At 44.5% G+C, this 288,358-nt stretch overlaps 1 protein-coding gene and 1 pseudogene across 1 annotated transcript; one reads left to right on the forward strand and one right to left on the reverse strand.

Moving 5' to 3' along the window:
- Positions 1–5,896: 5,896 nt before the first annotated feature.
- CFAP97D2 (CFAP97 domain containing 2) lies at positions 5,897–129,208 on the reverse strand. Its single transcript, XM_085622530.1, has 5 exons — positions 129,046–129,208; positions 58,473–58,553; positions 38,752–38,870; positions 19,870–20,062; positions 5,897–6,783 (listed from the first exon to the last, which is right to left on the reverse strand). The coding sequence occupies exons 1-5, from the start codon at positions 129,136–129,138 to the stop codon at positions 6,289–6,291; spliced, it is 981 nt and encodes a 326-aa protein (XP_085478656.1). The 5' UTR covers positions 129,139–129,208; the 3' UTR covers positions 5,897–6,288.
- A 60,234-nt stretch (positions 129,209–189,442) lies between these two features.
- On the forward strand, positions 189,443–190,087 carry LOC146805321 (large ribosomal subunit protein eL8 pseudogene; annotated as a pseudogene).
- Positions 190,088–288,358: the final 98,271 nt, after the last annotated feature.

A 288,358-nucleotide genomic window follows, 5' to 3' on the forward strand; every position in this document is an offset into this window, starting at 1 on the left:
AGAGCGTACATTAAAACGCCCCGAGGATTGCTCATGTTAACGATCCTCTGACTAAGTAATCCACAAAGAAGAAAAGTACTTGGAAAATCCTAGGAAGCGATGACGCGTAGCCAATGTGGTAAATCTTCGTAACATCTTTCCACCTTGACTCCCTGTTAGACTTCCATGTACAAATAACTTTATGCAGGTAGTACGTGAGAAAAACGTGGCTGGAAGAGAAAAAAAACTGAGATTGTACGAGTAACAGCCTTCTACGCCAACTTCAAGATTGCGGCACGCCGTGTCACGCCGTGCCGGGTGGCTTACGGCAGCAGCGTACCCCAAAACGCCAGAAGAAATCGCCATAGTTGAGGGAGAAGGAACGTCACACTAAAGATTCCGTAAATGACATGGACACACCGGGGAAGAGACTGCACGTGATGAATGACTGCACAAAGGTAAGCGTGTGCAATGCTTATCACGAGCTTCGTTATTATTTAAATACGAAAATGTCGGTTGGGTAACGCTGCAGCCAAGAGGTCTCAGCGTAGCCCAACAATAATAGAGAAAGATGTGTCTCACCTTGACTTTGACGCACAAGTACTCGAAGCACACATGAAGTTTGCAAAAGGAGCTAATTGTAGGACGCAGTAGCACCACAAGCAAGTTGGGCGATAGCGTTAGGGAAAAGATTACCAGCAAAACTCCTCACAGCGGGATGACTGTTCCATTGTAGGTTGTAGGAAGATCTCCGTCACCAGGCTAGTGTCGGGAACAATGAAGCAGCAGATAATGAACAGTTGAACAAGAGGTGTTGTAGCTCATGCGAACCCCAGGCAAAGGACACTTAAGTGGGACTGGCATAGAGATAGTCTCCTTCTGTAATACAGGTTTACCCTCACTGAAGGCACAGCACAGGACGCAGACGTTGTTGAATGGCAGGCCTACCCTCACAGAAGGCACAGCAGAGATGCATAGAGAAGATGAGGAGTAGACTCCCAAAACTGAAAGGGCAGCTCGTGAAGTAGCACTTCCCCAGACTCACGGGAACAACTGGCAGACTGCTGTGGGCGACCAATGTAGAGGTCACTGGTGGGGTCAGGGATGCCAGTTGCCTTAGCTTAACTTGAGGTTATCTGTTGCTTGAGGTTTGATGAGGTGATAGACACAGGTTCGCTTCAAGATCGTTGCCAAAAATTGTAGTGATGAAGTCCATGCAGGTAGAGGTGGTTTAGATAGGTTTATTCAGGATAGTTACAAGATCACAATCAGGACCGGATCAAGACCGGATGAAGACCCCACCAGGAGCAGCCAGCATGCTGCTCAGCCCAGCCAACTGTGTCTATTTGACTCCCAACATTCCATGTTATGTTATTACACCAAGATTCCATAGGCAGGGCAAGAATAACATTAGAGTCAAGATACAACAAATGTGTTCATATTTTATGCCATTTTGTGAAGTCTAAGTGCCATCTTTCTTATGTTAGCCAAAATATGTAGGCCTGAAATGCATTTTTTCTGGAAGCTCTGGCATTAGAATTAATAATTGAATTTCATGTGCACGTTGGTTCTGTTCTTCTTCACATTTCTGTTGAAGGTGGAAGAATCATGCTTGTTAGTTAGTATAATGTCTTTGTTCTAGAAGTTAGGCAAGGAGACAAGGGGATACATAGATAAGGATAATGGAGAACTGTTGTATTTTCTCACCAAAGAGTGCCTGGGAATCAAGGTCATCGCCCCACTGCTCTGGAGCATCGCTGCCCAATGGAAAAGTACCAATGAGGATGTAGCCAGACCAGATAGCATGACCCGTGAAGGATCCTAGAACGCCACCTGTGCTATGGATGTATCGTAACTAGGGAAAGAGCCCCTGGCACTTCTTCTCTGCCTCGAGAGAGAGAGCATCTTAGAATGAGCTTTGTCTTAGTAGCTTCATGCTGCTTGACCCAACCAATGTGTGGAGACTTCAGAGGAAGACTCCACACGCTGACACCATAACTGAACCTGCCCTGCAAAATGCTTAATCATGGATGCCACGTTAGTGCTAGTGTAGGGACAGATTAATGCTTTATTTCCACAAATCTTCGATGCAGGGGAACTTGGACGTTTTTTCCCTAATCTTTTGTGTCCGGATTCTTGAAGTAATTATCTTGTGCATGTTGCACCGCCTTAAATACATTCGTAGATGTGGCTTTGTATTAGTCCCAATGTATTTCTAAACCCTCATCTTGAGGTGCCTGGACGTTCAGTTGTTTTTGACTTTGTAATAAATTGACTAACCTCATTTGATAGTCTGTGATTTCTAAAAGTCATAGTGAATTGAAATGATTGACCCGCTAACTAATTCTGTCTCTCCCACGCTTTCATGCTAAGAAAAAGTGCCATCGACTCGAGGTGCTAGAGCAGATCTAGAACATGGAAACCCGGCTCCCTCACCAGTAGTTCACCTGCAATACTGCACCTGGTACAACTTTCAGGCACACTACTGGGACTGTTTGTGAATTCCAAAAATAGGTGCAAAAGTAGATTTAAATGAGAGAGGCCAGTTCTTCAAGTGGGCCAGGTCCCTCTGGGTCTCAGACCTAATAGTAAATAAAAACAGACATTGAAATGGGTCCTTATCTGGCTTTCTATACATGCCCTCAACTTTACTGGCAAAACAATGATCGATTTCTGAAAAATTAATGTAAATGAAAAAAATGTAAGGGTAGCGTTAAGGTAATCCATGTCATAGATTTAATTCAGATTTATATTTCACATGTTTTACTTAATCCTGCATTCCCAAGAGTGTTAGCTATTTCCAGGATGCTGTGTTTCTGTTTTGTTTGGGTAGCATTATTTTTATATAGTGCATACTTTGAAGTGAGTCACTCAGAAGTGTTTATAACGGGCCACAATTGACAGTACTGGGGTTGAGGCAGAAGGCAGTATGAGTTTCTCACAGTGGGTTAGAAAGGTGTTCAAAATACATGCTCATCCAATCTTTGGCCTCTCTGCAGAGGACATAGAGCAATGGCCATGAATACCAGTTGCAATTGTAATTTTGTGCAAATGGGTGTGGAAAAGGGACGCAGTTTTCAAAATACCAACAAGGCAAATTTAAAATAAAATGCAGTGATTACAGGTGAGTGGGTACATTGTGTGTTTGGGGGTTGGTGAAGTGAAAGAGGTGTGATCAAGTGCTTATAGAAGAAAGTGAAAAGTGGGTGCTTCAGAGGAAAGAGATGAGGTTTAAGATATGCATAGGGTCGAGATGTGTAAAGAAAGAGGGTGTAAATGTCTAAGCCTGAACATAACTGGAGTGACTGAGACACTCTGAGACCAATACCCCTTCCACAGGTCTCAGTATTAATTAATTTACAGTCTCACAATTTAAAAATTGAAACATTTTCAATATTATTTCCATAAATCAAAAATAAAGAACATCGTTATTTCTTATTTTTCTTACATGGCTGATAACCATTGATAGAGCAAATAGTCCTGGCTGAGTGTAGGTGTAGATCAGTCGAGTAATATATATTTGGTTCACCAAGTTTGTTACAAGAGCAGCAAAAAGGTTCAGCCAGTCAGAGGACCAACTTTTCGACACCTGTAATCCTGCACTGAGCTCTTCCTAACCAGCATTTCTATAAGATTAGATGACAACCGGTACAGCCCATTGCCCCCACAGTTAGCAGCTTTTGACAGTCATTCCTAGCTGTTCACCTAGAGGCTTGCATTCTCTGTGATCTTACAGCACAATCTATTTTTTTGTATTGTTTTTACCTATTTATAAGAAGTTTTGGCAACGCCCGGGGAACGGCTAGTACAGGGTTGGATTGGGATTAAAAATCAGCCCGGGCACGCAAAAAAAAAGTGGCCCACATTTGCATATTGCCTTTCCTCAAAACACTGCTTCGGCGACATTTTATTAAAAAAAGTAGGGGGGGGGTAAAAAAAATGCACGGATTAGTTTACACTGGTGAAACACACCTGAAAACAAGTGAGGTCACTTCTGCTCAGGCCCCCTGCCCCGCTCAGTATGCATATATTAATGGGCTGGCCCAGTGAGAGAAAGGGAGTGACACCCCTGATTGTTGCTGAACGGGAGGTAATGAGCGCCCATCTGCCTCCAGAAAGGCCACTCAGACACTCACTGGGCCGCTGGCTGTATCCGAACAACAGAGACACCGCCCAAATCGGCCACCAGACTGCTCAAAAAAGCAGCCCACTGCTGGAACTGGACACCGGCCCCTCGGGCATTGCCCGAGTGCCCGCGTTACCAATACAACGCTGAACTAGTAGGATTCTCGTAAACAGTCATTCGTCCTCCCTCATCAGTAAGAAAATTGAAGTTCAGTTGTTTATTATTGTACCCCAATTGAGAACCAACCAAGGGATTTAGGTTTGTAGTAATTCATGACACCGGCAAATCCTGCTTAACACAACTAGTATGGATTTTGAAATTGATTATCTTTTAGTGGGTTTCTTCATTTTATGTACTCATTGATATAGCTCCCTCTTTTTAACTGAGGGTGTGATCAATGAACTGGCAATTGTCATTGTAATGATTTTTATTAATCGAACAATAAAGTATTTATATGTGGTATATATCTAGATGTGGTAACAGAAAGCCCAGAGTAGAAAAAATACCAGTTGGGTGGCACACTGTGGGAATCACGGGAATTTGAGTTTACATGTTTAGGCCATGCACTTCATTACACAGATCGCGCCCCTTTTAGAGTCCCCCCCCCCCCGTTACCATCCCACTTTAAGCCATGAGAGAGTGGTGAACCATAATTGTATGTTCTCATACTGCTGCATTGGAACTCTTCGTTGGCCACCTGTGAAAGAGAGGCTTGTGAATACAATCCTCTGCATAGTCCACTGTGCTCTTTATATTAGCGACACTATAAAATCTCTCATTCTTGTTCTCTGAGTGACTCGTCCGAGTTAACGTTCCATTATTTGCCCTCGAGGGAACCTAGGGGGTCTTAAAGTTAAACACGCTCTTTCCAAATGCATACAAATGCAAACTTTCGCTCCCTAAATGGAATAGAAAAAAGTGTAGTTTTTTTTTGTCTTGTGGTGTGAAGAAGTGATCAATCGTTTGCCTCCGAAAGGGAAAGAATTCAAGGTGTGATTTCTCTAATGGAAGAATGCGGGCTGTGTTTTTCGGTGATAGGAAAGTATGTTCATTATTTTGCCACCGAAACGGAAAGGACGCGCCGTATTTTTTGAGAAATGGAAAGGAAAATTCACTGATTTGGCCCAGTAATTGGGGAAAAATGGTCCCTCTTTCGACCCTTAATATCAGTGAATATGCGCCGCCTTTTTCAGTAATTTAAAGGAAGGTGCCCTGAGTAGTCAACGCCACTTGCTGACGTTAGCCCCAAAATGCAGTAGCTTCAAAAGCACCATATTTAATCACATGTATATATATATTTTTTTTTACGGGGGTGAAGAGGCAGCTTCTCGTATGGACTCTCCACAATACCACCCTTTAATATCAGAAGCTCCCCTTTAAAAATCTCAGGCCCTGAACTTGACACAGATTGTTAAATATACGAAGGAGTTGTTGGCACTGCTGGGATTAGAAAATACAGGGTATGGGGTTTTTCACACTGACACTTCATCTGCTCACAGCAAAGACAAGGGGAAAGCGTGCTGCAGCAAGACTTATTCCTGCAGGCCAATCCCCAAAAACTTGTAATGGGGAGTAGGTCCGCCGATCCAAGTTATTGATGCCAGAAGTATCTTTAATTTCAGAGGGTTAAGAATTCCTAACAATACAGGAGGCTGTACTATGCAGTCTCTTTTCCTACATAGTATTCGTCTCCTTTATCTTCAATAAAATAAGAACTCTCCTTCACCCACAGGCTAGGAAAATCTGCCATTGCTGGCCGTTTAAAAAAAAACACAAAAAAACACATGAAGTGCAGAACTTTCTTCACAATCATGTTTATTTGCCTACTACTATCCTCTCATGTTGGAAACTGTCAAAGATAGATCGAAAACACAAATGATATTATAAAGTGTAAAATTGTGAAAACACATCTTGGGACCTAGGGTTTCATGAACCTATGGAGCGGAAGAAGCTTTGCCCTGTTCACACTACTTCCTAATCTCAGGACATCTTTCAGTTTTGAATCGAAAGGGAGAATGAAATTCTCTCTCTGTGGACTATTTTGATCCAAGTCATAATGATTCTGGGTTGTCCAAGTCAAGAAAGGCGGGTTAGTTGATCACCCTCACTGCTAGCCAGTTATGGAGACTCGGGCTGAAAAAAATCAGGAATTGGTTGCATTCAGAAGACCAACCACTTCTAGTCTACTCCTTCTCAGCTTCCTCCATGTTGCTTTGTGCATCATCAGCGGGTGACTGACGGTCTGTCTGAGGCGTTTCTTCTGCTCTTTCAGCCTCACTTTCTTCTTTTGGAAGCTCGTCCCTAGTCTTATTTTCTTCTTCTGTTTCGCTTTCACCTTTCGCTGACCGGCTTCTCACGGACTCTACTTCATGGTCTTCATCCTTGTCTCTTTCATTTCTCTCTTTTGTTAGCTTCTCGTTTTTGGACTTTGTCTTCTCGTTTTTCAACGGCTTGCTTTGCACTTTTTCGGCCTTGGAGTGGTTGTCCTTTTTCAAAACCTGCTTCTTGACTTCCTCTCTCTTTCCTTCTGCGCCTTCTGGTTTTGAAAGCTGCTTGACATTTTTGGAAGCTTTTGCCTCTGGCTTTCCCTCCTCTGTGTCGTTTCTTGGGCTTTCGTCCTTCTTCTTGCTATCCTTAACTGGTTCCCCTTCTGTTGTCTTGCTTCCCTTTGGCCTTTGCTGAAAAATAAAAACCTTAATTAAATAGAAGATTTGCAATTTCATATTTTTAATGCATTGCTTTTTTGTTTTTGCATACTTTTCAAACTTTCAATCTTTAATGGACGTATATGTAAACAAGGCTTTAAGAGTTACTAGATAAAGTATTAATAGTTTTGATATACCAGCTCTGTAGCCATAGTCATTAGGAGTTGTGTGGAGTGGTAATTACAGACGTTTTCACAGAGTGAAGAATAAAACCTGGTAATATCACGCCCCACATCCGTTTACATTTCTCACTTGTGAAAAAATGTGAGGGCAAATAGGCCCAACATTTTGGGGAAACATGCAGGAAACATCCTGGTATTTCTAGGACCTTAGTGCTATTTTTAGTGATTCTTAAAAAAAAAAACAGTTTAGGGATTTTTTTGTTTTCTAAACGTATAACTTTTTTTTTCACTGGTGAAGTTTTCTGTAATGCTCTTCCACCATTTCGTTCCCAATACTGGGATTTTTCTCCTCACACCTGATGTTGGTTTGCACTCAATGCAATAATGAGCAGAGATGCTGAGAGGGGGATTGGTGTGTTCCACTTCCTGTAGCACCACTTCTGGAGCTTCTCAGATTACTGGCATTTTCGTGTGTGTTTTTAGGTTTCGCTTGGTCGTTGGAGCGCGCATGCGCTCCTTGCCCTGTAAGGGCTATAGTAAAAACCCTGAGAAGGGGACTTTAAGCCACGCCCCTGTGTCACAACCTTTTTCTATTGGTTTAGGTCGTGGGTAATGTATTTTCTGTGCTTCTGGTTTGCTGGCTGTCACTTTTGTTGACGCCCTTGCAGTTTTCGGATGCCGCCCCTCATGACAAGCGCATCTGTTTTCACTCAGCCCCAGCGCGATGCAACAAATAGAAGCGGTTGAATGAAAACAGATGGCGAGCGGATTTGCAGCTGAGGCCGCTCTTCCCCCATCCTCACTGGGGCCAGGCTTTCCCTCCGCGCAGCCAGTGCAAACAGTCGGAGTCTTTGATGTGTTATCTTTCTCTCTTCGGTAGGGTCTGTGTCTGTCTGGAGAATACTTGCAATGCCGTCCGCCAAATCGGTTACTTCCATGCATGCACTCGGAGGGACCCTACATAGATGGTGGGAAAGATGCAATGTGAGGCCTTGGGGTAGGGGTGTGGGTGGCTGGGGAATTAAGTGCAGTTTAAAAGACGGGAAGGCTTGTGAGTCCTGACTCGGCACATACGGCCTCCGTCCCTTCCCTGCACAGACCCTTCTCCTGGCTGATGCACATGCCTGATACCTCCCACCGCTCGTCTTTACATTACCTTTTTAAACCTGTACCCGTATTGGTCCTGGAACGGAACACGTCTTCCGCTGTTTATGTCCACCCTCCGTGCAGTGGTATTAAGACGCACAACCCATGCTGCCTAGTCTCTATCTCTCCCTATGCCCACAAAGCTGTGTTCCAGCCTATGTCGTTATCCACCTATATCTGGGCCACTTATAAAATACGTAACATAATTGCACAGTTTTCTTGTCGAAATAGCCACGGTCACAGTAACTTACTCGCTCTGTGGATCGCTATGACACCATTGCGTTTTCACACTACGAACGTGTTACATACAGTCAGCAATTCAGGTATCATAAACCGCCTATCGCAGTCACCGTGCAGTAGCAGATCACTTTTTTATCACATTATGACTTTGTCCTCTCTTTAAGCTCTGGCTGCCGACGTGAGGACTGGATCATTCACACAATCGAGAGGCATACTTTGGTAATTAACCATTCCACAATTGAACTTCTTACTACAATGCCACATCTGCCCAACTGTTCCAACGCCTCCCGCAGCCCCCGCATCCCACCTTACCAAAACACTTGAATTTGGCGCTCTTCGCCATGCCTGGTGGAGCAGGCCCCGCCCCGCCCACCGCTGCTGACCAAATTTGCCAGCCCGCCCCCATAGGCCATAGCCGGCCCTCCCTGTTCTCCTTATCTGTGAAATTCCTTTCCTCGGACGGCCCCTTCCCTCCTTTCACTAGCTGCCTAAGTTAGTGCCACCCTACCCCCGCCGCTCCCCCTGGCCCGTTTTTTCTCCCTCCAACCTTACTCCTGTCGAGCTGCGACTTCACCAGAGACAAGGTACCACCAAATCACGCTACCCCAGCAATCTTTCACTGAGGAGGGGGCTAAAGACTTCTGTAGAAAGCACCTGCCTGTCCAATGGTGCACTGCACACTCCCCAAACCACAATCCGCCCACAAACCACATGCACTGCACACTCCCAAAACCACAATCCGTGCACAAACCACCATGCCAGTACCCCTCCATCTCTGGCGACCTGCAGCAGTTCCAAGACTCTCTCAGAGCCTCCAAATGGGTGCAATCTGTGCAACCTATGCCTTCTTTGTTTTTATTTATTTATTTATTTATTTACACTTTTTTTTTTTTTATATGGCGCGGACTTTACCGGAAGGTGTCAGAGCGCTTCACAAACCCACTTCACTGCCCGACCCCTGCCCGCCGGACAGCGGCACTCACAGCGGCTAACACGTCACTCACAAACCCACCGAAAATGTCACACTTAGCAAACCAAAACCTTGGCCGCTATGTCCATTTCTTAAACAGTATTCTCCTTATGTTTGTAACATTAAATTAGTCCTTGTATTGTCGGAATGGCGCCAACCCCGTAACCGCACAGACCCGATGTGAGGGACCGCCTTCTGGATTATAGTCATCACCCACCCTGTTCTCCTTATCTGGGAAAAATTCCTTCATTTGGACGGCCTCACCCCCCCGCCCCCTTCACCCTATAACCAGACCCCTCGCTACCTCTTCCTTAGCTGGCTAAATTACTGCCCACCGCTCCCCCTGGCGCACTTTTGCCTCAGTCTAAACTCTAATCAGTATCCTCTATCCTGCCTCCTGATCCTCCCTCAGTTAAAATAGCAGAGATGCGGCCCTCCCAGCGCTACCCGAGGGTTGCCCCACTCGTGCGGCTTCTACCACTGGCCACCGCTATTGTTTAGGGACCAAATCATCATCCGGAGGGACTGTACCAACAATCCCGGAGGAGAATCGCCATCGTCCACAGGAACACCCTCAGAGTCACGTCCAGCACCGAAGAAACTCCCAGCACCGCCGAGCACCTACACTTCCAGATCCACACCGAAGCCAAGACCACCCTCAGAGGAACACTCATCTACAGACCACCAGGTCCATGCCCACAATTCAACGAATCCATCGCCGACTTCGTCAGCGCGCACGCCCTCGCCAGCACAGACTACATCCTCCTGGGGGACCTGAACTTCCACCTGGAGAACAACAACGACAACAACACCACCACCCTGCTCGACAACCTCTCCAACTTCGGACTGAAGCAACTAGTGAACACCCCGACCCACCACGCAGGCTACATGCTGGACCCCATCTTCTCTGCCAGCACCAACGTTACGGTCAGCCACACCACCACTCTCCACTGGACCGACCACCGATGCATCCACTTCTCCTACAAGAAACTCACCGCACACATCCAACCGCCGCAGATCCCCCGAAGATGCTGGAGCAAAGTCACCACTGACCAGCTGACCGCCGCCCTCGCCCAGGGCCCCCTGGCCAACGCCTCGGACACCAACACCACCGCCCAAATCCTCACGCAGTGGATCAGCAACTCCGCCGACACCCTCGCCCCTATCAAGAACCATCCGAACAAGCACAACAGTAGGAGAACCACCTGGTTCACCACAGACCTCAAGGACTCCAAAAAAAAACGCCGAACTCTAGAGAAAGCCTGGCGCCAAGAACGGACTGAGGAAAACCTGGAGGCCCTTAAGACCGCCACACGCAAACACCACCAGCTCATCCGCATCGCAAAGAGAACGGCCTTCAGAGAGCGCATAGACAACAATGCACACAACAGCAAGGAGCTCTTCAGCATCGTGAAGGAACTCTCCAACCCAAGCTCCAACTCCAACGACATCTCCCCCTCACAGGACCTCTGCAACTCCCTCGTGGCCTTCTTCCACCGCAAGATCGCCGACATACACGACAGCTTCACAAACCAGAGGCCTCCACCAGCCGCAGAACCAACGCCCACCACCGCCCTCCTCAGTCGCTGGACCCCCGTCAACACCAAAGACGTCACGGAGATCATGAACTCCATCCACTCCGGCTCTCCATCCGACCCCTGCCCTCACCACATCTTCAACAAAGCAGACACCATCATCGCACCCCACCTCCGAGACATCATCAACAGCTCCTTCAACTCTTTCACCTTCCCTGAGAGTTGGAAACACACGCTGAAATCAACGCCCTCCTTAAGAAGCCGACAGCAGACTCCAAGGACCTCAAGAATTTCCGGCCCATTTCCCTGCTCCCCTTCCCGGCGAAGGTCACAGAGAAAGCAGTCAACAAGCAACTGACCAACTTCCTCGAAACCAACGGCTCCCTCGACCCGTCCCAGTCTGGCTTCCGCAGCAACCACAGCACCGAGACCGCCCTCATCGCCGCCACCGACGACATCAGAACCCTGCTCGACAATGGAGAAAACGCAGCCCTCATCCTCCTAGACCTCTCAGCTGCCTTTGACACGGTCTGCCATCGCACCCTAAAAACACGTCTCCACAACACAGGGATCCAGGGAAAGGCCCTGGACTGGATCTCCTCCTTCCTCACCGACAGAACCCAGAGAGTCCGCCTACCCCCGTTCCACTCAGAGGCCACCAAGATCATCTGCGGTGTACCCCAAGGGCTCATCACTCAGCACGACGCTCTTCAACATCTACATGAGCCCCCTCGCTGACATCGTCCGCGCACACGACCTCAACATCATCTCCTACGCCGACGACACCCAGCTGATCCTCTCCCTGACCAGAGACCCAGTCACCGCCAAATCCAACTTCCAAGAAGGAATGAGGGCCGTCGCCAAATGGATGAAGATCAGCCGCCTGAAACTGAACACAGACAAGACGGAGGTCCTCATCCTTGGACCATCCCCCTCCGCCTGGAACGACTCCTGGTGGCCTGCCGCCCTGGGCACAGCACCGACACCCACCGACCACGCACTCAACCTAGGGTTAGTCCTGGACTCATCGCTCACTATGACCAAGCAAGTGAACGTCATCTCCTCCTCCTGCTTCAACACCCTCCGCATGCTACGAAAGATCTTCAAATGGATCCCCACGGAAACATGAAGGACTGTCACCCAAGCCCTCGTCACAAGCCGGCTCGACTATGGCAACGCACTCTATGCAGGGACAATGGCCAAGCTACAGAAAAGACTTCAACGCATACAGAATGCCTCCACACGCCTCATCCTGGACATCCCCCACCACAGCCATATCACCGCCCACCTGAGAGAACTGTACTGGCTCCCCGTCAACAAGAGGATCACGTTCAAGCTCCTCACCCACGCACACAAAGCGCTCCACAACGCCGGACCTGAATACCTCCACAAACGCCTCTCGTTCTACGCCCCGACTCGCCAACTGCGCTCAGCCAGCCTCGCCCTCGCCACTGTACCACGCACCAGAAGAACAACAACAGGCGGCAGATCTTTCTCCTACCTCGCCGCCAAGACCTGGAACTCCCTCCCCACCCACCTCTGACTGACCCAAGACCTTCTCACCTTCAGGAGACACCTCAAGACCTGGCTGTTTGAGCAGTAGCAGCACCCCCCCCCCCACCCTCAGCGCCTTAAAACCCTCGCGGGTGAGTAGTGCGCTCTATAAATGTACTGATTGATTGACCTAAACCTTGTGTTCCTTTCACACCATTTTATTATGACCTACCCATAAGCAGACCCTCTTCCCCCCCCATAGACCTCCTGTCACCTCGTCCACCCCTGGAACCCGGCATGCCACTAACATGCAAATCCTCTAACCACCATTGTGCCAGACCCCGAACCAACACCTCCACACATTATGTATGCCGCAATGGAAACGATCAGTGAGGGTTGGACTTGCCTGCTCATGACAGCAGCCACTGTGACAAATTGATTTATTTAATATATAGTACCATACGATACCTAACGTTTAAAAGACAATCAGATTCAGATAAGACCTTGCACACCATTTCAAGGGCCCCAGTTTTAAGGTTGTGTCAATCAGAATATAAACTTTATTTTACAATTTAATTTACAACCGTGGTGAAACTATAGAATTGCTGCAAAATGTTTAAGATGCGATTGTCAGATATTCCTTTATATGATGGGCACATGCTGATGAGCTTTGCGGTGGTAAAAAGGGTTAAAAGACATTGTCATTTACAACGTCATTTACTACGCCAATAGCTCTTTAGAGTGAAGAGTTGAGAATGTACTATACTACAAATGCAATGCAATAGATTTCACAATTACAACAAAAAAGGCATTGCCATTTACAATGCCAATAGCTCCAAAACTTGCAGTTGCAACACCTATTGCATTGTTATGCGTGTACCAAGGTGTGCATATTAAAAACACATAAAGTAAAAGCATTGTAATTACAATCAAAATAGCTCTCAACATCTTTGAAATAAAATAAATATCACATGTACATAAGTTTATGCTATTAGCATTAGAAATCCATTATATTTATGTTGTTAAAAAAAATCACATTAATAAAAGCCATTACCATTTACAATGTCAATAGCTCACACTCGTGTAAATGCGATGCAATAGATTTTGCATTTACAAAACTTTCAGCTATTAGCATTTTAAATTACAATGCCTTTTGTTTGTTTGATAAAAGAAAAAAAAACGTCATTTACATTGTCAATAGCTCAAAATAATGTCAGTGCGAAACCTATTGCATTGTAAATGCTTGTTATGGTCTGGCTTGACAGTGCGGCTGTCGCCCAGTCAGTCATGTGAGAATCACCAGAAGAGGGGCTCAGGCTCCGCCTAGATGTTTGGGGTTCTGTTTACAGGATTTGATTGAGCAGAAAGTTATATACTTCACCTCAAAGAGTGCTTGTTGCACTATCTAAGCAACAATAAATACGCATATCACTAAGACTTCCACCAAATTGATTTTTAGGTCTCGCCTGGCGAACGCAGCGCGAAGCGCTGCTATCGCCAGCGAGATCTATTGTTGCTGACTTGCCTCGGAAGTGGGACAGGAGATGGGCACGCACAGGCTTTGGCGGATTTGAGTTGGTGTACGCGCACGTACACCAACTCGCACGTGTGCACATCTCCAGTCCCCTTTCCGTCCACGCAAGCCAGCTGCATGCAGTAACTGCGCCACCAAACACAACCAGCCGCCCCCAGCCAGTGCACGCGTACTCGATCACTGAACAACAAACACACACACCAGCCCCCACGTTACAACTGAGCCCCACTCACCGGGCTCTTTTGTGGCTGCTACAGGCTCCGTCTCAGGACTCCCCTGGTCTAATCTCCTCCGCCTCACATGACCTGGAACACGCGGGGCTTCCCTCACTCATGGGAGCCCCGCACTTGCATCGGCGGCCTCTGCTGCCACTTCTGACCCAGGGCTTCTCATTACTTCTGCCGCCACCGCGGGGCTCTCCCTCAGGCATGGGAGCCCCGCGTCACCACTTCTCCTCTCGGACAGCCACTCCGTGCGTGCGGGCTTCCCGCGGAAGGCGGAAGTCCCGCCCCACGACAGGCATGACGCTGCCTGACTTCCGGTTTTCGCGCCGAATCGGGCCGGCGGCGGTGATACCTTCACTCCAGATTCAGCCAGCAGGGTTGGAGCACTGGCGCAGAGAAAGCCCTGTGACAGACTGTAGCATACAACTGGTTAACTATTGTAGGGTGATATCGCGAATACAGACGTACTGCTGTGGCAGAGTGATTCACATGCCTGGCATGGCTGTGAATGCCCACTGCAGAGTTTAGTACGGAGGTTAGGTCAGTGCCCCTTAACGGTGAAGGATGAGCGACTCTGTGCCAGCCCTTTTAGCTTTTTAGAGGCAACAACCCCTAGGGCCCGAAAAGCTACCAGAGCAAAATCGAATTTCAGTTTCACATCTATAATTGTCTGTGGAGAATAGAGTGAGTTTGGAAACCTTATGCAAACCTTTTCTTAAATATGCAAAAATATAAATTATGTAAAAGCCAGAAACTGAATTACAGAATTTCAATTATGGGCAAGTGACGTGTGCGCAGCCCTGAAGAGAAGATCCGCATCGGCGCTTTGTGGACTGAGGTGTCCCCCCGCCAGTCCTGCGTTGGAAGGATAATAGAATATTAATCGGCTGATTAAAACGAGGGCACCTTCAGTTTCCTCTCCGGGACCTCTGTGCAACAGCCCTTTCGTGTTTGCTGTTGGTGTCTTTTGAACCGAAAGGGATTTACTTTTTGGGATGGGGTGGGCACGGTTTAAGACCATCATCTGAACTGTGCCCCAAAGGTGTGTTTTGGGGGCATGCAGGGCCGAACTGGCCGTAGCGGGCATCGGGCTGCCAGGGTGGGGGCCGGCAATATCGGCCGAAACCGGCCCTGGCAAACAGCTCAGCAGCACCCCCACCCTCCCCCCAGGGGGTCGGACGAGCAGTTTGACAGGGCTGGTTTCAGTTCCTAGTCCGGCCCTGGGGCCATGTTTGGATTTGTCCCAGGGAGCCCTTCAGAATGTCATTCTGGTTTCACCTCTGCCTCCCTGGCAGGTACTTGACGGTGCCTCTCCCTTGGCGTGTTCAGAGTCCCAAGAAGTGCTTCAGCTGAGGACCCTGAGTGGTCTTCCCCCAAGCTTCATCCTGATCACCCCCTTAGGTTACCTGCAAGGCCCACTGTTCAGATAAAGCTATGTGCTGGCTTTGCACCAGGTGCACTGCCCATACGTCAGTACACCTGGTGCCCAGGTCACCTTAATACATGGCTTTGTGATTTAGGTAAAGCACGGTTTGGGCCATGGCCTGGGCACAGCTTGAGGCTCTATAAGGGTCACAGAGGGTTCTGTCAAGACCTGCCTTAGGTCCACATCCAAATGAGACAAGCATTTGCAATGCAATAGGTCTCGCATTTACTAGAGTTTGAGCTATTGGCATTGTAGATTACAATGCCTTTTATTAATGTGTTGGTTTTTTAAACAAATAAATAAAAGGCATTGTCATTTCCAATGCCAATAGCATAAACTCTCGCAAATGCGAGACCTATTGCATTGTAAATGCTTGTTTTGTTTGTTTTTAAAGCAAACGAAATAAGCCGTTGACGGCCAAATCACATAATAGATCGAGGAGGAAGCAGAATCTTTTAGTAGCGTTTCAACAACTTTGTGACTCTCCGTTCGATTTTCCAACATTAGTTTCTGTAAGTAGGCGGCTAGTGCCACCCAGTGGTCACCACTACAGAAAAGCAATTATTCATATTCAGGAGGAATGGTGAAGAGAGAGGCAAAGCTGTCCATCAACTTCGTCAGCTGCAAACGTGTTTTTGAAGCCATTTACAAACATGACGTTCTGGCAGCGGACAAATAATTATTTGCTCAGCAGTTTGGTACAAACCTGTCAATGCGAATATCACCAGATGCAGAGTGCCCAGTAGGCATGACATCTTTAAAGACCAGAAATAAAATGAGGAAAAGTTCTGCACAATTTTCTTTGCTATTAGCAAGAAGTCTAGTTATTAGCTTGATGTCACATAAATCACCAGATTAGGAATAAGGATGTAACTGGTTTATTGTTTAAAAAATAACATGTACAGCTAACCATCAGGCTAAGGACCTAATAGACTGACAGGGTCTAATACAGGAATTGACACACTTGAAGCTGAATTACCTCCATGGTTCAATTGTACACAGTGTGAACAGAAATCTATACTAAAGGTGATATGATATTGCCATTACGAAATGCCATGCTCAGTGTTATGTTATGTTATGTTATGTTAAAAAATGATTGTAGAACGGCAACAAACAACAGGTCTACAAAGTTTAACAAACAAAAGGTCTCTTGGACCTAATGCCAATTAGACTGGCAGAGGAGAGGCAGAAATCAAATGATAAATTCGATTTTTATATTTTTTCTGAAGAGCATATGAGGAAATCTTTTTTCGCTCTGACCGAAGTTTAATCCATATGCGTGGAGCAAGTAAAATAAAGGCTTTGCCATCGCAAGTTATTTTTAGATCTTGCCTGAAAGCACATGCACTGTTGCTTGCAAGACCTTTTGTTTACTAAGAGGAGGCTTACCATGGGTTGTCTTTATCATTCCTCTCATTTCCGTGCTTCTGTTTGGTCAGCCCGCGCCGGCTTCATTTCCTCTTTTTGTGTTTGTCCCTCACTAAACCATTGCCCAAATAACTCTTCCTTGCCCAGTGTCCTTCCACTGCTTGCACTTTTTTCTTTTACAGGTTGCGCTCGATAAGAGTACATGTGTTTGAATGCTGTTGTTCCATCATAATTGTTTGCCCCTTACCTCCCACCTCCTCCTGTTTTGTTACTTTCCCTGTCCTCCCTGCCCGCTCTGTGTTGTGTTGCTTGCCCCATACTCCTCCTGCATTGTGTTGCTTGCCCCATCCCTCCCGCCTCCTTCCCAAGTTGTGTTACTTTCCCCGCCCCTCCTGTCTGGAAAAAAACACTATGACATGGCCTGCGATGGCTGCATCATAGAGCTTTTTCTCTTAACTTTCAGCCATATTGCACAAAAGCCACACTCTTGTACAACATGGCTAAAATACACTGACAAAGCCTATAAGTGTAAGTGTTTATGGTTGTACAGTTAATTAAAACCTTTACAAACATGGGTCATTATTAAAAAAAACATTAAAATAGGCCCCCTAAAACCTTAGTGAACCAAAATGCAGGCGGGCAATTATTAGAGATTAGCAGCAAAACAGGACAAGTTAACCTCCATAGTCGGATTCTTAGCAGCAGGGTGGGTAGAGGAGCAAGATACAGGGGCAAAAATGTGCAGGGAGAAGTGCAGGGTGCAAGAACGGCTGAATGACTGATTGACCCGCTGTTATGTCCGATGTTACCTCTGAGGGTACATTGAGCTATCTGATTAATTTCGGTGCAGAATTGATTAAAACCTATGCACTAGAGTAAAACAAGTACATTCATATAACCATTAAAAGGGTAGAAAAGAGTAATTGTGCAAAATAGAAGTGGCTTCTAAGAAGCAATACGGTCTAGACAGCTGATTTGAAAGTTCAGTACTAGAGTTCCACAGTATAAAGCTTCTGACCCGATTGCTGTGCTGGTGAAGTACATTAAAAATGCCCTCACGACCATTCACAGTTCAGTACTAGCGTTCTACAGTATAAGGCTCCTGACCCGGTTACTGTGTTGGTGGACTACATGAGAGCTGCCCTCACGACTGTTCACAGTTGGTTATTCCATTTGAAGTGCATGCTGCACAAGGACTTGTCTGTACTAGAGTTCACGATAGAGTGGAAATGCAGTCTTAGTCTTGCGCAGAGATGGTCAGGGTACTGAGTTCAGTTCAGTGTCTTAGATAATTGAATAATTTACAGTGTTTGTTTTTCCCTTGCAGCAGCACAGAAGTGAGAAGGACAGCCATTAACTTCATACTTCAGAGCACAGTTTTGTGTTTGAGAGCACAGTGCTGCACTAATCTACATGGAATTGTAAATTTGGCTTGACAGTGCAACTCTCGCCTGACCTTTTGTGAGTGTTGGGTAAAGTCCAAAGCTACTGTTAAAGGGTAAAGTTTTATCGGTTCATTGGGAAAAGTCATGCCAGATTTCAAAGGGGACATCTGTACATTATGAAAACTTATAACAAAGTCAGTAGGTCTGACCTACTTATTGTGAAATGCATGTTAAAGACAATAGGCATTTAAGGATGAATTGTTATTACACTGTGCTGAAGCCCCTGTAAACTGGTTTTCTCTTACATGAAATGTGGCAGATTACCATAGTTGGCAAGGGTTTTGGTGTTGGTGAACAAACCATGGGTACAGGTAATATGCACTATGGTAGTCCTTATTAGACTCTATTAGTAGGGATTTTAAATTGTTTTTGCAACTGTATCTGTGTACATATTTGTAATTTTATTACAGTATACCTAATGAAGGCTTATTAACCAACACAGCAGGTCTGAGTTGGTTATGGTGAAATGCCAATGATAAAGGTTGTAGACCTGATTGTTTAGAATGAAGCATTATAACACATAACATACTGATTGTGAAAAGCATATGTTAAAATCAAAAGGCATTTAAACGTGAATACGTATACCATTGGTTTACTTTTAAGTTAGTTACTCGTGGGTTTATTAGTGATTACATTCAGGTGAGCGCTGTTTAATAGGTGTAAGTGAATACAATAATAGCTTACAGGTTCCACCTTAGGGCCTAGACACCAAAAAGAAAAAGAGATAGCCTAAGAGAAGCAGAGATAAGTTTTAACTAGTTATTTCCCTAACGATGCTACAGATGGTCTGCTGATGTGAACATTCTTCTGGGCACTGAGCTCCTCCTTTTCCTAATCTGTTGCTCTTGTCCGATTGCCGGCCCAAAGATGGTGAAATATCTGCCCGTTCTGCTATATTTTGAAGGCCCTTTCGGCTGTTTGGTTACCTATAGCGCCAGGACACCTCTTTCGGAAGTATTTGTGCACTTAATAAATATTTCACATACATACAAGTCGGATGACTTCCAACTCCTAGAGTCATTACTCAGTTTAGGACCAGACACAAGGGCCTACCCATTTAATATTCTAGAATACCTCTACTTTAGCATGGTTCACTGTAGGTACAATTTAGTTGGTGGACCTTGTATGTATGCCTTATAATAAGCGGATTAAGCAAGGCAGTGTTCCCAACAAGCAGATTTGCTTTAAATCTGAGTCAAGACCAGGCCTAAAATATAATCCCCAATTAACGTGGGCAATAAACTTGATACATCAAATAAACAACTCAGCACATATGTCAGAAAATATAGATGTGCTCTGATTTTCATTTTTGTTTTGTGTAATTTGGCAATTTACATGTTTTTACACTTCACCACTTGGGCCTTTGATGATGACTATACAAATGGTGCATTTAAGGCTTGCACAAGTGAAACCTCTGGAGTCACTTGTGCAGGCCCATACAATTAAATGGGCATCACTTCTATGTTCTTTGGTTGTTCTAGCAGCACATGCCTCTTTTCTGTTTCCACTTGCTCATTGCTATCCTTTCTGCTGTAATAGATTGTCATGGTGTTACCTTGTCATTCTGTGTGTTGTACCATCCGCGGGGATATTTGGCAATGCTGTCCATATACTGTTCAGCCTTTTCATAGTCTTCGGCCCACTTCTGAACTCGATACTCAGGCTCGCACTTTTCAATCCTTTCCAGTATGTTTTGGTTCTCTCTGGAGACTTTAAGAAGTTCCTTCTCTCTCTTCTCTTTGTTCAAACTGTATGAAAACATAAGCATTGAAAAAAATATTTTAAGTCCGAAATGGAATTTTAAACACATTTTTATGAAAAGCTATCCATGACAGAATTTCTAGAGTCAAGGTGAATGATGATTGATTATAGACTGGATGATTGAGAACACATTATACAGTCCTTGATGATAAAGCACTCACTTGTTTCACAAAAATGCAGCAGGATGCTAGACCACATCCCCAGTTATATCACCAGCTTCAGACGAATGTTGGCCAACATGGTTCAGTATAGACATCCATTACCACACCAGAATTTACTATGAATTGAAATGATTTTGGTGATATGCATCCATAATCTTCCTGCAGTTTCCACAGTGCAAGTGCCAAGTACTGTACAGAAAAAAACAACAAAGTATACTCTTACAGTCACATGGTCACCAGGGCCTGACTGGCTGTAGCGGGCACTGGGCATTTTCCTGGTGGGCTGGAGGGGTGGAAGGCTGGTTTCGTTCCTGTGGGTGCCGGTTTTGTCACTGGGGCTTGTTTTGCAGCAGTGCTGCAATTTCGGCCCCCTGTAACAAAAGCGGGAGCGGCACTTCTTGCTAGCACCCCGGTCCCAATCCCCCAACCCCTGCTGCCAGGCCTGGTCGAGCAGCAATCTGCCAGGGCTGGTTGCTGTTCCCAGTCTGGCCCTGATGGTCGCTGACGGACGCACAACAACCAGTGACTTACTCAGCTCATACTACAACCATCTGGGTTCTTCCTGGTGCAACAGGTGTATAAGTATATGCACAAATTGTACCATATTATAATTGCATTTGTGTAGCGCTTCATAGCCCATTGCGGAGTACCAAAATAAATTATTGGATGGGTAGCACACAGCCCCGTGGGGAGTCCTTGGTTGAAACAATATTTTATTTACGGTCAATCTATGTTGGAAACATTTTTGCTTCGATGGTGAGCTACCAGATTGCTGTTCTGATTGTGTCTTGGGCCGCAGCCCTTAGTGGTGCGATGGAGGAAGGATAAGTGAGAGAAAGGGTGCACTCAGGTTATTATAGCTGGATGTTGTAATTACTCTGCGGGATCTGCATTGAATTTTTTAGTTTTTTTGATGGTTACCAAATATTTTTTAATCATCTTCTTGAATTGTGACTGGAAATTTGACCTTTTAAGTCTTGTGTGTCTGGGCGGAGAGAACTAGCTCCTGGAGAGGACAAAAAGCGGAAAGATATTCCCCTGGATGGTCTGCATATCAATTGTATCCGATATGAGATCATTCAGCCTGCAATGATCAAAGCTGGCCATGGCCGAGTCCAGTTGCAGACTTCCTTTGACGTGCAGACGTCATGTGACCGTTGGACACTCTTGGGCATAGTGTCCTGTTCTGGTCTCAAATGTTGGTCAGTTTGATACCATAGATGCTGACTTTTCTGCATATTTATCTAGTGAAGAGCCAGGGTTCTACTTTGTTCCTGAACTTTAGGCGGTCTTGTATAGTTTTTAAAAAAAAATATATCCGTTTATTGCATTTTATACTAATTAGATACATTTCAACAAAAGAGAAACTTTTAAAAACAGAGAAATAGCAAATATAGAGCGTGCAACAAGGAGAAATTTCCAGGTAATAATATGTATCACAACCGCACAATAGGTGTAACATTTAGCCGTTCAGACTAGCACCATTCAAGAATCGTCGGTCCATATTTGTTTTTTTTAGCGCATCCTCTCCATTTATGTATCTCTTTTTCAGGAGACCCCTGGCTTTCCCCTTGCGACCCCTGGCAGTGCCTTTGCGACCTAGCCATCAGGGGTGGAAAATAAGTGTCAAGAAAATAAGCCAAACAGTGCCTCGGTGAGCATTGTTTACTTTCTACAGCTTCCACTGGAACCGGGACAGGAAATGGAATTTGAAGTTTAAGTTTCTAAAAATAAATATCCTTCGCAGTTGTGTGGCCTCTCCTGCGATTAAACAAATAACACTCATTTTTAAACAAGTTGTTGCTAAATTTCATTATTGTAATTACATAAAAATATATGTGTCCGAACAAAACCTTCAATTTTGTGCTTTTCAAGAGTAGTAGTGACTTACAAGTGAACATAAATGAAATTGAACCAACAATAATAAACAATGTAAGCAAATACCTTAGTTTATGTTCAATTTACAGGGGCTGATTTACAAAAGAATTCTTAATATACATTCTGATTTTAAAAAGTTACGTTTGAGTGTAGTTTTACTACTTTTTGGAGTTCACTATAATTCCGATTGGAATGTATCTGCAAAGCTGCACCTAGTGTAGGTTTTCATGCAGATTCCATGGGAAATCACATGATACGAGTTTAAAAAATCCATTCTCACGGTACAGAGCTCGCTGTGGTCAAGTGCACTTAAAGTGGAAAGGTTTTCCGCTGTGTAAATGTACTTTTTTTTCTTCACCATGAAAATATATTTTCCCATGAAGAAACCCCTTTCCCTACACTTCCACCAAATTTGGTGATGATCCATTCCCCTCCCAAGCCTGGAAAGGGATTTACACCAGCACTTGACAAGAACAAATGTAATTAGTTTGAGGGTGTTTTCTAAGGTACATCACGTCTTAGCGAGAACAGAAATGCCCATATTCCTAAAACCTGAGTGGTATTTACAGGGGCATTGAATTAAACTCGTGACGGGGAACTAGGTATCTGTAAAAGGGCTTACTTCTGCCAGGATTCCCTTTGTGAATTCCAGGGCAGGCATAATTGAGGTAAATTCAGTCATTGCAACATTGCGTCTATGACAACATTTACCTTCGTGAATAGGCCCACTCCTACATATGAGTTTATATAGGCATACATAACTACTACAGGTTTTCTTTAAATCTCCTTTTACGCCTATCTGTGATATATCAATACATTTCCTGTTGAGATATACAGTAAGGGAGCCATTAAATCATGACAGTTATGGTATAAAAATGTTAGATTCCGAGTGTTGTTCTGTGTTTTATTCAAATGAAAACATAATCATTCTTGTATGACAAAGAGAAATGACAAATGTTACTCAGTATGTAATTTTAGCACCCTAATTAAATTATGGGTGGTGTTTAAAATAAACATGTATCTGTATTGAGTGGTTACATTAATAATGCAGTTAACAATGAACTCCAGTGATGTCAATTATTGTGACATCATTTGAGTTAAGGTCATGTGACATCACTTCCTGTTAAGATTCAGGGTCAAATGTGATGTGACATCACTTCCTCTGATGACACTGTGGTCAAAGATGGTATGATATCACTTTCATTACCAAGCTGCAAAATCTGGCTCTGGAATACTTTGTATGTGCAGCTCCAGGGAAGGGTGGAGTTATCAGGGGGATTACCAGGCTGCTCCTAGTGAGGGTCATGGTGGCAGAGGGATTTACTGAAGGCAGACATCATTACTAACAGAGTTGTTTTTAAACCAATACTGACTACAAGTGTCTCTCCTAGGCATCAAATACCCTTCAGAGCATAGCTAGAAACATCAAGTGCTGGACACACAAGCACTAGCATATTCACAGTTTATAGCAGAGTATGTGCCATCAGACACTTACCTGCTAATGATGAAGGGATTCACATTACAGTAAACTAATAGATGGTAATGGAAGGCACAAAGAAGTAAATAAAGTGGAAATGAGTAGCCAGACAGAGGCTCTTTTTGATTAAGCATGAGTGCTATCTGCCACATGCAGAATGCAGGATTACAAGTCATAATGGGATCAGAACAAAAAGTACTCTAGCTGCTAGTACTGCACTCTCAATAGCTAGTACTAATTTCGTGTCAGACTCTGGAAGCAAGAAAAGTCAATGCCATCATGAAAAGCGAGGAAGAAAAAACACACAATGTTCGACAACACTTGTCCTAAAAAAGGAAATACGTGCTTGTCAGACATTACACTAAGGCCCAAATCTACTATGATTTTGCATCACTTTTGTGGCACAACCAGGAGGTAAATAACTTTTGGCATTTTCTAAGCCATGCAAAGCCACTTTACGCGGTTTAATAAATTCGAAGTTATGCAATGCAGCACGTAGTGCTGCCTTTTACTACATTGCGTCTGGTAGGCATTACATAGGTGAAGCATGGTCGTTTCCATGCATCCACCCATGTATTTTGACGCAAACCCTTATTTACAAAGACTTGTAAACCTTGGTTTGTGACAAAAAGGTGCGCCTATCAGACAGAGGCATAAGAAGGATAAATATGTTTATTAAGAGGAATATGCCTCTACGGATTGTTTTTGTTCAGGAAGGTGTCCTTTCCTGAACAAAAACAATCCTGCCTGTAATGCAAGCATTCTTGTACTATGGTGCAAGGGTGTCTGTGTTGGTGCTGGGCAGAAATGCTCTTTGTAAATATGAAGAATTCTACCTCTTGCTTTCATGCAGCGTTGTGCAGCAAGTTCTCTTGTTGTGCCACTTTACGTGAAATAATAATAGTAAATGTGCCTCTTAATGGTTTAAATGGGCACATAGATGACATACCTAACTAAAACATGGAGGAACTAAAGAACAAATAACTGTTATCAACACACAGATGCAGAATGCAGCTAGTGTGCTTGTTGTGAAACCCCAGCTATTTAGCATATGTGCTCAAGAGGTGCCTGATGCCAGTAGATGCCATTATCCAGGTAATTTAAGATGAGCTAGAATTGCATGCAATCACCGGTAGTTGGCTGAAGTTTGTTCAAGGAGCCTCAATTTGATTTTCCTACTTAGACTGTACCTTTGTTACGTTTCCTCTTCAGGTTTTGAAAACAATGTCATCCTGTTGGGTCGGACACGTACCCTTGCCCTGAGTACCCCAGCTGCAGTGATGTCGGTATCCCTACTGCTCACTTTTGTTGTCATGGGTGAACATAGATCATGCGTGTGCATGACACAGGCCTGCCTCACAGTTACAGTGTTTTTGAACCAGGAGGGATGCCCAAAGAACTACCCTCATAGTGGTGAAAGTTTACTGGCTTTGCCAGGAGTTAAGTAGCACAAACACGGTGGTGGTGGCAGCATACGTGCAGTGATCAGTAGAAGGGAACAGGATTTTTTACTTGTGTCACTTGACTGAGGCTTACAGACTCACTCATGTGTGGTCTGCTTCTGTATGCTTAATAGGCCTTTGGCCTATCTCAGGGTAGTATGTAACGCTGTGCAGTGCATGTGTGTAGTATGCATGTACAAGGTGTATGTGTGCCTTTGCATGGTACAATACATGGAAGATGCTGGCTTCCATTTTAGGAGACCCAAGGCTGACTGGAGGAGCATGTGGAGGAGGGGAATCCACCAAGGCAGGTTTGTGGATTGCTGCATTCCTGTTATCTCGGTGGGACACACACTGGAGGAAAGAAAGCCAGGCTCTCCTGCACACTTCAAAGGATGCTCTTCGATTCAGACACAGGTGACTGAAAGGGGGTTTCAGAAAATCTTCAGGAAGGAAATGGTCTGATAAGAGAATTATAAAGAGTAGGGCTGAGACCCTGGGGTACCTTTTGATGCACATATCACTTTGGCTGAAATTCTGTTGTGAACCTCTAGTCACTCCCATTGCCTGTGTTGTTGGGCAGTCAGATTTGTAGTCGCTCCTGCTGTGACAGACCACTTAATTGAGAAAGGGCAGGGCAGAGGAGAGGGAACTTCAAGAGGAAGCATATCCCCAACACAAACCTCATAGGCTCAGAACCTAAATAATATTTGGTGTCTGAAAATGTATTATAAACCGGGGAGTTTGATGCCCCCAAAACTGACACCTGTCAAGCAGCCATACATGCTGTGCTGGGAGAAGCTCTGTAAGACTTTTGGGGAGGAGATCCTGATGAGTGGATCCCTGCAGCGAGGTGTAAGGAGATGGCTGTTGCACCGATCAGGTCAGTGCCTGTGTGCAGGTTCAAGTCAGCATCCCCGTATGCCAGAGAGGGCCGCCAGGAAGTTATTCATGAAGTTTGCTGTGGCAATCGGGCTGTTGCCTTTGTGCAGTACATAATGTGACAACCCCATATGCCAAAGGAGGCCACCATGAAGCTTGCTGTGTTGTTCAGGTTGTCGCCTGTGTGTGGTGTGTAAGTCTGGGACCCCGTATTGTAGAGAGGGCCACCATGAAGAAAAACCTTCTGCTGTGCGAATCAGGCAGTCGTCTGAGTGAGAAGCAGGTTTGGTGACCCACTATGCCAGCAGGGGCCAGTAGCCTGACTGAAGATCGGAACCAAAAGCCTTTGTAGGAAAGGCCAAGGCCACCAAGCTACAGGCCTACAGAGCCGCGTGTAATGCTCACCTTGAGGCAGCCCATGCACCCGCAAAAGAGACACTCAGAGACTATGGTCGAACAATCCATGCTGGTGCAGATAAGACTAAGTGAAGGGTCAGAAGGCCCCACTGTCAAATAGTGCTTCCGCGCTGTGCTACTTTTGACTTTTCTAACAGAGTTGGAATGGGAGTCCTGAGACGTTGCCTCTAGTAATTGGGGAATAACCACTACCACTAGTGAGACAGAAGTGGGACTCAGGGGGACTCCCACTACACACTAGAGCCCTGACCTCAGAGGGATGTGAGTATGGTTTGTATATGCCATATTTTACTTTGTGATCATATATAAATACTACTTGTTAGATCTGGGGTCTCTAGTTGGCAGGGTAGGTACCTCTGTCCAAGTAGGGACCCTTGCTTCTAGTCAGGGAAAGGGGGATACACTGTTAAGATAACCCCTGCTCACCCTTTAGGTAGCTTGGCCTGAGCAGTCTAGGCTATCAAAGGCAATGTGTAAAGTATTTGTACCAACACTCACAGTAATACAGTGAAAACACCACAGATTTACTCCACACCAGTTTTAGAAAAATAAGGTATCTTTACTAAAAACTTCACAAGACCAAATACTACAGAAAAACCAACATACAATTAAAAAGGTTACTTTAAAGATAGTTCAAGAGTTTGCAGAAAGTACTCCAGGATGTAAAAGTCAGTGTCCTGCACAATGCGACTCTCAATGCACAAAATGCGACACTCTCGTGCCCAACAGTACCTGTAGTTGCGATAAGGTTCCCAAAAGCTATAACAAGGAAGATGGCAAAGGCGATGCGATACTCCTGAGATCTTGGGGAGGCTTTGCAGCAGCCCTGCTTCACGCAGCAGAGGTGGATGCGCCGGCTCCGATCTGTAGGGGGAGGATGCGATGACTTTGGCTTTCGTTGCGTAGGTTTCACAGGGGGAAGCTTCACGCACAGGTCCGGTGCGACACTCTTCGATGTGGTGCGATGCGCGGCGCAGCGTTGACTTCCGGCGCCGCAACTCTCGATGCGCCACGGAACGGGACTCTGCGTCGATGCACACGATGACTGGAGACTTTCACGCACCGGCAGTGGTGCGGCTCGCAAACTGGTTCTGCGACGACCCTCGCAGCGTCAGGAATCTTCTCGCACCGGGACGATGCTCGACGCACTCGGCGATGCGGGGACTCCGGGAGCTGCGATGACGCCGCGATTAAATTTTCCTCGCACTCTCGTTCTTGCGACACGCAATCGGATGATGCGTTGGGTACCAGTTACTCTTTTTCACGCTTCTGCTTCCCAGCTCCCAAACACAGCAAAACGACCTCCTGAGGCCCCAAGACTGGGCAAGCACTCCAAGGCAGGTCAGAACTCCTTCAGCAGAGTTCCAGGGGAGCTGGTGGTGAAGTCCTTTTGTTCCTGGGACTTCTTAACAGGGAGCCAGCTCTTCTCAGGCCCTTGGAGATCAGAATCAAAAGAAGGGGACACAGCAAAGTCCTTCCCCTCTCCTTGGCAGCAAAGCAAAACAGCAAGCAGGCAGTCTTCTCCTCTTCAGTCCTTTTCAGCTTTCTCCTTGGCAGAGGTTTCTTCTTAGTTCCAAAGTGATCTAAAGTTTAGGTGTCTGGGGTCCTCTTCTTATACCCCTCCCAGTATTTGTCTCTCTTTGTTTCAGTGGGGGGATTACCCTGCTCAAACCGGTTCCTGGGTGTGCTCTGCCCTGGAGCACCTGGTTCCTTTCAGAGTGAGGGGCAGGATCGTTAGACGCTCAGCAGGAGGTGGAGCCTTCTTTGTGCTGGCAGAGGCAGAGTCCTCAGCCTGGCCAGCAGGGGGTGGAGCCGGCATTGTGCTGGCAGAGGCAGCCCTACTCAAACCCAGGGGCTACTCCTCCCACCCATCTAGAGCAGATCTCCCTATTCACCCTGCTGCTGACTCATCCAGGCTCCTGGAGCCACCTAGCCCATCACATGACACCAGTCAGCCAACCAGCACACAGGCACACAGGAAGGTTAAACAGGAGAATAGCTACTTTCTAAAAAGTGCTATTCTCACACAGTGAATTTAAAACCCATCTTGCTAAAAAGATGTAAAATTAAATTCTGAACACAAAGATACCAAACTCGGATTTTCCATCTTGCCCTTATGGGAAGGTAGGCATGTAAACAGCCTCCCCCATTCTATCCTATGGGCAAGATAGCCTCTCAGCAGTGAAAAACGAAAATGGCTGTAATTCACTACCAGGACATGTTACACACCTCAGTACATGCCCTACCTTTCAGATACACTGCACCCAGCCCAGGGGGGTACCTAGGGTCACCATAGGGATGCCTTGCATGTACAGAAAGGGAAGGATAAGGCCTGGTCAGTGGATGCACTGGCCAGGTCGACATGGCAGTCCTGGACTGCACATAGGCACTGCAAGCAGGCCTAAGACATCATTTTAGCGCTACTCCTGTGGGTGGCACAATCAGTGCTGCAGGCCCACTAGTAGCATTTGAATCACCAGCCCTGGCACATTCAGTGCACTTTACTAGGGGCTAACAGGTGAAACAAATATACCAATCATGGATAACCAATCAATATAACAATTTATACAGAGAGCATATGCACTTTAGCACTGATCAGCAGTGGTAAAGTGCCCAGAGTCCTATTGCCAACAACCACGGGTCAGAAAAAATAAAGGAGGAAGAAGCAAAAAGTTTGGGGATAACCCTGCAAAAAGGGCCATTTCCAACACAACCCCCTTCCAGCCTAAAGCCAGGGTAGACCAAGCGATACCTCGATGGGATTCCCTGCTTAGGGCGATAGAACACGGAAACTGGCCCAACCAGCAGGTACTATTCCTGTTCTACGCCTTCCTGAACCCGGTTGGATCTCTCCATCCATACTCTCAGGGTCCACCAAGCCAACCCATGTGGAACCCTTCTCTTCACCTGTGGACACCACCTGTGCAGCACCTAGCCTTAACTTGCTCATAGGTGTGTCCCAACAGACAGACAGCAAGCCGCAGCGACCAGTGGCAGTGGTCAGGGATGAGACCCAGGCCTTATGCCTCTCAGGGCCCTCAAACCCCTGTGGCGTCAGAAGGTGGGGGGCAGTAGCCCCAGGTGCTGGGCACCCTTTGTCCACTTCCTTTCCTGTCAGGTCGGGTCTGACAACCTGGCACTGACCCACCAGCCCCGGGCCTGTATCCGGTGGCTGGACAGGGGGCTGGGGTGGACTGTTCCATACCCGGTCCTCCTCTTCCTTGGGGCTCTGTACCCTCCCACCTGGAGTGGTACCCCCTTCTAGAATAGTCAGGGCACCTGTGGCAGGTGTCCTGCACCATTCGCTCACCAGTTCAGGGGTTCTATCCTGCAACTGGGATCCCAGGTCAGGGGGGACACCCCGGACCTGGCCCTCCAACCTAGGGTCTACACCCTCCAGGTGAACCGGGGTCAGAGGCGAGGACTCCCTCCCTCTGCACCCCCTTCCAGAGTGCTGCACCCTCCCCACTGGAGTGGTACCCCTGGAAGCCAAACCGGTCAGGACACAGATTACAGATGTCCTTCCCTCCAGGTCAGGCAGATCCTGAACCTGGCCTCCCAACCCAGGGACTAAACCCTGCAGTTGCACACCTGCCTGGCATGCCAGGACTTCTGGGGACTCACACAGTATCTCCCCGAGGGTGACACATGACTCATGTGTCTCGTGACAGTCTGCCTGGCGCAGATCTCCCGGCCCCTGTCCACCTGACAGTGCGCGAAGATCCCCCAGGACAGAAGCGGTGTCGCCATGGTCACTCCTAGGGGACTCAGCCCTTCTGGCTGGTCCCTGACCCACTGGTTCTCCCACTGGGGAACACATCCCCCTCTCACCCCTCAGTCTGGACTTCTGCACCCTCCCAACTGGAGCGGTACCACCAAACACCAGAACCACTGGAGCTCTGTTTACAGAAGCTCCAGGTTCTCCTGACACTAGGAGATCCTCCTCAAATGGCCTACTAGCACTGTCTAGACCCCCAACCTGGTGTTCCATTAAGGAACCCACCAGGTCCTGAGACTGGGTTTCAGGCACCTTGGGACCCACAGTCCCACACTCACCCCTTCTCCACTGAGACAGGACGTGAGCCCCTACACCCCTCCCACTACACTGGGACCTAACTGGGCTACACTGAACCTCTTCCACCTCACAGGTCTGGAAGATATCCGGGCCACTCCTTTTGGGATCACTCCCCAATGCCTCTCCAGACCTTTTGATATCCAACCAAAGGTCTGCCTCCAACGCAAGCTCTCTGGAACCAGAGAACTCCCACTCCACCGGGTGTTGGCATAGCTCTGGAAAACAGGGACTTAAAATATGCTCTCCAACAAATGAATCACACAGCCCCCCACAGTTGTTAACCAAGCTACCGTTTGCCTCACCCTCCAGTGCCTCACACAAGTACCCCACACCACTCTCCTGAGATTGGCAAGACAGTATCTGACTGTCTCTGTCACACAACTCACACTCTTCTGGGCGGTCTTCACACTCACACACCAAGGTTTCTACCATGGGGGAACCCCTCTCCCTGTACCTCTCATCTAGGGTCAGTAGAGTGTCCCTCCCACCACTAGGAATATGGTCCCCTGTGCCAGTTCCCCAATCTACTTCAGGGACACTGCACTCCACAGGAACAACATCATAAACCTGAACCCCCTGGTGTATGTCAACCCCCTCCTTCAAGTCAGGAGCCACATCACTGGGTGTTTGTACCTCTCCCTCAGCACTGGATATTACAATCTTGCTGCCACCATCTGAGCTGGACTCCACCTCCAACTCAGCAAAGCTCACTTCTTGAGCTAACCATTCTTCTTCAGCTGAGACACTCATGGCCTCAAGCCTCTCGAGCTCCATATCAAGCTCCCTCATTCTTAATTCATGTGCCAAGGTCAATTTCAATTCTTCCAAGGCATACATCTTCTTGCTCTCTTCTACTTTGTTCTGGGCTTCTATTTCCATCAGCTTCAACTCAAGCCTCATGACTTCTAACTCATGATCTCTAGCCCTTTGATTCTCCTCCAACTCCTCTGGAGTGAGACTCCTACTGGAATGTGAGCTGCCAGGCCTTGAGACCGGTCCGACCACGGGCAGAGCTTGGGGAACAAAATCATTCTCTTCATCTGCATCATCTTCCTCTTGGGCCTCCCACCAGGCCTTCAAGACTCTTTGTAGCACATCCTTTCTAGATCCGCTTTTCACAGGGCAACCAAGGTCTTTGCAGAATTGCTTGAGCTCCTCAACTCTGTATGAATACAAATCCTCAATGGAAAACTCCAATTCTGCCCTCTCACTTGTTGTCACCTGAGACATGATGCTCTTGAAGAGTTACTCAAAAATAGAATCAAAAATACAGTATGTGGTTGCGTATTGGTCTGCACTTAAACTAGTGATGTACACCAATTACTGTGGGTCAAGTACAAATACAAGTTCAATCCTCACCGCTGACCACCAATGTTAGATCTGGGGGTCTCTAGTTGGCAGGGTAGGTACCTCTGTCCAAGTAGGGACCCTTGCTTCTAGTCAGGGAAAGGGGGATACACTGTTAAGATAACCCCTGCTCACCCTCTAGGTAGCTTGGCCTGAGCAGTCTAGGCTATCAAAGGCAATGTGTAAAGTATTTGTACCAACACTCACAGTAACACAGTGAAAACACCACAGATTTACTCCACACCAGTTTTAGAAAAATAAGGTATCTTTACTAAAAACTTCACAAGACCAAATACTACAGAAAAACCAACATACAATTAAAAAGGTTACTTTAAAGATAGTTCAAGAGTTTGCAGAAAGTACTCCAGGATGTAAAAGTCAGTGTCCTGCACAATGCGACTCTCAATGCACAAAATGCGACACTCTCGTGCCCAACAGTACCTGTAGTTGCGATAAGGTTCCCAAAAGCTATAACAAGGAAGATGGCAAAGGCGATGCGATACTCCTGAGATCTTGGGGAGGCTTTGCAGCAGCCCTGCTTCACGCAGCAGAGGTGGATGCGCCGGCTCCGATCTGTAGGGGGAGGATGCGATGACTTTGGCTTTCGTTGCGTAGGTTTCACAGGGGGAAGCTTCACGCACAGGTCCGGTGCGACACTCTTCGATGTGGTGCGATGCGCGGCGCAGCGTTGACTTCCGGCGCCGCAACTCTCGATGCGCCACGGAACGGGACTCTGCGTCGATGTACACGATGACTGGAGACTTTCACGCACCGGCAGTGGTGCGGCTCGCAAACTGGTTCTGCGACGACCCTCGCAGCGTCAGGAATCTTCTCGCACCGGGACGATGCTCGACGCACTCGGCGATGCGGGGACTCCGGGAGCTGCGATGACGCCACGATGAAATTTTCCTCGCACTCTCGTTCTTGCGACACGCAATCGGATGATGCGTTGGGTACCAGTTACTCTTTTTCACGCTTCTGCTTCCCAGCTCCCAAACACAGCAAAACGACCTCCTGAGGCCCCAAGACTGGGCAAGCACTCCAAGGCAGGTCAGAACTCCTTCAGCAGAGTTCCAGGGGAGCTGGTGGTGAAGTCCTTTTGATCCTGGGACTTCTTAACAGGGAGCCAGCTCTTCTCAGGCCCTTGGAGATCAGAATCAAAAGAAGGGGACACAGCAAAGTCCTTCCCCTCTCCTTGGCAGCAAAGCAAAACAGCAAGCAGGCAGTCTTCTCCTCTTCAGTCCTTTTCAGCTTTCTCCTTGGCAGAGGTTTCTTCTTAGTTCCAAAGTGATCTAAAGTTTAGGTGTCTGGGGTCCTCTTCTTATACCCCTCCAAGTCTTTGTCTCTCTTTGTTTCAGTGGGGGGATTACCCTGCTCAAAGTGGTTCCTGGGTGTGCTCTGCCCTGGAGCACCTGGTTCCTTTCAGAGTGAGGGGCAGGGTCGTTAAACGCTCAGCAGGAGGTGGAGCCTTCTTTGTGCTGGCAGAGGCAGAGTCCTCAGCCTGGCCAGCAGGGGGTGGAGCCGGCATTGTGCTGGCAGAGGCAGCCCTACTCAAACCCAGGGGCTACTCCTCCCACCCATCTAGAGAAGATCTCCCTATTCACCCTGCTGCTGACTCATCCAGGCTCCTGGAGCCACCTAGCCCATCACATGACACCAGTCAGCCAACCAGCACACAGGCACACAGGAAGGTTAAACAGGAGAATAGCTACTTTCTAAAAAGTGCTATTCTCACACAGTGAATTTAAAACCCATCTTGCTAAAAAGATGTAAAATTAAATTCTGAACACAAAGATACCAAACTCGGATTTTCTATCTTGCCCTTATGGGAAGGTAGGCATGTAAACAGCCTCCCCCATTCTATCCTATGGACAAGATAGCCTCTCAGCAGTGAAAAACGAAAATGGCTGTAATTCACTACCAGGACATGTTACACACCTCAGTACATGCCCTACCTTTCAGATACACTGCACCCAGCCCAGGGGGGTACCTAGGGCCACCATAGGGATGCCTTACATGTACAGAAAGGGAAGGATAAGGCCTGGTCAGTGGTTGCACTGGCCAGGTCGACATGGCAGTCCTGGACTGCACATAGGCACTGCAAGCAGGCCTAAGACATCATTTTAGCGCTACTCCTGTGGGTGGCACAATCAGTGCTGCAGGCCCACTAGTAACATTTGAATCACCAGCCCTGGCACATTCAGTGCACTTTACTAGGGGCTAACAGGTGAAACAAATATACCAATCATGGATAACCAATCAATATAACAATTTATACAGAGAGCATATGCACTTTAGCACTGATCAGCAGTGGTAAAGTGCCCAGAGTCCTATTGTCAACAACCACGGGTCAGAAAAAATAAAGGAGGAAGAAGCAAAAAGTTTGGGGATAACCCTGCAAAAAGGGCCGTTTCCAACACTACTTTTGACATTAAAGAAATAAATTGAGTAGACAATCATTTATTGTTCCTATCGAACACATTTTGAGTTGTGAGCCTGTGTTCACCCCATGTGGTAGTTCCCCACAAGAAGTCTTGGATTGCTTGACCTGTTCTACCACTGACAGTCAAGTGCTGAAAGGGCACTGAACCCAGCTTCACAGGATCCATATTAGGTCAGACCTCGGGGCATCAGGAGTAAAAGGCCTAACCTCCATAGTTAGGCCCAGTAGCTCCTGCTTGCTCCGTGGCCCTCTGAACGGGATCTCACAATTGACGCCCCTCCCAGATCAGAACACCTGAACCAATTCCTAACCTGGAGTGGTTGGATGGTCAGATCAGTAATAACAGTAATGTACAAAATCCATTTTACGAGATGGAAAACGTTTTCCGATTCATAAATCTGATTTTGTGACACATACAGAATTGCAATTTGTAAATGCTGTGAAAGGAGATTTCCTTCCACATCGTAATTCAGTATGATATGTGCTAATGGTTTGCAACCACAATTCCTGTCGTAAACCACTGACCAGTTGCCAACTCCTCAAAGGAGGTGGTAATTGATTTGCAAAGGAAACAGGGCCCCCTTAGGACCATTAGGGAACTTTAGTGGTTTAAAAAAAAGAAAAGTTGCCTGTTTGGGATTGCAAACACAGACATGATAGTCTACTGACCCTTGTAGAAACTGTGACTGCCCTAATTGATATTCATTAGGCAGGTGCTTCTGTGATGCCTTGCAAATCGCGATTTTGCGAACCAACCTAATGGTACATCGTTTGGCTTGCGAGATCAAAGTAAATTTGCATCAGATTTTGCAACCACTTTTTGCGAATGGACTCTTAGTACACCAGGCCATTAATTCCTTGTTTATGTTTGCTCAACAGCAACACATCTTAAGTGTTATGCAAGTTCCTGATTGCTCATTAAGGCACTTGCTTCTTAAAATGAAGCTAGTCCCCCACGTAGCACGTGGAATGGGGTAAGATAACAATTTGATGCAGATGCTGCCTATTTGAAACCTCATGTACAGAAAATATATCTAAATAATGCATTTTCTTCTCATCTGCTTTGAACTGGGAGCCATTTCTTGCCCTGTGTTCTTGTAAAATAACCTGTATAAACAACATTTGCCACCTGTAGACCCAAGGGGACAAGGGTATATAAGACCAGCATGCAACAACGTCCTGTTATGTATCAGTGGAGATTATAATTCATGATTTATGCAATACTAAAAGTGTATTATGAGGTCCACAAATCAACACAGAATGTATGACAAAACATTCTTTTCATATCAAACATTCTCAGATTGTATGTGTTTATATGAAGCATACATATTCTTAAAAATCAGTGAAATAAGTGCTCAGTGTTGTGTGAACAAAGTAACTTGAACCAAAGGAGATACAACTTGTTGCTTCAAGCAATAACCACTGTAGACATTTGTTTATTATTTGGAATGGGTGACTACACACCTCGTGAAATAATCAAAACTCTTGTCAATGTGAACCCTCAAAGTCTCTAAATTAACCTGAGCTCAGTCCCCTGGTAGCTATGGCACAGAGCAGACAGGCTTAACTTAGAGACAATGAGTAAATGTAGCACCCAAAAGAGCAGTAAAGTAAAAGTTCAAAACAATGAAAATCCCAAAGAAAATTATAAAGAATAGAGTATAATTTAATTAACAAAATGACACCACAAGGGGAACCGGAGATATGCATTTTCTAAGTTTTTAATAGAAATAGTGGCAAAAAGCACAAAGCACCAATGTTAATCTAAATCTATGGGCCCATTGGACCAAGACTTGGGCATATTTTGAGGCTGGACACAATGGAGCACAAGTCAGATACATCAACCAGGTTCATACTGGTCAATGGTGTTGCCTTCTCACTTAGTTGTTTAAGTTATAATCCACCAAAGGGCTACACTTCTCAGGGCCTCAGGGGAGGCACCTAAGAGACTCACAGGTTGTTAGGCAAAGCTCCACACCAGGGTCTAGTCCAGGCCATGTTGCCACTGGTCAGCTGTTACAGCCAGAGAAAGGCCTCATGTAACTTGTTTTGTACACTTGAAGCTTGAACAGGAGGTCATCCATATTATACCATATTCAGGACTCCTGTCTTGTCACAGACAGCACGTCCAGCCCTTTTCTGATCTTCCGCAGCTCCAGAAAGGGTTCTGGAGTGTGTGCCTGGAGGTGCCACATTTATGTATGCCTTGGACCAGCTTGTGGGTCAGAGTGACTCCTGTGCATGCCCTAACCGATAGAGTAAAACCTTGCGGGGGTAACCCTAGCCACTTTGGGCATTTTCAAGATAGCAAAAGTCTTCGGCCGCACTAAACTTGGGCTATGAGGGCTGGGGGGGGGGGGGGGGGGGGGGGAGTGTACTTCGACAATCCTCATCGGTAGGACCAAAGTAGAGCACTCAGTCGCCAGGCAGTGGATCCAGAAGAATTGTTTTGCATCCTGTTCTCTCCCCTTTCTAGGGTGTCCTAAGGGCATATGTAAACGAAGGGACATAGATCTGGTTGGACAAAAGCAGAGTCCTTAAGCAACCACAAGAATCATCTTGCCATACTGTTCTCTCCCCTTTCAAGTGTGCTCCTAGAGTTATTTGTGAACCCAGCATACCTGTTAAGCAGGATTTGCCACTGTACTGTCAAAAAGGATACCCACACCCCCCACTCTGCATATTCCGTGGGGTTCACACATATTCACACCTATCCAAGACTAATTAATAGTAGGGAGAAGCTAGAGATCCTATGCAAATAGCCTCTAGGAGTGCCAGCTACTGAAAAGGCAAGTTTCTAAAAGTTACTTTTACATAATATTTGTTAAAAATATGACATCACAATTGAATTGGATTTTTGATAACTACTAGAAATAGTTGTTTCATTATTTTTCTACCTGGCCCCATTCCTGAGATACAGTATTAGTATTCTAATCTGTATTATGGTTTTCTACATAGACCTGCTACAGTAAAAGGTGCTTGTGGGTCATGGCCAAGGCCATTGGAATTATGCAGCAAGGGAAGTCAAAATCATGCAGTAGGGTTGACTAAATTATGCATCAGGAAAAAGCAAATTATGTAGCGTAATGTGGCACATTGTATGATAGTATTACTTAATTATTTTGTGATTGTTACACTTGTAAACAATGTCTGGACATAGATTGTATCTCATTAGTACCAGTTTAGCACCCACATATAGCAATAAGCAACTGAAAGAAGACCAGTCAACCTTTGCAAAAGGCCTTCTACAGCGGTGCAACATGTGGAGCATTGTGTTAGTAACTTCTGAGCCATTTGAGAGAAACATTTTCTTTTTTAAATGTGCAGTTTATGCAGAAGATAGATTATGTAGCAAATGCGGCACACCCAGAATTATGCGAAAAACGCAACAGCCGCACATTCACATAATTCCAGTGGCCCTGGTGCTTGCCACTGTAAGAATATGCTAACATTACATTTCTACATGTCCTACTGTTAAATACCATGCACGCCACCTTCTGGGCTACAATATTTGTATAGGGTGACATTCATAATTAAAAGGGAGGTTTTTGTTTGTCAAAAAGGGTTTATTTGACAGGTTGCAGTGCATGTTTTGTACTGTTACAGTCAAGTTACAGTGGTAGGCCTGAAGCCACGTTTGCGCTGCCACTGTAGTGGATGGTACAATAGGTGCTGTACTCTACTTTGACATTTAACCCCTTCGATGCACGTGACGGAGTGGTTCCGTCATGCGCGTCGGTCGTGCTGTGCGGATGACAGAACCACGCCGTCACGGCCCCGCCCGCGCACGAACCCTTCAGCATAGCGCGGTAATTCGCACCGCGCTGAAGGGGTTAACTTCCAGGTCCTGGGTGCACTTTGTACCATATACAGTGGACTTATAGGCAAGTTAAATATGCCCATTAGGAATATGCCAATTTACCATGTTTAATGGGGCAGTACAGGCATATCACCACTGGCTAGTAGAGGTAAGGTTCACAAAAGACAGCAACAATCTAGGCTCCAGCAAAAGGTGAAAAATCCAGAGTGACCATGCTGAAAATGCAGATTTCTTACAAGTGACATGCTGAATAAGTAAGTATTTAATGACACATCATTAGAGTCGATGGTCATGTTAGACTACTTACTTCCTGTCATATCTGCAGTGGCGGCCCGCATGGTTTGTGGGTGGCGGGGCCTGTGTGGGCATGCGGGGGGTCAGGAGGGGGGTGGGTCATACGAGCAAAAAAATAAATAAATAATAAAAGAAACACTGACCTTGCCGCACTGGTCCCGCGTCTATGCTCCTGCTCTCCGAGGCACAGGAATTATAGAAAAGGCTCCCATGACCAATCACAATGCTGCAATGTAGTGTTGTGATTGTTTAGCACCCTATCTTCCCTGACCAATCACAATGCTGCAATGCTCTTTGATGTCTGTGGAGATCAAAGAGCATGCACATGCATCTCTGCTACTTCTTTAACTCTTTAACTCTGCACCATAAAATCAATGCATCCAGGGCTAGTGAATTGAGATGTTTCATGTTCTTAAGGGATTAAACTGAGCTTGTAATACCTTTTCAGTTCATAATTGTTTCTGTTATCAACTCCTCCTTTTGTTCTCATGATACAGGACATCTTCTCCATTAGCAAACGATTGTCTCTTTCAATGATTGATAGACGTTCCTCCTCTAACTGTTGGTATAAAAAAAACACAGACCTATGAACTTTTACACCAAATTGCTGGTTTCATTCAGGTACATTGAATGTCTGTTATTGTTATGGTATTTGCAAAGCTAAAAATATGTCAATTAAGAATCAGGGGTGTTGCTTGGTCAGTAGGACTGGAGGGGGTGTGAACTTCAGATTTCCCAACAATGTTGTTGGCATATCTAATTAAAATACATTATATGAGAAGCAGGACATTAGTGGGGCTTAGGAGGCAGTGGTAAGGAAAAGAATTGTGGACTGTTAGAGATACTTTAAAGACAACATTTGCACACTAATCAACATTTTTGAAGGCCTTAAAAACAGAGACGAGACAGTATCAGTGTGGGCATGTAAAAATCTCAGGTGAAAACCAACGGACACCCCACAATACCCAACTGAAAGCACTTGTACCCAACAATATACTACAGAATACATTTTTTAGGGGGTGTATTACCCCAAACACACCCCCTGAAGCTACGCCCCTGTTAAGAATGTGTGAAATACAGTTAGTGCTGCCTGGATAATCCAGCGATTGAGCAGGAGTTTCTTTTTTGCCATCTGGGGGGAAGACTGATCTAGTGTGAGTTGGGCAGCATACAATCAGGCTAAATAGAAGTGGTTTTGCGTATGTACCCCCGGTGGTGTCTGTGGAGGACTCTCCAACCTGACTCATGGGTGGATGAGAGCAAATGTGCCTCAATTGAGAGTTGAAAGATACTGGAGTAAGTGGGCAGACAGATGAGGCTGGAGCTGGGCACAGTACCGGCAGTAGAGAGAAAAAAACACAATCTGGCCTCTAGGGGTGTGTGAAATCTGTGTAATTTGCTTTTGCATAATTATGCAAAATTTACATGAAATTAAACGTAATTATATCAAATGCAATCAGGCATTTAGCACTATACTTTAGGGCAAAATGTGTCCTTGTGTCTATTTTAGACCTGAGAATGCATTTCACAGTAAAAAAATTGTATCCAAAACGCAAGTGGCACAAATAACACGCACTAGTGTCTGGCCATCCACGTTTTTCCTGCTCACCGCTACTATAATTTTACTGCGAACGTGGGGAAATTATGAGATGTGGAACAATGGCGGAATTATGGGAAGTTCACGTAACAAGCGCAACAAAAAAAATCCTAAAACTACATGAATTACACCCGCGTAGTTAATATTTTGCCTAGGCAAATATAGAATACCATGGAACACATTGTACAGATAAAAGTTTACAACTGTGAGTTCCCACAATGTTTTGGTTTTGTCACCTTATGTTACACTGCATTTTATGGCTTTGTCATCTAACCTAAAGGCACCCAAAAACTGCAAAGTTAGTGCACCCCAGTGACCTTAAGGGTGACCCTTGGAACGGGGAAGATCCAAACCTTGTTCACCCACCCTGAATTTCATGTGAGAGTATAGATCCTCAACTTCGTAGTTTATTCCTTACTCTGGGTCCTGACTGGAAACAGAATTTTAATATTTTTGGGCTACAATAGCTGTGCCCAGAGAAGATGCTTACTGTCCTCAGTAAATGGAGTCAATTGGCCATTTATTGAATGGAAATGTATGTGATGTTAGCATGATTGCAAAGAGTGCACACAAAAAATAAAATTGCAATCACTTTAGTACAACTGCCATTGGGGTTATCAGTAGCTGAAGGATACTTTTTTGTGTGTGTTAAACCTGAATATAAGGAGGATGACAGGTGCTGCACACAGAAATCCATCCATTTATGCACAAATTTCCCATCAGAACAGCGTTTTCCTGCGTGTGGTGGTACATTACTACCTGAGACTGTAATACATGCTAGAGGCTGGACACGCCAGATAGTATCAGCAACTTTGGCCCCCTTCTAGAAGTGAAAAAACTTGCTTCAGTGTCACGGTTGCGAATCTGAATTCTCTAGCATTGAATCTTTCATAGATTCACATGCTTGAATCTTCCCCGTCGTCATGGTGGGAGTCTCATGGTATTAGAAATATAGCAGTATAAAAGAAATAATCCATGTAAACCAATACAAAAGTAATTATACTTGGTTAGCCCATAGCCATCTTTATATGGTCCAAATGTCAGCCAATGAGACGCCAGCCCTGAGATCACAATCCCCTGCAGAGCCACCATACCTCAGATTTCTAACTGCACGTCGTGTGAGAAGGAGTCTCCCTGAGCTCTGCTCAGTTTTTCTCTCTCTGGTGAACTTTTGACCTTTCTTTTCAACTCAGTATTCTCTGGAAAGAGGTACTGTTATTCGTCATTTTGGGAAGATGTCTGAGGGCTCTAAGAAGAGGTTATTCAGATCCTGCTGATCTTGTGAGAAGGCTACACTGTTTTCTGAGGACCCACACAAAGATTGTTTATATTGCTGATATCCTTAACAAGTTCCCAAGGAGTGAAAGCATTGCAGGACTTTCTCTGCCAAGACTCTAAAAGACAGAGAGGCATGTTTACTTCTGTGGCTACAGAAGAATAAATCCAGATCAGAGTCTGGTTCAGAGGCTGAAGAGGCTCATTCTACTTCAAAAAGAACGCTAGAGCCTACTGTTTCTAAAGCTGACTCTAAAAAACCAAAAGTCAGTAAAACCAAAGACAAGATGCCAGACGTGCTGCCTCCTGAAGGTGTTTCCAAGAAGTCTTCTTCCTCAGTTGCGCACACCCCTTATAAAAGATCAGAAGAGAAAAAGGTCCCACCATGGACCCGTCTGCGGCAGCCTTGTCGATGAGAGCAGCGCATTCATCTTCACTGACGGTGTCGATGACGGTTACACCGACGATGACGACGCCGTCGTCAATGGCATCGTCGACGGCAGGAACTTCAACTTTGTGACAACGACGGCCTCGTTGATGGCCGCCACGATGATGGCTTTGTCGATTGCAGCTCCGTCGACGATCATGACGACGACCTCGTCGAGAATGGTATTGAAGTCTCTAAATATACAAAGCTCGTCGATGACTATTTCACTAAAAAGCTTTCCACCGTCGACGAACTCGTCAACAGAGAGAAAAAGGTCCTCAGTAATACCTGATTCAAGAAAAATTACTTCAGAATTGACATCTTGGAGCACAATCTCGCCACTACCACCCTCTCATCTGTTGGAAATGCAGGAATCAGAGTTGGAGGGTTCTTTTGGACCTGCGTATAGTCCCTCTCAGCTCAAGGTGAAATGCCAAAACACAGATGAGCAAGACTACCAAGACAAAACTGAATATGTGCAAGAGTCAGTCAGTCAAATACTTTATTCGATCAATAAAAGATCATAAAAAGAGACAAAACACACATAAAATCACAGTACGAGAAATACAGAGCAAAAGTACATCAATTACAAATCTGGTATTTAAGAAACATAATCAAAATTTAAAAATTTTAAAATACGAAGAGAACCTATTACATCGATTCAGTTCTTAAGTTAAAATGAATAAATAAAATTTGAGGATACAGTTTCTGTCTAAAAGACTAGCAGGGATGAAATAGTCCATAATTATGGGCCGCCGCCCATCACAGCCACAACCGTTGTGTTGATAGTGTGCCGCTCTCTGGCACGCTTCTTACTAATGCGCACAGCAGCGACTAAAAAGTTTGCTACGTAAAAGGAAATGGTGATATTAGGCAGGAGTTGCAGGGACAAGAGCGCTGGCCGAACCTGAACATGGCCAGCCTCTTTAAGTAAGGGTAACAGGTATTTTCTCCTGATATGTACAAAATGCTCACAAAACATGATGAAATGTAATGTGTCTTGGCTAGAAAAATTATCGCAGTCACATGGGGGCGCATTATCCGGGGTTGCCCACGTGGGATAAGAACCTAGCACATACGGTATCAAGTTTAAACGAAATTTAATCAAGAGAGACCTGTGAAGTGGGCTTGTGACAAAAGCCAGGTAGGGTTCAAGGCCCGGAACAGTAATTAGCCCATAGTTCCTTCTCACTACCGGCTTATTTAATTCAGTGTCCTCCCTCTCGACCGTTAATCTTGTCATTAATGCGGTCTTAATCCCCTTAATGTCCTGCTTGTTGATGCCTTCAGGGGAATTGAAGAGCACTGAACGTCCCACTGAACTCAACATCTTTTTGACGTATACTAGCCATGGAATTGTGTGGGCTCTTTCCAAGGCTAGACAATCCTTTAGTATTAAATGTGTTAAAGGAATATCTTGATTAAGCCAGGTTTTAAGCCAACATATGACAGGTGCCATTTTAATTAGGTCGACGACATACCCCAAGCCCAATTCTGAATGTATTGTAAAAGTAGGTGTGGACTGAGGAACGGACAACAAGGATCTTAAAAACTTGTTTTCCACCCTCTGGATGGTGTCATTTCTGGAATAGCCCCATATGGCGGAGCCATAGGTGGCCAATGCCAGGGTTTTAGCTTTATAGACTTTCAAGATGGCCTCCAGGGGGCGACTACCCAGCCGTTTGGCAAAGCCAAGTATAGCTGCCACAGATCTTGCCATTGCGTTGCCTTTTAGGTTGTGTTGAGGACCCCACGTTCCCTTCTCGTCAAAAATGACCCCTAAATAGGTGAAAATTGGGACCCTTTTGACCTCGTGGCTTAGACAAAAGAAGGATTTAGATTTCTTTTTCCTACTAGCCTGGCCCGTGATCATGACCTGTGATTTTTGGGTATTAACTTTCAGGTCTAACGATGTCATAAAGTCTCCGAAAGAGGCCAATAGTCTGTCAAGGGCCACTCCTGTACGCGCCAAAAGAACGGCGTCGTCCGCGTAAAGGAGAACTGGGATCTTGGTGTCTCCTACCCGTGGTACATCCACCGCAGCATTTGCCAGGGCGGGGTCCAGGGCATTGATATAAAGCGTGAAAAGGAGGGGTGCCAAAATGCATCCCTGCCTTACACCTCGCTCTGACTTGAAGCGGCTGGTACACCTTCCCCCCTGGGTGACTCTCACCGAGGCTGATAAATCACGATGGAGATCCGCCAAAAAACCAACCAGAGGGGGATCAACTCCATTGTCCAAAAGAATACTCCACAGTTTCGACCTATTGACTAGGTCGAAGGCTGAGGAGAGGTCCATAAAGGCCATGTACAACGACCCCTCCTTTGCGATAGTGTATTTGCAAATAAGTAAGTGGAGATTCAAGCATTGATCCTGCGTGCTCCTGTTAGCCCTAAAACCATATTGGGCGTCACATAATATACTGTTACCTGCCAACCATGTGTTCAGTCTGCCCAAGATGACTCTGCCTAAAATTTTGACAGCAGAGTCAATTAGGGAGATCGGCCTATAACATGCCGGATCATCCCTCTGGCCTTTTTTAAAAATTGGTATAATAATGGATGTCGCCCAGGACTCAGGGATATACTTGTGTCTTGCAACATTAAAAACATTAGTTAATAATTTGGCCCATAGTTTAGGTGCGGACCTATATAGGTCAGCCGGGACGCCGTCAGGGCCTGGTGCCTTACTCTTCGATGTCTCTTGGATGGCTTTTTCCACCTCCTCCACCCTGAAGGCCGAGACAGGACCAACCCGATTTAAGGCTGACAGCTCCTCTGAATTCCCATGCGAGGCAGAACTATACATTTTTCCGAAGTGGGCTAACCACTGTTCATCAGGTATGCTACATTCTAAGGTCTGATTCCCACTATCGGAAAAAAAGGGGTGATTTATCAGTCCCCAGAATTTGGAACTATCCCGCAAGGTGTCCGGTAACAGCAAATTGTTCCAGGCTTCTTCCTGGATCTCATTTTTACGTGCTTTGATGGCTAATTTATACTGTTTCCGCAAAGAAGTAATTAGAGGTCTGTTTCTTGGTTTGCCTTTTATTGCCTTCAAAAGAGCAGAATGGGCCTTAATACAATTGGTGTTGAACCATTTTTTCCCTATGGCACATCCTGACTTGGGTTTGGTCAGGAGGGCCGCATTTATGTGTTGACAAATGATGGCAAAAGCCTCAACAATGCTAGAGTTGGAGTTGGCATAGTCTAGGCATATGTCCATCTCCGGTTCAACTTTAGCCAGGACATCTTGACAAAAAGAGATCGGGGACACCTGAGCCCATTTTACCCTCCTGCCCTGGTCTTTTACTATCAGGGCTCTAGGTCCCAAGATACTAGGCTCTTTAAATGCCAATGACCCATCCGAAGCGGCCTCTACTATCACTGGATTGTGGTCACTAAATGCGGAGTCCTCCACCCTGTAGTTTAAAATCAAAACAAGAAGCAAAGAGGAAACAAAAATGTAATCGATGACTGACCCTGAATCCGGGCCTTTAAAGGTAAACGGTCTCTGCCCCACCGTGCAGTAACCAGGTTCAAAGAGATCTGAGGTAGCCAATAGGCTCTCCAAAGCCTCACCTGATTTAGTATGTTCAAAATGTGTGGGTGAAGCGTAGGGAGAACCCTCCTCGTCATCCAAAATGCAACCTAGACTGCAAGGATGGATATTAAAATCGCCCATTAAAATTACCTCGAAACTATTGTGTAGAGCTCTATATTTATCCAGAACCTCCCCCACAGATTCTAGATGGTAATTTGGACTGACACTGTCTTTAGAATTATAAAAATTTATCAAGAGTAGAGAAGGAGAGTTTGCCACCACTAATTCTACTACTAAACAATGTTGGGAGCCAGAATCAACCTGTTTGGCGGATCCTTTCAGGTTCAAAGAAACGAGCAAGGCAAGGCCCCCCTTAGCCCTTAGCCTTAGCCCTCCCCGCCAAGCTAGGTGTTGCTGGGATATAGAAATGAACAAACCCGTCCAAAAAAAGATTGTTAGATGTGTCCCAAGTTTCCTGTAGGGCGATAATATCGTGGGACACAACATAACCAATCCATAAATCATCCTGGCTTTTAAGTCTGGTGCCGGCAACATTCCAACTTAAAATTTTACAGGTGTTTTTTCTGTCGGATAAATCGTGCGACACACAGACATCTACACCCTTTCCCTCAGATCTAGTTGGTGGGTTATAAACAGAGGGTGACAGATTAAGGAAAGGCCCCTCCAGGCCCGGTCAGGCTGATGCTTCCAGGTGGTATGTGTTATCGATACTCTGAGTGGGAAGCATTACAAAGTTTGAGTTGGATCCGGTCCTATCCTGGGATTGGACAAGGCTTTCGGGGGTGTTAAAGTAAGGATTATAGAAGTGCCTTAAATCATGGACCCTTATTTCTGACCTGTCCCAACTAAGTGGATGGTCACAGATGATGCGCACCACTCGGGTATCCCTAAAATTAATGATAATACAATCCCCTTGGACATTTTTTGGTCTGGGACCAACCCAACTAACTCTTCTGGCAAAGAGAATTTTCCCGTCCACAAAGTTCGGGATAGGTCTCTTTTGATTAAGCCAGAAGATGACTTTATTTTTAAGTTGTTGATAAGATTCCTCTGTGTCGCTCTTCAATTCCGGAACGCCGGATAAGACAGCAACATAGGGAATAGATTCAGGAGGTAAATGAATGCAGACATTCGAGGATTTAGAGGGTTTAGTTATCCTGTCTCCATAGACTATGTTTGAACCTTTGTGTGAAGACCTGCTATCCAATTTGGTTCCGGGTAAGTCCTTTGAGCGATCCCTATCCTGAGAACTACCCTGGGTACTAGTGTTGTCTGCTATCGAGGTTCTGGGTGGAACTGTCCCAGAGTCGACTATAGGGGGTATGACAGTATTGGGGGAAGAAAGTGGCAGGGCAGGAAGGGTATGGGTCACCTTAATGGGATTAACACAGTCCTTGGTGGCTAATTTAATAACATTTTTTAATGAGCAAAAATTATCTAAAATAGTTTGCTCAAGACGATCTACTTTGTCAGAAACCACCTTTACCCTATCCAAAAGTGGTGATAGCAGGGAACTGACTATTTGTTCGATCTGGGGGATCAGGTGCAAGAGGTTTTCCCCTTTAAAGATCGTCCTCCATCAGGATCACAGAGGTACAAATCTTTTCAGGATAATTATGAGTATGAGGAAGAGGAGGATAATCCTCCACTGCCCAGAGAAGATTCTATGTCAGTGCCAATCTCTTTGGTTACAGATCTGAGACACATGATAAAGGACTATTACAAACGCATCCCGGAAGCAAATGCTCCTTTACCTAACACCCTGAGTATGACGCAAAGTGCACCCTCTTCTGAGAAGGCAGCGCCACCGCAGGCCTCACAGAAAACACATCCTCCACCAGTAATAGCCATCAGGGATATAGAGAGTGATGTGGAAGAACAACCAGAAGAGGGAGAGCTGACACAGGATGAAGAGCCTGTGGGTGGCGAATGGGATCAGTACATTGCTCCGTCATCTCCTTCACCTTCTCCAGCGAAATCTCCACCGGAAGATATTGGAGGATTCCACGAGTTACTGGAGCAAATCAAAGAGGTTCGATCTACCTCTTCCTGTGAAACAGGCAGACTGTTTCTTATATGATTTCACAGATTCAGCTAGGAAGTCAATTCGGACCATTCCATTGGTAAGCTACATATGGGAGGAAGGTCTAAAAATTATGAGAATTCCAGCTTCTATGTCGGCATCAATTTCCGAGAATATAAAGCTCCAGAATCGTCTCCAGCATGTCTAATTGGTCATCCTAGACCTGAGTCATGCAAGCAGCGCAGAGGCGTTCTAGAAACCCGTCCGCTACATATTCCGCTCCACCAGACAAGGAGGGTAGAAAACTAAATGGCACAGGTAAACAATTTGCGGTTATGGCAGCCACGTCCATCAATGCATCAAATGCTTTAGCCATAGTAAGCCGGTATGACAGACAAATGTGGTCTGACTTAGCGCCTTTGCTATCTCACCTTCCTGACGATAAGAAGGAAGAGGCAATGCAAATTCTTCAAGATGAGGCTAGGGCAGCCTCTGAAATTATTTACATAGCCATGGACATTTCATCAGTGGCTTTTAGGCAGATGGCAGGAGCTATTGCTCATCGCACACAAGGCTGGCTCAAAGCTTCCTCTTTCCATCCGGAAATTCAAGCTAAAATTGTAGATATGCCATTCGATGGTGAAAATCTATTTGGAAAGAATGTGGATGATGCTCTTCAGGGAATTAAGACTGTTACAGACACAGCATGTTCTTTAAGGGATTCTACAACAACAACGGTTTCAGTCCTTTCGTGGTAGAGGAGCAAGAGGCCAATACCAACAAAGGCTGTCTTTTCAATCATATAGGTACCAGCCCTACCAGTAACAGGGGTATCACCAATACCCTAATCACCAACAGTTTCGATCGTCCAATGTGCCTTACCATCAACAGGCGAACAGAATAAAGGCGGCGACTAGGGAGAAGTCGCAGGACAGTGGTAGGCGACAGTGACATTCTCAGAGCGACACCCACCTCGTCAGTAAGCAAACCTCATCAGAACCACTACCTCTCTCAGTATTACCAACAATGGCTGTTGGACATTATACATCAGGGTCACACCCTAGAGTTCGTTCAAGAACCTCTGGCCCGTCCTCCCATTCCCAAGAAACATCAACACCTATCCTTACTAAAGAAGGAGAACTTGAATCTCCTTATAAAAGGGTCAATAGAGGAGGTTCCTCAAAATCATCGAGGGAAAGGATTCTACTCCCATTTTTTCCTAATAAAGAAAAAACAAAGTATCAAATGGAGGCAGGTGATGGATCTAAGAGGTTTGAACAAATATATCAGAAAACAACTCTTCAGAATGTTATCGCTGCAAAAGATTCTTCTAATGCTGAACAGAGGAGACTATATGACATCTTTAGATCTATTAGATGTATACTTCCATGCCCCAATACACATCAAACATCAACGGTAACTGAGGTTCGAGGTGGCGGGGTGCCACTACCAATTCAGGGTATTGACCTTTGGTCTCCACTCAGCACCAAGGCCGATAAAAGGTCCGACGTACGATTGCACTCAAAACTCATTAAGAGCTTGCTGCCGGCTATTAATAACCCTAGGTCTAAGAATAAATGTGGAAAAATCCTAGGTATCACTGATACTGATAAGCAATTGGCTGCTTCACAACTTCTAAGCCCAGGACATATAATTTGTAGACCGACTAGGGCATGTTAGAGAGAGCTACATTTTAAAACGCTGCTGAGGTATGCCCTGAACGTGGGGGTGAATGTTTCTTGGGCTAGGACTAAGCCGCCTCAAACTTGTAAAGTTCTGCATACCTGTGCTTCTGTTGCTGCTGTTTCATCCATACAGATGCCTCTGGCAGACTGGGGCATCTATCCAGAGAAAGCTAACCAGAGTGCCTAGATGTCACTTTTGTTACTAACCAAAGATCGAAAAAGAACTCCCTAAGAAGGTATTCTTCAAATGCAGGTGTGTCTCATGGAGTCTTATGGGACCGCTTCCCTGCACCACCAGGGCGTTTGTAGAACAACCCGCCACAAAATGCCTTAACAGAACAGGCCATGCTGCGCAGGGTTAGTTTAGCTGTTTCTAGTGAGGGGTAGCTGAGCAGTCCACAAGGGTAGGAAACTAGGCAGATTGCACAATTACGGCAGTCAATGTCTCAAGGCAAGCCTGAGCCAAGGCTACGCCTTGCCCCACGAGCCATTTGCTAGTGTGTTTACACACTGGACTTCTTTACCTCCTTAGTCACCATCACCCTTTTTTGCAAACTCTGCAATATTTTACTTATTGAGCTGTGACATTGCATTGCCTGCATGTCATCCTACTGGTAGTCAGCATCAACAGTGTTCAGTCCAGGAGGGTTCTGTTTTACATCTTACTTGCACCACATCTTATCTCATTGGCACCTCTCCAGCTAGACTGGGTGAATAAAACACAGCCAACCACCAGTAAGCAGGTGCACTAACGAGGCACACAATTTAAGATACTTTTCCAGTGTCTTGTACCCCTGTTTGAAAAAAGGAGGTCTGTGATTCGGACCTCAACACCCTAAATCAGTTCCTCTTGGCCAGAGCAGTCTGTGCCAGAGAATGTTTTTAGTGCTGTTGGGTGACACATTAGGTTCAGCATAGAATCAGCCTCTGGCAGAAAACTCTTTCTGAGAGGATCTCTCCTCTAATCAAAATCCCTACATGCATTCGACTACCAGTCTAATCTAGCCACTGAAGCTTGCCCACAGCATGCACCAAATCACACTCCAACCAACTCAAGTCAAAGAATCTACTTTCTCCTTGAATACCTTCTCACTGACTGACCCCCTTGAGGGCATTAGTACTATTTATCATAAGAGGATTTGCTTCAATCAATTAACCAACAAGCTTTATTTGGCCATCATTACGCCATGAAAGTACAATGAAAATAAATTTAAAAAAAGAGTATCATCATGAACTATTTGCACATCATAAAAAGATCAGCATAAATAAACCATCATTAAAAAACGATGTACAGATCATGTGAGTCATCAGCAAGTTAAAAACACAGTGTGGAATACCTCAAAATACAGCTTAAGCTAGAGGGGAGTCCAGAATAAAATCTGAAGACCTAAAAGCCCCAATACGTAGAGTGGGAGGAATCATTACACTAAGCCATACCTACTTCTAATCCTCAAGGTAAGACACACAAAATTTCCCACAGCCGCACAAATCTCCAAGTTCTCCAACTTTTGCAGAAGAGCAAACACCTCCTTATGAGTTCTAATGTCAAAGGAGCGAAAAATGGAATGCAAAAACGGTTTCTTGTCTGAGAATATAAGCGGCAAAATACAATAAAGTGCATTGTGCTTTATTGGGCAACATTAACAAAAAGACACCTCTGCAGCATTGGACCCCAGGCTACAGTCCTAAGAAAAGTAACTCAAAAGTACAGTGAATTAAAACAAAACCTTGTTGCCTAAAATCTAGCATTCCCATTACGGAACCAGGAAAGATAAGACTAACACCCGAATGACGACTTGACTAGTTTGTAATTAGCGCTTGTAGACTGCTTATCAAATTTTGCCTGGTGGAATCTGCTCTGTTTTATCTGGAAAACCTCCTTCACTTTAGTAATAGCCTTTGGGTCTATGTTCACTGGGTTGCCAACCGGTTCTGACATGCCCAGCTCTGGAAATTTCTTCCCGATATAACTGAGCCATGGTATAGCATAGGTAGGCTGTCCGGTTTTAGGTTTAAACCTATAATAACTGATAAAAACCCACTGAAAGAGAAATAGCCCTCACCAGTGAAAACATATAAACACTGAAAAAACACCTGCACAACCACAAACTAAATGCCATTCAAAGAAAGAAAAAAGATAGTGAAAGAGTCATTTGTTTTCTTCCTGAAGGGGACAATACAATGTAATTTTGTTATACAAGCTAGCAGTAAGAAAGTCTGGGCTAACATTATTCTGCTTGAGTTTTGTTGTTTAGGCATGCCACTAAAATATTGCTTCCTCTTCCTTTTGTTTTTTTCAGTTTTGTGGTCTTTGGTCTGAAGATGCAGGGTTTAGAAGCATGTTTTAGGTCTTGTTTAATTATTTTATAAACTGTAGAGAATCAGGAAATCACACATTTGATATTTTTGCTGCGTTTGATTATTTCACTGATAGGCAAAATGGCTGGTTTCATAAGAATCTGTCCTAATATGTGTCGTCACATTTACCCACAGAGAATGGGTAAAAACCCTTAATACATCAGCCCCCAGTTTCTAGTGAGTCAGTATTGATAGTAGGCGAATTGCCAACACCTCAGGCTTTAAACATTCAATGCAAGGTATAGTGACAAGTATATGTGAAAAGAGCTCTATCACCAAGCATCTGGGTTAGTAGTTAAAACATGACACCAGTCTTTTGGAAAACACGGAACTCAGTATCACTTGTAATGTACTGCAAAAAAGGTTCTTTCCAGGTTCAACAAAGATTGGAGTGATATTGTTTGTATTTGCAGTGATTCAGCTACGTATATGAAAAAGTTGTGTGATGGTGTGTCAAAATTGATACCTGAGCTGAAGAGATTCCCTGTAAGAGAACCTTACCACATGTTAGATGGTATGCTGAAAGCATCTTTACAATCTTCAGAGTTAATGAGGAATGCCATTGACTTTTTAGTCCATTCTGGTGTACTGTTTTCTTATGCACAGGAACTAAAACACAAATATTTATCATTACTTGCTTTGTGTGGCATCATAGAAAGAGTCATCCCAACTGTGTCCTTAGCTGATGGTTCTCAGTCCAAGGGGTTATGAATGCTATATTATCCATGTGGCAACCGTTTACAGAATTTTTGCTTGGTGATGATGCCAAAGGCAAGACATGTGAGGATCTTTGGTCACATATTTAAAGTGATGTGACAAAAAGTACACTCTACTGCATTCTTAGATTTTTACAGCAAAACGTAACTGCTGTAGTGGACATAATACAAAAAAACTAGTGTCTGAAAACACCCTTGTCTGCCAAGTGTTCAGCATAATTGGTGTAGATGTGAAATATCTCCTTGAAAGTAGGCTTGGCAACATCTTTAGTGACTTTGGCACTGTAACATGTTCCATGTTAGAGTGCTTGCCACTTGGAAAGCAAAGCAATGGTGAAGAGCAATTCAGGAACTTTTATTTTACAATGTATGAGAAATGGCTTGCAATGATGCATAGAAATGTCCCTTCACCACCAATGGCATTTGAAGTCAATGAAACCTCACGGTGGTACTCTGTTCTAGATCCCTTCCGTAAAGGGGAATTTCCTCTGTAGTTTCAAAAGTGCTGCTTCATTTTTGATCGCTTCAATAACTCTGAGGTCATAAGCGTCTAGATCAGTGCACAAAATGCAGAACCTGCCAGAAAATTGCAATCTTCGAGTGGACCAGTATTGACATGGAAAGCTATGTCAGTGGCCAGAGTATACAAATTGTGTATTGGCGTTGCCCATCTCAAGTGCCAATGTTGAGAGAATCTTTTCGCAGAAATTTACACGAGAAGGAAAGAGCGAGCGCAAAGACTCACTGAAGAAGTATTGTATGGTGTACTAAATAAGTTTAATTTGCAAAAATCTATTTGGACCTCATATACACTATACTTACACTGTCTATATATCATGTGCTATCAGTGCAGAAAGCAAGCAATAATAAAAGCAAAACGTTCCATAAACACCAGAAAAACACTTTTTCTGTAGTTTTTAATGACGCGAAAATGTGTAACCACTGATAACCACAGTTTTTTTTTAAGTATTGAAATCACTTGAAAACACTGAAAAAACCCCACCAGAATTTACCAAAAATAGAAACTGAAAACAGGAAAGCCTAAGCATAGGCATTGTCTGAGGCAAGACAGTATTCCATTACATCTCTCAATAGTTGCACTTCCGTGTTTCCCCAGACCCTGAGCCATAATAATGGGGGTTCAACTTAATCAACCAAGGGGGTCAAACTGGTCTCTGAAAGGCGCATAAAAGCAGGAGTAGATTGGGGCCAACCAAAAATCTGCGCAGACTTAACTGCTGTAATGGCTCAGGATCTTTATATCCCCAAAGTCCTGCTCCATAAGTCGCCACAGAGATACATTTGCTCTTATAAATCACGATCATTTCTCTAATCAGTTTCTGGCTGAGTCTTCTGGCAAAATAAATGAAAGACTCCCCAACTCTTTGACTTTGGGCAGCCTTGGAATATTGGTAATTTTTCCAGGATGGATTTTGTTCGAAGGAGAAAATACGTAAAAGTCTTTAACCTTAAAGTTTCCATCCCTTCCAGATAAAATGGCCTAGTTTTCACATTTCAATGCTCATTGTAAATGATTATTGTACATTTGTTTTAAGGTACAGATCCCCCATATAACTATAAAATTAATCTAAAAGATGCTGCAATTTATTAGCTGTCCTTAACATTTTAACTGCATCGTCTGAACACAATAAAACTGGGAGAACTCTGGATTTGATTTTGGGCAGATCTTTCCCTAATTTGGTCAGGTGTGATTCTAAATCATTATTATGTATAAGGAACGAGAGTAGAGCCATCACACACCCTTGTCTTACTCCTAACTGTGACCGAATATTCTGGGAGAGTTCCCCATCTTTGCCATCACTGACCCTTATAATGGTATCCCAGTGCATTCTTTGTAATAGCCCTAATAAGCCCTGGTCAATTACCATCTAGGCATGCTATCCCTGTTCATCATACTGACGACAAAGGAGCGATCTATAAATGCAGGGTAAATGGAACCTCTCCTCACCTTAGCATATATACCAATAATCAACTGTAGGTTCAGGCCCTTCTCAACAGTGTCAACCCGTGGGCAGAAACCATACTGAACTCTTGATAGACATTGAATTTTCTGCAACCAGAGTTCCATTTTGGATGTAAGGATCCTTCCTAAATTCTTTAAAGAAAGTAAATCAAGCAATAGCAGGCCGGTGAGTTCCGGTATACCTTTTTGAAAATTGGCACAACTATGGCTTCACTCCAAGAAGGAATAAGATCCCCTTTTATTGATGCCTTGAAAACACTAGTTAAGATGTGGGCACCAAAGCAGTACATTTTCTTCAAGAAGATCCAATGGAGCACCTTCTGGACCAAGAGCCTTTCCCGCAGGGTTATGAGTAATTGCAATGATGACATCCTTTATTTCAATAGAATTGCTCAGGACATCGTACATCGCTGAGTTATGGGCTACTACTTCAATGATTCCTCTGACAATGGCTACATTGACAGGATTAAAGATGTTACTATAATAGTCAACCCACACTTCCGCTGATATAGCTGTGTCTAGTGTTGGTTTTTCCTAACCCGTAAAGAAAGGTTTGTAAACGACTCTCCAGAAGGCAGCACTGTCCCTCAAACTGGCAGCCTTTACCAATTTTTCCCAGGCAGTCAATCTGAGCTCAGATCTCTTGGCCTCCAGAATGACTTTATAGGGCTGCATTGCATTAAAAATTTCTTTCCTCAAGCGAGGAGTTTTAGATAGAGCTAATTTCAACTTTGTATGGGCGAAAGTGCATGATGGTTAAACCAATTTAAAGGGTGCAATAGTTTAGCAGCTCTACTACACCTCCACCCTTCAATGACTTCAGCACAAAGGGCACTGAAAGCATCAAAAATAGACCTTGGGGGGGGGGGTTTCTCTGTCAAAGTTAATACTGAAATAAAATGCAGATTCTCCTTGACCAGGTTAGTCATGACGGACCCCTTATTTCGCTTCTCCCATTTTATTCTTAGGCCCTTATTACGCAAGTTGGTTAGAGTGAAGTTCTCCCGACTCCCTGATTACCCCAGGTACAGATCATGGGCCAATACCAGTGGGTTGTGATCACTAATACAGGAAGTACTGATGTCATAACCCAATATGATTTCTTCTAGAGATGGGATAAAAAAGTAATTTTCACTTCCCTTATTGGCCCCGTATATGTGGGGAGCAGAATAGACCCATCTGCTCTGAATTCTTTGGCATAAACTGGTTCCTGGAGACCATGATCACATTCAAATATTCCCCAATTGGCCAGTGATGGATATGGAGGAAGTCCCCTATCCTTGTCTTTAGTTCCACAGGGTGAGGGTTCATTATTGCCACACAGCTTAATGTTAAAATTGCCTGCCCATGCTATAAGCATCTCCATGTTGTAGTTCTCCATAAAGGTTTCCAGAGCAGTCTCCATGCCCTCAATTACATCCATCACCCTTGGGTCAAATACATTGTTGTACAATTGATCAAGTCACGTCAAATGAGTATGGGATCTGTAATAAAACTATCTGAAAATTGGATGAAAGACTAATAATCCTAGATGAGATGCCTATAAGCCTCACAGAAATTAAAATAACAAGGCCCCCCTTTGCTCGCCCTGAGCTAGATGGGGAGGATGTGCTGCAGAAGGAATAGAAACCATCTACACCGAAATCGCCAAGGGACCTTGTTTCTGCAGTAATACTATATCTGCTTTACCTATTTCAGAGATCCAATCAGGATTTATTAGCTTATTATGGAGACCAGCAGTATTCCAAAACAGTAACCTTAGCCCCCGCCTTTCTGCCCCGAACATCTAGAGCTACTAATGTTAGGCACAGAGACCCCTGAGACCATACAAAGACTGTTCTCCAAGGGCCCCTCCTGCCTCTCAGGCACATGAACCCCCAACCCCATCATGCCCAGTTGAGATCCAGGCTTCATAATCCCTTCCGGGCTGTGAGGAAGTCAGTCCAGATCCTCTAAGGAGGCAAGTGGTTCATAAAAGTTCTGCACTTCAACATTAAATGCTTTACTCACATCCCCCAGCTGACAAGAGTTTTCTTACGCAGGTCTGGAAGTAAGCGCTTTTGACAGGAAAGAATATCCCAGTGGTAAAACCTGAATAGAACCTGGGTCTCAACACTGAGAATAGAAAAACTTTAGCAATGATTCAGTGACTTAAAGTTGATAATGAGGCAGTAACCAGGAACTTCCTTCTTGACAGGCCCAATCCGGGGCGTTCTTTTGATCATTAAAATCTCCCTAAAAAGTCAATGGGCCAGCTTGATTTGCCCCTTAACCAATGGGTTACTTTATTATTTAGCACAGAATAACTTTCTGTCATATGTGGGGCTACAACTGGAATGCTTTTTTGCACTAAAACATAAGGTGTGCACTCATGCAGGAGCTGAGGAAAAACGTTAGCTGGTCTACGCCCCGTAGGCTCAAAAGGCCCCTTAGATTGTGATTCAGGTTTTTTTCTGCCCTCTGGTCTACACTGAGGACTGATTTCCCTTCTCGCATAGTTGCTCCCAGCACCCCTCCTTGATCTTGCAGACATTTGCTTGACATACTGCAGCTTTCCGACACTTACAAAGAGTTAGGCAACAGAGAAATCATTAGAGCCGCAACTGGGGTTGCTGCGGGGCGGAAGGGCAGTGCAACTCAAGGGCTTGGTTCTTTTTTGCCAGATCTTTCTCGATATTCTGAAGGTGGACAAAAATCAGATTTAATAACTCTGTCATATAATCAGAATGCATTAGCACAGATCTTCCATTGGCTCAGAGGCCCCAGTCCCAACCTACCCGCTCGATTTGGTGCCTGGGCTTAACAATTGGGTTGGCAATTGAAATGAGGGGTTGGGTCACTGTCTCTATCATTTGCCCCCCGCTCTCTTTCTCTTCCCCGCTTGGCCTCTTGTTTTGATGCCACTGAAGTGCATTTGAAATTGGTATTGTGTCTCCTCCTGATACCCAACACGCTCTCCAACTGGGACACTAACTCCACTAGTGGCAATACCAGAGGTACCTGGCCTTACCTCCGACACTCACTGGACCAGACCCACATCAGCAGTAGGCTACTCAGGCAAAAACAGCATGTCAGAGGGCGAGGAGTGTCACTCCGACAACTTAATCTCTTTACTAATAAACCCCAATCCCCACTGAAATAATCCATCCAGAGAAGTTCCCTGTGCAGGTAAAGGAGGAATCACAGAAGATTTTCATTTCCCTATATTGTCACAATGATGGTAAAGGCAGACTTAGATAAATCCTTACATAGAGTAAAGGATACAACAGTACCTTGCAATTAATGTAAAGGGGGGTGACCCTGTCCAGCCTCTTCTGGCCACTGATGGGCGCACAGGGCTCCTGGCCTGATGTTGGTCCAATGTTCATCTGGGCACGTCCCAGGTCATGTCTCATGCTGCGGGAGGCCAGCAGGTGTGATAAGCGCCTCATGGCATGAAAAGAAACAGAAGCGGCCTCCCTGCCACAGGTATTACTGGGCCCTGTAGTCCGCTGCCCCCGAGGGATGGAAAGTCTGACATCGCTTCATTTGAGTCATCACCCCTGAGAAATACCGCTCTTAACTGAATTAGACTCAAAACTGCAAACCTCCAAACTGACTCCTAAAACAAAGGCCTTGAAAAAAGAAAATGCTGTGACACCAACCCAAAAAGCATCATTCATCTTTGGCTCATCTGACTACAGCTCATCAAGCCTCATGAGCAGAGGCACCATTCACAGGAACCCAATCTGTGAATATCTGCAATATATGGGAGTATCAGAGGCCCCATACCACATTCTGCATGGGGCTATCAATTTGTGTGACGCCACTGCTCATGCTTCACTGCTTCCACAAACCACAGCAGCCCTGGTTAAGATACACAACTAAGCCTGTGTGGTGAACTCTGCTCCGTTCGCGGAGTTGTTTGCACTCCGTGATTCACGGAGCTTGCGGTATTCCGAAAAACTCTGTGGAGTTTTTTCTCGCCTGCGCTCGCCAACGATAAGTTGGTGAGCACGAGCGAGGAAAATCCAACGCTAGACCACTTCCCTGTGAGATTTCTCAACACGGGTGGTTGTGGATGGTTGCTACTGCTGCGTTGAGAAACCTTACATTTGCGTTGAGGAAGCTGTCGCTCGATTCGAACTACAACTTGAGCGGCAGAAAGAAGCAGCGCCCTCTTGCACTATGCAAGATGCAGTTTGCCCTGATTTTACAGCAAAGGACAAACACCCAGCATCAAAGATTAGTGAGAGCGGCACAAGGTAACCTACCCCAGCGCTCGCGGAACTCCGCTTATCTTGGCAGAGGCTTTTGTCACTTCACAGTGTTCCGCGTTGCGGAACTCCACGAACGCCGCCCAAGCTTATATACAACCTCAGCAAGACCAATGCTTTTAAACCTCTAGGACTAGCTATACTGTGAATACCTTATTCTGCAACCAATACATTTATATGTCATAACCATGAACATGGTAGTATCACGACAGAAGACAAATAAAGTTTGTTAAAACTAATAGGATTACTAAAAAAAATAAACCCTCTGCTTATACCTTCAACTTCTTCAGCTTTAGATTCAGATGACCATAGGTTCGTGGAGAACTTGCATCCACCATTGGTTTAGCAGTCTGGACCTGCAAAGAGCAGAAAATAAAATGTTTTGCATTTTGAGAAAAATGCACTTTGCAAGTCATATTTCTGTAATATCCAACTTTTTCAGCAACTATTTCAAAACGGTCATCCATGTGCAGTTTGGCGCTGCAGGTTTAACATTCTTAACAGTTGCAGTGAATAACACCAATGACATGTTTTAGTCCTCATAGAAATAATATTGGTAAAGATGCGCTACCAGTGGCAAACCTACCATTGAAAAGGCTGATGAGTATTGGAATTCTAGGCATACTTTTACATATGAGAAACTTTAGGGGATGTAAAACTATAATTTTACTGGAAATCAGTCGTGTTTTTATACCCCAGCCTTCCATAATCTCTTCTTCACTCCTCCCAATAGAAATAATATTTGTTGCTTCTTGTATGACATTTTAGGGAAGGGAAGTGGATCTAGTGACATCAGCAAGATGTATACACCCAGAATTATCTTAAGACTTTGACTCCAATGCCTAAGAAAAATAAAAAAATGGATGCCCAATTATCACCCAAAATTCAACTGCATGAAAATAGAATTCCTGCCAAGCTCCCTGAAAAAAAACCTACCTGTCCAAATATGCTGCAACTCGTTCTCCTCTGGATTGTAAACTGGTTATTGTGGATAATGCTAAATCTTTGGGATTCATCCTTGACAACCAGCATTACCAACAAAGTAGAATCTCCGCTATGGTCAAGATCACGTGCTACCACCTCAGACTGCTCAGGAGTGTCAAGCATTTCATTTCTGATCAAGACCAAACGACAGTTGTTCAGGCACTCAATCTCTGCAGACTGTACTATGAGAATCCCCTTCTAGAAAGCATCGCAAAAGTCCATCTTTCCTCCCCTTAGAGCTATGCTACATGCAGCCGCTCGCTTTCTTTCTTGGTACAGGAAAGTTGACTACATCATTCCTGTCCTTTTCACTCTATAGTGGCTCACCATTGAAGCAAGAGCACAATTTAAGACTGCTTTCACTAACACAGACCTCCACACCTCCACATGCTGTTATTTGGATGAAAAACTGCAAATCTCTGGTAATCTACAGGGATCCGAAAAGCCTTCATCCTTGAACTTCAGTCAAAGAACAACAAAAGAACGGTACATCTGTATTGTCATAAAAAAAGGACTGTATAGGTACATTTTTCATTTTTTTATTTGTTTGTTGATTGGGAAGAGAGGCATGCAGTCAGTAGTTTGGAAAGCGTTCAAATCTTACCGGCTGCACAAGCAAGGATATAGTTGATGTAATTCATGATGTTTAAACTGCAACTGCAAAGCGGGCTAGAGAGGCGGCAGCTGAGGAGGCGCAGAGGGTAGCGACACCGTAGTAGTTGGCATCCGATTGTGAGGGGGTGGAGATAAGGGAGGGTGACCGTTTTGGAGCATTGTCGGGATAAGGAGAGCCCCACCCTGAAGAGGGGTGCAACCAAAAAGGTGTTGAAAAAGGAGCCATAGGGGAAAGGAGCCCCAAGAGCTTGAGACAGCCAAGGTACAGAAAGTGCACGGACACCGTAGGGTGAAAGGAAGGATCTCGGAAGACAGGGGGAAGCCATAGCAGAAATCTGTGCTACTGTGAATCATTTTAGGGGAGTGCCGATATGGGAAGGCAGGTGATGATACAATTAACAAGCGTACTTTCTTTACACGACCACACGCCAAGCACCGCCACCTTGTCGCTCTTTTCACCAACAAATAACAAACAAACAAAGGTTTCAGACCGCGGCCACTATAGTAAAAGCGGACCGTCGCCATTACCAATAAAAATATAAAAGCGGGCGGCGTGCTGCGTTGTAGGAAAGCACGTCGTAGGTGGAATAGGGGAAAATCATTAAAGAAAATAGTGCTCACAGACTGTAGCTAAAACAGACCTTGTAATGACACAAGTAAAAACTCCAGCCCACATGGGAGGTTACAAATACAGACAAGGCGGTACTAAGGAGGGACTACTAAGCCTATTGATGAATCAAAAGCAACGATTTCAAAAGGACAGGAGCCAATTGAAAAGAAGGTCGGAAAATGGGCGGAGCTTCAAGTCCATACCTGAATACAGCATGCCTCCCAGAGCAGCGCATGCACTGCCAAGACTCGACCTAAAGAGGAGCTTATAGTCTTGCTATTTCAAAGGCTCTTTGGTTGAGACTGAGAACTCTGCCTTTCATTACTCTAATTTCCATCGCACAGTTCCACTGATGGGGTATGGTGGTTTCAACCATGTATTATTTGGTCCTTAATCTTGCTTATTTTTACTGGTATTAATAGATCAGCTTTGGTGATTAATTTTATTTCCCCTGGGCCATGTTAATGCTACAGAAAACTCCAACCATAGCTCAGGAAACAGATTAATGAAAGACTAATTGATCTGAAGGCATCAAAACCAGTTCTGTGTTGCATCGACCATCCTCCTCCCTTAGTACACATACTATGTATAATTTCCAAATGATCTTCCATCACGCATAGCTATGGTATGCCACTAGAGTTCCAGAGTACTTGCCACAAGAAGAGGGAGTCAGGGAGGGCTCGATTCACACACTGCCTTTTGGAGTACATAAAGTAGTGCTCCAGTAGTACTTCTTTTCAACTCTAAATGCAATTCACAAACCTATGTGAGGAGATCTCCACCTCTGCCTCTCATATCTGTGCCTACATCTGCCTCAACACACACTGTGATCTCACCACACACTGGTATATGATTTTGTAATAAATTATGGAGGAACCATGAGGTGCCGTGGAAAAATGGTGAATAATTACTCCAAAATATATGGGGTTAAGGGAAAGTTAAGGAGGAGTTTAGGGGGGGTACAATGTAATGAAAACACCCACCCACAAAAGAGTAAAATCACTGCAATTCACAAAATGTACAAAATAACTGAACCCTGCCTTACAATTTTATATTGTCTGTAAATACGTTTTTAGTGCATATACATATAAATATACTAATTGGTTTTTAACGCTTATACTACTAAGTACAAAAAGTTGTTTTTGAAGAAAGTATGCTAAAGTGTTCTATGTGAGTTGCACAATGTTACAATTGACTCATTAATCTGTATCTGGATTATCACCTAAAGTTTAGCTATGGAGTAGTATTTGTATTTTTTCTGCAGTATAGGATCCAACTTCCATTAGCCTTATAGGAAGCCATCCCTATCTTGGATTTCCTTCAACTAAAAGACAGCAGGACAAATGGCGTGAGAGCAGTATTAACCATGCATCATGGGAGGTGGCTCTCTAGACATACAGGCCTGATGTGGGAGGTTTGTCACGAGCCTGACAACCTTCACAGAGGCTTTGTAACAAGTGGACCTAGAGGCATCAACACAGAAAAGAATTTCAGGTCACCATAGAAGCTACCCTGGCCTACTTCACCATGGAACACTTTGGTGAGGGATGGTTGTCTGAGTTAGCTATGGATGGACGTTTTGTGCATTACAGGGGCTGCACCACTGCAACAAGTTAAACAGAGCATTTTTGATACAATGAGTTAATGCCTGTGACCTACACTAGCAGGGTTCTACCCCAATATACCCCCAATTCCCATAGAAAGGGAATCTGTTGTGATGCTGCTGGATATTCTGTCAAGGCATCCAAGGTACCTCTACGGAGTAGAAGGATGAGAGGTTGGTGGAGAATATAAAGTCAATAATTCTAAGGGCTGAACCAAAAGCCATCAAACTGGAAGAAATATTTTGTGCCATGTGTATAGTTATCACAAATTTGCCATATTAGAAAAATTAATCTACATGTCATTGATAGTTATGCTGTGTGCCCTGGTGTCTTGTGTTAGCCAACTGGCTCATTAGCATTGGAGTGGGTCATCAAAACTAAAGTGAGAATGGTTTTGGGGTATGGACACAATGATAAAAGAGCAGAAGAATTTCTCATGTGTCAGGCCAAGGGTGAGAGAGAAGACGGATGATCATCCCAGCCACAGCCTGTGCAGGTAAGAGCAGTGGGGCTGGGTTGGAGGGGGGGAGGGTGCGGATTCGACCGACAACCATGAGGGAAAATTAAATAAATTATTAATTTTCCCTTGTCGTCGTCTGTCGAAATCCCCCCCCAACTCAGCCCCACCTTCCCACCGCTCTTACCTGCACGGGCCATGGCTGGACCATTCTCTCTGACAAATGCAACCCATTGTAACTATCAGTGCTGAGTTTTAGAGTATTCCTGATGGCCAACAGGTACTTGGCATAGTGGATATATTCTCTCTGCATCTTGAAGTGACCATCCCCACTTCGGCTGAAACAGTGATTATGAAACTCGAGAAAATAGTGTCTACCCATGCAATTCTTGAGGAGCTAAAGACTGAAATATGTCCTACACTGCACAGAAGGGAGCTACAAAAATACATCATTGCTAAGCATTAGACATTGTTGCACCATTTCCTCGTGGTTGCAAACGAATGGTAAAGCTGAAATGTTATGAGAACCATCAAAAATACAATGCAAATAGAATCATGCAAAAAGTAGCATGTGCTCATCTTTTGGTATCTCTAGGGGTATTGTTACATTCCTCATACATCACCAAGCTGCAGACTGGCAGCCCTGCATTCTGGCTCCCACCTCTGCCAGCAATGCTAGAGAAATGACGACAAGATCACCCAACAGCAGAACGCCTGCCCCTCGTACAGTCGAGTGGATGGCTGTGTGCTGGTAAATGATCAACATCCGAATGTAAAGTTCAGAATGAAGTGTGAGACCTTCCTATTCACTGGAACATATCTGGACACCATGGTGACAGCATCACAAGATGCTGTCAGAAAATATCTATGCTCGAAAAGTTCTTAATAAGGGACATGGCCAAACCAGAGAGAGCCGACCATCACGGAAGCCTTATGAGAACAACCTGGAGGAAGATGATATGGAAGACGGGCATGACCCACAAAATGACGTGGAGGAAATTGGTACAGTAACTTGCAATTGGAGGCTCGAAGGCCTCCAACAATTCATGTGTACACACTGCAGCTGAGGAGTGGGAAATGGGGAATCAAGGGGTTTGAAAATCCCCATACATACATACAAAGAGACTGTCAGAATGTTTGGCGTGTACATGAAATACTTTGGAGCTTTTTAGACCTTTTATTAGATCTGGCCAAGCAACAGTTTTAGCTGTTACAGCCTATCGTTCTCTAAAAAAACATAGGTAGCAATACGTAAATAATGAGTAGAATAAAGGATTTTGGGTCCAGCCTTCCTTTGCTATTGGTTACTTTAACTGTCAATTCAAAGTTGTATCAGCTCCCAGGACAATAATTAAAAAGCGAGAATGGGTCAACCCTCCTTAGTCATTGGCTTTCTTGGCCTCTTCAACTTTATTTCTGCTATGTTAACACCATAGCCATTAGATAATTCGCTGGTCAGTTAAGCTGAGTGGAGTCATTTTCCTGTGCGCATTAGATTCGTATTTAATTAGCTGGCAAAAATGTGTTCCTGCCTGTGCAACGTTGGGACTATTTGTTATTAGTTTTTGTAAAACTTATATTTTGTGTCCAACTTGTCTCCAAATGTTTTTGCCAAGCACTTCTAAATGGATAGCTTTCGCTTATTTATTTACACCATGTTTTCTTTGGGTAAAACATGCTTTGTAAATTCTCTGCACTTCCCTGACCTTGGCTTGCTCTGTTGGCTGCTGGATGTTTTGATCTGTCTATCTGCCTGTCTTATTCTTTCTCTGTCAGTCTTTCTCTTTATGTCTCTCTATGTATCTATCTGTGCCTACCTGTCTCTGTCTCCATCCGCCTCTATTTAACCGTCTCTATTACTATGTATTTCTATGTGTCTTTCTGACTTTATCAATCTAACGATTTCGATCTATGAACCTGTCTCTATCTAACTGTAACTCCCTGTCTTACTTATGTCTATCTGCCTTACCTTTCTGTCTTCGTCTTTCTCTCTCTGTTCTGTTTTATGGCTCTGTTTCATCTGCCAACCTATTTGTCTCATTTTTCTCACCTGTCGTTTTAAACTTTCACCTTCTACAACGCAATTCTGTGTTTCAAAAACTAATTTAAAATAGCTAATTGACACATTTTTGCCTCTTGCACAAATTCAATTTTGAAAAGCTACCAGTGGGTTAAACATGTTTGTGTTTTACTATACATTAGCAACAAATTTAAAATAACAAATCTATGTTTTACTCTTTCATACATATAAAAACATCTTACAAAAATAAAACTATCTACCGCTACTTCCTTCTTTACTATTTCAACATTTAAAATTAAATATACTAAAAAAATATACAAACATTTTTACAAATTCAAACTACTAAATGCACTGTCAAGTTCGTACCTACTGTCTTTGCCAATGCTTTTTTGGATATTGTAACCTTGTTGATGTTTCTCTGATTTCGGAGAGATGTTATGTTCTGAGGGCACATCTTGTAATGTGTTCTTTACATGGGATTTTGTTCGCTACACATCACATGCCACAAATCCCTGGCAGTGCATGCTCAAAGGATGCTACAACACTGGTGAGAACACGCCGCACTAAGAACAGGGTTGTATATGTCCTTTGTTTCAGTGCTGCTTCAGCCCCCTCACATTCTTCTCTGAATTAGGAGACTCCACACCCTGCATCATGTAACACATATCCTAGTTAATACTTCATGCATTTCAAAGCATTTCATGGAAAATAACCACAATATCTCCACAACTCATTAAGTGTTCCTGGCAAATCAACAGACCTGAAAAGAAAATTCTCTTTCAAGTTAAAGTCAAAAGATTTCCAGCACCAGCAAGCTGCTAACCAGAAGTGGTACCAATCATTTGGAACTCACTGCCAGAGGACATCTGATGTACCAAGATCTTGCTTCTTTTCCAACAGAAACTCAAAACACATCTCTTTCATCCACATCTGTACACTCAGTTTGACATGCATTTACATTACTGTCTTTTCTATCTATATTCAATTGACCTAATGTTCCCATTCACTGCACATTACCTTCATGACCTTTAGGATTTTTCCCTTGCTATCTGCTGGACCTGGCCCTTTTTCAGGGTTATCCCCAAACGTTTTGCCTTCTTCCTCCCTCCTATTTCTTCTGACCTGTTTTTGCTGGCTTTAGGACTCTGGGCACTTCACCACTCCTAACCAGTGCTAAAGTGCATATGCTTTATATCTAATTTGTATTGGCGATAGGTTTATCCTTGATTTTCATATTTTATTTACTAGCAAGTCCCTAGTAAAGTGTACCAGAGGTGCCCAGGGCCTGTAAATCAAATCCTACTAGTGGGCCTGCAGCACTGATTGTGCCACCCACCTGAGTAGCCTTGCAAACATTCTCAGTGTCTGTAAATGCCGTTTTAAACTGCCATTTTGACCTGGCAAGTGCATCCACTTGCCAGGCCCAAACCATCACTTTTATTACATGTAAGGCACCCTTAAGGTAGGCCCAAGGCAACCCTATGGACAGGATGCAGTGTGTTTAAAAGGTAGGACGTGCTGGTGTGCTTTACATGTCCTAATAGTGAAATACTGCTAATTTCGTTTTTCAGTATTGCAAGGACTATCTCTCCCATAGGCAGTGCTTTAAATGGGCCGTTACTCACAGGTACTAAGTACCGGCACTTCTTATTTTTACCACTCTGAGTACCGGCACTTCTCTGCTGCCAAGGAGGGTACCGGTATTCATAAAGGGTAGGCGCCTTGGCTGTTGGTGCAGGTGACCTGTCTGACAGCCAAGGCACTTCTGTAGCAGTGACTGGTGAGCGGAGCCCCCACTGAACTATTCAGCGTGGGCTCATTTGCATAACGTCCGGTGTTCACCATCCTGCTGTGTTGCAAACACAGGATTGAGGCAGCCAGGTGACGGCGCAATTAAGAAATCCAAAGAAGGTAACGAGGTTAAAATGGCTTTAAACTTTCCTGATTCTTTTGCTGGAGTGTCTGCTTATGTTTGTCTGTGGGCGGTTTTGTGTGAGGAAAAAAGTGTGAGGAAGGGGGGAGATTCGAGAGTCTTGGGAGGTATAATAAAGGACGAGTGTGTGTGTGTGTGTGTGTTTGTGGGTGGGCATGTGTGTGAGAATATACAGTATTGTGCCAAGCAACACCAAATAACAGTATGGAAACTTATAAAACAAGGAAATGTTAAAATACCACCGCGTTTGGCTTTCGTTAGGAGTTCACTTATTTTGTTTATACAAATGCATTTCTCGTGTATTTTGGTATGTGCTGCAACTAGTACTGAAGTCAATGAGTAACAGTATGTATTGCTCTTAGTCCCGCCCTTGCCCCGTCCACTCGCCCCATTTAAATGAGTACCTGCACAGTTGTTTTCCCATTTAAAGCACTGCCCATAGGGTAACATGGGGATTGCCTTTAAATATCTTTAAAGTGTAATTTCCATTTAGGAGCAGATAGAGATTTGGAGTTTGGGGTTGCTGAACTCACAATTTAGAAATACATTTTTTAGTGAAGTTAGTTTTCAAATTGCGTTTTTGAAAATGGCACTTTTAGAAAGTGTTTTTTTTCTTGCTTAACCATTCTGTGCTTATGCCTGCCTGTAGCATGCACGTCTGGTTTGGCTTACAGTTGGGATCTTTTATATTCACCTTAGGCAGTCACACAAAGGGAGCTGAGATGTGTCTTGCATATCCTGATGGCCCATCACCAGGCCGATAGGCCTTCCTGTGCTAGAGTGGCGGGAGGAGTTGCCACAGACACCGGAATGGAATAGGGCTGTGCCTGTCATCACACAAATCTGCCTCCACCCTCCTGTAGTGTGTCTGGAACAAGGTTAGGGAAAGGCAGGGTCTTGTGCACTACAAAGACTTTCCTTTGAAGTTTACCTACTTCAAAGGCAGAAAGGGGTATACATATTGGACCTCTGACACCACAAAATCAGAACACTTCTGGACTGATAACATTCTGCCAGGAAGAAGAGCTGAATGCTGTAGGAGGGACTGCCACTCTGCCCGTTACTTTGTTGTGCGGTCCTGCTTCTTGCTGCTTCTATCCTGGGAGTGAAATGACTGGACTTTGCTTTCCACATCCTGCTTCCAAGGTTCTCCATGGGCTTGTGCGTGTTTACCTCCTGTTAAGAAGTCTCAGGGCCATCCAAGACTTCACCTACCAGTGCCTGGGCTCTTCTGTTGACAGTCCTGACTTGTCAAGTGGTGCCAAATCCAGTTCCTGGGCCCTTGAAAGTGTAATCTGGTAATCTTTAAGAGAAAATCCACACATCGACTCCCAGCACGTTTTCTCGACGCATCTCTGCAAAAGATCTACAGATCGCCGCTGCCTACCACAGCTTTCACCGAAGGCCCCGGCTTGCCGTTGCAGCGCATCAGAAAAAATGGCGAGTAGGAGTCCCAAGCACCGTGTCTCCGACTTCTGTGACACTCACTCCGACGCAGCACCTGCTTCACGGCTGCCGCACCGATGCAGCACGTCTGTTTTTCGAAGCATTGTCCCTCAACACCTACTCTTCATCGACACCACGCCAGAGTAAGGAACTGAGGCCACATATCCAGAATTCTACACATCACCTCCCCTGGTGAGTAAGGAATCGATGCATCACTTTGTTGTTCGGTTGCCTCACCTCCTCTGCGCCTTGCACCGCCTATGATTTTTGACACATCTATGTACGTTGTGCTAAAACAAATGCATCCATTGATTTCTATGGACTAAACTTGCTTAATCTTTTAAAAGTGATATTTTGACATGTATATATTTATTTTTGTTGTTTGGGTCTTCCTTTATTCAGATAAATATTGGCTATTTCTCTAAACTGGTGTGGACTCCTTTTGTAGTGTTTTCACTGTGTTACTGTGGGCATGTGTACAAATTCTTTACACATTGCCTCTGAGATAAGCCTTACTGCTCATGCCAAGCTACCAAGGGGGTAAGCAGGGGTTATCTTAGCTGTGTGACTCCCTGACCATGACCAAAGTGAGGGTCCCTACTTGGACAGGGTGCAAACCACTGCCAACTAGAGACCCCTTTTAAAATACTATCCTTCTTATTACTTCTCTTACATCTACTCCAGGTCCTCCATCTTTTTATACTATCTCCCTCTCTCACCATTGCCATGCTCCTTCTCCCAAATGAATATTAACCTCCGCTTCCCTATATCTTCTGCAGCAACGACTCCACTAGAAGGCACAGAGATACTCACTCTGGCTGGCGGGGGTCTCTAAATTTGGAAGGAAGTTCTCTACCAGTCTGATAGAGGCTATAACTTCTGATGACCTTGCTGACCGGCCGGCTACCCACGAGATTCTAAATGATTGTCTAAGTAGTACAATTTTTTAAAAAATCAGTGTGTACAGCATTTAGCTCTTAGTTAATCTTTCCTATCAGTTTTAGTGCAATGTTCGTGGGCAAAAAAAGACAGCGTTTTTATTAGGTAGTTTCTCAATCGAAGAATATATGTTTTGCTATGTCATGTGTTATAAGTTATATGTTATTTGATATGGTAATTTGACTAATAAGGCTCAAACTCTAGCCCAAAAGGGCATCCTGGTTCTGAGCCAATTAGGATGAACAGCAACACAAGATACCAAACTGATCTAATAGAAAAAAAATATTTTTTATAAATTTCCTAAAGGCAGATGCAGGGGAGTAGATTTCAAAGAATGAAGAAAAACATGTATATGTGCATGCAACCAAATGATAATGTCAAAACTTTTCCAGTGTGGAAGATGAAAGACTGTAGGAGTTTTTTCTTGAACTGGTATGAGTATTGAAACTTGTTTTAATTAGATCTCATAAGTCCTTGGTAAGGAATGCAGTGATAATTTTCAGAACTTTGGAAAGATGAACCCGTCATCTCTTTATCTGTGACTATGACCTGGCGTGAACAAAAACCTCTTGTGTAAACCGTTCTCAGGGTGGTCCTAGGCTAGCTGCCAGTAACTGCCACCCTAAACAAACCATGCAGATGGTGCCATCAATTTTCGTTTTCATTTAAAACAAATTTACATTTAATTTCTTCCTTTAAATTTATGACTTAAGTTGGTGGCATCAGGAACCATCTAGTTCCCCTATATGTTTGGCCCACCACTGCTCACCAGAATGCAATGTAAATGGAAAAAAAATCATAAGGGAAAATACATTGACTCATTTTGACATCACAACAATTAATTAATCAAAAAAGCAATAGCTTAAAATAAGTTCTAATTCCGAAAAAGGGCAGGGAAAGCAGAAATGACAATATGTACCCTCTAATTCTCCCTCCTGTAGAGACACTCCCGAGATGTGGAGCAGGTCATGTACACTGGCAGATTCCCTGAGTTCTAAGAACCCTGGTTGCGGGTTCGTACTCATGCTGGTATTTTTACTGTTTATATAAAATGCTAATTTTGTGTGTGGGGGGACATCCCTTAGGGGGATTGGCAACTTTTGTTTCAGTAACACATACTATTGATGTGGGATTTCTTACTTCGAAGTGTAAATGGATATTAGCCTGTTGCATTAAAGGTGAATCAATGGGGGAATAGTGAGATTGTGTCTTCTTATGAACATCTACACCCAGCCAAATAATGTACCATTGGATGGTGGTCTTTTTGACTTTGACGAAGACCTAAGTATATTTAGGGTGAAATATCCATGCCCAGTGATTATAATAACTGGGGTTTTAATTTAAAAATGTCCCCAGGTTTATGAATGAACAGATGATCTTTGGATTCCGGATGTCATAGTATTTTATCTTAAACCCTCTCAAAGGGCTAAAAAACCAACAGCCCTCCTGGTGCAGCGTAATTTGATTAATGATGGCCAATATATTAGGGGTCGTCCGGCCAAGCCTATGTTTAGTCGTAAGATTGCAGTGATTAACTTTATTAAATGTTCTCTGCTAACAAGGAAGAGATATTGACATGGACCAATGAATCACTGATGTTTTGATATATTATTTTGATTATTAAGAAATAGTCGTTGTTCTTGTATATGACACTTTTAACCTTTTTTCTCTTTTATTGAATTATTTTGTATACTAATGTATTGTGATTGATATGTACTTTTATGGCTGCTATTACAGCTGAATAAAGTTGCTGATGATGATTTAGATGGCTATACATTTGTATGAGTGGAACATTTCTGGCTATATATGGACTTTTAGATTAGCTATTTTAAACTAAGCGACCTCTTTGCAATGCAAGTAGTCTTAAGGGATCAGACTCCTAACCTTAATATCCAGTCTCTTCTTGTTGTTACTTATAATCCTCTGGACATTTGAAATTGTATCTCTGAAGAAAATAATATTACATCTCTTGAAAATAGAGCATAGAAATGTTCAACCTATAATATGACAAACAATCCCTTAATTTGCTATAGTAACTTGACATCAAAAGCGTTGGCTTCTCTAAGATTTTTTTTAAAGGGTTTGAGTGACAATTATTACTAACCCAGGAATACAATAGGCTTAATTATGATTTTTACATGTTAATGAAGTTGGCCAATTGAAAGTGATATATATTATAGCAAATAATCCACAGCTCCCTAATTAGCTTAAAAAGGCAAAAAATTATTATCATAGATTGAATATACAGAGAGAAAAGTAATTTCCATTAAAAAACAGCTGAGATGAGATGCTTATAGCAACTAACCAATGTAATTCTAAACTCTTTGGGCAACTAGTACATAATGAAATAAAAACTTGCTCCTAGTGCTTTAGAATATTCAGACCCAGAGGAAAAATAAGTTTTTGGAGGGGCTGAATGGGTTAGATGCTTGTCTTAAATTTACATGAACAAAAAGTAATGATCAAGCAGTCTATCTTGACCTGGGTATCTCAGTGATGGATAACAAACTTTGTACGGTGGTACATCAGAAGACTACGGACAGGAGTTTGTTACGGCATTATCAGTCATTCCACCGAGAGCTTTACGGGACAATTTGCCTGTAGGGCAGTTTTTAAGATATCGGAGAAATTGTTCCACCGTAAATGCATTTACGCAGCAACCTGAAGACCTTGCAGATAAAGTGATACAAAGGGCATACGCCCAAAAGGGTAGTCAATAGAGCACGTAAAAGAGCCCGCAACACACCTCGCGATCTCCTTTTGGAAAGAAATGTGAAACAATTTGACGATTGCTTGCCAGTCGTCCTGACTTTGGACCCGCTAGCTTAAAAAATGTGGCAGGTGATGAGGAAACATTGGCCATTGCAGTCCACTGCCAAAGTTAAAATGCCACAGCCCAGGTTTGCATTTAAACGTGCATGCAATTTGAAAGATAAATTGGTGCACATGCGGCCTTTGCAAAAATTCAGAAATACATCTATGTCGTCTGGACACTACCCTTGTGGTATTTGTTCTGTATGTGAATTGACTGAGAAGACCAGTAGTGTGCAATTGAGGAGTGGAAAGATTTGGCATCTAAACAAGTTTACCAACTGTAATATGGTGAATGTGATATACAGACTCACATGTCAGTGCGGGCTTCATTACATTGGTTTAACCTCCCGCAAGATTACGGTCCGCATTCAGGAACATTTGAGTACCATTAAAGCACGGAAACTGACTACGCGGTTGGTGCAGCATTTCTGTGAACAAAAACACGACTATAGAGCACCAAAGTGGGTTGTGTTGGAAAGAGTAATAGCCGCCCATGACTGTTTGGACAAGACATTAGCCGTAAAAGAGCACGTTGGATTTCTTCCGAAAAAGCAGACCAACTTGGTTTGAATGACTCAATTGAATGGAATAAAGTCAGTAGATAGAGATGGTGAACTGTTATTGCTATCTGACGTCTCAGTGATGGTTGTTGACTGAATGGTTGTCCATTGGATTTATGGATATGTCTGTTGTAAACATGGCTACTAATTTTCTTGCGTTTGAACAATGTACAAAATACCTGCACAATGATTTGTAGAATTCTGTTTTAACATTTGTTATAATCATTGATGTAATATAGATTTTTTTTAAACTTATAATAAAAGAACTATTTACTTTTTGACTGCTATACATGACTGCATATGGAAAAGAAAACAGTAATGTTTGGAACATCTATAATTAAGGCTGTATATTCTAAGATGGCCCCCGCAGTGGAAAAAGTATCCTGTGAGGCTCAACAGAATGGTGACGTGGGTTATGTGACGCGACTTTCACCTGGCAGGGCATTATAAATCTCCCGGCTTCTTTTTCACTCATACGCCGGAATGAGACAATGCTCGCAAGACGCATGGACGTGGTAAGAGTAAGGACGGGGGGTCTTGTTAGCGAGTTGGGGCAACAGCCCGATTGCTGCCTGAGCAGCCCACGCTTGTTTTCAAATGAAACGCTGAGTATGTTTTAGATTTGCGAACGTTACAATATATGACAGCTATGCGGATATTTCGAAATCGTCCCCCCATGTTGAGAGTTCTGCATTTGATTTGGGTTAAAGCAAAATGAGTCCCTGACTGTTGAGATTAATGCAATCCAGACAGGGATAGTTGAAGCGTATATATGTCTATAGGTTGTAGGTACAAGTGGCTTGATCTGATAGTGAGTAGCAGAACATATGAAGTGTGTCCTAAAATACTCAGTAGAGGACAGGTTTGCGCTACAGGATTAGCCTAGCTGCAGAGAAGAGGTGCAGTGTAGTCTTTCCTCAAAGAGTGATTACTGTGATACTGATTGGAATTTTTTTCATTAAATATATTTCCACAGGTAGACTAAAAGCAATGGAAGTGCTTAATAATAAAGGGATCTTTGTTGAATGTAACCCCTTTTGGCACTGTGAAAGCTGGTACGTGCGCCCTTGGCTCCCACTTGGTAAATATAGATTTCTAGATTTATTATGATCCAGGCTGTGATTTAATACAACAGCATATACATTGGAGGACATTATACCTGGTTGGTCTATTTATCATGAATTTTTGTTGTGTTTGTCAGCCACTCCGCAAACAAAGTCAGTAGTCCAGTGAGGCGACCATTAACCTCACGTCCTGACAAAATTGCCATGATGAAGCATCGGCAATGAAACATGTTTGCCTACTTTGAAAAGGTTTGCGACATGCTGTGCTTTTAATGTCGAGTAAGCTCACGAGTGCTAATAAAGAGGGCAAAGCCAAATGTGAGTCTTAACTCAATTTTAATTCTGGGACATACTGTCCTGTATAGTTCACGTTTCTTTTTGGCTTTGGATACATTCATTTCTAGTCTTTCACCTCTCTTGCCTCTTTACTGGACATAATTTCTGTCTTTTCAGTGAGAAAGCAACCGATGATGATAGATGTGGGCATTCTAGTGAGAACCTGCCAGTAGCTTCTCTGGTATAGCGCACGTGCGGTGCTTTCTCAATCTTTCACTCATTTTTGATGTGTCTTATACTCACCTATCTTGGTCAAGGGTATATGTTTGTGGAGTGTTCTGATTAACTTTGTTTTAACAAACTTGAATGTTTGAAGTACCTAGGATAGGCTTAGAGTGAAACATTAATCAGCTGTTGGGTGGAGGTGGATACCCCCTAAACACCTTTCCTCTGTAAAAATTCAATGCTGCCCCTTCAAAAGCCAGATCTTTGTTATTTAAATGATTGATGGGTGGAGGGTGATCTGGCTTTAGCTTTTCCCTCTATAGCTCCTTTTTGTGAAGAAAAATAAGTTAGCCCTACTTCTAACCTCTATAAGAGGAGGGATGTAAAAGGGTTTGGAAATTGCTTGGCTCAATATACCCCCTGGCCCTTTGATACTGGCAACGTTAAAGGCTGAAAATATTGCAGCGATAATCTCATCCATTAAACTATCTTGTGCTGTAGGGCCAGATAATCTCACAGGTGTGATATCTGGTGCCAATCATCTGCGGTGGGCTGTGAATTTATGTTCTCTATTTTTGATAGAGTGTAATCCCTGACCCATGGAACGGGGCTTTTATTCAGCCCATTTACAAGAAATGTGATCATAATAATCCCTCCAACTACTGAGTGATCTCATTATTAGAAACTATTGCTAAATTATTTGCAAATATGGTACTCAAGTCTTTAGAATATTGGGAAAATGATCAAGGGATCATCCCTTATGAGCAAGGAGGATTTCGGGAACATTATTCTACAGTGGATCATTGTTTAGCCATTTAGTCTTTCGTTCGTTGGTCTCAGGGCTGTTATGCTGCTGCTTGGTGGAATTCCAAGCAGAATTCTACTTGATCAGTAGCAATATGCTTTAGCCTAAATTACAGAGTTGGAAGATCTCGCCAGGTCTGCTTGCAATCTTGCAGTCCATGCGCGTAAGTATTTTGGCTGTTGTCGACTGTGACGGACTGGGTAAATAAACATCATTGTTTTATGTTGAAACTGAGACATGTCTTAGCTCCAAATGTATTTGATTTATTTTAGATTTACCCCAAACAATATCTGAGACACATTATTTTTTCACAAAATATGCTATATCCACATTTCAAGTTTACTGTATGTCAATGGCCTAGTGGTTATGGATGTTAAGCCATTAATCAAACTACTTGCACGCAAAGATTACTGCACTAAACACAGCCTTACAATTAATGTGGCTAAAACTAAGAATATAATTTTTTCTGAAAAAGCCCAGAATGCATGCTTGGCAGCTTGATGATACTTTGCAGGTAAGCTGTTATACGTATCTAGGAGGGCTTCTTTTCTCTGCTAAGTAAAAATTGGATGTTTATTTTACATCCCTACAACTGTTGTCTACAGTAAATGCTTTACTTTGTTTGGACCTTGGTATGGTGGATTATTGGTAGTAACACTAAAGAAAGTATTTCGGGGGAAGTTAACACAAAAGGCCTTGAACGGGGCTGAACTGCTGCCAATGGATCCTAATGTGAAATGGTTCGATGCAGAAGGCTGCTGTCTAAAGAAATTGTTTTTACTTCATGTTGGTGCTATAATCCAATCAATAAGACTAGAATTAGATCTGATAGCTTGGGGCTTGGTTGCTCAAAAGCGGATTTTAAGGTTTGTCTACTCTTTGAGCGTTCGCAAAGATCATAATTAAATCTACTTAATGTGCATGAAATCATTTATAGGAGGATAAAGTTTACAAACTTCTCAACTGACAAATTTTTCAAAATATGTTGTAGTTGGGCTGATTTTTTTCAAAAAGATGAGCCCATTTTGGCTGCCATTTGGAAAGAAGCAATAAGAGAGTTATCTGATGGAGTCAGTAAAAAGAGAGATTGGTAATATTTAAATGATAAAAAATCATTAACCAATTCCCTTCAATGGCTCGGGCATAGTGATGTCTTTGTCTGCTTTAATAATATCCCAGACAGATGTTAGCAGATTTAAATCTTAATTTCTGAATAAAAATTAACCTACTTTGGAAAATCCAAGCATTCATGGAAAAGAGAAAGCTTAATGGCGGGAATTATACTTGCCCATTAGAGGCATCTCCTTTTAGGTTGTGTGTAATTTTTAGAACAATGTTAAGTAATATTGTGTCCTGTTTTGAAAAACCAGTAGGAACCGCTCAAAAGTTTTTGTATAAAATGAAATCTATTGATATTGGAATAGTATTTAAAGATGATACAGAAAATAAACTGTGACGATTGTTTTTAATTGTTTTATCATTGTTTTAATGTTTACATGAAATTTGTTTGTTTACATTTAATGTTTCTATGGCATGTTGCCTTTGGAACTAATTAAATTAAACTAATGGAGTGTGCCTTAGACAAAGAAACAAGTCTTGGGACCTGTAGCAATTAGTATGATTTAGGATTAAAGAATTACATGGATATTCCTACCTTAGAGTTCATTGCTGTAATGTGAGAATTCACTTTGAGAAATGGAGTGGCCCCAGAATCCTCTGCTCTCTTACCTAAATAACTTTTTTATCAAGTGTCTAGTACCACTGTTGTTTTACAGAATGCTTTTATGTCTTCAAAAAGAGCAGGTGCAAGGATCTTTGGTACCATAGTTCAAATGTATTTTTCCAAATGGGGAAGATTGTTTTCTAGAAATTAAACGGAGTCGTGAAAATTACTTTAAAACATGCCATGCACTGCATTCAGAGTTATTTGGTAAACTGATTGAGGTTTGGGGAACCCCCATCCTCCTGAAATATTTTTAAATGGGACTAAGCCATTTACTGCACAAAACGTAAAATTTGCTTGTACGGCCATTTGATTTATTGGCATGTTCTGGAGGGAAACGTACACCATATTCAGTACTTCAGGGTTTGGCAAAGTCCAAGTAGCAGCAACTCCTTTAAGTGCTTAGCTGAAAACTGTGCCTTTATTGAGGGGTATCTAGGTGCTATCTTTACATTTTCATTTTTGCCCTAAACAAAGAGAAAAACTGTATGCCTTTTTAATATTTGAACAACATGACATTATCCTCATACCGTACCACATTTATTGTATTATTCACCTCATATGTACAGGTATCGAAACATTGACTAAGGAACAGCCAACAATGTAGGTAAATGAGTCAGGAACAAGTTGTTCTGTTTTCAAAATAATTTTATTTATATATCAGAAAAGTCCAAAACGTGTTGGGCTGTGATTTGTGTCCTGCTTGCTGCCAGATTAAAGACGCTTGAGAGAGAGTGCGTCTCCATTTCTCTGTGGCGGAGATGTGAAACTTGCTATATATATATATATATATATATATATATATATATATATATATATATATATATATATATATATATATATATATATATATATTCACTGAAAAAACCATAGGTTTCAGGGGCGTTTTAGTTAGCTGGACTTTTCACTCGTACAAAACCATTGAAATTCCCCCGTTATAGTTAGTTCAGCTAACTATAACTCGCGCACACGCAATGCACTGCTGATGAAGTCACATATTACATCACTCATGACATGGTCAGTGACATCACTCATGACATCACTGATGACATCTCAAATGACATCACTGATGACATCATCCTTGTGATAGAGTGGCAGACCTCCTCTCCCCCTAATATAACCTTTGATACACACATTCAAAAATAGAAACTAAAATTTTCAAAACAATGGACATACCAATATCAGTTACAACAACCTATTCAGTAATTCTAAGATCCACATACACATCCACTCATTCACCAACAGTCCTATACAGTCACTCATACATGTACTCATTCATCATATGTCCTCATACACCTGTACATCCTGTTACACAACGCCACTCATCCATAGAGTTACTCACACACATAGTCACTCATGCTAATAAAGAATCAAACATCCATTTACTTGCATATACAGTTATACACACACCACCACACTTACTTCTACAGAAATGTACACATACTTAGTCTTTTAAACAATCACTTATAGAAACACATACTTATTCATACAGGAACTCTTCCAATCTCTCACTCTCACATATACTCACTTATATACACCAATAGTCACATATACTAGTTTAAAACATACGTAGTTACTCATAAAGACACTATTGAGACAGTCATTCACTCACTAACACACCCATGCACACACTCATCCACACATACAGTCCTGCACACATGCTGTCTTCAACACATACAAACAGTGAGTCACTCATTCATGCACCTATGCACTACGTAATAGCCCCCACCGAACCATACAGACACTCATACTGATACTCAAAAAAACAACTAATAACCTATATAGACACTCATGTAGCTACTCACCAACCCATGCAGCCACTTATACACAAAGTGAGAGACTGATACCGATATTTACATATTTAAACATTACTCACTAAGCCATGTATTCACTGAGATACACTTAATCAGTCAGTTATACAATCAATTTTTCAAAAAAAAAAATCATCCATTTAGACACTTATATACCCATTTATTCTTCCATCGACCTTGAGATATACATATATAAAACATATGTAATTTTCAGAAAAACACACATTCACTTGATGTCATCAGTGATGTCATCAGTGATGTCATTTGAGATGTCATGAGTGATGTCATGAGTGATGTCACTGACCATGTCATGAGTGATGTAATATGTGACGTCATCAGCAGTGCATTGCGTGCGCGTGAGTTATAGTTAGCTGAACTAACTATAACGAGGGAATTTCAATGGTTTTGTACGAGTGAAAAGTCCAGCTAATTATAACGCCCCTGAAACCTATGGTTTTTTCAGTGAATTTCTAAGGTTTTTTAAATGCTAATTCCTAACTATAACGTGCCTGAAACCTATGGTTTTTTCAGTGAATTTCAAAGGTTTTTTAAATGCTAATTTCTAACTATGCCTACAGAGATAGAACATGTGAAGAAAGAAGAAAAAACGCACAGAAATAAAAAAAAGAAATGCAGAAAGAAGCAACAGAAGTCCTCAAAGACGAAGAAAAGTGCAGGAAGAAGGATAACGTGCAGAAAGAACAAACAGAAGAGCAGAAAGAAGCCTTGTTGCAAAATCATCCTATACCCTCAATTTTTTCAGACGGATACTGGTGGTAACTGAGTCTGACTAACCAGGCCTAGAGCCAGTGCTATGTTAAAAGACACTCAGAATACAGTGAAAACACCTACATACACTAGGGAACACTATGCGTTGGGGTCCCCCTGTGATCAGCATGACCTCCTCTGTAAGCCCCTAGTATATAATAGGGCAGGGGATTAAAACTACCTCTTAAAACGCGCCACAGGGCGTGTTTGCACACGTCACCTCAGGCCCTGTCCCCTCACTTCCCCACTGTGTTAACACGCCCTGTGGCCGTTTTAAGTTGGGAGATTAAGTCTCCTTGAATCCTGAGGGTCCCTAGGGTCCAACTAGACCACTAGGTACCTCCAGTAAGTGCCACAGAGCTGCGTTGCAGAGAGGTGTAAAAAGTGGCATGGCCTGGACCACCTCTCTGCAATGCAGCTCAGTGGCGCTTACTGGAAGCACCTGGTTGGCTAGTTAGCCCCCAGGGGCCCTCAGGATTGAAGGGGAATTATTTCCCCAACTTAAAACGCGCCATAAGGCGTGTTTGCACACGTCACCTCAGGTCCCGTTCCCTCCCTTCCCCACTGTGTAAACACACCCTGTGGCCGTTTTTTAAGTTGGGAGATTAAGTCCCCTTGAATCCTGAGGATCCCTAGGGGCAAAATAGCCCACTAGGTACGTCCAGTAAGCGCCATTGCAGAGAGGTGTAAAAAGGGGCACGGCCTGCACCACCTCTCTGCAACGCAGAGCAGTGGCGCTTACTGGAAGCACCTGGTGGGCTAGTTGGCCCCCAGGGTCCCTCAGGATTGAAAGGGAATTATTTACCCAACTTAAAACGCACCACAGGGCGTGTTTGCACACGTCACCTCAGGCCCCGTCCCCTCCCTTCACCACTGTGTAAACGCACCCTGTGGCCGTTCTAAGTTGAGAGATTAAGTCCCCTTGAATCCTAAGGGTCCCTAGGGTCAAACTAGCCCACTAGGTACCTCCAGTAAGCGCCACAGAGCTGCGTTGCATAGAGGTGTAAAAAGGGGCATGGCCTCAGAACACCTGTCTGCAACGCAGCTCCCTGGCGCATACTGGAGATACCTGTTGGGCTAGTTGGCCCTCAAGGACCCTCAGTATTGAAGGGGAATTAATTCCCCAACTTACAACTGGCCAGGGGGTGCGTTTGCAGAGTGCTGCACGGAGGGGGCGTGGCCTCCGGCACGATGCCGGTCTTTCATTTATTTTATTTTTTTAAGAAGGAGGGCTGTGAGGCCCCCCTTCTTTTTCTAATTTACTGGCCCTGGGGACCCCATGCCCCAGGGCCTGCACCCTTTTTTTATTTTGTTGAAAAAAATTAATTTGGCCCTCCCAAAGCCTTAATCAGCCCCGGGGACCCCAACCCCCTGGTCATGGCCTTTTTTTTTTATTCTTTAGGAGGGGGCTGCGTTGCCCCCCTCCTCAGGCCACTTATGGCCCCGGGGATCCCATCCCCCGGGCCGGCCTTTGTTTTTTATTATTTAAAAAAAATATATATTTATAGAAAAACCTAGGACATGCTGGACAAACCGTATGTACCTATCACCATGACGATTTGCGTGATATTCATTAAAAGGCGACTATGCATAGAATGAATCCACATGGAATGTATTTACACCGCTAGTGAAGCTCTGACGTGTCTGACGCCCTACCGTGCCTAATCCCGGAGCCCCCGCCGGTGGGTACTCTCCAAGTAGACACCCTTGTCGCTTATTTATACAAACATGGGTAGCTATTGACGGGCACATTTAATATACACGCACACCAAGCCATTCAAAGCGGATTCGACAAAAATTCGCCCAAACTATGCAAGAAACCCCCCTCACGGTTAATAAAACACACATCCACCGCCGGATGTGTAATACTTTTTATTTTACTCTCTGGAAAGGAGACGAACCTCACTTGAGAGTCACAGCGTGCTCCTGGCTGAGCCCAATGCTGTGTTACACCCACCAGTGCCCGCCGAGTGCCTCACACCTCTGAGTTGTATTCCACCAGCTAGTGCGTATGCTATGACACTCTCTAGCCCATGTGCACTGTAACACCACCCCGTGAATATGTCATGCCACACTTGCCTTCGCACGGGTTATATTGCCCCATCTAACGTGCCTTCCTCGATGCCTATGTTATAACGCACAGCGCTATGCCATACATATTACAATCTGGGATCTATATCTTTGTCACAGTACATATGCAACGTTACACTCCCCAGCACATATTTTATATTACAACTTTAGAAACTAGTTAGTTTACACAACACTACCCTGTGCATATTACACTCCAAGGCGCATATCGCATAGCACGCGCTAGTGCCTGTGCTATCTCGCGCTCTCCAATGAATCTGTCATTGCGCACAATGTATTGCATATTATATTTCACGCCCCGGTTCATCTTATATCACACTTTTTGGTGCATAGTTTATACCATATACTATATCGTGCTCTCAGGACTATGTTCTATATAACACTGCGTCCACCTACCCTTTTCACGGGCATTACATTTTGCGATGGGGAGTGGAGGGTCAGGGGGTGTTTCTGCCAAGTGAATCCGGAGTCACAGTCACAAACGTCCTCTTCTTCCTGAATAAAAGTGAGATTATGCTGCATACTTGTTTATATTTTAAGTGGTTCGCACAGACACACATTTTAAAAACAATAAAGTTCCTAATACCCATCTTCTCTGAACAGTTAGCCTGCTGCCCCATCCACCTCCTCCCTATCCTCTGTTGTCTGAATCCATGGACTAGCCTCCTCCCTCCTGCCATGCATGGTCTGATGTGCTGCCACTGCCCTCCATTTAGCATGATGTACCAGTCCACTCCTCCTGCCCTCCATTGCCCAATTCTATGGCCCATCATTGACCTCCTGCTTAGCCTCTGTGCTTAGCTTGCTGCCCCTATTCTCCTTCCCCCTGCCCTACGATGTCTTTGTGCATGCCCCTGCTCCATCCTTTTTGCCCACCATGTTCCATGGACCTGCCACTCCTATCTACTCTGAGTGTTCTGTTGAGCTGCCACTCCCCTCCCACCTGCCTAGCATTGTCAGATGACTGTAACCTGTCCCTGCCACCTCCACACTGCCTGTCCACATGCCATGCCCCTATCCCCTTCCTCCTGTCCTCCATGGTCCATTTTACTGCCACACCCTTCTGCCCTCCCTGGTCTATGTGCTGCAACTGCTCCTCCTGCCTGCCCCGCGCGGTCTGTTGTGAGGCCCCTTCCCCTGAACTCTCTTGTCTGTGCCTAGGTCCTGACCCTCCCTTCTATCCTCCATGGTCCTTTGTGCATGCCCCTGCACCCTCCTTCTTGCCCATCATAGCCATTGTGCTGCCACTAACCTCCCGCTTGCCATGCATGGTCTTCTGTGCTGCCATGGCCCCTCCCACCTTCCCTGTGTGGTCAGCTAGCTGCCCCTGACCCCCTCCCACCTTCCCTTGATGGTCTGTGTGTATGCCATTATAGTCTCATTGTTGCTCTCCATGGTGTGTCTTGTTTCTAGTGCCCATCCTGCCTGACCTCCATGGTCATCTTGCTGCTCCTGCCCTGCCCCCTTGCCCCCAGCCCTCTTTTTCCATGTGCAGACCCCTATTCCCTCCCTCCTGGCTTGTCTGTTCCATTGTAATGCCCCTGATCCATCCCTCCTGCCCTTTATGGTCTGTTATGCTGCAGCTTTCACTCCTGTCTGGCCATTATGGTCAGCTAGCTACCATTGCCTCTTTCCCCTCTGTTCTCTGTTGTCCATCTGCATGGTCCTGTCCCCTCCCTATTGCTTTCTATGGATTGTTGTGCTGCACTCCCGTCCTGCAGGCGCTGTGTGGTGTATTGTGCTGCTTCAAACCCTGATGCCTGCCCTGTAGGGTCAGTTTGGTGCACCTCTCCATGTCCCTCCTGTCCTCTGTTATCCGAGTCCATGTCCCTACCCCAATTCCTCCTGCCTACCATGATCCAATGTACCATGCTTGCGAACATTTTGAACTTGGTAAGAGGGAGATTTTGAAAAAAAACTGGGGTATTGATTTTCCCCTTTGAGTTACATTGAAAAAGAGGAGATTGTAGATAGGAGACAGATCAAATAAAGCCCATTTGAGCTTAAAAACATTGGACGTTTCCTGGCTGAAACGGGTCTGTTGGCATGTATGGTTGTACTACCACTGCCTCTTCCTTCTGCCCACAATGGTCTATTATATTGCCACAACCTCTCTTGCCAGTCCTGTATTGTTGGTTTGTTGCCCCTGCCCCCCTTTCCACTGCCCTCCATAGTCTGTTGTGCTGCCACTGCCCTTCCTGCCTGCCCAGTGTGGTCAAATTGTTGCATCTGCACTCTCCTACCTGCCTTCAATTTTCAGAGTCCGTGCCCCTGGCCTCTACCTCTCAACATTATCCCAATGAACAACTAGATTGCTAACATTCTATATTTATTACAAAAGTGTGGAACGCCTGACGTCATCTTGATGTAATCAAAACTGTAATACCTAGAGTATTTCCTTTAGAAATTACATAAATGAAAGGGTCTTATTTGCATCAAAATTATGGTTAGTGCTCTAAAAAACTAAAATGAGGACATATTTTCTGAGTTTTCAAATAGCGACAAAGAACTTTTAAATTATTTGTAATCTTTACGTTTTTTCATCCAGTTGACCACTTGATTAAATGTTGCACCTAGGGGAGAGGATGTGGTGTTACTTCCAGAGCTCCAGACTTTGCAACTGGGGAACCAGGTTGGAGTTTCTGCTTCAGCTCAACATTCTGTGATTCTGGTCAAATCACTTAATCTCCCCATGTCTACAACCAAAATGAATTTGATCTTGTGTGATGTAACCAATGCTCATGTAAAGCACTCCAATACCTGACAAGTCTGCACTATATAAAACTGCAAATACACAACAAATAAGTGTTTTGCACACTTCTGTCATTGGGCTATACTTGGGCTACATCTGGTGTGATATTTGGGCTACATTTGGGCTCTTTTGTCTCTGGTGGCCATCTTGGGAGATTTATTGTTATGAAGTTTCCTAATTTCCTCATTTACTGCAGTCTCCTCAGTGGGAATACTTTCAGTTTTTTATTTTGGTTCCACCAAGAAGGCATTCAGATGTGTCACACATTTGCCATAAATTCTGAATGTTAGCACTCTAGTTGCTCATTAGATCACTGTAGTAAAACTACTGCTCACCAGGGAAGTCTGCTGCTGGTATTCAAAGTGCATGTTTCAGTCTGCATGTCAGAATTTTTTTATGAAATAGAAGAAGATTTGAGAATTCAAAATGTGCCCTAATTTTTCTTTCTGCATAACTAATCATAATTTCTATGGCAAAATGCACCCCCTCATTTTGTTCCTTTGTAAATTAAATGTTTTAAGTGTTACCACTTTATTCCAATCAAGATGGCTTCAGGTGTGCCATACTTTTGTCATAAGTAAGAGTGTTAGCGCTCTAGTTGTTCGTTAGAACACTCTGGGACATTCTTTCATTGGGCTATACTTGGGCTACATCTGGGTGATAGTTGGGCTACATTTGGGCTCTTTTGTCTCTGGTGGCCATTTTGGGAGACTTATTTGTTATGGTGTTTCCTAATTTCCTCATTTACTACAGTCTCCTCAGTAGGAAATACTTTCAGTTTTTTACTTTGATTCCATCAAGAAGTCATTCAGATGTGTCACACATTTGCCAAAAATTCTGAATGTTAGCACTCTATTTGCTCATTGGATCACTGTAGTAAAGCTACTGCTCACCAGGGAAATCTGCAGCAGGTATTGAAAGTGTATGTTTCAGTCTGCATGTCAGAATTTTTTAATGAAATAGAAGAGGATTTGAGAAGTCACTCAAAATGTGCCCTAAATTTTCTTTCTGTAGCACTAATCCTACTTTCTATGGCAAAATGAACCCCCTCATTTTGTTCCTTTTTAAATTAAATGTTTTAAGAGTTACCACTTTATTCCAACCAAGATGGCTTCAGGTGTGCCATACGTTTGTCATAAGTAGGACTGTTAGCGCTCTAGTTGTTCTTTAGAATACTCTGGGAAGCTGCAGTAGAACACAAAGGAATCAACTGACAGTCTCTGCCCTTGTTGGATGTACATGTTTTACTGAGAATGTCAGACTTCATTCTCAAATGACTGAGAAAGATAATGTGAATTCACAGAAAATATGCTCTCAGTTTAGCTTATAGATCACCTTCCAAACCTCTGTGGGAAAAGCATGAGAAAATAGTTTTCTCGCAAACATGATTCATGATATCACAGCAGAAGGCTTTTTCACATGGTAAAATCACTTAGAACACACCACAATTCCTAAAATGGGTATGGTACCATCAACAAATGATTTATAATGTAACTAAAGTCTTAAAACCTTCTATTAACCGCCATGCTTTTTAATGAGGTGCTATCATGTATATTGGTCCCAAGATGGCTGCCAACACTTCTTGGATAAAGTGGTGACAGCCAATCAGATCTCACGATGAGATGTGTGGTTAGGCTCCGCCCAGATATATATGTGATTTTACTTTTGATTTTCTCAGGAACTACTGAACGGATTTACACCATTTAAGCAAAGGGCATGAGTGTGAACCAAGGGCTACCTTTTTGCCAAATTTGGTGTAATTCCGTTCAGCCGTTCGGGCTGTACCTTCGACTAAAGGTCCTATGGGAAAATGCATGGGGAAAACACGTTTTGGGACCCCCCTTTTTCTCAGCCCCCGCTTGACGAATCACCCCGAGACTTTCAGGGTAGGAGCTGAGCGGAGCGCCCCATTAGTTTTGAAAATTTCACGAAGATAAGTCAACCGGCGCCAAAGTTATTCAAAATAGAATTTTCAGATTTCCTATGGGAACTTGGTCCTAACTATATACTGGCGTTGAGTAGATTATATATATATATATTACCTACTGGCGGTCGCCAGTAGGTAGTTATAGTTAGGACCGTGTTTCCATAGGAAATCTCAAAATTCTATTTTGAATAACTTTGGCACCGGTAGACGAATCCTCGCAAAATTTTCAAAACTAATGGGGCGCTACGCTCCGCTCCTACCCTGAAAGTCTCGGGGTGATTCGTCAAGCGGGGGCTGAGAAAAAAGGGGGGTCCCAAAACGCGTTTTCCCCATGCATTTTTCCATAGGACCTTTAGACACAGCTACAGCCCGAACGGCTGAACAGAGTTACTTGAAATTTGGCACAGAGGTAGTCTACAGGTCAAGGATGTGCCTTTTGTAGGTTTGGTGTAAATATGTTCAGTATTTCCTAAGAAAATAGCATTTAAATCAATATATATATCTGTAAGCGTGCTCCGAGCGCGCACCGTAAGCTTACCGTACACGTACGGTGCCGTGCGCGAGCGCGATTCTGATTGGCTGTTAGATCTTAGTAAACATTCGAATCGGTCGAAACCAGGAAGTGTTGGCCGCCATTTTCTCTCTCGCACTCTGAGGGGGGGAGGAAAAACAAAGTTGGATAACATGAAAAGGGGCAGGCTAGACAGCTCCTGACCCCCTAGCCTTGGTCAGGGTGTCCCAGAAGGACCCCCAAGGCCAAAAATTAAATTTTTTTTTTTTTTTTTAAAACGCCCAGTGCGCTTACCGTACGCGTACGCAAAAAATAAATTAAAAAACAAACAAACTCCACATATTCCCCCCCCGTGTGCCATATGTGCCCGCAGGGACACCTTTTGTGCATGGCACATGAATTAGATGAACATTTAATAGATAACCTTTCACAACGAAGCGCATAATATGTCCTCCGTGTGCGGACGGTGCGCGAAGCGCATCGTGCGTACATGGCCCATCCAGCGTAACGTGGGCACGCGGTGCGCGTAGCGCACCGCGTGCCCACCGTGTGTGCACGGCACTAACTGCGTAAAGTGGGCGCGCGGTGCACGAAGCGCACCGCGTGCTCACTGTGCGCGCACGGTGCACGAAGCGCACCGTGCGCGCACGGAACGAACTGCGTAAAGTGGGCGCGCACGGCACGAACGGCGTAAAGTAACTTAGCATTTAAAAAACCGTACAAATTCACTGAAAAAACCATAGGTTTCACACACGTTATAGTTAGGAATTAGCATTTAAAAAACCTTGCAAATTCACTGAAAAAACCATAGGTTTCACACAAGTTATAGTTAGCTGTACATTTCACTCGTAAAAAACCAATGAAATTCCACGTTATAGTTAGTGCAGGCAACTATAACTCACGCGACCGCAAACCTCTGCTGATGCTAATACTGTATTTAGACACTTATTTGCCCATGTCTTCTTCCATTAAATTTTAGCTATACATATATTACAAATATTTTTTTTTCATAAAGACACATATGTCATCAGCAGAGGATTGCGGTCGCGTGAGTTATAGTTGCCTGCACTAACTATAACGTGGAATATATATATATATATATATATGATTTACAAAACGATGCCCTTGAATGAAAACGCACTCGTCTGCTGTTGGACTTGAAAATCCCTTTATTCTTGAAGAAACCGGCAGCTTGCACACAGAGAATGTTTCCTTTGCCTTACGCGTTTCGAAGCCAGCTGGCTTCTTGTTCACAGGCTGTTTGGAAGTGTAGCAGAGCGCAGGGAGCAAAGTTCACCACAAGATGATTGCACATCAATTGTCCTCAGGTGGGCCTCTTAGGTGAGTGTTACCTCGATGCATCTTGGGACTTGTGGTGTCCTGCGGAAAATGTCATCACCTTTGGTGGGTTCTGCGCCATCTCCAAGCATTATTTTCATTATTTATTTCCCTCCAGTGGGTCTCCGGATGTAATTTAGCGCAATTTATTTACCAGTTTCTTTGTTAGGCAGCAGTCACAGCTTCGTAGGCAGAGCAGTTCTAACCCAGCCGCCCCTCCTTTCATGGATGGAGGTGGTGCAGTTTTCCCTGGCAGGACGGCCAGTATTAATGATTTACAAAACGATGCCCTTGAATGAAAACGCACTCGTCTGCTGTTGGACTTGAAAATCCCTTTATTCTTGAAGAAACCGGCAGCTTGCACACAGAGAATGTTTCCTTTGCCTTACGCGTTTCGAAGCCAGCTGGCTTCTTGTTCACAGGCTGTTTGGAAGTGTAGCAGAGCGCAGGGAGCAAAGTTCACCACAAGATGATTGCACATCAATTGTCCTCAGGTGGGCCTCTTAGGTGAGTGTTACCTCGATGCATCTTGGGACTTGTGGTGTCCTGCGGAAAATTTCATCACCTTTGGTGGGTTCTGCGCCATCTCCAAGCATTATTTTCATTATTTATTTCCCTCCAGTGGGTCTCCGGATGTAATTTAGCGCAATTTATTTACCAGTTTCTTTGTTAGGCAGCAGTCACAGCTTCGTAGGCAGAGCAGTTCTAACCCAGCCGCCCCTCCTTTCATGGATGGAGGTGGTGCAGTTTTCCCTGGCAGGACGGCCAGTATTAATGATTTACAAAACGATGCCCTTGAATGAAAACGCACTCGTCTGCTGTTGGACTTGAAAATCCCTTTATTCTTGAAGAAACCGGCAGCTTGCACACAGAGAATGTTTCCTTTGCCTTACGCGTTTCGAAGCCAGCTGGCTTCTTGTTCACAGGCTGTTTGGAAGTGTAGCAGAGCGCAGGGAGCAAAGTTCACCACAAGATGATTGCACATCAATTGTCCTCAGGTGGGCCTCTTAGGTGAGTGTTACCTCGATGCATCTTGGGACTTGTGGTGTCCTGCGGAAAATTTCATCACCTTTGGTGGGTTCTGCGCCATCTCCAAGCATTATTTTCATTATTTATTTCCCTCCAGTGGGTCTCCGGATGTAATTTAGCGCAATTTATTTACCAGTTTCTTTGTTAGGCAGCAGTCACAGCTTCGTAGGCAGAGCAGTTCTAACCCAGCCGCCCCTCCTTTCATGGATGGAGGTGGTGCAGTTTTCCCTGGCAGGACGGCCAGTATTAATGATTTACAAAACGAAGCCCTTGAATGAAAACGCACTCGTCTGCTGTTGGACTTGAAAATCCCTTTATTCTTGAAGAAACCGGCAGCTTGCACACAGAGAATGTTTCCTTTGCCTTACGCGTTTCGAAGCCAGCTGGCTTCTTGTTCACAGGCTGTTTGGAAGTGTAGCAGAGCGCAGGGAGCAAAGTTCACCACAAGATGATTGCACATCAATTGTCCTCAGGTGGGCCTCTTAGGTGAGTGTTACCTCGATGCATCTTGGGACTTGTGGTGTCCTGCGGAAAATTTCATCACCTTTGGTGGGTTCTGCGCCATCTCCAAGCATTATTTTCATTATTTATTTCCCTCCAGTGGGTCTCCGGATGTAATTTAGCGCAATTTATTTACCAGTTTCTTTGTTAGGCAGCAGTCACAGCTTCGTAGGCAGAGCAGTTCTAACCCAGCCGCCCCTCCTTTCATGGATGGAGGTGGTGCAGTTTTCCCTGGCAGGACGGCCAGTATTAATGATTTACAAAACGATGCCCTTGAATGAAAACACACTCGTCTGCTGTTGGACTTGAAAATCCCTTTATTCTTGAAGAAACCGGCAGCTTGCACACAGAGAATGTTTCCTTTGCCTTACGCGTTTCGAAGCCAGCTGGCTTCTTGTTCACAGGCTGTTTGGAAGTGTAGCAGAGCGCAGGGAGCAAAGTTCACCACAAGATGATTGCACATCAATTGTCCTCAGGTGGGCCTCTGAGGTAATGCTTGGAGATGGCGCAGAACCCACCAAAGGTGATGAAATTTTCCGCAGGACACCACAAGTCCCAAGATGCATCGAGGTAACACTCACCTAAGAGGCCCACCTGAGGACAATTGATGTGCAATCATCTTGTGGTGAACTTTGCTCCCTGCGCTCTGCTACACTTCCAAACAGCCTGTGAACAAGAAGCCAGCTGGCTTCGAAACGCGTAAGGCAAAGGAAACATTCTCTGTGTGCAAGCTGCCGGTTTCTTCAAGAATAAAGGGATTTTCAAGTCCAACAGCAGACGAGTGCGTTTTCATTCAAGGGCATCGTTTTGTAAATCATTAATACTGGCCGTCCTGCCAGGGAAAACTGCACCACCTCCATCCATGAAAGGAGGGGCGGCTGGGTTAGAACTGCTCTGCCTACGAAGCTGTGACTGCTGCCTAACAAAGAAACTGGTAAATAAATTGCGCTAAATTACATCCGGAGACCCACTGGAGGGAAATAAATAATGAAAATAATGCTTGGAGATGGCGCAGAACCCACCAAAGGTGATGAAATTTTCCGCAGGACACCACAAGTCCCAAGATGCATCGAGGTAACACTCACCTAAGAGGCCCACCTGAGGACAATTGATGTGCAATCATCTTGTGGTGAACTTTGCTCCCTGCGCTCTGCTACACTTCCAAACAGCCTGTGAACAAGAAGCCAGCTGGCTTCGAAACGCGTAAGGCAAAGGAAACATTCTCTGTGTGCAAGCTGCCGGTTTCTTCAAGAATAAAGGGATTTTCAAGTCCAACAGCAGACGAGTGCGTTTTCATTCAAGGGCATCGTTTTGTAAATCATTAATACTGGCCGTCCTGCCAGGGAAAACTGCACCACCTCCATCCATGAAAGGAGGGGCGGCTGGGTTAGAACTGCTCTGCCTACGAAGCTGTGACTGCTGCCTAACAAAGAAACTGGTAAATAAATTGCGCTAAATTACATCCGGAGACCCACTGGAGGGAAATAAATAATGAAAATAATGCTTGGAGATGGCGCAGAACCCACCAAAGGTGATGAAATTTTCCGCAGGACACCACAAGTCCCAAGATGCATCGAGGTAACACTCACCTAAGAGGCCCACCTGAGGACAATTGATGTGCAATTATCTTGTGGTGAACTTTGCTCCCTGCGCTCTGCTACACTTCCAAACAGCCTGTGAACAAGAAGCCAGCTGGCTTCGAAACGCGTAAGGCAAAGGAAACATTCTCTGTGTGCAAGCTGCCGGTTTCTTCAAGAATAAAGGGATTTTCAAGTCCAACAGCAGACGAGTGCGTTTTCATTCAAGGGCATCGTTTTGTAAATCATTAATACTGGCCGTCCTGCCAGGGAAAACTGCACCACCTCCATCCATGAAAGGAGGGGCGGCTGGGTTAGAACTGCTCTGCCTACGAAGCTGTGACTGCTGCCTAACAAAGAAACTGGTAAATAAATTGCGCTAAATTACATCCGGAGACCCACTGGAGGGAAATAAATAATGAAAATAATGCTTGGAGATGGCGCAGAACCCACCAAAGGTGATGAAATTTTCCGCAGGACACCACAAGTCCCAAGATGCATCGAGGTAACACTCACCTAAGAGGCCCACCTGAGGACAATTGATGTGCAATCATCTTGTGGTGAACTTTGCTCCCTGCGCTCTGCTACACTTCCAAACAGCCTGTGAACAAGAAGCCAGCTGGCTTCGAAACGCGTAAGGCAAAGGAAACATTCTCTGTGTGCAAGCTGCCGGTTTCTTCAAGAATAAAGGGATTTTCAAGTCCAACAGCAGACGAGTGCGTTTTCATTCAAGGGCATCGTTTTGTAAATCATATATATATATATATATATATATATATATATATATTACCTACTGGCGGTCGCCAGTAGGTAGTTATAGTTAGGACCACGTTTCCATAGGAAATCCGCAACATTCTAATTTGAATAACTTTGGCGCCGGTCGACGAATCCTCGCGAATTTTTCAAAATAGGTGGGGCGCTCCGCTCCGCTCCTACCCTGAAAGTCTCGGGGGGATTCATCAAGCGGGGGCTGAGATAAAAGGGGGGTCCCAAAACGCGTTTTTCCCATGCATTTTTCCATAAGACCTTTAGACAGGGCTACAGCCCGAACGGCTGAACAGAATTACTAGATATTTGGCAGAGAGGTAGTCCTCAGGTCAAGGAAGTGCCTTTTGTAGGTTTGGTGTAAATCTGTTCAGTAGATTCTGAGAAAATAGCCTTTAAATCAATATATATATCTGAGCCAGCTTATGGTGCGCTTACGGTACGCTTACCGTACGCGTACGGTGGCGTGCGCGAGCGCGATTCTGATTGGCTCTTAGATCTTAGTAAACATTCGAATCGGCCGAAACCAGGAAGCGGCGGCCGCCATTTTCTCTCTCGCACTGAGAGTGATGTTTAAAATATAAAGCACAAAAACATGTAAAGGGGCTGTTTAGACAGCAGCTCCCACACACATAGCAATGTTGAGGGAGTCCCCAAAGATCCCCCAAGGCCAAAAACGGAATTTTTATTTTTTCGCTAATTTCGCCGATTACGCTTACCGTACGCGTACGGTAAAAAATTATAAAAAAAAAATAATTATCCACACTCTCCCCACCCCGTGTGCAATTGGTGCCCGAAGGGCACCAATTGTGCATGGCTTATTAAAGATGAGTTAAACTAAAATATTAAAAAAAGGAATAATAAAAAAAAAAATTATCCACACTCTCTCCACCCCGTGTGCAAATTTGTGCATGGCTTATAACATATACGAAAAATTAAAATATTACCTTTGAAAACGAAGTGCATCATATGTCCTCCATGTGCGCACGGTGCGCGAAGCGCATCGTGCGTACATGGCCCATCTAGCGTAACGTGGGCACGCGGTGCGCGTAGCGCACCGCGTGCCCACCGTGCGTGCACGGCACTAACTGCGTAAACTGGGCGCGCGGTGCGCAAAGCGCACCGCGTGCTCACTGTGCGCGCACGGTGCGCGAAGCGCACCGTGCGCGCACGGAACGACCTGCGTTAAGTGGGCGCGCACGCCACGAATGGCGTAAAGTAACTTAGCATTTAAAAAAACGTACAAATTCACTGAAAAAACCATAGGTTTCACACACGTTATAGTTAGGAATTAGCATTTAAAAAACCTTGCAAATTCACTGAAAAAACCATAGGTTTCACACATGTTATAGTTAGCGGAAATTTTACTGATAAAAAACCAATGAAATTCCCCCGTTATAGTTAGTGCAGGCAACTATAACTCACGCGACCGCAATCTTCTGCTGATGACATATGTGTCTTTATGAAAAAAAAATATTTGTAATATATGTATAGCTAAAAATGTATGGAAGAAGACATGGGCAAATAAGTGTCTAAATACAGTATTAGCATCAGCAGAGGATTGCGGTCGCGTGAGTTATAGTTGCCTGCACTAACTATAACGGGGGAATTTCATTGGTTTTTTATCAGTAAAATTTCCGCTAACTATAACATGTGTGAAACCTATGGTTTTTTCAGTGAATATATATATATATATATATATATATATATATATATATATATATATATATATATATATATATATGTATATATATTCACTGAAAAAACCATAGGTTTTACAAACGTTATAGTTAGGAATTAGCATTTAAAAAACCTTTGAAATTCACCAAAAAAAACATAGGTTTCAGGGATGTTATAGTTAGTTGGATATTTGACTCATATAAAACCAGAGAAATTCGCCTGTTATAGGTAGTTGAGCTAACTATAACTCGCGCGCCCTCAATGCACTGCTGATGATGTCACATATTACATCACTCATGACATGGTCAGTGACATCACTGATGACAATAAAAAAAGGAATCCATAAGGCGTACACCATCGTTGCAATCAACACTGCACCTGAATTGTGAACACTGCTGCCCGTCGTGTTTGGAAACACAACAATGACAGCAGGTGAGCAGTGGGGCCTGGGTGCACAGGGGTTGCAATTGAGTGCAGACACGTGGCTTTAGCTTTTGGGGCACTGTAGTGAGCTGATTACTGAGTGTACATGCACACAGGCTTGCTCCACTGCATTACACCCGCACATTATGCTTCTACCATGCGCTCTTTTCCTTTGTACGTGAACGTTGGCATAACATATTATTATTTAACCTTGTGTATTCTAGTGCACTCCAACTCCTCTTTGAACCACGATTACCACTAACAATTTGAAGATCGTACTTCAAGAAGGAAGGATGCACTCAACTGGTGTTCTCTACTAACGTTGAAAGAAACCTTCATTTACCTCAAGACGTTTCCAACATTATATTTTTTCTCCCTTTTCAGACACTGGGTTAGTGGAGCCAAAATGGGTGGAGCGTGTGCTCACCCCGTGATGATGCCCTGGGCATTCTGACGCCTTCCACTGTGGTATCAAGATACTGTCCCCGACCGGAGACCTGCTGGGCCACCCTGATAGTGGCACCCCGGAGTTGGAGCTTGCACCAGCACGTCCTTGGACACACCGGTTGTGGCAGGTGAGCAGTCAAGCCTCGGGTGCACAGGAGCTGCAATTGAGCACAGAGCGGAGAAAGGGGCTGGGATGCAGCAGCCTGGGTGCACAGGTGCAGGCAAGCGATGTTGCCATAGATAATAATGTAATCTCTGGCCTCATTCATATCTCTGTTTCATTTTAAGGATTTGCTGGACCGCACTCTTTCTCGCAGACACCAGCGTCCCAGACACACGGGTGACGGGAGGTGAACAGTGAGGGCTGGGTGCAGTAGGCCAGCGCTCTGTCTCCTCCTCCCTCTGTTCTTTTCACTCTCCCTCCCCTTCTTCCTTCCACCCACTCGCTCTCTGTCCCATTCTCACTTTCCTCCGTTCATTCTCACTACCTTTCTTTTTCTCTTAGACATGGCACACATACTTCTGTTTCTACTTTGTCTTGCAGATTTTGCACGCTGATTCCGGAGGAGTCCCACCCACTTCTTTCATGTTTTCTGTTGTTCGAATAAACTTACATTTCCATTTATTTGTGTTGCATTAATAAAAGTTATTTTTTTTACCAATAAATAACTGAGTGTATGGGTCTTCTTTTTCTGACAACACTTGTTTGTAGTTTATTGTGAAAATCGGCGGTTGATAGTAGGTTATAAGTGAAATTTTGTTTAATTTTCCGGTGCACCTACCAAATATAAACCAACAGACTATTACATAAATGAAGCCTGGGTAATTGTACAACGGCAAGAGTTCTATGAGTGTATCACTTTATAACACCATGAGTACTGCCCTTGTGATTTCAGAACCAATAAGGCACTGCCTAGGGCCACCGAGGCTTCAAGGACTGGCGAGGCCCACCCTGCATATTTAAATAAAGCCCCGGAGGTTGCCGATCCCTGGTCTTGAGTTGGCCTCGAGCCCCCTGAACAATCTGTAAACAATACTCGGGGAGGTGTCGATCCCCTAGCCTGCGAAACGTCTCTGTGCCCTCCTGCGCCTAATTTACATGTGGGATTAAGATCCCCAGTGCTGCAGAGACCCCGCAATATAATAATAGTTTTGGCCCCGGAACATTACCCACCAGTGAGCTCATTTAAATGAACGGGTGAGACCCCGCTTCATTTTTTTTCTCCATTTTTACCATCCGGTTCCGCTTTATTGAAACGATACAAGGTTTTCCTCCTCTCGCTTCAACGAGGCAAACAAGAATTTACTATCACAGGGTGCAAGCAATGCTCCCGCCCTGTAATAGCAAACATAATTGTCCCGCGCTTGTACACCCTGGGACATTGCATGACCTGAGCCTGGGAGGTGGCGCTCCATGGGACCATGATGCTTTGTTTAATGCATAACTACAGAATTAGTATAAACGCATTCTAACACTACTTGCACACGTGTGCTACAGTAACCAGAGTGTAGTAAAGAGGCAGAGGAAGCCCAAAATCAAAAAATATAAATCCTACCAGAGGTAGGATCACAAGGTTTGATCAGCCGACGACCCTGGAATAAGTAGAAACAGATTCACCAAGAAAACGGGTCTTCAGCACACGACCCTGGGATGAGTAGAAACAGATTCACCAAGAAAACAGGTCTTCGGCACAACGCAAGCAAACACAAAATCTTGGTGAGTGCTGCCTTCTTTTCACCTTCTCCTGCTCGCCACCAAATTTATGTAGTGAATAGGAAGACAGCAGTGGATCCGATAAGTAGATTTATTGCAGGAAAAGAAGGCAGCTTAAACAGCCACCAACAGGACCAGACACCAAGGCATCCGTCTTCTCCAGCACCGTGTACAAACTCCCCAAGATTCCCCTCATGACAGCCGTACATTCTAACATTACATACTTACATTATAGTATCATTACATACTGATATTGTTCTATAACTTCCATTGAAATAGTACACAGAGCACATCACTTTACAGCAATGAGCTCACAGTTTAATCCCTGAGTCTTCAGACCAGTAGGGGTGAGTAGTTCGCTTCCCACTCCCTGTATAGTATTAACGCATACTAACACTACTTACAGTTATACTACAGCGGCCAGTATGCTACAGCGCCCACAGCCCATCACTTTACAACAATCAGCTCGGTTTGATCCCTGAGTCTTCACGCCGGTAGGCGTAGTACTTCGCTTCCCAATTCCGGTATAGTATAAACGCACGGTAGAGCTCAGTAGTTCGCTTCCCACTCCCTGTATGGTATAAACGCATACTAACACTACTTCCACAGGTATCCTACAAACACCACAGCACATCCCTTTACAGCAATGACCTCCTGGTTTAGGCTCTAGGTTTCATACCGGACTGTAGCAGCATCTCATCTCAGCACCATGTCACTCTGAGCAACACCGCACTTTCAGACTGGTAGGTGTGACTACTTCGCTGAATAAAAAAACAGGTGCACCATTCGTATGTGTTTGCCAGTGTACAAAAAGCCAATGATGAAGGGCAGTGGCCCGAAACGCGTCTGGCTGTACTGAAATTGCCGTGCTTTTCCATTGCATCCACAAGGCAGCTTGGAATAATTACTTTGCATCACCAGAACAGCATTTCACCCGTAATGGGAATGTGGAAGCATGGCTAGAGGAGTTAGAAAGGCGATCACTGGGAACAGAAAGACATGTTGGGTCATGTTATCAAGGCCTTATCGCTGCGTTAGCGGCACTTTATTGCTGATAATGGGCCTATCACTTGGTATCGCCCGCTAACGCCGGATTTCAGTAAAAAACCAATGAAATTCCACGTTATAGTTAGTGCAGGCAACTATAACTCATGCGACCGCAATCCTCTGCTGATGCTAATACTGTATTTAGACACTTATTTGCCCATGTCTTCTTTCATTAAATTTTAGCTATACATATATTACAAATATTTTTTTTTCATAAAGACACATATGTCATCAGCAGAGGATTGCGGTCGCGTGAGTTATAGTTGCCTGCACTAACTATAACGTGGAATTTCATTGGTTTTTTACGAGTGAAATGTACAGCTAACTATAACTTGTGTGAAACCTATGGTTTCTTCAGTGATTTTGCAAGGTTTTTTAAATGCTAATTCCTAACTATAACGTGTGTGAAACCTATGGTTTTTTCAGTGAATTTATATATATGCTGCCTGCCCCAAGAAGAAGAAGCATGTTTGCTTCGAAACGCGTTGGGTTGAAAAACTTACCAGCCTTGATGTACAGCTGCTTGAATTAAAAGGTTTTGATGACCGTTCCAGTGTGGAGTAGCGTCCTTAAGATCAGAGGCAACTCTTGATGTGATATATATATATATATATATATATATATATATATATATATATTTATATATATATTTTCACTGAAAAAACCATAGGTTTCAGGGGCGTTATAGTTAGAAATTAGCATTTAAAAACCTTTGAAATTCACTAAAAAACCGTGTGGGATATTATCAAGGACTGGTGATACCTATCACCAACACCAGTTAGCGGCAGTATTTTTATCGCCGTCTAACCCTGAAAACTATCACCATGTTAGCGGCATATTACCAAGCTGTCGCTGCATGGCAATAGTACCAGGGAACGGTGGTAAAAGCTGCCGCTAACATCAGCACGATGGCGATATGAAATCCGGCGTTAGCGGGCGATACCAAGTGATAGGCCCATTATCAGCAGTAAAGTGCCGCTAACGCAGCGATAAGGCCTTGATAACATGACCCAACATGTCTTTCTGTTCCCAGTGATCGCCTTTCTAACTCCTCTAGCCATGCTTCCACATTCCCATTACGGGTGAAATGCTGTTCTATTCATGTAACATCCTTTGCAAGCGATAAATAAAGGTGTGCAGTCCTTTTCATCTGTTATCTGCCATGCCTTAGCTGGAGTGAGGGGTCTGCAGGTGCCATGTGTGTGCCGATGCTGAGAGGGTAAAGGCAGGTTGGAATCTTCTGGGGTGCATGGTGTGCTGGTGGGGCATGGGGATGGGAGAGCTGGGATAGATGAGCATGCACAAAGGTGTGGGCTCTGCCCCAGTCCCACCGCAGGAGCTCCTGGGCCCGCCTTTGTTTGCTCTCTCCGCCTCCCTCCCACTATCCTTCCTCAGACACCAGCACCTGTGAGGGGCAGAGGCTGGAGGGGGCCAAACAGGTATGGTGGGATTCTGCATGGAGCTCGGCACCACCATGCATGGCAGAAGGAGGGGCATGGGGCACAGAGAAACCAGGTCAGGGCCGCATTCACTGCAGACGGGAAAGAGAAACCAAAACTTCCCGATGGACACTTCTGAAGCGCCCACCTCTCCTTCATAGCCCGGCCTGACATCTGAGACATGAGTGAGACTGTCCTGCACTGACCAGAGGCATGACGACACCCCAGGAAGCGGCCCACAGGCCAGGAATACACGTAAACCCGGCTTTTGATTTACTTGTACAGTGAAGTCCGAGGCTCTTCTCGGGGCAGCGGGGTGTGTTTGTATATGTGGGTCCCTTTGCCGGATGGAGCTGGGCCAGCCACCTACCCCGAAGTCAGACACTCAAAGGCAGATTCCAGCAAGGCTGGGGCCTGTCACTCCTCCTCCCACTGACCAGGTCACCGAGGGCCTGGAGATCTCAGGATAAAATATATATATTCATCATTATTATTATTCAAGGCTCCAGCAGTTTCAGCGCATGTCTCCCTGTCCTGCAGACACATCCCCCTGTTGCATGTGCCCAGATGCACTCATGGTGACATCTCTCACTGAACAGTGCTGCATGCATTTCACCAAGCATAGGACGTGGGTGAGGGGTCGAGGGCTCACCACCCAGGTGCTCAGATGGCCTGACCTCCAGGGTTTACAAGTACCTCTCAGGTTTCTCAGTGCTCCCTCACAGACCTCCTTTTCAGAGTGCTCTATGCCCCCTCAAGGACAACACGACAAGGCACCTGTTCCCCTCCTCACCCATGATCTCCCCTCCACCCCTGAAGGGCCACCCTGTCTAAGCTCCCAGATGCCCCTTATGACCTCCCTTCCCTGTATGCCTGTTGTTGCTTCCGTGCCCCCCTTCAAGGGGTTTGCTTCCAGGCTGCACTGTGCACATGCTCTTACTGCCTGCCTCTGTGCCCCTCTGGACAGGCTTGCCCTTTCATGCTGGCTGGTGCTTCTTCATAAGGGCACTCGATGCCCCTCCCATTAGGGCACTCTATGCCCCTCCACGCTCAAGGTTGCCTGACATCAAGCCGTTCACACAGGCCACTCCCCCGCCTTCCCTTATCAAAGCATTCCGTCTCACCCCCTCATGGTCAGCCCTGAAGGACCACCCAGTGGCACACACCCTTCATGGATGGGCGACCCAACACTGGAGGACACTTGCCGGCACCTGTCCCTCATCACCCAGACTAACCTCTGAGTCACCCAGTGCCCTACCACCTGGCTGCCCTCACAGCTGTCCAGCCCCCCAGCACTTCTCAATGCCAGCCGTTGTGCCGCCATGTACAGTGGGTGTACCATTCGTGTGCCAAAGGCACATACATAGTTGGGACGCATGCCATGATATCGCATTCCATTCCAATGCATACTAATACTAGGCACATTGCAACAGTAGGTTTTGCATAGCGGAGACATAAATATCATTATTTCCACTTCAGTGAGTGCAACCCAAAATTTACCTTTGTACCCCAAACCCGACTGTGAACACTGGAATTACTTCTTGATCCCCCAAAACACACCCCAATTTTCATATTTTACCCTAATTTTCATATTTTACCCCAAAACACACCCCAATTTTCATATCCAACATCCAAAACCCATACCCACGCAAAAATAGTTTATTATTCCTCATTACTGACCTCACAATGTGATGTAATCATATGCGATGTAAAGGCACCTGCATTGTCGGAGTTGCGTTGTTAACGATGTACTGCCTGCATTGTAATGGTTGCCTCCCGTGCCAAAGGCAACCCATAGGCTGTGCCGTTTGCATCCATCTGCCCCTGGACCACGCTCAGCACCAAGGAGCCTTCCTCTTGGACACTCCAACGCTACAACGCCAGCACCCTACTCGCCATCAACACTGGACACCACCTCACCTGCCAGGACCAATCTCAGCTCTGGACCGGATATTGCCATTGCCATCACTGATGGCTGCAGTATTACCTGCAAGGAGCACCCCGAGCGTCAAGGAGGAGGCATTGCCATCCCCTACAGAAGCACACTCCGACTGACCACACACTCTAATGACCCAAGGGTGACCATGCACCACCTCAACTCCCAGATCTGGACATGGCCCAAGCACATCCTCTGCGGCACCCTCATGTGCAGGCCACCTGGACCATGGTCCCCCATTCTCCAATACCATTGGAGAGCTTGTTGCACCCCAGGGTGTCCCATCCACTGACGACATCCTGCTCGGCGTACTCAAGTTCCACAAGGACAACCCCAGTGACCAGAACACCACCCCCTCCTGGGGAAGGTCCCCTACATCGGACACAAGCAGCAAGTCACCTCAACAAGCCACATAGCAGGACACACGGCCAAGCATGGCACCTCTCCCAGCTGGAACTTCAACTACAGTCACAACATCAGACTCTCCTGGACCGACCATCATTGGTAGCATCACGTCTTCACCTTGCCCACTGGACGCCACCACCATCATCGCACCCACATGCAGCTGGATCAAGGCCAACGTAGAACGTCTTGTCAACTCCCTCCGTACCAACTCTCCACTACTGCTGATGTCACTGATCATGTCATGAATGATGTAATATGTGATGTCATCCGCAATCCGGGGACGCGAGTTATACTTAGCTCAACTAACTATAACAGCTGAACTTCTCTGGGTTTGTACAAGTGAAATGTCCAACTAACTATAACATCTCTGAAACCTGTGTTTTTTTCAGTGAATATATATATATATATATATCTATATATCTATATATATTTTTTTTTTACTGAAAAAACCATAGGTTTCATGCACGTTATAGTTAGAAATTAGCATTTAAAAAAACCATAGAAATGAACTGAAAAAAACATTGGTTTCAGGAACTTTATAGTTAGTTGGACATTTCACTCATACAAAACCATAGAAATTCCTGCGTTATAGTTAGTTCAGCTAACTATAACTCGCGCCCCCGCAATGCACTGCTGATGACGTCACATATTACATCATTCATGACATGGTCAGTGACATCACTGATGACATCACTGATGACATCATCCAGTGAGTGTGTTTCTGTAAAGTTTAATTTTGTTTTATATATATGTCAAGCTGTATTGAGGAATGAGTGGGTGTATAAGTGTCTGTATGGAGGATTTAGTAGGTACTTGACTGACTGTATAAGTGAGTGATTAAATGTGTCTTACTGAATGCATGGGTTAGTGACTAAACTGTGTGAAAGTCTGTATCAGTCTGGCTGTTGTTGTGTAAGCTGCTGCATGGGTTGGTGAGTAGCTGCATGAGTGTCTATATGGGTTATTGATTGCTTGCCTGAGTATTTGTATGGCTGCCTGAGTGTGTGTGTGGGTGGGTGGGAGGTGTGTGACTCTGTGCATAGCTGTGTGAGTGGTTGTTTGACTGGGTGTATGGGTTCAAGAGTACATGTGGAAACAGCTCTATGGGTGGGTGAGTGTGTGTATGGGTGTGTTGGTGAGTGAATGGATGTTTCAGGGGTACATGTGCAAGTAACTACATATATAAAAGGCAGTATATGTGAGTGATGGTGTATATAAATAACTATATGTGAGAGTCAGTAATTGTGAGAGTGGCTATATGGATGAGTGTGTATTTGTATCAGTGATTCTATAATAGAGTAATTATGTGTTAGTATCTGTATGAATAAGTGAGGTTGTGTCTGTATAACTGTATAGGTGAGTAAATGGAAGTATGATTGATTCTTTGCATGACTGACTAAGTGTGTGAGTAACTCTGGATATGTGGCAGTGTGTGAGTGTCTGTATAGGTGTATGAGTGCATATGATAGTGTTGTATTGATGAGTGACTGCATGTATGAGTGACTGTATGGGTGAATGATTGGATGTGTGTGTAGGCCTAGAAATCAGTCAGTGCGTATTTAGTAACTGGTATTGATGTGTCTATTTTTTCAAAAATGGTAGTCTGTATTTTAGAGTGGGTGTATCAAAGGTTATATTCAGTTGTGAGGAGGTGCATCAGATTTTCACGTAGATGATGTCATCAGTGATGTCATTTGAGATGTCATCAGTGATGTCATCAGTGATGTCACTGACCATGTCATGAATGATGTAATATGTGACGTCATCAGCAGTGCATTGCGGGGGCGCGAGTTATAGTTAGCCGGAATTTCTATGGTTTTGTACGAGTGAAATGTCCAACTAACTATAATGTTCCTGAAACCTATGGTTTTTTCAGTTCATTTCTATGGTTTTTTAAATGCTAATTTCTAACTATAACGTGCCTGAAACCTATGTTTTTTTCAGTGAATTTCAAAGGTTTTTTAAATGAAAATTTGTAAGTCTAATGTACCTCAATCCTATGTTATTTTATTATATCTATCTATCTATCTATCTATCTATCTATCTATCTATCTATCTATCTATCTATCTATCTATCTATCTATCTATCTATCTATCTATCTCCCAGGAACTCCGTTTACAAATTCTGTCTCCTTGCAGAAAACGGATACGGACCACAAGTTAGTGCAGATTTATTTATTGATCGTGCAGAATGACACCATAACAATATATATATATTTAAAAACAAATTGAATAATTTTTAGTTAGGAAAACTATATTCATTCTTTTAAAAAAAAATATTATACAGAAGTCGCGCACCCTTCGCGCACCCTACACGATGGCTTCGCGCATTCCGGTAGCCATTTTAAAAAGACGTGCTGGGGTCGCAACTTCATTGTAATTTATAAAGTATGAAATATCTTTAAATTAATTATAAATAAAAGTTTTCCTTTAAGTGTTTGTCTAAATTTATTAATAAAAGTATTTTTAAAGTCTTATTTTCAATATAATTTTGACTAAAAATTATTTGATTATTACTGGATTCGGAGGTTAGGAGGGATGGCCATTTTGCTCGATCTGTTTTGCAAGATTTTTTGGTCTAGTCAGGTGGACACCCTCCTCTGGGTGAGGTACGGCTTGAGGATTCTATTCAAAAGGTGAGGAATCAACAGGCAGAAGTATCCATCAGAAGAGCAAATTACTTACCATCGGTAAAACTTTTTCTGGTGGATACAGTATCTGCCTGTGGATTCCTCACTGTCCCACCCGCCTCCCCGTTGTCCACCTGTTTCTACCAAAAAGATGCTTTTACTGTTTGGCATGAATGTTTTTAATATGTCTTAATCATGCTTATGTTTTAATAGTGAGAAATGCTTGATCTATTGCTATTTCTTTATGCCTTTATTGGTTATGCATTTGTAAATATATATATATATTTATTTAGTATGCTATGTATACATGTGAAAATGTGTCGGTCCACGTGTTTACCTCGGTGGCACGGAAAAAATGGGTGGAACTGACGTCAGCACGCCGACGAGGTCCTCTTATGGCTCCTATGACGTCATACATTTTCGCGAGCGGAGCCGTGCTATTATGACATCGTCATGGACGTGGCAGAGCTAGGAGAGAATTTCCGCTGAATGCTGGTGCAGGGGATATTCACCTAAGTGTTCAGGCCAGTCCTTTGGGAGCAACTGTTTATGTTGCCACTCCAGAAACCGAAACCAGTGATCCGAGGGCAGAGGCCCTGCAGATGGCACACGAGGTGGGGAGCCCAGTCGTGTGCACCGGCGGGGCAGCGAAGTGACAAGCACCACTACCCACAGAAAAGGTAACGAGGGCCCTGAATAACACAGGATCTTCTCTTTGTATCTGGCACGAACAACAAGATTAAAATGCCCGAGTTCCAAAATGTAGAATTAGTGCTACAACGGTCTTCAAGGAGACCTGCGATGGATGCCGCTTCTGCCATCCGTACGCTGGTGGCGGCACATGGGTCACGCGGTACGGTCATACTAAGGTGAGACACACACTCGTTGACCTCCCGTGGCACTGCTCCACACTTCGGGGACAACGCTTTCCATTAGCTGTGTTTTCTGATGACGTGTCGCGCCGGCCCCGTCCAACAGCAGAACCCCTTTAGATCCAAACAGACTCTTCCATTCTCTCACCGGAAGTGAAACCAGGCCACGTGGACACTTTCACAATACAACAGCCAGGAATGCACTTTTTGGTAATAAAAACACATTCCTTCCTCCTAATTTATCAAATAAATGACTCACTGAAGAACAGGGGCCAGCTTCGATCGGTAAATAGTCGTTACAACGACTTTTTTACTTCGCGATACCATTAAAACGCATGCATTACCACACATGCGTTGTACATCGCGAAGTCATTACTATGCATTTTTTTAGAACGCATGGTCATTTACCACACATGCCTTGACAACAAATTTTGTTGTAAAGGTATGTATGGTAAATGACCATGAGTTCTAAAGAAATGTAGACGATCCACGTTGCTGTAAGGAAACAGAGGCTGTTCAGATTCCTCACAATGACGTGCACTGCCCCTCAGAGACGACATGAAGCAGGAACCACGAGGGGAGAGGCACCACGAGGAGTGAGAGGTAAGGGGGACTGGGCATGGGGTGGTGGTTACTTTTCTAAGGTTTAGGGTAGTGCAGTGGTGTTTGTGTAGTGCGACCTAAAAAGCATTGCACCAAGATGGCTGCCAACACTTTCTGGATTGAAGTGTTGGCAGCCAATTAGAGCCAAGCTTGTGCTTGTGTAGTTAGGTCCCACCCAGATATATAAAGGTTTTTTCCTTTAATATCTCAAAAAATACTGAATAGATTTACACCATTTAAAAAAAAGGGCGCTTTCTGAACCAAGCACTACCTATTTACCAAATTTGGTGTAATTCCGTTCAGCAGTTTTGGCTGTAACCCTGTCTAAAGTTTCCTATGGGAAAAATGATTTTCCGACCTCTATTTTTTGAATTTCTCAGAATCTACTGAACGGATTTACACCATTTGAAAAAAGAGGTCTCTTTCTGAACTAAGGACGACCTTCTTGCCAAATTTGGTGTAATTCCGTTCAGCAGTTCGGGCTGTAGTCGTGTCTAAAATTTCCTACAGGAATTAACAAGGAGAAAATATGTTTTGGGACCCCCCTTTCTTCTCGGCCCCCTGCTTGGTGAATCACCCCGAAACTTTCAGGATAGGAACTGACCGGAGTGGGACCAACGTTTTGAAAATTTCGCGAAGATTCGCCAACCGGCGCCAAAGTTATTGGGAAAAGAAAAAACGCTTTTTGAATAGAAACAAGGTCCTAACTATAACTATCTACTGGCGACCGCCAGTAGATAATATATATATTTTGCCAGGCAAACACAGCACTAAGTATGAACTGGGATTTTCACGCTGCAGTACCTACACGAACAGGTGAATGTTGGGACCTGTAGTCAGTCAAATTAGGCTACAGCTGTCCTGGGTGGGGCGTTAACAGCTGATCTCCCGCCAATGGGAGCGCCGCAATAGTACAAAAGAGGGAGCAGCTAAAACCCTGATGTATTTGGCATCTGACGAAGGCAAACTCGCCGGAATGCATTATGCCGCAATTCTGTTAATAAAGGACTCCCGAAGAAATCCCCATTGTGTCCTCGGATTACTTCAACAAGTGGTCGTTTGTGTGATATTACCTACTGGCGGTCGCCAGTAGGTAGTTATAGTTAGGACCACGTTTCCATAGGAAATCCGCAACATTCTATTTTGAATAACTTTGGCGCCGGTCGACGAATCCTCGCAAATTTTTCAAAATAGGTGGGGCGCTACGCTCCGCTCCTACCCTGAAAGTCTCGGGGGGATTCGTCAAGCGGGGGCTGAGATAAAAGGGGGTCCCAAAACGCGTTTTTCCCATGCATTTTTCCATAGGACCTTTAGACAGAGCTACAGCCCGAACGGCTGAACAGAATTTAATGAAATTTGGCAGAGAGGTAGTCCCCAGGTCAAGGAAGTGCCTTTTGTAGGTTTGGTGTAAATCTGTTCAGTAGATTCTGAGAAAATAGCATTTAAATCAATATATATATATCTGTGGCAGCTTACGGTGCGCTTACGGTGTGCTTACGGTAAGCTTACCGTACGCGTACGGTGCCGTGCGCGAGCGCGATTCTGATTGGCTGTTAGATCTTAGTAAACATTCGAATCGGTCGAAACCAGGAAGCGGCGGCCGCCATTTTCTCACTCGCACTGTCAGGGGGGTGAATAAAAAAGGTGGATAATGTGAAAAGGGGGCAGGCTCGACAGTTCCTGACCCCCTAGCCTTGGTCAGGGGGTCCCAGAAGGACCCTCAAGGGCAAAAATGAATTTTTTTTTTTTTCGAAAAATCGCCGAATGCGCGTTGCGTACGCGCACGGTGTAAACTGCGAAATTCGCGGAATTACGTGTACCGTGCGCGCACGGCAAAAAAAAATTTGCAAAAAGGAAAGCTTAAAAAAAAATAAAAAAAATTGTGAGGTAAGGTTGGCTCTTATAAGAGCCGTTGGGTTAATACAGGGATAGAGGAAAGAAAGAGTGGGAATATTATAAGCGTCTACAAACATGCTGGTCTATCTTATTGTTAATAAGGGGAAGACTGATCTCCCCATAAACAATAAGACCACCACATCTTGTACACCTCATTTCAACCCTCCCAAATCGAGGGTTAATGTCCACAGGAAAAGAAGAAGGTGATGCTCCCACCTCAGAGGAAGGGCTCAGCTGAGCTGCCGATGATGTACTCGGCTGAGCATCTGAGGTTGGGCTCTGGTGACTTACTGAAGAGTTTTCTCCAGTATGTCGAGCAAAGGTCCTGGGATGTCTATCCTGCAGGTGTCTTTTCATAGAGTGATTTCCAAAGGAATATTTCTTCCTTGGATTTCCTCTAGATAAAACACGGCCACAAAGTGTGCAAGTGACCAATTGAGCATTCACCTTTTTCTCCCCCTCTGGAAAAGTAAAATACTCCCATACAAAAGAAGTCTTTTGTTTCCTCCTTCTCTGGATCATGGTGGTGCTGCTGGCCTCACTCTCAGAAGAGCTCTGCTGTTCTGCCATTGTATCCCAATGTCAATCCAGCTCCTTCTCCTAAGGGATCTCAAGCAGTAATGAGGGGAATGGGTGTGGTGTTTGAAGTTTCTGGAACTGAAAGTAGTTTAAACCAATGAAAAGTGTTCCTTGTGGGTCACATGACCTACCGTGCGCGCTCCGTAAGCTTACGGTACGCGCTCGTAAAAAAGTGCGCATGCGCAAACGTAACGCTTACGGAGTGCTTACGGGGCGCGTACGTATGACGGCACTCGCGCATGCGCATTACACGCACCCGCGTAAGCGCGACGTTGGTTCCGCGCAACGCGCATGCGTGTACGCGTACGTCGCGTACGTATTCCGAAAACGCACCGTACGTCATAAGGACGGTGCGCTTACGTGATACGTACGTGACGTACGCGTAACGTCAGCTTACCGTACGCGCACGGAAAAAAATGCAAAAAATAAATAAATAAATAAGCAAAACCGTGCAAAATTCAATAAAAAATCCATAGGTTTAACACACATTATAGTTAGGAATTAGCATTTAAAAAACCTTGCACATTCACTGAAAAAACCATAGGTTTCACACACGTTATAGTTAGGAATTAGCATTTAAAAAACCTTGCAAATTCACTGAAAAAACCATAGGTTTCACACAAGTTATAGTTAGCTGTACATTTCACTCGTAAAAAACCTATGAAATTCCCCCGTTATAGTTACTGTAGGCAACTATAACTCACGCGACCGTAATCCTGTGCTGATGACATATGTGTCTTTATGAAAAAAAAATATTTGTAATATATGTATAGCTAAAATTTAATGGAAGAAGACATGGGCAAATAAGGGGGAACAACCTTTACAACGCAACTGTTACAACGCACTACACTTACAACGCATTTTTTACAACGCATAATCCATTACAACGCACTACACTTACAACGCATGACACTACAACGCATTTTTAAAAAATACCTTTACAACGCATACCATTACAACGCCTACCATTACAACGCATAATATTACACTACACTATCCAACACTTACCCTACTGTTGCACCCCCTGGAGTTAGAATAGTAATTTTTACCCCTATACTATCCAACACTTACCCTACTGTTGCACCCCCTGGAGTTAGAATAGTAATTTTTACCCCTATACTATCCAACACTTACCCTACTGTTGCACCCCCTGGAGTTAGAATAGTAATTTTTACCCCTATACTATCCAACACTTACCCTACTGTTGCACCCCCTGGAGTTAGAATAGTAATTTTTACCCCTATACTATCCAACACTTACCCTACTGTTGCACCCCCTGGAGTTAGAATAGTAATTTTTACCCCTATACTATCCAACACTTACCCTACTGTTGCACCCCCTGGAGTTAGAATAGTAATTTTTACCCCTATACTATCCAACACTTATCCTACTGTTGCACCCCCTGGAGTTAGAATAGTAATTTTTACCCCTATACTATCCAACACTTACCCTACTGTTGCACCCCCTGGAGTTAGAATAGCAATTTTTACCCCTATACTATCCAACACTTACCCTACTGTTGCACCCCCTGGAGTTAGAATAGCAATTTTTACCCCTATACTATCCAACACTTACCCTACTGTTGCACCCCCTGGAGTTAGAATAGCAATTTTTACCCCTATACTATCCAACACTTACCCTACTGTTGCACCCCCTGGAGTTAGAATAGCAATTTTTACCCCTATACTATCCAACACTTACCCTACTGTTGCACCCCCTGGAGTTAGAATAGTAATTTTTACCCCTATACTATCCAACACTTACCCTACTGTTGCACCCCCTGGAGTTAGAATAGTAATTTTTACCCCTATACTATCCAACACTTACCCTACTGTTGCACCCCCTGGAGTTAGAACAGTAATTTTTACCCCTATACTATCCAACACTTACCCTACTGTTGCACCCCCTGGAGTTAGAAAAGTAATTTTTACCCCTATACTATCTAATACTTACCTTAAATGCAATTAAATATTATGCGTTGTAATGGTATGCGTTGTAATGGTAGTTTTTAAAAATGCGTTGTAGTGTCATCCGTTGTAAGTGTAGTGCGTTGTAATGGATTATGCGTTGTAAAAAATGCGCTGTAAGTGCATGCGTTGTAAAAGTGTGCGTTGTAACGTCATACATCCGCAAATAAGTGTCTAAATACAGTATTAGCATCAGCAGAGGATTACGGTCGCGTGAGTTATAGTTGCCTACAGTAACTATAACGGGGGAATTTCATAGGTTTTTTACGAGTGAAATGTACAGCTAACTATAACTTGTGTGAAACCTATGGTTTTTTCAGTGAATTTGCAAGGTTTTTTAAATGCTAATTCCTAACTATAACGTGTGTGAAACCTATGGTTTTTTCAGTGAATTTGTACGGTTTTTTAAATGCTAAATTACTTTGCGCCATTCGTGGCGTGCGCGCCCACTTAACGCAGTTTGTTCCGTGCGCGCACGGTGCGCTTCGCGCACCGTGCGCGCACAGTGAGCACGCGGTGCGCTTCGCGCACCGCGCGCCCACTTTACGCAGTTAGTGCCGTGCACGCACGGTGGGCACGCGGTGCGCTACGCGCACCGCGTTGCCACGTTACGCTAGATGGGCCATGTACGCACGATGCGCTTCACGCACCGTGCGCACATGGAGGACATATTATGCGCTTCCTTGTGATAGGTAATCTGTTGAAATTTTTTGGGGAAATGCTGTGCTCTTATATGCCATGCACAAATGGTGACCTTCGGCCACAATTTGCACACGGGGTGAAGAGAGTATGGATTTATTTTTTTTTTATTTTTTTACCGTACGCGTACGGTAAGCGTACGGTAAGCGTAATCGGCGAAATTTCCGACAAATAAAAAATTACCGTTTTTTGGCTTGGGGGTTCTTTGAAGACTCTACTAACATGGTTATGTGCATGGGCGCTGTCTAAACAGCCCCTTTATATGTTTTTGGCATTTGTTTATCAGCTCCCCCCTCAGAGTGCGAGAGAGAAAATGGCGGCCGCCGCTTCCTGGTTTCGACCGATTCGAATGTTTACTAAGATCTAAGGGCCAATCAGAATCGCGCTCGCGCACGCCACCGTACGCGTACGGTAAGCGTACGGTAAGCGCACCGTAAGCTGGCTCAGATATATATATTGATTTAAAGGCTATTTTCTCAGAATCTACTGAACAGATTTACACCAAACCTACAAAAGGCACTTCCTTGACCTGAGGACTACCTCTCTACCAAATTTCAAGTAATTCTGTTCAGCCGTTCGGGCTGTAGCTGTGTCTAAAGGTCCTATGGAAAAATGCATGGGAAAAACGCGTTTTGGGACCCCCCTTTTATCTCAGCCCCCGCTTGACGAATCCCCCCGAGACTTTCAGGGTAGGAGCGGAGCGTAGCGCCCCACCTATCTTGAAAAATTCGCGAGGATTCGTCGACCGGCGCAAAAGTTATTCAAAATAGAATGTTGCGGATTTCCTATGGAAACGTGGTCCTAACTATAACTACCTACTGGCGACCGCCAGTAGGTAATATATATATATATATATATATATATATATATATATATATATATCTACACTGAAAAAAACAAATGTTGCAGGGATGTTATAGTTAGGAAATAGAATTTAATAAAACCTTAGGAATTCACTGAAAAAAAACAAAGGTTACATGAACGATATATTTAGGCTGACATTTCACTCATACAAAACCAGAAGAATTCAGCAGTTATTGTTAGCTGAGCAAACTATAACTCTTGCCCCTGTGGAAATATGGATTTTTCTGATCAGTTATGTCCCCTATCTTGGACCCCAACGGTTTCATGTATGAATCACAAGTACATGTATGTTCCCTCCAGTTCCAGTTATGAAGACGCAAACACATGTGCGTCCACCGTCAACATGTCCTTTTTCAGATCCGCCATGAATGGGCCGGATATTCCATCCCTAAGTATGAAAGGCCACCGGCTTTATATGGTTCACTTATGCCATTTTACAGTCCAGGCAAGTAGGCCCTGATTCTGTCATCAAGCTTTTCTTGCCTTCTGCCTCTGAAAGCTCCAGTCTGAGCCTGCATCTGTGACCATGAACTTTGTCTCATTCCCTGCGCGGCTCACGGTGCCTGACATCAGCCTGTTGCCTGCCAAAAACTGTATTTCACCTTCGAAATTATCTGCTCCGCTCCCTGCCCAATGCATTCCTGTCTAGTAGTTTAAGTCAACATTCTTCCAGCTACCGAGCAAAGGCCCGGCTTCTCTGTCTTTATGCAAGTAATTCATAGCCCTATTATTATGGAAGACTTCTGCCCTCGCATCTAGTGTAGACACTTAGACGCTTGTACACGCACTAACAGTCAGTATAGTCAGTATAGAATAAGATTCTACTCTAAGAGACCTCTCTTTTGGATAACATAGTTCTTTAAACATAGGATGTTAGATATGATTTGGGATTAGGTTGACTTGACCCTCCAGACTTCTGTCGCCACATGTAGAGCTAAATGTCAAGTCCCCTTCACCCCCTAGTTGCACGTCAATCATACGTCATGCTGCTGTGCGCGCATTTCTGCCAAGTATTTCTGCTGACATTGCGAAATTCTTTCATGGAACCACCCTATTATGACATCATACCTGATGACGTTCTTTAGTTACACCCAGTTACGCCCACTTTTGCTACGCATGTATGTTTTATCTTTACTATCAATTGTTACGCCTCCTGCATTTACTTCACTGTAATGCCTATTGTATAAAAGTGATTACTTATCAATAAAGTATGTACTTCACTTCCTGAACCTCCGTGGTGATGGAACTTGGAGTCCACGATTCGAATCGTCCATTGGAATAAAGCCCATTCCGAACCTCTAATACCACGGATTTTGCCTCTTATTTTACTGAGCTATTTTTATTATTTTTCTGTATCAAATTAAGTCCCGGTAATTAAATTATTTACCACATGAATGGCGCCCGAATAGGGACACTTTCTCATCTCACGCGCCGGCGGTGCGTTGCAGGCCCGGTCTCCTGCCACAGCTGGACGGACAACAACGCGTACCAGCAGGATTTCCTGTATCTCCCTCCGGTCAAGCGGGGGCGACTGAGGCTGCGATCAACACCCAGACGAGGCGGTGAGAAGTGCGAAGTATCCCGACCAGAGCCTAGCTGAGAGAGCAAGATCCGAGGTATACAGAGGCCCACCAAGTTCCGAAGTTTCGAAGTTCCGAGTTTTCCGAAGTTTTCGAGTCGAGTCCAGTCCGGTCCAGTCCAGTTCAGTTCCGTTCCGAGGCCTTCCGTTCCGAGCTACCCGGTGAGTACCATTGCTGGGGAGGCGTTCTGACGTGCACATAGCCTGTGCCGGTCAAGACGGGTTTGGGTACACAAATCCGGTCTGCACTGTTTTAGCAGTGTATCTGTACTGTTTAGCAGTATATCTAGTATATCAAGTATATAAATTCAGAATAATTCAGTTAATGCCGAGGATTATGTTTAGTGATTAAGTTTTCTTAGATCGTCAGCATCATTGTTGCTCATTTAAATGTTAAATGTTAAATGTGTTAATACGTCCTGCATATTGTGGTGTGAATGACTGTTCATTATTGTGTTTATTGTATTAAGTTTGTTCAAGATCAAGTATCAGATCAGTTCTCAATATGCCGCTCTTTTCGAAATTAAGACAGATCACAACTAGAAAAGGGGTACTCGAAGAAGCTGTTCCTATTCCTCCTAGGGACACTCCAGGGTACTTCATGTATCATAAACACGGCTTAGACGCTATATTATTTCTTGATTTATGGGTAGACTACACCAAGGAATTACCAGAAAGTCAGAGGTGGCCCGCAGCTGGGACCTGGGATGCAGAGTGCATCATGAAAGTAGAGGAAGAGTTATGGAAAAGGAAAGCCAGACAGTCACAGAAAGACGCCGTTGAGTTATGGCGTAAAGAATCTCATAGACGTACAGAAAAAGCACTCAGACAGGAGGAGAAAAATAAAGAGAATTCAAATAAAGTCCGAGAAAATCTATTAATTGAAGAAGGTACACGAGTGAAATCAGAACAAGTAGACAGACAAAGAAATGCCCTTATGAATGGTATGTATCCCCTTCTGGCCGAAGGATCACCTAAGGCTACTCCGGAGATACCAAAAGACTTGCCACCCCCATTATTTCCAATAAAAGTACATCCTAAGGGGCATCCTAGAACCGCAGAAGATGTTTTTCTTTCCTCATATTTAGATGACGCAGCTCCCGAGTATGCTAACCCCGCCCCACATAGACCGTCTGCCGGGGAGGTTCAACGCCAAGATCCTGTATCTGTACCTCTACAACAACAAATCCTGACACAGGTTCCAGCAAGCACATCTGTTTCCACATCTGTTCCTACAGCTGCTTCTACAGCTGTGTCCACACCTATAGTTGCTGTATCGCGTTCAACGAATCCTTTCACGCCCGATACCCCAGACGGGGCTACCGGAGGTGCTACCAACATTTTTTCTACGCCACCCAGAATAAATAAACTTACTTTTCAAGAATCAGTGCATCCACGTACGCCCAAACTCATAAATTCCCGCACGCTTAAGGAACTTCTTGTAGATTGTAGATATGACCCTGTGCCCGGAAAAGAGGACGAAATGATCCTGGCATCATTACGTATCAGACGAGCTGCGGTGTATTTAGGGAAGATACCAGGAATGACTATGCATCTAGATAATATATATCATTTTGTCCAAACAGGGCGAGATTCTGAATGTATTAACAGAGCTATGGAATACCAGATAGTGGAGATACAGGGGGAACTGTTACGTTTCCTCATAAATTGTGTAATCAGAAATCAAGACCGACCGGAGGTAGATCCGGAAATAATGCAAACTCTTACCAGATGGAGCCAGAATATATCAGAAGGGAGACATGATAGGCAAACATGTATAATAGCCATGTGCCGAAAGATCCGTAAAGAAATAGAACGCATACACGAAGAGAGATTAGCGGTAGACCAGTTCGAACAAAACGAGGAGGAGGAAGGATCAGGACTGCCCACAGGACAGTCAGAAACCATAGCCTATGTAGGTAGAGGAAGATCTTGTAATAGTACTAGATGTTTTACTGATCCGATACGTCCGATATGTCCAGATAATAACAGGAATTTCCAAACACCTATAATAAATATAAGGTCCCCCGAGCATTCTTTCCAAGCCGCTGACAAATTACTCCGAGAACGAAGGGGTTATCATTTACTCGATTCTATGGATGAACAAGAATTAGCCAGGTCAGCCGTTCATTGGGTTGACAGTCCCGGAAAATATGGTGATGATACAGTAGCACACACATTTTTGAACCTCACCCCAGATGAACAGCGTTTAGCTGGGATTTATATGATTCAACAACTTCTTATACTATATAAAAGCCAACATTCAGATCCTGGTCCTTTACCAGATATATTGACTGAATTACTCACGAATAGATGGAGAGGTTCAGGTACTAAGTTAATTAGAGAAATACTAGAATCAAGAAAGCAGTACATTCTTTTTGTATGCCCAGAACATGTCTCACTGCCCATCAAGGAAAGAACGACGTATTACATGGACAGACAGAATCCCTTACGAGAAGTACACCCAATAAAAGGCGAGGACAATCAGTTTAAACGTGTATTTGTATATACGCCCATATCGAAAATAGAATTGTTAGAAATGAAGAAAGTGGTACCCAGTCATGACAAAGATCCAGCGGGTTTTCACCGAGAAATTAAAGACATGCTACTCATGGGAGAGTATACCTATCCCGACATTATGACAATATTGAAGGTATTAATGCCTGCGGGCATTTATGAAAAACTCAAGGAAAAAGAGTGGGAGGTGGGAGACCAAAAGATAGACTGGACAGCATTAGAAAATGAAGAAAAAGCCCGAGGTCCAGGTTCAGGGCTTGGGGATAAAACTAAAGCACTACCAGGTTTACTAGTACAGGTACTGCCACGTTTATTAACTACGAAAAAGGAAGACTGGGGTGCAATCTCAGCCTGTAAACAAAAGCAAGATGAAGACACTAGTGATTTCTATGCCCGATTTGAAAAATGTTTTGGTATAAACAGTGGCATAAAAACAAGTAGCGAATCATACCCACATCTGTTTGTGACAAAATTAGTTGAAAATTCCTTGCCCCAAGTGAAGAATAGAGTATTAAAATTCGAGAGTACCTGGCAAGGTAACACCCCATCACAAATGTTACAAATGTTACAGTATCATCACAATAGAATTAGAGAGGAACAAGAACATGAACAAAGACGCATGAAAGACACAAAAATGAAAATGCTAGTCTCCCAGACGGTTCCAGCTGAAGGTCATAAAAAGGGTACGACACAGTCCGGTGATTCAGCAGGACCTGTAAAAGGGACATGCAACTATTGTAAACAACCAGGTCATTACATACACGATTGCCCAGTCCTGAAGCGTAATATCGCCACAGGTAAAACACAAGAAAGACCACGGCCACCTAGACAGGATCAGAATGAACAAGGAGCCCCGCAGCATGCACAGTCCATGCCAGCTCCACAACAGTCTATACAGTTTGTGCCAGCTGCACCAGCGCTGCCTGTTGCTGCCACACAAACCACGACACGACAGCTGTACCAGACCGCACAGTATGACTATCCTGATTATCAACGATACGCATGAACCAGCCTAGAGAGGGAAGTTGACTTACCCCTTATCGAGGTCCCTGTAGACCAAGAAGGACCTTATGTACATAGTGAACTATTAGGCCAAGATAGAAAATTTTTACTTGATACAGGGGCAAGTCGAACAACTATAAAATGTAGTGAAGTTCCAGGGGCACCCCTCTCAGGCTCACAGAATATTTCCCTTGGTTTTTCAGGAAAACCTATTGTTAATGAAGTATCACAGCCTCTTCCACTTACGATAGGACCCTTGACCCGAACTACAGATTTATTGCTTACTAAATCATGTCCAGAAAACTTGTTAGGTATAAAAACACTGAAAGCTCTAGGAGCTATAATATGTTGTTCTCCGGAAGGAGTAAGATTGTTTTTACGTGATTTCAAAGGTCACTATGTGTCTCGAGACATGGATCCCCGACTGCAGACTTTACCTACACATTTATGGGCACAAGGCCCTACTGATGTTGGTTGCATGAATATTACGCCATATCGAGTTACACTAAAGGCAGGAGTGGTACTACCACGAATGCGACAATACAAGTTACCACCAGATGCTGTAGTGGCTTTACTGCAAATCATTGACGAGCTCATTGCCCAAGGAGTGGTTGTGGAAACAGACTCCAATGTATGTAATTCCCCGATAATTCCGATTCTTAAACGAACAGATCCAAAGGCCCCGCCAGTATATCGATTGGTTATTGATCTGCGCGAATTGAACAAATGCATTGTGCCACAATTCCCTGTGGTCCCAGATATCTCGTCATTACTGACAGCTATTGATTCCGAAGCAACATTCTTTACTGTAATTGATCTCAAGAATGCCTTTTTCAGCGTCCCAATAGATCCGGAAAGCCAATACTTGTTCGGATTTAGTTTAAATGGACGTAGCTTTAAATTCACACGCGCACCTCAAGGATTTACAGAAAGCCCCAGCATCTATAGCCAAGCACTGAAACGAGAACTCGACAGTATCCACATGCCAGTCAACACTGCCCTGCTTCAATATGTCGATGATCTGCTGATCACCGCTAGAAGCGAACCTGAATGTGAGAAAGCATCACTGACAGTTTTACAATTTCTAGCCGAAAAGGGGCACAAGGTGTCCCCTTCCAAGCTGCAATTCTGTGTCCAGCGAGTTGTTTATCTTGGACACTCGCTGTCCAAGGAGGGAAGGCAGCTTACACCCGACCGCATTCAGCTAATAGCTAACATGCCAATACCCAAGACACAAAAGGAGGTGCGGGCTTTCATAGGCCTCACTTCATATTGTAGGCAGTGGATCCCTCAGTATGCATTTCTAGCAAAACCACTCATTCAATTGACAACACAGGAGGCAGCCACATCGACTGTTCTCCCTTGGACTCAGGAACATGCACAAGCTTTTGAAAGCCTAAAGAAAGCCTTATGCCAAGCACCTGTTTTAGCAACACCATGTTACAATAAACAGTTTACACTCTTTGTTACAGAGCGCGAAGGTACTGCCTTGTCAGTACTCACACATGAACAAGCAGGATCACACAAACCATGTGCTTATTTTTCTAGTACATTAGATCCCGTAGCTCAGGCTTTGCCCGCGTGCCTAAAATCAGTGGCAGCAACAGCTTTAGCAATCAGACAAAGCGATGTAGATGGTTCATGTATGAGAACAGGTACAGGAGAGTTAGTGGCCGCTTATGCAGTCACAACAGACACTGAAATCATTGAAACAAATTGCATAAATACCTTGTCCGCTCAAGCAGCAGAGCTCATCGCTCTGACACAAGCCTGTATTCAAGCCACAAATAAAAAAGTCAACATATACACTGATTCACGTTATGCATTCGGAGTTGTACATGACTTCGGCGTGCTGTGGCGAGAGAGAGGTTATTTAACTTCTCACGGTGCCCACATTCAACACGGACCCCTCATTCATGCCTTATTAGATGCAATACATCTACCCACTGCAATATCAATTATGAAATGTAAAGCTCATACGAAAGTTACTGATATCATTTCTCAAGGCAATGATCTAGCTGACAAAACAGCTAAACAGACTGCTCAAACTCAAACATCCGACATGACAAAGACAATAGTCCCGACGCCAACACATTGTATGACGGTTAAGGATCCCGCTCTTGACGTAATTGACATACAGACACATGCTACACCAGACGAAATAAAGAAATGGACTGAATTAGGAGGGATCCAAACGGATCAAGGATGGATGACGAAGGAAAAATCTGTGTGGTTCCTTCCTGATTCAATGGTCCAAGTCATTATTAACACTGTACATAGTCCAGCGCATCTAGGAGAAAAAGCTATGCTAGACAGCATTCAACACATTTGGTTCAACAAACATTTACGAGCAGCAGCTAAACAAAAAGTTCGTACCTGTATGATCTGTTGTCAGTTTAACCCAGGAAAAATCATTCCCGTAGAACAGGGTGGATTTCAGCCTCCTGATCACCCTTTTGAAGTCCTCCAGATGGATTATATCCAGATGGAACGATGTCGAGGATTCAAATATGTTCTCGTAGTTGTCTGTGCTCTTTCCCGTTGGACAGAGGCATACCCGGTTTCAGATTACACTGCCCCGACTACTGCCAAACAGTTAGTTCGAGAATTCTTCCCACGGTACGGTTTACCACGTGTTGTCTACTCAGATAACGGCCAGCCGTTTTCATCCGAACTAATGAAACACGTTTCACTTTTGTTAGGCTATCAGTGGAAATTTCACTGTGTCCGACACCCCGAGGCAGCAGGTCTCGTGGAAAGACATAATCAGACCCTGAAAATTAGATTGTCCAAAATATGCAGAGAGAAAGGTGTCGACTGGGTAGTAGCCTTACCCGTTGCACTCTTTTACATGAGAATGGTAGCACACTCTCGAACAGGGCTATCCCCTTATGAGGTGATCTTCGGTAGACCACCAAATATGTGGGGGACGCCTATACCACGCAAAATAACTGATATTGACTGTAATATGCTGACAGATTACTTGGCTTCCTTGATGTCTGCACTACAATCTTGTCGTTCACAGGTAGCTGCAGCTTTTCCCGACAACACTGAGGTGAAACCCCATGACGTAATTCCAGGAGATTTGGTCTTAGTGAGGAACTTTGATCGGAAGTCTCAGCTGGATCCTAGGTGGAGGTCGCCTCAGCTCGTACTGCTAACGACGAGGACAGCCGTGAAGATCGAAGGTCGAAAAGGCTGGATACATTCAAGTCATATCAAGAAATTTCATGGACTGTCGTCAGACGTAAACGACACACCTTGCGTGTCTTCCCCGATTGACTCAAAACTTCCTTTGGTTGAACTGAGTAACCACGAACAATACAAACTAAAACTTAGGTCTAACCAGTCAGGCAATTTGATTGTTTAAGTCCTCTCCAAGGTGAATCGGTCGAATTTGTCTCTGACATGTATCCCTTAGACCTGTATAGAGGAAGAAACAGAAGGATAAAACTGAAACGACATGCGTACTGTAAATCACTGCGTAGTCATTGCACAGTGACGTTATTAATTTTGTTTTTCTTAAGTCTTTTAATAATTACTGCAAGTATATTGTTGCACATATATTATCCTATTTCTAGACATGTTTATAATGTTACTGCTGAACATTCTTTTAGTGAATTACCTCCGCATGAGTTGTCTTATAGATTTGCGCTGCGCAATAACACGTTTATTAGTATGTTACATCATTCCCATCAGGTTAGCAATGCTACAAATTGTTGGATATGTGGCCGACTCCCTCCCTATCAGAATTATAAAGGAATTCTACCTCTCTTTCCATACCCGTTCACACACAACGGCTCCTGTGGAGCATGGTTTAGTTTAATTAATTCCCTAGATTCGAATTCTGCAGTTTATCAAGACAACTGGGTATGGGGAAATTTGAACTTAGTTTTACTTAAAGTCTGCTACCCTAACAAGGAGGGACTTCCCAAAAGAACAGGAACTGATCTAGAAAATGAAGTGTATGGATTAGGTAATTTTACGCTTAAACTTATGATCCTAAATGTCGAATCCGAAGCTACTCCAATTTTGCCCGCTATGTCAATATTTTCAGTAAAAGGTGAATTATGTGTAAGAAAGAATGGTTCCATACATATGGGCCATAGTAGATGCACCACTGTAATAGAATTTAGTGATCAAGGCAAGTCTACATTTAGAGCTTCCCGCCATTCCTATTTCATATGTGGTCAGACGGCATATATACGTCTGCCTCTAGATTGGGATGGTACCTGCTACATCGGATTCCTTTTGCCACCTGTTTTCCTAGCTCCTCCTGATTATCACAGAAATACTCATTTAGTACACAATAGAGAAAGGAGAGATCTCCCAATAGTCGATTACACTGAAACAGCATGGGAAAAATACACAGATTTCAATAAAGGTCTCTTTCCCTATATAGGTACTGTTACTAATAGTAAGCTGATACGTAGATTAACTAGAACCATTGAAGCAGTAGTGAACGAAACTATTTCCGCCTTAGGCAATTTAACAGAAGAGCAGTCTGCTATGCGGATTGTTGTGCTTCAAAATCGTCTTGTCCTTGACGTCATCCTGGCCGATAGGGGCGGAGCTTGTAGGGTCATCGGATCAAGTTGTTGCATTTTCATACCAGAAAATTCGCCATCTGTATATAAAGCCATAACTCGCCTTCATAAGATTGTAAGCCAGATACACCAGAATCCAGGCACCTGGACTTGGTCCGGTTGGTTTTGGAGTGTATTATCTACCTTTGGATGGAAGGTCCTATCCTTCCTAGGTATTGGCTTTCTCATACTATTCAGTTGCTGTCTATGTCTACAATGTGGACCAGCGATCTGTGGTCTGTGTGCCACATCGTGTATTCCACCACCAAGATTTCATTCATCCCAGAAGAAAAAAGAAGAACAAATGATGCTATATGAACAGATCAACGGATTGATGAAGATTGATATCTCTTAACGGGCAAGTAGGGGACAAGGAGGGAATGTGGAAATATGGATTTTTCTGATCAGTTATGTCCCCTATCTTGGACCCCAACGGTTTCATGTATGAATCACAAGTACATGTATGTTCCCTCCAGTTCCAGTTATGAAGACGCAAACACATGTGCGTCCACCGTCAACATGTCCTTTTTCAGATCCGCCATGAATGGGCCGGATATTCCATCCCTAAGTATGAAAGGCCACCGGCTTTATATGGTTCACTTATGCCATTTTACAGTCCAGGCAAGTAGGCCCTGATTCTGTCATCAAGCTTTTCTTGCCTTCTGCCTCTGAAAGCTCCAGTCTGAGCCTGCATCTGTGACCATGAACTTTGTCTCATTCCCTGCGCGGCTCACGGTGCCTGACATCAGCCTGTTGCCTGCCAAAAACTGTATTTCACCTTCGAAATTATCTGCTCCGCTCCCTGCCCAATGCATTCCTGTCTAGTAGTTTAAGTCAACATTCTTCCAGCTACCGAGCAAAGGCCCGGCTTCTCTGTCTTTATGCAAGTAATTCATAGCCCTATTATTATGGAAGACTTCTGCCCTCGCATCTAGTGTAGACACTTAGACGCTTGTACACGCACTAACAGTCAGTATAGTCAGTATAGAATAAGATTCTACTCTAAGAGACCTCTCTTTTGGATAACATAGTTCTTTAAACATAGGATGTTAGATATGATTTGGGATTAGGTTGACTTGACCCTCCAGACTTCTGTCGCCACATGTAGAGCTAAATGTCAAGTCCCCTTCACCCCCTAGTTGCACGTCAATCATACGTCATGCTGCTGTGCGCGCATTTCTGCCAAGTATTTCTGCTGACATTGCGAAATTCTTTCATGGAACCACCCTATTATGACATCATACCTGATGACGTTCTTTAGTTACACCCAGTTACGCCCACTTTTGCTACGCATGTATGTTTTATCTTTACTATCAATTGTTACGCCTCCTGCATTTACTTCACTGTAATGCCTATTGTATAAAAGTGATTACTTATCAATAAAGTATGTACTTCACTTCCTGAACCTCCGTGGTGATGGAACTTGGAGTCCACGATTCGAATCGTCCATTGGAATAAAGCCCATTCCGAACCTCTAATACCACGGATTTTGCCTCTTATTTTACTGAGCTATTTTTATTATTTTTCTGTATCAAATTAAGTCCCGGTAATTAAATTATTTACCACAACCCCACAATGTACTGCTTATCACCTAACATATTACATCACTCATGACATGGTCAGTGACATCACTCATAACAAAATACGTGACTGCCTCAGTACATCTATGAGTGGGTGCATCAGTTTCACAATGGGTCTGTGATTGGTTGCGTATGTCTCTCACTTAATCTGTGAGTAGGTGCATGAGTTCCTTTGTGCATTTGTAAGTACGTATATCACTGTCTGACTGGATCTGTGAATGGATACATGAGTGTCTGAGTTGTTGAGTGAGTGGGTGTATGAGTGTCTGAGTGTCGCTGTGAGTGAGTGCATGAGTCTCTCAGTGGGTCTATGACTGGTAGCATCAGTGTCTGAGTGGTTCTGTAAGTGGGTGAGTGGGCCTCTGAGTGAGACTGTGAGTGGGTATGTGAGTCTCTGAGTGTAGAACTGACTAGGTGCATACGTTTCTGAGTGGGTCACTGAGTGGCTGTGTGAGTGACTGAATGGGTGTGTGAGTGCCTGAGTGCGTCCATGAGTGGATGTATGAGTGTATGAGTGGATCTGTGAGTGGGTGTATGAGTGGTATAGGAATTTACTCACGAAAACAGTGCACTGACGAATTATAAATGTAAAATATGATGATGTACTTTTTTAATGTGTTTGCTTTTATTCTTTTATTGTCCAAAATCGAATAAAGCTTGTTTTTGATTTGATTTGAGTGTCTCAATGGGTCTGTAAGTGACAGCATAACTCCCTGAGTAGGTGAGTGAATGGGTGCATGCATGAGTGTCTGAGTGGGTCTTTGAATGGGAGGGTGAGTGTCTGGGTGGCTTTGTGAGTGGATGCAAAAGCCTTAACTGGATGAGGGTGTGTGTGTATATCTGAGTGCATCTCTGAGTGGGTATGTGAGTTTCTGAGTGTATGAGTAAGTGACTGACTGAGTCCATAAGTCACTGAGGGTCTGTGACTGAGTCTGTGAGTGACTGTATGGGTGTGTGAATGGGTACATGAGTGTCTGAGTGTATCTGTGAGTGGGTGTATGAGTGTCTCATTTGGTCTGTGAGGACATACGTAAGTGTGTGAGTGGGTCTGTAAGTGGGTGCGTGAGTCCCTGAGTAGGTTTGTACGTGGGTGCGTGAATCTCTGAGTGAGTCTATACGTGGGTGCATGAGTATCTGAGTGGGTCTGTGAGTGGGTGCAAGAGGGCCCAGGTGGGTCTGTAAGTTGGTGCATGAATACCTGCATAGGTAAGTGAGTGGGTGCATGAGTATCTGAGTGGATATGTGGCTGAATGCATAAGTGTATGAGTGGGTATGTGAATGGGTGTATAAGTGTCTGAGTGAGTTTGTGAGTGCATACATGAGTGTGTAACAGTGACTGGTGAGTGTGTACAAATCTCTATTTTTTAAATATATTTTCACCAATATTTGTGATGACATCGTGATGTACCTGCGACGGTACACGGCAGCAGCGCTGTTGATCATGGCGTAATCGCGAATATAGTGTGCGATTAAAAAAAATCCTTTTTGGACACATAACTTGTGTCACTAACACACTCATTTCTCAAACATGGGGTCAGAGTATCTCCACCTTTCCCCCTTATGTGGGCTTTCACACAAATTTTCAGCCCCGGGAACCGCTACCGGATGATAAACTGTCAGCCGCAACTTTCTGTTCAGGTTGCGTCCAGCCAATTAGAGCATTCCTGTGGGCGCGTGCAGCCACGATTAATTGTGAAACTGTCACAAAATATATCCAGGGCCAGAGATATATCTATAATTTTCGGCCTGAATTTCTCAAAAACTACTGGACGGATTTGAACCAAATAACAAAGAGCATAATCTGTGTAGCAACATCAACCTTTCTGCCAAATTTGGTGTAATTCCGTCCAGTGGTTCGGGCTGTAGGTTCGACAACGTGTTCCTATGGAAATTAACATTACAATTGCACACTTTTTTTGTGCCCCTATTTCTATGTACCCACTGTACGGATTACCCCCAAACTTAGCATGACAACCAGAAACTACTTTGACATTTTTGGGGATCAATTTCATGCAGATTGGTCAAATTACGCTAAAGGTGTAGGCAAGTCAAAAAATGCTTTTTCTATGGAAAGTAGGCCCTAACTATAATTAACTACTGGTAGGTAATATATATATATAATATATTCATATATATATATATATGTGTTTTGTATTCACGTCTTTTGACTAATGCAGATGATTGTTTTTTTGTTGCCTGTTGAATGATAACAATTGTTTCTACCTGAAAGACTGGCAAAGATGAATGAAAGCATCACTTTGCGATTAAAATATTTTGAAAAATCAACTTGTGTAATAAAGTACGCATGTTGAGCATACATAAAAAGATCATAATCAAATCATGGCTAGTGAGCATACTGCATGTTCTATCAAATTGCTGAAAACTGAGTGCACTCCATTAGAACTGCTTTTAAACTGAACGGTCATATGTTCTCTCAGCCGATCCTAGCCCTGAAGTCAAACTACTGTCCTTCAGTCCACCGGCGATTTTCGCCCTATCATGTAGTGCCACACCAGTCCTGCAGTGAGGTCAGACTTTATGCTTCCAGAGCAACCTGATGCCGTAACACTCAAAGTGCCCTGGGGGAATGACAGGCATTTGAGCCCACCTTGTGCACCCTCAGGGCACCTTGGTATTACAGAAGGGTCCACAGATGCGTGTATGGTGCCATCTGTAATACTGATAGTGGTGGTGCACCTTTAGCGCCCCATAAAAGTGAGGAAATCTCTTTGCCTGTGCGGCCATGCCGTATTATGGGCATGGGCGCGAGGGCTAAGAAGCTGTCAGAATCCACACTGAAAGTGTGCCACAAAAAGGTGGCACACTCTGGGCACCCCCAGATGGCAGCCCTCTGGGGGCAAGCGGTCCGATGGACCTCGAAATATCCCCTTGTGAGTGGGTGCAGTCACTCACTGCACCCACCTGCAAGGGGATCTCTCTCCCTTGTTGAAAGTGCAGGAAGATTGCTGTCTGGACTGTGAAACATGGATCAGCTTTTAAATAGTTACTCTGTATATTGCTTGAGGGCAGTGCATGTTCACAGCTGCCCTATGGGCAACGCCTGTTCACAGCTGCCCTCTGCTTTGAGGGCAGCGCATTCAGCATAATAGGGCACACTTTCCCTGTTTGTGTCCTGCACACCTTTTGAAAGGTGAGCTGTGGTGAAACCAGGAAAAGTGTGCCCTGGGCATAATACGGCCCCTGGTGCACTCAAGAAATGGCACAATGGTATTGTCTTGCAGTAACACCGGCCTATGCGATCAAACACTGGCTTCTAGTGGGTGCAAAAAATAAACTCTTCTAAGGAATAGGGGGTTTGACATAAAGGAGGTGAAATGTGGTATTAGTATTTTAATTCTGGCTATGTTTTGCTGCTCTACGTATTGTGTCCTATTGTACAGTAATTGGATTTATATGGCGCCTCTTACCCTATTATGGGGTGCTGAAGTGCACTATTGGACAGGTAGCATGGCTCAACATGGGGGAGTGCTTTATTGTGAATGTGTTGTACTTGCTGTGAGCCTATGTGGGATGTGTTTATTTTATTTGTGAGTGACCAGAGTGCTGATCTTATAGTATCTTGGGTCGCTGCACTTAGCAATGTGATGGAGAAAGGAAAACAGAGAGATAGGATGCGCGCAGGATAGAATTAACTCGCAGATATTAATTTCTCTGCATGACCCATTTTGAATTTATGGTTAGTACCTACAATGTTCAGTGTTTCCGCACTCGTTTCCAAAGACTGACCCTGTCCCAACCCCTGTTTCCTCTACTGCTCTTTCAGAGTGGCTTCCGCCTGACCCCTCTGCAATAATGCCTAGGAAATATCTCTGTATGCATTGTGCAACCATTCCTTTCTTCACAGAGTTAGAGTTTAGGGCACTTTATTCCCATGGCAATGCAAGCACAATGCAGACTCTGCAGGATACAGAGGCTATAATTAGAAAGATGGCTCATTCTGGGAGACAAAAGAGCTCTTTCCACAGTGGAGTAACACATTTCACCCCAGGGTGTTTTGGGGGACATTGTGAGCAGCAGTAACTCTACCAAAACTATTTTATTGGCAACATGACTAGCAGCTGCAATAAACTGGGTCCATTTTATTTTTGCATTCATCCATAACACTAGTGGTGGAATAAAGGGCCTCTTTTAAATGTGTTGCAGAGCCTCCTTCAGAGTCACCCAAATAGTACTTCTCTAATTGTAGCCTTTATGGCAGGAGCTGGTGACAAAGGGATGCTAATAACAACCTGAAACATCAACATGGAAGTTCAGTCAGTCAGTGCATAATTTGAGACACTTAATCATCAACACCAGTGCTATAGTTTCATGAGTACCAGTTAAGGACACACTCATTTTTGGTAGGTTCAGGGCTAATAAGTGATTTGCCCTGAATCACAAGCTGTTTAGACGATGTCGAGACTCAAAACTTGTTCCCCAGCTCCAAACTTGGCAGCTCTTGCAATTACGCCACATCCTCTCCCCACTTCCTGGTTAGTAGTTGGCTCTGTTTTAGGCGGCATTACAAAAGAAATGGGCTGATGCAAGCTGCCTCCTGACGAGAGCCCCGGCACTTATTTTTTTTACATATTAACCACTGCAGTTAGTGCTTTATGTGGAAAAGAGTAAGGGCCCGATGTACTATTGTTCCATTTGCAAAAAGCGGGTCGCAAATTGCATACCAGCTTTTTTCAAATGGGATAGTATTTTGCGAACTGACTTATGTATTAATAGAACCTGTTTAATTAATATTCATTAGGCAAGTTGCAATTTGTGACTCCCATGATTGGCTGCAGTCAAAGAGATTGTGACCGGCAAGGGAGAGCAAATCACCATCCCTCTGATTGGATTCCAAAACGGAAAACTTTTTTTAAGCAACACTTGTATCTTCGCCCTTTCAAAGCAGTTACCACACCGACTTGTGGGTCATTAACTTATCAAGGGTTTGCAACTCCAACTAAAGTCGTAAACCATTGATGCCTTCCGTTCTGAAGCAAAAATAGGACCATGATAACACTTTTAAGCAACCTTCTATATACAATTCAGAAAGGATTATAAAAGTCCTTTTGTGAGTCAGAAATAATTTTTTGACTTGGAAAAGACCTTCTGTACATAAAGAAACGATCTTATGAGGTAGCAATCCATGAGATTTTGCAAATCACTGAGTTTGCGTTCACAAAAGGTTGTTGTACATGTAGCCATAAATTTGGTGCCCAAAGTTTTCCTTAGGACCTCTCTGAGGTCTCTGATCTGATGGACAAAAGACCGAAGGTGGTGTTGCTCAACCAGAACTCAACCAGCAAATGAGTCTTAATTTTCTCGTGATGTTGAGGTCATTGATGTAACCAAAAACCAAAGAATTTAACATTAGTATGCACCGTCATAAAAGAGTTCCTCAAAGTAATAAGAACCTGGACCAGGTCTTCGCACAGGAGAATGAATTCACAACCCAACACATAAGATCTGATTTTTTACTGTTAAGCTTAAGTCCTCCAGAAGCCATCCTGCTCCCCAGTGGTGAAAAGTTCTCCGCAGTGGTACAATACTCATCGTGGGCACCTGTAAACTGACTCACATATACAAATGTGTCAACAGCATTAGATTGAATCGATGGGCAGAAGTGTACGCGAAGGCCCATCGGGATTGAAAATCAATATTACTTAAATAGGAAAGGCAGGATGAGCCCTGCAGTGCACCGCAGAGGCTCAGAACAGGTTCTGATGAGAACATGTCTCCACCTCGTTCCCAGTGGTTTGTGCTTCATCTTCATCATAAGACATTGATGTCAATTAGTGGCTTCCAGATGTACCAGCCTCTTCTGCTGTCTCTCGCATCCTTCTAGCAGCCAACCCCCTCCTGCCAATCAATCTATATTCCCCTGTGCAACTTAGAACATTTTACAAAATGCAAAACTGACAGCAGGAAAATTGAACACTTGGATTCAATGAATAACAAGCAGGCTTTTAATTCGTTGGTAATCGAGAAACACCCTTCTACAAGTAGCAGACAAAACACCTTCTGAATTAATGATGTGATTTGATATCACTTTGTGTGATGTCACTGTGGGGGTGGAGGGGGTAAGAGCATGTGGTGTCACTTGACCTACCACTGTCACATTTTATTGAGATCGGTCAAAAGACAGAAGAGCCAGCTCCTGGTTCTTTTCAAGATCGCACCAGGTTTTCCAGGTCAACAAAAATGATATGTCACCCTGAAAGTCGTTTATACGGTTAACAGGCTTACTTATGCAGACACGACTAGTGAATTGCCATTGTTTTCATAATACATGAGTATTCTTTTTAAATTGTTTTATCTGAAAACTGATTAGAAATGTGATTGTTTATCAGACATTATAAATCGCATAGATGTGCGATACCTGAATGCTAATTTGTGTATTTGTTTGATGTTTACTTGTTTCTTTATTTGTGTGTATTGCTCTGAGGTTCAGATCATGGTTACTGTAGGGTGTTCCCTGCTTTCAGTATTGATCCGGTGAGGGGGGGTGGGGGGGGGGGGGCACAGAAATAGAAAGATTAAGAAAAGCTGCCGTACAACAGCAGATGTCACACTCATATGACTTAGGTTAATGGGGGGGGGGGGGGTAGAAGACCCTCTCCTGTTGCAATTCAGCCAGCAGAGATAGCAAAAAACTTGCACCATCACTTCTAGATTAGTGGGGGGGGGGGGGGTCACGAGAACCTCCTCCCTAAAGGGCCCATCTGAAGGAAAACAAATCACTTTCCCGGTGCTAGGATTTTTAAACGTTCAGGCAAAATATCAGTTTGCCATTGGGATGCTCCACTTGGAGCAAAACTATTTTAAGGTCGATTTTGTGAATTGATACCCTGGTGACCTCTTGTGCTAGCACCTCAGGGTAGCTGCTTAAGTGACTTTTATTGTATAACCACACTTCTCGTACTCGGACCACAACTCTGCGCCCCCCCTACTGTAGGGCCCTCAAAGGGCAAACCCACATCCTTCTCCTACACGAATCGGTAAAGCTAAGTAACTGGTTAATGTGGACCGCGCGAAAACTGCGTAATATAGCAGCAACGTAACGTAATACTGTAATGTGATGGTGGCTGTGTTCGCACTGCCGTTTGCTTCAGAATACTGCACAGGGGCTGCGTCACCAGCATACTACTTCATCTATGAGTTTGTTTAGCTTAGCACCACACCTGGACGTCACATACACATTCAACTAGTCATTGACGTATCGTGGGGCCGCAAAACCCCCTCACCTTCCTCTGGTGCTCGTCATAGTAGGTTTTGTCCCACTTCTGCTGCAGGTACTTGTTGCCGCAGGGCAGGATGGGTTGGTAGGCTCGGTGCATCGTGAGCGCGAGCGCAGGCAATCTGTGCTTCTCCTCGCGGACTCGGAGCCGTGTCACGGGAAGCGACGCCCTGGAGACTCGGTTGTGTTTGCAGCTGGTCATGTGGTGGTTGTCATGGCGCCATTGCTATTTAAGACTGAAGAATAGACCGTGGCTTTGCTACACCGTGTGACAGGCAGTAGGGCAAGCACGCTTCAGAGTTAGCGGTGCTTTTTATAAGAGGGGACCTCGCCTCATCGACATTTTCGGGCAAAATTCGCCCCAGGTTCGACTGTGGAAACTCTTGAATGGGGAAACATAGCAGTTTAATGATATGTCAGCTAAACTCACTTTTTTCACTTGAAAAATACATGACAAATGGCAAGAATACAAAATATTTTCTGTTTAAGATACGCCTTTTCACTCAGGTTTCCAGTGCTTAACTGACCTAACAATATTGTCCAGATCTGTAACCTGCTGCATTGTGCTCTCAATGGGTTGCCAATGATGCAAATGTTGCAGAAGAGGCAAAGGGTGGTATCAACACACTTTTCTGTCCCATTAGACTCATAATTTGTATACAAGAGACAAGATAAGTCAGCGGATACTGCTTACGTGGTAGACACATCTGTGTAACCTGCCAGTGATAGGTCCCAATGATACAGTGCAAGAGCTGCTCTTCATCCTACTGTGGTAGATGAAATGTGAATTGTGGAACTGAGTATAGTAACAGCAGCTGCTCATAGATCTGAATGCAGGAAGTGGTTTATCAATATTTACAAAGCTAATAGGTTTTAGTTTTGTACAGTGCTGGCTTCAGTGAGGCATACCACAAAGAGGAACACAAGCACACTGGTCCAGAAACATACAGGCATCAATGTACACAGACTGACAGACATGGATAGTCAAGTGCAGCAGGGGGTATAGGTGATTTGCAAAAGGGAGCACAGGGGGCTTAGAGGTAATGGGATTATTTTCCATATTAAATGTTTTTGCATTATATCGACATTAAAATGTATACAAACAAATGCTAAAAATGGTGTATTATTCTCGTTAATATGTATATATATTTTTTAGAGTTCTATATAGCACAAACTAAACCCGAGGATATCACGTATCAGATCCCTTTACATGAGCACCAGTTTTCGTTGCAGATGGACACATTGATTTTTCTTAAGCACTGGGAGATTAAGTGATTTTCCCGGAATGACAGGATGTTGAGCATCGTTGCCGAGACTCGAACCCGGTTCCTTAGCTTCGAGGTCGACGCTATAGCCGTAAGGCTACATCGTCTCCCATTGTAATATTGACAATACTTAATGTAGGCCTGCATTTAAAAAAGGCAAACGTTTGTTAGCCATATTGTTTCATGTCACATTTTTATTTCTAGGAGTAGCTGAACTCACAATTAACAAACGTGCCTTTGCTTACTCTCTTGTGTGAAATGTTTTCCTTAACGTGATAGGTGCGAAATGTTTTAACCCCTTCGCTGCTAGGCCTTTTCCCCTCCTGTGCTAAGCCTTTTTTGGGCTAATTGGGGTAGTGCGCGCTTAGGCCCCTGTAACTTTTTGACCACATTAGGTATCCACGCCAAATTTGCGTCCTTTTCTTCCAACATCATGGGGATTCTAAAGGTACCCAGGGAATGTGGATTCTCCTAGAGGGTTCCCAGAAATTAGTCAAAATACAGCGAAATTTTGTTTTTTTTGTGGAAAATGGGAAAAACGGGCTGCAAATGAAAGCGTCTGGGTTTTTCTCTGCAAATGGTATCAAAAAAGGGGTTGTGGTGCTGAAATCACCATTTCTCCAGCTTTTAGGGAATGACAGAATTTTGACAGAAAACCAACATTTTTTACACAGTTTTGGCATTTTTCTGGGACATACCCTATTTTTGCTATTTTTTGTGCTTTCACCCTCCTTCCAGTTAATGGTAGAAATGGGTACAAAAGCAATAATGGATCCTGGAAAGCTATACATTTTTGAAAAGTAGACAAAAGTCTGAATTCAGCAAGGGGTCATTTGTGTAGATCCATCAAGGTTTCTTTATAGAAACTACCAGTTAAATATGGGAATTTAGTTGAAAAAAGCAGCCTTTTGTGTCATCGTTTTCACCTGTAACTTCTTCTAATTATGACATCTCTTTGAAAGCAATGTACCGTTACATCCGCTGGACCTTCCTGGTTGTGGGGATATATAGGACTTGTAGGTTCACCAAGAGCCCAACTAACCTAGAGTAAAAAACTGAGCAGCATTTTGTAATGGTTTTTTATTATGTTCCGGGTATATAGCAATTATTGTGGGAAAATGTATACATGTAAAAATCGGTATGAAAGACACCTATGTATTTCTGAAATGGGAACAAATTACAGAGTTTAGAAACAGTGCATATTTGTACATTTTCGAAATTGGGAATACTCCTACTAGCATGAGAATTATTGGTCATTTTTCAAAATGACTTTTTTTTTACACAATGTCTTTCATTTGGAAGGGAGAAATGCATCAAAAATCAATAGGTAATAACAGTTGCTTTACAAATCTGAACTACCCTAAGTCTCCCGATAAAAATGGTACCTCACTTGTGTGGGTAGGCATAGTGCCCACGACAGGAAGTGGCTCAAAACCTAACGTGAACACACCACATTTTCACAATGAAAATTTACACATTTTTTGTGAAGAGTCTAGCTGTAGTTTTTGAACCGTAGCTCTGCCGGCACCTAGGGACACCTAGCAAACCTATACATTTTTGAAAACTAGACACCCAGGGGAATCCAGGATGGGATGACTTGACTGCCTCCCACCATGATCTGTTACCCAGAATCCCTTGCAAACCTAAAAAATTGACAAAAAAAACCTTTTCCCCACATTTCTGTGGTGGAAAGTTCTGGAATCTGCGTGGATCCATAAATTTCCACCCAATCCGTATTCCCCAAAGTCTTATGAGAAAAATGGTACCACACTTGTGCAGGTTGGCCTACTGCCCGCGACAGGAAATGGCACAACATGCAATGTGGTCACACCTCAATTTCGCAGTAAAAAATGACCCTTTTTTGGCAAAGTGCCTAGCTGTAGTGTTTGAACCCTAGCTCTGCCGGCACCTGGTGAAACCTAGCAAACCTATACATTTTTGAAAACTAGACACCCAGGGAAATCCAGGATGGGGTGACTTGACTGCCTCCCACCATGATCTGTTACCCAGAATCCCTTGCAATCCTAAAAAATTGACAAAAAAAACACATTTTCCCCATATTTCTGTGGTGGAAAGTTCTGGAATCTGCGTGGATCCACAAATTTCCACCCACCCCGCGTTCCCCAAAGTCCTACGAGAAAAATGGTACCTCACTTGTGCGGGTCGGCCTAGTGCCCGCGACAGGAAACGGCGCAAAACGCAATGTGGTCACACCTCATTTTTGCAGTGAAAAATTACCCTTTTTTGGCAAAGTGACTAGCTGTAGTTTTTGAACCCTAGCTCTGCCGGCACCTAGGGAAACCTAGCAAACCTATATATTTTTTAAAACTAGACACCCAGGGGAATCCAGAATGGGGTGACTTGAGTGCCTCCCACCAGGGTCTGTTACCCAGAATCCCTTGCAAACCTAAAAAATTGTCAAAAAAACACATTTTCCCCACATTTCTATGATGGAAAGTTCTGGAATCTGCGTGGATCCACAAATTTTCACCCACCCCGCGGTCCCCAAAGTCCTACGAGAAAAATGGTACCTCACTTGTGCGGGTCGGCCTAGTGCCCGCGACAGGAAACGGTGCAAAACGCAACGTGGTCACACCTCAATTTTGCAGTGAAAAATGACCTTTTTTTTGCAAAGTGCCTAGCTGTAGTTTTTGAACCCTAGTTCTGTCGGCACGTAGGGAAACCTACCAAACCCACACATTTCTGAAAACTAGACACCCGGTGGCTTCCAGGGAGGTATGGCTTGCGTGGATCCCCTAACGTTTCCTTACCCAGAATCCCCTGCAAACCTCAATTTTAGCTGAAAAAATCACTTTTTTCACACATTTTGGTGTGGGAAAGTTGTGGCATCACCGAGCTCACACAAATTTACCACCACCCAGCATTCCCCCAGGTCTCCCGGTAAAAATGGTGCCTCACTTGTGTGGGAGGCCCAAGTATCCGCGACAGGCAAGGGCCCAAAACGTAGTGAGGCGACATCAAAATGGCCTATCGCAAAACCACCTGGTTTTGCAAGGGGGGTCACTTGGGTTTTTGGCCCGGTGCTCGGCGGCCATCTAGGGAAACCTACCAAACCCATACATTTCTGAAAACTAGACACCCGGGGGCTTCCAGGGAGGTATGGCTTGCGTGGATCCCCCAACGGTTCCTTACCCAGAATCCCCTGCAAACCTCAATTTTAGCTGAAAAAACCACTTTTTTCACACATTTCGGTGTGGGAAAGTTGTGGCATCACCGGGCTCACACAGATTTACCACCACCCAGCATTCCCCCAGGTCTCCCGGTAAAAATGGTGCCTCACTTGTGTGGGAGGCCCAAGTACCCGCGACAGGCAAGGGCCCAAAACGTAGTGAGGCGACATCAAAATGGCGTATCGCAAAACCACCTGGTTTTGCAAGGGGAGGTCACTTGGGTTTTTGGCCCGGTGCTCGGCGGCCATCTAGGGAAACCGACCAAACCCATACATTTCTGAAAACTAGACACCCGGGGGCTTCCAAGGAGGTATGGCTTGCATGGATCCCCCAACGTTTCCTTACCCAGAATCCCCTGCAAACCTCAATTTTAGCTGAAAAAAATCACTTTTTTCACACATTTCGGTGTGGGAAAGTTGTGGCATCACCGGGCTCACACAAATTTACCACCACCCAGCGTTCCCCCAGGTCTCCCGGTAAAAATGGTGCCTCACTTGTGTGGGAGGCCCAAGTACCTGCGACACTGGTTGGATTTGGCACGAGGGTGAGTGATGGTTCAGTATATACAATTGTATTAGCAAGTGATTTCACAAAAATGAGATGCACTGTTAATAATTGAAAGGGCGAGAAACTGAACCATTGACTCACAGCTCGTGAGCTGTGAAGCCACGACAAGGCACCAACCTCTTTACAGGCCATTCATACACCTTTCATACGTGTGAAACATACAAAACCATTCACACCGCCAGCCGCGGGACCATCACATAACAAAACTCACACCAGCACACAGCGCCATTCAAGGGCCCATCACTTTCACACGTCCACATTCCTGACACAGCAACTACACAAGCTGATGGATTGCGTGGAGTGGCACTCAGCTAGCAGTGTGTGTAGTGACCAGCAGCAAGTCACTACTCACACACAGCCAGCCGAGCGCCAGTCCACGCACACCGCTAGCCGAGCGCCACTCCACGCACACTGCTAGCCAAACACCAGTCCACGCACACCGCTAGCCAAGCACCAGTCCAGGCACACCGCCAGCCAATTGCCAGTCCAGGCACACCGGCAGCCAATCGCCAATCCACACACACCGCCAGCCAAGCGCCAGTCCACGCACACCGCCAGCCAAGCGCCAGTCCACGCACACCGCCAGCCAAGTACCAGTCCACGCACACCGCCAGCCAAGCACCATTCCACGTACACCGCCAGCCAAGTGCCAGTCCACACACACCAACAGCAAAGCGCCAGCCTACACACACCACCATCACATTTAGGATTTTTTTAGACAAAAATAAAAACACAAACAAATCGCGAATAGATACAAATCTACAAACACAAAATCAGAAACTAAATACATTGCACTAACGCCAACCTTGAAACAGAATCACATTTTTCAAAGAATACAGACCAGGCAGTTCACTTTACCACTCATGAATGCTCCCAAAAATTCTTTTGCGTGTGGTACGCTCTAAAACAAGCAGGGACACACAGCCCAGGTTTAGAAGGACAGTCGGGGCAGTACATACGAATCTCCTTCCGCGTACCTCTTCGCCAACAGACTCTACATCTCCTACTGGGAAAGTCTTTTGAGGGTGTGGGAGGAATGTGATCAGGAAAGTGGCGATCTCTCAATCTAGCAACATCCTCCACCACTCCAACTCTAGGAACACTTGCCTGTTCCACTACAACAAGGCTGCCTATTACAGACTCCTGAAACTTAGCAAAAGTCATCTTTGAGTCAGGGCAAGAATCCTGGAACACAACAAAAGCATTAAAGGTTGCCAAGTGGAAAAGATGGATTGCCAGCTTTTTGTACCAAATGTAAGCCTCACGAAGAGCAGCGTAAGGTTCCAACCTCTGATCTACTCTGTCAACACCACCCATGTGCCTATTATAGTCTAAAATGCACACAGGTTTGCGCGCTTCAGCGACCTGACCCCAGTCACAGGTGCAGTGCTTTCATCATGGAATGTAGTCAGCATGTAGACATCTCTCCTGTCTGAAAACTTCACAGCAAGAAGCTCCTCGCAACGCAACACACTGCACTGTCCCCGCACAAGCTTTTGACAAACAAGTTCTTTTGGGAAACCTTTATGGTTAGAGCGTATTGTGCAAGCAACAGTGTCCACTTTGGCCAATTCCCTGAACAACCGCACACCAGTGTAGAAATTATCTACATATAAATGGTGGCCTTTGTTAAAAAATCCTCTACCAAGTTCCCAAACAATTTCCTCAGTCACTCCAAAAGTGGACGGACAACCAGGGGGGTTAATCCTGGATTCCTTACCGGTGTACACCCTGAAATTAGAGACATATCCAGTCCTACTGTCACACAGCATATACAGCTTAATTCCATAGCGTGCCCTCTTACTAGGAATTTATTGCCTAAAAACCAAGCGGCGCTTGAACAACACCAAAGACTCATCCACTGCAATTTCTTTCCCAGGAGCATAGATCTCAGAAAATCGATCAACAAAGTGATCAAGGACAGGCCAAACCTTAAAAAGACGGTCACACTCAGGGTGATCTCGTGGCAACGCTAAACCATTATCAACAAAATGCATCATCCGAAGCAGAAGCAAATACCTGTCACGACTCATGACTGCCGGAAAAATAGCAGTTGCCATCAAGGGACTAGTAGACCAATATGAAGACATTGATGGCTTCCTTAGCAAGCCCATCAAAAAAGTTAAACCCAAGAACTTCTTCATCTCTTCAAGATTTGTGGGAGTCCACCGGGTAGCTCTAGAGTGTGGCTTAAGACTGGCACTGTTGTCCCTCAAAAACTGCATACAAATTAGTCTGCTCAACAATCTCTGCCAAAAACACATCGTCCATAAACAACTGAAAAAAATTTATCGGCAAAAAGTTTTCAGTATACACTCTACACCCTGGAACACCAGTAAAGTCTGGCAATGCCGGCTGCACCATGCCAGGGGCAACCCAGAGGTCATCACTTTCAAAGGGAAGTCTTGCAGCCCCAGCCTGCAGCCCAGATGCCTCTTGCCGCACTACACCAACGGGAAGCCTTGCAGCCGCAGGCTGCAGCCCAGATGCCTCTTGCCGCAATCCACCAACGGGAAGCCTTGCAGCCCCAGGCTGCAGCCCAGATGCCTCTTGCCGCACTATCGGCACATCAGTCTCCTCCCCTAACACAGGCACTTCATCCGCACTAAGAGTATCTTCATCATCCGATGACTCCATATGGAGAGAAAACTCACTGCCAGAATCGTCCCCTGCCTCCTCTGCCTCAGATGCAGAGTCAGTCTCTGAACCATGGTCAGAGGAAGACTCAAAAAGCAAACCAACAACCTGCTGAGCAGTAATCCTGCGGCTAGCCATTATACTTACTAAGAAAGAAGACTGCACAAACAAGTCAACAACAACCAACAATGTGCAAAACAAGTAAGTCAAGAAATGTGTACCTTTATCACAAAGATCTATATACTCAAAAACTATAGAATTAACTTACAAGAGACAGCTACACTCACCAGAACCTACTCTTCAGTGACACAGCAAAAACCAACGATATCCCACTAGAAAGAAGAAAAAAAAAAATCACTCACAAGACAACAAAATACACATCGAGCAAAAATGCAAACAGTTTTTGACACTCAAAAACCAAACATACTGCTATTATTACACCATTTGCAAAAAACAATTCATGCAGAGAAATCAAACTCATTTACATTGTACAAAAAAAAGTCTCTTACCAAACTACACAAACAGCAGAACCACCAGTAACGAAACAGCAAACTGGAGAGAGCAAAAGCCTTCACCTAGAACAAAAAAGTAACAAAAAAAGCATTACAATTGCAATTCACAAAAAATATAACAATAAACATTATAACATGCTATGTTACTACCCAAATCAGGCTAATCTGTCCCGGGGGGGGAGGGGGTGCGAATACATATTATAAAAATAGTCTAGTGGGGGTTTCTGCCTCCCCTGGGGGCAGAAAGGGCAAAAAAGGGGCCGATCTGCCCCCGGGGGAGGGCAGAATTCCCAATTAAAAAAAAAATGGGCCCCGGAAGTGACCCTCGCCCAAGGGGTCACTTCCATCATATTTTTAACATTTTCCCTGGTGTATAATGGGGGTTTCTGCCCCCCCGGGGGCAGAAAATCCCAAAAAACGAGGTGATCTGCCCCCAGGGAATCCTGGGGGCAGATCACTGGGGATCACTGGGGATCCTGGCTGATGACGGCTGATAGCCAGAAACCGGTCCTAGGATGCTTGATTCCGGTCCAGGGAAGACATGGCTTGGCAGTTCTGGCTGGACTGTTCCCATGAGGCACAGGGTCAAGACTGATTTGCATATGGCCATGTCTGAACTGGGGTGGCGTAGTGGGCAAAAGAATGATGGATTTAACCCAGATCTCTTGACTGGGGGAGAATGTCTGCATTGTCAGCATTCCGTCCATCATTTGTTTGTTGTAACGCTTTTCGCCCTAAGTGGGATGGGTATTCCCAGACGTGGGACCCGTGCTCACTACGCCACTGGAGTCAAGCTATCCTGGCTGATGACGGCTGATAGCCAGAAACCGGTCCTAGGATGCTTGATTCCGGTCCAGGGAAGACATGGCTTGGCAGTTCGGGCTGGACTGTTCCCATGAGGCACAGGGTCAAGACTGATTTGCATATGGCCATGTCTGAACTGGGGTGGCGTAGTGGGCAAAAGAACGATGGATTTAACCCCGATCTCTTGACTGGGGGAGAATGTCTGCATTGTCAGCATTCCGTCCATCATTTGTTTGTTGTAACGCTTTTCGCCCTAAGTGGAATGGGTATTCCCAGACGTGGGACCCGTGCTCACTACGCCACTGGAGTCAAGCTATCCTGGCTGATGACGGCTGATAGCCAGAAACCGGTCCTAGGATGCTTGATTCCGGTCCAGGGAAGACATGGCTTGGCAGTTCGGGCTGGACTGTTCCCATGAGGCACTGGGTCAAGACTGATTTGCATATGGCCATGTCTGAACTGGGGTGGCGTAGTGGGCAAAAGAACGATGGATTTAACCCAGATCTCTTGACTGGGGGAGAATGTCTGCATTGTCAGCATTCCGTCCATCATTTGTTTGTTGTAACGCTTTTTGCCCTAAGTGGGATGGGTATTCCCAGACGTGGGACCCGTGCTCACTACGCCACTGGAGTCAAGCTATCCTGGCTGATGACGGCTGATAGCCAGAAACCGGTCCTAGGATGCTTGATTCCGGTCCAGGGAAGACATGGCTTGGCAGTTCACGCTGGACTGTTCCCATGAGGCACAGGGTCAAGACTGATTTGCATATGGCCATGTCTGAACTGGGGTGGCGTAGTGGGCAAAAGAACGATGGATTTAACCCAGATCTCTTGACTGGGGGAGAATGTCTGCATTGTCAGCATTCCGTCCATCATTTGTTTGTTGTAATGCTGCCCCCAGGGAAGGCAGAGTGTCACAAAAATAATACTGTCCCCCGGGAAGCGACCCTTGCCCAAGGGGTTGCTTCCCATTCGAACCACAAATAAATCCCTGGGTCTAGTGGGCTTTTCTGCCCCCCCCCCTAGGACCAGAAACAGCTAAACAAAAGCCCGATCTGACCCCATGGGGGGCAGAAAAGTCTTAATTTAAATTTGGCCCCCCAGGGTCGCTTCCTTTACGCAAAAAAAACATCCCTGGTGTCTAGTGGGGCATTACTGCTCCACGATCGCAACGCTGTGCGCGATCGTGAAGCAGGAATGCCCAGCATTGAGACATCAGGGGAGAGGAAATACTCTTTCCTCTCCCCCGATGCCTCAAGGCATCCTAAATTGGCCCCCCCCGCCCCACCGGAGGCAAAACACGTACCTCCTTCGCTGGACGCGCTGGAAAGAAATGAATTCCAGCGCGTCCCGCGCTTCCTGATGACGTCGGCGCGTGCTGTGCGCGCTGATGTCATGGGGAGGTGTGGGGGGGCTCGGGGGTGGCAGCGGAAACTCTTCCGCTGCCATCCCCTCTGTGGGGGCAAGATCGATGCCCCAATGGGGGAGCGCCAGCGCTTCCCCCAGGGGCTGTGCTCATGACGGAGTGGTTCCGTCATAAGCACAGCCCAACCGATGCTCATGACGGAACCGCTCCGTCATGAGCATCGAAAGGGTTAATGAGTTGAGTTGCAGCCAGGCACGGCCCGTGCAGGTAAGAACAGTGGGGTGTGGGAGTCGACAGTCGCCGAAAAAATGGAAACTAAAATAAAAAAAGAGAACTACTTACCAAGTTAAGTGGTTTTCTTTTTTTTAATTTAAGTTTTCCTCGTCGTCAACTGTCAACTCCCCCCTTCACCCTGCCTTATCGCTCTTACCTGCACGGACCAGGCCTGGTTGCAACAGTAAACCTTCAGAGTACAGGCTGGTCCAATATATATGGTTTGTTACAGATAACGTGCTGAAAGAAGCTTCATCGTATTGGATCCTGAGAAACGAATGAGCCTAAATTGTATCTGTGCGCCTTAACCTGATTGGAGAGTTTTATGGGAACCATGTTTAAGTGTAGAAAATGTAAGAATTGTGTGATTTAAGCTAGTGCAGAGCAGAACTTTAGAGATGCTTTTGTGGACTTTGAGACAACTTAGAGCAGAGTAAGGTGCTCTCTTTATGGGAGAACTGATTTACTTAACCTTTTCATTTGAGACAACTTTATACTACTCTGTCCTCTTGCTTACAGGACTTTGGTTGATTTAAACTTCATAATTACTGAATGTATTAATGTATTGATTATTGATTGATACTAATTTGATAACTTTGAATCCGTAATCCTTTTTAATCTTTTAATAAACCCTTACGGTTTGAAAACGCAAACACTCTCATTCTTCCTTTTGGAGCCTAATGTGCTTCACGTTATTTAAATGTATTGATTTGATGACTAGCCCAGATTGTGGATCTTAATTAATCAGATAGTACTTTATGGGTCCAAATTTCCACAAAGAAAAGCACTAACCGTCGCAGTAAGCAAAACAAATGCTGATGTGATCCAGCCACAAGTGCTGTGCTTAGCTGGAGCACTGGGCAACTATCTTAGGGAAGCACTGAACTTTGCAAATGTGAACTTTTTTTGTATTAAATGCTTTGCATTAACATGACAATAATGCATTGGCACACAATTGCTAGTTGAAAAATAGAAAGCATTTTAATCACATTTCGATTGAATATAGCAAATGTAGGCCTGCCTTTTAAAATGGCTAACATTGGTAACCATCTTGCTTTGTGATGCGTGAACATTTTATTTCTTATTGAAGCTGGAGTTCGAATTAACAAGCGCAATGTTCTTTTATTCTTCTTTCCTTTGTGAATTTTTTTTTCTTTTCTTTGTGATAATCATGGAATATTTTAATAAATAGCACATTCAAGAAGACACCTGCAGAGTACAGATTGATACGTGTATCTTATCCTTTTACAGAAAGTGCAAGTTTGAAGAACACAGAGAGAAGCCTGCATTGTGAGGAGCCCTGAGGACATGCCTATTATTTTATCATCCTTATTTAACTTGATTGCACAGTTTCATGAGAACTGTTTGTAGGTGTGTAAAATGTTAGAACTCCATGTTTAAAGTTAGTGTAATATACATTAAAGTTCAGGCCCGGTGTCTAGGAAGCTTGGAGCAGATCCGAGTAGGAGATTTAGAGTACTCTCTTAGCGAGAGAACTGACTTTCTCTTGTTCTTTCCTTTTGAGGCAACTCCATATTGGTTCATCCTCCCATCTAAAACACATAGATTTAGATTTGACCTGCATATTATTTGAGCCATTTATATTTTGATTATTAATCAATACTAATCTGAATTTTTGCTTTCTGTAAACCATTAACTTTAATAAACCTTCATGGTTTGAGTCGTAAACATTCTCTGTTTTTCTTGTGGCACCTAATGAGTTTCACATTTATTAAATGTATTACATTTTTGATCAGGCTCAGCTGCGAGCCTCAGTCCATCCGATAGCACTTTATGGTTCTCAAATTTGCATGACGAAATTCACTAACACACATCAGGACACAATGGGGGTGTGGGGGAAGGAGACTACTTTAGAAGGCTCATCATCGAATTTTCAGGTGTGTGATGGATGCCTAAAAAATGCAGGGGCATGATCGATTTTTTCTAAGGGGAGGTGGGGCTTTATGCAACATTTAGGAACAGGATGGAGTTATAGGGATTCTCCTCCTGTAGGTATAGTTTAGGAGCCAGACCTGTTGGTGGGGTGTCAATTTTGTAGGCCTGTCATTGATATTGTAGGTGGGTGGTTTTACACATTTGGTTGGATAAAGATGGCTTCAGGTGATGGAAGCACTTGTGACGTTCCGTGATGCAAGATGAGAGGATTTAGTAATCCCAGAGTGCTCGATCAGGCATTGGTCCCACGCAGGACCTGCCCAGCGAGGAGATCAGCTGTCCCAGTGGCAGCAGTGGAACTTGCTTGCTCCCCTCCACACCAGAAAGTGCAAAGGAAGGTGCCAAAGGATTCGCTATGGCTGTTTTAGTGGGGTCTAGAGGAAGGCGTTATGGAGGGAGGCACTTTCACTTGTTGCTGTTGAGTCTGTGACTGAGGTGCCTGTAGCAGTGACATGCCCACAGTTGTTGAAGCATTCAGATGCGACCGAGTACGGTACACCTCTTGAGCCAGTGGGAGGCAAATATTCAGTAATAATTTTTAATTATTAGTGGGTTAATGGGTTTATAGGGGATTAGGTTGGGAAGATATTTTAAAAAGAAATTATAGTTTTTTATTAGTAATAATATTGTGTTAAATGATTAAATGCTCATTATGTTAATTATGTAATACATTTATATTTTTATTTTTTCCAGAACAGTTTGTGATTTCTTATTTTTCTATTAACATTTTGTACAGTTTAATTGGTAATTTGTGATTAAGTAGTGGTATTTGGGGTTTAAAGGGGATTATGGTGGGAAAGTATTTTATTTATTATTGTTTTTTATTTAGAATTTTATAATATTCATTCAAGGTTGGTCGATAATTAATTATGACAATTATTTAATTGATAAATTCTTAATTTACTTTTTTGTTGTTTAAATTATTTTTTAAATAGTAGTATTAAATTGTGCTTTTAAAAAAACATAAGTTTGATATTTATTATGAGTTCTAAATTTACTTGTTTTGTTTTTATAACTAAGTTAAGATGATTTTTTTTTTATTTATCATTTATAGTATTTTTTTAGTATGCTTGTAGTTTTTTTGGTAGGAGGTAGGGAAGTGCATTTGTTTTAGATTCTTTAAATTTGGTCTATACATTGTAGTTTTTTTGTATTATGAAAATTGTTTTTTACATTAACTTTAATTTTATATATCTATAAAGCATACCATTTTTAATTTAAATATGTTTAAATATTTGTATTATATTTTGTAATTGAAGTTTAAAAAAATAGTATTTGGAATAGTGTATCTAACTCCTCTGTAGTGCAAAGCTTCTGCCACTGTTGCTTAGATTGGAGTGAAAATAGTAAATGTAACCCCTCCAAGTTCTAATTCTTTCTCTACTGTTGCTTAGCTTGGTGTCGAAATAGTAAAACTCGCCCCTCCAAAGTCAAGCACTTTTCCTTACATTGGAGTGGGAGTAATAAATTCGACCTCTACAAAATCCAACAGTTTCCATACTCTTGCTTAGACTGGAATGGGGATAGTAAATCTAACATCTCCAAAGTCCAACACTTTCATTTGCTTAGATTTGAGTGGATATAGTAAATGTAACCTCCCAATGTCCAATGCTTTACCAACTGTTACTTAGATTGGAGTGTGAATAGTAGAGGTAACCCCTCCAAAGTCCAACACTTTATCTACTTTTCTGTAGATTGGAGTGGGAATAGTAACTCTTACTCCTCCTACTCCTCCAAAGTCCAACACTTTTCCCACTGTAGGTGAGATTGAAATGGGAATAGAAAACCTACCCCCTCCAAAGAGCACCACATACCATGCTTTTGCTTACATTGGAGTGTGAATAGCAAATCTGAGTTCTTCAAAATCCAGCATTTGTGCAAGTGTTCTATATTTTGTGTTGTTGTTATTTTTTCTTAGTTTGTATTTTTTTATAAAAAAAAATCCACCCATAGAAAGATAGGATATGTCTATCTTTTAATGTGCAGAGTTCTCTGCCCCAATAGTGGAGTCTCTGCAGTCGTAAACTCACACAAATGTGTAAGGATACCATTGTGAATCAGGCCTTGTGTCATTGAAACCAAGGAATTCCTGCATGATGAGCCCTAACTAGGGCAAAACTGGTTCTAGTTTCTAATCATCTGGATGAGGAAGGACCTGGCGTGGCAGTTTGGGATGGATTGTTCCCTTTGAAGCACAGTCAAGACTGATTTGCGTATGGCTGGGTCCAAACTGAAGTGGCATGGAGTGCAAAATAACGATGGTCCCAGATGTTGCCCCTAGTGATTACTAGTGGCTGAGATTATTTAAGCATTCCATCTATCACTTTATTGTATACTTTAGTGTGTCTCCCTAAGTGTGACAGGTAAGCCCAGACATGAATCCTGTGTACACTGTGTCACAAGAACCAACCAATAACTGGCTGATGAGCCCTAACTATGGCAAAATCGCTCCTATGTTGCTTGTGTTCCAGCTCATGGAGGACCTGGCCTGGCAGTTCAGGCTAGACTGTTCCCTTTGGAGCAGGGGTAAACTTAATGTGCATATGGCTGGGTCCAAACGGATGTGCCATGGGTGTGCAACATAACAATCAACTGGGATGCGGCCCGAGTGATTACCAGTGGGTGAGATTCAAGCATTTCATAAATCACTTATTTGTATACCATATTCTTGAGTCCAGAAATTTGGTAAACAATATTTTTTCATATAACTTCTTGTACAGAGTCAGAGGAAGCTAATGTTTGGGGAAGGCAGACAAATGCTGAGGCAGGCACTGAGCAAGGCACACAATGAGTGCAAGGGTTACTGACACACCCAGTTATTGATGTGAGGATGCACCCAGGGCACACATACATGTAGAAGAGGCGAGAGAGGAAATGCCAGGGTATTTATGGGAGAGTAAGAAGAGCTGTTTTAGATACTAAAGGTACAAGGGGAAGAGAGAGTATAGGGTAGGTAGTAAGTGAGACCCAGTAGGGGTGTAAGGGAGAGTACGTAGGTGGATATGAGTAGAGGATGAGTGTGAGTGCAAGGGTGTAGCAACAGGTGGGTTACAGAGTAAAGAGGGAGTTGGCATGAGGAGAAGCACATGCAGGTCTGACTCAGACTTTTTAAGTTTAGTTTGAATGGCTAGATAGCGGGCCCAGAACAGCCCCTTCTGCTCCTTCTGCAAAGATCACATAGCTTCCAACTTCGGTTTGTTATTTTTCATATGTGGTAGTTGAGGACCGGGAGCCGTCTAGCACAAAAATGCAACGGCTGTGAGAAGTGCATTAGAAAAGGTTGATGAGACACAGATGGATTACAATGATGAATTGGTGGACAATGAAGAAGGAAATATTATTAATGAACCCACAGGAAATATGAAACAAAAAGTATGGCAGTGGTGGGCTGAACTTGTGTTTTGCTGAGACAGGTTCACATTCGTTAACAAAGACACACAGTTTAGCATTTTACAGGCACAAGAGCAGAAGAAAATGGTACCCTGGAAAGGAGGTGGGAAGGACAGTACCAAGTTTGTGGGCCCTGACATTGAATGCAGGCACTGTGGTTGGGGCTGTGAGGATACAGTGGATGGGAAGCTGGGGAAAGGTAAATATTTGTTGGATAAAGAAATTGCGACAGATAAGGTTCTCATGGAAAGTTAACGTTAAAATAAGGTGGCAATGGATACACTGAGAGAGTGAGAAAGGAGAACTCTAACATTGAGAATTGGACAGCGGCGTTTCGCATATACACTAGTGTATTTTGGGTGAAATATCCAGGTTACAGTGTAGCGATGTTTAAATACATGGATGTGATGCAGATAGCTAGCTGACTTTTGAAGGGTTAGTCTAGGTGTGGTATGATGAGGAATCCAGAGCCAGGCTGGCCGAGGATGCTGATGATAAGTAGGGCAAGCTAGATGCTGATTTGTGGTTACAACGGATGGCGCCTACGAGGCCTGCTCCTTCAACATGCATGGCATCCCTCTGATTTATTGCTCCTTGCAGGGTTGTCCCACCCAAGGATGGTTAGGGGGACTGGAAGGACACAGATTAAGCAGCAAGGCGCCTACTGAGCCTTTTTTGGAACAGAGGTCTGTAACTTTAGGCATCAATGCTTTAAATGTGGCACTCTCTTGTATACTTTTTTTCAAACTCAGGAGTGGTGCAAGGGTCAAAATGGGGTGTGTGCAAGTTCCTGGATGTACAGCTTGAGGAGGTTCAGGACAGATGAGGAAAGGCTCTTACACAAGTCAAAGTGGACAGATTGCAATTTTTATTGTGGAGTAATCTTTTAGCGAAGCTTGCAAAAGAGTGAAAGGGTAGTTTCCCAGAGGGTTTTAAGCTAAGTTCTGAGGGCCCCAGGGTTAGGCTTTTGGGCATAGAATTTGTAATTAGTAGGGAGCACTCTGATGTGCTGCAAAGTAAACTGGACATTGAGGTAAGAGAAGGGAAAATACAGGAGCCATTTCCAGATTGGTCTTTGAAGCATCTGATTGTATCACTCATAAGGCATAATGTCCAAGAATGAACAAGCATTGACAACATCAATAGGCCGAGTTTTAAAAGATTGTTGTATGGTAATGTGAAGCTTTGCAAGTAAACAGCATGGGAATACATTTGTATTTGTGTTGAAGCAAAGAACTGTGAAATAATATTGCTATAGGCTTGAAGGTTGCACTGTCGAGCCACACCAAATAATCCATGTAGATTAATGACTGCCCTCCTCCCATCTGTGGTGCTGCCAGAAAATAAAAACATAAATTATCTAGTCATCTAACACTCTTGAATAGCATTACAATGTCATGTGTTTGCCCCTAAAAGTTCAAGCTCAGGCAGCTGGATAAATAACCAAAATGATCACAGCTGTGTGGGCTGGAAGCACTTTTTTTGTGGAAACATACAACTTCTGCCCAATCAAAACATGTACTCCTTGGCTCCCAACATGTGGGCGAAGCCAAAGCCTCTCTCTAGTAATGCTCACATAATTGTCTGGCGACAGCTGCAGTGTCAAACTAGACCATACAATGGCCAGTTTTGTTTCATTCAACTTTTGTCTTGGACAGAATGGGCATCAGTTAACGATTTTATTGACTGTACATTATGCTTCAGTTGATGTTGCACTCACTGTAAATGGTGAGGCCATTGGTCACAGGTACCTTCAAGGCAAAGTGTGACGTTAAGCTTGCGTTCTGTGTTTTGCTGCTCCATTCAGTTATTTCTGAAATGTTGAGAGATCCAGTTTGGTGGGTGATAAATATTGAAAAGGCACTACCTATGGGGTTGCTTTTTGTTTGAGAAGTTTAGCACCTTTCTGTCACTTTAGAAACTCGGGGCTGGACTATATTTACAAGAATATGGAGCAGCCCTGCATTTCCCGCTGTGCTGGCACTAAATTTAGCTGCCGAGCGCCAATGTAGACACCCTTGCACCATAGTGCAAGGGTGTCTGCGTTGCAGGGGAAGATTGTTTATGTGCAAGAAGGCGCCTTTCCTACACATAAACAATCTTGAAATGGCATTTTGTAACTTCTATGTGTGCTGCTCAATGCAGCACCCATAGAAGTTGCAAAACGTCATTTTTTTAAAATGATTATGTGCAGGAAGGGACACCTCCTGCACATAAACAATCATTGGCGTTTTGCTGCACATATGGAAAGAGCAAAAACAAGAAGAAATTAAACATTTCTCCTCATTTCGCCAGGGTAAGACCAGGTTTTCCCTGGTCTTAATTTTGGTGCTGCCCCGTATTTACGCCACCTTTGTAAATATGGAGCAGCATCAAAATCAATGGGCGTTGTGCGGAACACCCACTGCAACACCCATTACCCCCCCTTTCACGCTAAGTATAGCGTGAAAGGGTGCCTTATTTACAAGCAGTGTTAAGCCACGTTAAGTGGCTTAACTCTGCCTTGTAAATTAGGTGAAGCCCCTATCGCCACCACAATGTCCTGAAAAGTGACGTTGTGGTGGTGATAGAGGCTTGTAAATATGCTTCTTAGTTACACATCACTTGGGTGATTTTTCCTTTGATTGTTCCTTTGTGAGAGTGGGGAATAAGGCTAAGTGGCAAGATGAACTGGAGATTTTTTCTGCGTTGATGGCCAATATTGGAGTTCTGTTAGTCCCCGAGAAGACAGTGCAGCCAGTTACAAAGCCCTGTTCCCAAAAGAGAAGTTGGAAACCACGATAATGCTTGTGAAGAGAGTTTTGGCAAAGAAGAAGGTGGAAGTGAGAATGATACAGGTGTTGGTGGGCCAGTTGAATTCTGCCCACAGTGTTGTGTGAGCAGGCACAACAATTTGTAGGCTTTCTGGGTTTGGTTATAGGCTTCCACATTAAAGAATTTGACTATCAGCAGATGTAAGACCTAACTTGAGTGTTATTTTGCTTTTTTTAAAGCATTTCAGTCGAACATAAATGAAAACTTTGGGTCTTGAAGCTGAATGGAGCATACAGATATTTTATGATGCAGTAATTAGAGCTGGTTTTGGACTTTTCTGGTTGGTAAAATGTTTTGAGGAATGGTGGCCTGAGGAATGGAGGGTTTGCAGGAGGAGATTTGCCTTTTTGTAGTTCCTCCCTCTAATGGTGTTTTTGGTTTGTGGGGAAGGTACCTTGAAAATCAAGAATGTGAATTTCAATGTGAACTCCATGTCAGGTGTACACATAGGGGGTCATTACTATGGTGGGCGGACTTGAGTCTGCCCGCCATCGTTGTGGTGCCTGGGACCGCCCGCCTGTATGACTTCAGATCCGCACGTAGAATTACGATCTTGCATCTTTACCATGTTAAAAATGTATGTAGTGCGTTTCCCTGCACTATGTGACAGGCACAATGCAGTACCTGCCACTTAGTGCAGGGAAATGTAGGGGGTACCATGGGTACCCCCCAGTGCACTGCCACCTCCCCCAAACACAAGGGGGGCTCGCAACGGGCCCCCAAAACCAATCCCCGCCAGCCTTTCCATGGCGAAAGGCTGGCTACAGCCAGCATTGTTAGTTGGCGGACAGTGCCTGCTAGGCACCGCCACCATTTTACAGATGCTGACCGCTCCGCCAGGCAATCGGTACGACTGCCTGTGGCAGAAGCGTGGTGGGCGGTCTTTGTGTCCGCTGTGGACCTGAAACGATTTTCCGCTCCATCATAATTTGGAGGTGGGGGAAATTGCTGTCTGATAGCGGAGGGTCCGCCACTGCACGGCTGGCGGTGGCGGACCCTCCACCATCGTAATCACCCCCATAGTGACTAGGCAGTCAGTTTGTTATTTGAAAGTGCTACAGTCGCTGCCCATGTTTATTTTGGGATGTTTGTGCTACATTTTTTTTTCAGGCACGGCATGTCCTTGGTGTGAAAAATTACATTGCAGGTGCATTGTCTTTATTTCAGTTGTCGGGGTATTGTGGTCTTGTGCCAGAAGTGGACCGGCATTGGACAGCAATACCAAAGGGGCTGTTGATGTTAGGTCACTGAGGGTGATGGTATTGTTTGATGGGTCATTGGCAGATTTGAGATGGAAGGTGTACTGACTGAATGAGTTTCTGGCACAGGACTAAGTATTGATAGGTCGGTGTTGGGCCAAATGTCAATAAATATGGTGCAACCTTTTAATTACTATCACTTACAGGATCAGGATCCGTTCATGCATCGATTTCTCCTCTCAGATCTTTGTCACTGTATTATGATCAAAAGAGCTATTTCTTCATCACAAAATAATCTCAAATGCAATTCCAAATTTTAGTCACTAATAAGAGTTGTATGTAGTTTTGAAGGGTTTTATTTACTAATAAAAAGTTTAGTAGATTCAGATGCTTTATTGATTTGTCGAATATCAATCAGATCACAGAATCGATAATAAGAATCATGGTTAGAGCAGATCATTTTAAAATATTCCCTATTCTAGGAATGGGGCGAAAATGGTGTCAGTCAGAACCAACGAAGAGTTCAAAAGTGAGAGGCAAGAGTGAGATTAGAGCATGAAGCTCAAATCTTTGTCACTGTATTATGATCAAAAGAGCTATTTCTTCATCACAAAATAATCTCAAATGCAATTCCAAATTTTAGTCACTAATAAGAGTTGTATGTAGTTTTGAAGGGTTTTATTTACTAATAAAAAGTTTAGTAGATTCAGATGCTTTATTGATTTGTCGAATATCAATCAGATCACAGAATCGATAATAAGAATCATGGTTAGAGCAGATCATTTTAAAATAATCCCTATTCTAGGAATGGGGCGAAAATGGTGTCAGTCAGAACCAACGAAGAGTTCAAAAGTGAGAGGCAAGAGTGAGATTAGAGCATGAAGCTCAAAATCAATTATCAATAATTGCAGACCTTCCCATAAAGAGAGGTTCAAAAGATTCAGTAGAATCTTAAATCAGCATTGGGTAAATAAGCATTGGCAAATGCTAATCAGCAAGAGGTAAAGCATAGAGTATGGGTTTGACAGAATGGCAAAAGGGTTCTCCTCTGTGTACTATGAACACACACTTTATAAGACAGTATAAATCAATGTTACAAGACCTGTTGCCTTTTTCTCTCATCTCCAGCCAATGAGAATTCAGTATTCTCCTGAGAGCACATATTTCTCTCTGATTCTCACATGTCTTCAGTTATCCAAGCAGGCTTTATCTCCATGATTGCAACTTTTGCTTATAAATCTAACTTCACATGACACATTTCTAGTTCGAGTCTTCGTCTTCAATGATTTCACTACTTTTCTTAACCTTCTAATAAAGCAAAATGTATTTTAACTAAACAATCATCTGTTGTGAAACCATTACATCAGATGCAGAAAATAAATTATTTAGCAGGAAAGTCATTAATTTGAAACACAAAATGTTAAAAGAAAAGGTCAAGATATGAGCAATGCATTTAGTAATACATGTTTTTTTCTCCTTTCTTCAGCAAGTAAAACAAAGCTGAGGTCCAATAATGAATGGTTTTCTTTGTGAGCGATAACATTTACCAACTTTTAATCTAAACAAAATAGGGCTAAAGAAAACATTTTTTACATGGTATCAGTAAGGATAATTTGAAAAGAAGAGATGGAGTTCAGAGTTACATCGGTAATTTATGTGAAGCATCTTCATTATTTTACAAAACAAAACACAACACCCCTTTCTATGTTCACAGAAACAGGTTAGAGTTTCAAGCAGTGGTTCTTCTAAAATACAAGGTTAAGCTGAGGTCAACCTTTCAAGCATTTTGTGCACATCCTTGCACTTTTTATTCAAGCCATTATTTAGCAAGCCATTTAAAGCATGTTGAAGACCTACATTAACAAGAAGGTTTAGGTGCTGCATTTGTTCCTTAATGTCATGTAATTTTAAATGCAGTTTTCAGGTTTATACCTAAGGTAAGTTATCATTGTCGTTAATTAAGTTTTTTGCCAGTTTTCGACTTTAACTGTATAAAATGATGACAAGGTTGTGAGTTTCATTGGACGAGTGATGTGGACAACTCTATTACGAACATGTTTGGGAAGGGTTTGTCATCTGTGTCCATAGGTGGGAAGCTGCAGGGCTGTTTTCATGCTAAACTGCTATGGGTTTGTTGGGCGACTGCTGGAGATGGTTCGCTGAACTTAGAGGGATGGACAAGAGAGATAATGGCAAGTAGCAAGGTTTAAATGTCCCATTATGGTGACATTATTGGCAAGGTCAGTAGGGGTTTTGCCATTTCTATGTTTTGATGAGGAAGAAAGAGTTCTGTTTTCATTGGTGATGTCTAGGCTGTTCTTGGGAGCTTTTAGAGTACCACAAAGGTATGTCGAGAAAGGGGTTGATGGAAACAATGTTGTAGTGAAGCTAAGTAAGTCTAAGACAGAAAGAGAGAGTAAGGTAAGTAAGTTAAGATGAGAAGTTATCACTTGAAAGATGATTGTCCTGTGGCAGTTTGGCAAGGCTATTTGCAGACAGGTTTGGGGGAATGTGGTGTATTAGCCGGTCAGGGCATCTGCAGTGATACATTTTCAAGTATTGAAGGATTTGTAGATGGCGTTAATAGAGTTAGGATTACAATCAATGGAGTGTGGCACACATTATTTTGACATCAAGGTAGTCACATAAACCAGTATCAGGAGTACTTCAGGGGAGTGAGGAACTTCGATTTCTGATCGCGATCGAAGCGACCCGCCATTTTGTGCTCCGCCGCCATTTTATGTTGCCATCACTCAGGCAGCACGGTGAACAAAGTCTATTCTGCTTTTTCTGTAACCTGGCGTCAAAATACGCCTTCTGCCCCTATTTGCAAAGCTGGTGTTAGACCTAGCCGAGTACACTAATCCCTGTCTGGCTTTTCTAATCCCCGTCTCAACTATCTGTTGGTTCACACTATTCTTTCCTAACCTTATCTTATCGACTGGCCTTCACTGTCTTTTGCTAGCATTCTCTCGTTTCACAACTGTCCTCCAACACACACAAACGTATCTCGCCACCTGCAAGTTAGTTATGAATCTGTTAATGAATTAGCTTGAGGGAGGGGTGGCAAACATAGTTGGAGGAGAGGTCTCTTCGAGTCATCCGACACTTTTGTTTTCAAACCTTTCCTATTGGTTCTATCTTGTTTTCCAACTTTCCTTATTGGCTCTTTCTTGTATGTTCTAGGAGGGTTTTGGGTCAATATGTCTGAACCTTGTATAGTATAAAACGCTGTGCGCCACAGAGTGAAGTGGCAGTCTCCTGAGAACCTACTTTGTGTACTTCTAGGATAACTGTACTAGCTGCAGCTAAATAAATCTGATCTTCTAACGCCGACAGAATATCCCGTGTCTCTGTGTAGCTAAGCAGGAGAACTCCGGAGACTTTGGGCGTACCCTGCGCCGCCAGGCCCAAAAGGTTCTGGTTCTTCAACTGGCGCCCAACGTGGGGCGGCTTCAGTGGTACCGGTTCTGCTCGAAGGTCGTGAGGAACCCCGCAAGAAAATTCCGGAGGGTTCGCGAGCCACATTAAGCGACCCCTGTATGTCGAAAGTGGTCCGAAGGTCTTTTGCAGCGCGGTTACTCCTTCCTGACGGCTACTGACGACCGCTGCCCTGACTGCCGCCCTGTTTTGGCCCTTCCTTTGATGATGTATGGTAAGGCGAGATGATAGACAGGCCTCTGTTGGTGGGAGAAGACGTCCTTAGTTAAGTAGTTTCGTGGGTCGCGCCCACAACTTTGGTTCTTTGTTTTTCTTTGGTCCTTAGATTTGTCTATTGCAATAAACAAAGCCGAGGGTAAGTGCATTTGTACTGCGTAAACTGAGTTTTACTCCCTTGAAGTTTGTGAACAGCCTGGTAATATCGCGAGATGCCTGGTCTGACTAAGTTTGGTAGAATTTGTTGCTTTGGTTGTAATAGGGATTCCCGACTTGAGGACTCATGTCTGATTCCTTCGGTTGGAACTCCCACATATGAGCTCTATTCAAAACATGGTATCAACCCCATTGCCTTTAACGAGACATGGACCCGATACACGAAGAAAGATGGTGTTCTAAAATGGCCAGAAAATGGTAGTTTTGATCCTGATGTGCTAGATAATTTAGAAGCAGTTTTATTTAAAAGAAAAGCCCGGCCGGCAATGTTTGACTCTTTCCGCCTTTGGCGTAAGGAAGCCAAACAGAAAGAAATTAAACAAGCAAAACGAGATAGGAAAGCACAGGGTATGACAATTATACAGGCTGCCCAACAGTTTAAAGACGATGAAATTGATAAAGCGACTGAAATTTCAGAAAGACAGCATCGTATGGCGATAGATAAATGCTATCCGATGTTGCCTGTTTCTCCTTCGGATAATAAGAAAGATCTAGAAGAAGATCCCCTAATGTCCCATTTATTAAGGTTGCCTCCGCCCTATGCACAAAGTGCCAATGCACCTCAGCCGTTACAGCCTGTCCAGCCGCCAGCGGTACCTCCGCCTGTTCCGGCTCTCCCGTATTAGCCTCCTCCAGTATTACCGCCCTTGCTGGTTTTACCGTTAACTTCGACTTCTTTGCCCTCATCACCTGATCTTAGATCTCCTTTGCCTTCTGCTCCTCCTGCAATTATCGATTCTCCTTCTGTCAGTGCTCCTAATACTTTGTCTCCAATTCTGATGTCTAATTCTCCGTCTGTGCGTAAGCGTCTTACAGACACGGTTACTGGTATTCTATCTCCTTTCTTTGGAGCTTTAAATGTGTCTCCGGCTTTTGCTCAAAGACAGTCTCGTAGTCAGTTCCCAGATTTTGAAGAACGAGAAAGGTTGGACTCTCTTGCACGTAGATGGATCAAAAAGGGTCCACAATACAGTGTGCTCGATATTATGCCTACCTTTTTACAATGGAACGCACCTACGCAAAGATATGTTTTTAATGTAATGTGCGATACACTTATTAAAGAATGGGAAGATGTGAGTTCGAGTTCGATCCCACAAGATCTACTAAATGTTCAGACAGATTTTGATAAAGGACTTATTGTGGGTTCTAAGGTTGAGGAAGCTGTAAGGACGCTTATCTCTTATAGATTCTTATTGTTTTCTCAGACTTTCCTTGATTCAGATCCGTCGGTTAGACTGACGTTGAGAAATTATCCTATGAGAGAGGTTCCTCCAGTATGGAAGGAAGAGGTTGCGGCAGTAGGTGCTAATGCAGCTATTCCTGCTCATTTCCAACGTATATGGGTACATGTCCCTTGGAAGAGATCTGAAATTTTGGCCCTTAAGCAGACTCTACCAGATCCTCGTAAGAACCCTGCAGGTTATTATAAAGAATTATCACAGACAGTTGATGCTTCTATTATGAACCTAGCAGATATTGACATGCTAATGGGAAATGTAGTCCCACAGACAATATGGGCTAAGATTCGTAGAGAGGATCACACGCATGAACTAGGTGCTACTTGGGATGTTATAACTAATACAGATAGAGATAAAATAGGTGGCGCAAAGCCTGACGCTCTGATCTCGGAACTCCCTGGTAGAATCATTATGTTAATGAAAACTATGATGCCTGCATTAAGAGTTAATTGGGATAAACTAGCAGCATGCAAACAAAAGAAAGATGAAAGTGTCTCTGACTTCTTTACTCGTTTCGAGGAGACATTTATCGACCACAGTGGTCAAGACATGGCCACAGAGGGTGGACAACGATTATTTGTGGACAAATTCGTATTCAATTTGCTTCCCGAGCTGTCACACAAATTAAAAGATTCAGAAAGTTCATGGGCTGTTTCTTCTTCTGCCCAGATATTGGCTACTGTGCAATATTATGAGAATAGGGACAAGGAAGAAAAAGAAAAGCAAGAGAAAAAGACGAAAGATTTAAAAAAACAAAGGTTCTCTTGCAACAAGCCTATCCGCCACGTTATGCTCAGACTCAAATTCAGCAGCCCCCGCAGTTTCAGAGGTTGTATCAAAAACCTGAGCCATACAATCCGCGACCTTTGTTAGGTCCTAATCAATGTGCCTATTGCAGAGAAGAAGGTCATTTTAAGAATAGTTGTCCGGTTTTATTGCAGCGCAATGGAGCGTTATCTGCTCCACGAGGTCGTGCTGGCCTTCAGTCAGCAAACAGAGGTAGAGGTCGGGGTGTGTTGACTCAAGAACAGCGTGCCCTTCCTTCTCCCAATTCCATGAACTACTTTGATCAGCAAAATGTGAGGTCTGCACAGTATTACAATGAAGACCATTATGTTGAAGGCGAGAATGAAAGTCTTCATGCTAACTAGGACAGCCATGGACAAAGTAAGGGAGTTGTGCCAATCCCAGTAGATCAAAATGGACCTTATGTTAACGTCACTACAATGGGTGTTTCAGAGCCATTTCTTCTGGATACTGGGGCAATGAGAAGTTCTATCATTCATTCTAAACTCCCTGGGGCACCTTTGTCTGGCTTAACAAATGTTTCTGTAGGATTTTCTGGCGCCCCTGTTCGTAATCCAGTTTCTTGCCCTTTGCCTATTTCAGTTGGTCCTTATGATTTGCAAGCTCCACTTCTGTTGACGAATGGTTGCGGTGAAAATCTGTTGGGTCTAGACCTATTGAAAAGAATGCATGCTACGATATATTGTTCTCCTTCTGGCGTACATCTTACTTTAAGACAGAAATTGATCTCCCCAACGTATTTGTCCAAAGATCAGTTTCCACCTGAATTGCTTTCTCTTCCAGCAGCGCTTTGGGCCACGGGTCCAAACGATGTAGGTTGTCTTGAGATTCCGCCTTATGTTGTCACTCTCAAGACCAATGTTGAATTACCGCGCATCCCACAGTATAAAATTTCTGCTGAAGGTGAGAAAGCGCTTTTGGGAATCATTCATGACTTGATTCAGAAGGGTGTGGTTGAAGAAACAAGAGGTAACACATGCAATAGCCCAATTCTTCCTGTTCTCAAACGCACTGATCCTTCTCAACCACCTGTATATCGTTTTGTAATTGATCTGCGGGAGGTAAACAAAATTGTTGTCCCACAATTTCCTGTTGTTCCAGATATCACTGCTCTGTTGACAATGATACCTTCTACAGCGACTTGGTTCTCTGTTATTGATCTAAAGAATGCCTTCTTTAGTATTCCCATTGCAGAAGAGAGTAGGGACATTTTTGGCTTCTCTCTTGGAGGCCGAAGCTTCCGGTTTAAACGTGCACCTCAGGGCTATTGTGAAAGTCCCTCTATTTACAGCCAAGCTTTAAAATGTCATCTTGATACTTTTCATTTGCCGTCTGGTGCTGCTCTTATACAGTACATGGATGACTTGTTAGTCGCCGCCGATTCAGAAGATATCTGCAAAGATGCCACTATTGCATTATTGCGTCATTTGTTTAATTTGAATCACAAGGTTTCACCTTCCAAACTACAATATGTTTGTCGAGAGGTTATCTACTTGGGTCATCTCCTATCAAAGGAGGGACGACGATTGACATCAGAACGAATTCAGGCGATTACGCGAATGTCTGTACCATCCACACAAAGGGAAGTACGTGCCTTTCTGGGTATTACTTCTTATTGTAGACAGTGGATCCCTAACTTCTCTCTAATTGCTAAACCTTTGTTGGCACTCACTTTAAAAGATACGCCTCACCCCCTTCCTTGGACTGATGAGTGCCAAAAGAGTTTCACTGACTTATGTACCGCTCTGTGTTCTGCTCCTGTACTAGTCACCCCTGATTACACTAAGCCTTTTACGCTCTATGTTCATGAGAGAGAAGGTTGTGCATTGTCAGTTCTAACACAGCAGTTCGGAGACAAACAGCGGCCATGTGCCTATTTTTCGGCTACGTTAGATCCTGTAGCTAAAGCATTGCCCAGTTGTCTCAAAGCGACAGCAGCAGCAGCAATTTCTATTCGGCAGTCTGCTGGAGTGGTGTTGGATAACACTCTCATTGTCATGGTGCCACATGCAGTGGATACTTTACTAAACAGAACGAAAACGCAGCATCTCACGAGTGCTCGTCTAACTGGATATGAGCTGACACTTTTGACTAGTCATGTACACATCAAACGATGTAATACCCTGAATCCGGCTACTCTGTTGCCCCTTCTAGATGAAGAAAATGTTGAAGAACAGCATGATTGTTTCTTCCGTACCGAGGAAGAGGCAAAAGGAAGAATTGACCTGAGAGACACACCGCTAGAGAATCCGGATGGAACTCTATGGTTAGATGGTTCTTGTTTTAAAATGCCCAATGGAGATACAGTTTCAGCCTATGCTGTAACTACTCTACAGACAGTTGTGGAAACGGCATGCATTAGACACAATTCAGCGCAAGCAGCAGAATTGATAGCATTAACAAGAGCTTGTGTATTATCGAAAGGGAAAAGAGTGAACGTATACACTGACAGCCAATACGCTTTTGGTGTAGCGTTCAACTTTGGGCGTCTCTGGAAGGAAAGGGGTTTTCTCACTTCCCATGGCACCAAAATACAACATGGTCAGTTAGTGACTGATCTCCTCGAATCACTTGCCTTACCCACCCAAATAGCGATCGTGAAGTGTAGTGCACACAAAAAGATTACGGATGATGTTGGTCGAGGAAATGCGTTTGCAGACGAAATAGCGAAGAAGTTAGCGAGAGATTCAACAAGTCGAATGTATGTGGCAGGTCCTGCGAATTGGGTCAGAGAGAGAGGAATGTATGAGGATACAGTGGAAAGTGTAAAAGCGATTCAGAAAGAGGCTTCAGAGAGGGAGATAAGCAAGTGGAAAGAAAGTACCGGAATGTTAGATGAGATGGGTTGTTGGGTGGAATTATCTGAACATCAACGTTGGCTGTTACCAGATGCCTATGTTCTCCCAGTGGTTACTATGGCACATGGTCCAGCCCACTTAAGTGCAAAAGGTATTTGTAAACTTCTGGCTCCAGTGTGGCAGAATGAAGGTATCCCAAAATGTGCAGACAATGTAGTGAAGCACTGTATTGTTTGTTTAATGTACAACCCGGGAAAGGGAACCCCAACTCCAGCGGGTCACTTTGCTCCTCCAACATATCCATTTGAGGTGTTGCAAATCGATTATATTCATATGGAACGATGCAACAACCTCAAATATGTTCTGGTGGTGGTATGCGCCTTTTTGAGATGGATAGAAGCATACCCTTTAAAAGAAAACACAGCCTTAACCACAGCTAAAATTCTACTGAAAGAATTCTTCCCCAGGTTTGGTTTGCCGCGCATTGTCTGGAGTGACAATGGTAGCGAATTTGTTGGCCAAGTCATGCAGAAAGTTTTTGCAGGTCTTGGTATCAAGCCAAAGTTCCACGCAGCAAATCATCCACAGTCAGCGGGTTTAGTAGAATGTTACAACGGAACCTTAAAATTAAAGCTAGCAAAGGTTCAAGCAAGTACAGGACTCAATTGGCCCGATGCTTTGCCATTAGCTCTGCTATCCACCAGAACTGCAGTACACTCTCGTTTGGGACTTAGCCCATACGAAGTGGTTTTTGGTCGTCCGGCTAACGTATGGGGAGTCCCTCGCCCTAAGAAATACTCAGACGTGCCATATCCAATGTTGATTGACTATCTGCATGATCTTACGACTAAATTGCGTGTTCTCCATCAACAGGTTCACAGTGCTCTGCCGGAGGCTTCCACAGACCCAGGTCACTCCATCCGACCAGGTGACTGGGTATGTGTAAAGAATTTTCAGAGGTCCAGCAACTTGGAACCCAGATGGCGAGAGCCCCGAATGGTCCTTCTCACCACGAGAACGGCAGTTAAAGTCGAAGGAAAGAAAAATTGGATTCACGGTGTGCATTGTAAGAAAGTGCCTTTGCCTTGGCCATACGATCAATGGGTACGCAGAGGTGTTGGTGACTGTGAAAGTGAAAGAGTTCCACGATTCGTACCCTTCAGCGATGCACACCTGAATGGGACACTGTCTGAAAAAGAGGACGACGACATTTTACAGGAAGCAATTCCATCACATCGTCGCTTGGATACGACTAATCCACGAACATTGTTCCAAGACCAGAGTGTTCCGGGGAAGGAACAATACAATTTACAACCTAGACTAAAGAACATTTAAAAGATTTTTCTCTTGTGTAGTATTCTGTCCCGGTTGCAGGGTCACGGTAGGAGTCTGAATCACGACCTGAGTAGTGGCAATAGGCCTGCAGGATCTACAGTGTCACAGGACGGTGGAACATCGTGATTTAGCGATTGAGGAAGATTGCCGTGAGCATCCATTAGAAAGATGGAAACTACACTAGGCAAAAGAGAAAGAAAAGAAGAAATGAAGAAAGCATCCCGTAAAATAATGTACAGTCGTTTCAGCATACTTTTATGTGTTATTATATCATTGTGTATTGTCTTGGCATTTGTTGGTTGGATTATTTATGCTTTGCAGCCAAAAGTTATCTCCCCTTTTTCCTCTTTGTCTTCCCCTACTATCTCTCCACATCTCTTTCATACTCTTCCTCCACATGAACTCATTAGAAGAACTGAATATTATAACAATTCCTTTATCCAGCTATTACATCAGCATCAGTTAGTGGTCAATACAACTGACTGTTGGGTGTGTGGACTTATGCCACACACCACAGAGAAAGGAATACCATATTTAGTTCTCCCGTTCTCTTATGAAGGTTCTGCTTGGGCTTACTTCGTCATCTTCTCCAATGCTTATCAAAGCAAATTCAGACGATCCATTAGTTCACATGTTAGCGATCCGGATTTTAGTCATAGTTCTTTGATTAAAGGAATGGTAGCTATGGCTAAAATCATGGAAAATAGTAAAATCTCTATTGATGAAAGAAAAGCGTACACTAACTGGAACGTCACCCAATATATATCTAGTCTCAGTGATAAAGTTAAGAAAGGAAAGTCCTTACCCATTTGGACTATACCACATCAGGGCAACTTCTGCTTATAGATAAATGATCGCTCTGACACTATACAAAGGAATAACTGCTCCTACACGTATGTTTATTCCTCTCAGAACTCGCCTCCTCTAGTGCAGTCTCACGGCACTTATTTCATCTGCTATAATAGAGCTTACACATGGTTACCGATGGGTTTCTCTGGTACTTGTTATATAGCTTTCCTTCTTCCCCCTACCTACACCGCTTCCGCAAACCATCATCGAAACAGATACGGCAGAGGGATTATTGATTCGAAGGACACAGCAGGACAAGAGGGAGGAGATTTCCTTAAAGGATTTCTTCCCTTCTGGGGTCCAATGGCTAACAGCAGAAATATAAGGCAATTGGTCCGTGTCGTAGAGACTACAATAGACATCACTGTAGGAGCCTTAAGCAACATCACGGCAGAACTACAGGCGGATCGTCTTATGACATTACAAAATCGAGTTGCCTTAGATTTTGTTCTTGCCGATCGTGATGGAGTGTGCAAATTGATCGGGTCAAGTTGCTGTATTTTCATACCTAATGACGCTCCGACAGTATACCAAGATATCTCCAAGTTGCACATAATCTCTGAGTCTATTCATCAGGACGAAGGAGATTGGTCTTTTACGCAGTGGTTTTGGGGACTACTGTCCAAATGGGGTTGGAAAGCATTGACGTTTCTTGGTATAATTTTGACCATTATTTTCTCCTGTTGCCTTTGTATGCACTGTGGTCCCGCTATCTGTGACCTCTGTGCTACTATGTGCATCCCAAAACCCAAACCACAAGTAACAGAAAACATAAGAATGATGTTACAGCAACAGCTCGATGACCTCATGGCTATTGACGTGGACTCAGATTAGCATGAGTCTATCTTGCCTGAGTTCTGGCAAAAGGAGGGTCTGAGGAACTTCGATTTCTGATCGCGATCGAAGCGACCCGCCATTTTGTGCTCCGCCGCCATTTTATGTTGCCATCACTCAGGCAGCACGGTGAACAAAGTCTATTCTGCTTTTTCTGTAACCTGGTGTCGAAATACGCCTTCTGCCCCTATTTGCAAAACTGGTGTTAGACCTAGCCGAGTACACTAATCCCTGTCTGGCTTTTCTAATCCCCGTCTCAACTATCTGTTGGTTCACACTATTCTTTCCTAACCTTATCTTATCGACTGGCCTTCACTGTCTTCTGCTAGCATTCTCTCGTTTCACAACTGTCCTCCAACACACACAAACGTATCTCGCCACCTGCAAGTTAGTTATGAATCTGTTAAGGAATTAGCTTGAGGGAGGGGTGACAAACATAGTTGGAGGAGAGGTCTCTTCGAGTCATCCAACACTTTTGTTTTCAAACCTTTCCTATTGGTTCTATCTTGTTTTCCAACTTTCCTTATTGGCTCTTTCTTGTATGTTCTGGGAGGGTTTTGGGTCAATATGTCTGAACCTTGTATAGTATAAAACGTTGTGCGCCACAGAGTGCAGTGGCAGTCTCCTGAGAACCTACTTTGTGTACTTCTAGGATAACTGTACTAGCTGCAGCTAAATAAATCTGGTCTTCTAACGCCGACAGAGTGTCCCGTGTCTCTGTGTAGCTAAGCAGGAGAACTCCGGAGACTTTGGGCGTACCCTGCGCCGCCAGGCCCAAAAGGTTCTGGTTCTTCAGGAGGTTATTAGGAGATTGGGTATGTGGGAATCAAATTGTTACAGGTGAAATGAGAGGTTGCATTTGGAATTACCAGATCAGTGACATAATGTTGATGTTTCTTTTAGGTTGTGTTGCTGGTCCATTGTCTACAGTAATTTTTATGTGAATTTGCTGCCATTCCTCTATAAAATGGTCAGTGACATGAGAAGAACAGAGACAATTTGGAAGACAGGGTTTGATAATACCAAAGTACAGTTGCATTGCTGGTGTAGGAAGGCCTGCATTGAGAGGAGTTATTCAAGTGTTGGCAGATTTGTTCTAGGGTTAAGGGTGCCCTAATGTGTTGCTCATCCATTTGGGTGAGAATGATTTGCTTCAATTTAATGGCTTGGTGTTACTGAAGCAAATGAAAAGGGATTTGAAGTAGGTAAATGCCTTTTGGGCTGGGACTTCTATTGTTTTTACAGAATTTGTTTAAAGGAGAATGTGAAGAGGAAAGTCTTATACACTTCCACGTACCGCCACATATATATGATGCCCACACTGGATGACACAGCCCATTTGTCGTGGGAGGGTTATTGTTCAAGCGTTTACTTTCTCAAATGCATTGTACGTCAAACTTTCTGTATATGCAATAAGACTGAATCTCTTTGCAATGCATTTACTTATGCTATGTGGTTGTTTCCTCTCAGATGCTAATATGAGAAATGTACTGTGCTTGAAAAACTGCAATAAAGTCTGTGCTAAAGAAAAGGAAAATGCGAAGAGGTCATTTAAACGGTCGACTATTGATGCAGCGAAACATAAGGTTAATCGAGCGATGTGAACCTTTATAGGGTAGAAAGCATGGGCCAGGTGAGACATTCAGAGATTTGCCCTTGTAAAGAAGCAATATTTTTGGGAAGACTAGGCTCAATTGTCCTTCATTGGCATGGAGCTCTACTTAATGGAGATACAGGACACATCAGTGGACTTGTTTGGGATACCGTGCTTGTCGTGATTTAAAGAGAGTGAGGGGCAGAAAAGCTCCTTAAAAAAGAAAGGGTATTTCTGAGTGTGAAAAGGTATGATTTCAGACTGAGGATCTGGTCATGGTTGGTCTTGTTATTGGTCAGGTGGGTGAGCTTGAGGGGGGAAAGGTTGTAGCAGTCTGGGGAGAGTTGTGCAATAGTTGCGAAGGCAAGATGAGGTTTTTTAAAAGGTTCTGGCCTTGAGGCCTGTGGTAGGGAGTAGTACAAAGTAAAACTTTTTGGTGAAGGGTGGGTTTAAGCGTGGGTGGAATGATCAACAGGTCTACATAAACTTACAGTAAGTTTAACTAGTTATTCTGTCTCACCCAGCAGAGGCATGAGGGCAGACGGCATAAGTGCCCCCCTGGGCAAATCAGTGAGGGATGGATGCTTAGAAAATGTGGACGCAAAATTGGCTGCCCTTCAGCAGGCTGCGGGGGTGGGGTTTATGTGACTTTTAGGGGCAGAGTGGAGTTAGAGTTGTCCTCTTCCCATTGGGATAGGTTGGGAGCCAGCCCTAGGTGTAACACTTTGGTCTCACTCACCCATTTGTTTGAAGAGGAAAATGGGCTTGGTAGATTTGTCCCACTTTCAGTGTTCCAGTGGTTGCTAACAAATGTTGTTGTTTTTTTACTACATAGACAAGGTGGTATTGGTGAGACACATACATATAAAAGAAGAGATTTCGGGGCATATTAACAAGGCGACGCTATAAAAGTATCGCCGGTTTTGCGGCCGTTTTTGGCCGAAAAGCGGCGATAATTTTATCGCCTTTTCAGCAAAGACATGTTATCGCATGTTTTACTGACTTAGCGCCCGTTTCCAGCATGCCTAACTTTGCATCGCTAATGAGATGCAAAGTAGGCGTGGCTGTGAAACCAACCAGGGAAAATATCGCGAAGGCAGCTTCGCGATATTAACAAGGAAGGGTAGCGATTATTTAAATCGCGTTAAGTATGCCTTAACGCAGGAATTTAACGTCTGTTAAATTCCTGACTAAGGCATACTCAACATGGGGGGTGGATTCTGTGGCTAAGACCACAGGCCCCTATCATCTAGGATACCGCCGTTTTCCACCATGGAAAACGGTGATATCCACACTATCTCTGGAATTTTTATCGCCTCGGCGATGCACGTTGTTGATAACGCGCTAACCGGGCTATAAATTCCAGAGATAGCCGGCGATAAAAATGCAAGCGCTAAGCTCGCTTTGCGATATTTATCGCCGGCCCTTGTTAATATGCCCCTTAATGTTTATCAGTTGATGAACAGGTGCACTTCCATGTGGTAGATGGACGATTTCATATTGAGGATGCAGTCATGGTTGGTTTTGTTACTAGTCGGGCAGATCAGCTCGAGGTAGGGAAGAGGGTGTGGTGGTCAGGTAGGAGATATGGAATAGTTATTATGTAAGATGAGGTTTTGTTAAAAGGTGTTGACCTTGGGGCCTGTGGCAGTGAGGAGTTCAAATGTAAACTTGTTGTTAAGGGGGGAGGGATTATGTGTGGGGAAATGATCGACAGGTGTATATAAATATATAGTGAGGTTAACTAGTTAGCCTGTAAGGCATGTGCCAGGGTTATATGTCAATCAAATATGCACTTGTTTCATTAAAGCAGCCTTTTTCACACCAGAAAGGTGTGTTTCTTGGGTTTGTGCCGTCTCCCCTGACTGGGTGATGCGTCTCGTGGGGCCTGGGTGGTTCATTGTCTCGTACTATTGTATATTGTGTGTCAGAAGGACACTGGTTATTTAGCTTGAGAGGAACAACAGGTGATGAACAGTCAAGGCACAGGGCTTAATGCAGTGTGTAGGCAAAGGATGATGTGCAGTGGTGATGTACAACAGGGCCACTGTCGATGCACAGAAGGTGAATAAAGGGGAATATCTGAAAGGTTTTCCACTTCCCAACTTGTGTTTCACTATTATAAACACAGGCTTGCTAGTACATGAATGCAATGAAAAAAATACAGAGACCAGGGGCTAGATGTACAGTGGTTTTTGCATGCGCAAACGTGTCTGCGAAACCAATAGGGCTAAGTACCATACCAAAATAGCGAGTCGCAATTAAAAAATGAAATGAAAACGTTTAATTCTTCTTCTTTTTTAAATGCATCCCGTTTTCCTTGAAAAACTGCTTTATTTAAAAGCAGTCCCAGACATGGTGGTCTGCTGAGCCCAGCAGCCCACTATACCTGGGAGGGCCTGCCATTCCCAATGGGGTCGCAAATTGCGAGAGGCTCATTATTATTCATGAGCCTCTCAATTTGCGACCCCATTGGGAATCGCTAACATTGTATTACACAATGTTGTACATCCAAAATAGTTCCTCGCAAATTGCGTGTCGCAAAATACTCGAAATTTGGGAGGCTCTATTTTGGGCGTCGTACCTCTGGCCCCAGATGAATTACTTCTACTACATGTGACAGCCTTTCAGATGTTTCAGATAATTTCACCAGCTGTGACTTTGAATATCTTCAACTCCTTTCTGCCCCTAAGTGGCATCTATTAATCACATTCTACCTTTCCTTGGGTGTTTAGCTCACCTGTATTTAATCTTGCCTGCCTAATATAAAAGCTTCCACAGAATTTTCCATCACCAATTCATGCCATACTTGCAGTGCAAATCAATTTCGAAAATATAGATTTTCGTAAACGATATGATGATACCAGTTTGAGAATTCATGATGAAATAATTTTTTTTATACCAATCTATAAATCCAAGATTAAATGTTTTGTAATAACCTGTATTTAATAGTTTATATAGCATATTTAGCTTGGTGAACATAAAGATGTCTCTGATTGGTTGTACATTGAAATATCAAGTACAGAAACATAGTGGTACCAAAATATCATGGCCAAAGTACTGGGGACCAAATTATTGGGAGATAGAGTGCATATAGGTAGTAGATATTTATTATTCTTACCTCCACGGCTAAGTAACCTGAAACTACATATATTCTTAACTTGTCAATATTTTGGTCCCTGATGCTGTTCCCACAGTGTTCTGATAGCTTGCTATTCTGGAGGCGATAGTAAGGTGGGACACCCTATATTTCAATTCTTTATAACTTAGACATGGTTGGAGGTAAACTCTTATGTGTGTAGTCCTTGGTTCCCTCCAGTCTCTCCGGATTGGAATGGAATTTACAGGGCAGGGAATTGCTCCCTGTCCTCACAGGGAAGATCAAAGGGGAAGATACCTGCCAGTGTACACAAATCACCCCCATTGCTTGAATAGTGGAGTTAGAGTGCTTTGTGGCTCGTTTATGATGCCCTTTGTGTCACTAAGTAAGAGGAGCATAATCGGAAACATAACATTTGTGTCTCTGCCTGGTTGTAGATGGTCCAAGAGGTATGCCCACTTCTAATAACCACTGATAAACTTTTCTAGTGCCATATTTGTGTGTGAGTAAGTGAGGTTCTACAACAGGTAGAAAGGATCAGGGGTGTCAGTCTGGGGTGATTAGGCTTATCCAGGTCATCCATAAATGCCAACGTTTCGCACAAATACCATTCATTAAGGGGATACACCACCTCAGGGCTCTAGATGTCGTTATCAAGGCACATTGGGTTCAGATGTGCTTTGGATTGTACTGACTGGTTGAGGCGATCCAATTTCTTTATCTAGTTGCTTTATTTAGGTTTAAATCTTTTTATTAGTTTAACAACATGCATGTCAATTTGCTGTGCAGTAACATCCGTTCATGGGCTACACATAGCCCGGGCTGGCAACTTTTCTCAACATTCAAACTGAGGGTGGAAACAGCAAAGGAAATGAAGAAACTCCCTCCCCCTTTCTCCCCTCCACCGTCCACTGTTAGTTAGGGATTAAGATTGGGCGCAGAGCGTGTCACTGTTGTTTCGTGTCCTGTTGAGTGGTCGTGTCAGATGTGGTAGGACGTAAGAGCCGTAGATATAGTGGCTTTATTTAAAGATATTCTTCTGTCCATAGAGGCACATTGTGAGGTCAGGGGTCTCACTAAGGGTACGGATATCTTCCAAACCTCATGGCTAAGATATCATTTTAAGGTATGTGCTGTCAGGATTTTATTTTCTAGGCCCATGAAAGCACTCTATTAAACAGTCTGCTGGGATTTACTGCAAAGAACAAGCCTGGATGAAGGTAGGGGTCTGATAATGATACATGTGTCGGGGTCGGTGGGTGGTAGAAAGTTGCAAGGGATTGGCTCAGCCTTGCAAGGGTGGGGTGTCTTTTGGATGGAGAGCTGATGTCAGTTCACTCACAGTGCTGATGAGCTCCTTGATGTCGTGCGGTTTTTTGGCCACGCCCCATCTGAAGGATCTCCAATTGTCCTTGCTGATGATATGGTGATGGCTGTGTGTGCCGTTTTCCTGGGTTGTAAGGCCACTGATGGTTATTTGTGTTGCAAGCTGTGCACAAGAGTCCTGCTAAACGTGTATGAGTCCAGTAGGTCTGCCTTGTCCCAGGTGGCTTAATTGTTGATGTACGTCACAGGAAAGTCCGTCAACGTGGCTAGATTGTTGGATCAGTTGCTGATCCAGTGTGTGAGGTTGCAGAGTGTGGAGGTGGTGTTGGTTCCAGTGTCCCACACAGCATGTCTGTGTTGACTTACATCAAGCATCTTTGGGAGATTGGTAGCGGGGTGTGTGGCAGTGTGTTGCCCGTCGGAGACGTGGATGCTAATGTGGATGGACCAATGATGGATGCTGGTGTGGTTCTCACCCAGCCAGAAGTTCCTGGCCCACAGCCGCATGTATCCTGTGGATGTGAGGGCGAGCGTGACGATGGACGTGTTGATGGCTTTGCGGAATTGTGGATGTAGGCCTGGAGATCTGTAGATGAGTGTTACTCTGAAGGTTTGCAGGGGGTTTGTGCCAAACCGGATTTGTGACCCTGAGTGCGTACTTGGGAATAGATATCAATTCATCCTCCGGGATTGTTAGTGCCATCCCTGCGGGTGCTCTTGGATCCGTCTGAGATGGCAATGAAGAAGTTGTGTGCTGAGGATGCTTTCATCCAGGTCACTGTCATGAAGGTGATGTGTGGGCCTGTTGTGTTGAGGAGGTAACAGAGTCCAATGGCGTGCTGGTGGACGGAGCCGGTGTGGAGTAGGAGGGACATGACCTGGTTGGTGTGACAGGGCCTGGAAGGCAGGGCAGCGCTGTGTAGGCAGTTGGAGTTGCACACTCAGCATGCGAAGGTGTGGTGTGTGCGCTTAGGGTATGCCTGAGAGCAAGCGGTTGATTTTCGCTTGAACATTGCTTGGAGGGTGGCTGCAACATGAGACTGTTGTGTGATGTGGGTCATGCAAGGACATGAGGGTCGTGCAATGTGCACGTTGCATGCGCTGACGGTCCTGCCTTTGGCACCGCATGGCCGCAATAGTGGCACAGACAAGCTGATGACAGCCTAATGAATGGGTGGAGGGAGGAAGGGAGGAGCATCTTGGAGGCGTGTGGGTTGCAGAATCTCTGAACTTGGTGGGCCCTTGCCGCAGGGCCCGCAGCAGCAGGCGGCATGTACTGGAAACTAGGCCGAAAGTAGCACACAAAGACAAGGATATCAGAAAGGACAACTGCAACAGGCATATGTAAAGGAAGGAGTGTCAGGTTACTCATGGCTCACCCAGAGAAAATGGATGAACAATCACCAAAGATGACTGACACAGGATCAGGAAACAGAAGGCCGAGCTGCGCACAGGAGACACACCCTCAGCAGGCGTTGACGGCCCGTTGGTGGGAGCAACCTGCCCAAATACATACACAACCATGGACTTCATGCACAATAGAGATTATTAGCCATGAAGAACTGCATGCATGTTGCCGAACTACACATACACTCATATGCACAATCTTTGACAACTATGCCAGAGATGACGCATGCAAAGTGGCAAGAGACCTGCATTGACAGAGATGAGGCACTTCGGAGGGTGAGGAACACCTTTATTACTCAAGCTCACACTAAGGGAAATACATCAATATGAACAGACTCACAGGTCATTTGACTGAACATGTGGGACCTACGCTGGACACCCCCTTCACAACACGGATGTTGTAAATCCAAATTAACTGGCACACAAGTTAAGGGGATGAGCCAAACACCTCCTGCTGCACACGGAGAGGCTGCAATTCCCCATTGAGCCTGTCATGGGGATGTCCCACACTATGTCCATCCGTAGCATCCCGTATGTTTCAGAGGGAAGTTTTACACACATTGATGCCTTCATCAGAATCCAAAAACCATTACAGATGACTGTCATGAAGGGTGACAGTCAATTCATGGGAGTCATGCTACATGTTATGTGCCCCATGGTGAGTCGACATGTATGCATGGTAACACAACATGCACAGAAGCAGTCCCCACACATTCCAAACACGTACCACCCCCAAAATGCATTGCTGCAATCCTTACCCAAAATGACATTTCCCCATGTCCGTGCATGGAACGCTGATTCAGCACACGTTGCAATACTCATGAGGAATAGCAGGAGGACAACGATGACACGAGCAGACAACATGCGCAAGAACCTGGGAATGACAGACACACAAGAAGTCAGCTAAAAGATTTTTCTCCGCATACATGGTCATTTACTAAACAGGAACAATGTTGTCCCCATGCTAATTTAAAAGAAAGTGTCTCAGCTAAAATGTGTGGAATGATATCATCACTCGAGTGACACATCAGAACACACATCTAAGTCACTTAGCATACAGTCAGCTGGACACACACATTGCAACACATGCCACCCAAGGCTACAAGCATGCACACTCAGACCCAGTGACTCACCATTATGAGAAGAAGTTGCGTATGAGCTGACTCCGGATATCCTCCTCCTCCTCACTTGCCTCGTGACCAAGCCCTTCATCCTCCACGGGTGGATGTTCCTGCTCATCCTGCTCCAGGATGAGTGGCACTGCCTTCTCTACTGCCATGTTGTGCAGCATGCAGCACACAAGGAATATTTTGCAGACCTTCGCCAGTGCATATGGGAGGGACCCGCCTGTCTTGTGAAGGCACTGAAATCGGCTCTTCAGGAGGCCAAACGTCCTCTCAATCACTCGCCTGGTCTGGCCGTGTGTATTGTTGTACCGGTGATCTGCAGCTGATCTTGGGTTGCGGAGAGGCGTCATCAGCCATGGCATGTTGGGATAGACCCTACATGGAAACATCATGTAAATAAATGGGTCAGAAGATGCCGTAAGAGCCAAAGATACCGCAACACAAAGGACAAACAAAGTATACCCACCAACAAGACATGCTCGTTCGTTGTGCCGCCGCAGCATCATTTGTGGCACCCTGCAATGCCTCATGATGTAGGCATTGTGTGCTGACCCTGGAAAACGTGCACAGACATGGGAAATCAGCATGTGAGCAAGACACACCACAAGGGCATTTATAGAGTGGTAATGTTTACGGTTGCAATAGGCTACCTCCTGTGCCTGTGGTGGTACCAAATCCACATGTGTCCCATCAATGGACCCAATGACATGGGGCATCCCTCCCAGGGCATAGAAATCAACCTTTACACCTGTCAACTCCTCGGGAGACGGAAAATGGATGAATTCATCAAGGTGCTCCAAAATGGCTGCCAAAACATCACACAGGACACGGCTGAACATTGTCTGTGACATGCCACCAACATCAGCTATGGTGAATTGAAACGTACCTGTGGCAAAAAAATGTAGGGCTGCCATCACCTTCATCTTGGGGGTCAGCGCAGTAGGATAACTGTGTCGCGGTTGGAGGTGTGGTGCCAGCCTGTTTGTCAGGTCCTCAATCAACTGTTGGGTGAATCTGTAACGGCGTATGCAGTCACGTTCCCTCATGGCACCCAAGTCTGGCATTGGTCTGGGGACAGGCGGTGCCCTGCAGAAATTGGGAATAAATAACCAAGAGTGAGAACATAACAACATCAATGTCAATGAACTGAGCACATGCTCAACTGCTACTACACATCTGCTAAATACAGAGTCTGGTGTGTGCAATACATCCAGGACACGTATGCTAGCTTGGTGATACTCCTACGAAAAGCCAGATACACCCGTTGATTGGCAAGTCTACATGACATGCCCTGAAACGAGCTGGGGGCCAGTCTGAGTGAACAGCCAGAGACATCACAGGAGTGACATACATCCACATAGCTGCATTTAAAGGATGTCATCTAATACAGACAGCTGACGGCAAGCTAGACGCACAGGTCACATGGAATGTCAAATGTACAGATCCAACACATTGCGATGAAAGGGTACACGTGAAAACAGAAAACACAGACATTGAGACGACGCAGATATGTCCTCATGTGAAAATATCATGTCCGATGCATACAGACCCTGCTTACGTGGGAATCCACATGTGGCATGGTGTGCATAGATGTGTGCCATGCCCATCTCCACACAGACACATGTTGGATGCAGCAACAGCAGATGTAGTTGACGGAACACTAACAGCAAGCTCATGGGAACACATGACACACACATGACATAGTCACATTGGGGCACGCTGATTGTGAAATGTCAGTTGTTAGTGTCCCTGTCCCTGGCATCAGGGGACAGTTGCGGGTGGTGGTGACTGTGCCATACCAGTGATGCTGTGCTTGACACGTTTGTACTACAGGCACACATGTGCAAAGTGTGAAGGGGAAGTGTGCCACGGTCCGTACCACGCGTACTCCTACGGCACCACTACTATAGTGATACGGACCGTACACAAGCTGAGAGCGTGTGTATGGCCCGTACCATGCGTACTCCTATGGCACCACTACTATAGTGATATGGACCGTACACACACTGAGAGCGTGTGTATGGCCCGTACCATGCGTACTCCTACGGTACCACTACTATGGTGATACGGACCGTACACACGCTCTGAGAGCGTGTGTACGGCCCGTACCACGTGTACTCCTATGGCACCACTACTATAGTGATAAAGACCGTACACACGTAGTAGTGGTGCCGTAGGAGTACGCATGGTACGGGCCGTACACACGCTCTCAGAGCGTGGTACGGTCCGTATCACTATAGTAGTGGTGCCGTAGGAGTATGCATGGTACGGGCCGTACACACGCTCTCAGTGTGTGTACGGTCCATATCACTATAGTAGTGGTGCCATAGGAGTACGCATGGTACGGGCCATACACACGCTCTCAGCATGTGTACGGTCCGTATCACTATAGTAGTGGTGCCGTAGGAGTACGTGTGGTACGGACCGTACACACACACGTACTCCTACGGCACCACTACCATAGTGATACGGACCGTACACAAGCTCTCAGAGCGTGTGTACGGTCCGTATCACTATTGTAGTGGTGCCGTACGTGTGCGGGTACGTGTGAAACGCACCGTACATGTTTTTTGGAATCAAAAATTACATAGGGGACAAGTATTAGGCCCAAAATACATGTTGGTTGTCATGGATACACAGATTTCAGTTGCAATGTGGCCATCATGTGGGCTTGAAAAGTCAGTTGGGCCAAAAATTACAATGTTGCAAAGTGATGTTTGCCTTGCTATGATGCTCAAAATTTGAACCATGCAAATTTGTGTCATTGGTGTATGTTTAAAGGGATTGGAGGAAACGTAGGATGCAAATGAGTCTGACCACTCACTCTGTACTCCTGTAAATGAAAGCCCCCAGCAAGACAAATATAAGTCAGCCAGAACCCATGAGAGGGCACTTGCCTGCACAACTTTCCTGTCGACCACACTGCTGCTGTCTGTGCTTCCTCTGGCACCATGTCGCGGACTGTGGAGAGGGCCCAGGCATTCACACTTGAGGAGAATGAGACCTTGCTGAATGTCCTCCTCCCACAGTACCCCAGCCTGTATGGGAGACCAGGGGAGCAGGTGAGTGCTGACCCCACTACCTTTGACTGTGCACCTTTTTTGTGACTGTCACTTCTGGCATTGTGTCCAGGTGTGACAGACATGCAATGTGGTTTTGAGTGGGTCCCAGGGGGGGAAAGGCTTATGTCTGTCATGCAGAGCATGAAGTAGTTCCTGTGTGCACTCCTCACTTGCATTGTGCTTACTGTGACATTCACTGCATAGTGCATGACACATTCAGCCTGGCAAATCCTTGGTGGCATTTTTTGGCTATTGTCCTGAGGTGATTCAGTGGTCCCCCCGGTGTGACAGGTGACTGTACCCACAGATGTGTATGAGTTGAGTGGAGCTGTGGTGAGAGTGTCCAAGTGATATGTACGCCCTCCTGGACATTGATGTGTGTGAAGGTTCCTTGCCATGTGGGTAAGTGTCTATGTGAAGTGTTGCACCACAGCTGCATGGAGGAGGCAACAGCTCTACCCATCTGATGTGAGAAGTAAGCCGTGCTGTGTGTCTGACTTGCTGAGCTAGCCCAACACCTGTGACACCCCACAGGCAATTGGCACATGTGCAGAGTGAGGTATGTATCCGCTGTTGCCAATGTCAGGTGATTGATCTGTGCCTGTGTGTGTCTGTGTACTCTGCTGAGGTTGCGTCAGTGGGCTGGGGCATGTAACTGCTTTGAGGTGCCATCAGCCTGGTGTTGCATGTGATGCATAGTGTGTGCCATGATCAGGGAGTGTGTGGCACCCCTCCTGCCACCTGTGTAGTTTCAATGCCATGTAGTGCATTGGGGCTTCCACAGAGGCCAATGTCTATATGAGTAAGATGCTATTCCTTGGCAGCATCCTATGCCCTGTTCAACATATCATCGATGTGTGTCTCTGTGACATGGAGCAGGTGTAGTCATGTTGTCTCACTTTGTCATCCTCACAGGTAACTGCATACGAGAAGGGGGGATGTGGAAGGAGATCGTCAGGGCCGTGAGAGTGGCGGGGGTCGCAGCCGGCACCTAGCCCAAGTCAGAAAACGATGGCAGGACATCCGGTGCTGGACCCGGCGGATCGCCCGGGTCCAGCTGGGGTTCTCACCTCCACGCCCCCACGGCGGGCGCCGACGCCTGACCACCCACATGATACGTGTCCTGGCGGTGGTGTTCCCTGACCTGGATAGGCAGTTACAGGAGGGACAGCAGCAAGGAGGGGATAGGTACCTGTCTGTTTGTTGTGTTGTGTGTCCCCAGCTTTTGGAAGTGCTCTGTTGCCTGGATACACTGCCAGGGTTTATATGTGCATATTCTGTTCCCCAAAGTCAACCGGTGCTCTTATTCATCCCTACCCCTGCTTGACATGTGTCCCCTGGTCTGTGTGTAATCACAATTGTGCATGGTCATCTAGCCTGCCAGTTGATCCAAGTGCACGTTGCTTTCTGCATCATGTGGGAGGGTGGTCTGTGACATGTGTTGGTACCTTGCCTGTGCCCTGTCCTGTTCACTCTGTTGGGGGTCCATATTTGTTGGCACTGATGATGAGTCTCAACATGGGAGTGTGAGGTTTCAAATGAACACACTTGCAGCATGCATGACCAATGTTGTGGCCTCAGACATGATGTGCATTAGTGGGAGATATGCATAGTGCCAGGACGGTTGCTCATGTTACAGTCAGATCATTCCAGGAACAAGGAGCAGTGTTCCCACTACAGTCCACTGAGACACCCTTGCCTCGTAATCATGTGTGTCATCCAACACTGTGTCCATTCTCAGTGTGTTCAGCATATGTTTGCCTCTGTGGCATTGTTCCCTGGCCTCATTTGTATTTATCCAAAGTGTGCTACATGTGTCGACCGGACAGGGAGACCCCATTTGGCTTGTGCATACTCACACTGGGCAGTGCCTGTATGTCTATTCACAACTATCTGTCGATGGTTGTTTGTCACAAATATGTGTTGGCAGCCTCACGAGGTGATGTGGAGTACATTTGGGAATTCTTGCTGCACATTTTTGTAAAGCCTGATTAAGAGGTGTCACTTCTTGATCTATCTCAATCACATTGTCTCAGGTATGGGGGATTTGTGTGGGCGACGCCTACATGGCCAGACCTTATGTCTCCTTGCCAGGTCTGACCTGTGTGTGATAATTGGCTGCACAGAGACTCAACGTGCAGTGACCCAGTGATGTTGTGCAGGGTTTAATGTTTGTGCTTTGCAGCATGTGTCAATTGTTTAAATACATGATTCCTGCTCATTCATTTTTTGCACCAGTGTGTGGTCAAGATGCTACGTAGTTTGGTCTTTGTGTGCTGACATCTGTGTGGACATTCTGGCTTGCCATGGGGGTGTCTCCTCAGTGCAGGTATGCCTTTTTACAACACAATAGCAGGCCCATTAGCTCATGCACTGTCCTGGTTTTGGACATGTGTGCCACTCCACATGACAGGCAGTGGGTCAGATGTGTTGGCAACTGTGTTATCAGGTAACGGATGGCCATGTGACAACTGACATAATTCAAGTTGCTAGTCACAAGGTATTGTACCTTGGCACTCACAACACTTGTCAACAGGTCTTCATGTTTTCTATGCTTTAGTTTGATGTTTGTTGTTAAGAACAATAATGTGCCTGCATGACAGATGTCTCCCAAGGAAGTGCACAACAAACCACCTTCACACTTTCAGGGAACAGGCTGGCACAATTTTAAAGAAGGCACTGTTCTAATGAGACTGTTTTTCAGATTATACATATACATGTTCCCCCAGTGTTGTGGAAATTGGGTAAGTCCTTGGTTGTTGGTGATACCAACTTACGAGTGTCAAGTCATCAAGCCTTCCGTGGGCCCATGTATATGTACTTTCTGCAACACCATTTTTTTCTAAAAGTGGCTTCTTTACAGAAGGCTGCCAGCTTCTTCAATGACTGGGTAAATGTAGTTTTGTGTGCACCTCCTTGGGAGCCATCTGTTATGAAGGCACATGTGTGTTCTGTTCACAAAATGGCACATTCCCACATTCTGACCATGTCGATTGTGTCAAGTCTTGTGATTCCCAAGGGACCAACTTTTTTTCGTTTTGTGTCCCAAAGTACTTACAGGTCTCTGAGTGTTGGGACACCTTTGGTATTGAGGTGTGTTACTTTGCCTTGGGTGCACCACTACTGTTTCTTTTAGGGTAAACAAGAGGTGGCATGACTTCATTGTATTGCTATGCTCACCTTTTCCCAGACACTAGCTCCTCAGTGTTTTCTCATTCAAGTTTTGGGCTGGTGTGTCCTATTGTTCCTTGTGTCCAAGTGGCATGGTGGGTCTACCAACTGGGGAGTACAGGGCTTACATATGTGCGGAGTAATCTAGCTGTTACTCATGATGCATTGCCTGATATGCACTGTGACCTATTGTTTTTGTACTCATGTGTCAGATGTATACAGGTGACTGATGTTTTTCTGTATCTTCACCTTGCCCACAGCATCATCATTGGAAACCGAGGGAGACACCTGCATGGACCTGGATGAGGGACCCAGCACCAGTGCCACCAGTGCTGGCGAGTCTGCGGGAGCCAGTGGCACGGAGGGCGAGGGGAGTCAGTCAGAGGACCTGTCTGGTGGCGATTCCAACTACGATGCAGACGGGTCCGAGGCTGACCTCATCGAGGGGGCGGAGGCTGCTACAACACCTGGCAGCAGCCCAACATCTGTCCCCGCCTCCTCCATTCCCATCACCGCCCTCCCAGTTGCTCCGGTCCCTTCTGTCCGTGCAGGGCACCACCATGTCTCCTTCGGGACAGGCACCGCACCCCCTGCCCCTTTCACCCCTGCTGCTCTCAGTGCAGAGTCTGTGGACATACTGCAGCAGTTGCAGGTTGGGCAGGCATCGGTGCTGACTGTCCTCCGTGGCCACACCACACTGCTGACATAGATGGTGTCGTTCATGGAGGGCATGTCAGCATCGATGTCTGAACAACGAAGATTTCTGCGGTCCATGGACTCTTCACTGACGGCAGCAGTGAGTCTCCTGCAGCGCTTCGTTCCCCCCCCACCCCAGCCCCATCCACACTTCCCTCTCCCATACCTGTCCCATGCACACCCAGACATTCCCAAGTACGCACCCCACCAGACACAGGCAGCACACCACCAAGTAAGGGCAAGCGCACACCTCCTGTCACGCACACTCAGGGGGATGTAGGCACACCCACTGGGTCTGGGGCAAAAAGACATACACAGCCACAGTCTGAGTCCGCAGGCCTCACAACCCAGTCCCTCCAAAAGCACTCCCCTTGGCTCCCCTGCCAAACTGACACCCAAAGAGGTCGACATGGGTGAGCTGCCCATCACCCCCACTGTGACACCACCCCGCAAGCGGGCGAGGAAGTCCCTGGGCAGGGTAGTCAAGTCCCACCCCCTGTCCACGCCCTCCCTCAAGAGCGCTGCACCCCATCCCTCGGCCACCCCCCCCCCTCCGTTGGCCCTGGGGTTTCTTCCGGTGCAGGGCTTACCCTGGACGCCCTGGCAGCAGTGTGCAGCGACGTGCTCACATCCACCTTTGCCGCTGCCCCACCCCCTGTGGTGGAGACGTCCACCCCTGCACCCACCACACCTGCCCTTCCCCCTCCTGTCCCTGTGGTGCCTGGTCCTTCCCCACATGATGCCTCCCCCCGGTCAACGAACCTGAGGGTTCCAATGTGCAGGCAAGCTAGGGGAGACGCGTGCCCATGTGTCCCCCCAAGGACTTCTATTATGGACTGACCATTGGCCTTTGTATATAGTGTCATTTCATTATTTGTTTTTATGCTGAATAAAGCATTTTATTGTTACTTTGCACACTATTGCATTTCAGGTATTGATGTTGGTTCTGAGGCTCCTGGAGTTGGTGTTGTGGTAATGTGTTATGGTTCTGAGAAATGTTCTATTCTGATGGTCATGAGGTGGACCATGGTATCTGCGTGCCATCACAAGGTCTCTGCAAAGAATCATTAGTAGTGTGTGTTATTTTGGTTTTGAGACATTGTCCCAAGGAGTGTTCCTTCCTCTGTGGCACCTGACATCTTCCCTGCAAAGAGTTGCACAATTGTTGTGCTGGCCTGTGTCTACATTTCCTTTGTTGGTGACAGATCCCTTCAACTATGGCCATGCCTGCTCAGCAATGTCTCCGGCTGCATCGTCTGTGCCATCCTTGCTAGTCACTGTACTTGTGTATTGAGTATGTCGAAATGCCTTCATGGAGAAATTCTCCCTTTTCAGCACTATGCATGTGTGTACTCCCGGACTAGCACACATATGGTACTTTTTCTGCAGGGTATTTGGGCACCTGACTCACAATTGTGGGCATTGTATCTGTGAGAACTCCACCCTAGTCCTTCCATGAGAAACAACATCTTGGTGGCTGGCCCAGCACCTGAACATTCCTATCAATCCTGGGATGTGCGTGACAGTGTGTGTTCCCTTTGGCTCTCTTAGTTTAGTAGGCAGTGACATGACTATACAGTCTTGTGGCATGATCTCAGTGTGTGTATTGTGCTACATCCGCCAGGGGTGGGTATGCATGTGTTATTTGTCCTCACACCCACATGTGGTGTGTCATACAGTGGGGGAGTGACATCCATCCTCCTGGGAGTGAGACACTGCTGTCAGTGATGTGTTGTTATGGCACTATCATCATTGCCCAAAGTTAGGGATGCGTACATACACCCATGGAGTTGTGGTCATGTGATAATGATGTACACCCCCCATGTCTCTGTCCACTGCTGGGAGTCCTCTGCACCCACCCCTCACATGTCTGTCCACTGCTGGGAGTGATATGCACCCACCCCTCATATTGCAGGCCACTGCTGGGAGTCCTCTGCACCCACCCCTCACATGTCTGTCCACTGCTGGGAGTGATATGCACCCACCCCTCATATTGCAGGCCACTGCTGGGAGTCCTCTGCACCCACCCCTCACATGTCTGTCCACTGCTGGGAGTGATATGCACCCACCCCTCATATTGCAGGCCACTGCTGGGAGTCCTCTGCACCCACCCCTCACATGTCTGTCCACTGCTGGGAGTGATATGCACCCACCCCTAATTTTTCAGGCCACTGCTGGGAGTCCTCTGCACCCACCCCTCACATGTCTGTCCACTGCTGGGAGTGATATGCACCCACCCCTCATATTGCAGGCCACTGCTGGGAGTTCTCTGCACCCACCCCCATGTCTCTGTCCACTGCTGGGAGTCCTCTGCACCCACTCATATATGACTGTCCACTGCTGGGAGTCTTCTGCACCCTCCCCTCACATGTCTTTCCACTGCTGGGAATCCTATGCAGCCACCCACCCACCCCCTTGGTGCAGTACAGTGCTGTCCTGGGCCTACACACACACCATTATAGAGGTAATATGCTGCACCAGGCCGTAGGCCAACATTCGTGGCGTGTGTACGCCTTGTATCCCAAATGTACTGGTGCCGTAGGGGTACGTGTGATACGTACCGTACCCCCGCATTCATGGGGTGTGTACGGTCCGTACCACGCGTACCCCTATGGCCCAAATACAATGGTGATACGGCCCGTACCCACGCTATGTATGTGTGGGTGTGGTCTGTATCACTATAGGAGTGGTGCCGTAGGAGTACGCGTGGTACGGCCCGTACACACGCCCTGAGAGCGTGTGTGCGGTCCGTTCCATGCGTAATCTGAGGGCGTGTGTACGGGCCGTACCATGCGTACCCCTACGGCACCACTACTATAGTGATACGGACCGTACACACACTCTGAGGGCGTGTGTATGGTCCGTACCACGCGTACATCTACGGCACCACTACAATGGTGTTACGGACCGTACACACGCTCTAAGGGCGTGTGTACGGTCCGTACCACGCGTACCCCTACGGCACCACTACAATGGTGATACGGACCGTACACACGCTCTGAGGGCGTGTGTACGGTCCGTACCACGCGTACCCCCACGGCACCACTAATATAGTGCTACGGACCGTACCCACACTATGTATGTGTGAGTACGGTGCGTATCACTATTGTAGTGTTGCCATAGGGGTACGCGTACACGTCCACTTCCGTTGTTGCGTGACGCAGGGATTGGTGGACACGCCCCCCGGAGTGACCAGACCCTTGAGGTAATGTATGTCCTCAATATTGTAGGTTTTAATTTGGGTAGGGGGTATGTTTCCTGCCCCTCACCCCCCCCCTTGGCCCCTGGGTGTTGTTCTCACCTTCTGCGGCGTGTGCGTCGGGTTCGGTGCACCAGGTTGTAGGCTAAGAGGGCTGGGATGACACGTAGGATGGGGTCCATGGCTGTCCGTCACGTACCGGGACTCCGTTTTCGCATCGGACTCAGTTTTCCGGCTTTTTTTGGCTGCCGTAAAAAAATAGCTGTGCGGAGTGACGTAGGGACGAATCGTACTTGCTGGTCCGTAAAACGCTGCCTGACTCCGTACAGACGTCGCATACGTGCTGTCCAGGATCAGACTCGTAGGTATTTTTTAGCAGTACGGTGTTTTGTACGATTCGTGCGGAAATGGTATTTCTGTACGAATCATACTTACTAGATTGTACGGTGGTTTTCCCGGGTACGAGTCGTATGGAGAATATGCTCCGTACGACGAATCGTACCCGGGTTTTACAGGATGGGAATCGGCACCCAAATGTTGATTGCGATAATTAACAACATTGGTATACAGCTGATATAGTTCACAGCAAAAGCTTTTAGGCAACAGTGCACAGAGGTCAGGTTGCACAAACTTGAATCAAGGATTAGGGGATAGCAGCCAATATCGACTATGGGCGGGTGTACACTCTTGAATCACCGCCCAATGAGAAGAGTCTTAGATCCAAATTCAAACTTCTTCTACTAGGCATGGAGAAACTCAATATCACTCACAAATTGTCAAGACCTGAGAGAAACCAGGAAAGATCAAAAGGTTGAATAGGAAGGATAGCACTGATGTTGCCAGACAAGTGAGAAGGTCTGTCCTTAGATGTGTCAGGTTACTGCTATCTGTGCTTCGGAGCTCCAATAATCATAGACAAGGGTGCACCTGTGCTTCTGTCTAATGTGCTGAATGGATGGAGAGCTGAACCAGGTGTGGGTGTAGTTCATCGGTGCCTGAGGGGAGTCCAGCAGATACAGTATTACTTAGTACCACCCCGGATGTGGGAATATTTGAGCCACTGTTTATTAACCAGAGATGTAACCATCATTCAGACTCTACTGTTCACAGCATCATAATTCCATGCTGTACTAAATCAAATTGTGTGCGCAGGCATGTTAAAAACCATGTTTTTGACCTATGCATTTTGCTTTTAACCTGCTGTGAAAAATATTCGTACAGGGATTGATTTTCAACGCTGGGTACCTCTTTCTGGTGTTATTCCTGTCATACAAATGACAACCCACATCTGTGGGCGATTTCTTGATATAGCTCTGTAACCCAGCTGGACTCCTGGGTCATGTTTTTTCATTTCCCTTTCAGAATATGTAACGCTCCGCGTGCATGTTTTGAGTGCCCCACAGCATGTTGCATATAAATCTAGATTGTACCCTTTACATGACAATAATCAAATTGAAAGCAATGACACGTTTATTGTCCTTTGTTTTTCACATCCCCTGGGATACACATTTCACAAAGAGAGCTGCCGTTGCGAGTCTTTCATGCCATTTAATGCCTGTTCTTTCTTAATAACCACTTGATCCCCATGACTTGTTCTCCCCGGGTCTTGTCAAGTTTATAAGCCATTAGAAACTGACACATGCAGAAATGCTGAAAAGCTTGCTTTTACATATTTTCTGTAAGTCCGCCATCTTGTCATTCACGAACTCGCGAACAGTTCTTAAAAACGCTATTACCTGTAAATAGAATGTGGGTTTCTAAATCAGCCAGCACAAACATTGGCAGATAGTGCATCCACTGTAAGAAACTGTGAAGATGTTTTCTTTAGCAAACAGTAATTTAAGCTATGATTAAAAAAACATATAGTTTCCTTGCTTATGTTTATTATTTATTATTTATTTATTTGCGAGTTTTATATAGCGCTGGCCAGACCTGGAGGTATCGGAGCGCTTTACAACATTTATAGTGAAGAAAATCGAGTACATAGTATGGCAGTCGTACACAGTAAAACATTGGTAAACAATGAGACGTGATGAGTCCAGTTAACCATCCGGTAGAGTACGGTTGAAGTAGAGGTCTTTGAGCTGACTTTTGAATTTTCGGAAGGAGGGGATGGTCCTGATATGGACTGGAATGGAGTTCCAGATTTTGGGAGCGTTTCCAGAGAAGGAGCGTGATAGTGTTTTTTGCTTGCGAGTTTTTTGGGGGATGAGAACTAGAGTGTTAGTACTCCTGAGGGTTCTTGTCTGCGTCTTCTCAACCCCACTAAATCACAAATGGCAAAGGCTATCAAGCTGTAGTCCCACTGCTTAATTGGTTTATAATAGAGCTTAAATGTTCACTACAAACTCTATAATTATTTGTTTAGTGTTCTTGAATAGCGTGCCTGGCCTAGATGCGCTCCACATGAAACAAGAAAGATACATAGGAGTTAACAAATGTAAAATATAGATCAACAATAAAGTGGGTAAGCAGAAGTGAGTTGGGTTCTAAGTCATTTAGGGGATCTTGCAGTGAGTTAGGTTAGGAATTGTCAAAGGAGATGGGCTTTGAGGGGGTTTCTGAGAGAGGTGAGCATGTTTTTGTCCATAATTCCGTAAGCAAAGAGTTGCTGTAGAGGCAGCCCTGGTGAAGGAGCTTCCGAGGTCTCTTGAACTACCTGAGATAGAGAGCAGATTCTCCAGTTGTGAATGGTTGTCGTCAGGGCTGGACTGAGAGCTCAAATCAGCCCTGGCAATTTAGTCAGACCGGCCTTTGGGGGGAGGGGGGTGCTGGTGGGAAACACTGCTACTGCTGTTGTTACAGGGGGCCGATATTGCAGCACTGCTGCAAATCCGACCCCCAGTAACAAAAACGGCCCCCAGCCTTCTAGTCCACCGAGACAATGCCCGGTGCCTACTACGGACAGTCCGGCCATGGTTGTTGTTGTGTATAGCTTTATAGTCCAGGCATCAGAGTTTGTAATTGGATTCTTACATGCTCGGGAAGCCATCGAGGTCCGCAGTGTGGGGGTAATGTGTTTGAATTTTTCTAGCATGCATGCAAAAGATGGGGTGAAGCCATCGAGGTAGTGTGTCTAGTTTAGATGGGTCTGATTCGTTCCACAGCAAGTGAAATAAACAGAGGGAGTTCAGTTATAGGGGTTTTTAATAGCAAGAAAGTTTCTATCGTCTATTTCTGCCCTTGTGCAAGCTAGTTTCTCAGGATGATGATATCTTCAATTTGCAATATTTCTAAGTATAACTGAAGTTACGGGATTGGTGCACTGCGACACCATCATTCTTAAGGACCAGGGTCAAGGACTAAAGGAGGCAGCAGCTAGTTCTTAGCCTTGTGAATGAGCAACAATTCACTTCCGCTTTGGCAGACGTGAAGTCTCCAATCCTCACCAATCGGTTTCTGTCGATAAAGGAGGTGAACCTTCTTGGCATCTTCCCTCTACAGCCCTTCTGGTGCTCCAAATGTCAGAGTAGCTTGCTAAAGACAAGAGTGCTTTAACCGTGATGAAGACTCCAGTGGGTCTAATAGTACAATCAAACAAGCATCTCCTTTGTCTGGCATGTGATGGCTAACATCCAGTATTTACAGGGAAGCTATTTCAATGCTAAAAGCCATCTCTGAAGACTGTTTTTTAATAATCTAGCAGACTTTCCCTGGAAAATACAGTGTTCAATTGTTTTTTTTCGAGGGCATTCCCTATCCAAAGTAACTGTGAAACTAAATATCAGTTGATTAGATGGGAAGGGTCTAGGAAAGGTGTTTGAAGATCAGGGTAATTTGACTGATACTTAAGGAGCTCAGGAATAGGCCTTAATCTAATCTAGCCTTTATCACGCCATACCCATATCGAAAATAGGAAAGTTGTCCTTTATAATTTTTGCTGGGGAGTGATCAATGGAATATTTTGTAGATTAAAACCCTTTGTTAACTTGTTTCTGCAGTGGTAAAAGTGTCCCAGGTGTTGCGGTATTTTGAAGTGGGCTCTTTGTTCAGACTTTTCATGTTAGTTATTGCTAATTAAGTGGAATTTTCTAATTAAGTTGTCGAGGAATTCCTGACATTTGTCAATGGAAGGAGGTTCCAAGTGTTTTTTTGGCTTTAACTAGGGGACATATTTACAAGGGAATGGCGGAACGTGGCATTAAGCACAAAATGCTAATGCCACGCCTGCCATTCTGAAAACGCAGGGATGAGCCTTATTAACAAAGATATGTCACATCCCTGCATTTTCCCTAGCGCTGGTGATAATTTAAGTTGCCTAGCGCCAACGAAGGCACACTTGCACCATAGTGCCAAGGTGACTGCGTTGAGGGAATGATTGTTTATGTGCAGGAATGTCTCCCTTACTGCACAATTAAAGTTTTGAATATCAAACCAGTTGTATGTTGTTTTGGTTCACCATGGCCTTTAAAGTCATCAAACCATCTGGAGAAAAAGTATGAAGTACACAAAGAAAAAGGTAAAACAATGAGAAATAGTCATAAACAGCTTTACTGCTGTAGCCAAGAGGTAAAATAGTTCTGATGTAGTGAACTGTTACCAATCTGCAGTTCACTGTGTAGTACGGCAAACAAATTCAGGCATTCGTTGTTCCAAATTTAGACAGCTGAAAGGATTGTTCACTACATAACCTATTGAAGTTTTTGCAACTTTTGCAATGTTGGGGAACTTTGGTGGTTAATACTTCCACTAAAAGTAGGCTTTGTGGGAATCCTCTCTTTTAATGAGCGAGTTGTTTCACAAAATATCTTTGAAGAAAAAATGGGGAAGTGTTTCCGCACAAACAATATTTTCCCGGTTTTGAGAACACCTTCAGAACTTTATGAACTTCAGAGTTTCTTAATATTTCATTACTAATTACACATTACTCATCTGAGAAGGATATACAATATAATGGCCCAGATTCACAAAGCCATTTTTTGCCATGAAAACAGTTTACAGCTGAAAATGGCTGTACAGCAGTGATGTACCCACAAAGGGATATTTGGCAGGCTTAAATGCTTTTATTACTGCATAATTGTATGCATGTCTGCATGCTATTACAAAGCAGTCAACCCCATGCAATGGATGGTGAGTTTGTTAATTAAGTCAAGGTTTACCTTAAGTGTTTCTAAATGCCGACAATCTCGTGAGTTTGTAACCTTTCACAAACTTCTTTCTGACTATTTTTACAGCATGAAAATGATTGAAGATTTGTTCCAGTAAGCATATTGATTGAATCCCCTTCTTGGGTTGGAAGGGGACCAGAGCACATCCAAACTTTGTGATAGGGTGCACCTTTCCAGACATGCTTCTAGGAATGTATTTGAATTTCCAAAACTCATAAATCTACCGCCATTATTAGGGTTATGTCTTTGGGTTTCGACTTACAAATGTTCTTTGTGAAACAGGCCAGCACAGAGAACACTAGTGTAAAACATAAAGAAAGGAGGGAAGAGGCGGAGGGTTTAAAAAAGGATGCGGTTAGGGCAAAGATGGCACACACTGAGAAAACAATGTCTAATAATTTATAATATGATAAACAGTGTAAGGTAATGGTGTGTCTCCCACGCAAGCACTAAAATCACATTCAATTAAAAAAATCAGAAAAAATCAGGGTTTGCAGGGGTCCTCTTTCTTGAACACACACAAAAGGAAAAGACAATCCTTTCAGTCCAACATCACATGGGGTCCCCTATATACAGTTAGTGGCATTAACATGGGTTGAACAGAAGTGAGGAAGTCCATAGTCATTTGCTGAGTGAGATCTACATGATAGCCTTATAGCTCAGGCGTATTTCAGATTTCTTCTTTACTGTAGTGCTTTGCCATGCTGTGGCGCCAGTTCCCATGAGTACTACTTAATCCTTTGAGGAAAATCAAATCTTTTCATTGCTATATTTCTGATCTACTTCTGTGCTCATGATTGACTGTTATTCACCAAGTTGATGTCCTTCACACAGTCCTGAAGCTGTACTTTCTCAGCCTTATGTGGCCCATTACAATTAGGGTGCTGAATGGCCCTTTATTACCTCTCTAGACCCCCCAGCGTTACCGATACTAGGTACTTCCGAGGAGAGTAGTTTTGGCCCCTTTGTAGTAACATTAGAAGTGCTTTACAATCATGGTTAGAATGCACTCACATATATTCTGTGTGACTAATATATGAGAAGAAGAAAGAGGGATGCTAGATGATTGCATATCCTCACGATTAACCAGACTTTCATGTGTCCTTTAGAAATGTAACTGACAAGGGGGTGCATTAGTATTATGTTAAAAGATAACAAACTACCTTTGCTACTGATTTTATATGTCTCACTCATAACCCCTGGTATATAAAGGCTTGCCACTCATAACTGTTGGAATGTGCCGAAAATATTTCTTAGTCGTTTATCGAAAGTGTGCACATAATGTAAACCTGTGCATTGTTAATTTAGCCTAACTGTAGGCCCGAGATACATTTCTAATGTATATTCCAGCTAACGTTTGAATTCGTATTTTGCTTGTATGGTGGAAAGTTGCATGTATCCTGTGTTCACACTGCAGGTGGACAAGGCTTCATTAGTTGAGAGAAATAATTATTGTTCCTAAGTAGATAGAGAGGCCTGAGAGGAAGAAATGTGATAACAGATGGAGACCGTCTTCTGGTGGGAGAAGGAGATGGCACCAAGGATGGATTAAATATCCCAGCATGTGAACATGGATGCTGAGAAAGGAGGGTGGAGGGTACTGGAACTGTTTATTTACTAGTGGCACAATGTGAGGTGCCTTAATTCAGCAATGGTTTATGTTGTGTTGTAGTTAGGGACAGCTGACTCTCTGCTTTTGGGCTCCTTAAGGTATAGACCTCATCTTCAGCTTAGTGGCTGACCCTGGTTAGATTCACTTCTCAGGGAGGCTCTAACGGCTGACACCTTTCTTCCCCACCTTTGCTAAACTTACACAAGATTAGGATTCCCATTTTAAGGTAGCATAGGGATAGCTGGGGATTTATAGGGTTTTGTCGGAAACTGGATACAACCCAAAGTGCATTTTTTGTCTTTTGATAACCTATGTTGCAGTGTTTGAGTTTGTTCATTTTCCTTTTGCTGTACTGCCTTAATCGGTTTTGGAGATTCAGCGTCATTCTTTTTATCTTCTATTTTTACACCATAATGTTTCGATTGGTGTATATTATTCTGTTTTAAAATTTGAATTAAACAACCTAACTTGAATTTAGGTGTCAGTCTGGATTCTTACATGGAAGCGTAGAAATTTAAATTCTAGATAATTTGAAGGGAGTTTTTCTCTTTACGTCTCATGCTGCTTAAAAAGAACCATTGGTGTAGATAATTTAGGAGCATGGGTTCCAGCTCTCCCAACATCAGTAATTCCATTTTTTTGCTATCACGATTTTCACCATGTAAAACCTCATGCAAATTGTGCAGACAAATAGCACACCTCCAGAGGGTGGTTACCATGCACTATTAGAATATTATCTTCCCCTTTCATGTTGGATAAATCAGAGTGGGGCGCAAATTTGTAACCAGGTAATTAATGTTAGTTGTGTTCTTGTTATTTACTGGGTGTACAATGTGCCTTTCTTAACAAGGGTCTAGGACTCTTTTTCTCCATCATTAACCTACTTATTTTATCTATAATCCTTTAGCATATTCCAGACAAACCAACGCCAAATTCCAACTTTTATCGCTTTTACATCCGTCCCATATATTCTTCACGCTTCTTACCAATTGGCACCACATCTTGGCCCCATGTTATTCAGCCCATTTTGTTTCAATCTTTTTCACTTTCCTACCTGCCAGAATCAAACACTGTTTTTCGTCACTCTCTTCTTCCCCATCTGTGTTGTTTTACCAGTTTACAACATTCCTTGTCTTTCGTATGCGCTTTTTCTTCACTGTAATTTTATTCCATGCCTCATTTCCTTGTTTGTCCCCATTAACTCTATGAAGAACTTACTCTCATTTTTTCAAGAGGAGACTCCTAAATGGCCACACACTTACTTCATTCAGTGTCCATGCTCTAGCTGCACTGCAGTCTCCTTCGTTCAGCCACCACCTATTTCATTTAATCTCCTACCCTTTTTTAAAACATTGTCAGCCCTTTCTTCCCCATAGTCAATACATTTTGATTCTTGCTTGAATTTTTTCACTTGGAATCCTAGTTTTCTGTTTTTCCTAATCTAGTCACATTCCTCATTTACTTTCGCTTGTTACTGCTACAAAAATCACATATAGCTCATACAACTGATATTACTCGACATGGTGGAAAATCAGGAAGAAAGAGAAAAATATTAAATTCAAAAGAGTTACATTGATGAAAAACAATGTCAAAACTGTTGGGGCTCTTATTAGGGTCCCATCCAAGTTGCAGCATGTAATTTTAGAAGCACGCACACTGGGGAACGCCAAAACAAAGCGTTTTGGTCCATCTAGTGGTGTGTCATCATTAGCTGCATTACGAAGGATAGATCTGGCCTGCTTTTAATTATGTTAATAATTGTTGCAACATGAGCCCAGGGCCCCTAGTAAATTTGGCGCTTGGTGAGAGACTAGCTGTTGCCCTCCCTTTGTGAAGGTCCTGAATAGGGAAAGATATGAAGAGTAGTTTCCAAAGGGGCTGTCCATTTCAGATTGCAACAAATAGCTTTGGCTATTCACCTTTTTTGAGCGTAAATTTACAACAAATTCTAGATTTATATGGCGCTCGGAGCTGGCGTAGTAATGCTCCATAGGAAAATAAAGGATACCTCCTTTAGTCCAATCTTGCAGGTAGACTAAGCCAAAATCTTGCCTACATTAGCATACAGAAGTGAGGCTCTGAGAGGCCGGGACAGTAAGGCGCTAGATCTCACAGTTTCAAGAATTTACATAGCAGTTTTCCACCTACCAGTGTTCGTGTTCCCAGTGCAAATCAGATTAGAGCTGGGCCTGGTTAATCAAACTCTGGGTAGACATGTGGTGTTTGTGAACTGCTGCGAAAGCCTCAGACATGCGAAAGAGGGCTCCCTTGGTCATCACCTTTGGCTAGAAATACAGGGGAGGGATAGATCACCCATTTGGGTTTATCTTCAAAGATCACTTGTGACCCTGGATCCCTCAGCCTCTTGGGCCCAGAATTTGAGTAGGAACGAGTTGAAAAACAAATAAAAACAAACACTACAGTAATATATCTCTAAGAGGACAAGATGGCTCTGGCAAAGAGGAGACACAGCTGGCTAAAGCTTTGTAACTATAAGGAGTTATCCCCTCAAGGCTATCTAGCTACAACTTACACCATTCAGACAAAGGAAAGATTCCTAAACATCAGGCTAGGTGTAATGCCAATACTTGAGTATTACCTGCCATGGCAAAGAAAAGACTATGGAGACCGATGTAGACTCTGCGGTGAAGCTCCTGAGGGCATCATCCAAGTGCTATGCATCTGCAAAGCTTTCTTACTCGAGCAACAGACAATATATTTTACAAAGAGTTCATTAGGAGAAGAATAGGAACATGCAGAGAGGTCGCAATTGCGTGCTTTAATCTGACCGAACTGAGACTCAATTGAGTGCTGGAAAGATTCTTCAGGAGTGTGGAGAAAAATATCAAGACTATAGATCCTAGGAAGTAGTAGGATATTCACTGTGAAGCAGTCTGTACACTTCCAAGCACGCGTTTTATTCTAGCATCCATAATTGTACCTTCACATATCACGCTTTTTAAACACAAGAATCTGACAAACTTGGTTGTTTTTGAAAAATTAAAGTTGAATTATTTACAAGCGTAAATTATTGGTTCAGTAGTAACTAATAAATTGTTTTGCAATGGTTTTAATTAACTATGAAAATAAACTTAAACTTTAAATTAAAAAAAAGACTTACATGTCTCCACCTCCTAAATTCAGGGGGTGGAGACTAGTTTACGTGTGTAAAGGTACCACTGTAACTTTCCACATGTTGGAGAAGGTTTCTGTCACCAGGCGGTGATCTTTCTATTGTAAAGAATAGGGAAAAGTAATTATTTATTATAAATATTTATTTAATAAATTAAACTATGGCACAGGCCAGGATATTGAGCCTAAGCGTGACCTGAAGCGCTTCATAAAATGACCTTGCAATATCCGAGAGCAGCGCCAGAGGTCCATCCTCTACAAGAGACTTTAAGCACCACCTGCGATCAACCAGTTCATGCAGGCCCTGGACAGACAGATGGATACTCAGCTCTTTAAGATGGCCAACAGATACAGACTAGAGACTAAGCAGGAGAAGAAGCAGAGTCTCTTGTCTCTCAAGAGGCCACCAGTGCTCTGTGCAGGCGTGAGCACAGTCATTACTCTGGTTGTATATAAGAAGGCCCAATTGGTGGTTATTGCCCATGATGCGGACTCTATTGAGCTAGTAGTTTTCTTGCCTGCTCTGTGCGGTAAAATGGGTGTTCCATACTGCATCATCAAAGGAAAGGCCAGGCTGGAACGACTTGTCCACAGGAAGACCTGCACTTCAGTTGCCTTCACGCAAGTAAATTTGGAAGATAAGGGTGCACTAGCCAAGCTGATCGAGGCTGTCAGAACCAACTACAATGACAGATACTATGAGATTGGTCTTCACTGGGGTCTTGGTATCCTGGGACCCAAATCAGTGGCTCGTAGTGCAAAACTTGAGAAAGCCAAGGCAAAAGAGTTGGCCACCAAGCTGGGTTAAGTCAACAGCATCTGTTCTGTATATGATAAAGTATGAAAGAAAAGTGCTGCATTGTTTTTTTCTGAAATGATATTACATGTCAAGTCCCTGAAAAAAAGAATTAATCAATTTAAATGTATTCATTTTATTATAATTGTTTTTCTAAGTATGTGTGTAAAAATCCCTCCTCACCTAAACCTTTTGTATTTAATTATTAACTATTAGATGTTACCAAAAGTTTCCATAGATGTAATTTGAAGTAATTTGATTATTTAAAAAAATTATATTTTGCAGTGCTTGGGCAACAGTCCTGCTTACCAGGGGATTGGCCGCCCACAGGTGATGCACAATGGACCTGGATGCAGGCCCTACACCCAGTCCGGTCCTGTGCATGGACAAACGCTTTGCTCAGTGAAGTTGGGTGATTATGATCAAAAGATACCCAGAAATTCACTGAAAAAACAAAAGGTAAAGTGGCATTATAGTTAGGTATGGTAGTAAGATCTTACTTTACGTTTAAAAAAACATAGAAGTTCAGAAAAAAAAAACAAAGGCTAAGGTGACTTTATAATTTTGTACTGTAAGAAGATCTCACTTTTTGTTTAAGAAAAAACTAGAAATTCAGTGAAAAGACAAAGGTAAAAGTGATGTTATGTACAGTCCTTGAAACAATATAAAAATTATGTTTTAAAACAAAAAACACTGAAATTCACCAGTTATAGTTTTCTGAGCTGAGTATAACTTGTGCCACCGCCATGCACTTCACCTCATATGTTACATTATGCATAACAAGTTAAATGACATCATTAATGGCATCATGTCACACCAGACCCTGCATCCAACATACAGTAGAGGTTGGGCTGTGAGCTGGCCCTATGGCTAGGCCCTGCACCTGCAGGTGGCCATGCTCAGATGGGGGTTGACTGCAGGGCCTTAAAAGTATTCTAACTTCTGATATACCTTGACAGGCGTAGGGAAAGTATGAACTGTACCCCCTATACCACACATTAGCACATTAGATACCATTATTTTCATTACAATCAGGCCCACTGGAATTATGAGACAGGGGATAGCCAAATTATGTGACAGAGTTGACTAAATTATGCAGCAAGAAAAGACATACTATGTCACGTAATTCGGCACATTTTGTGATAGCATTACTTCATTATTTTGTTATATTTAGGTCTTGCCTTGACAGTGCTTGCGCTGTCTAATGGAGACAGGCTGTCTTCAAGATATGGGCTAGAAGTTCTGCCCATTGCCCGCGCATGTTTTCAATTGGCTCTTGTGACTGTCCTTTGTAAATGCTTCATTGTGTTTGGGGTACTTTGCTTACTAGTCCAGCCTTTTCTATTTTTATAACCTCCCATAAGGACTGCCTCAATTAAATGTGTAGTTACTCTGCATGTTTAATTTATGCTTTGTGAGCACTCTTTTGTTAAAGGCTTCTTCGGCGTGGCTGCCATTACAGGCCCAACATCTATGTACTGCCCGAACCGCACTTCCCCGACATGCAAGGTAACATTTTATTTATTTATTTTTTGTTCCTGTGCAAGCACGCACAACTTTTTTTTTAAATTAGGTGGGCGGATGCCGCATTTTATTCCCATTTATTTACTTTTATAGCACGCTTGCTTTACTTTTAAACAAATTTAGGTAAAGCGCAGCTTGCCACAATTGCTACAATAGTAAATAAATAGAAAAAAATATGGCGGCCGCATAACTATTTTACATCTATTTATTGACTTTTGGACTTAAAGCGGCATGACGCGCAATAGCTTTAAACATCTAAATCAAAATTGCAGGTTACCGCCATTGCTACAAAAGGCAGTGAATAAAAAAAAGGCAGGGAGATGCCACATTTCTTTTACATTTCTAAAGGAATAGTTCTGCATTTAATTAAAGCGAGACCTATTGCATTGCAAATGCTTGTGTTTAATGTTGCTCCATCTCTTTCACTTTTGCTCGCTGATGTCCAGGGGTGATGCAGTGCTGCCATAAAGTTCACAGATGGGTCATTTCGGTTCTCTAGTATGAGCGAGTGGAGATGAGTTCTCTGCTCGAGCCCTGCACTGCAGTTTTGGGACGTGCTCCTTTCCTGGCGGGGGAACGTTAGTTTTGTTTAATGTTGTTTTTATGCCTTTTTTCCTTTTTTGCTGGCTCATCTTTTTATCTTCAAATCGCGTTTGCTTAGTTTACATAAACTTGTTTACTCTTCCAACATGACGTCCATTCTAAGGTTACCCGAGTTTTTTGTTTAGTCTCTAGCCTTTTTCTATGCGCATGATTGCCTACTTCTATCGGGCATTGCTAACAATCGGGTTTAGCCGACACGCCGTATTGATACAGTTTGTTTACCAGCATGGAAGTATGTGTACACCTGTCACTATTCAGTGACTCTGAGGAGCACTTGTTGATATGCGTGCTATTAATATAAACACTGGCATGTTTTGACTGTACCGTAATTTGAGAATGCGATTCACCACACAGGTGACTCTGCAGAGAACTCTTCGATACGGGTGCTATTAAGATAAACATTGGCATGTTATCATTGTGCCGTTCCTTGTAAACGCTCATAACCATTTCTCTTCCATTTATGAACTTTTGTACTGATAGGGCCTGGGCCCGGTGACTCAGGAACTCTCTGATGTCTGTCCTCCGATGGTCCTTTTTTGCAGCATGGAAGTGTAAAGGGGAGCAAATTTCATAAACCAATTTAGTATAAGGTGTAACCAATTCTTAGCTACACTATAACCCAATTTGACAACCAATTGAAGGTTAGTCAGTATTTATTACAAATTCAAAAATAGTTGGACATATGAGAATCGCAGCAAAATACTATAAAAGTACTATGGGAACAGTAGGAATCCAAATATTCGGAAAAGATCCACTTGATGCTGTAGCTTAAGGACAATGAGTTCTATGATTATTATGCAGGTAATCAAAAAGCAAGAGTGAATGTTTCCCTGCATTGGCTCTTTGTGGGAGAAGAGCATTTAGTTCTATCTATCCCTACTCTAACTAGAGTGGCATCCCTTCTTAGTATTTAGGACAAAAGATTCAGGAAAGAAAAGCAATGATTAGAGTCTTCCTAAGATGTCACTCCAACATCAGATGGATCAAGCGGTCATGAAGCCACTGACAGAAAGAATCAAGCTAACTTCCAGATGCTGAACTACAATGCATCATATGCACAAAATCACATTCAACAGAAGTCCCATAATGCTTTTCTCGACTTTCTTCACATTAGGCTCAGCCACATGATTTTTCCATGACATCGAGTACTTCCACAGCCTTCTCCATGTACACTCCCGTGCAACAATTTTTTCTTGGTTTTTCTCCTTCTCCCATCCGAATGCACCTCTTTCCACCTTATCTTCGCCAGGCCAGGCTAACTGTAACTCCTTCATACCTCAACTATCTAATGGAAACAATAATCTTACTATTCGCTAACAGAGTGCTGTCCACGTGCAATGCAAAGCATGAAAAACAAGTAACACTATCCAAATATGCATGGGAACCTAAGCATTGCTTTCAGAAATGAGAACATTCAACGTTTTGTGAACTCAGGCCTATGACATAGGCTAAAATAGCAAAGGCACCATGTTATTCACGTTCAACATTTTCATATTTCAAATGCATCTTCAATAGATACCTCCACTAAACTACATTAATACACATATTTAACTACATCATAAGCATAATACACATTCAAATACATTTAATATATCAGTGTTCCACAGCAGGGCCGGCTTTAGGGCGGTGCGACCAGTGCCACCGCACCGGGTGCTGGCTTCCTGGGGGCGCCGTGTTTGAAAGTTTATTATGCTTTTGAAACACCTGCTGCAGCGTTTCTTACCCCCGCAATTACCAGGCCTCACATAAATGTCAAGATAACTCATGTGAATAATTATCTTCCTGGAGAGAGATCAGCCTTTTGTATAGTTGAGGTTTTGACTTAGGTGAAGTTAGTGCAGAGGGTTAATATGCCTGCTGCAAAGAACGTGTACCAAGTAGATCACAGAGTGCGTATGATGTAAACAGCAACCGCGGTCGGTAGTAGGAGTAACTGCAGGGCGGTGATGTGGGGAGGGGGAGGGGCAAGGTGGGGGGTAGTAAACTATGGATTACGGAGGTTTACAGGTAAGTTAACATATAAATTAATAAAACGAATTTCGTTGCGTGCACTGCATCCCCAAATGCGATGCAGTGCACGCAACGAAATTCGTTTTTATTAATTTATATATTAACTTACATGTAAACCTCCGTAATCCATAGTTTACTATTCCCCACCTTGCCCCTCCCCCTCCCCACGTCACCGCCCTGCAGTTACTCCTACTACCGACCGCGGCTGGTAAACAGATCAGCAGGTTACTGCTTTCAAAAGTGACATCCTTTTGTTACTTGCAATTTATAACTTAAAGTCCTAATATAGAATAGTGAGCTATTAACTTTCATCCTAGAACTGTATACACACTGCAAAGTATACATTATTAGAATATTGGTTAATGTTGCAAAAAGGGTTAATTTGGCTAGAAATCGATTCTTATTATTAAAGAAAACTCCCAACTATGCTGTTTCTTTTTCGACTCTGAGTTTGTGCTTCTCCACACCAAGCACTCTCAAACTATGCTGCCTACCAGTATGGATGACATGTGACTCCTACACTTTTAGTCTTTTGGCTTATGTAACATTTCCTATACACTGATTTACACATGTATGATTGATTGTCTCTGTGTGATGCAAAGTGCTCTGACACCCTACAATGGTATGAGTGGAGCTATATAACTAATTCAATGCATCTGAGAGAGAGTGGTTATGGAGACTTGGTCACTGTTAGAGGGTGCTAGTGAGAGAATCCGTGGTGGAGGTGGTCATTGGGGGGGCGCCAACAAACATTGTCGCACAGGGCGCCACCAGCACTAAAGCCGGCCCTGTGCCACAGCACTAATAAACCCTTATGTAAGTGTGTTACATTATTTTATATCAGTCACTAAAATTCTATAAATCAATTGTTAAACTCACATTGAATCCCGTTAATATTGAAAGGATATGGTAATTAGTGCACGGTTCTTCTATCATCTACTTACATCCATAACACTGAATAATAGGAGAGTGCATACTATAAATAGTTTCAATGCACTCCTAACAGGTACCCCGAGTAGGATACACATTTCTGCTCTCTCAGTGCCAAAAGCGGCACACTGCGCTTTAGCTTTACACATCTAAAGCAAAATTGTGGCGTATTGCTACAAAAGAAAATAATTGAAAAAAACAAAGGCAGGCGGGCGCCACATTTCTTTTACATTTGCAAAGCAATAGCTCTGCATTTAACTAATGCGAGACCTATTGCATTGCAAATACTTGTTATGCATTATAACACTGTCTGGGCAAAGGTTTCACCTTAACAGCCAAACACAGCAACATGCAAGTGAAAGGTGACAGTCATCCTCAGTGAGTGGCAACACGTGTAGCTTCATTTTTAGTAGCCTTTGATCCGTTTGGGCTAGAAACAGTTTTTTCTTAAAGTGTGCATAATATGCAGTAGATGATGGAATTTGTGGCAAAAATCACAGTCACAGAATCACATAATCCCAGTGGCAGTAATTATAATGACATTTTTTTAATTAAGGAGTTGCAAACATAATATTGCAAAGCAGTGTTTTTTTTTTTTTTGAACCAATGGATCTTTGTGATTTTAGACTAATAATTTGACAAATGTATGTCATAATCTGTCAATGCACACTTTTTGATATGGTTTGAATCAGGACAGTATTAACCTGGACTATGCCGTCTGATTGTTTTCACTTGTTTTGACTATTTTGAAACTGCATCTAAGATTTCATTGAAAAAATAATTGAAATATGGCTGAATACGACTTGGAATGTAAATTACCTCCAAGCACGATAAAGAATGCTGTGAGTAGAATTGTGTGAACTTGATTTTTTTTGTTACAAATATATGTAATTTTAATAAAAATTATCCATTATTCACAGTGTGCTTGGTTAGTGTCTAGGATGAACATTTCACACGGGGGCATACCTTTCATCAAAAGTCACGCTTGATGCTGGCACGTACTCGGCCCAAGAAGAAAATGTCTCTTGGCTGCACTTTTAGAGTTCCAATGGGACATTTCATGCACACGTTGACAAACTGCATGCCATAAAGACATGTATTTCAAGTAAGAAGCAATAGAAAAACTCTACAAGAATTTTCCTGGGGACTAGTTGCAAGCCACTCACTCACAACCTGTGCTGAGAACGAAAATACAGAGCACAAGGAATATGTTTATTGCTCAATGGCGAAACTGGTTAGGTGACGTTATGTTGTTTTATCATTGGCGCTTATAGAGTGCGACGTTAACCCTCGACATTATCGACAGGGACTTCCTTGGTGAAAAGCTCAGTGGGGCGATACCTTCATGAATGTCAATACTGCCGATATTATCAATTTTACGGACCTTGTAATGTAGCTCCATCTTTAAATATCTTGGGGCATATCAACAAGGGCTTAATCTCTGCTTTTTTGGCTTTAAAAGCCAAAAAAGCAGAGATAAAACTAGCACCCTCAACAACAGGGTGCTAACATGCAAATGTACATGTTAGCACCCTTTTACTCTACGCTTCCCCTTGCATCTCTAATGAGATGCAAAGGAGGTGTTCCAGAGTAAAATAATAGGAGAAATGTCGCTTAGCGACATTTCTCCTATTATCAAGAATGTCGCTAACCCTGTTAGAGACAAAAAAAAAAGCGCTAACCGCGGTTAACGCTGCTTTTTTACATCTGGTATTTTTCTGACTTAGCCATGATATCCTATGGAAGGAGGATATCATGGCTAAGTTTGCCTGTCCCTATCAACAAGGTAACGTGAGATTATCGCTGGGTTTCCAGCGATAATCTCACGTTAGCCTGCTAGCGTGAGGATTTTTATCGCTATTGAGATAAGCGTTGCTAATAGCACGCTATCTCAGCGATAAAAATTCACGCTAGCCGGCGATAATTATCCTAGCGCTAAGTGCGCTTAGAGATAATTATCGCCGGTTGTTGTTGATATGCCCCCTTGTTTTTAAGCTAGAGATTTTATATCCTCTGCAATTGATCTCCTTGGAAGCAGCACAGTGAAATGATACAAATTAGATTTAGTACTAAAAAGCAAGTCTTTTTGTCTTGGAAGGTATTTCTTTTCTTTGCCGTTATTTTCAACAATTCACCCCTATTTGACCGTAAAGCTCCACAAGATGGCACTATTTACTCACTTTACCAGAATTTTAAGAGTTGCTCACGACATATTACACTGGCTAGCAGTTTTAATTGCAAAAACACCTCTTTGCTTGGAAGGAATGCAAAATACATTCGTTACCATTGCCTGGTGACAATCTTGTTAACAAAACACTTGTAAATATTTCATGTATTTCCTCTTGCTTGTCTGTAGAGGTTTAAAGTGGAGCTAATTGCATAAGAGAGTTGTGGTTCCAGGTCTGATTAAAGAGCTTCCCAGACTGGGTGAAATTTCTCTTTTATGAGAGGCACAGGTGCATGATTTACAACCTCTCATCTGATTAATCTTTTTAAGATGACTGAGACACAAAGGAAGTTAGCAAAAATAAAACAATTCAACTGTTGTGAAGCCCATTTGGCCCCACAATAAGTACCAGGAATCAGGGATTAAAGTTAAGTAGTTTTATCAACAATTAATAGACCAGTATATATGCATGTCAAGAGAATATTACAAAAATACAGAATTACAGCTGGCAAACTGTAATAACATAATAGGTTCAGTCTCAGTGGAATAAGATATGAAATAATCACAGCCACAGAGATACAAAAACGGAAAAAAGGAATAGGTGTTCCTTAAAGAAACTCAGATTCTCTCTCTTAAACATGAATAGGTTCTAAAGTAATCTATTCAAGGCTCTAAGTTTAGAATAAGAATGGTTCATAGAATAGGGTCTCATGGAAATTTGGAAGTTCGAGAAGGTGTCAGCATAGTAAAGACTTCATTAGAAGTCTTCCAGAATTGAAATAAGTGTTCAGCATGAAGCTTCACACTAGCAAGAATACAGGAAGCAGAGAGGTCTGTAACCCTCAAAGTCTAAGGAAACCTGCTCTTACTTTTCTCAGTGTAAACACTAATTAAAACCAGTAAAACCTCAACAAAAATCATATCACTTCCCACACCACCAGGAACAAACCATTTCCTTCATCTGCTCATTAGGTTTTCACATTACTTGCCAAGATGTCTCTTCTCAGGCCTTACTATCAAGAAACTAGTAATCCTACACCTTGTAGTTCCCTTTGCCTTATGTAACATTTTCTTTACACTGATTTACACACGTATGATTCATTGTCTCTGTATGTGTGTGATGTAAAGTGCTCCAACACCCTACACTGATATAAAAGGTACTATAAAACAAATAAAATACATGTGGCAGAGGGGCTATGGAGAGATGAGAGGCACTGTTGGAGGGTGATAGTTAGGGAATCATTGAAGAGCCCCAGCAAAGACTGTCTTATCCTAGTGCACAGTAAGGTCATCATTTACTATGCTTTAAAAGCTAATATAATTGAATATATAATGACAAATGTGTTGTAGAATGCACCACTATTTCCCAAAGAGCCCCATAAGGACCCCCTTTGCATATTTTTTCAACATAAAAAATACAATCTTTGGTAATTTGAGCATTTGTTTGGTGTGTAGTTGTTTGCGTATTTTTTGTTAATTACTGTTTTAATGTTTGAAATTTAAATTGCACACATTGCTTGGGGTCCCTGCTTTCGAGTAGTGGGGGTCCTCAAGAGTCATATGGTTGGGAACCACTGCCATACATGATTACACTTTTAAATATGACTTTCAGTTTTATATGCAAATGTGGCTTAAAGTATAAATGCAAACGTAAATTCAGAATACGTCTTCATGTTAAACTGTACATTAGCGCACACATTTATAACTCTAGTTTCTACAGTAAATACATTTCATTAATGTGTTTAAATGTTCACACACGTTAATAAAGTTATGGCACACAGTAAATATAGTGTCACATGTAGGTACATAAGTGCATTTCTGTGGACGTGTAAGGGTGGAGTCATTACTCCAAGTTAAGTAAATTCCAACCAGTTCATGTAAAAATCCTATTGTGATAGTACACAACAACCGGCATATCTTAGTCTGTGAGATTCGGGGTTTGGGGGGAGGGGAGTGACTCTCAAATTTACCAACTAAAAATTCCATGGGCCATGTGCAGGTGGGTCCATCCCCTGCCTGGGCCTATCATTGCAAAACTCTCCCACTACCTGCTACAAATGACTATCACACATGCTGTAGTGTGGGCAAAGCCCAAGTGCAGTCTCTCACTCTTTTATTCATAGCCTCTGTCTGTGCCCGGACAGAGGATGTTGTGTTTGTACATCAGGGTCACTACACCCCATCCCCACTTAGCTCTGAACCCTGCCCCTGGACATTACATTCAAAGTCCTTGAACCGTTGGCTATGCTTGGGATGTGGCCGGAGATCTTACCTCTGATTATGCTACTAATCTTCTCTTGGTTTCTGCCTTGTTTCTTTTGATGCCTCCACTGGACACCCACCCCCCAGCTGTCTCTTCCTTCGGCCTCACATCACACTTTTGTTGGCTATGCTTCTCCTTGGCCTCCTGTGTGTTTTTGACCCCTTGGGTCTCCTCTTCCCCCTGTGTCTGCAGACCAAGCAGTCCCACTTTTTTGTACCATGATGTTTTGAGTAACAGTTTCTTCACCTTTTTGAACAGATACCAAGGTGTCTTCCACTCTCACTACAGTCCAGACACCTGGCTCGAATGATGTCCTGAACTTTCACCCAGGCCACCGGTCTTTCAGGAGTGCCCGATCACCCAGTTTCAGCCTCTGAAGCGTAGCTCTCCTCCAGATGCTTGCCCTCATGTTGCTTTGTGTCCACCTGTTCTGGGCACCTTCCGGATTGTACTCTGGTCGAGTCCACTCCGGGTGCACAGAATTCGTATTCCGTCTGTTTCCTCACAACATCAGAGCCCATGGAAGACATTGTGTGGTGCAGTGGGGTGTGCTCCAATAGTCCTTCAGGAAACGATGATGGCTGATTTCTGGGCTGATGTCTTCATGTGTGGCAATCCTCAGCATTTGGTTCAGAGTCCGCATTAATCTTTCCACCTCCATATTCACTTGAAGCCACTTGGGAATAATGCCACAATGTCGGATTCCCAGGTGGTCAAGTGGATCTCTGAACTCAGCGTCCTGAAACAGCTGCCCAATGTCTGTTATAAGTTCCTCAGGCAGGCCAAACAGAGTGAATACCTTCTCCAGGGTGGATACTACATTTGTGAATGCTTTTGACTCAACCAGCTCCACAATCGGATACTTTGAATAACTGTTGACGAGGACCATGGTGGTCATTCCATCTGGGAAGCTCCCAAAGTCCTTGCTCACCTTGAACCATAGGGTGTCATATGTCTCTTCCGTGATCATTGGGGCTGGTGTTTCTCCACTGCTTGGGATCTGTCATGCAGGACACACCCTCACCAGTTGGTCTACCACTGATTCCATCCTCAGAAACCACACCTTCTTACGCAGGTGTGCCTTCATTTTTGCCGTCCTCTGATGCCCTCCATGTGCCAGCATCTCTACCTTCTGTTGCAGCCTGTCAGGGCTGACTAGCCTATGGCCTCTCAATGTGAGGCCCTCTTGATTTGCACTGGTCCGCATTTTCCAGGTTTCCCCAGGCGTGTCCGGAGAACAGAGAGCAGTGAAGGAGCGGAGGAGCTGACAAGCAGGAGGCAGGGGCCGCTAAGTTCCCCGAATGGTTTCTGACCCTTCGGCCGGCAACTGACTCTACCCAGCCATACCTGGACTCGATCGGGGGGACTTCGCACTGGCGTCGGCTCAGTTGGGGCTGCTTGCTTGAGCTACAACCCTTGCCGAGGTGAGCGGGCAGCAGGCAGCGTGGGCAGAGAAGGCGGAGGAGTAGCGGAGCCAAGGGCGGTTCTCCCGCCATCCTTCCAGTCGATCAGCCTCTCAACCTCTCCTGGTGGGGGGCCTTCTGTGTATTTGTGTGACTTGTGCAGCATCCGAGTGCAAAGAACTTCGGCAAGCACAGCCGCCTTTAGCACAGTGGCTGCAGCGAGAGTGGGCCTTGGCGGAATCGCGGAGGCAGCCTGCAATCCTGCCTTGAGAGTCCCGCTTGCCTCACAGTTGCTTAACTCCTTCCGTTCCCTGTGTGATCAGTCCGACCCTTTGACTGACCAGCCAGCTTTCTGGCGCTACATTGCCTCAAATGCGCTGGGTGTGCAGGGTGGTGTGATTACCCCACACCAGAAAGTTGAGTAGGGGCAGCAAGGCACAACCGAGCCCTACAGCCCACAGTCCAGACAGTCCACACATATATCAACCGACGCCGAGGCCAGGGAACCATGAGATCGGGCAGAGTATGAAAAGCCCCAACAAAAACAAAACAACAATTACGAACTAAAGCAACCAAACGAAAGAATGAGGACAAGAGAGAGCCCAGAGACACTAGCCCACAGGATCCTGGCCCAGATACCCACAAAATAAAACGTAGGAAGCTCGATGAAACACAAGAAACAACGATGGCTAAAGTGACTTTTAGTCCTTGCGGTAGTCTGCATTCCAATGCCGCAAACCACCACGTCTTTTTACACCAGGAAGGTAGCTTTTTTTCAAACGTTGTGGCTGGACCAAAGGACAAAGAAGCTAACTCGAGGTTGGATCCAGAAGATCAGGATCTAATCAGAGCAGGGGGGTCTCCACTAAGGAGAAATCTTTGCTCTTTCCAGCCCAAGATATACACAAAATTCTCCTTTCTGAAAGATCCTCGTTCAGCAATATTCTTCAAAAGCGGCACCATAGAGGGGCTGCAATCGCCTCTTTTACCTTTAGCACCACACAGCTTCGATCAAAAATTACATCCAATGACTACTAAGGACACTGTAGCATTGATTCAGTATAATGGCAGGCTTCAAGCAAGCACTCAAAACTACGCTAAGGGGTCTTCCAGGGTGGATGAGATGCTTTCTCAAGTAAATCATGAAGAAATACACGATGCAACAGACGACATAATGCAAGCAGCCGATGATTTAGATATGCTTTGCACAACTAAGGAAAAGACACACACAATTGATGGACGGAATGCAGAACAAATCAGAACATTCACCCCCAGTCAAAAGATCTGGGTTAAATCCATCATTCTTTTGCTCACCATGCCACCCCAGTTTAGACCTGGCCATATGCAAATCAGTCTTGACCCTGTGCCTCATGGGAACAGTCCAGCCCGAACTGCCAAGCCAGGTCCTCCCTGGACCGGAAACAAGCATCCTAGGACCGGTTTCGGGGTTTCACCCCTCTTCAGCCAGGATAGCTTGATTCCAGTGGCACAGTGAGCCCAGGACTCACGTCTGAGCATACCTGGCGCACTAAGGGTGAGAAAGCAAAACACACACACAACTGATGGACAGAATGCAGAACAAATCAGAACATTCAGCCCCAGTTAACAGATCTGGGTTAAATCCATCATTCTTCTGCTCACCATGCCACCCCAGTTTAGACCTGGCCATATGCAAATCAGTCTTGACCCTGTGCCTCATGGGAACAGTCCAGCCCGAACTGCCAAGCCAGGTCCTCCCTGGACCGAAAACAAGCATCCTAGGACCGGTTTCAGGGTTTCACCCCTCTTCAGCCAGGATAGCTTGATTCCAGTGGAACAGTGAGCCCAGGACTCACGTCTGAGCATACCTGGTGCACTTAGGGCGAGAAAGCAAAAGACACACACAATTGATGGACGGAATGCAGAACAAATCAGAACATTCACCCCCAGTCAAGAGATCTGGGTTAAATCCATCATTCTTTTGCTCAATATGCCACCCCAGTTTAGACCTGGCCATATGCAAATCAGTCTTGACCCTGTGCCTCATGGGAACAGTCCAGCCCGAACTGCCAAGCCAGGTCCTCCCAGGACCGGAAACAAGCATCCTAGGACCGGTTTCGGGGTTTCACCCCTCTTCAGCCAGGATAGCTTGATTCCAGTGGCGCAGTGAGCCCAGGACACACGTCTGAGCATACCTGGCGCACTTAGGGCGAGAAAGCAAAAGACACACACAATTGATGGACGGAATGCAGAACAAATCAGAACATTCACTCCCAGTCAAGAGACCTGGGTTAAATCCATCATTCTTTTGCTCACCATGCCACCCCAGTTTAGACCTGGCCATCGACAAATCAGTCTTGACCCTGTGCCTCATAGGAACAGTCCAGCCCAAACTGCCAAGCCAGGTCCTCCCTGGACCCGAAACAAGCATCCTAGGACTGGTTTCGGGGTTTCACCCCTCTTCAGCCAGGATAGCTTGATTCCAGTGGCACAGTGAGCCCAGGACTCACGTCTGAGAATACCTGGCGCACTTAGGGCGAGAAAGCAAAAGACACACACAATTGATGGACAGAATGCAGAACAAATCAGAACATTCACCCCCAGTCAAGAGATCTGGGTTAAATTCATCATTCTTTTGCTCACCATGCCACTCCAGTTTAGACCTGGCCATATGCAAATCAGTCTTGACCCTATGCCTCATGGGAACAGTCCAGCCCAAACTGCCAAGCCAGGTCCACCCTGGACCGGAAACAAGCATCCTAGGACCGGTTTCAGGGTTTCACCCCTCTCCAGCCAGGATAGCTTGATTCCAGTGGCACAGTGAGCCCAGGACTCACATCTGAGCATACCTGGCCCACTTAGGGCGAGAAAGCAAAAGACACACACAATTGATGGACGGAATGCAGAACAAATCAGAACATTCACCCCCAGTCAAGAGAACTGGGTTAAATCCATCATTCTTTTGCTCACCATGCCACCCCAGTTTAGTCCTGGCCATATGCAAATCAGTCTTGACCCTGTGCCTCATGGGAATAGTCCAGCCCGAACTGCCAAGCCAGGTCCTCCCTGGACCGGTAATAAGCATCCTAGGACCGGTTTCGGGGTTCACCCCTCTTCAGCCAGGATAGCTTGATTCCAGTGGCACAGTTAGCCCAGGACTCACGTCTGAGCATACCTGGCGCACTGTCCATCAACTGTTGTTTTTGCATTTGCACAAATAAGGAGCATAGCTGTGAACAACTGGAACACCAATACGCCCATCAGATGGGTAACAACACAGAGCAAGTCACCTCCTCACAAAACACTTCACTGGTTAGCTTATGTAATGCTTCAATTTCTACTCCGCATCCTCATCTGTTCAGGCCCACACTTGAGAACCCATTAGACTCATCACACCCAGCAATTCCAATATTTCAGCGGCAGGAGGTTTTAATATCAGGTTCAGATTTGTCAGATCCCCGGCATTCTCATGTGTCCCCTTCTGCCGCCGGGACATTCCAGTCGAGGAAGTTCCAACTTTCTTACAACAAACAGGGTCTGAACATAAACCAAAGGAGCTTGTACCACACTCAGAAACCTCCCCCCTTCAACCATTAGCTTGGACGTAACAACGCCTCGGGCATACTTGTCGCCAACGGACAAACCCTACGGAACATCACAAATAGGGAATGGACAGCTGCCCCCCAATGAAGACTTGCCCGCTTCCAATGGAGACATGACCTTTTTAGCTTCCCAAGAGTTCGAGGACCTTGTCGCCTCTCACAGTCATGACTCCAATAATTTTCCAAAAACAGCACAGACATAAAGAAGCAACATCAACTATAGTCACAAAAACTTAATATGGGAATCGTTATTAAGCACCATGCAATATTCAACTGCGGCTTTAGAATACCAGTCTCACAAGCTGGAACTTCAACTTACAGTTCTTCAAACACTAGCTGATTTAACCTCTGGGATTGATAGGAAGTTAGCCGATCTGAATGGCCTAATAAGGAGAGGGCAAGAAGTGGCCTTTAATACACCGTCCGTGCAACAAGAATGTTCATGCGCCCCAATAGTGGACAAACTACTAATGCTCCCGACAATTTTGGGCGACCTACTGACTGCCCTGAAACTAACAGCTACAACCTTGAAACACTGCTAGTAAGGATAATATGATGGTAGATAAAACAACATTGGGCCCACAACTGACGGAGCCGTTACCGTTAAGTAGCAATTGTCTAACAGGAGGAAGTGATCCCTCGCAAGGCTCCAAAACTGGACCACCAAACAAAAATGATTTCTCATTAAAATCCGGCCGCAAGGAGGAGGAGCCTAGCGCGGGACCAAGATGGCCGCGTGAGCACAGAGCTCCCGCGACCCTCGTTCCCACCGGCGATTATCCTGGAAAAATCCTGTGTCAAATATCCGGAATATTGGAGATGAACTACTGCTGAGGCGAGCGTCGTTGTCCGGACTGAAATTGTACACCGGAGACCGAAGTTGTGACTGGTGGAAGTTTGCGGCCTATCCCCCGGGAGGTGCCCGGGTCTCGCATTGGCAAGGGCCCGGACACTAATTGAACAACAGCGGCCGTGTGCGGATCATCGGATGGGGGCTGTTTCCACTTTCACTTTCGTTTTCTCTCATAATTACGTGCCTCGGCCCGCGAGTGTCTTGGACAACAGTTGCCTGTGTCTCGGCCTGCACACGCATGGGCCTGCATCGGAGACCCGGATCCAGCGGACCTCGTGCCAATTGCGTGGCTGAGCGGCCTGTTTTTTGACGCTGACTGTTCCGGGGTTGAGGATGTCGACCAAATCGGACGCCGTCAAACAGAAGCCCAAGAATACCAGCAAAAGGGATCGCCAAGCGGGCCGGGGAAGCCACAGGAATCATCGGGAGACGGCTCGGTCCCCGCACCGGAATTGACACTGCAAGACATTATGGGCGCCATCGAGGAGATGAAGTCCTCTATTGGGCAACAGTTTGAGACCCTGGCACACAAAGTGGACACCATCTTAGTTGACGTTAATTTGCTTCGCGCTGACCTGGGGAAAACTAATGAGAGAGTTAAATCATTGGACCAAAAAACCACTAGCCTCACATGGGACGTCTCTGATCTGCAAATAGAGGTCCGCACGCTGAGGACTGCCAATGACCTCATTGCCCGCAAGATGGAGGATTTTGAAGGCCGGGCGAGGCGCAATAACGTGCGCATAGTTGGCGTTCCGGAGAAATCGGAGGAGCAATCAGCGGACTTGTTTGTCGAGGACTTGGTGGTTAACCATTTGGCGCCTAAGGGCCTCAGTAAGTTCTTTGCGGTCGAGCGGGCCCACCGAGTCCCGGGCGGGAGGCCCAAGGTGGGAGCCCCCCCGAGACCGATCATCGCCAGGATCTTCAACTTCAGGGACCGCAATGCCATTCTGCAGGCGTCACGAGGGTCGGGACCGGTTACTTTCCAGAACACTGCAGTGAGTTTTTATCCTGACTTCACCAGGCGGTGCAGAAGCAACGGCAGAGTTTCCTGGGGGTCAAGAGGAGGCTACGTGAGAGGGGCCTGAAGTATGCCATGCTCTTCCCAGCCAAGTTGCGCGTCGAGTACGAAGAACAAACCTTTTTCTTTGACTTGCCAGACGAGGTGGGGGAATGGCTCGACACATTGCCTCAGCGGCGGACTAGCGGGGATCACTCTGGCGGAGCGGAAGGAGGCCATGTCGCAAAAGAGTGAGGACTCTGGTGATTGAACATTCTGGCTAAGCTCGGGACAGTGGTTCGCTGATTTGTTTTCACTGCTAGCTATTGTCCGGGGGTGGCGAGGGTACTATGGGATCACTTTCCTCCTACGGGGTCTCTTCTTGTAGATTAGCTTTTGCTAGGGCGACAGGCACACTGCAAGTTGGGGGGGCTTTTAGGCTTATGCAGGGGTGCAGGGTGGGGGGTGGTTTGGGCTTGTTGGAGTGTTTGTTGTTGTTTTTTATTTTGCAAGGTATCGCAATGTTCGTCTCGTGTGCTGCTCTCGGGGATGGGCGGGGGTCTCTTGCCATTTTGTGATGGGGGTAGGGGTTTGAATATACTTAGTTGGAATGTTAATGGCTTGGGGGATCGTATTAAGCGGGGGATTGTTTTGCAATTTCTGAAGAGGTGCTCTCCTGACATAGTTTTGCTGCAGGAGACGCACCTAATAGGCAACACGTGTCATGCTCTCAATAGAAAGGGTTATAAATTTATCGCCCACTCTGGGTTTTCCTCGGGATCTCGGGGGGCTGGAATACTTGTTAGGACCTCGCTGCCGTTTGAGATTGATTCTACTACTGTTGATGAGAGGGGGCGCTTTGCGGCGGCTGCGGGGAGATGGGAGGGCAGGACACTGGTTTTGGTTTCTGTTTATGGCCCTCCTGGCCTGCAGACCGCCACATTTGCCGACTTGGGGAGGGCCATGTTGGATCTCCCCGAGGGCGTGTTGGTACTGGGTGGTGACTTTAATGCAGTTGGTTCCGGATTACTAGACAGACATCCGCCACGGGACCTCGGGGGGGGCGCAGAGATGGCTCCCAGATTTTAATGATACACTAGGTTTGGTTGACTGCTGGAGGTTGCTGCACCCCGCCCAACGGCAGTACACTTTTCACTCTGGGGCGCACGGCAGTCTCTCTAGAATAGATTATGTTCTCACCTTGGCTGCCCACGCTTCCTTGGTGTCCGAGGCTAGGCACATGGCCAGGGGCATCTCCGATCACTCGCCGGTTGTCGTACTTTAATCTCTGTGACCGCGTAGGGGACAGGGCCCCACCCCTGTCTATCCTGGTATTAGCAAACCGCAAATGGTTAATGCGGTATGTACGAGTGCTTTATATATCGTTCTAGCTATGAATGCACTGTGTACACGTTGTTTTACGTTACTTCGCGGGTTCCATTTTGGAAGCGGTGGCCATCTTGTCCTTGCCCTCACATAGGCTATAATGGAGCAAATACGGGCCTCACAGTACATGTGCTTTCCTTTGACTTCTCTGTGACCTGGGCAGCTGGCTCTGCTGCCCCAGGTCAAACTGGTCTCACGAGCTCCCCTTCCTCCGTCCACCTGTGATTAGCATCAGGGCTTGACCCATCATAAAACCTTTTCATTCTACACGAGCCCCCGGCTAATCTCTTTCACACCTGACTGTTCCTGCTTTATGACTTGTTTCTATCAACAGGAGCTGCCCGTGTTTTATTGGGGCCTATTGATATCTAATGTGGGATCTGAACCTTGCTGTGTAAATCATTGTGGGCTGGCCGAACTGGAATGTGGGATGGTCATCATGACTCTGCTCTTTCGTTTGAAATGTACACTTGTTTATTACCGTATCATAAAACCTAGGAATGTATGCTTGAGGCAGGAAAAACTGTATTTAAGATGAAGTCCGTTTCTATGATTTTCAGCAGTCTCCTGAGAACATACACGCTGTTGTACTTCTAGGATACCTGTAATTGGTCTGCAGCCAATAAACGATCTTTGACTTCACCCAGAAGACTCTGTGTTTCTGTAGGTCTGGAACAGGGTGAACCCAGAAGTCATAGGGTGTGTGCCCCTGCACCGCTGGGTCTAAAATGCCCAGTACTTCAGTTTGGCGCCCAACTCGGGACGATTTCAGCGGTACCAGTCCAAGCCAGAGGTTCGTGAGGAGCTTCGTGCGGAAATTCCGGGGGAAGGCCGCCACTTCATCGACCCCTGCATGTCGACGTGGTCCGAAAGTCTTTTCTGCGAGGTTCTCCGCGTCCCGACGGCTACGAAGGACTGCTGCCCTGATTAATCGACCTGTTTTGGACCCTTGACGAGTTTTGAGAGAGCGAAACAATCGAGAGAGTCTTCTGGTGACGCCATCGATCAGCAATATTCAGTTAAGTATAAGTGGAGCGTCTCCCATTTGTTTGGTATCCCTCGGGATCGTTTTGATTTGGAAATTTGGAGTTTGCAAACGCCAAAGCCAGAGGACTCGTGTATTCACGAGACTATCGTAATCGATAATCCTCTGACGTTTAGATCTAGACTAGTGAGCGAAGATGCCTGGTTCTAGAATATTTGGTAGAATATTTTGTTTGGGTTGTGGAAGAGATTTCCAGCTGGAGGAATCATGTCCGGTTCCTCCGGTTGGAACTCCAACTAATGAGCTCTATGTAAAACATGGCGTAGGCCCTATTGCATATAACGAAGTGTGGATCCACTACACCAGAAAAGACGGTGTTTTAAAATGGCCCCAAAATGGTAGTTTCGATACCGATATTTTAGATAATCTGGAAATTAAATTGTTTAAAAAGAAAGCCCGGCCGGCGATGTTTGATTCTTTCCACTTGTGGCGAAAGGAAGCCAAACAGAAGGAAATTAAGCTAGCGAAAAAGAATAAAAGGGAGAGAGGTATGACAGTAATGCAAGCAGCTATACAATTCAAAGACAATGAGGAGGAGCAGATGAATGAGCAATTGCACAGGCAGCGTAAGTTAGGGATCGACAAATGTTACCCAGCTTTACCGCACTCTAAACAGAATGAGTTAGAAGAAAAGGAGAAAGATCCCCTGAAAATGCCACGGCGCCTCCCCAGCTTGTGAATATGCCACCTCCAGTCAATATACTGCAAGCCTTGCCGCTACCGCCAGCTGCTTTGCAGCCGGCTCCTATCCCTATAGCGCAGCCTTCTCAAGGGCCGCCAGTTGTGTTTCCAACTGCCCCCGCGCTTCCTGCGACTTTGCCTAGCATATTGACTGCCTCCCCTGATACTCTTCCTTGCACCACTCCAGTACCTGTTTCTGCATCCTTTTTTCTCCCCTCTGTTTCTCCCCCTGTTTTCGCCTCAGCTTCTCCTTCAGCGCGACAGCGCTTAGCTAATGTGGTTACTACATTAATGTCTCCTCTCTTTGAGTCATCTGGTTCGACTCCTGGTTTACAGCGTAAGCAATTGCGCAGTCAATTGCCTAACCCCGATGAGAAAAAGGTAATAGATCGCATGGCGCGTAGATGGATTGTTTTCCCTTCACTGTATGATGTGGAATCAGTTGTCAACGTTTTCCATCAATGGGATGCCCCAAAACAGAGATATGTGTTTGAGAAAATGTGCGAAATTCTCTGTGAAGAATTGGAGGATAGTGGTAAAGACCCGAGCCCAAAGGAGTTGTGTAGAGTGAGGTTCGATTTTGGAACCGGTACAATTGTGGATCGTGAGGTAGATAAAGCAGTTGCGGTTGTATTATCCTTCAGGAATGATGATTGTCAACAGTCATTGTTTGAACAAGATGTCCTTGTGGGGAAAAAGGTAAAAGCACGCCAATATCCGATGCGTGAGGTTCCCCCAGTTTGGAGACCTGCTGAACCAAATGCTAATCCACCTGTCTTAGCACATTTTCAGCGTATTTGGGTACATGTTCCATGGAAAAGATCTGAGGTGTTAGCACTTAAGCAGACATTGCCTGATCCCCGTAAAAACCCTACCGGTTATTATAAGGAGTTGTCACAAACTGCAGAATCCTGTGTAATGAATCTGGCTGATATAGATATGCTGTTTGGGAATGTGGTTCCACAGCCTTTGTGGGGATCCATTCGTAATATGGATCATGCTGCAGAACTAGGGCACACATGGGCTAACATCATCGCTGCTGACGCTAGACAGATTGGTGGCGCGAAACCAGAGCCTTTAATAGCAGAACTCCCTGGTAGAATCATCACGTATATGAAGACAATAATGCCCGCGATGCGCGTAAATTGGGACAAGCTATCTGCATGCAAGCAGAAGAAAGATGAAACAGTGTCAGACTTCTTTACCAGGTTTGAAGAAACGTTTATTGATCACAGTGGGCAAGATATGAGTACTGAGGGTGGCCAACGGTTATTTGTGGATAAATTCGTGCAGAATTTACTTCCTGACCTGTGTAAAAAGTTAAAAGATTCAGAAAGTTCCTGGGCTGTTTCCTCTTCAGCGCAAATACTGGCTACTGCACAGTATTACGAGAACAGAGATAAAGATGAAAAAGATAGAACAGATAAGAAAACGAAGGAACTAAAGACAAAGGTCCTTTTGCAGCAGGCCTATCCGCCACGTGGAGGTCAAAATAATTATAGGCAACCCCAAGGTGTCTATCACCAACCCCAACAATTTCAGAACAATCAGCAAATGAATGGGTATTATCAACCACGTGTCCCTGTAGGTCCCAACCAATGTTCATACTGCAAAGAGGAAGGTCATTTTAAATATAGTTGCCCTAAATTAATGCAGCGGAACGGTAATGCTTATGGCACAAGAGGTAGGGGTGGTCAGCAAGCTCCTAGAGGCAGAGTGCGTGGAAATGCTCCCCAGAACGCGCGTCCTCTTCCGCCTCAAAATACCATCAATAGTTTTGACCAGCAAGCTAACACAACTAGTAATACAGCTCAGTACTATAATAATGATTATTATGCAGAGGACGGCGATGCAGAAAATAATGATTACTAGGACAGCCGTAGACAGAGAGAGGGAGTTGTTTCAGTGCCAGTGGATCAGAGCGGACCGTATGTTGAGGTGACTACAGCAAATGTAACGGAGCCCTTTCTGCTAGACACTGGTGCTGCAAAGAGTTCAATTATGCATTCAAAACTCCCTGGCGCACCTTTGTCTGGCGATATAAATGTTTCAGTAGGTTTTTCTGGCGCCCCAGTTAGAAACCCGATTTCTAGTCCCATGTCACTTTCTATTGGACCTTGCGAGCTGAAAGCACCCCTGATTCTAACAACAGGGTGTGGTGAGAATTTGCTAGGGTTAGATTTGTTGAAAAGATTACATGCTACACTGTATTGTTCACCGTCAGGGGTACAACTTACATTAGGCAGGAAAGTGATTTCCCCGATGTACTTGTCTAAAAATACAATGCCACCTGAATTGTCATCCCTTCCGAATGTCCTTTGGGCTACTGGTCCCAATGATGTGGGCCTCTTGGAGATACCGCCATACGTGGTAACTTTAAAGGCTAATGTCAGACTGCCACGTATTCCCCAGTACAAGATCTCTAATGAAGGCCAGAAAGCATTTTTAGACATTGTCAGCGATTTGATTAATAAGGGTGTAATTGAAGATACAAGAGGCAACGTTTGCAAGAGCCCGATTTTACCTGTTTTAAAACGAACTGACCCTTCACAGCCACCTGTTTACAGATTTGTGATTGATCTTAGAGAGGTTAATAAGATTGTTGTGCCACAGTTTCCAGTTGTCCCTGATATAACTGCCTTGTTAACGATGATTCCAGCCTCTGCTGCATGGTTTTCAGTGATCGATTTAAAGAATGCTTTCTTTAGCATCCCAATTGCAGAAGAGAGCAGAGACATTTTTGGCTTTAGTCTGGGAGGCCGAAGCTTCCGCTTCAAACGCGCTCCCCAGGGCTACTGTGAGAGTCCATCCATATACAGTCAAGCTTTGAAAGCGCAGCTTGATGCACTTGTTTTACCTAGTGGCGCTATTCTGATTCAGTACGTGGACGATTTACTAATCGCCGCGGATACTGAAAAGATCTGCAAAGAAGCCACATTGTCATTGTTGCGCCATTTATCTGCTTTCCATCATAAAGTGTCTCTCTCCAAGCTGCAATATTGTCGACAAGAAGTGACCTACTTAGGTCATCTCTTATCGAAGGAGGGAAGGAAACTGACCCCAGAAAGAATTCAAGCCATTGCGCAGTTGAGTGTGCCAAGAACACAGAGAGAAGTGCGTGCTTTCTTGGGCATTACCTCATACTGTAGGCACTGGATCCCAAATTTTTCCTTGTTGGCAAAACCTTTGTTAGCATTGACATGTAAAGACACACTGAATCCTATCCCATGGTTTGAAGAGTGCCGGAAAAGTTTTGTGGAATTGCGCAATGCATTGTGTTCAGCACCTGTGTTGGGTACTCCTGACTACAGCAAGCCTTTTACATTGTATGTTCACGAGAAAGATGGTTGCGCATTATCAGTGTTAACACAGCCTTTTGGTGACAGGCCGCGCCCATGCGCATATTTTTCATCAACCTTGGACCCTGTAGCGAGGGCATTGCCAAGCTGTCTGAGAGCGACAGCTGCTGCAGCTATGTCTATCCGACAATCTGCTGGTTTGGTAATGGACAACACATTGATCGTTATGGTTCCACATGCTGTAGACACATTATTATTTTTTTTTTTTTTAAATTTTTATTGAGCAATAAATCAATTACAAGCATGGGCCTACAACCACCAGGGCCGGCCGCTAGATTCAGAAAGGATCATACAGATGTTAAGGCAGTAGTCGACTCCCGGGGTCCAGCCCCGTACATGACTCCGGATAGTCCTAGGGAAGCAGGATACATAGGTTTAACATAAATAACAAATAAAAACAAAAGGCGAGGCGTAAGGGCAAAAAAAAAAATGTGGGTCAGGCTACATCCGGGGGACTCTACTTCTGACCTTCAAATAGCTATTAAGAGGAAGGAGTAATGATAGGTCGGGGGGGGGTCACGGGAGAGGAACGTCTATATTCGATTATCCCAAAAGTCGCAAGGAACCATCAAGGGTCAGGGGGACAAGGCAATATCGGTGTCCACTAGGGGGGGAATACAGATACCCCCACGATACGCGTTCCATTGCCCCCAGATTCCACCCCATGCCCCCGGTTTGCCACGAGCCACATACACAGTCTTCTCCCTGAACATGCACCAGTCCATGTTCTCCTTCCATACGGACACGGTGGGAGGCCGCTGGGAACCCCAAAGCTGCGCTATATCTCTCTTGGCAATCATGTTCCCCAGGGCCGCCCACCGAGTCTGAGCCGCGTTATAATCATTGGGCTCCCACACATTCAGGACACAGCGACGCACCTCCGGCAGCAGCACAACCCCGGTGACTTGTCCCATGACCACATGAACCCGGCGCCAGTATTCCGCCACCTCGCGACACTCCCAAAGGATATGGAGAAAGGTGGCTCTGAGTCCACATCCCCGCTTACAGAGCCCGTCTTCAGAAAATCCCATCGAGACCAAACGGGGACCCGTCACATACACCCGGTGGAGAATCTTAAGTTGGACCAGGCGGAGACGGGCTGGAATGGCCACTTCCTTGGGGGACGACAGTGCGGACTGCCAGTCCTCGTCGTCCAGTTCCACCCCATCCCCCGTCCACGCCTCCCGGAGGCGCACCAAGAGGTCAGCCCGATTATTGATAAGTTTTTTATAAATTAATGAAATAGTACTGTCGGGGACATGACCATCGAGTATGCGGTCCTCGAGGGGCGAAGAAGCCGGGATATTGGTCCCCTCCCCAAAAACAGAAAGCAGGGCGTGCCGAATCTGGGCGTAGCGGAAGAACTCCCTTTCCGTAAGTTCGTATTCGCTCTGGAGCGCCGCGAATGTTTTAACAGCACCCTTAATCCATAAGTCTCCCACTCTACTAATACCAATCGTGTCCCAACGTTCAAACCCCTTCGTTGTCCAAAGGCTTCCCAGGCGGTCGGAGGCAAACAGAGGAGTAGCACATGTTAAACGCTCACTCCAGCCCAAGGCTACATTGGCCGCCTTCCAGATCCGTACCGCAATCTTAGTAGGGCCCGTAAGGGTCCGTCCAGCCGAGCTGGAGTAAAGTGCCCTGTTATAGTTTCCGCCGGGAAGCAGGAATTTATCCATCTCATACGCCGGATTCAAGCCAGGCGCATACGTGGCATGGTTAATGGCCGACAGCTGTGAGGCCCAATAATACCTGCGAATGTCGGGAAGCGCGATGCCCCCGTCATACCAGGGGAGAGTAAGCTTTGCCAGAGCGATACGCGCCCGTCCGTCCCACACCAGTCTCCTCTGCAGGCTCTCCACCTCCCGAAAGTAGGACACAGGAATAACATCGAAGGAGTTCTGGAGTGCATAGAGAAATCTGGGAAGGGACATCATTTTAAACAGTGCTGCCCGACCCAGCGGGGACAAGGGCAGCTTACACCACCGAGCCGTGTCCTCCCTCAAACGCCGAAGTGGAAGCAGGAGATTCTGCTCATAGCGAGCCACCGGGTCCATCGAGACGTATATTCCCAGGTATTTAAAGCCGGACAGAGATAATTGGATCGGAAGCCGAGGCGGCAAGAGAGGAGGGTCACCGGAGATAGGATAGACACAGGATTTAGACCAGTTGATCGTTAGACCCGAATTTCTCCCAAAGGAAGTCAGAACATCAAAGAGAACATTAAGCGACTGCCGCGGCGAGGTGAGATACAGGAGAATATCGTCCGCATACAACGAGACCCGATCCTCGAAGCCCGGGGCCCACCGGATCCCTCTGATCGAGGGCTCCCAGCGGAGCCAAGCAGCGAGCGGCTCCAAGGCAAGAGCAAAGAGCAGGGGGGACAACGGGCACCCCTGCCTCGTACCCCTACCGAGAGCGAAGGGCCGAGAGACCCGCCCATTAACTACCACCTGAGCCATGGGTCCCGTGTAAAGAAGCTTCACCCAGCCAAGAAATCCCTCCCCAAAGCCGAATTTGGTCAAGACAGCCCAGAGAAATGGCCACTCGATGGTGTCGAAGGCCATCGTGGCGTCTAAAGAAACCAGCACGGCTGGTTCGGAGAGGTACTCCACCCTGGCGAGGGCGCCGTGAAGACGCCGCAAGTTAAGAGCGGTGTTACGGTGAGGGATGAAGCCGCATTGATCAGGATGAATCAAATCGCAGATGACGCTCAACAAACGATTGGCAAGGACTTTCGCCAGGATTTTAGGCTCTGCATTTAGCAGCGAAATAGGCCTGTAGGAGGCACAGCGATCTCGTGGCTTACCGTCCTTGGGGATCACGACTATCGTTGCCAGACGTTGGTCGGCAGGAAGGGAGCCTGCCTCAAGGGACTCCTGAAACATACGACGGAGGAAGGGCGCGAGTTTATCCGGGCGCAACTTATATAATTCAATAGGCAGCCCGTTGGGACCCATCGCCTTGCCCGAACGAAGGGACCGAATCGCTGTTGCAATTTCATCTACAGACAAGGGGGCGTCCAGCTGCTCACGGTCTTCGACAGACAGGCCGGGCAAAGCAATATCCCTCAGCAGAAGGCAAGAGTCTTCTTCATCTCTATCAGTCACCGGGGAGTACACGGCCCGGAGGTGGTCAGCGAAACATTCCACAATCTCACCAGGCTCAGTCACACACACTCCATCCGAGACACACAGCTCCGGGACCACACGGTTCACTCTCTCCTTCCTATCCAGCCACGCAATCAACTTTCCCGCCTTGTCCCCGGCATCATACAATCGACCCTGCTGCTCCCTATACAACGTTTTGGCGGCGTCAGTGACAAGAGACCTGTATTCAAACTGTTTCAGGCTGAGGGCATGGAGCCCGTCCGGAGTGACACCCGTCTCCAAGGCCGACTCCAGCCCCGAAATGTCAGTCTCCAGCTTCACCACTGCCTCACTCTTGAGCTTCTTAGCCACCACTATCTGGGAGAGGGCGTGTCCGCGGATTACGGTTTTAAAGGCTTCCCACAGGGACATTGCGGACGACACCGACCCCTCGTTTTCAAGGAAGTATTGGTCCATAGCCTTAACCAGGCTGTCGCGAGTCATAGGGTCTCGCAGGTACCACGGGTTAATGGGAGCAATCCGCCCTGCAGACCGCGTCTCGGTGTCAAAGAGCAGCCACAGCGGGGAATGATCGGAAATACCCCTCGCCAGGTGCCTAACCTCCCGAATCCGACCAGTCTGTGCCGCGGGCATAAGGAAATAGTCTAACCTAGAAAGACTCCCATGCGCCCCAGAGTGAAAGGTGTACTGACATTGGGTCGGATGCATTAATCTCCAGCTATCTACCAGGCCGAAGGTCTCCAGCAGGCCACCAAGCCATGCCTGGGCAGCGGGGAGGGCCCTGGGTGGGTGACGATCCAGGTCACCCGAAACCACCGAATTAAAATCCCCGCCCATAAGCAAAAGACCATCCGGAAGTTCAAGCAGCATTCGACCCAAGTCCGCGAAGGTGGAGTTCTGGAGGCCCGGGGGGACGTAAACTGAGACCAGGGAAAGGGGCTGCCCCTCCCACCTCCCAGTCAGACACACATAGCGCCCTCTGTCATCCGAGACTACCCTAGTGATATCCAACGGAAGTGAGGATCGCAGGAGAATTCCCGCCCCCCTGGAACCAGTTGTGAAACCAGAATGGGCCACGAGGCGGTATCCCCCCCTGTTCATTGCATGACAGACATTGCCCACCAGATGCGTCTCCTGGATAAACACCACATCAGGAGTAAGACGACGCAAATACTGCAGTACTATACCCCGTTTGATACGATCCCCCAACCCATTGACGTTCCATGACATCAGTCTCAACCCGTCCCCCCCCATCCCCTCAAATAGATCAAAGGCCCCCCAGTCAGTAGCACAGTTCCCGTATCTGGACAAAAATCAATACCTCGCCCTGTGAACAAAAAACACACAGCAAAACAACCCCTCCCTCCCCCCAACCCCCCCCCAAATCCAACTCCCCCCACCCTGCACCCCTGCGGGCCTGAAAACCCCCCCAACTTGCAGTGTGCCTGTCGCCCTACTAACCCCATTCTACGAAAAGACCCCGGAGGAGGAAAGGGACCCGTCCCCGCCCGCCCCCCACACAGGTCCTAGTGAGACAAAATGAACAAAAGAAGTAAAACCCAGCTGAACAATACAAAATGGCAAAATCAAGGACCAAAAGTCACTCCAAAGGGGACCCGTCACCTTCGGCGCCTGCAGAGGGCCCGGGACGGTCACCTCTGTCCGGCAGCGAGTCCAGCCAGTCACTCACGGCCACAGGAGAGTCAAAAAAGGCCGTCCAATCCTCATGTTCCACTCGGAGTTTTGCAGGGTAGAGCATAGAGTACTTTAGGCCCAGTTCACGGAGACGGCGCTTCACCCCCTGGAATCCCATCCGCTGTTTCTGGACAAGTTGGGTAAAGTCCGGATAAAAGTTAATGGATGAGTTCTCATGACGCACCGGGCCGTGGACCCGTGAGGCCTGCAGAATCGCATCTCGGTCTCTATAGTGGAACAGTTTGGCCACGATAGGCCTCGGGGGGGCCCCCGGCCGTGGCCGACCGCCCGGAACTCGATGTGCCCGCTCCACGGCAAAGAACTTACTTAGGCCTGCAGGGGCCAACTGTTGGAGGATGAGTTCCTCAACCAGGAGGTCAACCGGGCGGTTGTCGGAGGACTCCGGTACGCCTATGACACGGATGTTGTTGCGTCGGGCCCGTCCCTCGAAGTCCTCCAGCCGCCGGGCCATCTGGTCGTTGACCGCCTTAATGTCACCAAGCGCGGCCTGCAGGTCCGACACATCCGTGCCAAGGGTGGAGGTCCGCACATCGAGAGCCTGGACCCTCTCATTAGTTTTGGAAAGATCTGCCCGAATTAAGGTGACATCGATTGCCACCGTGTCGATTTTACGGGCCAGGGCCTCGTATTGCGTGGCGATGGTTTCCCTGATGCCATCAATGGCGCCCATGATGTCCTGCAGGGAGAGCTCCGGAGAGACGGACATGCCACCACCGACGGCATCCGGGGGGGGGGCGGTCGCTCCAGGGGACCCTCTGCCCTGAGTGTAGCGGTCCATGTTGTTGGCCTGGACCGGTCCCCCGCGGAGGGAGGCCTTAGTCTTACGCCCCTCGGGGCCCCCCTTGCCCCCCATATGGTCACGGACACCGAAGGGGACCGCCGATCAAGAGTCGTAGGGGCACCGGCACCGCAGACCAGCGCCTCACCAGAGACCACAATATAACGGTGCGGGGGGACCCAAGGCGATGGACACTCTAGTGGCAGGTGGAGACAAGGCCTCGCGCAGAGGCCAAGGAAACACCCCGCCACATCAATTGCATTCGCAGGCCAGCCCCCTGAAGTCCGAAAGTGAAACCGAAAGTGGTAGAGCGGCCACTGGCACCGCACTGCAGCCGCTGTTGTTCAATTACGACACGGCTCCACGGTTCACCTTCGCCCCGGGCACCTCCGTCGGGTGGGTCCCAAAAGTTCGAACAACGACAACTCAGGATTCCCAGGTCCGATTCGAGTTCAGAAAAGAGATACGTGCTCAGCCGGTCTTCATCTGTCAGATTCCACAAACCACATCAGGATATTCTCAGGATAAATTCCGAGGAGCAGCAAGGGTCCGGGGAGCCCTGCGCTCACGCGACCATCTTGGATGCGCGCTAGGCTCCTCCTCCTGTAGACACATTATTAAATAGGACCAAGACACAACACTTGACTAGTGCGCGATTATCAGGCTATGAGCTCACACTGTTAGCAAATCACATACACATAAAGAGATGCAATACGCTGAATCCAGCTACGTTATTGCCAATTCCAGCAGACCTAGATGAGATTGAGCAACATGACTGTCTGTTCAGAACAGAAGAAGAGACGAAAGGGAGAGTAGATCTAAAAGATACTCCCCTGACTGAGTGTGATGGTACTTTATGGGTGGATGGTTCGTGTTTCAAGCTCCCTAATGGTGATACGACTGCTGCATATGCTATCACGACGTTACACACGGTCATGGAAACTGCACGAGTGCCACATAATTCGGCCCAAGCAGCAGAATTAATCGCCCTCACGAGAGCGTGCGAGTTGTCTGAAGGAATGAGAGTGAATATATACACAGATAGCCAGTACGCCTTTGGCGTGGCTCACAATTTTGGACGACTGTGGAAAGAACGTGGGTTCCTGACGTCGCATGGAGCTAAAATTCAGAATGGCAAGTTGGTGAATGATCTCCTTGAATCACTGACCCTACCATTACAAGTTGCGATTATGAAATGCAGTGCGCACAGGAAAATCACAGATGATGTTGGACGTGGGAATGTGTTTGCTGATGAGATCGCGAAAGAAACAGCACAGAATGTAAAGACTAGAATGTATGTTGCAGGCCCCGCAAGATGGGTTGATGATGTTGGGATGTGTGAAAACACAATAGAGAGTGTGAAGTCGCTTCAAGCTGAAGCTACAGAGAAAGAATTAAGCAAGTGGAGAGAAAGTGTGGGTAAGTTAGATGAGAATGGTTGTTGGATTGATCTGACAGAACATAGGCGATGGTTGTTGCCCGATGCATATGTGCTTCCAGTAGTTACAATGGCACATGGGATGGCACATATCAGTACGAAAGGAATTTGTAAGTTGTTGGCTCCAGTATGGCAGAATGCTGGGATTCCCAAGTGTGCAGAGAATGTGGTCAAGAATTGCATGGTATGCTTGAAATACAACCCTGGTAGGGGAACCCCAACTCCAGCTGGTCATTTTGCACCCCCATCATACCCATTTGAAGTTTTGCAGCTGGACTTTATCCACATGGAAAGGTGCAACAACCTGAAATATGTACTGGTGGTTGTTTGTGCTTTCTCGAAGTGGATAGAGGCTTATCCTCTGAAAGATAACACTGCCCTGTCCACAGCCAAAGCTCTTGTGAAGGAGTTTTTTCCCAGGTTTGGAATGCCAAGAATGGTGTGGTGTGATAATGGAAGTGAGTTCGTGGGTAAAGTGATGAAGAATGTATGTGAAGGTTTAGGCATCAAGCAAAAGTTCCACGCCGCAAATCACCCCCAATCAGCTGGATTAGTAGAACGCTACAATGGAGCCTTAAAGCTCAAGCTGGCCAAAATCCAGGCAAGCACCGGTCTTAAATGGCCTGACGCTCTGCCTTTAGCACTCCTGTCCACCAGAATGACCATACACTCACGAGTGGGACTTAGTCCCTATGAGGTCGTCTTTGGCCGCCCGGCTAATGTATGGGGCGTGCCAAGACCGACGAAATTCAGTGAGATCGAGCATCCAGTACTACTCGATTACTTGTATGATTTGACTGTTAAACTGCGTGTTTTACATCAACAGGTGCATGATACTCTTCCTCAAGCTTCTGAAACTCCTGGACACCCTATCGACCCTGGCACATGGGTGCTGATTAGAAACTTCCAGCGCAAGAGCAACGACGAGCCTCGCTGGATCGGCCCTCACCTTGTACTTTTATCAACAAGATCAGCGGTGCGAGTAAAGGGGAAGAAACACTGGATCCATGGCACCCACTGCAAGGTAGTCCCCTTGCCTCTGCCATACGACCAGTGGGTCCAGGAGGGTATCGCCGACTCTGAGACAGACACTGTACCTCATTTTGTACCATTCAGTGACGCACGCAGAAGAGACACAGCTTCAGACCAAGAGAGTGACGATATTTTACAAGAAGCTGTGCCACTGTCAAATCGACTGGACACCACGGAGCCTGAACTTTTGTTCCAAGACCAAACAGCACCTGGCCGTCTCCGCTATAATTTGAGACCAAGGCCTATGGACAAATAAAGATTTCCTTACTATTTCCTTTTCGACATTTTAGCTCTCCCATCTGAAGGACTTTCTTGATTTTTGTTTTTCGAACCACCATCCGGGTTCAGCCGCAGGGTCGCGGTGTCAAGACTTTGGGGTACAGGCCGAAGACGTTAGGTCAACGGTTCTGGTTGGTCTAGGGCGTTTCCCTGGACTGACAGGCGTACTCCTCAGCAGAAGAAACTCATCCGCCGCGAGCGGCCCGATTAGACGATGGAGTTTTTTAAGATGGAGAGACCCGTTGAGGAAATGAACTTTAAAGCAAGGATGTGTAGAATTGTAAAAAGTAAATGTTTTGTATTTTTGTGCCTATTTACACTGTGTAGTATAATAATGTTCATCGTAGGATTTGTGTTTTTCTCCTCTCAAAAGACCATTGCGCCCACTGTACAGCCTATACCTCTTTCTACTGCCTCCTCTCACTCTTTTCACCCTCTGCCTGAGCACCAACAGACCAGACGATCAGAATTTGTAAATAACTCGTTTATTCAGCTCTTGCACCAACACCAACTAGTAATGAATACAACCAATTGCTGGGTCTGTGGGTTAATGCCACATACCATTAACAAGGGTATTCCCTATTTGGTGCTGCCCTTTAGTTACAATGGATCGTCATGGGCATTCCAGACCATGTTCCTCTACGCTCTAGATGCCTACTCCCCGCGTCAACCGCGTTCCATCAGACCTGGTACAAATAATAAAGCCTTAGTGAGAGGAATTGCCGATATGAGTAGGGATATTGATGCATACTCATCTATTCCCAAAGAAGAGCTGAGAGCTTATGTAGGGTGGAACGCGATGGGGTATAGTATTAGTCTGGGTGAAAGACAGCGAAAAATCTCATCTCCAATCTGGGTCGTACCCCACATAGGTCGGTTCTGCTTACAGGGTAATGGTCAGAATCCTAGAGCCCAACTGGGAAGAAGTGACTGTACTGAAACGTACACTTTCCCGTCACAGTTTTCCCCTGCGTTTTTGGCTGCCAAGGGTACATATTTCATCTGCAATGACCGAGCATACACATGGTTGCCCCCTGATTTCTCGGGCACATGTTATATTGCGAACTTGCTACCGCCAACATTTACTGCTGCCGCTGACTATCACAAGACCAGAGTTGTGAGGGGCGTGATTAGTAAGGAGGATACTGCTGGTCAGGAAGCAGGAGACTTCTTCTTGGGTTTCCGGCCGTTTTGGGGACCTATGGTAAATAGTAGGAACCTGAGACAACTGACTCGTGTGGTTGAATCCACTGTCAATGTAACGGCTGGTGCCCTTGGTAATCTGACCGCTGAGCTCCAAGCGGATCGCCTTATGACTTTGCAGAGCCGCATGGTTCTAGACGTTATTCTTGCAGACCGCGGTGGGGTATGTAAGGTTATCCAATCCAGTTGTTGCATTTTCATACCAGATAACGCTCCAACAGTCTATCAAGCCATCTCCAAACTCCATAAAATATCTGAAACCATACACGTGGATAAGGGAGACTGGTCACTGGTGGGGTGGTTCTGGGAACTGATATCTGCCTGGGGTTGGAAAGTTCTAATGGTCATTGGAATGATCTTAGCCATTCTTTTCCTGTTCTGTCTGTGCATACAGTGTGCTCCTGCGATATGTGGCCTCTGTGCTACCTTATGTGTAAGGAAACCTGTATCGAGGGACGAGCTAAGTAATAGGATGATGCTACAGCAACATCTCCATGACTTTGTGAACATTGACCTAGACTCGGATTAAGATGAGTATAGTGATTGCCTATGTAAGGGCAAAAGGAGGGTCTGTCGTACTTTAATCTCTGTGACCGCGTAGGGGACAGGGCCCCACCCCTGTCTATCCTGGTATTAGCAAACCGCAAATGGTTAATGCGGTATGTACGAGTGCTTTATATATCGTTCTAGCTATGAATGCACTGTGTACACGTTGTTTTACGTTACTTCGCGGGTTCCATTTTGGAAGCGGTGGCCATCTTGTCCTTGCCCTCACATAGGCTATAATGGAGCAAATACTGGCCTCACAGTACATGTGCTTTCCTTTGACTTCTCTGTGACCTGGGCAGCTGGCTCTGCTGCCCCAGGTCAAACTGGTCTCACAAGCTCCCCTTCCTCCGTCCACCTGTGATTAGCATCAGGGCTTGACCCATCATAAAACCTTTTCATTCTACACGAGCCCCCGGCTAATCTCTTTCACACCTGACTGTTTCTGCTTTATGACTTGTTTCTATCAACAGGAGCTGCCCGTGTTTTATTGGGGCCTATTGATATCTAATGTGGGATCTGAACCTTGCTGTGTAAATCATTGTGGGCTGGCCGAACTGGAATGTGGGATGGTCATCATGACTCTGCTCTTTCGTTTGAAATGTACACTTGTTTATTACTGTATCATAAAACCTAGGAATGTATGCTTGAGGCAGGAAAAACTGTATTTAAGATGAAGTCCGTTTCTATGATTTTCAGCAGTCTCCTGAGAACATACACGCTGTTGTACTTCTAGGATACCTGTAATTGGTCTGCAGCCAATAAACGATCTTTGACTTCACCCAGAAGACTCTGTGTTTCTGTAGGTCTGGAACAGGGTGAACCCAGAAGTCATAGGGTGTGTGCCCCTGCACCGCTGGGTCTAAAATACCCAGTACTTCACGGTGTGGATCAGTATGGATTTTGGCCGTGGAGCGGCAGGTAGGGTTGCCCCGATTAACCCCTGGTATTTCCGTGACCCTAAGACTCGTGGCACGTTGTTGAAAGCGGTTGATCTCTACTTTTCGGAGAACCTTGGTTCGGTTACCTCCGCGGTGTTTTTGTGGGAAGCGTTTAAAACAGTACTGAGAGGGGAGGCCCTCTCCTTGATAGCGGATGTCAAACGTCGGAGAGATGCTGAGGTGGCGCAGATCGAGGCTGAGATAGTGGCATTAGAGTCTGTCCTGGAAGACGAGGTAACGGCGGAAACACTGCATAAGTTGAGATTAAAACAGTCTGAGTATAAAGCACTGGTGACAAACGCGGCTAAGGTTCTTAGCAGGGACCAGCAAGGGCGATTGTATGATGTGGGCGATAAGGCTGGGAAATTAATAGTGTGGTTAGACAGGAAAGAACGAGTGAATAGAGTTGTGCCAGAAATACTGACGGATGGCGGGTATATTGTCACAGAACCCGATGGGATAGTCCAGTGTTTCGCGGACCACTTCCGTCCGCATGGTCTATACGTCTGTGTCGGACAAGCCGGAGGAAGACTCGCATGAACTGCTGCGAGACATTGCCCTGCCTTGTCTATCCGACGTCGACAGGGAGGACCTTGATGGTGACATCACCGCGGATGAGGTTGCAGTTGCTATCCGCTCGCTACGCCCGGGCAAGGCCTCGGGCCCGAATGGTTTACCGATCGAGTTGTATAAACTCAGACCGGATAAGATTGCTCCGTATTTGCGAGATATGTTTGTAGAGACGCGCGAGCATGGGTGTCTTCCATTTGACCAACGTCTGGCGACAATAGTGGTTATACATAAAGATGGCAAGCCCCGGAACAGATGCGGATCGTATAGGCCGATCTCCCTACTCAACGCCGAGCCCAAAATCCTTGCCAAACTGTTGGCCAACCGTCTGATCAGGGTCATTGGGGACTTAATCCACCCGGACCAGTCCGGGTTTATCCCACACCGCAACACTGCGTTGAACCTCAGGCGACTTCACGGCGTGCTCGCGAGGGTTGGGACGCTGCGGGAGTCGGCCATCTTGGTGTCACTCGATGCCACGATGGCTTTCGACACTGTGGAATGGCCGTATCTGTGGGCAGCGCTCACAAAATTCGGCTTCGGACCGGGTTTTATAGGCTGGATTAGGCTACTTTATGAGGAACCTTTGGCTAAAATCGCGGTGAACGGTAGGGCGTCATCTCCGTTCGAGCTTGGGAGGGGCACCCGGCAGGGTTGTCCTCTGTCGCCACTATTGTTCGCTCTCGCCCTTGAGCCGCTGGCGGCATGGATTAGATGGCAGCCAGACATAAGAGGGATCCGATGGTCGCCAGACCACGAGGATCGCATTTCTTTGTATGCAGACGACATTTTGTTATACTTGACCTCGCCTAGGAAATCCCTCATAGTGGTCTGTGACGTCTTGAAGTCTTTTGGTAGTAACTCGGGTCTCGCCATTAATTGGGGAAAGTCGCACCTACATGTTCTCCGTGGGGACAACCCTACCGTCCTGCGGGATTGCTCCATCCAGATCGCCCAGCGGGGCTTTTTGTACTTGGGGATATATATTTCCACCGATCCCTCTGTCCGCTACGAGAAGAACCTACTCCCTCCGTTGTCACGCTTGAGACGGGATGTTGTGGGTTGGAGGCGGCTACCGCTCTCCCTCCTAGGCCGCGCCGCATTGTTTAAAATGATGTCTCTTCCCCGATTTCTCTACGCCATACAGAACACCCTAGAGTTAGTTCCTGCCTGTTATTTTTGTGAGGTGGAGAGCCTCCAGCGTTCGCTGTTATGGGACGGCCGACCGCGTATAGCCATAGCAAAGTTGACCCTTCCATGGTATGATGGGGGGATAGCACTCCCTGACATCAGAAGATATTATTGGGCTACCCAATTGGGAGCGATTAACCATGGTGTTTACGGTCCGGCGTTGAACCGTGGGTTTGCTATGGATCGGTGGCTGTTGCGCGGGGGTAATTACCTTAGGGCGCTGTACTCCAAATCATTGGATGGGTCCCTCACAGGACCAACCAAGACGGCAGTGCATGTATGGAAGGCGGTTACAAACTCGTTGGGCTGGAAGGACAGGCTTACCCAGGCTACTCCGCTTTTTGAATCCGATATACTAGGGAAATTATGGCACACGAAAGGGTTTGAGAAGTGGGACCTAATTGGGATTTCTAGAGTTGGGGATTTGCTGACTAAGGGTAAGGTGAAATCGTTTGAGATGCTGCAGACGGAGTACGAATTAGGGGGTACTGAATACTTTCGATATGCCCAGGTGCGTCATGCTCTGCTATCTGTTTGTGCCGAGGGGGAGGCCGTGCCTGAGTCTTCTCCTTTGGAGGATCGGATTCTGGATGGTCATATGCCGGAGAGTACAATCTCCTTGATTTACAAGAAGCTTGTAAATGTCCGGACCGACCTCCTCCTTGATGTGCGAGAACAATGGACTAGGGATGGTCTCGAACTGGACGATGAGGACTGGCATTATGCCATCTCCTCTCCTAAGGAGGTTGCGATCCCGGCTAGACTGCGGCTGGTGCAGCTTAAGATACTTCACAGGGTTTATGTCACGGGGCCCCGCCTGATCCATATGGGTTTCTCTGACGAAGGCTTATGCAAGAGAGGCTGTGGGATGTTGGGCACCTTTCTACACATTATTTGGGAGTGTGGGGAGATCGTAGAGTTCTGGAAACAAATTCATGATGTGATGGAAGAGGTCACGGTTATCGCACTCTTCCCGGAGGCAAGATGATGCCTATTGAATGTCTGGGGCCCCACCGACTATATGATGCCGCTCAGACCCAATGGGTGACTCTGGGGAATATGGTGGCTAAGCGAGATATTGCGCAGCTGTGGGGATCCCAGAGACCTCCCACCTTGGTAACATGGATGGAAAATATGGACTGGGGCATGTTCCGGGAGAAAACGGTGTACAGTGCCCGGGGTCGCCCTAAGAAGTGGCATAAGATATGGGGGAAAGGGAACCATTATAGGGGAGATATTTGTGTGCCCCCGGTTGCTGAGATGCTCGATGTGCAACCTTCCCCCTAGCTCTACTCCCAACTATATACGTAAAACTGTTCATAACCTGGAGTCTGTACCCCTGCTTTCCCCTCACTTCTTTGGCGTGATGTCCTGCTCCGCTGATGGGGGTGGGACCTCGCCCCGGCTGAGAACTAGCGCATGTTTATTATATGCTTTGCCTTGCTTGTGTTTTTTATTTTTTGGTTTACATTAAAACTAAACCTTTGTTACTCCTGATGTACGGATATGGACCTTAATACGTATTTGTTCCCATCGTGCTGCCGAACCTCCGGGATGTCGGCTGAATAGCTGTGTACCATGTTGATGTAAATAAAGTTTAAAAAAAAATAAAAATCCGTCCGCAAGCAGAAAAGGAAAGGCAGGAATAAGACACCAACTATACAGGTTCAGCATCCTGCTACCCATCTCCAGGCGAGCCCAGCCTCAACCGACCCAATAAGTGATGAAATTCTAGATTCAGTAGCTTCAGCGCTGGCAACAGGTACAAGGGACCCAGTGAATGAGAGACCCAACCTCATAAAAGCACAGCATAGGTCTTCTTGCCTCCCAGTCAGCGCCAGCGCCAATCCGGAAGTCAACTACGATTCAACCGGGAGATTATCTGACAGCATCTCCTTTCATAGTCCTTCTCCTCAGGGTATCAACATCAACCCGGCAAGCACCAACCCAAGCCAAGAGTCACTTACAACTATTTTAGACAGAAAGGTACCTACTGAGGACTTCCAAGTAACAGAATTGAAAGACTCAGTCTTGCAGGACAGTCATGTTGAGCGTCCATCATTCTTAAGCCAAAATCGCGTGCAAGACGTCAGTGTTCAAGACAAAGCTTGGTCCTCTTCTGATCAATCAACATTTCCTCTCAATAGTTATAACCAAGAAATAAATAAAATAAATCCTCCTCATCAAGGGGCCCTCGTACACACATTGCACAACAGTACTGCCTCTCAGCGCCATCACTACGAAACATCTGCTTATACAGCAATTAGCAGTGAAGGCACAATGCTTCAAGATCAGGACTCAATAATGGTAGAAGAGATTGACACCATAATATTCATCCCTCAATACAAATGACGAGGTTGTGAGGATATATTAAACAGAGGGAACGTTTTACGGCTCTTACACTCGATCACACCTCTAGCCAACATTGAAACCTCTGATTTACTGTCTGTTGAATTTTTGCCATCTAATAACAGCCAGAGCTTTGAAGCGACCAAAACAAGATGGCAAACCTCAGAGGTTGCAGGCAGGATCTTACGGGAAAGAAATAGATTTCAAAACTGGGGGATAATCTTGAAACCAATTCCAAAGCCACTATATCCTACTCCCTTTCTCAGTATAGATTAAGGGTGGGCGCAGTGCTCCGCTCCGCCCGCGGAGTGTGCGTAGTACTGCCCACTTCGCGCTTCGCAAAGTAGGCGTAGCAGGGGCAGACTATGCATACCCAGCGGCGGAGCAGAGTTGCCCGCCACCCGCCTCCCTCCCGCCCTCATTTTACAATTACTCAGAAACATTACATAAAGAAAATTAATTACCTGAGCTGCCGCATCCCGGGGCTCCATCTTGCTGGTTCCTGGATAGCTTCTTCCTCACGAATGCGCGGACGCCCGCGCATGCGCATTTCTCGGGAGAAATGCGCATGCGCGGGCGCCCACGCATGCGCATTCATGAGGAAGAAGCTATCCAGGACCCAGCAAGATAGAGCCCCGGGACGCAGCAGCTCCGGTAAGTAAGTTTATTTATATAATGTTTCTGAGTAATTTTAAAATGAGGGCGGGAGGGAGGCGGGCGGCTCTTAGTGGGGCTACGCAAAGTGTGCGGGTGGGCGTAGATGTGCCCCCACTCCGTAACGCTTCACGTAGCCTCACTGCGCCCACTACGCCCAGGGCTAGTATAGATGCAAATAATCAAAGCCAGACGACCTTCTCAGTTCTGAAAGGAGCAAGGAGCAGAACGCCAGGCACAATGACTGTAGCCAACCTGACTATTGCAGTACTACCAACCCAAGGTCAATCTGCCCCAATTCACCCTTTAACAACTAACAACTGGACAGGCACACAATGACTAATAACTTCTGCACGTCCAAACTGACAACAGATGGCTGCAGCACAGCCAATTCAAACAGCACAACATTGCACTTCCATTTGCATCTGGAACATTAATGGTTTAGCTTCAAAAACGAGTGACCAAGAGATCCTGGATTACCTGAAAACTTTTGATATAATGTTGCTTCAGGAAACCTGGGAAGATAAGCCTTTTAATCTGCAAGGTTACACCTCCCACTCACTACTGTCAACCAAGAGATCCGACTTTGGCTGCCGTTGGGAGGGTTATTGTTCCTAGCTTCAATAACTGAAATAGGGGAGCTTCTTCCTATCACAACTCACTTAACACCTCCAAGCTGCATTCAGGCCGCAAAAGTAACGCTTAAGTTTAATCAGCTCAACCAGAACATAATATTAATGAAATTATCTGCACCCCAAACAAAAATCAAAAGCAGCGAAGGAGTTGTCAATGGAGCTAAAGATAATAATGGAAGAGGAGACAACAGACCACTTATCCTGGCCGGAGATTTCAACATGAACCATCTAGGGTCCACTCAGGCCGATGATACAACGCAGGCCCTTTCGGACGCATGGGGAATTCCAACGCAAGGTCTAATAGAGACCGCCAAGCCCTCAAAGACAGCGAAGAACTTGCTCCGGGAATTGGAGCACTTAAATATGAGAGCTTTAAACGGCCGGTTTAAGGAGGACAACCCCCCAGTAGCAACGTATAATTTGACCATAGCATCATCTCACCTAGATTATACTTTCACGACTCTGACTCTGTTCAACAAAATTGCTCCATTTACGATCAGCAATAACGAATTCAGTGATCATCTCCCACAGGAACTGTGTCTCCAAACAAGATCATGCCATCCACCAGAAATTAGTTGATCCATTGTGCAGGACGAGACCAGTAATCCTAAAAGAATAAGGTGTAACTCTAATAATATAGATGAAATAACAACAACAGCTAAAGCCCTATATCACCAGGTAGGAGCAAATTTAGACCAGCCCTTGGAAAGTTGGGAAAAGTTTGTCACATCTTTAGGTGGAAAATTCACATTTAGGCAAGGCCCGAATCATTGAAAAGCTGCAACAACCACTATTATGGTGGTAAAGAGCCCTGTTTCTAAAAAATTAAAGCAATCTATAAATCGAGCTTTAAAGCAACAACACAAATTTCCAAACAACCTGAGTCTACAAGGCACTCTCCGGGAATTAAGGACATCGCTTAAAAAGAGTAGATGGGTAAATAAAAGAGCAAAGGAAAATGAACTATGGGCAGAACTTCTCCATGACGCAAACCAGAAAAATAGAGCCAAATTTTGGCAATAAGTAAACAAACTGCAGCGGACTAACCACCTCGGCATAGACTCCAACATCACAGAAGCAACTTGGGATGATTATCTTTCCAAACACTTTAACGATCTGGAACCAGTACTCATCACCCCTCTAGTCTATTCTGGAAATGTCAGTGCCAATAACTCAACATGGGCAGTAGCAATCCATCAGCGCTTAAGCGAAGATGACAGTGTACAATTAAAGCCCACGCAGCAGGAGATGGCATTGCGACCAAGCCCACACTACCTTTCTAGTGCAGTAGACGAGCAAAATGCCCCCATGGCTTCAGCAATAAGGAAACAAATAGCCAGAGGAAGAAGGGCGGGTGCACCTGGCCCTAATGGCATACCTCCAATGCTGTATAAACAGGACCCTGAATTCTGGAGCAACGCACTAGTTCCCATGATAGGACATGCTTTAAGAACCTCCGCATTTCCAGAGTCATGGAGAGGCTCAATTATCAGCCCAATATATAAGCAAGGTATGAGGTTGGCTCCAAACAATTACTGATTGAGAGCCCTTATAGACACTGAGGCCAAATACTATGCGGGTATCATCTTAAACAAACTGGCTAGTTGGTCTTCCACGGACCACATTATACCCAAAACTCAAACAGGTTTCCGCCAAGGGCACGGCACTACCACTAATATCATGGCCTTAACCATGCTTATGGATGCTGCGAAGCAGGGAAAATATCCTCTATACCTCTGCTTCATAGATTACTCAGCAGCTTTTGACCACGTTGACCGTACCAAGCTCTGGCATAAGCTGGACATATGGGGGATACCAGCACCCCTCTTAGACGAGCTCATTCAATTGCACACTAACACGTGGGTAAGAATTAATTTAGGCACTGGGAAGCATCTTTCAAGCAGAATTACCGCAACAAAGGGACTAAAGCAAGGATGCATTTTGCCCCCCCTGTTATTTAGTCTTTTCCTGGCGGATCTACCGGGGGAGCTGGACAGTTGTTCCTCACATGCACCGAAACTAAGCGGCATGACACTGACAAATTTGTTATATGCTGATGATTTAGTCTTGATCAGCCGGACCCCCATGGGACTTCAGCGCCTTCTAGATGCGACTCACAAATTTTCGCAACGGAATGTCCTAAAAATAAATTTCCAAAAGACCAAAACCATGGCAGTAAACCACCACAAGAAGGCAAACGCTAGCTGGTATCTGGCCGGCAAACGTGTAGACCAAGTAACAAGCTGCAAGTATCTGAGCGTGTTGTTAGACCATAACAACTCTTTTAAGCCGCAGCTGGAATCCTTACGAAGGAAGGGAGTCACAATCTATTTAGCGCTTAAACCCCTGAAGAAGATGCTGCCGGACCTAACCCTCGACCCTTTTTTAAAAGTCCTGAGAGCCAAACTGCAACCTACGGAAGTGAATCTTTGACCGGCAGAGACGCTGCAACTCTCGATAGCATAATGGTATCCTCCTACCGAGCAATTTTCCACCATCCCAAATATGCTTCACTGGCCCAAATTAGGTTGAATTTGGCCTTCAAAACCAGGCGGTAGCAAGAAAGGGAGCCTTCGTAAAAAGCTGGCATGAAATTAGAACTTCTGAAATAGGGTCTTTGAATAACCATCTCTAATCCCTGCGGCACAGAGAATTTTATACACATTATATGTATCTGCAAGAATCTAAAGGACATGCAGAATTCCTTGTTGAAACCAATCTTTAACCAGCATGGAGTCAGGTCTTGTAGACAGGCGGTGATGCTGTGCTTTAATCCAACTTTAGTACAGCTAAATTGCCATCTTGCAAATTTTTTCGATCTAACTGAACAAAGGCTGACAAATCTATCTTCAGTTGTTACGAACTAGAGCCGTATATGACCTTGGCTCCCACAGATCTTGCCCTGTAATGCTACATCAAGGTTTCCTAAATTGACATCGTGAAATCACAACAGGTAGTCGTTACTTGCCGCGCAGGACCATCTCATCAGTTCAAACAGATAACCCTTACTAAACTGACTTTTAACAGACTGAGCATTAACTGTATTAGGGATTTAATCATTTATGAATCAATTAGAAATGTAATTTTAAAACAAATTTTGTATGGGTAACACAAAGTAGCTATTTTAACTTTGTAATTTCCACATTTAACGTAATCTCTGATTTTATTGTTTATGTATTATATGCAATGGTTTTAATTAATCAAGCATAATAAAATTTACTTACTACCTACTCTTGAGTTGCACTGCGCTTATGCTGCATTCTCTACAATTGTGTGAGGCTTTCCTTGTGTCAGCCATTCCAGCAGTTGGCATCTTGTGGAAAGTTGTGCCATGATCCTCGCTGTAGTGTCTCTAGAAATGTCTTAAGCACTGGGTCAGCCACTGCCGCCTCTTCTATTTCAGGCAGGCTGAAGGCCTTCAGGCAGACTCCTCGAGACACCAACCGGATGTACTTTTCTGTGTGATACATTTCCTTTTCAGCTTCCCCCTCGCTTTGGAATGGGTGGCATTACAGGAAGTCTGCCAGATTCTTGGACCCTTCTCTGAAGACCACTTTGAATTGATAGTGCTGCAATTGGATTGCCCACCATTCGTTGCGAGGTGGGGGATGTAGTGCTGTCCCATTGACTAATGACACCTGCGGCTGGTGATCGGTGATCACTCTGAATGACCTTCCACTCAGGTACAAGTGAAAGTGTGCGCATGCCCAATTTATGGCAAGGGCTTCCTATTCAAATTGTGCGTACCTTGCTTCCGTCAACGTGAGCTCTTTGCTTGCGGATGCCAATAATGCCCATCTTCTTGGCTCCACTTCCTGTGTGACACAGCCCGATGCCTACAGGGCTCAGGAGAGCAGACTTCACCCTTTGAAATGCCTCTACTTCACTTGGACCCCACACCCAGCGAGCATCCACCTTTATCAGTGCCTTCAATGGTTCCCAAATGGTCACTAGATTCGGAATAAGTCTTCCACAGTAAGTGGCCATTCCTAAGAAACTGCGCACCTCTGAGATATTGCTTGGTGCCAGAGCCTGCTTGATGGCATTTGGTTTTTGTACAAGGCAGCCACTCCCGCAACAGCGGACAAGTTCTTCTTGTGCACAGGTTACATCTTCATAGCCAGTGTGCAGGTGGGGTCCACCACCTGCCTGGGCCTACTGCTACGGCACTCTCACACTGCCTGACACGAACAACTATCACACAGTGCTGTAGTGTGGGTAAAATCACGTGCGGTCTCTGCCCCTTTTATTTATAGCCTCTGGCCGCACCTGACCAGAGGATATCATGCTTGTACATCTGGGGTAGAGAGCCATACCTATAAAGTCTGGGTTGCTCACTACAGGCCACAGGGTAAATGGGGGAGATAACGGAGGTTAGTGACGGCTGTTCCCATTGGGAGCATGGTCGCTACTGATTTGTAATAAGTGGGCTACTGAGGCTGTTTTAGAGTTTGGCACAGAATACTCAGGGGCAGATTTACATGGAAAGTGACTCAGGGGAAGATTTACAAGCCCCTTGCGCCACCGGTGCGTCATTTTATGTGCACCATATTTACAAGGACAGAAAAAGCCACCCTGCGTGACTTTTTCTGTCCTTGTAAACATGGCCCCTTGGCACGCAGCACTTCGCGTGAAAGGGTCGTTCCATGGGTGTTGCTGTGGTTGTTGCCACGCAACATCCATGGAACCAGACACATTTCCAGATTTAAAGAAATTGTAAATCTGGAAATGGGTCTGAAGGCAACGCCTTCCCAGGGGAGGCGTAGGGAGGCGCAACGAGGAGAAAGGTTTTAATTTTTCCTTGTTTTTTCCTCTTTCTATGCGTGCTGCATTCTGTAGCACACACGGAAAGAGGAACTCACCTCTGTTGATTGTTTATGTACAGGAAGGTGTCCCTTCCTGCACTTAAACAATCAGTAAAACATTGACGTTTTGCAAGTTGGTGATGACCAGACACGATGGGTGTCTCCCTTCCTCACCCTGTTTTTCAGACCGTTCACAAGGCCTAGGGTCCATGGAGGGTGCTCCCATTTGGTATTTTTATTTTCTGTGTCCAGACATGATGAATTTCTCTATTGCATACCATGGTACTCGAGTCTCTCACCTTGATTGCCCTGGGCTTTTCTTCCCTCTTCCCGGTCGGCAGGCATGCATTTCAAACCCCTCCTAGCCTCACAGCGGAGGTGTGGCTCACACCACCACGGGCCGTGTTCTACCTTGCTTGGTCGCATCACTGCATCTGCAGACAAGGCATGATTGAGGCCCTAATAGGGCTGCTCATGCAGTGTCATCTGAATTGCGTTCACCCTTGCACTGCCTGGTATTTGCAGCGCAGGTTGCCACCGATTCCTCTCCAAGGCCCGCCCTCTCACCACGCAGCTCCTACTCTTCCCCAGCAGGTGGGGTTGCAGTAACAGCGGCCAGGTGCTGAACGACGATCAAGTTTTGCGAAGCACGGCAGCCACTCCTGCAAAAACGGGCAAGTTCTTCTTGTGCGCAGGTGACATCTTCATAGCCAGTGTGCAGGTGGGGTCCACCATCTGCCTGGGCCTACTGATACGGCACTCTCCCAGTCAGGGTCGGCTTTAGCACTGGTGGCGCCCTGTGCGACAATGTTTGTTGGTGCCCCCCATGGGCAACCCCCACGGATTCCCTCACTACCACCCTTTAATAGTGCCCACTCAAGTCTCCATAACCACTCTCTCTTAGATGTATTTAATTCGTTATGTAGCGCCACCTATACCAGTGTAGGGTGTCAGAGCACTTTTCATCACACACACATTACACAGAGACAATCAAGCATATGTGTGTAAATCAGTGTATAGGAAATGTTACATAAGCCTGAAGACTACAAAGTGAGTCACATGTCATCCATACTGGTAGACAGTATAGTTTAAGAGTGCTTGGTCTGAAGAAGTACAAACTCAGACTTTAAAACATAACCCCATGGTTGGGGGTTACATTTAATAACAAAGAATTTTTTTTTACAGAAATTAACCCTTTTGGAAACATTAGAATAAGGAAAGATGGAAGAAAAATCATAATGCTCCAATATATATATGCAGTTTGCATGCAGCTCTTTGGTGACAGTTATTAGCTCACTGGTCCAAGTTGATTTTAATGCCTACCATGCTAGTAGCAAACTATATGCACTTTTTGATCTGCATGGTACACATTCTTTGCAGTATGCATATTAACCCTCTGTGCTACCATAAAATGATGAAAAACTTCCACTAGACAAAACTCCTTCTCTCTTCAGGAAGAACATTAATTACCAGAGTTATTTTGACATTTTTATTGTTAAGTGAAAATTTCTGGAGGCCAGAAATGCAGCAGCAGGTGCTTTTTAAACAATAAAATACATTCAAACAGGCGCCCCCTCGAGGAGTCAGCACCCGGTGCGGTGGCACCGGTCGCACCGCCCTAGAGCCGGCCCTGCCCCCAGTGCCTGACACTAACAACTATCATACAGTGCTATAGTGTGGGCAAAATCATGTGCGGTCTCTGAAGCTTTATTTATAGCCTCTGGCTGCCCTCGACCAGAGGATATCATGCTTGTACATCCGGGTTAGGGAGCCAACCCTATAAAGTCCGGGTTGCTCACTACAGGCCGCAGGGTAAATGGGTCAGGTAACAGAGGTTTGTGACGGATGTTCCCATGAGGAGCATGGTCGCTACTGATTTGTAACACCAATGGAACCAGACACATTTCCAGATTTACGAGGAATCGTAAATCTGGAAATGGGTCTGTATGCTACGCCTCCCCAGGGGAGGCCTAAGGAGGCACAACGAGGAGAAATGTTTTCATTTCTCCTTGTTTTTTCCGGTTTCTATGTGTGCTGCATTGTGCAGCACACATAGGAAGAAGAAATCACCTCTGGTGATTGTTTATGTATAGGAAGGTGTCCCTTCCTGCATGTAAACAATCAGTAAAACAGTGACGTTTTGCAAGTTCAATGTGTGCTAATGCAGCACACATAGAAGTTTAAAAGCGTAATTATCTGATTGTTTATGTGCAGGAAGGAAACCCTTCCTGCACATAAACAATCTTCCCACGATGCAGGCATCCTTGCACCATGGTGCAAAGGTGCCTGTCCCGGCGCATGACAGCAGTTTGTGCGCCAGTGCAGAGAGAAGCACAGAGATGCAACATATTGTTGTAAATATGTTGCATCCCTGTGCTTTGAAAGTGACTCAGTGCGGCACAGCCAAATGGCTGTACATAAACAATCACCAGAGGTGATTTCCTCTTTCTATGTGTGCTTCAGAATGCAGCACGCATAGAAAGAGGAAAAACAAGGAGAAATGAAAACATTTTTACCAGTTGCGCCTCCCTATGCCTCTCCATGGGAGGCATAGCATTCAGATGCATTTCCAGATTTAGGATTTCTCGTAAATTTTATTCAAAGGTCAAGGGTTTGCAATCAAACATAAAAGTCACTAGATTTGTATGATAATATAAGGTCAAAAGGAATTTGCTCCATTTTTTCAGTAAATCACCACTTTCTTTCATTACTCTAGTGACGTTAGCCTCCGCCAGCTTTCCCAAATCCTTTGTCACCTGTATTCCCAGGTACCTCAATGTTTCTCCTTTTTCTGGCCCCTCACAGATACAGTTCATCTGGTAACCTGAGAATGAGCCAAAGGTGTCCACTTCCTCATTGATCTGCACCATTGTGTCATCTACTCTAGCTGTAAACACCATGAGGTCATCAGCTTATCATGCTATCTTCATCTTGAAACCCTCAGAGGAGAAAGGCAGACATTTTCATTTAGTTGCAAACTCATGATGTGACTTGATGAAAGCGGGAGGTTTGTGCGGTGTGTGAGAAGAGCGCAGGAGTTCGGGGGACCGGAAAAGAGTGAGGGAAATGCAGGGTATGAGGGGAAGGAATGTCAGAAAATTAGAATAGACCCCCCCCCCACTGAATCTCATGAGACTGGAGCAAGGGAGTTAGACACTTGCAGCCCATGAGCTGAGGTGGAGACGGGCAGTAGCGCAGCAGGCCTCCCATGGAGCAGGACTGGAAGCAGCAGCCCAACTCTTGTGCAGTGGACAAAGAAAGAAATAAGGGACAAGGACCTGGACAGCTTCAGGAGGGTGCCAGCACAAAGGTGGTCCATCCATTCAAGGCCAAGGGAAGGGGCTGTTCAGGGCTGTGAAGAACTGTCCCAGGCTGTTTGTACATTTCAAAGTATGGAAGGGCTGGCAGTAATGGAGCTAAGCAATAAAGCAAATAAAGAGGTGACTCGGGTAAGGGTAGAAGATGCACGTAAGGCAAGTAGGTATAGTTTGAGGTCTGGCAGGCCGAGCTCCCTAAATCTAAGGGACGTCAAGGAAACAGAGGAGAGTTCCCAGGGGAGTGATTGGGTTACAGACCAGGTTACAGACAGTGGAGGGACTGTAAAGTGCCATCGAAAAGCATTCAAAGGGGGAAGAACACTCAAAAGACTCAAATTAGGATAACCAGGTCCATAAGTAAATTTTTTAAGATGGCCATTGATCTGAAAAAGGTCGCGAGAGGCGTAGGCAGTGGGATGGAGGAGAGGAGTAGGACAGACATGCCAGATGAAGGGGTTAGGGACACCAGGGTGGGTGAGCTGATGATGGAGAAAACAGCAAGGCATGAGGAAGTCCAGCGATACAGTGAGAGCCAAAGGAGACAAGGTGATCCAGGGACCCCGGTTTTTAATCCATGTTTAATCTTGCAGTCGGTAGCAGGTTTGCGGGGTTGCAGGATGGAAGCAACTCACAATGAAATCAGGATCACTGGGGGGTGAGTTACGTCGGGGGGAATAGAGGCGAGAGCAGTCATTGGATAGGTGGCAAGTGAAGAGCTTGGGATTTGTGCAATGTTACAGAATAACTCCTTAGAAATAAAGAGGGGATTTGTGATTTCAGTGGTCAACCAAAGAGGAATACAATATAAGTGTGAGGCTATGGACAGGAAACTAGACAACCTGTCAGTGAGACAATAGAGAATAATGTTTGTGAGTTGAGTAAGGCGGTGGAATCAAATGCTTCAGAAATTTAAATGATGAAACACATGAATAAAGAGTTGCAAAATAGGATCGAGAGAGTAGAGAATAATGCCAGGAGAACAATTTAAGGGTAGAGGTGCTGGCAGAAAGAGTGGAGGGGGGCCTTTGTGATTGGCCTGTTAAAAAGCACAGCTGTGTCAGAGGAGGAAGGTTTTGATATTGCACACGAAAATCCGAGGGTACACCCTTTAAGTTAAATCAAGCACAGAGTAAACCAAGAACGATTCTGGTGAGTTTCCTGGCATACAGTGTAAAGGAGCAAATATTGGGGGCAGCTCTTAAAGCTAATATACTCTAGGTGAAAGAGGTGAATTGTAGCATAAGGGTTGATTTCTTTGGGCAGTCTCCATTTGGAAGAGTCCAGCCCGAACTGCCAAGCCAGGTCCTCCCATTGGTCCTGGGTCGCTTGCGTTCCAGTTCAGGGGCCACCTGGCTTGGCAGTTCGGGCTGGACAGTTTCTATTGGAGCAGGGTCAAGACTGATTTGCCTATAGCTGGGTCCGAACTGAGGTGGCATGGTGTGCAAAATAACGCTGGATTGGTTTGCGTCCCAAGTGATTACAAATGGATGAGATTAATTCAAGCATTCCATCCATCATTGTTTTGTATACTTATTGTTAGTTGAATGGGTATGCCTGGACATGGGTCCCCTGCACTTTGGCTGACAAGCCCATAACTAGGGTGAAACCAGTCCTGGTTTGCTTGTGTTCCGGTTCAGGGAGGACCTGGCTTGGCAGTTCAGGCTGGACTGTTCCTATTGAAGCAGGGTGAAGACTGATTTGCATACAGCTGGGTCCAAACTGAGGTGGCATGGTGTGAAAAATAACGATGGATTGGGATGGGGCCCGAGTGATTACCAATGGCTGAGATCAACTCAAACATTCCATCCATCACTGTCATATACTTAATATTTGAAGTCATAGGCACTAGTTTAGGTTAGTTTAGCTAACCATAACTGGCAAATTTCATATTTAAAAATTTTTGTTTTATAACCACAATTTAATTTTAACAGTTTTTTTCAGTTAATGTCTGATACTGTTTTAACCTACGTTAAGGTGTCATGACCAAAATACTCATAAATTTACTTTAACTGTTCATTTTTTTCAGGTCTTGCAGCTGTGTAGTTAGTGTTAAGTTAGACTTTCCATTGAAAAGGCATTATTTTGTTTTCTTAATAACGTTGGTGCTGTCCAAATGAAATAATCTGCATGAAGTATTCCAAAAGAAGTGCACCCACTTTTCATTCTCAAGGCAAGTTTCATGTAAATCTGTCACGTGGTGGCAAAAAAGGGGAGCGCATCAAAAGTGACAACTTCCATTTTAATTCCCAAAGGATTTCTTACCTCTTTGGTTAAGAAAAAACAGCAGAAATTAAATACACTAAATTTGGCCTGAAGCCAGATTTTTAATTAAAAAAGTGCCTTTTCTTGGTTTGGTGTATATCTGCTCATTTGTTTATAAGCAATTAGAGATACTGACATTGGCAGACATCTGCAAACCGGTTTGCAGACCTATGCTACCCCAAAAATAAAAAAAATATTCAACTCCCATTAGTCGAGAGAGATGTTTCTCCTGTCTTCAATTTTGGGTCCACGAACCCACACCGTGGACCATAAAACCAAATTGATCTCATTTGCTAGGTCCCCGCTCCTGAACTTTTTTTTCAAAGGGTACAAAGGCACCCCCCCCCTATATTTAAATGAAAAAAATATATATTTTACCTTGGCATTTGGGGATCCCAGTACCAGGTTTGCAATCTACAGAATGGCCACAAGATCCATGGGTCTGCGAACCCAGGGCAGGCTTCAAGGACATCAGACTGCAAACCCACAACAAGTTTCTGTTTGCAGGGTCTGCCAATGTAAAACCAGGCTCATCGACCCATTGGAAAGTCCAATATGTGTCCATGGGACTGCAGATCCTGTACCTAGATCTGCAAATCTTAAAAAAAAAAAATAGGCCCCACCATCCCTTGCACAGAGGTGTTGAGTTTCCCAAACTGAAGCACTCTCATTGGTTGACCGCAAAATAAAAATATGGCATTGCAGCATGCGTAGACTTAGTTCCCATGCCCTGAAAATAAAAATGAAGGCCATGCAGGGGGGCAGTTAGAGCCCACTCTGATCCCAATGCTCATTTGGCGCCATCCACTTTTCTCATGTCCAACACTTTCTCTCACTCACTCACTCACTCACTCACTCACTCACTCACTCACTCACTCACTCACTCACTCACTCACTCACTCACTCACTCACTCACTCACTCACTCACTCACTCACTCACTCACTCACTCACTCACTCACTCACACACTCACATAGCAAAACAAACATAGTTTTATCTTTTTTGTACCATTAAAGTTGGTTCTGAGAAGAATGCTTTATTGTTTATGTAGACTTATTTTTTGAGATTTTTTACTTTTTAGGGAAAAACAAAATAGTTCTTGTTTTAGTACACTAGTATTTCTCAAAAAGGTTTTAAAAGAAATAAAAAAGTGGGATAATTGAAGGAAAAAAACCTATACTTTTTGCAAACCTTCTGGGGTTCCTTGATTTACTTCAGATGAGCTTCCTGATTTCGCTCACTACTGCAGATGACTGTGCCATAAAGTACACACACTGCAAACTGACAGACATATGGATAACATTGATCAAAGGTTTCCTGCTCATCCTGCAAAATGTCTTCAGTCAATAGATCACCGGCATGGATGAGATTTGCATTGCTGCACAAAATGCACTCACCTCTATGGCGTCCTTCTTTTTCATTCTTCCTGCAGTGAACTGCCTTTCATGCAGCGTGTTAAGATGCTTGTGCATTGACGAGGTTCTGAAGCTCTTCTTTCTTTGGCGACTCCTAATGGACTTGAGAAGACATGTTTTTTCCACCCGGTAGAATAGTTAAAAAAAAATCTTGACAATGAATTTTGGTTGTTGCCTTGAAGCCAGTTATTTTTTTTTCTTCTTCTAGACTTCTCTTCTGTGTCCAGATGTTGTCAGAAAAGTAGGAAACATTTTGCTTCCCCAAAAAAGAAAAGCACAGCAAACAAACTATACAGTGACTTGTGCTGCAGAGCTCTACTATGGATAGCAAACGGTGCAATGATATGAGCGACAAAGTCAAGAGCTATTTCAATGTTGAATAATACATTCCCAGGAACCAAATAAAACTCTACAATTGCTCATATGGATTTATAGGAAGACTAGAAAATAGACATGAGTGGGTCTGGCTCACCCTGGACTCGCATTGACACTTCTTGGTACTGCAATTCCAATATGACATAAAATGTAGAACATTTTAAATTTAACACTACAACTGTGACTTTTAGTTGTGCTTAGATAACCTGTGCTTAAAAAAAATATTTTCACACCCCACAACTTTTTTAAAAGTTGTTGGTTTCTCAGAACTAGTTTTTAGATTAACAGTACTAGGAACAGACCCACCCCCCTGCTGGAGCGGGTAGTACAACATTTTGTATACCCTCCCATTTCTGCATGTTTATATTAATCCGAATAATCTATTAATTGTAATATTATTAATCTGTTTGAAGTGGTAACTCACCAATTATATTAACGAAAGAATTACACGTGGGATTTGCATTTGCATGGCTAAACTAACTGTATACTAATATTTGTACGCATATTAATGGTAGAAAATTAGAATATTGCATGATATATGTTGCTTTTGTGACGTAATTGTAAGTTGCACCAGATGACATCACTGGGTGAATATAAATGCTTTAAATGTTGCTATCATGCTCGATAATTACTTACACATAGGGGAATTAGTGAGGGGTTAACATTTTATTAGCCATTTCAATGTTTTAATTACGTTTTGTGTTTGTTTTGCTTAAGTTGACCATTTGGGCCTAAGAAAAGATGGCTGACTGAGACACACGACGTGACTACTACCGTTTCACGAGGTTTCGGGTGAAGTGCGCCTGCGCCACCCCCAGCAACAGTGGCCTTGTCCTGACCCCAGGCATGTACCCATCAAGGACACACTGGGAGCTTCGCCAAAATCACGAAACAAAGGACTGTCTTTAAAACCGGGACCAGCAAGTGTGATGACTTAACCTAACGGACTATGTGAGAACTTTACCGAATGACCCCAAACCAGCCAATCAGGACTTTCTGAAACTGATTTTTGTTACATTTTGACGTTAGTTTCATTATAAAAGTGGGTAGACAAAGCAAATTAGAATCTTCCTTCTTTTGAGCGAACTTTCCATTTCCTGACGTTATGCTGACGGAGAGGACGGTGACACTGCTGGACAGCTGTTTTCCTGAATCTTTGACAGACTGAATTGCTTCTTGACTTTGATGAATTAAAGACTTTTCACAACTTGATTGACTTAGAGGACGATTAATAGTCAGATTAGGTAAATATGATGTTCCGTGGTTTGGTTTATGATTTATTAAATCTGCAATTGATTAGATAAACAAAATTATTATTCGAACAAACAAATGTGTCGGCTGATTTATTTAGAGAAATTAGAATAAGATTAAATGTAGATTAAAGAATTGAGTCACCAAATATCCAAAATCCACTAACTGATCTGTCGACTAAATGAGGGGAATGTCTCGAGGTTCTGAGTTTAATAAAAGTACTTAATGTATGTTCAGGTAAATTAGGTTCTTTTAATTGAAAGATATTCCTTTCATGTCAGCGTTTGGACAATTTATCTCTCCCGTGAGAACGGATCAATGAAGTGTGAGTGTTGGTGTTATGGGCCCCACCAATGAATGTATTGAGTGAATGAACTAGTGTGATATTTGATCTGTGACGAAGGGAGGATTTAAATTTCCACGCTGCATCAGTTTTTCTGGTAGCAGTATGATGGTTGTTATTGTTTTGGTTTGGTGATTATAGCTTGTAAATTGCTTATTGATTATTGGTTATAGATTGATATTGGTTTATGTATTAACACTCTATGTTGAGTCGCGTCGAGTTCTATGTTGTTTGCACGGCTTCTGGGATGTAGGAAGTCAGAAGTTTGTAACGGTTCCGTAGTAGAGCAGAGGTAAGCACTGCTCTCGGGAAAGAAGGATAAAGTAGAGGGAAGCGCTACTTTATCAACGTATGTCATAATTCTGTAGTAGGACAGACTGTTCTCTGTTCTCGGGAAAGACAGGATTCTGTGTGAATGTACTACATTTTCTCGTGTGAAAGTGCGTGAATGTGAAGCCATTCGGGTTAATTGTGAAACTCTAGTTTTATTTCTCAGGAGCATTGGGTCTCCAACCAAGTGTCTTAAATCTGGAGAAACGGTTAGCTAATGCTTGTTAGAAGGGTAAGGTAGAGGGATGTGCTACTTTATCAACGGAAGTAACGATTCTGTAGTAGGGCAGAGGTAAGTGCTGCTCTCGGGAAAGACGGAATTCTCATGAAAAAGGTCTATTGCTATACCTTGGTTAGCGAAGCGGACAATGGTGGTGTTTTTGTGTTGTTACTAACAGAATTGTAAATTTGAAACAAAACTTACCGAATTAATTTTGTAAAGGAGGGGTAGACAGGAGTAGGAGTTGCGGCAGCGGCTGCCGACATCAGAACAACCGCGCTGGGATTGGCCAGTCAGTCGGAAACGTAGAACGCTCCGGATTGGTGTGTTAGTGTGAGTCGCGCTACAATTTGACAGAAAAGCGGTACGGTCGAGAGAAGAAACTAGAGATACATGAAAAGGCAGAAAAGATGTATTACGATCCACCCGAAAAGGAGAAGTCCTGGTTCGGTAGAATTAAAAAGTGGTTTAAAAGGGACAAACCGATTGTAACTAGGGAAGGACAATTACTTCCTCCACCGAAAATCCCTGCATCCTTTATGGTTACAAAATATGGATATCACACCTGTATTTGGTTAGATAATTGGGTCAAGTATACTGAGAATGACGGAGTGTTGGCTTTTCCAGAACATGGTTCATTTAATTTGGCAGTTTTGAGAAATTTAAGAGAGAAAATGATGAATTTAGAACCAAGACCTAGACCAACACAATATGAAGCATTGACAGAATGGGAAGATGAGATGCATGACCGAGAAAGACAGAGTAGTGGCGGAAGGTATAGGTACATGTTTGGTAGGTCATACGGACATGAGAATCATGATGATCGAATGAGAAGGTGGCAGAATGCGAGTATGACTGAGGGTTTGTTTCCCGTAAGAACTGCAGGAGAAATTGAAGGAAGAAAATGCACAGAAAAGAGACATAATGTGGAATCGAGGGGGTATGGAGTGAATGTATCAGAGGATGATGTTCTTGATGACATGTTCTATAAAAATCCACCCCTATATCAGCCAGAACCAGAAATATTAACACCAAGTTCCCCAATGAAAGAAACTTTACGAATCATAAAATCGGAACCAGAGTTCCAAAATTTGGGTAAAAACAATTCCATTAGAGAGGTAGAAAGGAAGTCCGGAAGTAAAATAAATGGTGAAAATTCAGCGGAACTAGCAAATACAACCTTAGAACTGACAGAGAAAATAAGAGAATTAACCAAAAATCTGGAAGCTGTAACAGTTCCAGTAACGATAGGTCCAGTAATGCCTATTTTTGATAAACAAAAAGATGGCGAACATTGTTTAACGGTCCCTTATAGAAGCAATAAACAGGTTGAACAGACAAAACGGAGTCAAAATGACAATCCATGGAGACAGACAATAAGTTTGAATGAACCAAATGTTTCAAATAATCCGTTTGTAGGCCAGAATTGTGCAGAAAGACGTATAACAACAGTAGAGTCAATATTAGAAACACAAAAGGATTCTGGACAAAGTAATGTAGAGAAGTCAGTAGGACCATCTACAGAGGAATTAAGTGAATGGTTGAGAAGCTTGCAGAAGAAAGACAAAGAATCTAAGTCAATAGATGTGGCCAAACTACGAATGGTACTGGAAGAGTTAATAGTAGGAACCATTCCTAAGGAGAAGTTAAAAACCTACCAGGATGAGGAGTTGTTATTTCTGTGTAAAAGCAAAACTTGGAGAGCAAAAAGTCTCCATGAAAGATTAGAAGAAGTGACAAACGAAATGGGTATAGATATTGAAAAGGTAAAAGCCCTACAGAAACCATATCGAGTAGATTTCACTGAAAAGGACATTGAAAATATGAATACCACAGGACGAATGAGTTAGATTAAAGAAAGAATTATTTTGTTGAGAAACTGGGGAGATGTGGACAAGTGGAAAAGTAGATGGTATCGAAAATGAGATGATGCTTCAGATAAAACCTTTTCAGCTTTCCCTGTTAGAGAAAAAGAGAAGGTAGTAACAGAATGCCCTATGAGAGAAATTCCAGGAGGAGGATATCTACATGTCCCATGGACTAGGCAAGATATTTTGTCATTCACAAATTACTTCCCTCGACTACGTGAAAAACCCGTCGAGTGGTGTAGACAGGTAGACAGATTCGTGAAATTGTCCAAAGTATTATGGATTGATCTAAACAGTCTGTTTGACATAATAGTACCAGCAGACCTATGGACAGAGCGTAAAATAATGATAGATTGGCCAACACAAGAATACCCAAGAGATCCAAAAACAGGAGCTCCAGACCCCGAGGTAATGAAGAAATACGAACAGGTTATTGCCTTTCTGAAGAATAAGGTTCCACCTAAAGAGACAGATTGGGTCAAAATTGACAGAACACATCCGGAAAGCAAAGAGTCAGTACATGCATATTATGAGAAGCTGATCTTGGCCTTTAAACAGTTTAGTGGAGATGAAAATCTGAGTGAAAAGGATCTAAGTCATTTTGTATACAGGTTCGTATATGGTCTTTGTCCAGAAATTAGTGAGATGATCAAACAGCATACTGTAGACTGGCAGAATAAGAAAATAAACGAAGTATTGAGACATGCTAAATATTTCAGTAATGAAATTGAAGCTAAACAGCGAAAATTGAAAGAAAAGGCTATGTGGGCACAAGTGAAGGTAGCAGAGAGACAGGAAGCACAATTAGCAGAACAAGCGAATAATACAGGATCATGACAAAAATGTAGTCCTGGGAAAGGTAAAGGAAATATAGAGGAGGCTAAAAATAAATTTCCGTGTCATAATTGGGGTAGGATAGGGCATTGGAAATCCGAGTGTAAATTTCCCCCAAGTACTAACGATAAAAATGCATCATTGAATTCACAGGTGCAGAATGAGGTGAGTGGTCAACCGCAGCGACAGCAACAGGTTGTTACCCAACAGAATCAGGTGCCAAAACCTCCTTTTCCACAGAGCAAAAATTCCCAGAGGTATAGTAATGAAACGGGATTCTACAACGGAGAACATGTAAATAAACCGCCGCGTGCTAGCGCTGCTTCGCAGTATTGGCTGCAACGCGATGAGAGTGATTCAGAAGAAAGTTATTGACGTGGCCGAAGGGAGGAAGAAGAGTGCGTACTTGGGGCAACTCTAGAAGTAGACCAGTCAGGCCCATTTGTAGATTGGAAAGATTAATGATGAAAGCATTACTTTCCTAGTTGATACTGGTGCTACTCGATCAACTGTCAGATCCGCTGATGTTAAGAATCTTCCTCTCTCGGATGAAACGATCCAAGTAGTTGATGTATCCAACAGGCAGATTAAAACTTACCTTACAGATCCAGTGAAAGTAAGCATAGGGAAGTTTTCTGAAATGCACCGTTGTGTCGTGTGCGATACCAGTCCTGTGAATTTGTTAGGTAGAGACTTGTTGTGCAAGATGAACTGCACTATATTTTGTACCCCGGATGGGATAGCATTTGAAACACCAGATGAAGATGTGCTGTATAAAATGACAATGACAAACAGGGAAAATAAGGTTATTGAAACCTTTGCTGTATTTAACCCTGATGAATTACCTAAAAAATTAAAACAATCTGTTAAGGCAGAAGTTTGGGATTTCACAGGAGAAGACATGGGATTAATGAGAAATATAGATCCAGTAAAAGAAGGAGTAAGTTATCCAAATGTCCCTCAATATAAATTGACACCTGAAATAATTGAAGGAGTGACTCCTGTGATTAAAAATGATAAAACAAGGTATTTTGAGAGAAATAATGAGTAGTCCATGTAATTCACCAATAATGGGACTGAAAAAGCCTAGTGGGAAGTTCAGGATAGTACAAGATCTGAGAGAGATAAACAAAATTGTTGTGTCATGTTGTCCTATTGTACCAAATCCATCTGTGATTCTATATCATGACGCAGAATGGTATACAGTAATTGATCTATGCCATGCTTTCTTTTCCATCCCATTGCACCATGACAGTCAGCAAATGTTTGCATTTCGCTTCGGCGAGCGTGTTTTGGCTTGGTGCCGAATTCCACAGGGGTATACAGAACGCCCCTCGATATTTAATCAGCTATTGAAGAAGTCTTTAGAAAGTGTAGAAATGCCCGAAAATTCAGTATTAGTCCAGTACATCGATGACCTTCTTGTGGCATCAAAAACCCGTGAGGCTTGTGAACTTGACACAATAGCATTGCTGAATCATTTGGCAGATGGAGGGCTTAAAGTGTCACCATCAAAATTGCAATTTTGAAGAAGGAAGTACAATATTTAGGACATCACATTGAAAAAGGACTGAGAAAAATAACGATAGATAGGATCAAGATCATAAAAAGAATGAGTGCACCCTTGACCCAAAGAGAGGTGAGAATGTTTCTGGGAATGGTTGGATATTGACGTCAATGCAATTTTTCGTTAATTGCAAAACCTTTGGTACGACTGACAAGAAGCGATGTGAAAGATCCAATTGATTTGAACAAAGAGGAATTGGCAGCATTAAAAAGATTGAGAGATGGGTTGTGTGAAGCACCTGCATTAGGTATGCCTGACTATGAAAAGGAGTTTGAGTTGTATTGCAGTGAGAGAAATGGATGTGCGCTCTCTGTGCTAATACAGAAGCATGGAAAACTGAGGAGACCAATTGCATATTTTTCATCAATGTTGGACCCAGTAGCTGTAGCCTTACCTGGGTGTTTGAAAGCAGTAGCTGCTACATGCCGAAGTTTGGAACCGAGTGAGGGAATTGTGATGGGATATCCTGTGAAAGTGTTCGTACCACATGATGTGGCAATCCTTTTAACAAGGAGTCGCACTCAGTATATGACACATAGTCGGCTGACTAAGTATGAGAAAGTTATACAGGGTGCCACAAATGTAAGTCTTGTGAGATGTTTGAATGTGAATCCTTCAACATTATTGCCTGATGCTGAGAATGTGGAAGTCAGAGATGAAGCAGATCGTGACTGTCTGGATGTACTTGATTTCTGTACAAAACCTCGACCTGACATAAAAGATCTACCCTTACCAGAAAGTGATTTTGTTCTGTTTGTGGATGGGTCTTGTTTGAGAACAGATGATGGAGTGTTAAGTGCAGCCTATGCGGTATGTACGGTTGCAGAAGTAATGGAAGCATCATATCTGAAAGGAGTATAATCAGCACAAGTAGCTGAACTTGTCCCTTTGACCAGAGCATGTAAGATTGGAAAGAGTGTGAGAGTGACTGTGATGACTGACAAGCCAGTATGGATTCGGAGTCGTACATGACTTTGGTCAAATATGGCTGCAGAGAGGCTTTTTGACATCAAGTGGAACTCCCATTAAGAATGCTGAAGTGGTTGGAAAATTGCTTGAGGCAATACAGTTGCCTAAGCAATTGGCTGTTGGGAAGTGTGCCGCCCATAGTCAACGTGGTGATTATATTGCCACTGGCAACAAATATGCAAATGACATGGCACAATACTGTGCCAGAAATCAGAATTCCATTAATCGAGCTAAGGAAAGAGAGGTGATATCTTGCTCTTTGATGTTTACTAACATTGTGGGAACATGGGAAGAAGTAAGACAATTACAGGAAGAAGCAGGAGAAGAGGAAATGAAGCAGTGGGTAAAAGCAGGATGTGCACCAAGAGCGAAAGATCAGGTGTGGGTCTATCGAGATGGAAGACCAGTCATGCCTGATAGCATGATGTCTGCCATGGCATGGATGTATCATGGTCAGGGACACATAGGGAGAGATGCTATGGTCAGGTCATTTAAACAAACCTGGTATAATGCAAAATTCAGACTTGTAGCAGAAAGTCTTTGTCAGAGATGCCTAATATGTCAGCAATACAATCCAGGAAGAAAGACAGTAGTGAGTCTAGGAACAATAGGTCCAGAAGGAGAGCCTTTTACCAGAATGCAAGTGAATTTCATTGAGATTCCTCCCTGTAACAGACTGAGGTATGTTTTGTTTATGATCTGTCTGTTTTCCAGATGGGTAGAGGCATTCCCAACAAGAAGAAATGATGGGATGACAGTGGCAAAATTACTTTTGAGGGAATTCATCCCTAGATTTGGGTTCCCAGTGACAATTGAATCAGACCGAGGAGGACATTTTCATAATGAGATCATAAAACTGATTTGTGAAGCATTGAATGTACAACAAAAACGACATTGTGCCTACCGACCAGAGGCTTCTGGTGTGGTGGAACAGATGAATGGTACTATCAAAAACAGAATAGGGAAAATGTTTTCAGCCACAGGTATGAAATGGCCTGATGTCTTGCCTCTGGTACTCATGACTATTAGATCAATTCCAGATAGAACTACAGGGTTAAGCCCCCATGAAATCATCATGGGACGAGCCATGCAGCACGTGTTTATACCAGTCAACAAGCTGATGACTATAACTGATGACATGGTGTTGGAATACTGTAAAAGCCTGGCTGACGCAGTTCATTCTGTGTTTCATCAGGTTGGAGCGGATGCCACCACCCTTGAAAAGAAGCCAGCCCATGATCTAAGCCCAGGGGACTGGGTGAGAATAAAAGTACACCGAAGAAGAAACTGTTTGGTCCCAAGGTGGGGAAAACCAAGACAAGTCATCTTGACCACAACAACAGCAGTAAAGTGTGCTGGATTGAAAAACTGGATCCATGCAAGCCATTCATTGAGAATTCCAAATCCAGTAGACGGAAAGGAGAAGGAGTATTTTGATTAATCAGAATCCAGTACTGAGTCAGATGAGGAAGAGCCAAAAACAAAAGAAAACACTGAAAAGGGGGAAGCAGAACAAAGTCTAACACATGTTCCAAGAAGTATTTCCCTGAGAAGAAGGTTACAGATTTCTGATACCAGTTCAGACTCAGAGACTGAACAAGGAGCGAAGTGTTCAAAGGAAAAACGAGAGAAAACCAAAGAAAAAGACCGTGAAGAGACAATAAAACAGATTCATGAGAAGGAAGTGCCAGATGAAAGATTGAGAGAAATTCCACCTGAAACAATACGTTTAGATGGACAGGTGCCAGATACAGAGAGAGAGGGAAAGATTATTGCGGAAGACCCCCGAGGAGGTGTAGGGAACTCCAACATACAGTTAGAAACAGTGACAAGTAGTCAGCAGGAAGATTGCAAGATGGAGATTCGAGGTTGGACAGAAGTAGGGAAAACTAAAGAAGTGGTGGAAAAAGAAACTGTTGTGAGTAAAAAGCAAGTTGAAACAGAGTCAGAAGAAAGTGAAGATGAAATACCTGAAGGTCGAGTTCTAAGAAAGAGTGCTTGGAAAACTGAAAAGAATGATAAAGGAAGTAGAGTGAAAAGAGCAGCAAAAGATGATGTTTGGCTGAGTAAAATAAAAAGGTTGAGATACCGACTGACACGAGTAAGTTCACCAAGAGCTGAACAGGTGAATGAAGTGACAAGTCAGTGAAATCAAGAGACGAAGAAACCACTGAAATTAAAGAGTGCAAAAGAACCAGAAAACCTAACCAGAAGTATAAATCACCAGAATGGACGTATATGGCCCTGCCTGAAGTAAAAGAAGAGGCAGATAGCCAAGGAAATCCAGAGGTGGCTGTACCAGAAGTGGTTGAGGAAGACGAAGAATCGGAAATCCTGAGAGTTATCTTGTCCGATATTGGAGAAGAAGTGGATGTTCAGGACATTCTGTATACCGAACCCGAAGGAAAAGTGAAAAATGATGAAATGCCAAACTGAATGAGACAAGAAAACAACTGAGAGAAAGACAATAAAATACCGAAAAAGACAAAAACTGGTAGAACCAAGTAGGTGCTTAGAGCCTTGGGTTAGAAAACTAGTTGTGAAGTAGAAGAGTCTCAAAAGACACAGTCCATTTTAGCAAAGATGGCAAACATAGATGGTAGAAAAGATAGATGTAAATATTTGAAGAGATGGTGTAAAATGTGTTGTTGTTGTACAGGATTATTAATGCTTCTATGGAGTGTACCTGCTCTCCTGATGTCTTTTAAAGTTACTATAGATACATTAGAAGGACATAGTGAAAACATAACTAGGGAAGATTCAAAAAGTAATTCCGGCTAGAATAGATAAAAACTTTTTACATAAAGACAGGTCTATAACTAATTTTTTTAATAATGTATTTTCGAAATTGTTGTATGAATATGTAAAAACAATGGATGTAAGGGACTGCTATGTCTGCATGCAGTTACCTGCTTCTGTATCAGAGGGAGTGACTTATCATCACCTTCCAGTGACTTATGGAATAACATGTAGTGTAATAGCTAGTTTATTTTATCAGACAGGAAAATTAGAATATTATTTTTCAGATGTAGATACTATATTTTCACAAGTACCATCAACTAACAAGTTAAATAAGGTAAAACCTGCAAAGGTGTTAGGTGAATTTTTCCTAGAGACTAAAGAACTAACATTAGAATACATATTTAAAAACAATTTGACTTGCAGTTTAAAGAAAGAGGAAAATACATTTTTAGATATGGTTGAAGAAAGGAGACTGAAAATGCAAAGAAAGGCTTCAGAAGTAAAGGTGGAGAAAACAGTATGGGATGTAGAGATGGAAAAACACCTGAAAGGGAAGACAAGTCCAACTATGGCTTTAGATTGGCCTCAGAAAGGAAAATTGTGTATTAGAAGGAATCAAACAGCTTATGATAATTATTTTGTAGAGAATAGCGAGTGCCATAATACATACCGAATCATGGGTGGATGGGGATTTAAAGGTGGAAAAGATCCAGTTTTTCCTGGACTATATTTCATTTGTGGGAACAGGGCATATTATCGTTTGCCAGACCATTGGTATGGCACATGTTATGTAGGCCTGGTTTTTTCAAAGATTTTTCACATGGATAGAGGAGAAGATGGTGTACATAACTTAGGTAGTAATTTAGTACGTAGTAAGAGAGAATCTTGGGCAGAAATTGTAGGTGATATTTTTGGAGCATTGATACCGGCAATGGGAATATCTCTGAATGCAAACAAAATTAGACGACTTTCATCAGTAGTGGATCTCTTGTCAACAAGCACCGATGGAGGATTTTTATTGGTAAACACTGAAATGGTTGCCATGCGTGCTATGGTAATGCAAAATCGACTTGCCCTTGATATATTATTGGCAAAAGAGGGTGGAGTCTGTGGAATGCTGAAAGTTCAACATTGTTGTACTTACATTCCTGACGAAAGAAAAGATTTGAAAATATAAAATAAAAATATTACAGAATTGCATGACGAAATTGTACCACTGGAGGTTGAAGGTGTATGGGAAAAGATTGGAAGGAAGATATCAGCTATTAAAAATTTCTTAGTAAAATTAGGTAGTACCTTTTTAGGTAAGATATTATTTCCATTAACATGTGTGATGTTTATAGTATTAATGATAAGATTAGGGTGTATTTGTTGTAGAAAGAATAAAAACCAGAAAAAGTCAAAAAGAAAAAATTTAAGGAGAAAAGACGTAAAACAAGAGAGAAAATTTGATGAGATAGAATTGGAGGAAATTAAGGAGAGTATGTATAAAACAGCAAAAAGAGAAGAGACAGGGGAAACTGAATTATGAATAAAAACAAGAAATCACTTTGAAATTCCGTAAAAGGGATACAAAATTTTGATGGTGTGGTGATATAATCCCCAAAATTTTGTATACCCCCCCATTTCTGCATGTTTATATTAATCCCAATAATCTATTAATTGTAATATTATTAATCTGTTTGAAGTGGTAACTCACCAATTATATTAACGAAAGAATTACACGTGGGATTTGCATTTGCATGGCTAAACTAACTGTATACTAATATTTGTACGCATATTAATGGTAGAAAATTAGAATATTGCATGGTATATGTTGCTTTTGTGACGTAATTGTAAGTTGCACCAGATGACATCACTAGGTGAATATAAACACTTTAAATGTTGCTATCATGCTAGATAATTACTTACACATAGGGGAATTAGTGAGGGGTTTACATTTTATTAGCCATTTCAATGTTTTAATTGCGTTTTGTGTTTGGTTTGCTTAAGTTGACCATTTGGGCCTAAGAAAAGTTGGCTGACTGAGACACACGATGTGACTACTACCGTTTCACGAGGTTTCGGGTGAAGTGCGCCTGCGCCACCGCCAGCAACAGTGGCCTTGTCCTGACCCCAGGCAAGATGTACCCATCAAGGACACATTGGGAGCTTCGCCAAAATCACGAAACAAAGGACTGTCTTTAAAACCGGAACCAGCAAGTGTGATGACTTAACCTAACAGACTATGGGCCATATGTAGGTAGCTAAATACCGGTCGGTAACGGCCGAAATTCGGTAAATGTCCTGTTACCAACCGGTATTTAGCCAATTGAGATGTATGAGGCCAAAAAGAAGTTATCGGTAAATATGAATCGGTAAATACCGATTCATAATTACCGAATTCAAAATTACCGATTCATATTTACCGAATACATATTTTCCGAATCGGTAAATATGAAGTGGTAAAAAGAGAAAAGAGATGTAGGTAAATTCGGTATTTAAGAAATCCATGAAATTCGGTAATTAAGAGTCGGTAATTAACACAGATTGAAAGCAGGTGGTAAGCATCAACAGTGCATATAAGCAATCCCAAAATGCAACAGCGTGGACACCATGGCCGCTCTGTATGTAATTGCAAGGCGCCTACATCTACAGGCAGCAGGTCTGAGGATTTGGAGACGTGAGGAACGCATTTACAGACAGCGCATCACACTCTTTCAACAGACTGAGGCTGAGATACATGAAAGGTACAGGCTACACCCACAAACCATCATGGACCTGATAAGGGACCTGCACCCACTCCTGGACCAGCCAACAAGAAGGGTGCATGCCATACCACCACATGTGCAGGTTCTCTGCAGCCTACATCTACTTGCATCTGGCAGTTACCAGGGGGTGATAGCTGCGGTGGGCGGTGTATCCCAGAGTTGCCTGTCTCGTTTCTTCAGGAAGTTCCTGGATGCCATGATGCAGAGAATGCACCACTATATCAGCTTCCCAAACACACAGGCTGAACTGCAGAAAACCAAGACAGACTTTTACCACATGGCACAGTTCCCGCATGTCATAGGCTGTATTGATGGCACACACATTCTTCTGACTTCTACCATCGCGTATCTGCCGGATAGCATTTTAAGATTGGTATACGCTGTGTATATTTTTTAAACTGCGCTGTATTGTATCGCGCTGCTGCTGCTTTTGCGGTATTTACCATTTCACCTGCCATCTGTGGGGACAGTAAGTGGGGGCTTTAGATCAGGCTTACCTGCACCATAAATCGTACCCTCACCCGCATTTTGCGGGATCTAGTCAGTGGGGTCGGGGTGCTTCGTCCGCCATCTTGGGTAGGGCTGAAGCTTCGGACATTCTTAGCGCCATTTTGGTTGGGGCTAGAGGCTCTAGCAGCCGGAAGCCCGCGCGGTGTAATACTATTAATAGGTATGGGAAAGCAGGCGCGCAGCGGATGCGCGCAGCGGTCGCGCCGTAGTTGCGCCGGAGGTGCGCCAGAGGTAAGCCCGTTTGCGCCCGTTCGCGTCCCGGGCGCGTCAGGGGCGCCTCTGGCCACTTACCTGGTCGATAACTATGAGGATGGTAACAACTCACCGTACCGTACGGTGGACGCTGCTCAACATCGATCATGCCCTTCATCGTGCAAAAATCTTTCCTGCGGCCTACTGAACGTTCGCTCTCTCGTGAAACATCATGCCGAGATAGCCCTGTTACTGGAATCCTTACATCTGGATATACTATTTGTAACGGAAACATGGACCACGGCGGACTGTGGGCTGGAACTCGGTTGGGCTTGCCCACCGGGCTATCTTATTACACACGCACCTCGAGCCTCTGGCAGGGGAGGTGGAGTAGGCTACATTTTTAAAGATTCGATCTCCCTGGTGGAATTAGCAGTAAGGGAAGTAGTAGGGTTTGAGCTCATGGGCTTCTCTATCATGTCCCAGAGTGGCTCCTTGATTACAGGGTTGTTATGTTATAGACCTCCCTCCTCGACCACAACCTCTCTTCAGTCATTGGTTGATCTAATTTATGATCTCTCAAATTCCCACGCTAAAATTCTAATATTGGGAGACTTTAACCTCTGGCCTTCCGGCCCTCAAGATCTGGCCTATAGAGAGCTCTGCCAATCGTGTGGTAACATTCAACTCACACAGTTGGTTTCATCAGCCATGCATGTTAAGGGGCACGTGCTAGATCTGATCTTCGCTGAAAAGGAGGTGGTTGTAGTGAAAGAGATCCTGGAGCAGGACTGGACAGATCATTTTTTGATTAATATGTCCATTGTTTTATCTGGGCCATTAAAATCAACCAACATAAGTGGCTTTAAATCTAATCGTCAATGGGCTCGCCTTCTTAGAGAGCCAACTCGTCCTACTCTACTGCCTAGGGGTTTCCAGGTGGAGGATAGTGTAGATAAGAGCTATACTGCACTTTGTCAGCAAATTTCGACATCCCTAGACGAATTGGTCCCTCTGCGGAGGGTGAGGGAGAGATCCAGAGTGACTAACGCCTGGTTTAATGACGATCTCAGACAGCATAAGATCCGCTGCAAACAGGCTGAGCGTACTTGGAGGAGAGGATACAAGGAGTCGGATAGGGCAGCGTATAGAGTGGCCCTACAGGTATATAAGACTCAACTAAGAAGCGCTAAGGCAAAGTTCTTAGAAGATACCTTGGATAAGGCCACAAATAAATCGCAAACCCTATTCAAGCTGGTTAACAACTTATCTAATCCATCTTGTACAGCTCCAGCTATCCCGACCTCTCAAGATTTGTGTGACTCTCTGACCGTTGCATTTGAGGAGAAAATTAGGACTATCCTGAATGGACTCTCAGTTCCCGGACAGTTGGTGTCACCGCTACCTCCTTCACCGGAATCCCTCTGCCACTCGGGGCTGCTCCGGGATAACAACAGGGTAGATGCTTTTTGTCTGCCTTGTTTTCCCATTCCTTCATCGGAGGAATTTGGTGCATTGGCCAACGGAGTGTCTTCGGGCTCACCATTGGATCCAATGCCTCATAAGATCTGGAAGGCATTTCAGGAGGAGCTGTTCCCTCCACTCTACTCCATCTGCTGTCAGTCACTGATGACGGCGACAGTTCCAGTTAGCTGGAAAGTGGCAATAGTAACTCCACTATTAAAGAAGGCTTCTTTAGATCCATCATGCCCAGCCAACTATAGGCCCATCTCGCTCCTACCTTTTGCAATAAAGGTCCTTGAGAGATGGGTCACAAGAGCCTTGTCCAACTATCTGGAATTAAACTCTTGCCTTTGATACAGCTCAGTATGGCTTCAGACCGGCCCATGGTACTGAGACCGCATTGGTCACCGTGTTGGATGATCTACGAACGCGTGTTGACAGGGGCGGATCAGTTTTTCTGGTGCTGCTGGACATGTCGGCCGCGTTCGACACGGTTGACCATGCGGTTCTCCTGGAGCGTCTCCAAAGTGTGGGAGTAACCAATTTAGCCCTAAGTTGGTTAACGTCTTATCTCAGTGACAGACAACAAGCTGTGGCTTTACCACCATTTCGATCAGCCACTCGACAGGTGAACCAGGGTGTCCCTCAAGGGTCGGCGATTAGTCCGATCCTGTTTAATTTATTTCTTCGACCCCTTATAGAACTGATTAAATCATTCGGCATATCAGTCATCAATTATGCCGATGACACTCAACTGATTTTTTCATTTGAGGGTAGTGAGTCGGTTTCGAAAGATACTTTTCATCGCTGTATGTCGGCCACAGCCGAATGGCTGCGAACTAACTCACTCCAGTTCAACGGGTCTAAAACGGAGGTTCTCCATTGCTCTCCTGATCGCCTCCCTCGTGCGCTGCCTGATGATTTCTGGCCACCTTCTATTCCGGGTTCTGTGGCAGGAGCTAAATCGGCTCGTAATTTAGGAGTGGTATTTGAACCTGACCTACAGCTGGATGGTTCAGTAAACAAGACCGCAGCGACCTGTATGGGCCTGCTTCGTGCCCTGCGCAAAATTTTGCCAATATTCCCCCCAGGTGTCAGAGCAGAGGTGGTGCGTAGTATTATACTCAGTAGATTAGACTACTGCAATGCACTGCTTCTAGGAGCTCCTAAAAAACTGATCCTTAAGTGGCAGAGGATCCAGAACATGGCTGCGAAACTGGCTTTATCGCGCCCACGCTCTGCTTCTTCTTCCACAGCTTTAGCTGATCTACATTGGTTGCCGATACAACAGAGGATCGCGTTCAAGGCGTTGTGTCTTGTATTTAGGGCGTTGCATGGACTCGGACCAATTCCACTCCAGGGCCTGTTTTCATGGTACCAAGCTGCCCGACCTCTGAGATCCTCATCGGCGTTTCTGGTGCGGATTCCAAGGATCACTAGAGCAAGGATAGGTGGCCGCGCTTTCAGCTATACGGCTGCCTCACTATGGAACTCCCTTCCTCTGGCGCTGAGGGGCAATCAAGATCTGCTCTCCTTTAAAAGGGACCTTAAGACCTATCTGTTCCCAAGGGCAATGTAAACACTCTTCCGATGGTTTAATAGGGTCTCAGCGCCAGGATACCCTTTGGGTGACAGATGCGCTTAATAAGAAATAAATACATACATACATTCCAATCTGCCCACCAGCAGCCACTGAGCACATCTACAGGAACAGAAAGTCCACCCACTCCATCAATGTGCAGGTAATCTGCGATGCAGGGAACATTATCACTGATATTGTAGCGAAGTTTCCTGGGAGCACCCACGACTCCTTCATCTTCCAGAACAGTGGGATCTACACACGACTGCTTGCCGGAGAATTTGGAGAAGGATACCTGCTAGGTAAGTAACAGTGACGTTCCCTAATACAAAGTGCAACTTAAAGTGTATTGAGGCATGTGACTGATGGTTCCCTCTTACTCACCTAGGCGACAGTGCATATGCCGTGCGGTCATTCATCCTCACTCCCTACCTACACCCATCAACCCTGAGTGAGAGACGATATAATGTGGCACACAAATCTACACGCAATGTGGTGGAGCGCACGTTTGGACTATTGAAAAGCAGGTTCCGCTGCCTCCATAAAAGCGGAGGTGCACGCCAGTACACACCCATCATCTGCTGCAAGATCATTGCCACTTGTGCAATGCTGCACAACCTTGCCACGAAGAGAGGTACAGAGGTCGAAATGACATATTTTGAGGACAATGATGATGATTCTGCACAGCCAGAGGCCAACGCAGCAGGAGTGGCAACAGCAACAGATGGGAGAGTGAGATGGGCAGAGATCACATGCAACTATTTCTGAGTGAGTAAGGGGACACAGCCAGTAGTTGGATGCCATAACGTAGTTTAATCATGCGGCACTACGCCACAACACAAAGGAAAACCTGTCCCATCAATATTGTACAATAAACATTTGTTATTCAAGGGTTACTTCACCCAATAGTGTCATGGTATTTCGTGCAGCATTAGTGTCTGCGCCCACGTGCACCAGTGCGGGATGTCATTGAGTGTGCGTCCTCACTGGCTGTGGGACCAGTGGCAGCACCTTGCCGCCTGCTGCTCCTCCGTGTGTCTGGGACAGGGGGGGTAATGCTGCTCCTGCTGGTCGTATCTTCGCTGTCCCCAGCATCCACAGCGCCAGTTGTGGCAGACTGGCTTGTGAGCAGCACTTAGAGTGCACTGGTGACCCTCACCATCCCCCTTGACACGTCAGTGCTGCAGTGCGCAAGGCCCTCCTGCATTGCCACCGAGCGCCTGCAGAGCAGCGAAGTGGCAGTTGCCAGCCGGTTCACTGCCCTTGTGTTCTGGTCTTTCCTCTGCTGTCGCCGGCGCCGTGCTGCCCTGTCCTCATCAAACTTCGAGCACAGCAGCATGACGGACTGGGACATGTCCCGCATGCCCGCAGCCATCTCAACCATTCCCTCTGCCATAGTGCTGATGCCCCTGTCAATATTTACAAAAGTATCATTGAGGCCACGCATTTGGCGCTGTACGGACATCATTGCCCTTGCCTGTATGCGTTGTATTTTGACCATGGTGGCCTCAAGCCCTGAGGAGACTCCATGGCCCTCACCTTGTGGAGGTGGACTTTGCACCCGAGCCCTGCAGCGCCGTCTGCCACCTGTGTGTGCTCCCTCAGAGGCGGAGGGCACACTGGCATGGCTAACATCCAGGGGCACAGTGGACGTTTCCGCACCCCTCGAGTCTTCAGATGAGGACTCCGATACATTCAACCTGGCAGCAGCACGCCTCCTCGACCTGTGCAATGCAGGTGGTGATGATGGTGGTGACTCCAGCAGGAGTGGCGATGTTGGCTGGGGTGGCGATGCTGGCTGTGGTGGTGAGGCTGCCTGTGGTGCTGTTCCCTGGCCAGAACTTGTTGTGGCCTTCTCCGAGCTGTCCTTGTGGTGTGCCCTCTCTCCCTTCTCATGTGCAGTTCTGTGCGCAGTAGTGCCTGTGGACAGAAATGCAACATCAGCGGAGTGTACCTGAAGCACAGAATTGCTAGCATCACAATACATTTCTTAAACAGTATCTCATTGTCCTCTGGCTGCTTCTCGCTAATGTGTGTAACATGCCTTGTTATTCTGTGCTATTCGTATCATGTTCGGGGTTTCAGGGACTACATCTCCCATGATGCATTGCTAGTATGCACTAACACCTGTACTGGAGTGGGATTCTCATTGCCCATTTGGGGAGTTGGGATAGGGGTAGGGGGGGCCACATTGCTGCGCAAGCGTCTTACCTTCTTTGGTGGAGGCTCTGGCAGAGCTGTCAGCATCCCCAATCCCCACAATGCTTTCAGGCTCAATTGTGGTCTCCACAAGCTCCTCCAGTTCTGTCAGGGCTGGTGCCCTGTTGCGTCCACCTCCTGTCCGGCTGGCCTCTTTTTTCAATTCTGCCATCTTCCTCTTAGTGATGATACGGATGTCGTACCATCGCTTCTTGAGGACATCAATGTCCCGGGGGGTCACTCCCATGGAATTCACCTGCGCCTGGATTCCCAGCCAGATTTTCCGTTTCTCTGATTCAGGCACTTGCAGTGACTGTTTACCAAAAAGCTTCTGGTGCTGCTTTACCACCTCCTCCACCAGTACCTGCAGTTCCTTTTGGCTGAATTTTAGCTTTCTCTTCCTCTCCCCTCCATCCCTCTCTGTTTCCTGGCTGGCCATTGTTGAAGTTTCCTGTGCTGAATCAGGCAGTAGCACTGTTCCTCTCCTCTGCACTCTCAGCCTCTCCAGAGTCTGTTGATTGTGTGCACCTGCCTGGGTGTGGCCACTTCCTGGTTGGGTGGGGTTTGGTTTGCACAGGATTGGCTGATTCATCAAGTCATGTGTATTTGAATTTCCGATTCGGTAAATACCGATTCGGTATTTACCGAATCGGTAAAAACCACTTCGGTATTTACAGAATCGGTAAATACCACTTCGGAATTAACCGAATCGGTAAATTCCGATTCATGAATACCGATTATTACCGATTCGGTAATAATTACCGAATGTTTACCTACATATAACTTACCGATTCATAAATACCGATTCGGTAAAATTCGGTATTTGTGAATCGGTAAATAAAACTTACCTACATATGGCCCTAGGTGAGAACTTTACCGAATGACCCCAAACCAGCCAATCAGGACTTTCTAAAACTGATTTTTGTTACATTTTGACGTTAGTTTCATTATAAAAGTGGGTAGACAAAGCAAATTAGAATCTTCCTTCTTTTGAGCGAACTTTCCATTTCCTAACGTTATACTGACGGAGAGGACGGTGACACTGCTGGACAGCTGTTTTCCTGAATCTTTTACAGACTGAATTGCTGCTTGACTTTGATGAATTAAAGACTTTTCACCACTTGATTGACTTAGAGGACGACTAATAGTCAGATTAGGTAAATATGATGTTCCGGGTTTGGTTTATGATTTATTAAATCTGCAACTGATTAGATAAACAAAATTATTATTCTAACCAAAAAATGTGTCGGGTGATTTATTTAGAGAAATTAGAATAAGATTAAATGTAGATTAAAGAATTGAGTCACCAAATATCCAAAATCAACTAACTGATCTGTTGACTAAATGAGGGGAATGTCTCGAGGTACTGAGTTTAATAAAAGTACTTAATGTATGTTCAGGTAAATTAGGTTCTTTTAATTGAAAGATATTCCTTTCATGTCAGCGTTTGGGCAATTTATCTCTCCCGTGAGAACGGATCAATGAAGTGTGAGTGTTGGTGTTATTGGCCCCACCAATGAATGTATTGAGTGAATGAGCTAGTGTGATATTTGATCTGTGACGAAGGGAGGATTTAAAATTCCACGCTGCATCACCCCCCTTGCAATCGTGCATGAGTCATAAACCCAGAAAAAGACATACGGTTCCCTAGTATTGTGTCATTTGGTGAACCTGATGAGGATTTGCAAATCCAGAAAAATCACAAAATAGAAAGTAGATAACAGTCTGGAAGGAATGTTTTGCACATAGAAAAACAAACCCACTTCTCACAACATAAGAAGCATTTTCTATACCTCTCCTATACAGAGTAGAATATTGTAGAACAGCAACATAGAAATGGCTCAGCCACTTAGCAGTAGAAGTAAGGAGGAAGCCAACTGCAGAAGCCAAACACTGCCTTCAGTCCATGAAGAAGAGGTTGTAGAGTTTCCAACCACATCTAGAAGAAACAGTCAGCAAAGGAGACACATGCCTGGAAGTTCTCAATCACTTGAGAGGGGGAAAAAAGTGAATGCATAAAAATGATCACTTACGCTTTTAATAATCTGATACACAGTGGCACATATTAATTCAGGCCTCCCAGCATGATTATTAAACAAGTTTGTACGATTCACCTAAATGCGCTCTCTTGAGCAGGAATGGCTCAAAAACCTTGGACAGGAAGGGAGAGAAAGCATTCTTGCAGATGAGAAGCGGAAGCGCGTGATGCCAGTCAATGTTTGCCACCTACTCTAAAAATATTTAACATTTTGTTTTTTTTAGCAAAGTCACAGACTTTTTTGCTTCTCTAACAAAAAAATGAGTGACCAGTTTAGAAGGACATTTTGAAAATATAAAGACTAAGCGCAGTAGGTGTTAATCAACTGCGGCAGGATGGGTGCAGGGCCTGCCTGGAGTCAAGGCATGGTTGCCCAAAGAGATTTGGCCATGAATAGGGCATAGTGCCTGGCCAGAGTCTAGGTTGTGTGGTCAACCCCCACTGTTCATAGCCTAAGGGTGTGGTCTTTGATTACCTGTTGTAGGCTGGCATCGGGCCCTGCACCCAACACCTGCTGCGATGGCCAAATATCTTGCGGAATGGGGGCTGGTCTTCCGTGGCAGGTTGCGTGCAGTACCTGTTCTTTGATCAGCCCCTGCTGTGCAAAGCCAAAAGTTGGCCATCCGCAGAAGCGCGGGGCATTTGCTTCGGTCATGTGCAACGGGGGTTAGCTGCCTGTGGAGTGCTGGGTGGAGAACCTGGCCAGAAGCCAGCTCATTCTGCGAGGCTCCTCTGCAAGTGGCCAAAAGGTGGCCACCTGCAGAGGGTTAAACACAGGGCTAGGCCTCTGGCACTCATCGCTAACTGCCCACAGCTGAAGCGAAAGACACGTTGCATTAAGGGTTGGCACGCTGTGGAGTGTTGGGCACAGGGTGTGGCCGGAGGCTGTGAGGTTTTTATCAGAAATAGCAGATTAGGAGCATGAACCAGTTGGATGCTGTATATGATGAAATCCCCAATGCAGTCACTAAAAATACGTTAAAGTAAAATTATGGTTAATTTTGCTTATAAGATTTAAAAATATGTTTAAAATACTTCTGAAATGCACCAAAAACACAATTAAAATGCAGTTATGATTACAAAACAAAACCTAAAAAGCCCAATGTATGGTTGGGTAAACTAACTATAACTCCCACCCCATCATTAATTACTAATGACCTCATATATGACATCACTCATGACATGCTGAATGACATAATTTATGACTTCACTGATGACATCATCTATGATAGTTTTGTTGTCCTTAGACTGTGAACCGTAAACAAAAAAATAGGAAAAGAAGGGCTACAACTGTATCAAGCAGGGGTTGATTGTTGCAGTGTATGAGTACTCTATGCAATTATTATTTTATAAATTATATATATATATTATCTACTGGCGGTCGCCAGTAGATAGTTATAGTTAGGACCGTGTTTCCATAGGAAATCCGCAACATTCTATTTGGAATAACTTTGGCGCCGGTTGACGAATCCTCGTGAAATTTTCAAAATAGTTGGGCGCTCCGCTCCGCTCCGCTCCTACCCTGAAAGTCTCGGGGGGATTCGTCAAGCGGGGGATGAGAAAAAAGGGGGGTCCCAAAACGTGTTTTCCCCATGCAATTTTCCATAGGGACCTTTAGTCCAAGGTACAGCCCGAACGGCTGAACAGAATTACTTGAAATTTGGCAAAGAGGTAGTCCTCAGGTCAGGTATGTGCCTTTTGCATATATGGTGTCAATCTGTTCAGTAGTTCCTGAGAAAATCAAAAGTAAAATCACATACATATCTGGGCGGAGCCTAACCACACATCTCATCGTGAGATCTGATTGGCTGTCAGTACTTCATCCAAGAAGTGCTGGCAGCCATCTTGGGACCAATATACATGATAGCACCTCATTAAAAAGCATTGCAGTTAATAAAAGGTTTTAAGACTTTAGTTACATTATAAATCATTTGTTGATGGTACCATACTCATTTTAGGAATTGTGGTGTGTTCTAAGGTGATTTTACCATGTGAAAAAGCCTTCTGCTGTGATATCACGAACCATGTTTGAGAGAAAACTATTTTCTCATACTTTTCCCACCGAGGTTTGGAAGGTGATCTATAAGCTAAACTGAGAGCATATTTTCTGTAAATTCACATTATCTTTCTCAGTCATGTAAGAATGAAGTCTGACATTCTTAGTAAAACATGTACATCCAACAAGGGCAGAGACTGTCAGTTTATTCCTTTGTGTTCTACTGCAGCTTCCCAGAGTGCTCTAAAGAACAACTAGAGCGTTAACAGTCTTACTTATGACAAAAGTATGGCACACCTGAAGCCATCTTGATTGGAATAAAGTGGTAACACTTAAAACATTTAATTTACAAAGGAACAAAATGAGGGGGTTCATTTTGCCATATAAATTATGATTAGTGCTGCAGAAAGAAAAACTAGGGCACATTTTGACTTCTGAAATCCTCTTTTATTTCATAAAAACATTCTGACATGCAGGCTGAAACATGCACTTTGAATACCAGCAGCAGACTTGCCGGGTGAGCAGTAGCTTTACTACAGTGATCTAATGAGCAACTAGAGTGCTAACATTCAGAATTTATGGAAAATGTGTGACACATCTGAATGCCTTCTTGATGGAATCAAAGTAAAAAACTGAAAGTATTTCCTACTGAGGAGACTGCAGTAAATGAGGAAATTAGGAAACTTCATAACAAATAAATCTCCCAAGATGGCCACCAGAGACAAAAGAGCCCAAATGTAGCCCAAATATCACCCAGATGTAGCCCAAGTATAGCCCAATGACAGAATGTCCCAGAGTGTTCTTAAGAACAACTAGAGCGCTTTGGGGAGACGCGCGAGCGCGCAAAACAAGATGGCTGCCGTGTAGAGAGCTCTGGCGCTTTTTCGCCCATTTTTCAGTAAATAACGACGAATCCTGTCAGTTTTGCGGCTCAAATGAGGTCGCTTGACTTCTGAACATCCTACCTATAGATTGCTGTGATTTACTTTGGATTTGGACGGTGTTAGAGGCATTTTTCGCTGTCCAGCCTCTGATTCCAGCTCTGCCTTCAGGTATTCCTAGCTTTGTCTGTCAGGGGGCGGAGCAAGCCTTCAGGAAAGGGCCTGGCTTGGGCCTAGCCACTCCCATAGCCTGTTATAGCTGCTGCACCAGCTTTAATAAGGATTTTCTCACTGCTGCAGTATTTTTTCCTTCATTTTCTTGCTTTGTTGCTGTTATTTTCGCAATTTTGTGATTTTATTTTTATTATTATTATTCTACTTTCGATAGTAAATCAACATGGATAATAAAAATATTCATCCTAAAAGGAAGCAGCAGGTTTCACCTCCGCCAATTAAATCAAAGGTGGTAGAGTCAGCAGAACCTTCATTAGCCTTAATTTTAGAGGAAATTCAAGCGCTTCGTGTCAACACAGATTCCATTGCCTCAGAGATTAAAAATGTTCGAAAGGAAATGGCGAGTCTGTCAATGAAAATCTCTGATAATGCAATTAAAATACACGATAATAAGGCTAAGCTTGAGACTTTCACTCCACGTGTAGCTAAAATATCTCCTTTGTCTATCAGACTTCTAGAGATGGAAAATCGTAACAGACAATACAATTTACGCATTTTTAATTTACCAGAGGATGTGGAGGGTGGCAACTGTAGATTGTATTTGGAAAATTTGATTCCTGGGCTTCTACAAATTAAATTTCCAGAAAAATTTGAGATTGACAAGGCCCATAGAATTCTTTCACATCGCAATCCTCAACATACCAAACCTCGTCAAATGATTTTCAAAGTCCTCAGGCATCATCATTTGGTCTTGATTCGAAAGACAGCACGAGAGATTCCTTCCTTGATGGTCAATGGGAATAACATTTTTATTCATCAAGACTTTGCCAAGGAAACAGTCTCAATCCGCAAGGAATTTTCTGCTCTTCGGCCTCAACTGCGAAGTCTTGGCTTCAAATATGGTCTTTTTGACCCTTCAACAATGCGTATCTGGAAAGACAATCTGTCAAAATCTTTTCAACGTCCTGATGACTTACGTCAGTTTTTGGATCAACGTTCACAGCATTCCATGGATACTCATGACTCTAATACTTGATTATAGCTAATTTACGTATTTTCTGACAGGTTAATGGGTCATTACTACATTGGGCTCCAACGGCTCGGTCATGCTTGTTAAGCGTATGTGCGTCTCATCTTTGATATTTTTGTACCCTGTTTGTCGTTCTCTCCTTTTTAAAAATTTTTCACCTCCTTTAACTTGTTCTGGAGCTACTATTTTCTCTTATTATTTTTCTCCTTCTTTTCTTTTTCTCCTCTTCTTGATCCTTTTTTATTCTTTCTCTCTTCATTATGGCTGATATTCACAATATTAAAGTTGTTTCACTAAATGTTAAAGGTTTACGTCATCCAGTTAAGCGTACAAAAATCTTAGACTATTTAGGTAGTTGTAAGGCAGATATTTGTTTTCTTCAAGAGACTCATATAGATGACAAAACCTTAAATTATATGAAGAAGAAATGGGTAGATACTATTGTTTCATCACCTGCTATTGGTAAAAAAAATGGGGTGGCTATTTTTGTTGCAAAAAAATTGCATTGCCAAGTCTTAAGCAAAATTTCGGATGCAGATGGAAGATATATTATAGCTAAAATTAAAATTCATGATTCAGTCATATTTTTGCTCAATGTTTATGGTCCTACTGCGGATGACCCTCTTTTTTGGTCTAATATTACCACTGAGGTTCTAAAGTTGGGTAAAGTTCCTTTATTTTTGGAGGTGACTTTAATGTTATTGCTGATCCATTATTTAAATCATTTATTCATACCACCAAGTTAGTTGACATTTGGCGTTTGCACTTTCCTACAGAAAAATGTTTTACATTTTTCTCTAATCCACATAATTCGCATTCTAGAATTAATTATTTTTTAATCTCCACACAACTAGTCCAATCTGTTAAGACTCATGCCTTGATTTCTTTTGTTCTGAACTTAACTTCAACTTTTGCAAACCAAACTAGATGGCGTATGAATACTGGAATTGTTCTTAATGAACATAATAAGCCTAAAATCTTAAATGCTATTCAAGACTATTTTTTACTCAATCCTGAAGGATCCACTTCTATGGTCAATAGATGGGACGCCTTTAAAGCTTACATTAGGGGTGTAACTATTTCAATTATGGCCTATGAAAATAAAACATTCAACGCATGTATCAGATGTTTGGAAAAACACATTGCGAAATTTGAAAGGCTTTTTATTTCATCAAATGATCCTCAATTTAAAGTCAAGCTACAAAAACTTCGATATGGATTTAACTCAATCCTTAGTACTAGAGCTGGCATCCAAATTTCTAATTCTAAGGCTAAATTCCGTTTTAATGCCAACAGGTCTGGGAAGCTTTTAGCTAATTACTTACGTATAAAAAAAGATAGAACGCAAATTACCTCAATTCATGGCCCTAATGGTAAAATTGCAATATCTCATAACGATATTGTTAAGGAATTTTTGGATTTTTACTCTACTTTATATAATAAGCCTGATCCTCATGATCCCTCCATACTGGACTCTTTTTTAAATACATGTGATTTGCCCAAAATTTCACACTCGGACAGGCTTGGGCTAGATTTACCCATTACTACAGATGAAATTTTAGCTGCTATTAAATCCATTAAAAAAAAATAAATCCCCTGGCCCAGATGGTATTCCAGCTGAGTTTTATAAAGAGTTCCAGTCCCAACTTTTGCCTTATTTATTTCAACTTTTTACTTTTTTTGGTTCTTCAGGAACGATCTCAGGTTCTTTTACTGATGCTTTAATTATTGTACTTCCTAAGCCAGATAAAGACCCCACTCTTGTTTCAAATTACCGCCCTATTTCTTTAATTAATCAAGATTGTAAATTGTATGCTAAAATACTTGCTTCTAGACTGGCCCCTATATTGGATTCTATTATACATCTTGATCAATCCGGTTTTATGAAGAATAGATATTCTACAAATAACACAAGAACCTTATTACACGTTATTGAACAGAGTTCCACTTTAAGTTCCCCCGCAGGAATTTTGGCTATGGATGCAGAGAAAGCTTTCGACAAAATCCATTGGCAATTTTTATTTCAAACCTTATTATCATTTAATTTGGGTACTTCGTTTTTACGCATGATTTCTGCTCTGTATTATGCCCCTACTGCTCGTTTATTTATCAATGGCCAAGTATCTAGTCAGTTTTCTCTTTTTAGAGTCACAAGACAAGGTTGTCCCCTCTCTCCACTTTTATTTCTCATTGGAATTGAACCTTTCCTTACTCATATAAGAAAATGTGTTAATATTAAAGGTATTAAGATTAAGGAGATTAATATCAAAACCTTAGCCTATGCTGATGATGTGCTGTTATTTATTAGTGAACCTATATCCTCAATGCCTGCCTTATTAGAAATTATTGCAAAATATTCCATGGTTTCTGGCTATAAACTTAATATTAATAAAACTGAATTCTTCCCTTTAAACATTTTTTGTACTCCTGATATGTTACCCATGGCTGATATTGTGTGGCAAAAAGATAAATTAAAATATCTTGGGATTCTATTTGCGTCCTCCATAAAAGCAACATTAACATTAAATAGTAACTTTATTCTATTATACACTTGCTATGATTCCTATTCAATTTCCATTACAATTCTATAAAGACATTGATAGACTTCTCTCCAAATTTCTCTGGAACAATAAATCAACTCGTATTGGTTATAAAAGATTAAAAATACCCAAATGCAATGCTGGATTTGGCTTGCCTGACTTTTTTCTATAGCACAAGGCATTTATACTGAACCAAAGTTCCATATGGTTTCCTCCTTCCTCTTTAAATAACCAACCTACATGGCTTCATATAGAGCAGTCTCTTGTGGATCCTTTTCCATTGACCACCTTGCTAATAATGTCCAATAGGTCAACATATGTGCATAAATCGGTTATTATTAAATCCACTGAACTCATTTTTAATGACCTGGATTCAATTTTTTTGACCCCTATGATTCATACTGAAGATATGTCATTGTGGCATAGTAATGTGATTAAATTGAATAGAAATGTTAATTTTTGGAATGCTTGGATTAAAGCTGGTATCTTTTATCTTAAAGATGTCTATTTCGACAATGTTTTTATTTCTTTTGAAGCTTTACAAATGAAATTTAGTTTACCTCATTCTGATTTTATTAAATATGAGTCTTTATGTAATTCAATTTTAGACTCCTTCCCTCATGGTATTCCGTTTAATGTTAAAGCAGATTTAGCACTATATATTCGAACTATCTCTACGTCATCACATATTATCTATATTTTATATAAAAAATTATCTAATTCTATAGGAAACAATTTCAATATTATTTCAACATTTTGGAATGCTGAGCTTTCACTTTCTTTGTCCAACGATACTTGGACGACTGTTTGGCTTAATAGTATTTCAGGGTGGCTGCCTGATTCACTTTACCAAACCAATTCTTATATTTTATTTAATTGTTTATGGACCCCAGTGCGTTTATTTCGTGCTAAACTGATGCAAGACGACATCTGTTGGCATTGTAAATTAGTTCCTGGATCATAACGACATATGCTTTTTGAATGTCCATTAATTTTTAAATTTTGGTCTGATGTTTGGGATATTATTCAACAAATATTTCATATTCATGATGTTATTTCTTACAAAATATTAATATGTAAATCTGTTGGTCTTCTGCATAACTTAACTGAATTAGAAGGTATACTGTTTAATTTCCTACTGTCAGCTGCTTTAAAAAGTCCATTACATTTTGCTGGAAGGATATTTCGTCTTTATCGGTTCATGCTTGGTGGTCATGGGTCATTTTTACAAGAAGAGGTGCTCAATTATCCCTGAAAGGGATCAAACATAATTATAATTTGTTTCACTCTTTTTGGTTACCTATAGATGTATACTTATCTTTATAATTGTATATTTATACTTGATCCACCGTTTTACAGTCATTCTACTTAAAGCCTTATATGATGAATGTAGCTCTTTTTTCTAATAAGTTGACATTGCAATTTTTCATGGCTCCTCCCTTCCCTTCTTTTTAGTTTATCGTCCCTCCTTTAATTGATTATTTATATTTCTTTACCTATTGTATTTAGAGTTGCTTTTGGAAATTTCTTATTTTATATAGGTATTTTCGCTTATGATAAATTTTTTCTGTATTGTCTGTATTTGTTCATTATTATGAAAAATTTAATAAAATATTTTGAACTCAAAAGAACAACTAGAGCGCTAACAGTCTTACTTATGACAAAAGTATGGCACACCTGAAGCCATCTTGATTGGAATAAAGTGGTAACACTTAAAACATTTAATTTACAAAGGAACAAAATGAGGGGGTTCATTTTGCCATATAAATTATGATTAGTGCTGCAGAAAGAAAAACTAGGGCACATTTTGACGTCTGAAATCCTCTTTTATTTCATAAAAACGTTCTGACATGCAGACTGAAACATGCACTTTTAATACCAGCAGCAGACTTTTGTGGTGAGCAGTAGCTTTACTACAGTGATCTAATGAGCAACTAGAGTGCTAACATTCAGAATTTATGGCAAATGTGTGACATATCTGAAAACCTTCTTGATGGAATCAAAGTAAAAAACTGAAAGCATTTCCTACTGAGGAGACTGCAGTAAATGAGGAAATTAGGAAACTTCATAACAAATAAATCTCTTAAAATGGCCACCAGAGACAAAAGAGCCCAAATGTAGCCCAAATATCACCCAGATGTAGCCCAAATGTAGCCCAATGTCAGAAGTGTGCAAAACACTTATTTTTTGTGTATTTGCAGTTTTATATAGTGCAGACTTGTCAGGTATTGGAGTGCTTTACATGAACATTGGTTACATCACACAAGATCAAATTCATTTTGGTTGTAGACATGGGGAGATTAAGTGATTTGACCAGAATCACAGAATGTTGAGCTGAAGCAGAAACTCCAACCTGGTTCCCCAGTTGCAAAGTCTCCCTCTCCCCTTGGATGCAACATTTAATCAAGTGGTCAACTGGATAAAAAAACTAAGATTACAAATAATTTAAAAGTTCTTTGTCGCTATTTGAAAACTCAGAAAATATGTCCTCATTTTAGTTTTTTAGAGCACTAACCATAATTTTGATGCAAATAAGACCCTCTCATATATGTAAATTCTAAAGGAAATGCTCTAGGCATTACAGTTTTGATTACATCAAGATGACGTCAGGCATTCCACACTTTTGTAATAAATATAGAATGTTAGCAATCTAGTTGATCATTGGGATACTGTTGAGAGGCAGAGGCCAGGGACACGGACTCTGAAAATTGAAGGCAGGTAGGAGAGTGCAGAGGCAACAATTTGACCACACTAGGCAGGCAGGAAGGGCAGTGCCAGTACAACAGACTATGGAGGGCAGTGGAAAGGGGGGCAGGGGCAACAAACCAACAATACAGGACTGGCAATAGAGGCTGTGGCAATATAATAGACCATTGTGGGCAGAAGGAAGAGGCAGTGGTCATACAACCATACATGCCAACAGACCCGTTTCAGCCAGGAAACGTCCAATGTTTTTAAGCTCAAATGGGCTTTACTTGATCTGTTTCCTGTCTACGATCTTCTCTTTTTCAATGTAACTCAAAGGGGAACATCAATACCCCAGGTTTATTTCAAAATCTCCCTTCTACCAAGTTCAAAATGTTCGCAAGTATGGTACATTGGATCATGGTAGGCAGGAGGAATTGGGGTAGGGACATGGACTCGGATAACAGAGGACAGGAGGGACATTGAGAGGTGCACCAAACTGACCCTACAGGGCAGGCATCAGGGTTTGCAGCAGCACAGTACACCACACAGGGCATGCGGGACGGGAGTGCAGCACAACAATCCATAGAAAGCAATAGGGAGGGGACAGGACCATGCATATGGACAACAGACAACAGAGGGGAAAGAGGCAATGGTAGCTAGCTGACCATAATGGACAGACAGGAGAGAAAGCTGCAGCATAACAGACCATAAAGGGCAGGAGGGACGGATCAGGGGCATTACAATGGAACCGACAAGCCAGGAGGGAGGGAATAGGGGTCTGCACATGGAAACAGAGGGCTGGGGGCAAGGGGGCAGGGCAGGAGCAGCAAGATGACCATGGAGGTCAGGCAGGATGGGCACTAGAAACAAGACACACCATGGAGAGCAACAGTGAGACTATGATGGCATACACACAGACCATGGAGGGAAAGTGGGAGGGGGTCAGGAGCAGCTAGCTGACCACACAGGGAAGGTGGAGGGGCCATGGCAGCACAGAAGACCATGCATGGCAAGCGGGAGGGTTAGTGGCAGCACAATGGCTATGATGGGCAAGAAGGAGGGTGCAGGGGCATGCACAAAGGACCATGGAGGATAGAAGGGAGGGTCAGGACCTGGGCACAGACAAGAGAGTTCAGGGGAAGGGGCCTCACAACAGACCGCGTGGGGCAGGCAGGAGGAGCAGTTGCAGCACAACAGACCAGGGAGGGCAGAAGGGTGTGACAGTAAAATGGACCATGGAGGACAGGAGGAAGGGGATAGGGGCATGGCATGTGGACAGGCAGGGTGGAGGTGGCAGGGACAGGTTACAGTCATCTGACAATGCTAGGCAGGTGGTAGGGGAGTGGCAGCTCAACAGAACACTCAGAGTAGATAGGAGTGGCAGGTCCATGGAACATGGTGGTCAAAAAGGATGGAGCAGGGGCATGCACAAAGACATCGGAGGGGAGGGGGAAGGAGAATAGGGGCAGCAAGCAAAGCACAGAGGCTAAGCAGGAGGTCAATGATGGGCCATAGAATTGGGCAATGGAGGGCAGGATGAGTGGACTGGTACATCATGCTAAATGCAGGGCAGTGGCAGCACATCAGACCCTGCATGGCAGGAGGGAGGAGGCTAGTCCATGGATTCAGACAACAGAGGATAGGGAGGAGGTGGATGGGGCAGCAAGCTAACTGTTCATAGAAGGTGGGTATTAGGAACTTTATTGTTTTTAAAATGTGTGTCTGTGCGAACTACTTAAAATATGAACAAGTATGCAGCATAATCTCACTTTCATTCAGGAAGAAGAGGACGTTTGGGACTGTGACTCCGGGCTCACTTGGCAGAAACATCCCCTGACCCTCCACCCCCATCGCAAAATGTAATGCCCGTGAAAAGGGTAGGTGGACGCAGTGTTATATAGAACATAGTCCTGAGAGCACGATTGAAAATTAAAACTAGATATAGTATATGGTATAAACTATGCACCAAAAAGTGTGATATAAGATGAACCGGGGCGTGAAATATAATATGCAATACATTGTGCGCAATAACAGATTCATTGGAGAGCGCGAGATAGCACAGGCACTAGCGCTTGCTATGTGATATGCGCCTTGGAGTGTAATATGCACAGGGCAGTGTTGTGTAACCTAAGTAGTCTCTAAAGTTGTAATATAAAATATGTGCTGGGTAGTGAAACATTGCATATGCACTGTGACAAAGATATGGATCCCAGATTGTAATATGTATGGCATAGCGCTGTGCTTTATAACATAGGCATCGAGGAAGGCACATTAGATGGGGCAATATAACCCGTGCGAAGGCAAGTGTGGCATGACATATTCACGGGGTGGTGTTACAGTGCACATGGGCTAGAGAGTGTCATAGCATACGCACTAGCTGGTGGAATACAACACAGAGGTGTGTGGCACTCGGCGGGCACTGGTTTGTGTAACACAGCATTGGGCTCAGCCAGGAGCACGCTGTGACTCTCAAGTGAGGTTTGTCTCCTTTCCAGAGAGTAAAATAAAAAGTATTACACATCCGGCGGTGGATGTGTGTTTTATTAACCGTGAGGGGGTTTCTTGCATAGTTTGGTCGAATTTTTGTCGAATCCCCTTTGAATGGCTTGGTGTGCATGTGTATTAAATGTGCCCGTCAATAGCTACCCATGTTTGTATAAATAAATGACAAGGGTGTCTACTTGGAGAGTACCCACCAGCGGGGGCGCCGGGATTAGGCACGGTAGGGTGTCAGACATGTTAGAGCTTCACTAGCGGTGTGAATACATTCTACGTGGATTCATTGTATGCATAGTCGCCTTTTAATGAATATCACGCAATTCGTCATGGTGATAGGTACATACGGTTTGTCCAGCATGTCCTAGGTGTTTCTATAAATATATATTTTTAAAAAAAATAAAAAACAAAGGCCGGCCCCGGGGGATGGGGTCCCCGGTGCCATAAGTGGCCTGAGGAGGGGGGAAACACAGCCCCCCTCCTAAAGAATAAAATTTTTTTAAAAAGGCCATGACCTGGGGGTTGGGGTCCCCGGGACCGATTAAGGCCTTGGGAGGGCCAAATTAATTTTTTTCAACAACAAAAAATTAGGGTGCAGGCCCTGGGGGAGGGGCTCCCCAGGGCTAATAAATTAGAAAAAGAAAGGGGGCCACACAGCCCTCCTTCTTAAAAATAAATAAATAAAAGACCGGCATCGCGCCGGAGGCCACGCCCCTTCCTTGCAGCACTCTGCAAACGCGCCCCCTTGCCAGTTGTAAGTTGAGGAATTAATTCCCCTTCAATACTGAGGGTCCCTGAGGGCCAACTAGCCCAACAGGTATCTCCAGTATGCGCCAGGGAGCTGCGTTGCAGACAGATGTTCTGAGGCCACGCCCCTTTTTACACCTCCATGCAACGCAGCTCTGTGGCGCTTACTGGAGGTACCTAGTGGGCTAGTTTGACCCTAGGGACCCTTAGGATTCAAGGGGACTTAATCTCTCAATTCAGAACGCCCACAGGCCCTGTGGCCCGTTTTTAAGTTGGGGAAATAATTCCCTTTCAATCCTGAGGGACCCTGGGGTCCAACTAGCCCACCAGGTGCTTCCAGTAAGCACCACTGCTCTGCGTTGCAGAGAGGTGGTGCAGGCCGTGCCACTTTTTACACCTCTCTGCAACGCAGCTTACTGGAGGTACCTAGTGGTCTAGTTGGACCCTAGGGACCCTCAGGATTCAAGGGGACTTAATCTCCAAACTTAAAACGGCTACAGGGCGTGTTTACACAGTGGGGAAGGGAGGGGACGGGGCATGAGGTGACGTGTTCAAACAAGCCCTGTGGTGCGTTTTAAGAGGTAGTTTTAATCCCCTGCCCTATCATATACTAGGGGCTTACAGAGGAGGTCCTGCTAATCACAGGGGGACCCCAACACATAGTGTGCCCTAGTGTATTTAGGTGTTTTCACTGTATTCTGAGTGTCTTTTAACATAGCACTGGCTCTAGGACTGGTTAGTCATACTCTGTTACCACCAGTATCCGTCTGAAAAAGTTGAGGGTACAGGATGATTTTGCAACAAGGCTTGTTTCTGCTCTTCTGTTTGTTCTTTCTGCACGTTATACTTCTTCCTGCACTTTTCTTCGTCTTTGAGGACTTCTGTTGCTTCTTTCTGCATTTCTATTTTTTTCTTTCTGTGCGTTTTTCCTTCTTTCTTCACATGTCCTATCTCTGTAGGCATAGCTAGAAATTAGCATTTAAAAAACCTTTGAAATTCACTGAAAAAAACATAGGTTTCAGGCACGTTATAGCTAGGAATTAGCATTTAAAAAACCTTAGAAATTCACTGAAAAAACCATAGGTTTCAGGGGCGTTATAGTTAGCTGGACTTTTCACTCGTACAAAACCATAGAAATTCCCCCGTTATAGTTAGTTCAGCTAACTATAACTCGCGCGCCCACAATGCACTGCTGATGACGTCACATATTACATCACTCATGACATGGTCATTGACATCACTCATGACATCACTGATGACATCACTGATGACATCATCCTTGTGATAGAGTGGCAGACCTCCTCTCCCCCTAATATAACCTTTGATACACACATTCAAAAATAGAAATTTAAATTTTCAAAACAATGGACATACCAATACTAGTTACAACAACCTATTCAGTAATTGTAAGATCCACATCCACATCCACTCATACACCAACAGTCCTATACAGTCACTCATACATGTACTCACTCATCATATGTACTCATACACCTATACATCCTGTTACACAACTCCACTCATCCATAAAGTTACTCACACACATAGTCACTCATGCTAATAAAGAATCAAACATCCGTTTACCTGCATATACAGTTATACACACACCACCACACTTACTTCTACAGAAACTTACACATACTTAGTCTTTTTAACAATCACTTATAGAAACACATACTTATTCATACAGGAACTCTTTCAATCTCTCACTCTCACATAGACTCACTTATATACACCAATAGTCGCATATACTAGTTTAAAACATATGTAGTTACTCATAGAGACACTATTGAGACAGTCATTCACTCACTAACCCACCCATGCATACACTCATCCACCCATACAGTCCTGCACACATGCTGTCTTCAACACATACAAACAGTGAGTCACTCATTCATGCACCTATGCACTACGTAACCATACAGACATCAGACACTTATACTGATACTCAAAAAACCAACTAATAACCTATATAGACACTCATGTAGCCACTCACCAACCCATGCAGCCACTTATACACAAAGTGAGAGACTGATACAGATATTTACATATTTAAACATTACTCACTAAGCCATGTATTCACTAAGATACACTTAATCAGTCAGTTATACAATCAATTTTTCAAAAACAAATCATCCATTTAGACACTTATATACCCATTTATTCTTCCATCGACCTTGAGATATACATATATAAAACATATGTAATTTTCAGAAAAACACACATTCACTGGATGATGTCATCAGTGATGTCATCAGTGATGTCATTTGAGATGTCATCAGTGATGTCATGAGTGATGTCACTGACCATGTCATGAATGATGTAATATGTGACATCATCAGCAGTGCATTGCGGGCGCGCGAGTTATAGTTAGCTGAACTAACTATAACGGGGGAATTTCTATGGTTTTGTACGAGTGAAAAGTCCAGCTAACTATAACGCCCCTGAAACCTATGTTTTTTTCAGTGAATATATATATATATATATTATCTACTGGCGGTCGCCAGTAGATACTTATAGTTAGGACCGTGTTTCCATAGGAAATCCGCAACATTCTATTTGGAATAACTTTGGCGCCGGTTGACGAATCCTCGCGAAACTTTCAAAATAGGTGGGGCGCTCCGCTCCGCTCCCACACTGAAAGTCTCGGGGGGATTCGTCAAGCGGGGGCTGAGAAAAAAGGGGGGTCCCAAAACGCGTTTTCCCCATGCAATTTTCCATAGGGACCTTTAGTCCAAGGTACAGCCCGAACGGCTGAACAGAATTACTTGAAATTTGGCAGAGAGGTATTCCTCAGGTCAGGGAAGTGCCTTTTGCAGGTCTGGTGTCAATCTGTTCAGTAGTTCCTGAGAAAATCAAAAGTAAAATCATATACATATGTGGGCGGAGCCTTACCACACATCTCATCCTGAGATCTGATTGGCTGTCAGCACTTCATCCAAGAAGTGTTGGCAGCCATCTTGGGACCAATATACATTATAGCACCTCATTAAAAAGCATTGCAGTTAATAGAAGGTTTTAAGACTTTAGTTACATTATAAATCATTTGTTGATGGTACCATACTCATTTTAGGAATTGTGGTATGTTCTAAGGTGGTTTCACCAGGTGAAAAAGCCTTCTGCTGGGATATCATGATTGAGAGAAAAATATTTTCTCATGCTTTTCCCACAGAGGTTTGGAAGGTGATCTATAAGCTAAACTGAGAGCTTATTTTCTGTAAATTCTCATTATCTGTCATGTGAGAATGAAGTCTGACATTCTCAGTAAAACATGTACATCCAACAAGGGCAGAGACTGTCAGTTGTTTCCTTTGTGTTCTACTGCAGCTTCCCAGAGTGTTCCAATGAATAACTAGAGCGCTAACAGTCCTACTTATGATAAACATATGGCACACCTGATGCCATCTTGCTTGGATTAAAGTGGTAACTCTTAAAACATTTAATTTAAAAAGGAACAAAATGAGGGGGTTCATTTTTCCATAAAAAGTATGATTAGTGCTACAGAAAGAAAAATTAGGGCACATTTTGAGTGACTTCTCAAATCCTCTTCTATTTCATTAAAACATTCTGACAAGCAGACTGAAACATGCACTTTCAATACCAGCAGCAGTTTTCCCTGGTGAGCAGTAGCTTTACTACAGTGATCTAATGAGCAAAAAGAGTGCTAACATTCTGAATTTATGGCAAATGTGTGACACATCTGAATGCCTTCTTGATGGAATCAAAGTAAAAAACTGAAAGTATTTCCTACTGACGAGACTGCAGTAAATGAGGAAATTAGGAAACTTCATAACAAATAAGTCTCCCAAGATGGCCACCAGAGACAAAAGAGCCCAAATGTAGCCCAAATATCACCCAGATGTAGCCCAAGTATAGCCCAATGACAGACTGTTCCAGAGTGTTCTTAAAAACAACTAGAACGCTTACTGTCTTCATTATGACAAAAGTATGGCACACCTGAAGCCATTTTGATTGGAATAAACTGGTAACACTTAAAAATTTAATTTAAAAAGGAACACAATGAGGGGGGTCATTTTGCCATAGAAATCATGATTAATGCTGAAGAAAGAAAATGAGGGCACATTTTGAGTGACTTCTCAAATCCTCTTCTATTTCATTAAAAAATTCTGACATGCAGACTGAAACATGCACTTTTAATACCAGGAGCAGACTTCCATGGTGAACAGTAGTTTTACTACAGTGATCTAATGAGCAACTAGAGTGCTAACATTCAGAATTTATGGCAAATGTGTGACATATCTGAATACCTTCATGTTGGAATCAAAGTAAAAAACTGAAAGCATTTCCTACTGAGGAGACTGCAGTACATGAGGAAATTAGGAAACTTCATAACAAATAAATCTCCCAAGATGGCCACCGGAGACAAAAGAGCCCAAATGTAGCCCAAAATCACCCAGATGTAGCCCAAATATAGCCCAATGACAGAAGTGTGCAAAACACTTATTATTTTGTGTTTTTGCAGTGTTATATAGTGCAGACTTGTCAGGTATTGGAGTGTTTTACATGAGCATTGGTTACATCACACAAGAACAAATTCATTTTGGTTGTAGACATGGGGAGATTAAGTGATTTGACCAGAATCACAGAATGTCGAGCTGAAGCAGAAACTCCAACCTGGTTCCCCAGTAGCAAAGTCTGCAGTTCTGGAAGTAACACCACATCCTCTCCCCTAAGTGCAACATTTAATCAAGTGGTCAACTGGATAAAAAAACATAAAGATAACAAATAATTTAAAAGTGCTTTGTCGCTATTTGAAAACTCAGAAAATATGTCCTTATTTTAGTCTTTTAGAGCACTAACCATAATTTTGATGCCAATAAGACCCTCTCATATATGTAATTTCTAAAGGAAATGCTCTAGGTATTACAGTTTTGATCACATCAAGATGACGTCAGGCGTTCCACACTTTTGTAATAAATATAGAATGTTAGTAATCTAGTTGTTCATTAGGATACTGTTGAGAGGCAGAAGCCAGGGGCACGGACTCTGAAAATTGAAGGCAGGTAGGAGGGTGCAAAGGCAGCAATTTAACCACACTGAGCAGGCAGGAAGGGCCGTGGCAGCACAACAGACTATGGAGGGCAGTGGAAAGGGGGGCAGGGGCAACAAACCAACAATACAGGACTTGCAAGAGAGGCTGTGGCAATGTAATAGACCATTGTGGGCAGAAGGAAGAGGCAATGGTAGTACAACCATTCATGCCAACAGATCCGATTCAGCCAGGAAACGTCCAATTTTTTTAAGCTCAAATGGGCTTTATTTGATCTGTCTCCTGTCTACAATCTCCTCTTTTTCAATGTAACTCAAAGGGGAAAATCAATACCCCAGTTTTTTTTCAAAATCACCCTCTTACCAAGTTCAAAATGTTCGCAAGTATGGTACATTGGATCATGGAAGTTAATGGGGTAGGGACATGGACTTGGATAACAGAGGACAGGAGGGACATGGAGAGGTGCACCAAACTGACCCTGCAGGGCAGGCATCAGGGTTTGCAGCAGCACAATACACCACACAGGGCATGCGGGACAGGAGTGCAGCACAACAATCCATAGAAAGCAAGAGGGAGGGGACAGGACCATGCACATGGACAACAGAGAACAGAGGGGCAAGAGGCAATGGTAGCTAGCTGACCATAATGGACAGACAGGAGAGAAAGCTGCAGCATAACAGACCATAAAGGGCAGGAGGGACGGATCAGGGGCATTACAATGGAACAGACAAGCCAGGAGGGAGGGAGTAGGGATCTGCACATGTAGACAGAGGGCTGGGGGCAAGGGGGCAGGGCAGGAGCAGCAAGATAGCCATGGAGGTCAGGCAGGATGGGCACTAGAAGCAAGACACACCATGAAGAGCAACACTGAGACTGTGATGGCATACACACAGACCACACAGGGAAGGTGGGAGGGGCCATGGCAGCACAGAAGACCATGCATGGCAAGTGGGAGGGTTAGTGGCAGCACAATGGCTATGATGGGCAAGAAGGAGGGTGCAGGGGCATGCACAAAGGACGATGGAGGATAGAAGGGAGGGTCAGGACATGTGCACAGACAAGAAAGTTCAGGGGAAGGGGCCTCACAACAGACCGCACGGGGCAGGCAGGAGGAGCAGTTGCAGCACAACAGACCAGGGAGGGCAGAAGGGTGTGGCAGTACAATGGACCATGTAGGACAGGAGGAAGAGGATAGGGGCATGGTATGTGGACAGGCAGGGTGGAGGTGGCAGGGACAGGTTACAGTCATCTGACAATGCTAGGCAGGTGGGAGGGGAGTGGCAGCTCAATAGAACACTCAGAGTAGATAGGAGTGGCAGGTCCATGGAACATGGTGGGCAAAAAGGATGGAGCAGGGGCATGCACAAAGACATCGGAGGGCAGGGGGAAGGAGAATAGGGGCAGCAAGCTAAGCACAGAGTTTAAGCAGGAGGTCAATGATGGGGCATAGAATTGGGCAATGGAGGGCAGGAGGAGTGGACTGGTACATCATACTAAATTGAGGGCAGTGGCAGCACATCATACCATGCATGGCAGGAGGGAGGAGGCTGGTCCATGGATTCACACAACAGAGGATAGGGAGGAGGGGGATGGGGCAGCAAGCTAACTGTTCAGAGATATTAGGAACCTTATTGTTTTTAAAAGTGTGTCTGTGCGAACTACTTAAAATATGAACAAGTATGCAGCATAATCTCACTTTTATTCAGGAAGAAGAGGACGTTTGTGACTGTGACTCCGGGCTCACTTGGCAGAAACACCCCCTGACCCTCCACCCCCTATCGCAAAATGTAATGCCCGTGAAAAGGGTAGGTGAACACAGTGTTATGTAGAACATAGTCCTGAGAGCACGATTGAAAATGAAAACTAGATATAGTGTATGGTATAAACTATGCACCAAAAAGTGTGATATAAGATGAACCGGGCGTGAAATATAATATGCAATACATTGTGCGCAATTACAGATTCATTGGAGAGCGCGAGATAGCACAGGCACTAGCGCGTGCTGTGCAATATGCGCCTTGGAGTGTAATATGCACAGGGCAGTGTTGTGTAACCTAACTAGTCTTTAAAGTTGTAATATAAAATATGTGCTGGGGAGTGTAACGTTGCATATGCACTGTGACAAAGATATGGATCCCAGATTGTAATATGTATGGCATAGCACTGTGCGTTATAACATAGGCATCGAGGAAGGCACGTTAGATGGGGCAATATAACCCGTGCGAAGACAAGTGTGGCATGACATATTCACGGGGTGGTGTTACAGTGCACATGGGCTAGAGAGTGTCATAGCATATGCACTAGCTAGTGGAATACAACACAGAGGTGTGTGGCACTCAGCAGGCAATGGTAGGTGTAACACAGCATTGGGCTCTGCCAGGAGCGCGCTGTGACTCTCAAGTGATGTTCGTCCCCTTTCCGGAGAGTAAAATAAAAAGTATTACACATCCGGCAGTGGATGTGTGTTTTATTAACCGTGAGGGGGGTTTCTTGCATAGTTTTGGTCGAATTTTTGTCGAATCCCCTTTGAATGGCTTGGTGTGCATGTGTATTAAATGTGCCCGTCAATAGCTACCCATGTTTGTATAAATAAACGACAAGGGTGTCTACCGGGATTAGGCACGGTAGGGCATCAAACATGTCAGAGCTTCACTAGTGGTGTAAATACATTCCACGTGGATTCATTGTATGCATAGTCGCCTTTTAATGAATATCACGCAAATCGTCATGGTGATAGGTACGTACGGTTTGTCCAGCATGTCCTAGGTGTGTCTATAAATATATATTTTTTAAAAATAATAAAAAACAGTGGCCGGCCCTGGGGATTGGGGTCAAAAAAATATAATTAGGAGACAGGCCGTGGGGGATGGGGTCATCAGGGCCAATAAATTAGAATAAGAAGGGGAACCACACAGCCCCCCTAAATAAATAAAAGACTGGCATCGTGCCGGAGGCCACGCCCCCTCCTTGCAGCACTCTGCAAACGCGCCCCCTGGCGAATTGTAAGTTGGGGAATTAATTTCTCTTCAATACTGAGGATCCCTGAGGGCCAACTAGCCCAACAGGCATCTCCAGTATGCGCCAGGGAGCTGCGCTGCAGACAGGTGTTCTGAGGCCAAGCCCCTTTTTACACCTCTCTGCAACGCAGCTCTGTGGCGCTTACTGGAGGTACCTAGTGGTCTAGTTTGACCCTAGGGACCCTTAGGATTCAAGGGGACTTAATCTCTCAACTTAGAACAGCCACAGGGCGCGTTTACACAGTGGTGAAGGGAGGGGACGGGGCCTGAGGTGACGTGTGCAAACACGCACTATGGCACATTTTAAATTGGGGATATAATTTCCCTTCAATACTGAGGGCCCCTGGGGGCTAACTAGCCCACCAAGTGCTTCCAGTAAGCGCCACTGAGCTGCATTGCAGAGAGGTGGTCCAGGCCGTGCCACTTTTTACACCTCTCTGCAACGCAGCTCTGTGGCACTTACTGGAGGTACCTAGTGGGCTAGTTGGACCCTAGGGACCCTCAGGATTCAAATGAACTTAATCTCCCAACTAAAAACGGACACAGGGCGTGTTTACATAGTGGTGAAGGGAGGGGACGGGGCCTGAGTTAACGTGTGCAAAAATGCCCTGTGGCCTGTTTTAAGAGGTAGTTTTAATCCCCCTGCCCTATTATATACTAGGGGCTTACAGAGGATGTCATGCTAATCACAGGGGGACCCCAACGCATAATGTTCCCTAGTGTATGTAGGTGTTTTCACTGTATTCTAAGTGTCTTTTAACATAGCACTGGCTCTAGGACTGGTTAGTCAGACACAATTACCACCAGTATCCGTCTGAAAAAGTTGAGGGTACAGGATGATTTTGCAACAAGGCTTCTTTCTGCTCTTCTTTTTGTTCTTTCTGCACGTTATCCTTCTTCCTGCACTTTTCTTCGTCTTTGAGGACTTCTGTTGCTTCTTTCTGCACTTCTTTTTTTTTCTTTCTGTGCATTTTTTCTTCTTTCTTCACATGTCCTATCTCTGTAGGCATAGTTAGAAATTAGCATTTAAAAAACCTTTGAAATTCACAGAAAAAACCATAGGTTTCAGGCACGTTATAGTTAGGAATTAGCATTTAAAAAACCTCAGAAATTCACTGAAAAAACCATAGGTTTCAGGTGTGTTATAGTTAGCTGGACTTTTCACTTGTACAAAACCATTGAAATTCCCCCGTTATAGTTAGTTCAGCTAACTATAACTCGCGCGCCCGCAATGCACTGCTGATGACGTCACATATTACATCATTCATGACATGGTCAGTGACATCACTCATGACATCACTGATGGCATCTCAAATGACATCACTGATGACATCACTCATGACATCATCCTTGTGATAGAGTGGCAGACCTCCTCTCACCCTAATATAACCTTTGATACACACATTCAAAAATAGAGACTAAAATTTTCAAAACAATGGACATACCAATACCAGTTACAACAACCTCTTCAGTAATTCTAAGATCCACATACACATCCACACATTCACCAACAGTCCTATACAGTCACTCATACATGTACTCACTCATCATATGTACTCATACACCTATACATCCTGTTACACAATGCCACTCATCCATAGAGTTACTCACACACATAGTCACTCATGCTAATAAAGAATCAAACATACATTTACTTTCATATACAGTTATACACACACACCACCACACTTACTTCTATGGAAACTTACACATACTTAGTCTTTTAAACAATCACTTATAGAAACACATACTTATTCATACAGGAACTCTTTCAATCTCTCACTTTCACATATACTCACTTATATACACCAATAGTCACATATACTAGTTTAAAACATATGTAGTTACTCATAAAGACACTATTGAGACAGTCATTCACTCACTAACACACCCATACACACACTCATCCACCCATACAGTCCTGCACACATGCTGTCTTCAATACATACAAACAGTGAGTCACTCATTCATGCACCTATGCACTACGTAATACCCCCACCGAACCATGCAGAAACTCAGACTGATGCTCAAAAAACCAACTAATAACCTATATAGACACCCATGTAGCTACTCACCAACCCATGCAGCCACTTATACACAAAGTGAGAGACTGATACAGATATTTACATATTTAAACATTACTCACTAAGCCATGTATTCACTATGATACACTTAATCAGTCAGTTACACAATCAATTTTTCAAAAACAAATCATCCATTTAGTCACTTATATACCCATTTATTCTTCCATCGACCTTGAGATATACATATATAAAACATATTTAATTTTCAGAAAAACACACATTCACTGGATGATGTCATCAGTGATGTCATCAGTGATGTCATTTGAGATGTCATCAGTGATGTCATGAGTGATGTCACTGACCATGTCATGAGTGATGTAATATGTGACGTCATCAGCAGTGCATTGCGGGCGCGCGAGTTATAGTTAGCTGAAATAACTTTAACGGGGGAATTTCAATGGTTTTGTACAAGTGAAAAGTCCAGCTAACTATAACACCCCTGAAACCTATGGTTTTTTCAGTGAATATATATAATATGGCCCGTGACTGCACGAGGAGCCGAGTGCACTGTCACTTTGACTCACATCCTGCTGGAATCCTGTGTCGGGGGTTGGAGCGTCAAGGGGACCCAAGGGAACCTGTGGACATTAATCTTGCCTGAATCGCCCTTCCTAAAACAACGTGCCTTTTCCCTGCAGTCTTCCCCTCGCAACCCGTCACCAGAAACATTGCTTCCTGGGACTTGTAGTTGGCAGCGGACCACAGTGGCAGCATGGTCATGTGACGAGGGGGCGGCATCTTCCTCCTATGGGGGTATAGCAGGACATATAAAGGCGGGGTCAGAGGTGAATTCACGTAATAGCGGCGTCTGAAGAAGGCTATAACGCCAAAATGCATTATGCCTATGCTGTTTTCTATTAAAGGTTTCCGTGGTTTCCCCAATGTGGCCTCTTACCTTTTCTTCATTGGAGGAGATTTGTTTATGGACATTGTGCACGCTAGCCAGCAGTGTGAAAGAGGCCGCGCTCTGCTAAGCGGCGGGAGTTATGTTGGCGTCAACTGTTGCAGCTTGCTTTCTTGTTTCCGAGGTTTCGGATCAACTCCTGCCCGCCTCCGTTGTGGACAACGCTATGGATGCTGCCTGATATGGCCCGTGACTGCACGAGGAGCCGAGTGCACTGTCACTTTGACTCACATCCTGCTGGAATCCTGTGACGGGGGTTGGAGCGTCAAGGGGACCCAAGGGAACCTGTGGACATTGATCTTGCCTGAATCGCCCTTCCTAAAACAACGCGCCTTTCCCTGAAGTCTTCCCCTCGCAACCCGTCACCAGAAACATTGCTTCCTGGGACTTGTAGTTGGCAGCGGACCACAGTGGCAGCGTGGTCATGTGACGAGGGGGCGGCATCTTCCTCCTATGGGGGTATAGCAGGACATATAAAGGCGGGGTCAGAGGTGAATTCAGGTAACAGCGGCGTCTGAAGAAGGCTACAACGCTGAAATGCATTATGCCTATGCTGTTTTCGATTAAAGGTTTACGTGGTTTTCCCAATGTGGCCTCTTACCTTTTCTTCATTGGAGGGGATTTGTTTACATATATATATCTATATATATATATATATATATATATCTATATCTATATTCACTGAAAAAACCATAGGTTTCACACACGTTATAGTTAGGAATTAGCATTTAAAAAACCTTGCAAATTCACTTAAAAAACCATAGGTTTTACACATGTTATAGTTAGCTGGGCATTTTCCTCATGAAAAACCAATGAAATTCCCCCGTTATAGTTAGTGCAGGCAACTATAACTCACGCAACCGTAATCCGCTGCTGATGACGTCAGATATTACATCACTGTATTTACACATTTATATACCCATGTCTTCTTCCTTTTTTTTTTAGCTATACATATATATATTTTTTTTTTTCAGAAAGACACATATGTCATCAGTGATGTAATATCTGACGTCATCAGCAGCGGATTACGGTCGCGTGAGTTATAGTTGCCTGCACTAACTATAACGGGGGAATTTCATTGGTTTTTCATGAGGAAAATGCCCAGCTAACTATAACATGTGTGAAACCTATGGTTTTTTAAGTGAATTTGCAAGGTTTTTTAAATGCTAATTCCTAACTATAACGTGTGTGAAACCTATGGTTTTTTCAGTGAATTTGTACGTTTTTTTAAATGCTAAGTTACTTTACGCCCTTCGTGCCGTGCGCGCACGGTGCGCTTCGCGCACCGTGCGCGCACGGTGGGCACGCAGTGCGCTACGCGCACCGCGCGCCCACGTTACGCTTAATGGGCCATGTACGCTCGGTGCGCTTCACGCACCGTCCGCACAAGGAGGACACATGATACGCTTTGTTGTTAAGGGTTTTGGCAAAAATTGTTGGTCATTAATAAGCCATGCACACACACTTCGCTGCGCGCAGCGTGCGCACACAGGGGGATTGACATTGTGATTTTTTTTTTAAGGTTTGATAGCGTGCGCGCACGCTGCGCGAACCTCGCGGAATTTTTTTCATTTCTATAGTGTGCGCACGCTTCGCGCACTCGGCGATTTAACGAAATTTTTTTAATTTTTTTACTTGCCCTTGGGGGACCTCCGGGGACCCCTTGACCCCTGCTACTGCTAGGGGGTCAGGAATTGTCCAGCGTGCCCCCTTTACATGTTTTTCTCCTTTGTGTTTCACCCCCCTCTCAGTGCGAGAGACAAAATGGCGGCCGACACTTCCTGGTTTCGACCGATTCGAATGTTTACTAAGATGTAACAACCAATCAGAAGTGCGCTCGCGGACGGCCGAGTGCGCGCACCCTGCGCGCACGCTGCGTGCGTATAGATATATATATTGATTTAAACGCTATTTTCTCAGAAAATACTGAACAGATTTACACCAAACCTGCAATAGGCACCAAACGGACCTTATGGCTACCTATCTGCCAAATTTCACGTAATTCTGTTCAGCCGTTCGGGCTGTAGCTGCGACTAAAGTCCCTATGGAAAAATCCATGGGGAAAACGTGTTTTGGGACCCCCCCTTTTTCTCGGCCCCCGCTTGACGAATCACCCCGAGACTTTCAGGGTAGGAGCGGAGCGGAGCGCCCCATTAGTTTTGAAAGTTTCGCGAAGATTCGTCAATCGGCGCCAAAGTTATTCAAAATAGAATTTTGAGATTTCCTATGGAAACTCGGTCCTAACTATAACTATCTACTGGCGACCGCCAGTAGATAATATATATATATATCTATATATATATATATATATATATATATATACACATACACATAATCCTGCTCCAAACGAAGAAGGCACGTACGCAAGGCATTTTATTTTCTTGGGTCTCCCTCGACCCTACGACCAAAGAGACGTGTTTCGGCTGCTCAGCAGCCTTT

The sequence above is a fragment of the Triturus cristatus genome, chromosome 8 (assembly GCF_964204655.1).
Source record: "Triturus cristatus chromosome 8, aTriCri1.1, whole genome shotgun sequence".
Lineage (NCBI taxonomy): Eukaryota > Metazoa > Chordata > Amphibia > Caudata > Salamandridae > Triturus > Triturus cristatus.

Excerpts from the sequence above, each read along its gene's own strand:
- CFAP97D2 (XM_085622530.1), bottom strand. The coding sequence starts at position 129,138 with ATGCACCGAGCCTACCAACCCATCCTGCCCTGCGGCAACAAGTACCTG. Across the intron at positions 20,063-38,751 it reads AACAATTATGAACTGAAAAG|TTTGAACAAAGAGAAGAGAG; the intron begins GTATTACAAGCT and ends GTTTTCATACAG. Across the intron at positions 6,784-19,869 it reads ACAACACACAGAATGACAAG|CAAAGGCCAAAGGGAAGCAA; the intron begins GTAACACCATGA and ends TTTATTTTTCAG.